Source organism: Corvus moneduloides, chromosome 7 (assembly GCF_009650955.1).
Source record: "Corvus moneduloides isolate bCorMon1 chromosome 7, bCorMon1.pri, whole genome shotgun sequence".
Taxonomy (NCBI): domain Eukaryota; kingdom Metazoa; phylum Chordata; class Aves; order Passeriformes; family Corvidae; genus Corvus; species Corvus moneduloides.
In genome coordinates, this window is record NC_045482.1 from 10322390 (window position 1) to 10539695 (window position 217306).

The following is a 217306-nucleotide window of genomic DNA, read 5'->3' on the forward strand; positions in this document are numbered from 1 at the left end:
ATATTTTGACGGATTTTTTTTAAAGTGTACTTCTATGACACCAACAAAGTCACACATTTTAACCAGCAATCAAGTATCAGAATTCAATCAGAATAATCTTTCCCTCCATATAAAATATATAAATATATACACTAGATGTAAGTATTAATATGGCAAAATTGTACACAGGCAATACTGACACTTCACTACTAACACTAACTAGTAATGTGATCTAAAAAAAGGTATTCTCTGCTCCTGAGACATTTCCTAACTAAATACATGTTCAAAGAATTTTGTTCTCAAAATAAATTTGGTTGTTTTAAGAATACAAGGAATTTAATTTTTATTTCTTTTTACAACAGCAACTGAGTAACACCTGTCAAGACACACTGTTGAATAAACACTGGGTTTCTTATATTTGTACACTGTACAGATGACAAAATATACATTAAGACATGGAGTGCTTTCCAAATTCTTTCTAGTGCTTTCCAAATTAATCTCTCAAATTAAATTAATGTAAATTACTAGGAAAGCTACTGCAAAAAAATGAAAGTTATCTCAGTTAATACAAATGCAAAAAAGGTTTTGAGAAGACCTTTAAAGAAATATAGTTGTCTGAACATCAGATTCTGGCCTTTAATGTGCCTTATGACCTATTTATAGCCTTATCATCATTAAAGTTTTTAATCTTGCTCACCAAGTATGGGGTTGGGGAGCAAAGACACACTGAAATGTAGGAAATTATGCAGATTTACAATGAAAAAATCAAACCCAAACAAATGCTTCTACTCAGTTTCAGTATGGGCTTGCATTTCAAGCATGACTGCATTTATTCTAGTTCAGTTCCATGCCAGGACATTGTGAACTGACCCAAACCCCTCACGTTGCAATACAAAATGTTCTATCAGGGCAAAGTCCTGGCAAGGAAATGGGGAGCGATTGATACCAATTCCCTGCTCCACTTCCCAAAGCCTGGGAACAACAGGTTCTGCCACAGCATCTCCTCTCCCACCTAAACCGGACTGCATTCCCCAGAACCTGAGTAACCAGAAATGCCAGCCAACCCCGAGGTCCCTCTGCTGTGCCGTGTCTGCCCCTGAAAGTGCACAGCCAGGAACACATATCCAGGATAAAAACAAAACACACAACTATATCCATCATAAGAAACTCCAAAGAGATTTGTAGGGAGAATTGCAGCCTGATCAATCTACTGAGGGCTCACAAGAACTGCTGACAGTGACAATAATGATGGACATCAGAGAACAAAGATGTGCCCAAACTATTTCCAGTAGGAGCAATTTTTTTCAGAGCCCATCACAAATGGAGACTCCCCCTGCCAGGGAAGGCCCTGACGGAGCAGGCAGAACAACCTCACCGAGCAGCAGCTGGGGTCCTCACGTTGCCAGGACACCTAAGGAGAGAGGCTGCACTGCTGTGCAAACCCAGGGGTGCAAAAGGTGTCTGAGAAACAAACTCCTCACAGGGAGCCAAGGCAGATTTGACCCACAACTCCTTCTCAGCTTCAGTATGGAGAATTTAATAATAAATTCCAAGTTCGGCTTCAGCCCAAAAGCTCAGAGTGTTTTGATTCACATTTGCAATGTGCCTTCAGCTTTGGTTCAATCCCCGGCTCATGTTACACAAATACTTCCAATCTAGTGACAAAACCAGACCTGTGTGCTTATCTGAGTGATCTTGATAGGGTGCAGCTCCCTAATGCAATAATCACAGTGTTCCTTTGTGCAGGAAATACATTCACCTTGTGCCTCCTGCCTCTCACTTCACACCAAACCACAACAAACGGCATAGACTTCATCTGTACACAGACAATCCAGCTGTCAGCACGCCAGCACAGTTCATAATTGGGTTTATAAAACAGTTTTTAATGAACAATTGTATAACTATACATTGTCAAGAGAAAGTGGGTTTTGTTCCCTTTCTTAGTATTATTTATCAACAGCAAATGGAGTAATTGCAACTGGTAAAGCAAATCAAAGCTGTGTTGCCAGTTTTACAAATGAGATTCTTCCTGGTTTTTTTCCTTCATGAGAAAAAGCTAGGGAAAAAATAATTTATGCTTCAACATAGTTTCCTATTTACAACTAAGGCATGAAATAAAAAAGGGAATGGCATGATTCCCAGTCATTCAAAACATCAGTGTAACTTATTTTGTCAGCGACACTGCCAATGTCAATTGTGGAGGAAAAAAGTATCAAGAAAAACATATAAATCAAGTGTACAAAAATAGTCCGAGTACCCTGTTAAAAGACCATCAAGGATCTGGTTTCTAAATATAACTTTTAATATATCACAGATTGCAGCCTGAGATTTATTTTACATTTGATTTTTTTTCCTTGCCTTTTATTTTTTCCTTTTGCTTTCTTCCCTGGGAAGATAGAAAAGCTTCTGTACTCAAGATTTTCTTAAAATTTATGGGAAATGTAAATTAAACCACTAAGTAATTTAAACCTCATCAATACACTTTGCTTAAATTAGATATTTATAATGAGGGAATAATGTATGATTATTCAAATTTGCAATGAAAAACTAAGCCAATAAAGCAATTTTATTATACAATGTCATATAAATGCAAAAAATAAGCATGAACAGACTCGAATTAGCTTTATGCTTTAAGAAATACCGCTCATACAGTCTGGGGAAGAGCATCCTTTTAAGCTATGAAACTCAGACACTGCGTTTGTGGAAGGAGAGTGCCACCTTCTGGAAACTGATGCCCACTCATTTAGCCAAAATCAACCTGACATTGTTGAACTTCAGTTGTGGCATTTACACTCTCCTGCACAAAAGATTATAATTTTTTTCTGCCAGTGATAGCACGTAGAACATTAAAAAAAAAAAAAAATTGTATTTGAGTAGCACTGAATATCTGAATTGGATGATTTTATCAAAACGGATCATTCAGCACACAATATTCTGACATACCCAGCAAACTTCTCCATTTCTCGCCTTTTCTTTTTTACCAGATTTCTTCTCCAAAATGAATACTATTGATTTCAGAGTTCTATGGGATACATTCCTGATTTTCTTCTAAATAAGAAGAAACAAAAACAATGGGGGAGCGGGGGGGGCGGTGGGGGGGGGAGATGTAAAGCCAGAGGAGAGTATGAGAAATAGAGAAAAAAGAAAGGAAAAAGACTAAAAATAAATTTTAAATAAATAAATAAATAAACCCCAAGCAAAACACTTTATTTTTCCGTGATAAAGCTGAACTTCCAGGAAATAATGAAGCAAATGCTATTTTTTTACACTACACACTTTATGTATTCCTGTGGTGATCTGTTAACCCATTGCTTTTCCTATCCCACATTGTTCCCTCTCTGTTCCTTGCCCTTAGCCTTGGGCACTCCCTCAGGCTCTCCCTGTTGGGTTCCTGTACCCCAGCCCCGTCCAGGGACCGCCTGAGCCCCTGAGAAAAGCTCCCCGCGCCCGGACCACGAGGTCTCTCTGCCTCTGAGGGTCGCTGGGACAAGATGCGACTAAAGTCTTTTCAAACCCTCATGGGAGACCCCTCTCGCCTCCTTCACCATCACTGGTTGTGACGCTGACAGCTGGCCGGAGCAGGACTGCGGGGTGGTCTGAAATGGACTAGGGGATGCGACCAGGTCGCATTGCCCTAAGCAGCCCCGCTGAGCTCTCAGGAAGCTACAGCCTACTAAGCTAAATCTAGCGATTACAACATATTCCTACATTAAGAACAAAACTGAAATTGGAGTAGAGCTGAGACCAAAAGTTTCTAGACTGAGTGAAGATTTCAGCATTTGTCCTAATGACACCCTGGATCTCTGAGAGTTCTGCAAAAGCGTGAGATGGATGAAAACAAAGCTGCTGATTTTTGCTTCCAAACAGCAACCCTATATCCCTACCCTGGGAAAAAATGAACCTCATAAATCTTCTCATCTGTTGAGTAGTTTAGTAAGCCCACTTACAAATGCATTAAAAATGCAACATCCTACTAGAAATCCCTTGACATTAGCAAACTTCTTCAGCATGAAGGCAGGGGTTTTTTTAATCATTATTAGAATTGTGTAACAGGATTACCAGAATCACAAGGTAGCTGGTATTTCCCTGAGGATCAGAATCTGCAGAGCATGCATCAGAAGAGTTTGGGAGAGCTGCACTTGCTCAGTTTGGTGAAGTGGAAAATAACAGAATTTAACTGTAGCCAGCAACAGGTGCAAATATTTCTTGGGAGATTCAGCTTGGACAGCAGGAAAAAAATTATTCCCTAGGAGCCCTGAAGCCTCTGGAGGTAATCTGCAAGAAATCTCTGTTCATGGAGATTTCTGAAATTTGAATACACAAAGCTATGTTAGAGTGTTGTCAAAAGTTTCTGCTTTTAGAAAGGAGTCAGATTAACTGCACTCCAGAAGCCCCTCCCCACCCATGCTTCTCTGATTCTATCTGAAACAGTAATTTTTTAAAGAACCTAAGTGAGGAAGCTAAGATGAAACAGAAAATGGATTACTGTATTATCAGAAGCAATTTTTTTGGTACATACTACATATTCACTCTATAAGACAGCAGTATGTACCTGAAAAACTGATTTCATCAAGTCTTTCCATATCTTAGTCAAGTATTGAATTATGTGCTTTCCTTCAGGCATCTGAGCCATGATGTCAGAACTGAAAATTGGCTCCAAATAAAGCCAAGTAGCCTGAATCTTCATCCAGGATCTCCTGTGTCAACAACAGCTTTCCTCTGCATTCCCTATAAAGGGACATTAGCTCAGATGCTTTAACTGGTGCTTTCAGTAAAGCATTTTCAGTAGACTGCTAAGACCTTTTGGGCAATTTGCATATTCAGCAGCAGGTACAACAGGTGTAAACCCTAAGATTTCAGCAGATTTCACCTCGCGTGATTTCCTGCAATAACAAAGGCCACATTAACTTCAGCAACTGGATCATTTGCAAGGTTGGTGGCAGGATTTCCTGAACGAGCTCAACCCAATAAACAAACAGTACCAGTGAATAAATGCAGGACATGTTTTAGCATGTAATAGTATTTGTGAACTAATGCCCTTTAACAGAACATGGAATCTGGCTTCCGACAAACACCCAAGCCCAGAGCACTGCTTCTGTTTGCTAGGATAGGCTGAGATCACAGCAGAAAGACAGGAGAGCAACCTAAACTACTGAACCAAAACTAAGTAGGCCTTGTCCTGCATACAGGACAACAAAAAGAAATGTGGTTTTAATTAAAAGATTTCAAGTAGTAAATAGTCCAATAGTTAAGTCATACTTTATTTCAGACTTCAAATTCCAAGTGTGGATGTGGAACACATTTGTTTGATAGATTAAGGAGTTCAGTATTACTGCCCACCACTAGGCATATACATTTTTATAATTCAATAGTTATTCAGTCTTTCCTTTAGAATGCAAAAAATTCAAGATCCTTTAATCTATTGTTTGTTCTAAGTATTCTCAATTTTTTGTATCATTTAAAAATTATTTACCACCACCATTTGACGCTTCTCACTATCTCACCAGTATCACACAGAAGTGATGATATCAGTTCTCTCTATTCCCAATTCAAAAAATTTGCAAAAAATGTATAAAAATAAAATGCTATTTATAACCCTGTAACAAGTAGAGAATATAGAACAAATACAGAATATGCAAGTATATTCTTCTTTCCCACATAGGAAACATTCCTGAGATGGAATTATTACCGAAAGTGCATGCTGTTAAAACATATATTGTATATTTATGCAATAAACTCATTTGTTATACAAATATACAATTCATTCAACTTCACTGGAACCATAGCAGCGATTTTCTCAACAGTACACTCATACATGGGCTACACCAAGTCCTGTTAACTTAAATAGTGAAAACTTACTTAACTTCTTTCTTTATTCACTGCCACAGATTCTAAACAACAGACCATTGTACCCAATATGTACCATTGTACCCAACATGTACCATTTCCTCTAAACAAAGTCCCTCGCTCATCTTTTAGCTTCTGGTACCTCATCTCTGGTGACCTTGCTTCTACCAAGGGGCAGAGAAAAATGCAGTTTCCAAGAGGAAGGTTAGGCAGGTCAGTTAATTCGCTTACACCAAAATGAAGACAAGGAATTTGGAATTCTCTCTGGCAGCAATCCAGAACTCTCCATGCTTTATTAGGTTATTAAGAGAGCAACCATTGTGTAATTGCCTGGTTCTCGAAGACTGAAGCAACAGTGTTATTGTGTCTTGTGTTATTGAAGTAATACCTTGTATTATTGTCAATCATCAAAACACTCTGAAAACTGAAATTATGGAATTACCATGGCGAACTTACTCTTTTTAAATAGGCAAACCCAACTATTTTGCATGAACAAGGAAGGACCTCTTACACTATGGTACAGTAGCAATTAGAGAATAAATACTTATTGGAATGCATATGTAGGCATATGGACATATGTATTCACATTTATTGAATACGTACTGAGATCTGAAAGAGCATTTCTGCAGGTCAGTAGGAGGTATCCACATTAGCTAGATATTTATAGCCAAGCTTTCTAGGAAAGACTTCTGGGCTTTCACAATATGGCTCTGGTGGATTTAAGAAGTAAGTATTTTATTGAGAAAAGAAATTGAAATCTTTGCTCAAAGATGGAAGTACAGAATTTTTAACACACAATGCTTAATGTTAGAATTTAATTGTCTGCTTTAGGAAAAAAATCAAATTTTTCACCACAACCCTGAAATTTGTCTTGTCTTCAGTTTCTTCATCTTCTTTACATAAGCCCTAACATTTTTAATTGTTGAAGAGCTAAACAATTTAGTAGCTTTATATCTTAAGTGGAAAGTTTAGACAGTATTCTCTTAGTCTTCAACCTTTCCATCTCTACTTCAGTTATGTTTCATCTGGTAAAACAAAGGTATTGTAATAATGAATCTGCTATCTTAAGCACCAGAGTGTGTTAAAAAAGTTTAGGAACGTATCCAATGCATTAGCACTCCCCACATCGTTAATTAAGAGAAAAAATCAGCTTGAAGGGATTAAATAGTGTGTAACTGACAAGGGACAAAAGCTTCATCCCTTTAAAACATGATTAATTTGCTGCTTAAGGAGGATAAACAAAAGCATTTGAAGTCTCTACGCTTTAGATTAAGCAGAAGAGATTTCTTTTTTGGTTATATTAGTTGGTGATGTTCTATTAGAGAAAATCACCTTTTTCTCTTTTCATAATGTTTAATGAAAGGAGATTCTCTCATAGTCTGAATTTTGAAAATGTGGTCTTCTGAATATCATCTACAGATGACAAAATATGGGTTCCTGTTTCTCTATAGGCAAGAACTCCCTTTAATCCCATCCAGAATTCCTTTCCATGAAAGCTTTCTCAATTGAATGTTCTTTGTTGGCTGTTTCACCAACGGGCTCAAACTTGTCTAGGAATGGTTCAAAACACAAGTTAATGTATGACAAAATATTGAAGTCTTCAGAAGAAGACAGAGGTAAACCCACAATTTTGCACATCCTTTCCAGTATCTTTCTTGCAAACTAGGATTGTGAATCACCTGGATTGGAGGAAGGTGGCATCAATTCTTCTACTTTGAATTTAACTTGCCTTGTTACTGCTAATGCATTTGGAGAACTGTGGAAGGCTCTGACAAGTTCATACAGCCCATGCCAGTAGTCTTCTGTATCACCCCTACTTCATCTGGGTTCACTTCTCTGTCCAGTCTTTTTGTTTTCTGTTGAATCCCACAGTCATATCATTGAGATGGCATATCAACTCGAGATCATATAGGAACAAATTACCATGCTCAGTAAACTTGCAGTTCAAATCTCAAATCATGTTAAAATATTTTACAGCTGAGTTAGGAATAATTTTGCCACATCTCACTAACTGCATTACTAAGCAAATTACTGATACTGATAACACAAATAGTAAGATGTGTAATTTATATTCTTGACTAGGTTAGACTATAATCTGTACCTTAGCAGCAGCAAGATGAATTTTTTTATTTAATGCTTGTGTCCTCTTCAAATACTCTGAATATCTCCAAATGTGCTAAATTCTTCAACCAGCTACAAGAGAATCATAGAATGGTTTGGGTTGGAAGGGACCTTAAAAACCATCAGGTTCCATAGCCTCTGCCATGGGCAGGGACACCTTCCACTAGACCAGGTTGTTCCAAGCCCCATCCAAGCTGTCCCTGAACACTTCCAGGGATGGGGCATCCACAGCTTCTCTGGGCAGCCTGTTGCCAGGCTGTGCCTCACCCTGTCACAGTGAAGAATTTCTGCCTTTTAAACAGCAGTTTCTATGCTTCAGAATATATTCATTGCTATGGACCTAGAGAATATTTGGCTGTTTTAGAATACACCAAACAAAGACTGATACATCTTTTCAGCAATGAGATGGAAGAACTACTAGAAGGGATTTCATGCCAGTATAATATTACACACTACCCATGATGAAATGGAATTCGTTTATTCTCCAACACAAAATTCCAGCATAACATGTATGCATCTTAAAGGCACCATATTCTCAGAGAGCAAATATTTTACTTTTTGCTTGAAAAAATTGCTGCAATTATACCTGATACTAAACTTCACTGTAGCAAAAGTTCAAGTCACTCAGACCCAAATTCAGCCGACCACTCAGGCATGCACCTGTATTCCACAGGTTTAATACCAGACACATGCATCAGAACTTTGCTGAACAGCAAGTGACTAAAGACAAGTTACATTTCAAGGGTGAATGTAAGGGCTTTGCTGAACTGAAACATGAATACATCAAAGAAACAGCAGGAGGCTGATTACAGAAGTGATATTTGTGAAGTGAGGAGATGGGATTTTACAGTTCCCAAACTGCAAACTCTACATCTGCTAAATTTTAAATGATCCTTTAACTAAGGCTGTAAAGGCAAAATTACTTCATACAACTTGCCAATGAGTGCTTTTTAAAATTTTCTTGTGAAGAAGTTAATGCCTATTCAAGGTTTCTACACCTCAGGTTTCAAGTCTTTCATTAGTTTAGGGTATTGGGAATGGGTATTTAGTCTTCCACAGCTAATTCAATTGCTTGAATTTAATTCAGGAGAACCAAGTGATAGTCACACTTCGACTACACTGTCTGTTCAGAAGCCTGCAGAACATGCAATTTAATTCTACTGCCATGTTGCCCACACTACAGAAATTACTTGTTCTCTGCTTACACTGGCTAGATGGGCATAGAAATAAGCCCCAAACCATCATATACAAACACACTGCTTTCTGAAAATCAGTTTTAAAATATCCAGGTAATGCCCGTATCACTAACTAAGTACTTTTATTACTTTCTAAATACCTACATTACTAACCAGCCACATTGCTTGCTCCATACTCCCCTACATGAGCAACCTCCAAACTTTCTTGATCACACATCCCTAATCAGCAAGAAATTTTTGAGCACGCCCCGCCCCAATATATGTATATTTATTTACAGATTTTACACACAAGCTACTGTACTAATGTATTATATACACAATAAAACATACACAAAAGTTAGACATTAAAACAAGAATAAATTAAGATGAAAATAACAATATTGTAAATAATTTTTAAATTTAAATAACTTTTATATAAATCCTTTTTTCTTCCACTAATAGCATTATTATTAATACTATTTTAAGTGAGAACAGTTGTGTGAATATGCTTCATCTATTTTAAATGAGAACAGTTGTGTGAATATGCTTCATCAGTCTTGGTTCAATGCTTTGAGATTCAAAGGTCTAAGTTCAGTGTTTTAATGACTGTCATAGCTGAAAAATAAAGCTTGATGACAGATTCAAATGGAAGAATTGCATCATTAGCTGGTCTTAATAAATCATGATCTCATCCACCAGTTATGCAAAGATTTTTGTTTAAATTCATATAGTTTATTTTCACCTTCCCTGATGTCACTTTATTGCTCTTGCAAACTGACTGGAAGGTCTTGCATTTTTGAATTTTTAAATCACAGAAAAAAATCTTAAATTGCACAGAGCCTCACCCAGCTGAGATTTGAAGTTCTCTAAGGCCACTGCCTCTCCAGGCCAACTTCTCCCTTGCTTTATCATTCATTGCAAAGAATGTCATTCCCCCCGTGCCTGGTCGGAATTCCCCTCCCTGCAAACAGAGGAAGCTGCCCTTCCTGCTGCTGCTGCACAGCACCAAGAGGAATCTGGCAGCATTTTCTCTGTAGACTGTTAACTACATCCCTCCACCACATTCTTTTCCCCAACACACACAGTTCTGCCAAGACTTTTCACACACCGAATGCTCCAGCCCTGTAACCAGCCCGTGGTGATCTGATGGACTCGGGTTTATCAGCAGCTTTACAGCTCACTTGGGTAAAATCACCTGAATCAATCGGGTGACTCTGAACTTCGAACATGCTCTTTGTTCTCCATGTCTTACATAATGAAACTGAAATATAAAGCTCAAGTGGCCTTGATTTGGGTAAGCACCACCTAGCAACAACCAAAACATCAGTGTGTTATCAATGTTATTGTCATACTGAGTCCAAAACACAGCACTGTGCCAGCTACCGAGAAGAAAAGGAATTTTATTCCAGCTGAAACCAAGACAATGACATAATACTTCGTATTTTGCACCAAGCTGAAGACTTGGTACGCAAATTAATTGCTGTGGTTTCTAAAGGGGTGCCTGTAGGAGAGAGTCACTCCCTCTGGAAACACTACAGGAACGGCAGCCCAAACCAAAAGCATCTGTTTAAATTTGCACTGCTAAACTAATTAACGGAGACCTGGGCAGCTTTAAGGAGGACCGTGTTGTTTGTAAAACGCTGTTTTGTAGAGTTCGCAGCACAGAGGCCGCGGTTTGATTGTTGGGTGCCAATGCCCTGCGCCTCAGCGGCACCGGGCGCTGCGGCCTCTGCGCCCCGCCAGGCCCCGCTCGCACCGAGCGAGGGCTGGGCTGGCAGGGATAAAACCCGGCACGGCAAAAAGTTAACTCATAAACGTAAGTTAAAAAAAAAAAAAAAAAAGTAAAAACCCCCAAAAAACTAAAACAAAACAACACAAACAACAAAACAAAACAACCCGCACCTTTTAGCTCAGAAAGGCCGCTCCGGCAGCCCGGTGCTCCCGGGCGCTGTGGGGGCTCCTCAGCCGGCGCCCCGAGGCCCCGCCGCTCCCGGCGCTATGCAGAGGGACACAGCACAGCTCAGCACCGCTGCGTCCCGGTTCCCACCGCCTTATCCCAGCGGCTGGAAACTCGCGGGAGCCTAATCCCGGGCGCGGTGCCGCGCCCAGCGCCGGGAGCCCAGCAGCGGCTGCGTTGCCGTGGCCGGGGCACAGAGCCCGCGCTGGACTCGCCTCAGCCGAGAACACCTCACACCTGAGGCGACGGAATTAAACTTCCACAAAGTCTCCGCAGCTGTGCCAGGCTGGAGCTCAGCTGTGCTGTTACTGCTCCGCGATTGTCTGCCAGTAGAAAAAGCTCCTGCCCCTGCTGTGCCTGCCAGTTTGAAATAAGGATGGTGAACATGGCTTTGAGCAGCATGTGCCATTCGCTGCTGCCTAGGCAGGCGTCCTCCTTACCTTTATAAATTAACTGATGTGTACCAGTAAGTGAATGCAGGTGCTCGTCTTTAGGCAAAGCAGGGGGGCAGGTGCATCAGCTAAGCATGCAAAGGAACTCAGCTGTGTTGGCAAAATGGCTCCTAGTAAGATAGAAAGTTGGGCTGGGGTGGCTAATCCACAACAGCAACCAAAGGTTTTCCAAATGCCACACCATGCATCAGCCCACCTTGTGCACAATGACTTAGGATTTAAGCAACCTGCCCCCACACCCCTAGAAAATTAGAGAATACAAGAAAATATAAACAAAAATCTCATTCAGTTTAATTGGTAGTCCATGGGTGTTTCCTCCGCTGAATCCAATACTTAGACCAATCTAAATCAACTACTGGCACAGCTGGTATGACTTCTAACACTTTGCTGGGGCCAGGTTTGGCTTTCTATGGGATCTGAAACAGCTGTTGCCATGTTGGGCAGTTTGTGAATTTTAAATGAGAGGTTTCTATATGTTTTCACAGCAACCTATAAAAGGTAGCACAACATTTTACAGAGCTAACCTGCTAGAAAATAAATGAGCTCCATTTCAGGCCTGTAACCAATCTTGTGAACTGCACACAGAGCATTATGAGTCCAGATAGCAAGTTTTAAACATAAAAGCCCCTTTATTAAAATACCAGAGGCAAAGAACCACTAGGGTATTTCTGCTTTGTCCACTGTAGAAGGCACAACATCACTCAGAATTCCCAGTACATTTTCTAAATCCAAGCCAGTACAAAAGCCTGGTTTTGATCTTGGAATGAGAAATACCCTCATACTCAATCTAGCACAGGGAGATTCAAACAAACTCTACTCTGTACTGGCTATAATACAGAACAGTCCAGTTGGAAACCATGCAAAGGGAACTCCCTGCTATTTCAACTATCAGAACTACACCTACAGCAAGCAGTGGCACAATCAGCATGCACTGCCATCCACTGCTGGGCATGGGAGTCCTTTTGCTAGAATGTGACATTTTGGGGTTTATTGTCTGATTAGGAAACTGGAAATACCACACCTGCTTATAGTCTTCAGAGGAAGAAAGACACAGATTGCTAATATGAGAAACATTATAAAGAAAACCCTTATATATATAGTATTTTTCATTATCAGGAGAACTTTCTTCTTACAGACATGAATAATAACACCTACATTGCTGTTTAGTCACTACATGGGCTACCAGATAAGAACTTTTATGTCATAATTCCTGTACCTACTTTTAATTATTAAAAAGTTTCCTTATACTCTCATAGCACGCTACTCACTGGTAGATGACTTGGCAATTCAGCCTTGTAATATTACCTTTAAATTTGGTAGACTTTCTACACTCTGATTCATTATGCATCTTGCTCATTTCTGCAATGCTGAGTGGACCAAGCAGTATTTTCAAGCCTGTCAGCTGCCAGGTTCTAATGTCCAGGATGAGTGGCTTCTGAAACAAACACACAGTAATTGCACACTCGTGTTATGCCCCAATTTTACAAAATATTTTTTCAAGCTCAACTTGCCTTACTTGGCAAGAGTACAAGCACAGGTGTCCTGGTAAGAAGAGGGTCAGTTATTATCCTATAATGGTTTGAGTTGGAAGGGACCTTAGAGGTCATCCAGTTCCAACCCTCTGCCATGGGCAGGGACACCTTCCCCTAGACCAGGCTGCTCAGAGCCCTGTCCAACCTGGCCTTGAACACTTCCAGGGATGGGACATTCCACAGCTTTTTTGAGGAACCTGTTCCAGTGCCTCATGACCCTCACTGCCAAGAATTTCTTCCTATTATCTAATCTAAGTCTTCTGCTCTCAGTTTAAAGCCACTGTGATGCATTTCTCAAAGATGTCTCCTTCCTTAGGACTTCTGAAAAGGCAGAAATTTCAAGCTGTCTGAAACCACCATTAAACAAAATAGTTTGTTTTCTTGATGTGTTAAAGAAATAGGCATCATTCCTGATAAAAACTCTCACTGCAAGAAATGTAAATATTCGGATACTTTGTGAACTTAATGCTGCAACACCAAAGCAACCACATGAATACACTGCTTGTTCCACTAAAAAGAAAGCCCATTTGTGCATTTCAAACAATGCAAAAGCTTTGTCAATGAAATGTGCCTTTGGAAGAAACACACTATCCAGGCCACCAGGAGTTAACCTCCTCTTTTGAGTGCAATTCCCTTTCTAAAGGACACTTGTTTTGGGGTTTGTTGTTTTTTATTTCAGCTATCTACTTGACAATGAAACAAATGAAACCATTAGTGCCCCAGGAGGTTAATATGTATAACAAAGATTCCATTTAAGTTGTCTCACATGGCCATTCGGAGAGGGCAGTAGAATTTAACTTAAAAAGTATCACCTCAGTAAGAAGAGCGAGATACAACCAGATCATTACCAATAGGAACATCAACATTTTCTGCATCAAGCCAGACATAGAGAACAGTTCCAGGAAGTTAGCTGCTAAGTTCGTGATTCACTGGTAGTAGTCAGCATAGACTCAGCAAGGGGAAGTCAGACTTGAGCAACCCTCTGCAGTGAAATGACTGCCAGGAGCTGAGGGGAGAGCAGCAGACACTGCCTACCAAGCCCCCAGCAAGGCCTCTAACACTCTCCCAGGAGATCCTGGTTAAGGATGATGGGCCCAGCATGCCCTCAGCAAGGCTGCAGGTGACACAAAACTGGGAGTGGCTGATACACCTGTGGGTCCTGCTGCCGTCCACAGGGACCTCTGCAGGCGGGAGAAACGGGCTGTGGAGGAACAGTGCCATACACTGATATATCCTGGAGCCATCCAGCTGGAAAACCCCTTTGCAGAGAAGGCCCTGGGGTCCTGGAGCTGAACAGGAGCCAGCAGTGTGCCACACATCAGGCCGATGGCACGGGCTGCAGCAGGGTGACAGAGGTGATCCTTCCCTTTACTACCCACAGGAGCAGTGCCCAGCTCTGGGCATCCCATGCCCAGTGTGAGACACACAGAGCTGGGAGTCCAACTAAAGGCCACAAAGGGATTCAGGGAATGGAGCACCTCTCTTATGAGCAAAGGATGAGGCAGCAGGGACTGTTTGGCCAGGAGAAAAGAAAGCTCAGGGAGGCTCTTATCATCTGAAGTGGGGCTGCAAAGAAGATGGAGCCAGGCTCTTGTCACTGATGCCCAGTGACAGGACAAGAGGGAGTGGGTACAAAGTGGAACACGTGAGGTTCCATCTGAACACAGGAACATACTTTTACTGGGAGGCTGACTGAGAACTGCAGCAGGTTGTGCAGGGAGACAGTGTCCTTCCTTGGAGATCCAAAGCCATCTGGACATCATTCTGGACAGCAAGGCCTAGATGGGATGGCTGGAGCAGGGGGGTTGGGCAACATGACTTCCAGAGGTCCCTCCTAACCTCAATTAGTCTCTGATTCTGTGAACAAACAAACACACAAGTTTTGAAAAAATGGCAATGTTTATTTATTTTTTAATAAACACTGCATAGAAGTATGACTTCCGTCATCTGAAAATATTACTCAGCACTCATTCACACTTGGAAATTCCCAGTAATATGGCAGGAAGCAAGACAGACTAACAGTTGCCTACAAGGTATGTATTTACATTCAACTGGACTTAATTTGCACAGTATTTTCAAATAAATCAAATGCACTTATCCAAACAAAGTCTGATTCAAAGTATATTTTAAGTTTATATAAAATACAAATAAAGTCTTCAAAACTTAAATTCTTTGGTTAAAACGAATTTTCAATTATTTAAAGATAAGTTAGTTCTAAGGTAGTAAGAAAGGTAAACATCAGATACTGTGATAAAAATCTTAAGGAATGACAACTTTGTCGTAAAGTGCTAGCATATGCTATCAGCTTTATTTTCCAGACGCCAAAAAATAGTTGTAATTTCAATTCAGTCATATTTTGGCAGAATTCTGAATGATAGCAGCTTTTTTAACATTCTTTTTTACCTGTATCTTCACAACTTTTTGGCATTTTCTTCTTACATGAACTTTAACTTCTACATATGTATGTAGTAATTTGTGGTTTTAACTTACCCAGTTCAAACTGGACTCCATACTGGTGGGAAAAAATCAAAAGGTCAGGTAAGACTCCAACTGGGACAAGCCAGGGACTTTGAAAAGTAAGGGTGTGAAGAACCTGAACACAATCCAAGAGCTGCCTCCTGCAAAGTAATTCTGTAATTATATATACAATCAGTACCACTGAAAAAAGCTCCATGAGAATTAATACACAGAGGAGATTCGGTGTGGTTCACTCACACCCAGGCATCAGAGCTTTGTATCTGCCGAACAAACCTGTTCCTTCATTTCGCATGAAATTAAGTCTTGGAAAACTTCTACTTCTTCTGACAAACAGAAGCTGAAAAGTTTTACATGCATTACACCTCAGTCTTTTTGCCACTTGTCAGCATGATTGTCCCCCCACAAACCAAGACAAAAGTCCTGAATTCCCCCATGCATTATGGTGACACCTTATATTGAAATCTGTTTGGGAAAAACCTGCTCTTTCCTTGTGTGAAGGAAGATAAAGCACAACCTTCTACCACTCACCAGGTTCACCTCTCAATCATATGTTATTCCAAAATGCCAATCTGCCCAACTATTGACAAATCCACAGGCACACTTGAAAAGGATTATCATGTTGTGGTATTTTATTATACAAAACAAATCCAATTCAAAGACAATTAAATTTAAGCTCTGAGGAGTGGAAAATCCCAAAATATTTTAAAGTGACATTTACTTTCAAAATATCTCTAAGAGTTTTAATAAATTCACTGCCCAAAAAGATTCCCAGCCTCTGTTATGATTCAGGGGCTTATTTTATGAGTATTAGTTTCAGGCTGTTAAGGCACAACTGGCATTTGCTCTAAGACAAAACTTGACACAGGCATTATTACCTCAGAGCCAGAAACAGGAAGTGGAAGATACAGAACTTTAAAAAATACCACTAAACAAACCATTTTTAAAGGCTTAAAACAATTATTAGGTAGTTTGTCTTTAAATACTAACACACTGCAGCCCATTTCTCAGAGCAGGCATGAAGCCGAGTAATGGGCAACAATAATTGACAGCAAGATGCACTTCTACTTTAGAGGGGCATAGAGAAAAGTTGTTAATTGCAGCTTCACTGGCAAAAATGGTTATTTTCAGTTTACTCAGTTTTACTACTTTTAACTAGAGGCTTTCTGTTTCAGAGCTTGTTTGTGTGGGGTTTTTTTGGGGGGTGGTTGTTTTGGGGGTTTTTGGTTTCTTTTGGTTTTAAGATAAGGAGAAAGGCAATAGAGGTAGATTATACTATTTCAGAGGTTTGGTGAAAGCAAACCACCAAGTTCAAATATTCACATCAGCATAGGAACCTCATCTTCAAATGTAATTTAGTGGTAAGAAGCCAAGGACCACAAGCACAAGAACTGACAATCTACCTGTTTTCTATACCAAGTGTTGCAGAGATCCAACGCAGCATAACCCCACAGAATATGCATTATAATGCCCAAATAGACCAGATCTCTAAGGCAAAACTACTAGTGATCATAGAGGGAGAACAGTTTTCCAAATGTCCCCAACAGATGTACTATAGTCCCAAAACATACCAACTTTAGCCTCTATTTAAAGTGGTGAGAATGGTAGCAAGCAAGTCCAGTAAAGCAGCAAGATTCCGTTTACCTGCTTCCCTTCCCAATTTCTTACTAAGGCTAGTCCTAAAAGCATGCATGTGTTCAACCACTGTTTGGCAAAGGCTGTGCTTAAGCAAACTCATTTGCAGGTTTCAGTTTGTTCACTCTAGCATCATCTTTTGACTAGAACTTGAAAAGTGCAAAAATAGTTAATTATATCTTCTTAAAAAAAATAATTCATTTTATTGGCGCAACAACTCCAGTTCCTCAGGAGTTAAATCCACTGCCAGCAATGGATAGAAAAGGAGGCACCAGCATAAAAGAATCAAAGTGCATTTCCAGTATGCCAATGCTGCACGAATTGGCAAGCCAGAACCTTATTTTCATCACTGGAACAGATTATGCTGAATTCACTTCATGAAAAGTCTCTATTACAGATTAACACACAAAGTCTGTCATGAAGTCTTGGGGATGCTGCAATGAATCATCAAAGCGGAAGCGTTTGGAGACCATACTGCTGTCCTCTGGAATGTTCTCCTTGTCCTCCTTGTCACTGCAGGTACTAGAGCAGCTGGATTTTGCACTGCGCTCTTCTGAGCACTTTGTTGCGTGTCCAGGCAGCTGAGGGGAGCAGCAAGTTTCTTCAGGGCTGCACAGGAGCATGAACTCCCCTTGCTGCAACCACGAATGGGAGAGACAATCTGCTGCTGTGGGCCTGTCCCTTCGGAAAGGAAAGGGGAAAGGTGCTTAAGTTAATTTCACCAATACTAAAAAAACTAAAATAGCTCTGATGCTAAAAATCCTAAGCAAAATTGACACTGAAGAGTCAATATCGTTGTGTTTTCACCCCTACCTCAGCTGCTACAAAACACAGTTAAGTAATGGCTACACGCATCTAAATTTAGTTGACGGTTTGCCCTTAAGCTGGTAAGCTTTCATCAGAACAAGGAACACAGTCCCTTGGAATGTTTCCAACATGGTACACACACATGCGCATGTGCTTTTGTTTTTAAAGTCATATGTTTTATACAGACCATAAATAGTGAGGCTCTTGAATATTCAGTCATTAGGTTTTCAAGGACAGCCAGGTAACATGATGTCATCAACTCTGACATGTTCTAGTGTTTTACTCTTGCAATTCATCTGGCATAAACCCTTTCAAAATGTAGATCTTATCAAACAGACCAGACTTAGAAAATTGTTCCTCTGGATAACCTAGTACAGTGTTACTGCAAGTTTTGTGTTCTGCATTGTTAACTTCCACAGAACTTACTGGAAAACTGGCTCCAAGGCAATAGAGCCCACTACTTGTGCCTAACTCTACCAGAAAATGGGAATATTTTTCAGTCAGAGAAGTGTAACTCTACAGAGCTGACTCTCCGAGAACAGACTTTTCCTCTTAAAATTCAAGGAGGTAAGTCATCAAGAGTTGGAATAGGGGGAAAAAAAAAAAAAAAAGGCAGCTTATTGAGGATGTAATGAGGACTCCTGAGATACCCACGAGAAAGTGAGTAGTAATTGTGACAGAATGTCAAATATCCCACAGGCCCACACTAAGAGTTATCAAAGCAGGCTCTTCATCATCGATTCCCTTTTTCTAGGTGCTCCACAAACATGAAAGATAAGCGTCCCTCATGATAGTGGGGTTTTATGAACTACTCCAGATCCTGACAAACTGTGTATGTGAGATGTTAAAACAGGAAGGACTCTTCTTCAGACATCGCTTTATATTTTATTTCCTCAGAGCAGTCACGTTCCAGGAATCATCTCCCATAGTCTCCTCCTATCGAAGAGCTCTCTCAGCCAAGCAGGGTCACTCCTGTCTGATGGAGGCTCTCGGAAGATGACAAGGACTCCTGTCTCACCACAGGTGACAATATCTAGAACTGCAATTGATAATACCTGACCAGGTCACTTCTCAAAGTTCAGCTATTTTGCAAGGTCTTGATTAGAGTCTGAACTCCCAAAGAATGCAGAGTTATGGGAGTGTGTCTTACAAAGAAAAAAGTCTTCACTTTGGATTGAGAACATTAAGACTGAACAAGGCAAAACACCGCCAAGTATAAATATATAATAAGAGGTGTACTTAAGTAGAAAGATAAAGCTAAGTCAGGAAACAAGAAAGCACTGCAAAGACATTGCATTTTGTCTCTCCAAACTGTACAATATTTACAGAAAATAATGTGACCTTTCTAGATTATATTTAATAAAATACGTTAACAATCTGTCCTCTGAACGAAAATATAAAGAAACTAAAAAAAAAAAAAAAAACCCAAAAAAAACCCACCTCAAAGAACAAGCCTGACTAATAACATTATTTGTAATGTCTGACAATAATAGCCAGACAGTGAATTGAAGATCCTTCTCACACATTATGGAAAAGCATAAACCAGCACTTTTAAATATCAGTTGAAAATACCAATGCACTGTGAAATATCCAACTGACCTTATCAGTGGTATTAAGTACATAAATTAACATTCACTTTTTCTAGGTGCTCCACAAATTTAGGATTCTTGCCTGGAGGAGTCTGCTACTTACTCTGGATTTTTTATGAGAAGTTTTTGAATGAAGTCTTTTGCAGGCTGTGAAACTGATGAAAATGTTTCTTCTGAATAATCCACGTTAACTTGAGATATATTAAGGTAAGTTTCTTGAACATCAGCTCCCACAAATGGAGATTCTTGTGTCAGCAGCATGTATGAGATGACACCAATGTTCCTGAGGTAACAACACAATCTATAAACCGACTAGAGAATCTAAACAATATACCCCACATATTTACTGTGCTGCAGATCAAACTTCCTGATACATCCCACACTCAGAAGCATCATGTGATTCGAGCATGACTGCACATATACACACAAGGAAAGCAAAGTGTATCTATCTCAATGAAAGGATTTTTGAAAACTGTTTATTTTCAGTATATCCTTTTCTTCCAATTAATAGGAAAAGGAAATACCACTTTTATACAGCCCACTCTTGGGATACATGGCAATTCTGCATGATAGAGCTGCAAAAAAGACAGATTTTTCTAATCTGCATGTAAATAAAACCCATCTTTCATTGCAATTCTGGATGACAGAGCAAAGACTGAGATTCAGTCAACCTCTGTGTACATTTGACATCTGAGTTGTGTTACAATCTCCTCTTGCTGAGATGTTTCTCCCAAGAATGTGAGTACCACAGATCATATTATAAATCTTAAGATGCTTTCTTGATGTATAATAAAAACATTTTTGTGATCTAATAGATCAGAATTTAGTACTCCTTACAGTGTGGAAACATGCAGCTGTTGGGTTTCTCATTCTGAAAACAGTAGGGGGTTTTTTATGTCTTCCCACAAAAGCAGGCAAATAGTACATGATTAAAAAACTTTCATGAACAGATTTAGTTATTATTGAGTTGAAAATTTCAAATGAGCAATTAGCAACTTTTAACAGTGAATTTTAATTAAGATGCTGAAGATTTTATGTTTTAAAGGAAACATTTCAAAGCTAGTCTTTAACATAGCTCATAAAATTAAAAAGCCACAAATGAAGTTGTGGGTCAGTTTAAAGTACTTGTCTCCTTTTTTAAGATTCATTCTGCAGGTATATCTCTAAAAATATGAAGTAGGAAGTTTACGTTATTTAACAATATAAAAGTGGGAAGGAAAGAGTGTCCTAGAGTAGCTAATATCTGAAGCATGTAACCCAGGAGTAACTAATACCTAAAGTATGTTATCCAGCCACTGTTACTATCCCCTTAGAACAAACACCTGTGCTCCACAGGCTCAGAAGCCACCTGCATTCCCTACTAAGTGTGCAACAGACCCATATATTCCTGTAAGCCCTGAGTTATATCCTGAGGGCTCCTTCCCCTCCCATCTCTCCCTCCCTCTTTCAGCCAGCCCACCAACAGAAGGTGGTATTCTTGGAAGCCAGATGAAACTGGATCAGGCCCTTAGACTGTTAAGTGGTCTCACCAAACCTCAGTAAAATGAATTAAGATAAAACATACCACATGTCTGTAGCTGTGGTAATAGGATCGTAGTTTAAGATTTCTGGAGCTAAAGAGATGGGGAGAAGAAAAATGCTTTAATAAATACATTATTTAAATGGCCTTGAATCATACACTACATTTCTGGCATTCTTTTGCCAACCATTATTATGAGACTAAACATGTAGTTTCAATAATTAGGTTTATTATTTTCAAGCCACAAGGGCGGCAAAAAGTTATTTCCATTTGCCTAGACACGGATGTTTACTTGGTTCACACCAAAATGGCACTACATGGCCTAAGGTTTATCCAAGTTTCAAGACGTGTTCGAATCAGATGCATGCATGTTAAGTTTTTCTCCTAAGAGGTTTTGAAGTATACAGCTTTTTAAGGGGAATGCATAAAGCCTTCAGCATGTTAACACTGCAAAACAAGATGACCAAGCCAATTTTAGGATCACTGGCTGTTAGCATAGGCTAGGTAGCAAGTTATTCATTGCAGAATGAAGTGCTCTTAGAATTGAGTGTTGGCAAATCCTGAAGGACACTTGTCCCTCAGAGAGGGCCAAGTGTTAATAGCAATCTTTCCCTTTCCAAGGAATATTTTAATCTCATAAATCATCATATTAAATAATGTTGCTAATTCAAAGAACATTTCTTTGTGCATGCTAATGTTGCATTCCAATTCTAATCAGAAGAATTTAACAACCTACATCACAGGAAATACTACAGCATGAAATTGTAGGGTGCACTTATTGATATAATTCGGGAATTTATGGTGCAAATATTTGTTGACTACTCAAAAAAAAGAGCAGCTCAAAACATGTTGCCTTGTCCTACGGTGTTCTTTATCAGCTTGTAAGTTGGTAAGTGTGTTACGTGAACTGCTCCTGTTTTCTCAAAACCCCACGAGAGGTTGCGAAGCAGCCCTTCCATACCAAGATACTCCGTTGTTCCCATGATCTGCCGCAGTTCACTGCAATTCTCAAGCTTCCGGGACATCCCGAAATCTACAATTTTTACATCACCAAGAGGATTGACACTGCTCAGCAAAATATTTTGAGGCTAGAACAGAAAATAGTGCATTCCTAATTAATAAAATACAATCTAAAAAAAAAGCCCATGTGCTAAATGACACTTCAGGTTCTATTATGCAATACTTACTGCTAAATGTTATCTAAAAATACTTAATCTCTATCCTTTTTATCTAATTTTAATACCATTTAATCTCCTTATTCTCATCTTTTTTATGTATTTAACAAATTACTTTGATGAACATAATAAATCGAAAATAAAGAGCTAAAACAAAGTCTGCTGCAGCCTCACCTTTAAATCAAGATGAACAATATTGTTTTCGTGCAAGCAGCAAAGTCCTTCAAGTATTTGCCTTATAAGCCTTACAATATCCCTTTCACCAATTCTGTCATCCAGATCTGGGACACACAAGTCAAATATTTCTCCTCCAGCAGCACTGAAACACATCCAAGAACACCTGTGTATTAAGTTTAAATTTTGAAGCTTAAGTGAGGAAAAATGTTATCAGTAATCTCTAACATATATCTGTAATACCAGAAAGGCTGGGAATAATTTCTTTCTTTAACCACTTATGCTATAAACTACTCCGTATTAACACTTAGATGAGGGAAAAAAAAAATCTGATGATGCTTTTTCTTTCCTTATAGCCTGAAACAGCAGTCGAGGCAGCAAAAAGCACTTTGACTGGTAACCTCATAATGCTCTGGTCCCCTCAAGCAAGAAGATGCCTTCCAGAAGTTGAGTTCTATCATCAGTCCTGAATCAAAGAAGCCTCTCTTTTCAAGTCAAATCTAAAATTTCTTCCATGAGACCAATTCATAAATAATTCAGTGCAGTGTAAAGCAGCATGGAAATATCTGTGCTCATGTGGTTTATGAGCTATTCCTACACTTGGCTGCAGTGTCAGCGTCTTCTTTCAGGCTGGGTTTGTGATCATTGAGATCATCAGCCTACTCTGAGTGCCTGAAGTCTCTCTCAAGGATGAAGGGCTACCTCAGAACTACAGATCACTAAGCCTAAACTTCACTGCTGACAAAATGAAAGTCTATTAAGAAGTCAGATAAGAGACAAAAGGAATGAACACAGCCACAAACCTGCTGAGGTTAGCTGAGGCGTCAGTAATGCCTCCCCTAGCTGACTTTATGACAACATGTACATGAGGAGAAGGGCAGTGGATGCCATAAATTTCAACTTTCACAAGGTTTTCAGCACTGGCTCCAACAGTATTCTTGTACTCAAGTTACATTATGGTCTGAATGGGCACCCAGATGGGTAAAGAGCTGAAAGCTCTGCAGAAAAGGATTTGCAGAAAAGCCTTAGAACAACAAATAATATGTTAGGGGTCACCTAGTTCCAGGGAAAAAAAAGCTTTTAAAGATAGAATCCAGCTATATTCTTTGGAAAATTTGAAGGGATTTATCATGGTGTATGGAAACCACCATTAACAGCACTTCAAACACTTTGTACATGAAACTTGAAGCTTAGAAATAATTAATTTCACAGGCTGCATTTTTGTTCCTTACATTCCAAACAAAAATTTACACATACAGCAAATGTGATAGATAATGCAAATTCAATTCCCAAATTAAACTTATTTTTCTGAGCTAAGGAGAAGCTTCAGGGACGTCTGTAAAAAATGTGGCAATTTTTAAAGGAATGGCTCCAAACGCCAGTTTTAAAACAACAAAAGCACTAAATTTAGGGGCTCAAAACACACAAAGAAACAGCAATTCTTCAGTCACCAAAAAATGTCAAGTGCTAATTGAAGTTCACAGGGCATGGATGCGCTCAGCCTCTTTGAAATCTGTGTTCTTGGTATCAGCGACATTTTTTTTGTGATTTAAGTTGCATCAAAGCATTCAGGACCTTCTATGGCATTCCAAGAACTTTATTTCTGGTGAGCTTGCCTTAAACATCCTTAAAGGAAAAAATATAGAGTATATCATAATGAAAGATTAGCATAATGTATACAGGGTACTGTTGCAGTTCTTCTGGGCACTCAGCAACTCATGCAAAAAATCAGTATATCAAAAGACTTTTATCTACAAACATGGAACATGTGATCCAGGCATACTTACTATTCCAACACTAAGATGATTTCATTTGCTGTTTCATAGACTTCATGGAGATTAACTATGTGAGGATTGGATTTCATTAATTCAAGGACAGCAATTTCATGCAGAATCTCTGCTTTGCAGTCTTGACCTCTTCTTCTTTTCTTTAAAAATTTAGCTGCATACTCTTGGCCTGTGGATTTAGCTACACATTTTCTAACCACAGCACATCTTCCTCTAGGAAATAAAAGGGAAAACATTGAGATGCAGGAAATAAAAAGTGCATAAATTACCATTAGAAATAGAAATATGAAGACATAGCAAATAATTGGAAACAAATCAAAAAAAAGTATTGGGAAGTGCCATGTTTGGCCAGCTCTTACAGTATTTCCTTAACATTCACTTGCAGGCACTGTAGAAGGATACTAAGCTGATGAAGCTTTAGTGAGACCCAGTAAAATTCCCTTCGTGCAGCCTAGCTAAACATTAAATCAGAGTATCAGGTTACAGGGACATTCTCACTGGCAGATTACAGAATTAATTCGGTTGGAAAGGACTTCTGGAGGTCTCTAAAAACCTCCTGCTTAAAGCAGGGCTGGCCACGAGGTCTTACCAGGCTGCCCAGAGCTCTGTTCAGGTTGGCAACATATTGAAAAACCCTCAACCTCATTACAACACCTACAGGACAATAACAGACAAAGCAAACCTCTGTGAAATGCAGAGAATGAACAGGGAAAATAAAGCATATTTATATGCATGGGTGTGGCAGGAGATTTTCAGTGAAAAAAATTTTGGTCATAAAGAGAATTTCCTTCCACAAATCATGTGGTACTGCTACAAAAATCCCAGGTATCTGCAAAATGTTTCAAAACATCTTAATAGAGAAGTACCCACTACTTAGCATTCTCTTCCTCAATTACAGCTGGACAAAGCACACTGCTTTATTTGCTAGCCAGCTGTTTAGGTATGGAAACAAAAATCTATTTTGGCAAAGAAATGTTTTTAGAAGAAAACCACATACTGTAGTTAAAACACCAAGCTGATGTTTTAAAAAATTAGGAGGAAAAAATGCAGTTTAAGCCAAGTTGTAAACTCCTGAAAAATACAATTTTATAACCACCGATACTGCATTCCCAGAAATGCCTGGTTGCATACATGCAAAGTCTTTTCAGATGATACAAGAAACATTATTTACAAAAAAACCAACCTGAAAGGCCGCAATAAACTGTGTGCAAAGTTCTAAAAACAGTATAAAGCTGTGTACAAAGCACGACCTACATTTATGTCTTCAAAAAAAACCTGTCCACCTCTATTTTTGTTACCACTTAGCATACTAAGAACAAATGTAATGAAGCAGCTCAGTACGACCTATCTGAGCTGTGTTCTTTTAACTAAATTAGCTGCTTTAGTAGAAAATACAACACTGCCTTGCAGCCTTTATCAGTTTTCTGGTGCAAAAATCCCAGTGCTTAAAAGGATCATTTCTTAAAAAAAAAAAAAAAAAAAAAAAGGTACTTCTTGAAAAAAATCTAGACTTTGGTATTTAATCAAGAAAAGGGATGAGCATCTCATGAAAAGAAATCATTTTCATTAGCAAATAACTGTACAAACATGCCTAAATTATAAAATATTTAAAGATGACTTTTAATCATACTGCTATAACTCAAAAATAAATTCGACAAAACAGGTCCTCTCTCATCATTTATTTCAACATCAATTAGTTGTAGATTTTCTCTGTCCCTTTTCTAAAGAACTAAATTTTAGAGGTGAGAGTTATTTAGTCTGATACATGCACTCTTCACTTTAGCAACTATTAGTAAGCCTGAAACAGCCACGCTCTTTCCCAATTGTTGAACCAGCTTATTATTGCAGAGCATTGGAGGTTACTGAGCTCAATTTCATAATACACCCAAGCTGAAAACACTCCCTCCTCCAGCTTACATTCTCTTTTTAGCATCACATCAAACCTGTCAGCCACGAAAGGGTCTCTAAAATTAACAAAGGGGAACCAGTTTAGTTTCATGAGAACAGCAAGATCTTCCCTGGTAGTTTTGGCACATCTTCCGTCTGGTTGCTGTGGGTTTAACAACTTTGAAGGTCAGTGATATCTCCAGATTTGAGATGCATGAATTTCCACTTGTTTATTAGTAATGTGCCAGTTAAGGCAAAAATTAAGACAAAAAAGTCTTTTAGAGCAGTGGAAATTGCTCCAGAAACACAAAAAAAAGTCAGCTCAGAAGGGCTGCACTGACGCAAGCGGAGCAGTTCCCACTCCTTGCCTGCAAAGCAACTGCGTAACCATCCCCCTTCACAGCCCAGCTTTACAAGAAAAACTGATTTCAGGATGTTTTCATATCTCAGCTTAGAAACCACAGAAATTTAGCTACTTCAAAAGAAGCCAAGCCACGCACACACCAGGGACAGAACTACTTAACCCACTAAACAGAACCTAACCTGCCAGCTTCGTGAGTCAGTGTCTTAAATACCAAAGGACCCAACAGATAAGGGTGTGGGAGGAAGAAATGGGGCTTGGGAAGCTTAAGCAGAGAACAAGAGAACTATTTACTAGACAATCTCAACAGGAAAAAGAGAATTGCAAGTGAAAATTAAAGCATGTTGAATCTTTTAGAGAGGTTACAAAGAAAAGATGGATTTTACATCACTTAAAAAGCACTTATACACTTAAAAACATGAAAAAATATACACACAGTTAGGCCAGAAGAAATAATAACTATGTTTGTAAAACAGAGTCCTCTGCTTCTGGTTTTTTTGCATTTTGGCACATATTTTGTTATGCCTGGTTTTGCATGCACAGAAAGTACAAAAGACTGTTCTGGAATTCACACAAAACCTACACTTGTGTTTGCTTTAGACATCATCTCACAAGTATGTAGAGTCTGAAAATCCAGCATTGTAACAATACCTGAGTTCTAGAGGGTGCTGCATATAAACTGCTTCTGTAGAGTTTAGAATTCAAAAGCAGAGCTGACAAAAGTTAAGAAAAGAAGAAAGTTATGGGCTGCAATGTGCACTTCTATAAAAGTGTACCAGATAAAGCACGTGCTAGAAAAACAGAAAAAACCCAAGAGAACAATGAAGGCTAAAGAGCTCACAAACCACATGCAGAAGAGCATCACTGCTGACAAAACAAGCTGCAGGTGCAAAGGATCCTTGTGCAGCACAGCAAGGCACAGCTGTGAGACTGACCAGGGACACTTCTGTTCAGGGAGCTTGGAAACATGATCACAGCATTATGTTTGCATGGCTTTACACCCAATTCACGGAGTATTTTCAAGGTATGAATTAACCCAGTGGTTTCAAAACACACATTCACTTGTACGTCTGAAACAGCGTCAAAAATACCGAGGCTTTGGGTGCTTTGTTGCTCTATTTCGTATTTTACTGTTGCAAACAAGAGCAAGGGAAGCAGGCTGCAAAACTGTTCTGAAACAGCAGGTTGCTTGAAACTTAGTCTAACTGCTTGAGGCTGGGAAGGGAAGGGAAGAGAAGAGGTCTTTGTTTTCTGGACTTCAGAAAACTCACCCAAACACCTGGGACAACCAACTCGAAATCCTCATTCTTTGTCTTACAGTATTACCCTATGTCATCCCTTGTTTAGGCCATGCACCTGGAATCTGATGTGTGACTAGGCAGGAAAAGGAAGATAATCCCAAATCTACATGCCTATGAAAACACACCAGATCTCTCTGATGTGGAAAAGGCTGGCAACTTATGCCTCACTGTCCCTTTTCCACGTCCCTAAAGAACCCATCATGATGCAAAGGGGGCAGAGAAGGAGAAGGCCATACTCCATTCTCCATCTACTACCATAAAAGTTTGCCTCATTGTACAGAGAATTTTCTTGCAGCAGAAATTCCTCTTGCTAAAATAAAATAAATAGGAATAATCTTACCTTCCAAGCTCTTTTGATTCAAGCATATAAAAATTGTGGAAGTTATCTGTCTTGATTGGTGTGTGCAGAGATGTGGCCAATAAGCCAGAAAGGCTTTTATTCTCCAGCTTTCTCCTCGACATTGTCAAGAGCAGGTCTCTCTCTAATGCCAGTCACCTGCTGAAAAACAATTAAGAGTTTTGGAAATTCCATAGTTACAGCACAGGAGAGTATACAAATATTAAAAGTTTAGGGCTATAAAACTCAAATAGCCAGAACTTTGTTCAGTAGCAGCCTGAAAACACCACATTTAATCACTGTAAAAATAAATCCTGAAAGGAATACTAATCAAGACATGCTAATTTAATAATGTAAACACTTGAGATAAGCTGGGGTTTTTTTTTTTCCCTGGAGCATATCCATAAGATACTAGGGATAAGCTTAAGTTCTAATAAAAATGCTAATAACTACTTAACTATTAATGAGATGTAACCTTTTAAAATCTTTCAGAAACTCTTCTTTGGATTCTGGGTAAGTTCCATAGTTCCTTTAAGTTTACACTTTTAACAGATATTCATTCCTGGGGGAATTTACCAAAACTCCTTCCTGTTTCTTAACTGCAACATAGCAGGAATAGGTAACAACAGGACAAAGTGGGGGTTTTTTCCCAGTGGGAATACAGTGGGAATTTGTTATTAGGCTCAGTCATAGTGATTTTTTAAGTTCCTTTTTTAAGGTTGAGTTAATTTTCAGGGAGAAGCATGAATGGACAAAGTCCTCTTTGCAAGTTCAGATCACTTAGAATCAAATGATGTAGTAATCCGGATTAAATTACCTTAATAAACCAGTAGAACAGCACATTATGAAGATACACCCACTCACATCATTTCTGCTACAGTGAAAAAAAAAAAACCAACAAAACCAAACCCAATAAAAATACTGGGATTTGATATTCACATTTATAGGCCTGAAGCATCTCTTCAGGTGAAGTGCAAAAGCAAGGCAGAAAAAGGCTACTGAAGGATAACAGAAGTCGTAATTGATGGCTTTTTTAAGTTAAAGAGCAGATTTACCTTTACTAGTGAAGGAGAAAAAAAAAAACATAAGGCAAATTCAGAGACAGTTAGCAAACTCGTAAAAATACTCTTGCAGTTTAAATGACAGAAATGCATTGTCAGACACTTCTGGGGGAGCACTCAAACAAGTTATGACCCCAATGTAATCCAGTACCCATCCAAGATTGTTCACATTCCCATGTGGGATGGAACATGGATATTCATATTAGAACTATTTTGGATTCAAATCATTGTACATACTTTAGCAGGAAAAAGACCCAAACTACACAGTTTAAGAATATCTTCAAAATATTATTTGATATGCAGGAAATAGCTTCTTTAAGAAATTGTGAAAAGGTCACAATACAATCTAATACACAAGCCTTTGACTCAGTCTGTAACAAGCAAGCATTCCTTCTTCCCCAATTATATGACAGTTTACCATTTAAGAGGATGATTTTGATGTCTGAAAGTTTACGTGACTCTCTTTAGGGCTGTGCTCACTCGATAACTTTAACTGCTAAACTCTATCTTCTTACTGCTATACTTCAGTACAAAAACATTTGATAACTGGTCTCATTGATTAAGAGCTTACCGTTATCAAGTTTATTACCATTACCGAACTTATTATGTAAGCTTTTATTTTATATGATCATTCATACAGAGCAATTATTATTAAGGAGAACTTCTGCCTCACGTTGCCTTGACTTTGTTTCTCTGTTAAGACACCACATCCTCTTTAAGCTCAGTATCACCAAGAATAGAGAAAAACACATATCCGTAGCAGACAGAAACCCACAGAAAGGCACATAATCTACTCAGGAGAATGAGATTCAACTAGCGATGGGCAAAAAAAGGCACGAATTTTAATACATGAACTATTTCCAAAATTTAAAAGTGGTAGCTGTGTTGTTAACACATTGCACAAAAAGGCCTGAGAAACAGACACTAAAAGTGTGGCTCTCACACTCTCTCTACAAGATTCTCATTAAGGAGAAAGCTTCCCGCTAAACTAGGGAAGTTTAGCCGGGCAAAAATCAGTTCGTTTAACCTTTTCTAAAGACGTCGAGTCTCTGCTCCGGGCCGGGAAGATGTGTGGCAGCGAAGGACCACGGAGGGCGGCAGCGGCCGGGCGGGACCTGGCCCGCTCCCCGCGAGACAGCCCCGACTTCCCTCAGTCACCCCCGCGCTGCTGCCGGCGCGACCCGGCAAAGGGTGGGGGAGGCAGCGCGGCGCTTCCACCGCGCCCAGCAGCAGGCCACCACTACAGCCCCCCGCCCAGGCACGCTCATGCCGTGGCCGGGCACGCTCCCCGCTGGCCGCTTCCCCCGGCCGCGCGCACTCACCGCTGGCCACCGCCGGCCACCGCCCGCCGTCCCTCCCAGCGCCGCTCCCGCTCTCTCGCTCTCTCCCTGCGTTTGAAAGGCGCAACCCGGGGGTGCGGCAGCCCCGGCGGCGCGCGAGCCCGGCCGCGCCCCCTGGGCAGAGCAGCCAATCCGCGCCCAGCCGCGGCGCGCAGCGGCACGGCGATTGGCGGGAGAGCCCTCCGCGCGGGCAGCGCCCCCTGCTGGCTGCCCGGCCCCGCGCGGCCCCACAGCGGCAGGTGCCGCCCGCGCGCCCGCGCTGCGGGGCCGGGCCGTGAGGGAGCCGGGGCCGCGGGGCTCCGCGGGGCGGGCTCCGTGTGCGCACCCGGCGGGATGCGCGGAGCCGCCGCTTCGGCCACAGGCACCGGTGGCACGTCCCGGTCCCGGGGCTGTGTGCCAGCCAAACCCCGCAGCGAAGCCTCCTCGGTGCGTCCGCTGCGTGCTCGAGCGCTGGAGCAGCGGAGAACGGCCGAGGCAGCGGGGCAGCGGCAGGTGCGCGGGCAGGTCCCGGTGCAGGACGCCATCCCGAGCATCCCCCCGGGATGGGGAGCCGAGGACAGAGGCGCTGTGCGGGCCCCGCCGCCGCTGGGCGAGTGATGCAGCCGCGAAGGCTCAGCGACCACAGCACCGGCCCAGTCCAGTTAAAAACAGAGCGATAAACCAGTTCTCACTGGCAGCTGCCGGGAACAGAGAGCGCTTTCAGTACCGCTGTAGAAGTACACGTCTCGCACGGAGCACGTTTGACAATCTCTGTCACGCATGCAAGTGGAAACAGGGTCTTCAGAGCCTCGTGAGAAGCCCACAACAACAACAAAAAAGTTAAAAGACTTTACCCTGTGGTTTCAAAGACTCTTTCAGAGGACTCAAAATAGCCTAAAGCATGGTTCAGAAAAAAGTTGAAGTTAGAGTTCTAAAATAGTTGCAATTTGTTTGTCAATTTGATTTCCTCTGAAGCAATCCAAAGAGCTAGAAATTTGCAAACATCCGTTTTAGAATAGAATTGTCATGAAGGCAGTAACAGTAGTGTAGCATAAGAGTTTAAGAGTTCTGTATTTAATTTCAGCAGTGCACCATTAGAGTTACTGGGCTAATTCTGTTTATGCCACGGCACTGCCAGTGAAATGGGTAATTGCTGTGTTTATTACAGTGCCTAAGTCATGCTGTCACAGCAATGCACAGCACTAAGATGAAAGTAGTATAAATGAAGATAAGACAGCTTGAGAAAGCAGAAAGTATTCTTGAAGAGTCCAGACTATGTCACACCATGTAGCTGGCACACTGAGGTACCTGCTAAAAACATCTATAACTCCTGCTTTGCTTGGGCTTCTGTCTGGATTTTTAGCACTTTGAGCTGTGGATATTTTTGACAAAAAGCAGTCCAAAATCTTTACTCTCTCCCACAGAGTTCCACCATCCCTGCAGAGTTTCAGATCATACCCTTTCTTCGGTATAACATGATTTCAAATACATCTGTCAAATAAAAATACAACATGTGGACAGGTTTGGTTTTGTTGAGAAGTGCTCTTTGTGCAGTATGAAAAGCAGGCAGCATTCCAAACATACTGAATGAGCCACAGAGTAAAATTAAATGATGCCCACAATTAAGATGTCTTAGGTTATTATAGCACGTGGTGCCTAGAAGTAAATGACAGCGCTTATGTTTGTCTACTTAGCTGCTTTTGTGTTTTTACTGATCCTCTTCAGGATTTGTTCTACTCTCCCTTTAAGTTTTGAAAACCAACTAAATACCAAAAATGCTTCATGACATGCATGTTATTGTAGTCTTGGTTATCTGTTTATATAATGCCATAGAAACATGAATGGCACTTAGAGAAGGGTATAATTGACAGGACTCCACCCTGAGGACTTTGGAATTTTACTTAGATACACCACAACTGAGAAGGACAAACAGAGGGTGGAGAAGGGGGAATGGGCAGGCTGAAGGTCACAACAGTACAGGATCATGAACTATTATTATTCCTAATGTATACACCTGGTCTTTGGGATAATTAAAAAATAACAATTAAAGGTGTTAGCTTCATAACTCCCATTCTTAGTTACTTCTTCTCTTGCTTACCTTGATTATCCATTACAAAGCTGGCTCTTTTCAGCCTTTAGAGGCTTTCACAGGAAGAACTGTTTCCCCTTGATCCATAGGCATTTGGCACAGCTGTGATGTACAGCCCACGGTGATCCACAGGTGTTTTAGGGGAGCCAGCCCTGTGGAAAAAGCTCAGCTCCCTCAACAAATGCTGATTTCAGCTCAGGTCTGTCACAGGGTTAATGTTTGGAGTGAAGAGATGGCAACCTACCTTTCTCAGCAGGGAACTGTGTCACTGCGGTGGGGACAAGGACACGACATTAAGAGCTGCACAGCTGGAAGCTCAGCGTGTCTGAGCCTTCTCCAACTCATTTTTATTTAATATGGGTCATTAAAAAAAAAATCTGATTCCCCCCCCATGCTAAAATCTCTGCATCACCTCCTCACACAAGGCAATCCTCAATGCAATGGGAAATCTCTGGATGTCACCCAGGCACTGCTTCCCACAGCTGCCTCAGTGTCACCCAGCACAAGCTCCAGGCCAACTCCAGAGCTTACACTGAGGGAAAGTGACTAATTGCGCACTACGTGGCATCAGTTACCGGTGACCGGACCAAAATCTCTTATGAGTCTGACATCAAGAATGACAACAGAGAGCAGATTCTGAGAGGGCTCAGTCCCAAAGCCTCACCTCCTCCCACAGCAGCTCTCCTTCAGTGACTCAGGTTAGCTTGCACCACACCTCTAGCAGCAGCAAGAGAATGCAAAATCACCTTCAAGAAAACGTTTTTTAAAAATGGAAATATCACATCGCTATCAGATTCTACAAAGAGGTTGTGTAACGCACAGGAGAAGTGACAAATTGCCATTTAACCATTCTCCTTGGGCTGTCTCATCATGGGGAGAACCCTTGCCTAAGAGCTGATTAAAGACCAGTTTCTCTTACTGGAACCAGTATTATCTCTTAGAAAAGTAGAAGGAAATTTTTGATGGGGGCCAGTGATTTTTATTAAAGACAAAAGAATGCATTTCCCCCTGAAGATATTTCCCTGTGAAAAAGATAGCGTTCCTGTGTTACAGCCACTGCTGTGAAGTATTTTGCTGCCACCTCTGGTACTCCATTCAAAAGCAGAGGCTCTTCCATGAAGCCTGGGCCTCTCCATCGTGTTGGCTCTGGTATCTTGTGCTTTGTTTGTTTGTCATAGGTGGGGTTTTTTTCACATGTAGTTCTTATTCAAATTATGTTGCATATGGCTGCAGAATCTTTACTTTCTCCACTTCCAAAATGATGATTTGCAATATGCCAGACTCCATAGGCCACCAGAAATCACTTATCAAAGGTAATGTCAGAAAGAGTATCTTGTGGTTTCTCTAAAGGTTTTTAAATGCTGCAAAACACAGAATGATCTAAAGGTAGTCACTTAAAAAAGGATGTTACGGTATATTCAGAGGCACAATAAAAGAGATGATTAACCAAGGGGATTTTGTAAGAAGATTTATTTTAATTAAGTGATTTCATGATGAAACATGGTCTTAAACAAAATAGAGATCAGTATGAAAATAAAATTATACACAGAAAATTCTTTTCCCCAAATGTTTTTGAGTAACAGGAAATACAACACAACAGTCCTGTATTCAAATTATGTAAATCTGTGAGCAGTCAAACATTATAGTACATTCCTTGAAGCCAGGCACAATGACACACATTGTGTGCCCCTGTAACACACTCAACACATTTTCTATCTGTTCTCTCTGCCTCAAAGAAAAAAATTGTGAAATGTAATGCAATGTAAATGGGGAAAAGGAGGGAAACCATCTAAATGCTTGAAGCACGTATTCCCCATTTAGTGTTCTGTGAAACAAATGTACCAAATTCAGATGAAACTGAAACTGGTTTGTAGAAAGATAGAAAAACTTGGAATTGTATTTGATACAGAGTCTTGTGAACACTTAACTGAAAAGTATGGAAAGGATTAAAAAATACACTGTGTTCTACTTAAAGATTAGAAATAAATATGCACTCCATATTCTCAGTGCTGAAATTCTTTAAAAACAAAGAACTTGGTATAAAATTATATCAAGTAATTGTCAAAAATGAGGAAGATGCACCTATAATCCTGTTAGATTCTGGATGCCTGCATCCTCACTACAAAAACTTGTAAAACTCTACACACTTTCAAACATGCTGAATAACCCAAACTGTAACCTAGCAAGGGCAGGAACATCGACTGACTTGGGGTAGCAGTATTCCACACCATATCCCTCATTGCCTTCTTTTCCTCTAAAGATCTCCCTTTCCATACTGTACCAGCCCTTACAAGTACAAATGTTCAGTCAATTATTCAAAAAGCAGCCTTGCTGATCAGGATTCGTGGATGCCCTCAAGGCTATGTCATTCCAAGGAAAAACGGAGTACAAAGAAAAAGCATCCTCCTAATGTGATTTATGTAGTTAATATTATTACAATTCTCCTCCTCCCTGCAATGCTGATAATAAACAGCAGTCTCCTGAGTGTTGCAGACTCATTGCAGAAAAATGTCCTGCTGTATGGAACTATTGAACCAGTATGGTTCAACATGGGAGTTGTCTTCTCATTTAGGACTTGAAGTTTTATATAAAACTCCTACCATCTCAGTTACCACGTTGAAGAAGAAAACTCACAAGGAATTCTTCTGTTGATTCTCTTATTGACTCATTCAATAGTCTTGTCTTTTAGATAAAAAAACAAGTCAGCTTCTAGGTACAGAAACCCATCCTGAAACCCTCCTACCCTCTTACACAGTATTTTTTCGGAAAATGTATTAGAGTGTCAGTGGAATCAAGACTTGCAGCAGCTTGGCTAAAGCTACCTAGGTCATTGAGAATATTCTAATTACCTTAAGTAAGCTTTGGAAATGCCACATCAATCCTTGTCTTTGTGGAAATGCATGGTTCTTACACAACCATAACATAAACACCAAGTATCTTAAAAAAGAAATTTAAAAAAATCTGCATTTTGACTCCTCTAAACATTAGGGATTTGGCCCATCACATTGAAAAGGAGAGTCACCACTGGTTGTGATGATTTAAGCTCTTATCAGAAGTCGTATCTCTTGCCGAATGCAGACAGAAATAAACAGTCATTACTAGTACAAACAAAAGAGGGCTTCCAGACTCCATCCTTATTTTACTTAGAAGCCTTCGTTTTCCTGAAAATAGCCCAAATAAAAAAAGCCAACCCATGCCCAATAAAACAAAACAAAAAAGCTAAATCACATGGAAGTTAATTTTCTGATTGTATACTTAGATTTTCAAAAGCTAATAATTAGTTAAAGCATGTCTTGCAGTTGCAATAACACCGATGTATTTCAGGATGAACAGTCATTTTTTCCTAGGTGCATTATCATAGCCTCATTTTCAAGCAGGAATTAATCCTGTTTTGTATCCCAGGGGTCATCACAGCTCACTGTCCTGCTCCCTATCCTCGAAGTGCAGTCCTTTTCCTGTGCCTACTCTCAGCCTTGTCTGCACTCCAGCACTCCTCCATGGCTGTATCTTGCGTGCTCTGTGGAACTGCCCTGTCTTATCATTACAGCACCTACAATTACATTCCATCTTAGAATTATTTATGAGGCTTCAGAGATTTATTTTCTTATTCATACAGTAATCTACTTTAAAATTAGTGAGCTCCAACGTCTGACTGCAGTCAGCATGGCAATCAAATATGATGTCTCAGCAAAATCATCTTTTATTGACCTTTTACTGCTGGATGGGCATTTCTAACTATGAAAAATATAATCCTCATTTCAAATGAAAGATGTTGAATAGTCAATGGAGTGTGTCACGAGCTGCTTGTGTTGCAATTAGTAGGCATCACAGATAGAATGAGCTTTTGGGAAGAATCCAGCTCAAAGACTGTATGAGAAAGCCTCCAGCTGTGGAAGGCACAGTCCTCACTAAGGTAACAGATCTCCTGCTTGCTGCGATTTCTGGATCAGCATCACCTGCTTCACTGCAAAGGCTCTGCACCCACTTGGCCAACAGCCTGGAGCAGCCCATGGGGACTACAAATACAAAACACTGCAAGCAAAATCCCCTGCCTCATTAATTTTGCCCTTAGATACCTCATCAACTATTTTCAAAAAGCTTTTACAACTGTTTTGCTTAAACTGTTCAGTCTTGATATCAGAGTAACAGTGACCCTATTGACTCTGGACTGAGGGAGCTGCTTCTGAAACCCAAACCCACAGTCTTACTGTGGTACTACAGCTAGTCGGTGTAGGTGGTCAGCAATTGTCTCTGGGTGATTGTAGGATTATATCCAATCTAAAGGGAGAGGATGGATGGCCTTTGGAAGGCAGCCCAGAATAAGGCAGACCGGAGTCCTATGGAGTTCCGTAGGTCTATAGATTTAAAAGCTAATTACATTGATGTCAGCACAAAAGTATGTTAAATTAGTTGAACAATACACCTCCTGAGTGCTCAGCAAAAGGCTCTAAGTAGGCAAGGCTTTTCCTAATACAGGCTGAATGAGAAGTTTCTGAAAGTTCTGAAAACAAGAAACAACTGAAACCCAAAAGATAAAGTTTCATTATTGAGAAGTTTTGTAACGGGTGGAGGTAATGAAAGCAGTATAGCTCGGCTCCCTTTCATATTCATCATAGCTTTGAGATATCTGTCGGAATACCTCTCTAGTTAAAATTTTATTATAATTATTCTGCAGTGTAATCTGAAAGGAAACAAGTTCAAATTTTGAATTACCGATTTAGAAAGGGCTAATCAATGAGTGTTAGCAATTATTTCACATAGTACCCAGGAGGTATTTTTAAATGCATTTTGAATACATACAGATACTTCAATGGATTGTAACCATTCCAGGAGTCCTTGAGTATCATCCTTTTACCTACAATCAGGAGGAACCTTTCTAAACAGTGGATAGCAGGTCAGTCATACAAAACAGAATTATCAAATAATCATTACTTTACCTTAAAATACCTACAGCATAATATGGCTCTGAGCAAAGCCTATGAAGTAAAGCCCTAAAGGAAGTTTCAACCTGAACAATACCTTTCTTTCACTAAAATTATTTTTAAAAATACTAAAAATGTTTAAATGAAAAACTTTTCATAGCAACGAACATCCTAAATAGTAGTAGCCTAGTGCCAGAACTAGTCAGTCTAAAACTGAACAGAAGCACTATGAAGTTTATGGTCTATCTGGAAGACATGCAAAATAGAAACCATCTTTCATTGTGAAAATTCTGTGTTTGGAGGGCCAGCATTGTAATTTTGCATACTGTTAACAAAAGTGGGTTATACTGGCTTTACAGTTAAGTTCTTCTTTTCCTCTGCTATCTACCTAACGTATATTTAGTTTTCCAGCAAACAAGTAATTTCAAATTCAACCTCCCAATTTCTTTTTTATTGTAAAATATTTAGGCAGAAGGTTAGACTAGTCCAACAGCACTGTGGTTGCCCTAACAAAGTTGTAAATAATTTTTTACCTAAGCTGATGAGCCAGTCGACCCATAGCATTTCTGCATTTCTGTTTTATTGCACGTAATTGAGCCAAAACACAAACAGTTTAAGAAGCCAGCTTTGAGTAATTCTTCTGAAATTTTGCTTGGAGTTCAATTGCTTGCCCAGAGAGAAAAGGATGAGAAGGGGAAGCAACAGTAGATGAAAGCTGCATCTGCAATCTTATGACTGGAGACCAACCTTCTGCTCAGTTCCCATTAGTGCTAACAGGAATAAATTAACCCTCCACATAAAAACAGTGGCAGGAAAAACAACACTATTAGTATAATTTAATGCAGATTAGTTTCATTCACTGAAAAGAAGTAACTTGCTTCATGCTACAGGAAATGAACTTACACTGGCCATTCAAACACAGCTGCTGCAGATTCCCCTGGTGTGAGCAGGGATTCCCTCAGTCCAGAGACAGTGCTTCAGATACCTCCATAAAACTCTGCAGCTACCACTGCAGAAACTCAGTGAACATCTGCAATAACTATTGCTGAGATTACATTTAACAACCAGATGATACCATTGCAAATGTTGCAGAAGGAATTTTTTTTTTTTTGTTTAACTTTTTTAAAGGATTCAAAATACATAAGAAACCACAAACCTCTTCTCTTTCCTATAATTTTAAACTGAGCGAACTACCAGTCCAGTGCTCTGCCAGTCCAACTCCTGCCAGAAGCTTTGTGTGATGTCCTGCCAGGATGCTGCTGCCTAGATTTTCAGTTTCCCCAAAGATTACAGATATTCCCCACCCCCTGTGTGACCCAGGGTTAACTGCTGCCATGTGGAGCTCATGTGGTGCCCATGAGCAGGCCTGTGAATGCAGGAGAGTTCACCCCACATACTCTCTATGCCATATTAACATTTTTTATGGTAGGGTCAGTACAAGGATAATGAAAATGATATTCAAAAGCAAAAGGAGGCAAATATTTGATGAATACCAAGGAAAAACAGCAGACTGGGAGGGAGTGGGGAGAAAGGTCTGGATTGAAAGGCTTTCCTGTCCTGCCTTGCCAGGTGCTGCTGGTGGTGTGACAGAGGTGGCGGATGGCTGTTCCCTGCCTGCTGTGGGCAAAGGCACTGCTCCCCTCACAGCTGCTGGCCTGCAGACTCTCAATGGGTGACTGCTTGCTACAGCAGGTGCCACACTGCACAACTTCACTGATTCCAAGCTTTTCTGGAGTGTTCTGGCTATAACCTGACTGCCAGCAGTGCCAGGTGAGCAAAGCACACCTCTGCTGGGCTGGGCTGCTGGGACCTGGGAAGAGGCAGCCTGGCCCTGGGGTGCAGGGGACAGAGGCCACTCTACTGCCAGCCTGCCCAGGCTGCACTGACCTGGGAGCTGCTTTTTGGCCGGTGATGTGTGGCTCCACTTCCCAGCAGAGCAGAAAACATGCGCACCTCACTTAAATTCCTGCAGGGACGTCCCCTGCCAGCCTCTGTGTGATGGAGATGCTGCAGGTTAAGTTAGTATGAGCTCTCACTGGCTGAAGGGATTCTTTTGTCTACTTTTTTTCTTCCTAAATGCAAAGCTCCTTAGCACCATCCAGAAAAGCTCTGAGGAGATACAGAGGTTTGGAAAGGCTTCCCAGCCTTTCTCTGTCTGGACCCTCACCCCTGCTACACTGTGTCATAAGCAGTAGCACCGTGGTCGCCTGGTGCAGTCAGCTGCAGGACATGAAATCTGCCTTTCACTTGGGACACATTTAATGGGAATGGCTTCCAAAACCAAAGGGAGCACATTCCAAGCAGTTGCCAGGAGATGTGGGTATTTGACTAAGATAAAACTTCCTTTCCTATACTCCCTCCTTACTAATCCCTTCAGAGCAGCAGCATCACTTACACCATCACAAAGAGCCAAGTGCTCGAGGCAGCACAGGGAGCTGTACCCAGCTGACACCTCAGCCTTCACACAGCACTTTTCTAGAGTCCCCCAGGGGATGTTGGCAGCAGAGGAGGAAGCAGCAGCTTCTTCTTAGTCTCTCTTGGGTTTAATGCTACAAAGATTCTGTATTTTTTTTTTTTTTAATCTATTTTCTAACTGACAGCTGCCCCACTGGTGACCCTGTCACATCTTTACAGAATACCAAATCATCATGGCTAATTTCAATTATTTTTACATGCATAAATACAGAACAAATGGGTGCAGTAGATATATTTAAATAAAAATTGACAAGATGCATTTATTGTTTTAGTTTTGTACAAAAGCATAACTTAAAAGGCAAACTAGTATAAACTTACTTTGTGCCAAATATTTAAACTTTTCATTCCAAAGAGTATCTGGTTCAAAACTTGTAGATACAGTTTCCACCTGGGAAATCTCTTTTTTAAGACCACAGATAACACAGTATTGTAAAATGAAAATTCTGTAGTCCTTCAACCAATCAGAAGTTGCATTCTGCTCCGAGTGCCAGAGTTTTAGCTACTCAGTGGATGGATCATATGAAACATGAGCCATGCTGGAGTGACCTGCTGAAAAGTCAGTTTGCCTACTGCTCATTTGTGTTCTGAAAAAAAATGTGCATTAGGACCCGTGACATGCAATCTTAGCAAAGACTGATAAATATGTGTGTAGAACAGGGTGGTGTGTTTGGATTTTTCTTTGCTACTTCATACCAGCCAGAAGTAGCCTAAGAAAACCTAAGTTACTTAAGAGAGTCCCAGATGTCATGCAGAAGCTCAATTATTCTTGAAATAAAATAATGCTTTCCCTCTGATTTTGCTTTTCCTTTGCACATGTGACATTTCCTCAGTAAGTCTGAAGGGTTTTCTCAGTCACCACCACAGCTGCAGCTGCCTTGTGCCTTGGAGGGTGGACTGGCAGTCTCTGCTGACGACATCTCCAGGGATGTTTGCCTGCGCTGGAAAAAACCTCCCACAAGAACAAGCAGGACGCCTCCCTCCGATGCCCCTTCAAGAGCCTCCAGAGTGAGAACGTTGCTTCAAAAGCTCCCACAGAACAGGGCTTGCTGTGCTGCGGTGCTACCAAAAGGGCTAGCACAGAGTTAGATTCCTGTTCCTGTCATCCAGTATCCCAGTGCAACTTCTGGAATTTTAAAATGTGGTGGATGCAGTGCGTGACAGCAGCTGTGCAAGAATGGGGCGCAGCTGCACAAGTGTTCCACAAGACCATCTGGAGGAAAGGTACCAAAAATAGATGCGAGCAAGCCTTGTGTATTTCAGCAAAATTAAGCATAAAGAAATTGGTGTCCATGCAGTGTTTGATATGCCATAAAAACTGCTTCAAATAACATTTGATAAGAAAACCATTTATCAGTGAAAATACAAGCTTGGACACTACGAACAGTTTACATCTTGTAGGTGTTCACTGATACAGGACAGTGGCATTATGACCAGTGGCTCACCTTAAAGAAGTTATTCATGGTTTTCCAAATGAGCTAGAGTTTTATGGTGCTGTACAAATAAAAAGTTGTGGGGAGCATATGAAATAGCTGTATTAAACTCCACTGCCTTAATCCAATGCATGAAAAATGACCCGGATGCATTTAAAATAAATGCATATTACAATATCACATATAGTATTATAAAATTATTACTTATGTGCACAGTCCTGATATCTATAGACATGGCACTGTGAAGAAAGCCTGGTTCCTAAGCATTTTTATAGATATTTGATAGTGATGCAATTTGCTATCAGTCAGATCATAATGTCCCTTCAACTTTGGTACATTCAGTGCAAAATATTTTCGGGAGTTTTTTTACTCTTATAAAAATAAAAGGCATTTTTTTCCCTGGAGAGTGCTTAAAGAATAAACACTAGCAGAATGTCTGTTCAAGCATGGAAAGTGACAAAACAGAAGTAACACTTTTGTTTGCTTGTTTCCCATTTACACTCTAAGAAACATAATATAATGAACCTATAAAAAATAAACAGAAGTCACTGTGTTAGGGTTTTTTCCTGATATGCTGTGATAAATTGCTAGTTTCTTCTTAAAATAGTTTCCATGCAGTATAAAGCATAAAATCAAGTCTTATTAAGTTATTAAGTTCATTGTAACAGCTCATATTTTGTCATACACACCACTGGCAAATGTATTTCCACAAACCTCCTCAATGCACAAGCCGTTGTTGTTACATCCTTTGTTGCTGACTTTCCTTCCAACTCACTTCTGCCCCAGGAACTTGAGCTCTATGTTGCTCCCCATGCAGGCACTCGTAGTCTTAGGTAAAGCAAGTGTTGAATATGCTGTTATAATATATGGCATAAAGTAATGTACCTTCATGAATTTAAAAAAAAGAATTTAAAAAGGTTTGGTTGTATGTTTTTTTGACAATTTACTGGGTAGGTAAGGGGCTGAATGATTTCACATTTTGACTTGAATTTTCTATTCAACAACTTTGATGAAATCCCATTCTTGGGTACATGTCAGTTTTGCAGTAGCCAGATGGATCACAACATGGCATCACGTTTCTGGTTTGCTCAGAACACACAAACTTAAGAAGTTTAGCCTTCCCAATAACCCATGGATCGCAAGACTTGGCTTTCCCTGCACACCAGGCACAGTCTAGTTTCACTGTCGAGAATTCTGCCACTACCACAATGCATTTTAATTGCTTCACAAGCTCCTTCGTGGAACCTCATTATTTGAATTGCACCATGAAACAATTTTCCTCTAGGAAATCCAATACAAAAGTTCATTCATTCCTCGAGAAGACAGATCCACAAAAGTCCAATGAGCTGGGCACTGTGGTTTGTGTATCACTCAAGTCCAAAAGTACTTGTCTCTTCTACTGCTGTCAACAGTTTTTCATATAACATAGAGAATGATGGGTAAGGGGGGAGGTCCAGACGATTGAAACAAGTGTGAGCCCTGAGGGGAAAAAGAGAGAGGAGGTGAAGAAGTGCATTATTTGAAAAGTTCAAAAGAGAACACAGAGACTGGTATGTGCTTGAATAGAGATGGGCAGATAGTATTCTTTTAGAAGACTTTGTTCTGTCAAATGATGTTTTCCAATTGAACAGGTAGTGAGGTTTAATCTACTTTCTCCCCATTAAAATAAGCCAGTAAGAAGCACTTATGAAGGTCTTTAGAAACACACTGACAGTCCAAAAGGCATGGGATAAATTTTATCCATCAAATGTGCATGAGAAGAAAAAAAAAAAAGGTTTGGCATGGTACAATTCAAACAGTCTGGTCTGAAATCTTGGCTTTAAATGTATCTTCTGAGATGTAGTCTTTCTTTTTTGTACAGATGATACTTGAATACTGTATTTGTAATGATAAACAAGGTATTTCCATACATCTCCAGATACACAGGAAACAATCCCACAGTAGTAAAGGCCAGACAAATTAGATGCTCTTCCTTCTACTATTTCCTTGGCATATGGATGGTGTTCTTGGGATGTTACTGCTTGTGCTGATACTCTCAATGGACATATCTGCCCTGCTGCTACAGGCCAGCAGCTTTTGGAATTACACAAAACCATGCATGAACCTCTAGCAACCACCCTGCTTTCTTAAGAGGGCAACCATGCAATTTATTTCTCAGTTTTTGAAGTCCATCTACCTCAAGTTTGTTGACACACTTGGAACTGTTTCTCAAAACCTCTTCCAGGGAATGAAAAGGCAGATAGCAAGGTTTCTCTTCATAGTAGAATCATGGATATCATTGCCTGACCTCAGGGCATGCTAAGGATGGTACTTTCTAAAACACTGTGGTGGACGAGCCTGCTCTAATGAAATAGATAAGGTAACTATTAATGTGATGGGTTCTTGAGGATGAGATGATGCAAAGAGAGACCAGAAGAGGCATTTTAGACTGATTTTTGTATTTTGGCAGGTTTCTGTTTAAAAATACTTCATTCTTTTGCAATAAAATGCATCATACAGTTACTTATTTAAATACAATCCAGCTGAAAACCAAACTCCTCCTGCAGTGCCCTGCCCTTCATCACTATGATCTGTATTAAGTGTAAATATGTGACATGTTAATGGAAGGACTGAACAAGCGCCCCTCCTCGCAGTAAATGCAACTCCTCATTTAACCTAACCAGCCCCAGAAATCCAAGTGTCTGCCACAGACCTGTACAGACTTCCTCGGAGCCAGAAAGTGCTGCCTTCTATGTGAGCAGATTAATTAATTGCCACTTTAAGTGGCTCTCAGCTCCCAGCTATGGGAATGGAACATGGAGTGAAGTGGGTTAATCTCTCTTGTCAAAAACCCTAAGAGTCCATTACAAACCCTCACTGAAGCTGAAACACTCAGTTACAGCCTTGTAGTGTCATAAAAATATCAGGCTGAAGACGTGTGTACACAGCACACAAGGTCACACTATTATTATAAACATGGTCCAAACACCAAATATGCAATCACTTAAAAAAACCTAGCACCCTCCCCAAACACAGTACCCTTAGAAGGACACTGCTGCTACATGCTGTGTAGCACAGATGGCATTTCCCCACCCTGTATTCCAGGAGCCTGGTAAAATTTCTGCACCCAGCCATCTCTCCAAGGCTCCTGGAGGAAAGCTTTCTTTAAACTCCTCCTTTGCCTTCCCAAAAACCTTATAAAATAATATCTGTGATATAGATTAAATTATTCCATTTCCTGCAGAGTACTTAAAAAAAAATTGAAAATATTTTCTTTTGAAGAAAAAGACCAATTTAAGCCCAGCAGCAAATGGAACTCAGTAATCCCTTGGATTCATTGTAGAGCATTGAAGACTCTTAGGCGATTAAGAGCCTAACCACAAGCTTCTGCTGCATGGGGCTGACAGCCACTCATTAGAACTCTGGATCATGCTGTGTGGGCTGTAAAACCACAAATTATAAAAGACACAGTATATAATTAGCAAGGGATTCATTACAAACTGGTTTAATAGTAAGCCAGCATGTTGTTTACATTTATTAAAAGAACTGAGTTTTATCTTATTTTGAGGGCAATTTTGAAAATGGAATCACTTACTGCGGAAAACCAAGTAATTAAAAAAGACAAAAACAAGAGCTTTGTCTTTGCAAGCAATGTATGCTTTTCTAACCCCAGCAAACAACTTCCTAAGTCCTTAAGAGGAAAGCATTTTTTCCTTCTGGGTAGTATTTTCCCATTCCAACATTTCAAACCACATGGGCACTGACTGTTGATCTTCCTGGGCTCGTATCTTATGACAAAATGAAAAACCATCTTCATTTCTGAAGTCTAGATTGTCAGATTCCCAATTACTCTCCCTTTCATTTTGATTACCTTAGTAAAAGAGGGTGACTTAGGCTTAAAATTCAGTAGTCAGACATAAATATCGTTTTCAAGTGAATCATCACATGCATGAATAAATAATGTACAGCAATAAATCTGGAATCAATTTCTCAGCATGGGAATGAATTGAAAGAGTAACAGTCCCTCCTGTAGCTTAGTCTAATCTGCAATACAGTGCAAAAGAAGGAAGTGGAAGTGGCATTGGGGTAGCAGTAGTTAAGCTAGACCCATAATAATCAATCTTTTCAGGGCATTTTACATGCTACCTAGTTAGTGTGAAAGACAGCAATACAAGCTGGGCAAGCTGGCATGTGCCTCACAGAAATCTCACTATTTGGATTCAGCAGAACTGATTACACAGCAGTCAGAACAGTGGGAACTAGGCAAACATCTAGTGAAAACTTTCATGTTTACATTCACAGCAGCTTAGGCCACAGACACATACCTAAGTGACTATCCTAGCTGCCCTTTGTGTCTCAGATCAGGAAGAAGAGATGGGGATGGGTACTCTTACATATTTTCAGCACTGCAGTAGTGTTTTTAGAAACAGAGGAAGAAACAAAGTCCACTGACTTTTTAAAGCCTCACATTTGCCACCCTCACACTGAGCAAACTATCAAATTTCACAGGCACTCCTGCTAAGAGGGCAATTTGCAAAGTACAACACTGCTGGGAGTGAGTGATGGTGCCTTAACATAAATGCTTTAGTTATCTGAGAATCAGTTAAGTCACGGAGTCCTAGGGCAGCATTCCCAGCAGATCCAGCGATGTGTCTGCACATGCTGGGCTTGTTTGGAAACCTCTTTAAAGTTGCTACTTGGGGTCGTAGTTACCGATGTGTTACCTCCAAGCCAGCAGTACCCAGTGTTTGCACAGGGAGTCTCTGAGGCTGGTGAGACCCAGGCTGAAGCTGCACTGCACCCAAGAACTATACATGTAAAAATGCCACCAGTACTTTTGGCTTGGGGCTTAACCCATTTAAGCACTAACATGGAAGATGTTTCATTTTTTATGAGGTCAAGGTTCCCCATGTGTGAATACCAGGAACTGCTTGCTCATGATGACTGTAGATGTTTGTCACACACAGTTGTTTTTAATTTAATTCTCACATTTGTATGGTAAAAATTATCCAGAGAGACAAAAATCAAATGTTTCCTCACCAAGGGAAACATAAGTGAAATTTCAACGAATGCTACAATCTCTTAAATGTGAGGAGTTGGCATTTCCCCTACACTTGATGAACAGCCTATGATAGCAAGATTCTCAGCATGTTTCCCCATATTGCACTTTAGGAAGCAGTTTTAGTCTAAAGTTTATTACAACCAAGGCTCTGCATAGCCTTTCCAGAGGAAATTCTGAACATCCTGTTCTGGCAGGATCCTGACCGTTTCCATGCTGCAAGCTGCTTGCAAGCACCAGGAATTTCAGCTTCAGAGAATATATGGAAAAACTCACACAATCTCTTTTCTTACTTAAACTCACAAAAAAAAAGAAAAATCTTGAATTTTGAACTCAGAAATTATTTTTTTAAAAGTCACAACTTTTTCTTTGTAAACACAATCAAAGCTAGTCCATGGGCCAATCATAATCAAACTGTAAAGTAGACTTACTGGACTACAAGATACTACTAGGCCCACAAAAGATGTCGCATTTGATTTGAAATAGCAATTTTCAGGATTTGGATTTCTTTAATCCTCAGTTGCCTGGCTCTCATTTGTGCTGTAAACAGGGAAGATAGCTCTGTTTAAAGGCCACTTGCTGTGCCTGTGGATTTCACAGCACCACTTCTGTGTCCATGACCTTCTCCATGCAGTTCTGATGACAGGAGCCAACCCAAGAGATGTCTCTGCTTCTGACCTTGTGCTGGAGGAAAAACCTACAGTTTGTTGGTCAGAGAGACTCACTGTGTCTCTGACAGCCACCCTGTGTGTAACATGAGACTCTGAATGCAAGTTATTCCTGAGGCATCTTGTTTATGAGGAGTGGGCTAAGATTAGGGTTGCGTTTCCTCCCTGGATCAGCCCAGCCCAAAGCTGCCTCCAGAGGCTGTACATGGTGTACTAAAGCTGAGGTCTGATTAAGTAGAGTTAGGCTGCCCATGCTCTACACACTAATCTGTGTCTAACCACTCTTAACCCATTCTAGAGGCTGCAGAATTACAGAGCTGGGTGAAAGAAAATCTCCCAGCTATCAGTCTGATCACAGCAGAGAAAAGACAAGAACCTGTCATTTTTTGTCAATGAAGAAACCAAGCTGAAGGTGTTTTTTCCATTATTCACATGTTATTAGTCTAGTCCTGGCATTGTCACCATGGTCCTTTGAAGAGAACTCTTCTTTCTCCTCTAAAAATTGGAAAGTTTAGAAAAACCTTTTTTTTTTAATCTTGTCATCCTACTCCTCTAAACCTGCCCTACCCAATATAAATTGCAAGGGCTTGTACAACTCAACTCCTGCTTTCATATCTTAGACTCTCATGCTGTTCCTTTACCCTCTTCAGCTATTTCAATTGATCCTACTTGTTCTCTTTGAAATCCTCACCTTCTCTTGCCCCTCTTGCTGCTCCTCAAGTGAAATGACTCCCTCCCGCCTATTCTGCACTCACAACTTGCCTCTTCAGTATTTGTTAACACTTGACATCAGACCAAGCATAAAAATTGTATCACTAAACTATACTATAAAGCCTGTGTCTGATGCAAAAAATATGATAGTAGCTTTCAGTCAGACACAGTCACAAGTGCTATTTCATTTTAATTCATATTAATTTTTGCTCCTAACTTGTGAACTGCATGTTCAGTAAATAAATACTTGCACATTCAATCAAATGCAACAAAAAAAGTCAGAAGTAGCTATCATTCTAATATAATTTTCCATGAGAAAAACACTACAATATGGATGTCAGCCTCAGTTACACTGCCTTGTCCATCTTAAGAGACCAAACCTGAGTTCAAACCAAAATGGATGCATTAGACACTGCAACAACGGGGAAGGAAATTTTCACGTAAGGGAAGGTGTATTTGCATATTCAGTTAAAGCCTGTTAATGTTTGTCACACAGCTTATCTGTTACCCCAGTGAGTGACACTGTGAGGCACCCTGGCATCAGTGCCCACAGAGCTGTACCTTGGAAGGGCAGTGATCTTCCCCCACTTCTCCACACAGAAGCGCCTGGGCCCATTGCTCCCGCGGAGAGAGGCAAAGCCTTCGTAGGGAATGCTGGACGTGCCTGTAACAAACTGCCAGCACAGACACACATCAGCACAGGGCCTGCACACACGGGGTGGCTGAGACACTCTGACACCAGCACATCCACCACAGCCCAAGCCCTTATGGAAAAGCATTTGCAAAGCAAGGAAATTCGTGAGGCACAAGCAATAAATGCTGCTTTACGTGGAGACTAAGGGCAAACAGACCATTTCCTGGCAGGGCTCTAGAAGAGGCAACTTAGCAGATTAATTTCCTCCAAAGGTTTTCTGCTGCATAAATACTGTAGAATAACACACTATCAGTATCCAATTACTCAGACTTAAGCCTGAGTGAGTTTTTTGCTGCCGTTTCCTGCATTAAAAGGAATTAATACAAAAGTAGTAATGTCTGGTGGCTTCGTGTTATGCTTTTCTGGCTATGTGGATTTCCATAGCTTTATAAACCAGATTTAACTACTGTAAGAAAAGGACTAAATTCTGAAGGTAAAGTAGAATGTCCACTGACATTTGCTGAAATATTGTCTGGTGAGCAGTTTTATTTACAACCTGTCAGGAACAGATCAAACACAGCTTTTGACAGATCAGAGACTACTTAATTTGCAATGACCTGGATTTTATAAAAACTTGTGACTAACAGATGTGATAGGAACATGCAAGCAGACATTTCTGTCTCTCCATCAAATGAGATGACCCACACTGCCTTTTACAGGCCTTTTTAAAATACTTAAACAGATTCAGAAAAGACAATTCTTCATAATTCAGTGATCAGAATTGACAAATTCTGAATTGTTAAAAACAGTGGATTTCATATTAGATCAAGAACACGGTATGGTTTGCAGTGGAGGTTTGTCTGTTTCTTTACAGATAGGATGGATGTAACCTGAACTTAAAAAATTTAACTCAATAACCCACGTGTATACATATTCTTCTGTTAAGATATTTTGTCGTTCAGCAGCAGGGTGACTGGAACCTGCAGGTTTAGTGAAAATGGACTTGGACTGACTTCAAGGTTTCCAGCATTATTTTCTAATTCAAGGCCTTGAACTTCCATATTAAGCTTTCTCCTTCCTAAGCTGTATAAATACCATTAACATTTCTACATAATGATATAACCAATTACACAGTCTTCCTTTTCTGTCTTTGGGAGTCTTAATGTACTTTTAATCAAACAATATTAAAAGATTATTGACATCAACCATTGTATCTTAAATGTATTTTTTAACTTAGAAGTCTATAAAAATAGCTGTGAGCTTCAGTCACTTGAAATTATTACATTTAGCCTCTGACGCAGGTTGTTCCCACTAGCAAACATCACCATAATTTCTGGGTATCATAAACCAGGATGGAACTAGTGTAGCATCAAATTTTAATGATATACGCTATTTTTACACAGATCAGCTGATTTCTTACCTGTAAAAGTCTTAGTCGCTGTTCATTGTTGAACCTTTCCACAGCAGCCCAGAACCACCGAATTACGATGTGATTGTCATGATAACCTGGTAAAGCAACAAGAGCTTTATACTTTTATGTGCTATGAAAGTAGGGGAGAGACTAGTTAGTAAGCTTTGCCTAGTTTGGCCCTAGTCACAATAGTGCCATATTCTTTATCCAATTGCAGCAAAAGGCAGGAGGTGAGAGAAAAATACTCCCAAAATGCTTAAAAATCCTAAAGGCAGAGAATGAATACACTACGACAAGAAGTGAGATCCCTTATGCAAGCATTTCTTCCATTAATCGGTCACTAACAGGAATGCCAATTCTTGAAATATTCCCATGCTGTGCTATTTATCTATCCAAAGCTACAGATGATGCTGCAACCATCACTCTCACAGTATCTCACAGTTCCCAAATCTTCTGTTGTTCTCAAATTATCTCAACTACCAGCCTGCAGTTACTGGGATTGCTTCTAATTTCCTGAGGACTTTGAGTGCGTAAAAAAAAGAGGAATATCTGACTAAGAATGGTTCCCATTTCCATTTTTCTCCCAAGTCTGGGTGATTACCAGTGTGCAGCTGAGCACGGTACTTTCTGTGGAGAAGAGTGTTCTGTTGTGCTGTCTGGGCAAGAACAGCCATGGAAGGGCTGCATGGGGATGCAATGAAGCAAACTAAAATGGACAAATTACCTTCTCCTAACACTAACTTAACCAGAGAAGTTCAGAAGTTACTAAAAATGTATCTCATGGGATGGTTCTTTACTGTCTTGCAAACTGGGTAGTTCCAGAGCCCCCGACACGCTCACTGAACAAGTCAAAACTGAAGTTACCTCCTCTGTACTCTGTATTATTTCTCCAATCACTCAAGTCAATTTCTGCTGTTCCAGCTATAACCAGTTCCAGTTCTCTGGCATCAAATACAGACACCAGTCTTGCATCAACCACCTGTGAAAGGAAATAAAATGCATAGCAGCATTTCTTCCTGTACTGATTTGTGCCTCCCCATAAAGTCTGCTACTAAGGTATTTACCAGGTATCATTTCTGTCACAAATATAATTCAGGCTTTTTCTTTTTAAACAAACAAGTCTCAGAGACCCAATGCAGAAACAGAGCAAGGATTCAGTGTTAATCATACAGTGATCGAGAGTATTGTCCAGTACAAAGAAAATATATAACCATAGTCTTTACATAAATCACAAAAAAAAACCATTTACCCCCTCCCCCTTCTTCCAGTATCTGCAAAGGCACTTCTGATTATATTTGGGACCCCATACTTAGGAAATGTATACAAGGAAAAAAATATTTTGGAAGGAGAAAGAAAGTAAATTTAATTTTGGAGCTTTTACCTCATAGAAACCACGAACTAGACTTTCTGTTTGTTGTACAACTCCTCTCTCAATTCTCCATTTCACCATCCTTTCTATGTATTCTTTCTTGTTTTTTTCAGTGACTGGGATATTGGCACCTCCTGGTTTTAGCTCCCGTTCTGTGATCTTAGGAAAAAAAAATGACCAAGTGACAACACAGTTATTATAAAGGCAACAGCAGGAATTGTAGTAATTTAAATTTTTAACTTGAAGTAATTCCTCAGAATCACTAACCAAGCCTGACTTTAGCAAAATGGAATATGTAAAGTAAGAGAACATACAAAAATAATCTTTTAATAATATTTTAAATTCCATTTAGCCTGAGGAACCTTCATAATTAGTAGTAAGAATAAGTTGAGAAGAAGAAACAATCTTTACAGTGACTAAAGTAGTGAAGTTTTCAGAATAATACCTTAACAAAGGTGTTGTAATACCTTTGAATGGCAACTTGGCTGCAATTAAATTCAAGTAAACTACCTCCAGCAAAGCAATCCTAAAGTCTGGTATTTCAGATACTCTCCAGAAAATCTCCTTGACCAGAAAAACGCGTTTGAGCAGGTACAAATAATTCCTCCCTAGATTTCAACATTGGTTTCCCCAGCCGGAATTTTTTAAATACAAGTTCAAAGCAGCATGCAGGGACACTCATTCTTCTGTCCAAATAAATGTTTATCTAACAGCAGAATGCACCAAGGAAATTAAGAAACTTGCACACCTGCCCAAAAACTTCTTCATTTACAGTAAATGTGAGATCTAGGATATCGTGTATATCATTGTCTTTCATCCACTGCAAACTCTGGTGAAACTCCTCGTCCAGATATTCCAGGTCACTCAGGTCACAGAGTCTAACAGAAGAAAGAAGAAGAAAACACACAAATACAGATGATGGCTGCAGCCTGTGCTCAGTAACTAAATTCAGCTAGGACAGTCCTGAAAAACAGACTGTGAATGGGAGCCAAGAGAAACATCAGTAAAGACAACTCATTAATAAAGACTTCAAATCTCTGTTTATTTGCCTGGTAACTGCAGGCACTGTGTAACACAAAGTAATTCTGTAAATATACAAAAGTCCAGAATTTAATTTGAAGACACGAAGCTTATGGTGAGTCTGCCCCATGTTTCCTGTGAAGCATATTTAGGAATTATGAACATACATACATTATAGAGATAAAAAACTCAAATAATAAAAGCAATTGTAAGATTTTTTAACAAGCAACCAGTATCCTTTTTGTTTACGTGGCTACACTGCCTCATCTCTCATCATCTTAGACATCAAGCTTACCACAGAAAAACCTTTTTACCTTTTGCCATACTTTCCCTTATCTTATCCTTGTTTTACAAATCCAGCTTGTAAGCCAACTGTCCCTTGCTGTCTTTAACAGTTACTATTCCAAGCTTTGGACATGTCATCTGTTAGTAACATTTAATACCGTGGTGGCAATTTCTGCCCTTCTTCTTAACTCCTTAAATCCTTTCCTGTGAAACAGGACAGTGGGGCTATTCATTAAGCAAGGTGCAGGGTTACCTGCCTGCTTCATTCCTGGTCAGCATAAAGCCAGAAGTAAGCCCTGCACTTGCAGCTGGATGCTCAAGAAGTTTTAAGTGACATCCTGCAGGAACAGCCCCTGTAACATCAAAGCTGATGGATTGGACATCATGTCCCATCTGCAGAGACAGTCTGGATGGCTCATCAGTTCTGAGTAAAGCAAAAGTTCAGGGCTGGGATGGGGAAGTTGCGTGACTTAGGCTGTGTACAAAGGTGGCTGCCCCTCATATTTAATTTTACTGTTTAGAGAATCACCAAGTTAAACAATTTAATTTGGCAGCCACACAAAGTCCACCTGGGGTAAATCCTCATTCTTACTAAAATGATGCTGCTAGCATTTAGGTATTTTTAAAATATATGTGCAGTAGGAATGGATGAATTACTCCCCACTACTCGAACATGCAATGGAAGGAAAGGAAAGGAAAAAAAATGCTTCCAGACTTCTCAAAACCAGCTTTCAAATAAAAAGTAAAGCACCTTAAGTTCATTATGTCTTAGGTTCCAGACACGCTGAGCAAGCACAGCTCTCATTGTTTCAGCCAGAACAGAAGCAGTAGTTCTGGAAACCAAGTCTGAAGTATATCAAAGTACAGCTCCTCAAAATGGAGATTGCCAACAATCAGTCTACCTCTGAGAATGGATGGTGCAGTCTAAGTTATGAAGTGATTCATATCTTATCCTGTGAGTCACTACGTGACAAATGAATAAGAACTCTATTAATATTTGGAACAAGCCCACAGCATTTCATTGTACATCTTCAAATCTAAGATTTTGTGGAAGAAAGCTGGTTACAGGGCTAAAACAAAACATGAGGTTCTCATACTGATCAGAAACAACATTCTGAGGTAGTGGAAACAAGGAAATTTTTCAAAAAATTCATGAATTGAAATCAATTTATTAAGTTGGAAATAGTGGCCTGTCTCCTTTGTCAATCAAACATCATAAATAATCCATACACAAAATGGCATCATTGATGGGGAAGGCACCAAACAAAAGAGGAGACAGAACAATGCTACTCACATTCGGAGGAGGGCTTTATAAAAGGGTCTTGTAAAAAAGGCATCCAGCAAATACTGATGTATCAGAGCAAGACCAAGAATTCGACCACTAAACCTGAACCTGGAAGAGAAAGAGTTACAGTTGTGATACTGAAACTTTGTGGTTGGTACACAGCTCTGTCATCAAAACTTGCATGTATTTCCAAACAGCATTATTAAATCAGACAGCTATGTCTAAATTGTGGTATTTTTTGTTTAGTTCTTGGGTTTCTTTAACATTCTCAGTCAGGCACAGGAAAAATAAATTTAAAAAAGCAATTCTGCAGGGTGTGGAAAATCCCTCAGATACCTAAGTTACAATTGCTCAAAAATGTAAAATCCATATTAACCCAATGAGCCCCTGCTAGAGCAGCCACTTTATAAAGGCATTATCTCCCAAAATGAGAGCCACTATTTTCATTTCACACCCCTACAGGATTAACTTGTTTTCATGTTATAGAGAGGCCAAAGATTTTTCTACTTTCCCAGCCTGACAGTTCATGCTGCCTGTCTTTCCTGCTTACAGTGGCTCCTTGCTCCCTCTTCTGACTGTGGTTAAGGAGTTCTATGTATATTTTCACAAACAGTGCCTGAAAATTTTATTATGTATTGCAGTGCTCTCCAGCCCTATGTCAACAGGATCTAAATCTCCTTGTCTCACCTCTCTCTTTCTTCCCCTATTATCTTCATTTTGTTGGATATGTAAGGAGGAAGTTTGCCAGGGTTGAGACCAAATGACAGCAACCTTGAAACAGGAGGGTCTTTGCTAATATTCCCGTGAGAATCAAGATCCATTGTGAAAACTCTTCCACAATTCTAGAACTAGATTAAAGTCTAGTGTTTGTTTTCAAAGAAAATGTTTCTTGAACTTTCTGTTTATGTATCCTTTACAACATTTTTGTTCTTGGAAAAATTAGGGCTTTATTATACCTGCTTGTACAATGTTTGCAAGATGGGGATGTGACATGCAGGGCCTTCCTCTTTCCATGCATAAACTGCTTGTCACAGCTGCATTTTCTGAATTCCCCCTGGGGCTGTACAAAACCAGCATTCCCTGAAAGAGATCAGGGTCATGCCTCCTTCATTCCCAAGGTCTCTGGTCCAGCACTGCCGAAGCCAGGCATGAAAACAAAATGCTGGCAGAAGCTGCATAGCACATAAAGGTTTTCTCTCACCTCTCTGCCAGGCTCTTCTGCCTTTCCTATAGAGCCTATGCCATTTACTGTTGAAGTATTGGAGTTCAACAGGCAGGTTGCTTCAATTAACTGAACTGCCAATAAGTTAATTTTCTGTTCATTTGTAAAATTAGTAATGAAATTCCCCTCTGATACTCATTCTTCATAACTGGCTTTCAGAAAATAACTCAGTACATATCTGTTCTAAAGAGATGAGCAGTTGTCATTCCACTATTAATGTAATCCAACTACTTACACAGCAGAATTCTCTGTTAATAGTCACAGCACAGCTTTACAGATTTATGGTGATGCCATAGCTTAAATCAACTGAGGGTGATTTAACCTGGCTTATAATTGTGAAAATGAGATTATGCAAAAATCCTCGATAACTATTTTAGAAGCATGGGTCTATGTACAGACTGTTTCAAAGCTGAATGATCAGCAGTCTTCCCCCTACCCCCAATTAAGACATCACCACAGATTTCCTTCCAATAGGTATGTCAGGGTTTTTCCACTGAGGAGATCTCTGTACTCTTTAGGAAGACTCAAACAAATTAAATACAGTAATACATGCCTGAAATCTCCCTTAATCTCCTTAGCTGACAAAAAGTCAGTGTGTTACTATTTTTTCTTGTTTTTTTCCTAATACACAAGAAGTTAATATTGCTTTCATGAAATGACTGCTAATGTACAAGAAATGCAGGGAGTTGTGCTGTGAGACAATCCCATGGTACACGTTCCAAATCATAATTTTGCTGACCTTATGAGAAATAAGATCATTTAAAAACCACAAGAGAAACCAAAATCAGGGAAGTCTAAAGAAATGCAATTATTTTGCTGCTGGTTAAAAAGACTAGATACCATGTTACATGTCTGAGCACATTTGAGCAGCTGTTCTACAAGTGGGAATAACAGAAAATGTATCTGAAAAACAAAAAGAAAGTAACTCTTACCACTCATGGTGATTGTCTACAAAAGCAGACATGGGACTTATTTGTACTGTGTAGGTATCATTGGCTGAATATTCAAACAAACCATAATATGGATTGAAGAGCTCCCTGGACACCAGGAAAAAAAACTCTCTTGATGGTCCACTGTAGTCCAACCTTTAAAGAGAAACCTGACATTACTATGAAGAAAGAAACACTTTTTTGAATCTACATTCCTTGCACTATATTTCGATTAAAATTTCGTAAGATTTTAACCAGAACCCTTAACCATGCAGGTTGCCTAATGCCAAAGTATGTAGAACTCTCAAGGGACTATTCTAAAATGGAACAGCTTGGAGGACTGGAATGAAGTCCTCCATGTGGGCTGCTCTCAGAAAAAAGCTTTGGCTCCAGCTGTAATGGCCTCTTTGCCACAGGAATATAACCAAATAATTGGGGGTGGCCAGGGTGGGGAGGAGGAAAATCATGAAAAGAGCCAACATCAGACTTATCTGCATCTGACAAATTAACAATGAAAATAGACAATGGTCATATTTTGTCTTTGCAGACTTTCAACCACAGGACAATTTGAAGGATAATATTTCTGTTTTCCCTAGCAATATAATCTGAGACTACTTCAGTGATTTATGTTTCTTGGTCTAAATTTTCTTGTCTGTCTTCCAAACTTGAGTGCACTTAAATGTCTTTTGGAGAGTGCACTTCCTTTGTTGGTTTTTTTTTTGTTGTTGTTGTTTTCTTTTTTCCCCCCCTATTTCAAGATTCCAGTACTAATGAATCTAAATAACCCCTTCTTCCTGAACGATAAACAAACTCATTGCTGACAATGCACTGAGACTGAATTGTGACATTATTCTGCAGGTCACCAGTGAAATGAATTAAGTATGATGTTAATGCTCTGTTAGAGTTGGAGAAAAGTAGGGGTTTTCCAGTGGGGAACAGAGAATATTATAACCCTAACAAAGAGACAGAAAGATACATCTTTTATAGAGAAAAGATTTAATATTTGACTCAAGCACTAAGACGATGCACAGACAGAAGTACCACAGAGAAGGTCAGCTTTCCCATAGAACTTCTGCTGGGAATGTTTTGGCTCATAAACTTTTACAGAAGACAACCATAATGAGAGTTGTTTTTGAGGATGAAGCTCTCAGGAAGGTAAAGGCTGAGTGCCATTATCAAGCTGAGGACAAACCCTCTTTCCCCAGCTGAATAAAAAACATTTTCCCTTCAGTCACTTGGAAGCATTTCACTTCTATTAAGCTTCAGCAGTGAAGTACTGAAACAGATCCTTACCCTGGCAAGAAGTGATAGATTCCATCAACAAATTACAAAAAAAAAATAATCAAAAATGGTTTGATACCATGGACAACTGTTGGATCTTAATCTTGGCACAAATATCAAGTAAAGGGTCATCTGGAAGGCTCTTGCAAACTTCTGGGATAATCAGACACACTATGAAATCCTAAGATAGAAAGGAAACTGTGTGCTTGACTATCAGCCATTTCATACAGCTCCCTTTGTACACAGTTACTGTGAGTCATGTTAAATTAATCAATCATGAGAGTCCTGCACTGCCAGTCAGATTTATCCTACAATTAAAGGCTTGGCACAAGGGCGAGAAAACTTCATACAAGAGGTATGCAACCACACAACAGCTGCAACTGTGGGGCATTTGGATATTCAGGAGAGTAATATGTTGTTGGCAACATGACTCATGTCTCCTAGGAAGCACCATTAATACTTCAGATTTACCATTCTTAAATGTAAAGCAGCTTCTCCTAGTAGTTCACAGAACTTAGGAAAAACAAGGAACTGTATTCTTTCCATCTAAATTTTGGTAATGTATCACCACATGAATTATGAGTGTATAAAAACCATTAGATGAGCATCACAACTGATGAGTGTAGAAACTGAAGGTTTGAGGAAGATAAACATTATGAGACTTATAATAGAAATCACTTGAACAGCAATAACCATGTCTGAGTTGCCCCACTTACACTAATAAATCGATAATTACTAAAATGTTGTATTATGTAAGGATTTCCTTACCCATTACTTGACGACTTACATCTCTCTACCATGAGGAAAAAAAATGCAAAAGCAAACCCCTACTTAAAATCTTAAAAAAGGAGGAGCAAATAGGAAACAATTAACTTTCAGTGTTCCTCCTCTCCTCCACCCTGACCTGTCTTTCTTCACCTGGCCAAATGAGTAGTTGGATGTGATAAATATCCTTGCACCATCTCTGATGAAACAATACTGTTTGCACACATCCTTTCTTCATTAAAAACACAAATTTGTAAATAAAGGATTGACGTCATTTTAATTTGACTTTGCTCTTAATTCTTTTGCATTAAGGCTAGAGTCTTGTGTAAAGCTGGATATAATGGGGACAGGATGTGTCACCCCCATTTCCAGGTCACTCTTCATGTTGCTGAGTGGTGAAATGCAAAAGTCTGACGTCTGATGAAAGGAGACGGTGTATCTGAATCCATCTCTATCTCATGTATGATTTTAAAAATTTCCCTTTCATTTTTAAATCTGAGTTGGGGCTGTAGCTGTGAAAGTAAAGGCTGGTAGAGGCTGTGTAAAACAGGCCTCACTCCTGCATCCCCACCCTCCTCTGTCAATGCAGTATAATCTCATTGTGCACCAGCCTTGCCATTCCAGTTCTGAGTTTTTCCTCAGACAGCGTGGTGATATTATTTATATGAACAAGTCCACACTTGGCTCTCAGCTGACAACATTCTCTATTTTAAGACTTCACTGTGTCCTTATTAACACTAAGTGCTTCAGAGTGAACTTTAAACAAACAACAGGATTTAGGGGTTTTCAAAGACATATTAATTTTATCTAATCTTGTAAGAGATGTTTCTATTACAACTTTGCATTTTAAAGACTCACACATTGCATGGCAATAGCACACACTACGGCATTCCAAGAGCTGTGCTGCAGTTTTCTGAATATCATGGAAGAAAAGTTTGAATGTATTTACAAACACATTCATGAATCTTATCAACAACAGGCAAGTAAGCTTTAAGACCTGACAAAGGGGGTACAAATCAAGACACAAAAGCAGCAAATAGTGCTTTGTTTCAGTTTCACTTGCAAAGGAAATCTAACCACATCTTGCTTCGCAAAGCACATCTCACAACCTGTAACACATTAGACTTTCATTAGACACAGACTGAGTGTTCTCTGAATGTGACTTTGAAGTGTCAGGAATATTTGGGGTTTTTTTGACAACTGGCAACAGCCCAGTTGCTTTTATTTGTGATGCAGGCCCTGGCCTGGAGACGCAGTATGCACGTCCTGTAGCACTGAGGGCTTTCTGTTTCCAGTGCCTCAGACAGGAGCTAAATCAAGGACGGAGCCCATAGCCTACTCTGGAAGCACTCTCCCTCCAACAAATAGCAGCTGTCTTTTAATAAGCCCTGGAGACACAAAAGCACTGAGAGAAAAGAAACATGAATAACACAAGAAAGTTGTTTGGTTTTTAATTTGCTTTCCCAGCAACATTCTGAAACACACACCAACTATTGGGAAAATTCACATAAGCACTCACTACTTCTGCAAAGGCAGGGTATGTTACATTGCAAAATGCTCAAGAAGCCATCTTGAACAGCTGTATGTTCTAGGCTTGTGTATGTGGCATTTCCTGACTGCAGTCCTTCCTCTTTGCACTCTAGACAACAAGTTTGGCGAAACAGGAGCTGCAAGACACAGTTCTCAGACCACAAAGACTTCCCTGTTCTACTCACCCTTCTTCCCCAACGAACGTGACATAGAGTTTATTTCTCTGCAGGTCTTTTCTTGAGTAGCCCATGATCTGGTTAAAGGCATCTTCTAGCAAGTGATCTCTCCTGATGATTAATCTGAAGGGCAAAATTATTTTGAAACAGCAATTTGTGAACATGAACCACAGTTGGAAACATCTATTTACACTGCAGGATAGTAACAGGGTGACTTCAGAGATACATGTTTCTGCTGGATAATTTTATCCAGATCAGGAAGCTCCTGTTAATCTTTCTCCTTCAACGCTCTACTTTAGATTTCAATAAAATGTCCCTTGTACAAAGAAGAGTAGTTTTGTTTTGTCTACCTTGGTTCTTCTTTAAAGTCTTAAGGGGAAAGGTCCTGAAGCTGGCATTTTCATTAAGTCTGAAATCCTTTTGTAAAGCTGGGCCCTTAAGTGAGTTTTACTGTGAGCAAGAATCTAATCTTTTCTCTAAAAATCAATCTCTTAACATGGAAAAAGGTAAAACCATGGAAAATCACAGTGTGGTAAACCCAGAAACACACATCCCAACACTATCCTTGAGTGTGTGATGGTACAAAACGTCTAGAAGTTATGACAATTTGTAAAAAAACCCCACTGAAGCATCATATGTGAAAACACAATGTACCTTCTGAAAGAAAAATTGTGAAAGTGAGGAAGTGTCATAAAGATCTAAAATAAGAGTTGAAAGAATCCTCCTTACTTAAACATGTTATCCTCTGCCAAAAAAAGTGTGTTTAATTAGTTTCCTGAAACTTCACTTGCTTTATATTCAAATACTGCCTTCTGTGTGAGCCTGTCAGATGGAAGCTGCTGCTGCAGGAAGGCAGCTGAACCCACCTCCAGCCTCCTGCAAAGCCCCTGCCGGCCCTGCAGAGCTCAGTGCCTGCACTGTGCCATCCTGCCGAGGACATGCAAGGGGAGAGCCCAGGAACTGAGCAGGTACCTGGGCAACAAGAGGACCCAGGCAGCAATGGAGCTGTGCTGGGCCCTGCTTTGAACAGCTCAGCACTGTGTGCCTGGGAAAGCAACCCAGAGAAAACTTCCATTCACATGGAAAGCTGTTCCGCTTAAAAATCTACAGTGTGACGGCAAACAGGTCAGGGAAGAAAGGACCAGAAAAAAAAGGGTGTAAGAAATGGAACAGATCTTACAGGGAGCGAATGCTCCTCACCAGTTATTTGCCCAAGCATCCAGGACAAAGCTTTCACAGATAAGGCTCTAACTGTTTATGTTTTCATTATGTTCTAGGCAGACACTGCTCAACCTTTGCCTCTTTAGACTTGTCTAAACAATATCATTTTAATCCCATTTCAGTTTTGCAAAACTTGTAACAAGTTCACATGAATGAAGTCTGAGCTTTGCACAAATTTCTGCAAAATAGGGGAAGTGACTGGCTGAAGGAAATAAAAAAAAAACACCAAAAAAAAAAAAAAAACCAAATAGAATACCTCCTTCTTATAATAGAGGAAATTATTAAATCATGTTCTAGTGCCTCATGGCTATGAGTTAGATAACTAGCACAAGACTTGGTAATTTACAAAATTTTGGAAGTATCTTGTGTTATATTAATCCTTAATATAACAGCACGTAATCACATTATTAGCAAATAAGTGAAGGAGGGAAGACCTCACTTCAAGCACTCTAGCATTCAGAGTGCTAAAATAAAAATATTAGCAGTTTTTTAAGGCAATCTTTAGAATTTAATAACATTTAATGTATGAATCCTCTTTACTAAAGAGGACTGTGGTATCCATAGAGGCAATGATGTACAAAAGATAAGCCTATCTAATTCTTTTTAGTGGAAAAAGATATGAGAAAATATAATTTTGTATCACTGGAGTTACTCTAATGGAAGAATTCAGATGCCTCCTGTTCTGCAGGCCTCTTCCCAAAGCTCTTTTTGGCACCGTATCGTTAATATTGTCTGTACAAAAACATAGATGGAGGAAACACAGAGGTGCTCAGAACTTGCTGTATCCTCTGCTATGAATCACATGCTGGCATTAGGTCTTTTATTACAGGTTTTATATTCCCAGAAATGCCTGGGTGACCGTAACATCTGCATTCCTTCTAACGGGAAGAAGCTTGTAGATGTGCAAGGCAAGACAAGCTGCCTGAAAAGAAATCCAATTCCATGAGGTGCTTCAACATACTTCAATTTCCCTGGGCCTTGTCCATATCCTTTAGTCTCCAACTTCCTGTAGAAGTTCCTCAGCTTGGCTTCAAAATCTCTTTTGTACGGAGCTGGAGCTCGGGCATTGGCACGCTGAGTACCTGCAGGGAGCAATAAGCAGAGAATGAGCAGCAGTGACATGAACTGATGAATGTCCCATCTGCTACTGGAAAGACTCCTTAATGGCAAGGTATGCATGGTATGTGTTTGGTTTAATCACCTTTAGAAAGAGTAAAAGCTGCATATCTTCAAATCTGCTTTGCATCCAAGATTTTTTGGTTGCTCACTTCCAATAGTATCATCTTTAAAAAGTTAATCTTAAAAGAGCAAATCCAGGTCAATGCAAAAGATGGATTAAAAAAACAGCACAAGCAACTAGAAAGACTTTACTTTTTGTTTGTCAAGTACACTTTATGTCTAACCTTTATAACAGTTCATATGATAAATGTTCTATTCTCTTCTGGTTTTAATATTATCAGGGAAAACAACAACTCAGGAATGAAACATAAACAGACTGGATTCTGCATTGCCCCTGTTGACTACATCAAGAGGAAGAAGGAAAATATTTGGAAATTCCTTAGCAGAAGTTTTTCCTCGGAGAAGTAACAAGGAAGAAAAATACAGGAAGAATGGAAAGACTATCAAACATAAGTATGTGAAACTTCTAACCTGTGGCTGCAAGAAACATACACGATGGTCATCTAAGAGAATTTAACTTTGAAAAACTGTTTTTGAGGGTCAATTTCTTAAAAGCAAGGAGAGGTGAGACCTGTACACCAAAAAAAAAAAAAAAGGAATAGCCTACAACTGCATGTACAAGTCCAGTATATACAAATTAGGTGTTTAGTCTGATCTATTCTGAAAATGACCATCATTAGAACTTCCACTGCCTCCCTGGATAAATTACTTCCACCGATTTGATTGCAAGGCAAGGTGCCAAGGAGGCAGTCAAACTCCCTCCCTGTGTGGCTGTGTAGACATCCCCCACAAAAAATTCAGAGGACATTTAAAATTTTTCATGCCCAAACTTACACATAAGTTGCCAACTACTTCTCTGCAACTAGTGGTCACCTATAATGCACTGAAAGCGCAAATGAACACTTCAGCAGCACTTTTATGCAGAGTTCTGTCTGTTAACTCAGTTCCCTATGCGAGTTACTTTTGGCTCCCTGCACGAAACAAAGCCAATACAGAAACATCGACTGCTGCTGTGGGGGTAGGCATGGGAACGTAAGGTTTTCAGTAATAAAGGAGAGGAGGCGCATCCGTTCTGCCTGCGAGCAGAGAGAGGGGAAGGAGAGGGGGTGGAGCCACAAAGCCTGTGGGTCTGACGGAAAAGCCAACAGCACATCCTGCGGAAGTGGGGGCTGGAAGGAGCTGCGGAGTGTATCTCTGCGGAGATCAGAGAGAGAACGAGTGAGCTCACTAATAACACTGAATGCCACTTTACAGGTCTTTAAAAGACTTGTCTGACCAGAAAGACACTTGGCACTTGTTCTGGGCTTGAAGTGAAGTGTGGGAGGAATAGTAAATATCATGGAATCGGCAGGGCTCCAGAAGGAACACAAAGGACCCCTCTGGAAAAATAGATCGTGGTCATTGATTCATCTATAGTGGTTTTCCTCTTTTACTGACAGCACCAAGAGGTTCTAAAGGTACCCTTAGCTGAAATCTCCTGAAAACTTACAGAATCTGTAAACAGCCTTTTAACTATTGGCCTTTTCCCTCTGTTTGTTTTGCTTTGGGTCAAAGTATGTACAAAAATGCAGCCACCAGAAAAAGGCAACAAAAATATACTTTGATGTTAACCCCTGAAGGAAGTTGGGTTTTTTGAAGAGTACCACAAAACATGAATCTGATAACACATTACTTCATGGTTCAGAAATCAGCATCATAATATTCTGTCAGCACATGACAAGTCCTCACTGCAAATCAGATGCATGTGCCAAGAAATTCCTGGGCACTTAAAGTGATTACTTCCACCTTGGGAACAAAAGATGTTAATGGAAGAGCTGAAAACCACCAGTGATGTGATAATCATATTTGATTTTCAAAGAGACTATATTCTAAAGCAGATATAAAGAGTTGCTTCATGACTATTCATCTTTCCCAAAAGAGAAAGTACAAGTGATTGTGACTGATCTGAACAATGGATCCTTAACACGCCACCTCGTGCAGTGCAGCACAGCCAGCTTAGCTATGAGAAAAAACAGAGCCTCCATAGAAACATGGGCTATTTACAATTTCTCATCAAAAACGTCATTTGTGCGCCAACACAAACATGCATGCTTGCAGACTGACAGGGAGATTCAATAGTCTCTCTATATTTTTCTATGAGAGAGGAGAAAGATTACAATTTTAAGGAGAATAAGACTAAAACCATCACTGTTCATCCTCTAGTATCTGCTGCTACTGTGAGTAAATGAGAATATCACACGTTAAAGACTGAATGTATTTTGAAATTACTTTGTTGGAATGAAGCCATGCCCAGCATGCTTTGGTGCATGTACCAGTGATTAAGAAATCTTAACTCTGGAAGCCAAAACTGGTTTTATTTGTAGAAGACTGCCAGGTTTGCAGTTGGAAGTAAGATGCATACATGTAGATTTCATCATTCCCTTCTTTTCAATAAAGGGAAACAGTTATATCTAAACCATATACATTCTGAAAATATTAATAAATGTGAATATTGTATTTCACTACTTCGCAGAATGCCGTAAGATCATTAAAGTCTTCAGACAGTTTCTTCACACAGATCTTACAGAGGTCCTTTGTCCAACAGCAGGAAAAGCTACCACATGTAGCATTTAATCTGGTTCCATGAAAAGGCAAAGCCTTTTATTACTGTTGGCTGGGAAAGGCCCATGACAATACAGTTCTTTTTCTGATAAAAACTTCTTGTTGCCTGGAAATACCTAGAGTTGCTTACACCTCAAATGTTCTCTATTTATTTATACTTTTGTTCTCAAATTTGTAGAAATCCCCTTAAGCCACTTCCGATTTGCTTATCTATTGTCTTGAGGAACCTAAGCACAGCGACATCTATAAACTTGGCCTTCAAATGGAACTTGTCATATTTGCAATGATTTAGTTCTGATCAGCAACTTAGTTAGAATCTGAGAGACCAGTTTCATTCCACTCTGATATGAGTATTCGGACAGCTGCAGTATGCTACGTTTTGAACTCGTGTTAAAGGATAACAAGCTGTCTTTACATAAAATTGTCCCTCATTGCCCCACATTACACTGCCATTTTAATGTACAGTTATTAGACCTATGCTTTTAATTCTCCAGGCATCAGGATGCTGGCATGAGCAGTAACTCAGTTGTTTCACATCTGTGAGAAACAAGTTTGCATGTTTTTTTACAAGTCAGAACAAAATCACAACCCCTGAAGCTGTAATACACCCAGCAAAGTATCTTGTGAGCCCATGGCAAAGGTTCAAGTTTGACAGTCAAATACAATTGTAGTTGTTGACTTTGCTCAAAAATAGGTCTAACTCTTTGTCTTATCAAGTATGAGAAGTGGTTTCATGAAGCCCCTGCAGAAGCTTTGCCTGAGCTACTTACCTGGAGAGTTCTGAGGCGAAGACACCGGCGAGCCTCTCGGGGACTGGCAATAACTAGGATGAAGTAAGGCATGTGGTGGCACATATGACATTATTTCCTCCTCAAACAAGCTGGCAAAAAGGAGCAAAGAAGAAAGAACATGTTTATTTGAATAAATGGCAGTTTTCACTTTCTAGGGATAATGCTCTAGTTATTAACCTGCTCTTTGGTAGTCACTCACCTATTTCCACTATACATACCTAGAGTGCTACAAAACATTTTACTGCCATTTCCTCAAGCATATTTTGAAAGTAGTGGAAAGCAGTAACTGCTACTTTTGTGGGACATTGCTATACATAATTGGGTATTTGTTCTCAAGGTTAAAACACAGTTAATCAGCCTTGAAAATTCATGGGCTGCCCTCTTTTTTGTTTTTTTGTATTCTCATTACAAAGGGGTCAATAACCTTATTCAGAAACATTCTAAACCTCCAGGATTAAGAATCACATCTGAACTTGTTAAGTGTAGTGAATGGTAAGCTTGTTGGCATGACATTTTATGTTTAATGACACTCCTGCTGAAACAGGTATCACATCTAGCCTGTTCCAGCTGAGTTATACTTCATGCCTCATCTATTACTGATACACAACTTTTTAGGTGACAAAAACCCAAACATTTTGCAGCCTAATCACTGCATCTGTGTGTGTATGCACACATATATATATTAAAATTTCAGTCTTTTCCCAAATTTGACACAAGCAAATCAAAAAAGGGACAGAATATCTAATATCAGAATGGATCTGGTATCAAAAGGTATGTTGAATGTGAAACACAACACAAATAAACTGCTGAGATAACATGTAAAAATTATTTTCAAAAATTGAGCTATAGAAAGAATTGCAAGCCAATCTTTTACTGTCCAACGCAATGAAAACAATATTCAAGTAAAAGATGTTTCTTACTAAGTCTGTTCACCAAACAAATACCTAGAAATTCTTTTTACCTGGATTTTTTTTAATGGATCCTTTCTGACAGTTCTTTTTACATTCACGGCCATATGATGTTTTCCTCCAAGTTACACATAGAAATCTTAAGAGGTTTTAAAGAAATAATATTTATATTTTAAAAGGCCCAAACACTGGTTTAAAATGAGATTTTTTTATAGCTGTAATTAATTTGGAGATTTAGGAACCAGAAAGGATCATCATTATGCAACCTGGTCTCAAAATACAACTACTAATGCCAATTCTATTTCACTAGATTCAATTTTAAAGGTACCCATGAATTTCTTGATGCTCTTTTACAGTGAATGAGAATACAGCATCAAGATTAAAGGGTTTAATTTTAGCAAAAAACCTGCCTGGCTTTTGGAGTTCATTAAATGAAAACTGGTAAAGAAGCAGCTTCCCATTTCTTGAAGTCTGTAAGAATATTTTTCTTTATTAAAGGGGACAATGCTTGACAGCACAGTGAAGAGGAAAGTGAGACATTAAGTAATCTAAACACCTCTCAAGTATGTGCCTTTATAAACAGGCACTTCCCAAAGCACAGAACTAAACAGATCCATTCTAAAAGTAGCACAAGGCACATTCTTGAAGAAAGGTCTGAGCTGTACCACCTTTCTAAGCATCAGGGCTGGATGCAACAGGACAATTAAAGGCAGTCTGGGCACACCTGTATAAATCACAAGCAGAGTGCTCTTGCACGTGCCTTTCGTATTGCATCGTCCTATGAAAAAGTGTGACCTCCAACTACCATCTGGAAACTGAACATGATGAAAATAAAATCTGAGCCTTGAGCTGTAGCTCACCCAGCTGCAAGTCCCAGGAGTGAAGGAGAAATGATTGGGTGACACCATCAGCACACACTGCTCCCTGCAAGGCTCCTGAGCAGCTGCCACAGCATGTTCCACACGTGCACGGGCAGCAGCAGTGCCTACCTGAGTAACATGACAAGGTCCGCATCACTGGATAAACGCACCAGCCCGGGTGTTCCCTCTGTCCGGATGAACTGGATCTTCTCCCTGTGTAAGCAAAAAAAGCCTTTCCAAATACCTTTTGCAAATAAGACATCCATGTGTACCACAGCAACAAGCAAAAGTACAGAGTATATCAAAAACCTCTGGGTTATGCTTTTCCCTACTTTTTTTCCCTGCCACACCATGTCCATGTGAGCAGTAAAATATTACAACCAAAAGGTTCATTTTTTCTGAGGAACAATTCTCCTGTTGCCCTCATCTCTTCAATGCTCATGCAGGTAGTACAGTCACCCAAGCAGTAAAAAAAAATCAACAAAAAAAAAAGAAAAATCAATCTCTCAAGTTCACGCTACCTGTGACTCTGAATTCAAAGTAGAAGGCTGAGACCTGTGGAAGGACATTCCTACTGTAAAAGTGAACTGTTAAAGAGGCACTGTCTCTTCTGAATCTCTACAAATGCAAGCCATACTTTACAATGCATACTTGTGATTTTAAAGGCAGAGTTTTCGTACCACACTGCACTTAAGATATCATCCCAAAAAAAACCCTGTATTATCTCTCCCCTCTATTTCACCCAAGCACACATCCTTTCTCCTAGCCCCAGTCTGGTCACTGTCGTGGAATCTCTGCCTCCTAAATTCTGAGCATGGTAACACACAGAATTTTAGGATCTGTACTGAATACAATTTCTTAGACTCCTGTTCTTTTTCTATGCAGAGCTTTTCCCTGCATTCTGAAATATGAGTACATCTTTCATATTTTCTCTTTATCAGTATGATAGTACAGTAGAGATAAATTCTCATTTGGCTTTACACTTCTGGAGAAAAAGAAAACAAAACCCAAACCCGTGTAGTAAAACCTGTCCCAAATATGGAGGAGAAAACCCACAAGCAAACAGAAAAGTAAAGATCTCTGTATAAGAACAACAGCATTGGCTCAGCTCAGGAGTCCATCTACCCCACATCCTATTACCAGCGGTGACAAGGAGGTCATAAACATTCCGTGCAATTGGCAGGACAGGGACATCTGGACAGTTCCAGAGCCACTCCACTTTACATCAGTGCCCAAATGGCAAGGTTGGAGGAAATAAATGGTGGATTACAAAATATACCTTAGCACTTAGTTGGCAGCAACACCAGAAACCAGAAGGACATTTTCTGGGTTAGCTAATATATGCAGCCTTCTAAATGAATGCAATGCATGACTTCCTGGGGTTACCAGTGAGAGTTGTGATTTGAGTGATATATTTTTAATATATATGCCTTTTGTCTTCCGTTAAGACATAAATTATATTTAATGTGTAACAGGTGCCTTTGCCTGGAGCCTTTTACATTATTTAGCAGCCTCTCAGTTTTACCTGCAGTGGCTTGGAAGAAGATTTAATCTTGGCAACATGCCTAATAAGGATATGGTAAGTATAATATTCTCACTCCACCACTGAAACCCTTGAATAACAATTTTCTACATGTAGTATATTTTCATTTTATATTTTAATAGGCTCTCAACTTCTTATCTCTTCTTTCTTTAAGGGAACAAGAAATTATTTTAGACAGTAAATGTCAAAGATCTTTTCAAATTATCTTTGTCCTCTGGCATTGATTTTCCTCCTCATCTATGGAATAATTACAATAATATTAATAATAATATTTAATATCATTATCATTCCACTTCAACTGCACTGAGGTCCTCAAAGGAACAGGTTACTGGCAGTTGTACTAATCACTATACAAAAAAAAAAAATACACAAATAATTCATACTGCAGGATTTCAGTTAGGTCTTACTTTATCAAGTGCTAACAGCAATGTCCATGGAGTTGCTTAGTCTCACAATGTGTCAAACAGACATGGATGCCAATAATTTGATAAATCAGGGTCTTCAAAGACTAACAGGAAAAATAAAGCTGGGATCTTCATAAAAATGTATGAAATCTTACTGAGACATCAGCTGTAGAAGGATATAGGAGAGGTATAATGGAAGATAATTTACCCTAATCAAATTACTAACTTCAAATAAAATTAGAATGGAACCATTCAACTTAACAGAATGGTTTTTCTGACCAATCCCATTCAATTTAAAAATAAAACTATGTTCATTAAAATCCTCGATCATTCTGCTGAAGCAAGCCAGTTAAGGCATATATCTTCAGTCTCCTTCCAAAGTAAATGTACAGAAGGTCATATAATCTCAAGTAAATGAGGAGGTACAGAAAATAGAATCTTTTATCCTCTGATCATCCATTTTTAATCTGAAACCCATATTTTCTTGAGAAAGTCTGAGTTTGTGGGAAACTATGAATCTGTAATCAGGAAGCAAGGTTCTACTAGAAGCGGAATTGGGGAATGCCAACAAGCCTTGTGAGCAATTTGAACTCTAATTTATTAAAAAACCCCACAGCACACATGAAGGAAATGACACCAATTGCTGTCAGACTAAAGGAAATCAAGCACCCTGGGAAAAAGATTATGAAGCAGTAAAACTACAAGCAATCAGAAACTGTTTGTATACTACTGCCCAGCAGATTTCAAATCAAAGCTGGTGGGACAAACTTGCCTACAGTGATATGGGTACAACATAGGAACTGTTTTGACATGCTGTGAACTGTAGATTTCTGTTTTCCTTTCTCTGTATTTTCTAGAGAGCATGTATTCTGCTAGCAGGTTTGTCAGCCAGGATGTCTTTAGAGGGTAAACCACATCTTTAACACAGAAATCACATCACAAAACTTGCTATACTACACATGGGGAAACTGCAAAACAGGGCAGCTTGTTGAATTTTGGGAACTTGCAGGACATGGAGGAAAAGGGATCATCAATAAGTAACACAGAAGGGAAAAAAACTGAGTGTCAGTGCTGGCTGCCATGCCAGCCAGTGTGGGTAGGCCTCTGGAACACAGCACTGCACAGGAGAGACTGCCAACAACCAAACCAGCATTTTTTTAAATTTAGTGTCCAAGGAAGAATAGATACATTCATTTCAGTCCTGGTCACTACTATCCAAGTTGCCAGTGATTCCATTTCCAAGTCTAAACATATGAGGGAGTTGCAACGACCACACAACAATCAAAGATCATCCTTCCTCAGATCTTGTTGCACTATGCAAAAATCTGTAGATATCCCATTTTGTAAATTTTGGAGAGCCACCAAAAATTCAGATTAATGTAAGACTACCTTAAGACGTCATGAGGTCAGGACAGCCTTTCTGTAAATGTGCTTTGTGAAGATAAGGACAAACCCAAATGCCACTCTGCCTCATGCTCCCAGCTGTACACATACCCAAATGAATGGGCACATTTGCTGTGCCATCCAGCTGTCTTGGCACATTTGGAAGACATCAGCAAATCTCTTATGCCAGTTGTTCCAAACATTCTCTTGTAGGTATTTTTATTTGATAGTAACACATTACCTCTGTTCTCCTCAACCTTGTTACAGGCTGTTACACAGAAATACAGTACACAACTATTTCCCACAGCTTTATGAATATGTTTGAATGCACCAGAAGTCTACAATCTGTTATGTTCCACTGTTAATTCTAATGAAAGTAACTAATTGTAATTAGCATTTTGTACTGAAATGGGAATAGCAAACTTCACTAATTTTCTTACCTGAGTGAATGATTCCTGGTAAGATCTGGTTGACGCTCTTGTAGAATTTCAAAGATATTGGGCTGCCGCAAAAATGCAACTATCTTGTCATTGTAAGCTGAAAACATCAACAAAAATATCATGCTGAAACAAGGACATACCAAAACAAAGGATGTCATTCCTTCTGAGTCTTCAACAATAATGACATACTTCACAGTTTTAAGTTTAGAAGTATTGGGTTAATACTTTTGTATGTAAGACTACCAATTCTACTGTCATTTAAGGAACATACTTTTTGAATATGAACCAAATCTCATTGTGACATATCCTTTCCACTGCTAACAGCTATAATTCTGTTAGCAATTCCTGTTATATTTTAGCACTCACACTCTTAGTTAAGGCCAAACCAGAATATTTATTGCTAGAATAAAGTTGCAGGGACCTTGGTCTTCACCGCACTGAAATCTATTCTCAAACACTAAGCGGCCATTGGAAACACCCGTATCAAATCCTCACTAATGGCTGAGCCTGCAAAGCATGCACATCATGTCCATGGCAAGGGGGAGGATTTAAATGGGCAGAGGTTTTCAAGTAAACATGCCACAGTACAAAGAGCCAGTTACAGTCAATGGGATTAATTTATCTTGATTTAGCACAATGTGACAGCTGTTGGATTTAATAAGCTAAATTCTGTACATGGTGGCACAGAAGTCAGTAGGTCTGTGTGTATGTAACTGAGAACCGAAGTTAAGCTAATGACTAATTCTGATTAACACTTTCTGTAATCCTGCCAAAATAGATGCTCAGAAGTTGTGAGGGGAAAAAAAAGCAAAGGTAAAAATCACTGGGAATACATGGAGTCCAGTTAAGGCCCCATCTGACTCTCTGGCTTCAGTTCATTCTGAGAGCACACAGAGTAAGTGAGCTTGGGAGGTAGAACACATCTGTTACTTGGTTATGCACACTTCCCGCCCTGAAGGTTCCATCTGAACAGTGGGGAAATGCTGATGGACAGAAGGATCATAACAAATGGTAACTTCTACCCATCCCAAGCAAATGGAAACCCCAGCAATGCACACTGCCATGACCCTCTCAGTGATGGAGAACTCCTCTGAGCAAAGGCTGGATGCTGACGTACCCACTGGAACCACATCCTGGTACTGAGCTCTGCTGACTGTGTTAAATGTGCTGGATGGTCTTGGCAAAACTGGGGGTCCTGAATGACGGGAGTCCTCTCCAACCTGAAAACGTGCAAGTAACCACAGTGAGTGTCTCTGTGCCAGCACATGCACTCAGCTACAAAACAGTGAGAATTGATATGGCTTAAAACCAAGCACGTATGTCAAGGCTTTGCTTGATCACTACCCCCAGTAACCACTGCAGCAGGAAGCAGCTGTGCTGTTAGGACAGGTACTAGTAAAACATTATTTAGCATACTGGGCCCATTAATAGGACGAATCAAAACTGATGCAAAATTTACATCTGTTTTTAAATAGTCCTATTCGGAAAAGAGACCAAAAAAAAAAAATAAAACTGGGGTCCCTTCAGGGGGTCTTTTGTAATTCGTGGAGATCTTTGTCTATACAAAACATTCTGAAACCAAACTCTGCTCCTTCATTAGCACCTCTATTACCTCTGTGCATAAATGGAGTTTCCCTAAATCTGAAGTGGAAACAAGTTTGTGGCTGAACCTCAAAGGAGAATAAAGAAGTGAGTTCACATTCAGGCAAGGCAAACAAGCTCAAAATTGGTAAAAACCATGGCTCCTAGAATCATTCAGAAACACTGTTCTGGTTTTTTTTTCATATTCACCTTCTAGTCTTAAAAAAAGTTGCATGTGAACAATTTTTAGGGTAGAACCACAATATAAAATTTTTCTTAAGAGGCATTTGTTATGTCAGGGCAACTGCTGCAGTTTCCTGCGTGATGAGGTTTCAGTCATTTCTCAGTATTCAGTATTTTAGCTCTATAGAACATTTGGTCAACCTCATTTTCTTCCTGCTGGACCTCTTTGTTTACTTCCCAGTTTATCTGCCTACATGTAATGGTTAGCATTTTAACTGCACTCCCAAACTTCAAAGATCTCTAAAAGATCAAATAATTATAAAAGGTTGCTTTTAAATCCAATCTCTGAAATCACAAAGCAGCAAAAGTCACAAGATATCTCCCAAGACCTTTGTGCTCTCTGGTAATACTCTTTCAGAAAAATGAAGAATTATTTCCTGTTGGGCAATGTGCTGGAAAAGGAATGCCATTATTATTAGCTCCAGCTTCACACTGCAGTTCAGCTTCAGCTAAAAAGGCATTCCTTACACTGGTTCATGTTTGCTTTAGAGCATCTCCCTGTAAAAACTGGGTCAGTGACTTCAAAACATCAAAGTTCACGGCAAGTCAAAGCCAAAGAAAGTATTTTGATAATTTTTTTCATTAAGTATTCATCTTTTGCTATAATGTACAGTTCCTTTATGCAATAGCTTAAAAATGGGAAAGAAATGCAAATATGCAATATTCAATACATAAGCCCTAAAGTGCAGAGGAAAAACTGGTTTTCAAGTTCATACATTTGCATACAAAAATCATGGCATCATTAATCCCAGAATGGGAATACTGTATTGAATTTCTATGCTTGAGATTCCTAGCTGGAATTATACCTCAATTCAAGTTACAATTGTAACAATATCAAGGAAACACTTCTAAAATTGCATGTAGAAACATGGTTTAAGGAATTTCATGTATCTAGATGGAGTGGGAAATTTTGACAGGTAACCAGCACTATGTATATGCAATATATTTGATCATTTCTTGTTGGATAAACTATACTTATTTTGCAGCATTGACAGCTTCAGCAGCATGGTTGGCACAAATACCTGTTTTAAGTGCAGAGCTACTGGATGCTGCTTAAAGAAAGATAATTTGGGTGCATATTGAGTCAGGTTAAGAAAAAAAAAAATTCTGCTCTGTTACAAATCAATCACAACAGAAATACTTGCTTTACCCAATTCAAGATCTGAATAGCTATATGAAAGCACTTCTAGCTTCCTTCCTTGCCTGATACATGACATCACCAAATTGATGGAAAATGCTATTTAAAACCATTTGCAAAATATATCTGACATTGGAGGGGGCTGACTAAACCATGTTAACACAGGATATGATAAGATACACAGCCAGTGCTGTGGCACTCACCCACTGCAGCTCAGCGGAAACCCTGCTAGAGAAGTGGCAGACAAAATTCATGTCTGCTCTAAAACAGAGGTCTGGCAGACGTTCATCTGCCACAAGACTAAGCTATAAAAAGGATAAATCAGAGCATTTCTCTTGCTATTCTAAACTGTATTATCTTTAATTCCTGGCATGGAATAGCCATCTCCTGAAAAGACAATTTACAGCCAACAGTATGGAGGTTTTAAAATAAAGTACAACTGAAGTCCAAGTCACTGCACATACACAAGGTTACAAGTATAAAGAAGTGACAACAATAATATGGAGACAGCCAGTGAAAACGGTGCACAGTGACATATCAACAAAATAGTATTTTCCATGTATCTCTGATCAGAAAGTAGAGATGAAATACATATGCAAAGGCACGTAACAGTCTGATAAACATGTATGTGGTAAGATTTTTTTATACTTAATGGGAAGGTTGCAGAACTAGGTGTACAGTCACACATGCATCTTTTCCCCCTTTTATTTGTCACAGTTATATATCAACACACTCAGCAGACACCATGCGAGACAACAATACACATTTTGTCCATGAAGGAGTGGATACAGGAGCTGGTAATCTGTAATCAGATGCTCTCCTGTGGTTAAGTGGGGTTACTGCAAATTCGAAGTAAGAGAAACTCATGTTTGATATTTTTCCTCTGAATTCACACATTTTTAAAGCAACAACGGCTAGCAGAAAAAATAATAAAATCGTTATGGATAACTGCTGCCCACTTACAGAAGAATCATGCTCCTCACAACATGGAATGATGTGAAAGAGGATGATGTTAAGTAAGGAGGTGTTTGTGAGGAGGAGGCACAGACCCCACTCACCTCCCCAGCACTGTGGCTGCGCTGCCGAGTGAGGTGCTGCCGATGGACCAACGCGCTGGTGGGCCTGCTGCTCTGCAAGGGCAGCCGCGGGTCGATGAACGTCGTGGTGCGCGAATTGTGGTCGACAAAGAAAGCCTGCAGAAGGAGAGACAAGACAGAATTTATGGCCAATCCTTGTTTTTTTAAATTATGTCTGAGGTTAACGCCTATTGGGGATGTAGGTTTCATTCGATCAGGTGGGGCTGTGTAAAATCTGTTACTGTGGCTTGCATTTCCCTTCCGCAGAAGGAGGATAACACTCTTCCATCCCACTGAAGGGATGAGTTGTTTAATGCCTTACTTTGTTCATGTCTATAAAGTCCTTTGAAATTCACATCTGACAAGCATCAGGAGTGGGAAGCTTTATTATGACTGTCAAGAAGAGAAGACTTGAATATTTAATAAAAGTAATCCTGGTGTATTGTCCTTTTCATTCGCCTATAAGCATCTAAAAAGGTGTCATTAAGTGGCAAACCCATTCCCTTTTGTGAAGTATTTACCATATAATTATGAACACAATTGGCTGTGTATATATCAAGTGTATTCTTGCATCCAGTGATGAACTATGATTACAGGCCAACAGACATTTCTGCCATATTCCTGATACAACTATTCCAAGTTCACTGACCTGTTCTTCTAAAAACCAAAACAAAATGCAAAAAAAAAAAAAAAAACCAAAGCACCACCCCAAACAAAAAAAAGACCTCTCAAAACCAAAAAGAAAGGTCAGCCAAGAACACAAAGATGATGGCACCGAAAGTATTTAAATCAGGCAATTGATGAGAACAACCACATATTGGCCAGTCAACCATTTGCTGAAAACAAGGTCACAGAAACATGTATCCTGGAAAATGAAAACCTCCTACAATTCTATCCAATTTGAACCAAAAAGTTTTCTAAGCCCTGAAATTTAAACTTTTCGCAGCATCAGTGTTGTACTTGGAAACCAGCACTGTTGCATTTCAACAGACTCTGTGTTTTCTGTCACAATACTGGAAACATGTGGAAGTGGCAAAAAAAGGTCTCTGTTTTGAGCAGGAGAATTACAGGAAAGTGACATCTGAGGAATCAAAGAATCTGGACCAGCAGAGAGGTGGTTAGGGACTGCAGGAGCCATTTCTGCGTTTGGCTACCAATGAGGTACTTTGACCACAGTTTCACAAACAATTGAGTCCTGTGGTGTCAGCAAAAGAAACATTCTCATCTTTCCTCCTCTTGACCACTTGTTTCATCCCCTGGGTGCCCTTCCTGCCTTGTGCTGGCACAAGTGTTTGTGTAGCCATGCAGTGAACCCATTAGGGGAGCTGGTCCAGGCTAAAATTACTCTTTTAGCCCCTCTCCCTGCTGGCTCCTCTAACCTCGGTCAGCTCACCAGAGATGAGAGGAGAGCAGAACCACTCTTCTGGCAGCAACATCAGCTTCTAGTATTCATGGAATCATTGTTTCAGACTGCTTGGGAAAACCAGACCAGAGAAAATGCAATTCTTCTGACTGCTCTGAAGGTAGGAAGACAAACCAGTGTGTCATGCTATACAGCAACTAAATGTCATTATGGATTGTGATGGGAGAAAATGTTCATACTTCCATTTCCCAAGGAAGGAGAAGCATACGGAGAGACACCACAGCTGCAAAACCCTGAAAGTGCTCCAAAAAAGAGCACCAAGCCCCCTACAGCCCCAACGGCAATCACCTGTACCTGTAGCCTCTGCCTACAAGGAAGGAATCCCGTCACCTGAGCAGTAAGGAAGAACTCTGTTCTGACCATCTGACATAGTCACAGATATGCAAGTGAAACTGTTTCACAGTTCAAACACTATAAATTATATTTGATAAATGAAATTTTAATTGCTACATCTGAGCCTGATGCAGAACTTGTTTACCTTGACAAACAATGATGCCACCTGCAGTACAAGTATACAGAAGAGAATATGAAACCAGTGAGAAAGCAGAATGAAAACCATCATGACATTTATATTTGGGGCCTGGAAGATGACTGGAAGAGACTGCGGGAACACAGCCAGTCTTTCTGAAAATTTTGCTCCTGATTGGTAAGATCTAGTTACTTTACTAGCAAGTGGTTGGTATAGGGTTTTTTTAATATCCTTCTATCTATTTTGTCTAGTCTGTGTACATTTATAAGATGTAAAGCACTTTCAGCAAAACACAGGTTGATTTCATTAAGTCAACACCATATTGTAAATCACTTATTAAAAAAATCCTGATTCAGTATAGGAGGTAGTACCACCTAGAGCTGCACCACTCAGTTCTGAGTTAACGCAGCACTCTAGTATTGCACGCAGTGTTCCAAAGCATTCTATTTCAATAACATGAAGATAAAGACAATCATATCTTATTAAATATGAATGTTTGCAGGCCAGCTCATAGTAGCCTACTTTAAAACAAAGCATAAATTAGCACTTTGAAGCTATGGTGAAGATAACCATTGGAGCTTCAATGCTTTGGGCTAATCTGGACACTGGCACACAGCTCAAAATACAGTGTGGTTCACAGTCTCCTTTCAAAAAAATTCCTCGCATAACTCCTGCCTAGCTATAATCCATAAATCTACAATGCTTGAAGAGACTGACATAAAATAGGTAGTGCCAAAACTATATTTAGCCCATTAAACATGAATAGTTGCCCCAATTATTCTTCCAGTTAAAATCTATGAATCTTGCTAAATTACTTTTTTTTCCTATTGAAGACTTCAGTAATCAATTATGGTTTCATTAATTGTAGAGAGAAAAAACAAAAATGTCCTCTAATAACTTCCTATGTATTTGCACATCTTGCAGAGAACTAACTAAAAAGTACATACACTTGCATCTGGCTTTAAAATATGGACATGTGCTTACACACACTGCACAAATGCACTTATCTGTATGATGTCTGTGTGTATGTACATGGACAGAGCAAGGCAGAATCTCAAAGTTCAGCTCAGGGGCCTATTTAGCCTATTATGATGCTTCATCCTACCATATTTTCCAATGGCCTTCTACCTCCCTATAGTCAGTGACTGATGAAGGATCACCTGTAATGCCCATTAGAAACTACATTCTAGTCACACCTGACCTTTTAGGGAGGACTGCATGATGTTATGTCCTGTAGGGGATACACAGAGGAGCCAAAGAGGAGTGGGCAACTGGGCTTTGCTGTGCAGCTCTGGAGGGAGTTTGGAGGTGGGCAGTCTCCAGCTGACCTTGGAAGACACCCCACAGAGGACAAGCAAGCAGCACCACACTGCCATGGGGGAGTGAAAACATCACTACTCAGCATCGCAGCAGGGCCAGAACGATCGCTGTGCCTCGTGAGCAAGAGCACCAAGCTCTCACTGTGATATACTTGAAGAAATAAAGGAAAACCTCTTCTCAGCAGGGAAGAGTAGTTAAGGAAAGGAAACAATTATATATTGTGTTATGGCTAATTTCTACTTGCTTCTCTTTAGGTTTGTGCTTTAATAAAGGCAGGTCCAGTTTCAGTTTGGTCTCCCCAAGCACTGTTCTTGCCATGTACTGGCCCTGATCTCTCTCAGGTGCTGAACAGGCTTTTCCACTGGCCACAAGTGGCACTTGTGACAAAGACAATTCAACATAATGAAAATGAGTAATACTAAGACTAATTCAAAATGAAGAAATCCCAGTAGGAATTTATTCAGTGCTTCCTCTTCCTGATTAATACTGTGGTAGCATTGCTGTTACCAAATACCACATCAGAAATCCAAAGGTCTAATTCTCTCTATGGAGCACATATTAAAGAAAACTGAAAATTGCCCTATTCTTCAGGAGAAAACTGGCCTCTGAAGAACTGAACAGAACAAGAATGACTTAAAACAGAAAACAGTGAGGCAAAGAACAACGTTAGTAGAATTGCACATTCCTAATTGTGTGTCTAATGAAAAAACAAAGTGCTTTTCGGAGTTAAAACATCTAGAAAACAACCCTCAGGCACTTCCACCCTTCAGTTTAGAACTGTCTAATCTTTCCAAGCATCAAGATCATTTTTTATATGGACCCGCACAGCTAACCACATCCAGAGTGATAAATGTGAGAACCAAGAAGTTTAATGTGCCAGTAATCCTAATGAACTGATAAGCCTTATCACTTCCTCACATGCTAATCACAACCTATTTTTAACCCTCCTGTTTTCTGCAAAAAATATAATGGTCTAAATACTGAGGGTGCACTAACTTAAAGTTACATTAAACTTCACACCACAACTATAAAAGTGATACCAAAATATTTTTTTAGGAAATTGAAAATTGATACCTGTTTAAAAAAAGCAGTGAGACTTGCAACTATTTAAGATCTCTAATACCTCTTAAGGAAACCTACTCCATACCATCTTTTTCCTGTTAAGCAATACACAACCACCAGAGTGATCATCCCCGGAGCTCTCCCACGCCATCCATTTTATCTCAGAAACTGATGGACACAAGGCCTTCTTAGCACTGTAGAGTTACCTTGCCCTGATGGTCATGTTTCATTTCCCAGCCCCTTGGCAGCTCCAGCTGTTTGTTGGCAAACATGTTGAGGAAGCCCACCAAATCCCGGTTGTGCTGGTAGCGCTCGAAGTGGTGGGTGTCCCGCCGGACTTTGGTGATCATGTGCTTCAAACACGTGTTATTTGTAAACATGCGGTAGGCACTCTGAAAAACACACAGCAGCAAAGGCTTTTCAAAGAGAAAACTGCTCTTACCACAAAAGACAACCTCATTCATTGTAAGTGTGCTTGCAGAAGAAAAGTTACTCATTCCATTGCTTCTTCTTACAACATAAATCCTGTTACACAAAGAAACACCGGGGAGGGGGGACCTGTGCAAAAAGAAGCACTGAAGAGCAGCCAAAATAGGAAAAGGAAGATAAATATTAAGATGCTTTTTGTTCAGATATAAACCAGGCACTCTGGGGGAAGCAAATCATACCATTAAGCAGCAAAGTCTTTCTCAGAATTGTGTCTCACCCTGTGCAAAGCACAGTAAGAAAGCTATTGCTTCAATAAACAAATAATTTTATGTCATAAGAAAGATGAAGAACTGAGTGGAAAATAAAAACCGCTATCATGCTGAGCTAGGATGGTTCTGACAGCTCAATAATTGCAAGGGATGATGATGAGTGAATTTATCCAGCCTCCCTATGTACTACCAGTATCTTATCATCAAACACTGAGCAGCATCTTTGTACACAAAACAACTGCATTTATAAGCACATATTTACGAAAGCCTTTGAGCTGTAGCCACCATACTCACAGGGTTAGAATGCAGCACTGTAAAGAACTCTGGGCTGATAAGGAATTTCACAGGGGGAGACTGGAGCAATAAAGTAAGTCTGGATCTGGAGGTAGAGTGAGGCAGCACATTCTCTCTTCGAAAATCTAAGAGCAAAGTAAATGACAAAGACTTCCAGCAGTTATTACCAAAGCATCACTGCAAACAACTACATTGATTTGAATCACACAAGCAGGGAAAGCATTAAGTACACAACTATTACAGATTTACCGAGGATTCTCCACACAAGTGTACCCAAATTTCTTCTAACATAACACTGAAGTTTCTGAAAATATTACAATTTTAATTTAGTAACATTTACTTGTGGCTTTTGGTAAATAATCATTAAAAAAAATCACATTCAATTATTTGGGTTACCAAGTTTGTGCCTGTATATAAGATGAAGAAAGTCCCTGGGGCATGTCTGCACCACTATATTTTAGCTGTATGCAGGTAAGTTATTTTCTAAATGCTAACGAGTGGACATAAAAGTCATTGTACACTTATAAATGTTTCATTCCTTCTTAAAAAACAAACAATAAATCTGCCATTACCACAGCCCCAGTCCTGATACAGTATTTAAGCTGTTTATGTAAGTAATAAGCAGGATGCCAAGGAAGTACCTTTCAAGTTTCAACTTCCAATAAACATTTGTGTCTTCTCCCAGCAACTACAGAAGTGCCCTGATTTTTCTTCAGTACCAGGAAGGAAGTGAAAATACACTGAGTGGTGTTTGCTACAATGTCAGAACTGTTGCCCCCAATTCTCTTTGAAGATATTTGGAAGCATATTTATAATGTAAATGAAAAACTGCAAGTTCAGATTTGGTCTTCAATGATTTTAAACTAAAATGTGTGCTGCCATCTACATTTCAGTTTCTTTCTTTTTTACACATTGCAGTATTTGCACACTTCTCCATCAAATGCATATTAACCATGTAGGTCGCAGCTATCACAGAAATAAAAGATCATAACACAGAAGAGCAAGGAGAGAGGCAGTGAATGAGACTCTAAACTGAGGAAAAAGTAAGAATAAATTACAAAAGAAGAGGAAAATAACATAAACAGGTAAAATTCTAAATATGGATAGCTAAATATTATGAAAAAAGGGAACGGGGAAAATAAAGACATTCATTCTAAGTATTAGAGGAAACCAGGAAGTGGGAGGGTAATTGGTAAAATAAATGAACAAGAGGATTTTTAGAAACACTACTTAAACAATAGACCTCAAGCTCTCCCACATGGAGCACATCAGTGGGGCGAAGGCAGAGTGGTACAAAGGCTCCTGAAGCTGTGCCTGAATACTTGGGCTGGGAGTGTCTTGCAGACATGCACTGAAGTTACATGTGAACTCTGTACTGATACAAAACTTGGGTGTGCACCAGGCAACTCTCACAGCCTGGAAGATGCTGTGACATGCTGCAGATACATCCTCTGTCATATTCTGGGCAATCTGGAAACCAGAATGGCTCACCAGGTGAGTTTTTATTGCAGTCTGAGGCTTATGAATTTGGTTTATGAGAAGTTTATTCAGCTGAACTTGCTGGTTAGGGTTTGGCCTGAATTTGCTTAAAGCCGATTTGTGTACAGCACAAAACATCTGGCTGCACATGCACAAGGTAGAAAAGGAAATGGCTACAACAGAAGTGAAGACTACAAGTAATAAAAGAGAACACTTAGGTAAATCTCAAGCTCTACAATGACTTGAAACTCGAGAAAGGGTGACACTGCTTGCACATCAGATTAATTTACGAGAGAGTTTTATAAGAGTATGTCAAGAGCATCTAGAGACAAAGCAAAAGCACATGACACCACACAGCTATGCAAGGGACTGGATGGGTAACAAACTTTATAATGTACTAGAAAATCATTAGTAGGAAGATGACAAAGGGAGAAACTGCTTAGGGAAAAGAAAAAACAGTTATGATCTTCAGAACTCAAAAAAAAAGGTCTTTCTTTCTATCTTCATTCAAAAGGTTAACACTGGCCAGACAATCAGAAGAATGAAAAAACGAAGGTGAGAGAGAGCAGGTTAAAGATCATGGTGCAAATTAAAGGTTTTCAAAGCCTTTAGGTCAGGTGAAATGCATTCTAACTGTTAGGAAACGAGGTGGAGCAATCACTGAGACACTGGTGGCTCTTTCAGAGGTCTGAGGGAGTTCTCAGAAGGAAAGGGATAAATGATGTCCACCAAGATGTTTCACCAAAATCTCTCTGGGTCTGGTCCTACTCATTATTTCTACTAATGACTGGATAGGGAAGACAAAACTTGCTCCAAATTAGGAGATTCTGCAGTACTTGGACAGCAGGATGGACAAGATTCAAAACCACAGGGGCACATCAAGAAAGTGCAAAGATCTGTGTGCAGTTCGGGACAATCTGTAGAGGGATTCCTTGTGGAATATAGGATACCCCAGGAGGGCTTGGGCATCCCAGGGCTGTTGCAGAAGTACCCCTGATGGGGCCTCAGGCTGAAAACAGGCTTGCAAGGTACCTGCTAGCTGGCAGCCTTGAACAGCCTTGGGAAAAGGTATACACTGGTCAGTTCCCCCGCTGCTTAGAGGCTTTCTCATGGGAAAGGGGCGTGAACTTTGGAAAAAGTATAACTTGGTGTAACGGAATAATAAGAGGGAAGCACGATGCTCAATTGTATCGGTGTTGGTATCGTGACTCTGGCTGGATTCCCCTGCTCCCGGGACCCCCCCCGCTACAACAATCAACTCACAAACACCAGATGAAAAACAGGTATCTGTGCCAAAGTTCTGCACACAAGGATCAGGACCTGATTTTAGCAGATCAAAGACTGAACACTGGTTAGTGTCAAGCTATCAAAAAAAAAAAAAAAACCAAAACCTTCTGCAGGAATGTACAAGGAGTGTTTTATGTAGGACTCTTCCACAACCTCTTCAGTACAGCAGAGTCATAGCTTTATTTGATTTTCTGAATTTCCTCAGAAGCTGAAGACCAACTCAAGACAATCCTGAGTAGGCCAAAAAAATAATCTGAGACCTAAAACCAGAAGTCACAAGGAAAGACTAGGAAGTAATGGATTTAAGGGTATGTTATAAGAAGAGTGATATAAGTAGACTGTCTAAAAGAGCTGAAGAATGCCCGTCAAGTGGAGAACATGTTATAAGAACTCATGACACTGTATTTGGTAAGTATGGCCTAGGAACAGCTCATCCAATCTACCTACAGAGATGTAGTTGATGACTGCCTGAAGCCCTTTCTAGTCCTATATTCTACAGTTTTAAACTGCATTAGCAGAGTCAAAACATTTGTATGCCAGACCACACAATTTTAATTTTTTTCACTGCAAATGTCCTGCTTTCTTAACCAGTCTGGTACTGACAGGAAAGTGCTCTGAATCTCACATTCATCTCTTCAGCATATTGAGCAGGCTGAGTCATAACCTTCAAAACTAGACAGCAATGAAAACAAATGGCTTAATTTTCACACAGATTTTCAGAGGAAGAAGTTAGGGTTTGCTTTATGTACTCTCACTAAGTCATCTATGAGATGAGTGCTCTCTTCTTTAGAGAAGGGGGAAAAAATTATTTTTCTTTTAACCTGAATTAGAATGGTGAAATTCAGCTTCCTCTGCAGCTCCATCCACAGCACTTGTGTGCTCTTCAGGCCTGTCATTTGTCATCGTTCTTCGGATGCTCTGGTACCTAGGGTTGGAAAACTGGATTTTATATGTAGTATGTGGTAACTATGACCCAATTCTGGCTCCTAGGGAGCCTGCCCAACTTTTCTGTCATGTACATGAACATATATTGACCTCTGATTTCTGCAGTAATAGCCTTTTGAATTTCTGACAAGCATTATCAGATGTATTATTTTTGGTCACATAGCTTAAGATCACAGGTAGAACCCAAAGTCCTGAAAGCCCACATGCAAACTAAAAGCAATAGCCACATAAAAATAACCACCTAAGGCCAGCTGTGGTAGCAACTGTGGCCTTGTCTCCATGCTCAGCCTTGCAGTGGTGAATGCAGTTTTGCAAGCACACAAAATTCACTAGCACCAAGGGTAATTCCTACCGGCGATTCAGCTGTTCCATCTGTTGTATGGAATTTGACCTCTGGAGAATCTGTGGCGCTGGGGGAGCTGTAGGTCGCTGCCACGTTGTTGTCCTGTTCACGTGGTCCACGTAAAAAATCCGTCCATGGCTGTCAATTCGAGCCTCCCAGTCTAAGGAGCAACAAAATACTGTAAACTATGGAGAGCCTGGGGTTTATTCCTTTATTTGTTTTAGCTCTGTCACTTTTGTAACCCCATCCATTGTTTCAAGTGTCTATTTCTCTTTTACAGGATGACTTCAGCATAGAGCCTTCTTCCTGAAGGGTTAAGAGGAATGGCTTTTTCCTATTTTATCCCATAAGTCAAATTCCCTACTGTAGGTAAGGTTCCATGGAATCCATATCTAAAAATTTCCATTCCTTTTTCTATTCTATTTCCCTCTAACCAGTAACTGTCCAAGACAAAAAAAAAACACCCAACAAACAAAACATCTGTATACTTAGTTTAGTTCTCTTGGACTGAAGCAATTCAAGACCCAATCTCTGAGGCTTATTCCTGTGCAAAAGGCCAACAGGTAAGTATCAAAATTCTTCCAAAGCTTGACACCCGCCATTGTTTTTCCCCAGCTAGTAGTAACAGTAATAAAATAGATGCCAGTGCTCTTCCTGTGTTTCCATCTACCTACATTAAAGGTAAGCAGACCTGCCAAGAAAGATGCTCAGTTATAGCACTCCTTCATATACTAAATGTATGTTCCAGAGTTGCCAGTTATGCAAATATCATAGTAAATACAGCTTTTTGTGTAACTGTAATGATGCCCATCGATTTTGCAGAGGAAGCTACAGACAGTGCTAGAAGTCTGCACCACCCCAGGAGAGCAGAGAGGAAGGCACTGGGACCTTTCCCCAGCCACAACTACCTTTCAGTGCTCAGCAGAAACCTGATGCATCACAACACCTGGGCCTCATTCTGCAGGCTTTTTGGGTTAGGCACACCATCTGCCCAATACCTGCTTGTAAAATGATCAAGACACCAAGAGACTGAACATAGCTGGGGTCTACGTAGCAGTTGTAGTAGTAGTAGAAGCAGTAATAATAACAACAACAATAACAATAATAATAAGAATTACTACTACTACATAGACATATACATATATATATGTACACAAAAAAATACACAAAACCCCACATCTATACAGAAACAGACATGCCTGATTCTTAGAAACTTGCAACTACAGAAAACGTGCAAACCATTTAGCACATCACTTGAAAAATAGTCTTTGAGAGCTCAGAAGGGGTCTAGATGAGGCTTTCTATATTGCAAGTCTAAGTGAAAGTACTATCTGCTGATAAAATAAAAACACTCGAGTTTTTTAACCAGAGGTTGTAAACAAAATAAAACACCGAAGTATTCTGGGAAGAACAGAATTGTTAATTGTAAAAAAAAAAAAAAAAAAAAAAACCAAAAAACAAACAACAAAAGAACCCAAAAAAACCCTCAAACAGTTTACATTTGTGAATTCATTACCCTGCTTAAATTTCAAGCCCTAAACCACTGTATAATAAGCTGGGATTTTTCTTGTGGTGTTTATGCCCCATTCTGACACAGTCACCATTTCTGTAATATGGTCTTGCAGAACAAAAATATTTTTGCCTGCATTTAATTTTAAATACACAAGTTTAAACACTTGGGCAACGGCTTCCAAACTAAAGCATCCACATGAGTGTTGTGATGGACAAGGCTGTCTTTGCTACATTCCTAAATAAGGCTATTCCATCAAATCGCTGTTAGTCAAATGTGTTACAAATAGCATGCTGAATTGCAAGATTGTCATTCACTGAGGTTTCATGGTCAAGCTTTTTTAACTTTTACCCAGGAATGTAGGAACTGGAGCATATTGTTGCACATTATAGGCAGAAATACAAGATAAATGTTTAAGTTCTGAAAAACTGAAAGAAATTCACATATTTTTCTTCCTTACTTTCAAATTCTGGTGAAAACAAGAAATTGAATATAACCCAAATTACAAAGAAATTACATTTTAAAACTCAGAATCATAGTCTTAATATTTTCTCTAATTTTTCAGTATTAAAATATGAAACCTGTCACACATGTGAAAGCAGAGCTTTGGAGTGCAAAGTTGGATCTAGGCATTGATTAGTATTTAAGACTTTATTCATATTAGCAAATGGAGATTGCATTGGGCTTTGACTGTAAAGGGGCAATGTGTACATGCATCATGCCATGCATGACTGTGCAGAAATCCAGTAAATGTCAGAAATGTTAAAATACTACACAGCCAAAGCTTTTTCACGAACATGCCAATAGTTTTTCCAAGTAGTTATTGTAGTGTATAGTTTGTTTCTGAAACCACAGAACTGGACCAGCTAACGCTGTGCATTTCTGAAATATTTATCTCCCAGACACAGTTTTGTAAAATGTAAAACTGGTACATTAGGGTGGCAGTTAATTAACTTGAGGATCTACACACAAGATTAATCTGATTGCAACAGACACAGCAGGGAGCACAACCATATCATCATCCTGGTTTTCCACACACAGCTATATCTGTGTTCTGCTATCCTTCCAGTTACTTGCTCCAATTACAGAGCAAACACAATCCCATACCGTACTGGCAAAGAGGGATCTGTTCATTTCACACTAAATATCTTAATTCTTACACTCCTTTAAAGTAACAGAGCTTTGCCACAGACTTCAGTGGGTCTGAACTTACCCTTTTTTTTTTGCATAGTTGCTTTAGAGCAATGTTTGCCTATTAGCTGTGTACCTTTTGGGGTGGGGGGTGTTCCTTTCTTTCAATACCTAATACTGGATAGATTTTCACTTCCCAAAGTTTAGGCAAGTGAGTAAGTTCAACAATTGAGAGCAAAGTATTTTTCATATGCATTGGAGAAATTACAATTTATATGTTTGTTAAGGCTCATCTAACTGTTGCTTCATGTCCAGGTTTATTTTAATATAAAATCTTCACTCTGTCTCAAAAAATGCAAAGAAAACACAGACACCTTAAAGCTAATCTGAAGATAGGAAAGATGTTGTATATTCCTTTGTAAATCATTACCATACAAGAAGTATTCAGAGATTTCAGAGTGCTTGACACCTCCCAGTGCCTCACGAGCACCATCACCTCAGCTCCCTGCCCCTGTGCTCTGCACACAGAAAAGGCAGCACGGTGCCTTCCTGCCTCTGCATGAGTGACATTCAGCAAGTCTGTGTGCACCAGGTGTAATTATCACAACAACAACACTGGACTTAATCATCACTCCTCACTTCCAACTTCTCAGCTGTTCATTCTCGGTTCCCACATTCAAAAAGGAAATGTAATGAGATCTCAGCAATGAGACACAGGCAGCTTATCCCCCAGTTAAAGCATGGAGAAGCTCACTTGGTGGCAGAGCCTCATCCACCCTCTGGTACCGGCTAACGTCCTGACGGACTGAAGGCAGAGACCTCAAGGGCTGATGGCCATTGGCAGGAGAACCTGCAATCAAAACACACACAAATTATTTTCTTCAGTCAATGTGGGGAAGCCCTAGAGTTGTCTCTAAACTGAGTAAGCTATGTTAAAGCTTCTGCAGGACTACGATATTTCAAGATATCTATAACAGTCATCTGTTCTTGGGGTCAAAATAGGTTATGCTGATAGTTCTAGCCAAGTGATTCCTCTGGGATGTCCTGGAAACATCACCTCTAGGATGTGCTGCATCCATCTGTGAGCAGCCAAAGCCAGGGCACAGAAACAAGCTGTTCCTGAGCCATATCCCAGGACAAAGCTCCACCTGGCCCCCTCCAAAACCTTGCTTAAGAGTGGGAGGTAAAACTGTCCATTGTCCTTCCTTGCTACAGCCAAACTGATCTGCAAAACATGATGCAATCTAACACCTAATAAAGAGCATCCCAAATGTCTAGAAAATGCTGTAAAATACTGATAGTATTGGAAATAAATACCAAAGTTATTATTTCCAAATCAACAACCTGTTTATGAAGAAATTAATATTGATATATAACTCTTGGTATGTTATGAAAAAGGTGCATTTGGAAACCCTCTTGATTGGATACAATTCAGTCCCTGAACAAACTGAACAGATAATCCATTTTTAAAGTTGCTTGGAAACAATTCATTAGGGACACATTTCTACTTTTAGCGATTTTAGTGAGACAGAAAATTCTCAACTATTAAAATAATTTTTAAATCAGTAAGAGTTTTACAATGTTAACTTGGGTAACACGTTCCTTTCCTCCCAAGGTTCCAGTGCACTAGGATCCATCTGTACAGAGAAGGAACTGGGAAAAGGAAGATAAAGAGCCTGAAGTTGACCCTAAAATGATTATTTTTCCTTTCCCCTTTCTTTTGATTGCCCTTATGTTTTAATGCTAATATAAAATATTCAAAAGAAAAGAGCCAAATATAAATTCTACTTTGCATTTCATACTTTTAGGGAGTTTTGTCCCTCCTCATTACCATTTTCATTAGTGAGCGGGGTAATATTGTGGAATTCTTTCCTCCTCTTCATCCTTCTCACTACTCTCTCAAGAATTAAAATCTATCCAATTTCAAAATCAACAGGTTTTGGATATTTCAGGTTTGGATTTTTCATTAAATCAAAAACCCCCAAGAGTCTCTTGAAGAAATAAATAAATTCAAAGGAACAAAAAATTCTTGAAAGATAATGAACTTGAGAAATTAAAGATCTTTGTTTTCAGATGTTAATTTTTGTAATTTTTTTTTACTCTCTGCAGTAAAGTCACTTCAGAAAGTGCCTCCTGCAGTGTTACCTCCAGTAGCTCCTTCAAGCTGTGCTGTGGCACCCTCACAAGCTGCTTGTGCTCCTTCAATTTCTTCATCCTGAGACTGGCTCTGGGCAGCTGCTGCCTGCAGGCTTCTTCTTCTTTGCCAGATTTCTTCTGCTTCCTCTTGGTCTTGCAGTTCACCTGTCTCAGCCTCCCGCGCCTCCTCCGGAGGTAACTGCACCGCAGGCAGAGAGCCAGCAGCACTCGCAGAGTCCTGCGCTTCGGCACCCGGCTCCGCTCCAGCTGCCTCGGGGGCACAGGCTCCCTCCTCCTCCTCCTGAGAGGAGAAGGCTGGAGTCTCGGGAAACCTGGCGCTCTCGCAGGAAGAGCAGCGCATTTCCACGGAGGAGCGCCGCACCGTCGCGCTCTCGTTGCAGGAGCTGTCGGCTCCCTCCGCGTCGCTCTCGCCCTCGGGCCGGGTGCTGGCCTCGCTGACGCTCTCGGTGCGAGCGGGGTCGCTCTGCTCGGTCTCTGACGACAGCTGCGAGGGCTCCGACCCTTGGTCAACGGACTCCGTTTCGCTGACGCCCCTTCTGCTCCCACCTGCGGCTTCAGCAGCTCCAGTGTCCGCACTGCCAGGAGGCTGCTCTGCCTCCGGAGCGGCAGAGGACTCGCTGCCAGCCTGCTCAGCTGGTGCTTCAGCCTGAGAATCCTGCAGGCTTTCGCCTCCCTCCTGGGGAGGTGGAAGGTCTGGGAGAGAATCTTGCTGCTCATCAGCTGATGGCAAAGGAGCATCGGAGGCTGAAACCCTTTCACTCTCTGCAGGCCCTGGCATTACCTGATCTGATGAGGAACTCATATCATTTCTTTCAACATTTCTGGTAGCACCATTAAGCATTACTAAACCACCATCATCTTCCAAGGAAGATGGAAAACCCAGGTCTTGATGTAGCTCGTGCTCCTCTTCATCTGAGTCAATGTGAAGCATAGCATTAAGTCTTGTGTCAGTAGGGAAGCTGCTCCTCAGTTTTGGGGAGGCTCCACGTGGACGGTCACCACAGGCAGATGTCCCTGGTCTGGGATGGTTATTGTGTTCTATTGCATCAAGATAGTCATTTAGTGAGTCCTGGCGACCTCTGGGAGGGGATGATCTTGAAGCCCCAGAGGTCAGCTCATCCTGGTCTGTCTCCAGAGTCCTACTAGTCCTTAAAGAATGTCTCAGGATTGTGTCTCCAGAAGATTCCTCAAAGACTGGGCCATTGGAACACACTGTGGATGTATCGTGATGTCCTGCTGGCATGTCCTCGTCATCAGAGGGGCTCCCCAAGTCTCCATTTACGGAGGTGGTTCCTAGCAAAGTGCCAACTGTTTCTGGTGAAGCATCTGCAGAGACAGAAAGACTGAATGTGAAACACAGAGCAGCAACACACAGTTCATGGTACTTAAATTATATAAAGATACACATCCTTCAAGATGCTTGCTTATTTTAATCAGACAACTGAGGGCAGAAAATTCAATCAAAATAACAGAGGCATCTACAGTGTTGGAACAGCAGTTAGAGAATTTTCTCTGCATAAGTCTATCCTGTTTTGTAGGGTATAAAAAATTTAAGGGGTGTGAAGTATGACTTTAAAGGATTCCCATTTTGCTTTCAAAAGACAGAGCACTGCCAAGCATAAAATGAGAATCATAAGCAGATTCATTTAGAATCTGTCCAACAAAATCCAAAACAATATCCTAAGCGTTGGTGTTTTTGGAATTACCATCTCCACCAAAGCAGTACCTGCCATATCTAAATTCTGAACCCCAACAGAAAAGAATCTGTAGTAGGGGGACTGTACACAGATGAGAAAGTATATATGTCCTCAACGACAGAAAATCCTACACATAGAAATACACAGAAACTCTCTCCTTACTGGATCTCTGGAGATCCAGATCATTGAAAAATTCTCACCTTCATGAACGGAAGATGTGATTTCCACTTTGAATTGGAGATACCCACTAACATGATCAGCTGGGAGCCTTCTGCCAAGATTATAGCTGAGAACCTGGTCTCTGCAAAATCAAAAATATTGGGTTTTTAAAAGGTTTTCTGGTTTCATGTTTCCAGTATTTAATTTTTATTACGGTCTGAAAATCAGCCACATACTCTGGTTTGCACAGAAGAGCACAAACACCAACAATGGTGTAAAATACCTTTCGTTAACAGATAAAGCAGCCTAAAAAACTATGTTGGATCAATTCCAAATACAGATTGTGCCCCCACCAATTCTGATACATCCCTAAATATCTTAAGTTCTAAAGAAATCCAACTGCGAAGATCCCTCTCCTCATACCTCCTCCTTTCCCCAATACAAAATATTTTATAATTAACAAAACCTTTCTGCCCCCTTGTGGTTTTTACTATGTACAAAAGTCACAGACAGTTTCTTCATATTTTTTCACATTCAACAAAGCACTTCTGCATTCTGATTTAGAAAAGCTATTAATGCTTGAGTTTATCTTCAAATACGTTCTTAAGAGTTACTGAATTCAGTGGGGCTCAGACTAGATTAGACACTTGTATCAGCTTGAGACTTTGGATCGGATCTCAGGTTGTACATTCTTATTTCGGCACAGCCAGAATTCACAGCCCCAGCTCCCCTCAGCACAGCTGGGACAGCTGAAGGAAGAACAGGGAGCTACTAAAGACCACCACAGGAAATTATTGTTATTTATGCACATAACTTTATACTGGTATAAGCACCTCTCCTTTACTGGGAGCACTCCTACTGCAAAATAAAACAAATGCAGTTGTTACTGAAATAAGCTGCAGCAGTTCTCATAAACTTTTAGGGAAGATAAAAGCCCTGAGTGGACAAGCAACCTCCCCTCCTCATGCTGCTCTGTAGCCCACAGGACACCAAATCACTGCAGTAGCATCTCCAGGACCTGTCACAGATTCCTCATTCTGTACTCCAACTCTTCAGTCAGACATCTGAGGTTTCCAGTTTTTATATAAGTTTTATATTACTCCAGGCCACTTGAGAATAGAGGAAACCACGACATGAATAATGCCTTCTCTGTATTCAGCTGAATCAATTCTAGATGATTCTCATGCTCATTTATCATGTTTTCCAGGAAATTAAAAGCCACTGGCCATTTCTTTACACAAACTTGTGAGCTATGACTACAGTTAAAAGTGGGGCAGAATTTATCTAAAAGTGGTTGGTTCTGGATTTCACCTTTTCATTCATTAATAATTATCCTTGACATCACCAAAATGACGGTGTCATACTTGCTTCACCAAAAAAAAAATGCAAGAGAATTAGCAGTTAACTGTATATTTTGTACATTTCTGTTTCATGTCTACATTAACCACTACTTTACTTTGCAAAACCTTTGGTGAAATATTTTCTGTCTTTACACAAAAACTGAAAATGGACAGATGTATTACAGAAGAAGAAGCAAAACAGATTAAATGTCAGTTCTAACAGCAGTGTGGCAAACCAACCAAATACCCATATTCTTGATACATATTTATTATACTGCCTCTAAAATCCTAAAAAGATTCGATATATTAAATATACAGAATTGAAGTATGGAGAAGAAAACAGGAAATGTCTTCCAGATTAATGGCTTGAAAAAACAGAGGTGAGAACTGATGAACACAGCAAACGGGTAATTTCCACAAATTGCAGCACCAGGAATCCCAGAGCAGAAAAACATTTTGGTGTTTAGCAAGGAAATAAACACCCTGCACTAGGTTTTCACACCAGCCTGTATCACGGTGATATTTTTGAGTGTATAGCAGTGTGCAAACTTATTAGAAAAAGCTGCTTGTTCAACTTAACACAATTTGCTGAAACTCAAAAATGAGGCACTTACTAGAAAAGTTAGATTGTACATATACCTACATTGTTTGTGGATACCACAACAACTGACAGAACAAGAGGACACAGTCTCAAGCTGCGCCAAGGGAAATTCAGGTGGGATATTAGGAAGAAGTTTTTCATGGAAAGAGTGGTGAAGTACTGGAATTGTCTGCCTGGGGAGGTGGTGGAGTCACCATTCCTGGGTGTGTTTGAAAAAAGATTGGATGTGGCACTTGGTGCCATGGTTTAGTTGAGGTGGTGTTAGGGCATGGGTTGAACTCAATGATCTTAGAGGTCTCGTCAAACCTGGTGATTCTGTGATACAATACAAATGGGCAGGCTTTTCTGAAAAATGTTTTTAAATAAATTCTGTATCAGGAGGTATTATCAAAATTTTAAGCTACTCTTATAATTTTATCCTTCTTTTACTTACCAATGTAGACACGACTTTGAAAACTTAAAGCTGAAAACTGTTTTCAAATTGAATTTGATTTTCTCCCCTCATGCAACTTGTTACTTTGAGGGGAATATCTGTGAAAAAGGAGGCCAGTTTGTATAAAAGTGTGATGACACTGACATGCCCTTAAGCTTTAAAGAAGAAAATATGCATTTAATTTCACCATCATTCCTCAGGGGCCTAATCCAGTGGCTTTTTAAAGTCAATGGAGACACATTAACTTTAGCAGACTTTGAGGCAGCGCCTTTACAAAAGGCACACACAACAGTTGAATTTTGAGTCCCATCAATGAGCTATTCATAACAAAAGGCAATTTTAATTGTGTAGTACCAGAAGCACTCTGAAAAGTAAGGAGTCACAGCAGTTCTGGCCAATTAGCTGAAGGGATTTAACATCTCTGATTATTGAACTGACAATTAAAAAGACTTGAGCCGTACAAGAAGTCAGTCGATTATATCTGCTTGTTCTAAAAAATTTGCACACAACCATGTAGTATCATCATAGTGCCTTGCTTCCTGACTAGATAGCCAAAGGGTAACTTTTTTTGTGAATTAACATTATTTATGTAAAGAAATTAAGCTGAAAACAAAATACAGACACACATCAACACAAACATGGGTACATGTATTCAAGACAGGGCTAGAAACATTGCCATTTTCCAATCAGGCAATAAAGCTATTAAAATTACTACTACATTCCTTACTACAGATGTAGTAAGAATTTGCTGGTCTGTACCAGTAAGCCAGAAAGGCTGCTCTTTGCCAATATCCTAGATGCTGAGTCTTCCTGCTGAACACAAGTTAGCATTAAGAATGTATTCATTTACCCAATTGCATGTCTCTCCAATAGTCTCTGAACAGGTATGGTTAACTTCCCAAGGAAGCGCTTGATGATTGGACGACTCTTGGCAAATTTGTCTTTAACCTCAATTTCCAGGACATCTGTTAGAAGTGCAACAAAAGAATATTTCTGGAAGGAAAGAACATATTTGACACCATATCAATACACCTTTATTCAGAAAGTATATACTTAATTACTACTAATGTGCAGCAAACTCCGAAAGTAATGACTGATGACAGCAGTTTCCACACGGCAAAATAATGTCAACATCATTTATTAACGAATTTTTGCATATATAACTAGCTTTTTACTATTTTACATTCCATTTTACTGTTCCTTGAAAAGAATTTCTCAGTAAGAAATTGCACTGGATTAAAGCACTTTCAGGGTCTATGTCAGAAAGTAGAAAGCCACTGCAAGCTATCGCTTCCTTCTATTTGCACAGGGGAAAGCAAAAAAGAGAAGGAACCCTTGGTGTACTCTGTCAGGTCAATGCAGGAGGAAGGAAGTTAAGTGTCTCACTCCAGGCTGTGCTCAGAAGAATTTCCCTCCCAACACCATGCTTTGCATTAATGTTTTGTATGCATGACAGGAAGTCAAAAGTGCAGTGCATATACAGAACATTCTGGAGCACCATTACTAAAGGAGGAGAATTTTCCATGGAGTTTTGCCCCGACATTGACAAATGTCAGCAAACTCCAACAGAACCTTCTCCCACACTTGGGGACTTTAAACAATATGGTGCTAATTTACAGAAGATTTCTTGATGTCTGGTAAAATCATTCTTCCACCTTTCCCTCCATGGGAACATTAACACAGTTGCTCTCTTCAGCCTTCATTTTCATGCATTTTGTGGGTACTTCATCTCTTAGATCTGTACTGCTCTGTCAAGTGTGCCCAAAGATGGCCAAAATATTCAAAACTGGCACAGGGCAAATGTTAAGCAAGCATGTTGGCAGACATACACACCCTACATACAGTGTGATGATAAACTACCTTAGGAAAACAAGCTTAGGAACCCAACATTTGTATTTCTCATCTAGATTTTACGATATTCCAAATAAACAAGCAAAGTATGGCATAGCCTACTCAGAAAAAACAAAGTCATCTGGTTACACTTTTACTATCTGCTACCTTTAAGACATCTGAGCAAACCACAACCTGTGTACAATGCCTAATACACATGTGGTTAGGTAGCCAAAGATATATTGAACAAGGAACAAAAGGAGAAACAGCTCCTCAGTTCAGCTGTAGGCATGAGATAAATATATTCCAAAAAACCAATTAAACTGGCTCAGGAATAACATCATTTCCTCATGCTGGGCAACTGTCAGAACTGGGTTCCTCTGATAAACAGAACTTAAAAATTTGTCACTCTCAGTTTGCTATAGTATCACCAATTACTTTGCAGAAAGTATTAGATGTAAAACAGGATCAATTCTGCACCACTAGGACAGCATATGTAATGGGATCATAACTGCTGCTGTCAGAGCATTGCTACAGGGAAGATCCAGCAGCTAAAGCAAGCTGATACAACTCCTGCACCAGTAGACATAATCACTTTTCTAATAAGCTTCAAAGCCAAGGAGAACTGGAGGAGAAGTAAAAGCGGGGAGAAAAAGAGTAGATTTTCTTTCTATCTACTGGATAGATGGATAGACAGACAGAAAACTGAAGAACCAGTTTAGAGATCTGAACTTGGATTTTTCAGAAGATTTTAAGACTATTCACATCTACAGTCTTTCCCACAACCAAGCACCCCAGGGCAGTGCTAATGCTGGCCCTGCTCAGTTCTGCTTTACTGCTTGTTTGGTTAATGATTTGTGGAAACATTTCCCAAAGCCTACTCAGTTTTCATCTTCCTAAAGAATACTTCAACATTCACCACAGTACAGGCTTGCCAGTCCTGAAAGGGCTATGGATGTGTGTCAGTAGTTTCACTTTGCCACATAAACATTTATCTTCAAAAGCAAGCCTGGCTCTCCTGCATTCAATGAAAGTTGTGGGGCTGAGTTCCTTCCCTGGGATCTGCACAGTTCTCCCAACACAAACACATTTGGCAAACTGGCTTCTGCCAGACTGTGTGTTTGCCCCCCTTGCTGAGTGATGCTCTAACACCTTCCTGGGTTTTCCTTCCTGCAGTTGTGCTCGCAGGGGCTCCACCAAAGAGCATCCCCTCTGCCTGACAAAACTGACGATTTGTCACCTGCTACACACCACAAAAACACCATTTCCAAATGAACATTTGTTGCAATCATTGAGCTTAAATGTTCATGTAGTGTACCTTCTCTTAAAGAGTCTTCTCACAACATATAATCCAACTTTAACTAATTTATTTTTGCAATTTCAAGAAATCTACAGGGTGGCTAAGTGAGTTCAGCTTTTTTTAGCAGAGGAGGGAATGAAAACCTGCCAGCAGCTTAAATACCCGTCTTTAATATGCAGATGATAACTGTTTCTATCCACCAACAGGATTCCTAAAATGACTAAAATTTCTGTGTCACTTTAAATACCTTGCTACAAAAGAAGCTCACAGCTTTCAGAGAGTAAGGCCTAATGCATGAGGAGAAAGTGCAAGCCTGGTACAGTGCATCAGCTGGCAGAGAGCTCTCAGCAGGGATACATTACCTCTCTGTGCCAAACAGGATTAGTTGTGTTACTGATGATAGTCGACCTTCTTTCCTGGCCATGGTGAGCAAACGTAGGAAATGTACTTTTCTTGCCTGGCTGAATGGACATCTTTAGATAAGGATCAGGGTTGAAGAACATGCCCTTTTTAAGTCCAGCTGCTCTAATATCTATAAAGCAAAACAAGAAGGAAGGAAAAAAGGAACTGAGTAAATTAAAGCTAGTTCACAAAGTAGTGTACTCCTAAAATACTACCCAGGAAATAAATTCACCACAGATTACTAAATAAAGCAACTTAAAAGTACTCACACGTTAACTGGATCCAGTGTACAGCAGGAAATCAAGTGTTTTCCCAAAAGAATATAAGGAAGAAAGGTATCAACATCCTCATTTACATTTGAGCCTCCAGTTATTTGTAAAACAAAAAGCATAAACTTGTAGATCACCTACAAATGCTTTTCTCAGTAAGGTATGTACGGTATTTCCACTCAAGGAAAGAAAAGAAACACTGACAAAAACGGCCCAAAATGAACCACACAGTACTTGTTTTGTTTCTAGGCAAGGAGAGGAGGCAAAAACTGTATGGGAGGTAATGTAGTGAACAGACACTTTCCAAAAGTTCAGTCTTTGATAAATGTAACTTATCAAGTCTGCTCTGGACTATGATGCAATTTTTTCCCAACAAAGCAGATCATCCATCCCACATAAAAAGAGGCAAAGTTTTCTGAAAAGGCTTCTTTCTTCCTAGGGAAACCTCAGTACTGCAACCCTCGCAACTTACAATAATAAATAATAATTTCCTCAGAAACATACTGTCATGACTAAGGACTTCAATGATAGTGCAAGCTTCAGCAACAAGAAAAATAAAGAGGTAATTTTTATAGAATACTAGATTTTAAACTTAACTGTAAAATATTTCTCTGTTTCTCTGTAGGTTTCCTGAAGCACAAGACTCGTGTCTTTTTCCATTAAGTACACCAGTATGCTGCATGCAGTAATGCAACTGGCACATACAATTTATACATGCAGGCAAAATTCCCTGCTCTAAAATTAAATGCCATGCCTGTGGATTTAGTAAAAAAAAATAAAATAAACCTACCCAATATTCAGAATACACACAGCAGAAACATGATGAAATAAAGAGTCGTGCAAATGAACAACCCAAAAACATTACAGGACACACGTCACAGGCCTATCAGTCAATACACTTTTCAAAATTATTTTATGGGACTTCTCAGGCAGAATCACAGCTGACTATTAAACAAAACAGGTTTTTCAGAATTCACAAAGTAATTACTTGTACAGTCCACTATGTGAGTCTGCACAACCTATCAGCTCTATCTCAGGTAGCTGCTGAAAGGCCACTTCAAAAAGCAGGTTTTTTCTGCTCTACCTCTACGATCTCTACATGTTTTTTATTGTCAGCTCTTCAAGTTTCAGAAGTGAATTTCATCTGCCTTTGCTCAAGCTGAATATGCTTCTGTCTCACACAAGATTTCCCTGGAATAAAGTGCTAATCAAAACAAGTGAAGCTGGTAGACTGCACCCCTACAGCTATTTCACTGTAGTGACAGCTTAGCTCTGTTACAAGTGAAATTTTTTTCCCTTTCTAAGCCACCATTTGCAGCTGTTGCTTTTTTCAAGGTGATGAAGCCAGACAGCATTTTAGTTAGAGGTACAGTTTTCCACTCTTCAATCTGAGAGGAACTGTCCCTTGTGCAAACTGGAAATTTCTCTAAATTTTTCATGCTGGGATATATCAAATCCATTTCTTTCACTGGAGATCCATGATTCTGGCTGGTTTTCAACCAACAGTTGTTCTAAAGAAATGACATCTTTCAAGCCACTAGAGTGTGCTCCTACAGAGGCTAATGAAGAAAAGCATTCCATCTTTGACGTTATTTAGAACAGCAACTTCTTACTTTTTTTTTTAACAATAATTTGTAAAACACAGAATAGTGGTGTTTTTTACCTGATAGGGTAAAGCTGACTAACTTCCTAGAGTGCTGGGCTCCAGAAGCACCTTCATCCGTGCCTTCTACTCCCATCTGAAGAGGAGAAAAAAGAAGAAATATACCACAGAAGTTTTCATCCGCTTTGTACATGCCTGAGGATGATAACACAATTTGAAAGTACTATGCTAGGGAAGCACCCGACCAAATACTGCCTATTACCACAGAGAGCATTTGTTTACAGCAAAATTTCTATTATTTATGTCACACAGTGCTAATTAATACACCAGGAGCTCAAATCTTCCAAACAGAACGTGTATAGGCTAATATACATGCAGACAATTTTAATTGGAGAAAACCTGTATTTTTTTACAGCTTTCCCTTCTGTAAAATAACAAACAACAGTATGGATTTGTAATACAAACCAAAGCACTGAGCTGGCCAGTGACCAGCAAGCATATGTACCTTTTGTCACTTTCCACAAATAAATAATTTAGTGTGCAACAAAAAAAAGTGAAGAGATCAAAGAGAGACTAAGAAAGCTTTTGGCTCTATGAACAAAAGCTCCTTTTAAACAGAAAAGCACATCAGACATCTAAATATAAATGTGGTCTAAAAGCTTATGCTTCACAGATTTTGAGGTTCGGTTGCTACTGAAATCCCTCATTAGGTAAGGCACTACTTCAGAATAAAATGTCCCTCACGTATTAATATCTATCTCTTTCAACTAGCAGAAGAATTTGTCTTTCAAGACAGAGGAGATGCGCATCCAGCCGAATAATCTATCACGGAGGCATCAATGGAGCTGTCTTCGAAGACAAATGGTTCCCTGGGCAGGCACTGCACTCACTCCCAGGCAGGAGAGGTGACACAGAAAAAGTTTGAGCCAAACACAGCACTGAGGATTAATACCAGTAATAGAACAGGGTCTGATGAAAATAAGCTGAATAAAAATGGACACACCTGTGCGCGTAGATGAAAAATGTGAGGCAGCCCTGAGCAGCTGAGCAGTGGTTTGAAGTCACCAGATGGATAAATGACTCTGCAGCTGCGGTAGCCACAGGGAAGCTGCTTTGCATTCACTGAACACGTAATCATTCCTTTTTCTATCACTTTAAGCTACTTAATATTATTAGCTTTCAAATACTTCCCACGATGATCAGCAAGCACATTGGAATTTCACTGGAATTAGCAAACGTGCAGATTTCTTCAGCCAAAGTGATGAAGCACCCATGATGTTGGAGCCTGACATCCCCATGGCCCTCAGCAGTCTTGTGAGGGAACACACCGTGCCAACAAGCCCTGCTACTCGCCAGCCCGCCCATTCCCTTCCCTCACTGCTGGCTTCATGGGCACTTCCCACTCTCTGGGCAAGACAAGTCTCGCCAGAGTACTCAGAACTATCCCCTTTCCACCCAGCATGACATTATTATGCCAGTGATTTTATATATGGATGCATAAGCAGTGACAGGTGGTAGCAAAATTATGAAGGCATCAAAAGCAGTGGGTTAATTCCAGCTGGATCAGTGTCCCCTTGTCTACAGACAGATACCATGGAAGCAGCAAGGGGTGCATCACACTGTGATAGTGTTGCTGTCCAGGCAAGGCCACAGGAATGCTCTGTATTCCAGTTTCCTCTTTTGGGCTTATTTCAGCACACACTATTTTCCTTGTTAAAAATGCTACTCATCAACAAAAAGGCCTTCCCCATTCTATATCTGTTTTTCTGCTCTAAGTCAGACTTCATTCGAATAATTCACATTGCTAATCATAAGTTCATCTTACAGGAAATAGAATTTGCCCACAATTCAGCTATGGTAACATGAATGGTGACAGTGTTTCCTAGCACTTCCATGATTTTTCTATATAACCTTTTCCTGTTCCAGTATGATCTGAACAGCAATTTCAATTCTTCTGTGCCAAGTGAAAAATTTCATCCCAGCACACACACGGAATTTTGCATCTGGTGTAACACTGTTTCTGAATGCTCCATCAGGCTTTCTATCTTCCTTGAGTCAAACAAACACCACAGAATGTTAGCTGCTTATCCAAAAATATGATGGACTGAAATACCTGGTGTGATACACCATCAGTATGAGACAATCCAGTAAGCAGGGAATTTATTGCACCATAAAAAAGGGGACTGGGCACACCATGACTCTCTTACCACTTCCCCAAAAAGCATTTCTCTAGCAAGAGACAAAACAAGTACCAAGAAAACCCAGTAATCTCTACTGCACAGTGCTTAAGCTCCACACCAAAACCATGGGCATGCAGTGAGGTTTTAATGTTTAACAATAGGTTTACTTACATACAACTAACCCAATATGACATTTTTAGGAAGTATCATCTGAACTGTCATACAACATTCTCATCAGGGAAACTAACAGCTCACTATTTCTGGAGGTCTGCACTGTTAACACAAACAAAAATGTTTATATAAAATTACTCCTTCCAGCAGGTCTGTAAATTCTGTACAATACCCAGGACTCTGCATTACCACTCAAAGGAAAGAAATTTAAACAGCAACGGCTGGCATAAGCCTTCAAGAATTACCATGACTCTGAAAGAAAGATCTTCAAGTAGCTACCAATTAAATTCATACTCAGATGACAGAAGTTCATATGTCCTTTTGTTCAATGAATCTCAAAACTACTGGTGGGTAACATGATAAGGTCAAGAAAATATCCAACTCCAACTGGTTTCTCCATTCAGTATAATCACTCTGCGTCTCACTAATGATATGGTGCAGCATGCAGCCCATTCTAAGGGTTATTCTGAGATGCATTTATTCCTCTTGTTCAAAATCAGACCACCTTACTGTCTTTAGTTTATAAATTGATATTAAAGACAGTAGCTGTCAAGCTCATTAACTATGACACGTTTTCTCCTGTAAAATATCAAGTCTGTATGCATCTGTGAAACTGTTACTCATAGTGAGATCTGACAAAGACGTGAAAATTAAATTATGCTATCACCTAGGTTTGTAATTCTAAGAGAAAACCCCCACACATTTGGTATACTGAGATATAAAGTCTAGTATAGTACATACAGTATCAGACAACCATAGCATGCACTTGTATATAATACACAGCACTGAAAAAGCACAAGTTTAGAATAAAAGCTATTCATTCTGAGTAACTTCTGCTCTACTGGATCTTCAACACTGCAGTTGTCAGGACACCACCCTGACAGCTGTGATCTTAAATATTTGGCAGCTAGCATCAATGAATCAAATGCACTGTGAAACTTGCTGAAGCTTCAGCTGAACAGCTAACCTGTTAGATAAATTACTTCCAGCAAAAGCACCATGGTACAAGTTTGGAAGCCTTTTCTTCCACTACTTTAACAACTGTTCCACTACTACTTAAACAACTAAAAAAACTCCTCTAAAACTTATAATGCATAATGCAATATGCAGTAAGTCTCATGATGCAAATGCAGTAAGACGATACTTCCCAATAATCAGGGAATTACTAAATCTCAATGGTATATGAACACTCAAAGAATTCTGTAATTTTTGCAAGAGCAGAGTTTTGTCCAGTTTCATTTATACTAACAATTGCTATTTCAGCAGCAATTTCATAGTGAATATTAGGAAATATTTGAGAAGTAAGAAGAAACTGAGAATTTGGACAAGGTTTCAGTTATATAACCAGTGCGAAAAATTTCTATTATGCTGTTAAATTACAGAAAACTGTAAGTATCAAAAAACTGAAAGCAAGCAAAATCAAACTCTTAGCATAAAAAAATTCAGTTAAGCTCAGTGACTTTTTACTGTTATTTTATTATGAGCAATGCAAAACCATGAAAAGCATTTTCCAGGTTTTATAATTTTTGTTAGGCAACACTTTTTTTTTGAAAAATAATTGCTGTCAATAGTAAAACTAGGAGACATATTGATAGGTTGGTCTGACAGTTAATACTGTCATCAGTACTATCATCTTATAAAACCTATCAATAACTCATCTTATACAAATACAATGAACAAATAGGCTAAACTCACCATCACAGCAGGGTTTTTCACAGTGATGCATGGAGTAGTAGCTCGGAGGGCTCCACTAACACCATGGTAATATTTAAAACAGATCTTTATTTCAGCTGAAAAGAAAACAAAAACCACATGAAACACTTCATGACTGACCCTAGGCAAAAGAGAGACAACAAAAGGATCCAGCATTCAGTGACCTATCTTCAGAAATACTCCAACAGGAAATTAAAAATAGAGCTGCTGGTTATATCCCCTTTGTGTGTTGGGTCCTTCTGTTACTTAACAGACAAAAATGATAACTTACCTAATTCTGCAACTTGTATTTCTGCTACTTTGTCAATATCATCAGCCCTGGAAAAGGCATACTGAGACATTTGCCACAAGGATGATTTTGTAGGAATTTGGAAGAATGTGACACATAGCTGAAGGAAGCTGGAAACACTTTATATATCGGAACACAGGAAAGGTAAACGTTGCACCATGTTTCTGGTCCCACTGATTAAATTTTTGTTTGCTAAATTGCATTTACTGCAAACAAAAGAGTATTATGCTTAACTGAAGCCTGACCTCCTCTGTAGTTCCTCTCCAATTATAGCAGAACAGCTATAATTATGGCTGCCCTTGATCCTGTGGGATTTTCCCTATCTGGAACAATGTCTGTTTTCCTTCTCCATTGGGATAACTTTTCTGTGTAAGGCTGATGAGGGTTTTACCTCTGGGCACAGAGATGGCCACAGGCAGACAGCAATGGCCAAAGGCAGGCAGGAGTTACAGCAGCCAGTTCAGACAGAGGATGTGTATAAAAGTCTTGGCAGTTCAAATCCTCTGCTTGGTTTAACAATATGTCAGTAGTCCTGAAGTCCTGAAAACCGCAGAGTTTTGTATAAGATTTTGAGACATATACGTATTCCTTGAGGGTTGAGGTATTTCATCACTGCAAGATAAAATACCCACTTATCCTTACTCAGAAACCACCCTGCAAGCCTGCTCAGCCAAAAAGGATTATTTATTTTAAATTTGCTGCAGTTACAGATCAACATTTATTTACTATCTTCCTCCCAGAACAAAGAGGAGACACCTCAGAACAACCCTTCAAAGCAAAGTGTCTGCTGACAGTGCCTCCAGGGAATCAGGAGGTGGAGAAGCTGCTGAGCCCACTTCCTCCTCCTCACAGATGAGTTCACACACACAGACAAAACATGCTCTATTTACCACAAGCTTCACAGCAAAATTCAAAATGCAGACAATTTCTAATCACCTACAAAGGTTTATCAGACCTAGAAGTTATCAGGCAGGACTATGAGTTAGTTTCTTCGTTAACTGAGCAATTCTGCTTACCTACCAACAATGCTTATAATATCCAGGACACACAAGAAGTTCTAGCTCACATAAAATCAGAGGTTCAGCACTTGTAAAATCTGGGAGGATTTATACCAAGTACTGGACCCTCCGCATTGTAAAATGTACATACTAAGTAACAAGAACTGAAGTCTGAGCATCTCTTATTCACATTGAGGACATATTATGGCTACATGAGAGCATGGTTAAGACCAGTTCCACCAAGACTTCCAATTTCTAGCTATATTGCTTACTTTTATTGCACTGCTTACTTTTATTACAACCTAAGCTTAATTTTTCAGAGAGTTTCTGGAGCTGCTGTTTATGCAGTCTGTTGTGACTATCTTTGCTCAATTCATCACTTTTGAACAGAATCTAGCAATGGTAAGGTTGTCAGCCTACAGACAATGTGATGGTGGACAAATCCTCTCACTAGACTGACAGGTACATTTATTTAAAGGCTGAAATGCAATACTGCAAGTTTTGCATCCTCATATTTCTTTCTCTCAATGACTTCTATGAGCATACAGTACTTTTCAATGCCTGTATATGGCTGGTAATAGAACAATTCTTGATTCAAGAAATGGATCTGACAATCTCTTTCAGGTACACTAAATTAAAAAAAAACCAATCAAACAAACAAACCCCAAACTTCATGACTTATTGCTAGAAATATTTAGAAAAAACATTTAAAAACATGGCATGGAGACTTTTTCTCCCACTTGCCAACAGTAGCAGCACTGATTCAGTTTGGGCTTTACACAGCACTGTATTCACACGCATTTAGAGGAATGGCAGATCTGCTGTGAGCAGTGTCAATGGGATTAATACAAGAGAAGGTGTGCTTGAAATTCAGCACTAAATTGAAAAATGGGCTACACAACACATGCATGAAGACATTGTCAAAGTGAACAGGTATTTGCAAGACTGGATCTTATACACAGCAACAATACAAACACTCCATAGGATAAGAGACACCGAAGTGGTTTTGTTCTTGGCTAATAACCCTAGAAAGTGCAGTTAATGTTAACAGAAGAAATCTCAGAGGAATCCTGTCAGTTCAAAGCAGCTGAGGATGTAGCTTTTTGACCTGTCTGGTACTGTGTTACCAGGAAAAAAAATCTGGATTAGAAGAGGTTTTTCTTGATGACTGATGGATTCCTGAGCTCTAGATGTACTGAAAACAAGTAACTGTGGCTGTTACTGATAGTTATAGGTGATGTGCTGAGATGTGTTCTAAGGCCCCATAAATGCAGATTTCTTCAGCAACAGTAAGTTCAATTATCTGCAAACAGGACTTCAATATTTTGAAAACTGAGTTCAATACCATATTAATACAGGTTTCCTCTGATCTATTCCATACTCTAAATACACATTAGCACATGTCACCTACAGAGTTTTCCCTGTATCTTTTATTCCTCCTGCCACCTTACTTTTATGTGTTCTCTTCAGGGGAAAATTGGCACTTCTCTTTTTTCTTTCCTACTTATTCTTCTTCAACAGGTTAATGAGATTGCTTTGCACATGATCCCTAATAAGAATGTTAAGAGCAGTAAACCCAGTAAAGGAGATACATCTGTTCCTGACCACAGGACCATTTGCTGTATTATTAAAGAAAATGTTTCAGAACACCAAAGAATTTTCATTCATGGGAAAAATTAATGTATTTTTGATACTACACATGCCCTGTTGTAATTGACATTCCTCCAGACATCTTACAGACCACAATAAATTCCTTCTTTATTTAAAAATAAGCCAAAAATTAAATTGGGGGATCTATGATTCTTTCAAAGTTATTACATGGCCATATAAAAAGTGATACATATGTTAATTAATCAGAAAACTCTGTGAAACTATAATCCCCTTCTTTTAAAGCTAATAGCTGTTGTAATTTCATAACCATAGTCTTATAGCTCAGGTCCATTACATAAAAATGTTGGAATCAGTAAAGGTTTCTGGGACTCAGACACTGACATTTGAATTTCAAAAGAACACCTGCATGAAATTATAGTGCTGTTACCTCTATGGACCATACACTTTTGCCTCTTCAATAATAAAGGCATCAGCTTACACTAAATAATTGCTTGGGTTTAAAACATCACTAATTCCCCAAAGTTCCTCACTAACTACTTTTTTACTGCCTTTAATACTTTACCTTTGCCCATCAAAAGAATGCTTTATGAAAGAAAGATACTAAGAATACATAAATACATGAGCATAATCCTAGGAGAAAGCATTCTTTCCAGGAGACTGATAACGCAGGAAAGCAGGTGTGTTTGCTGTAAGAACAGCTTGCTCCAGACAGACCCTAGTCAAACAAAACACCTATATTAGAAGTGGAATCACCTCCACTGTGAAGGGATGGGCAGACACACCTCCAAAAAACAGGGCAAATCCAAGCTGGGTTACAACAGTCTGTGGAGCAAAGCAGTGCTCCCGGTTCACTGTATGCAACCTGCACAGCAGCTAAAACTTCCTGGACACTGCAGCTGAGTGCCCAGAAGGTACTTGGACTGAATCCATGGCTCTCTGCAGATAGAAACATATGTCTTCCAACATTCACTGAGGGAAAAGCTGACAGCACAGTAACTCATTGGAAAAATATGAGAGCATGTTCTGCAAAACTTATTCAAGAAAACTAGAACAAATGAAGTCACTCACATTCACACTTTACAAAGCTATAAAGGGAGATGCAATCCGTGGAAAAGCAACTGTGTTAAATCCTATTTTTTTCCCTTCTGAACCTGATAGACAACTGCAGAAATTTAGCAGTGCTCTGCCTGTCCTGCCAGTTGAACTTTTCCATAGTGTGACAGTTCAGTGAACTCAACGTTTCTGTTTGGACATTTAGCATTCTCTTCTCTGCATCACTTTCATCATGTGCATTTTTGATAATTTCCTACTGGGCAGTAGGAACACAGCAGCAGAATGCAAGGGCCAAAGCTGGCAGCCCCCAGGTACTCGCCATCTCTCTCAGCAGGTATATCACAGAATTTACTTTACAGGAACATTACGCAAACCACCTACAAAGTGACTTACAGAAAGCTTTTCAGCTAAACTAGGATCAATAACAGAAAATGCTTATGTCCCAGTGGTCTTTCCATCTAACCTGCTTCAAAGGGAACATGGACAAATGGCTGTTCAGGTAACAGAGCCTCCCTATCACTGCCAGCCCCACTCACTTCACTGTCATCAGAGATTCTTATTTACAGTCATGAGCACCGGCTATTATGCTCCAGTTTGGCAAAGCATTTAATTATAATCAAACCTTTAAAACAAAACACTGGGGTATTATGTGCCTGAGGAAGTCAACAAAGCCTGCCACAAATGTAAAAAATACAAGACTTGATCCTGTTTCAGTTATTTGTGATACTCAAAAATAGCTGTTAAGAGACAACATAAAAAACCAGCAGAATAATAGAAGTATTTCTAACTCAGTAAATATGTCTATGAATAGAGTAGGGACAATAACCATGAGTCCCCAGACAGACCACTGAAAGGGCACTGGTTGCAGGGCACTGCACAGATGAATGTTCCAGGCTCAGAACAATTCCATGTGAGAAAACCGTGACCTTTACACAATTTAACTGGCAAAATTATAAGCAGTAAAAATATAAAGATTGGGTACAAGTAATGAATTACATTCATAGAACATTCAATAAAATTGACCATTACGGTCAAAACCATTCCAAAACCTAAACTCTGTTCATACCTCTAGTTACAAGCAGCCCTTAGAAGTTAAAAGTATACAAAGTTCAATTATTAAACTGGTGGGTTTTTTCCTTCAATATCTATCAGCTTTTAACAAAAAAGAGAGCTGGGAATCTGCTTTGCTAGCTACCAAGTATGGCAATTTCAGTCTTAATACACTATTTTTGCAAAAGTTATAATTTCATGGAAACAGGGACTGAATACCAAGAACTCCACATAAAACCTCACTTTTAACATGATACCAGCACAATTCAAACACATATATTACCACGTTTTCTGGATATATTTCATAGTCTACTCATGTTCTTATTCAACAGATCGAGAGCAGCCCTGCTGAGAAGGACTTGGGTGAGCTGGAGCAGGAGAAGCTGGACATGACCCAGCAATGGGCACTCACAGCCCAGAAAGCCAAATGTGTCCCGGGCTGCATCCAAAACCCCATGGGCAGCCCCTCTGCTCCACTCTGAGATCCTACCTGGCACACTGCACCCAGCTCGGGGGGGCCCAGCACAGGAAGGACAGGGACCTGGTGGAGTGAGTCCAGAGGAGGCCACCAAGAGATTAGAGGAATGGAGCACCTCTCCTATGAAGACGGGCTGCGAGAGTTGGGTTTGCTCAGCCTGGAGAAGAAAAAGTTCTGAAGAGAACTCACTGCAGCCTTTCAGTACTTGAATGGGGCTTATCAAAGAGATGGAGACAAATTTTTTGGCAGGGACAAAGAGTAACGGTTTAAACTAAAATAGGGTAGATTCAGACTAGATACAAGGACAAAACTTTATACAGTGAGGGTGGTGAAATGCTGGCATAGGTTGCCCAGAGAGGCGCTCAGTCCCTGGAAGCACTCAAGATCAGGCTGGATAGGGCTCTGAGCAACCCAACCTATTGAAGTTGTCCCTGCTCACCACAGAGGATTGGACCAGAGACCTTTAAAGGACCCTTCCAACTCAAACTGTTCTGTAGTACTATGCCACAAACATGAGATTTTAGTTCAAAACACACAGCATCTGTGCAGTCACTGCATCCAAGTATCACAGTGTGGCACCAGAAGAAATTTAACCACAAACATCCCAGGGGGGATTTGGAAATGATTGATCTGATAAGACTGGCAGTCTCTGGATGAATCCCAACAGCTGCCTCACTGTGGGTTTTTGCTCAAGACATAAAGCTATAGCACCGGTAAAGAAAATATATGCAAATCAATGTATTTCTATTCTACTGACAGCAATGACTGTGACATCAAACAGTATAAATAACAACAAAGACAAGTAAAGTAGGTGAAGGTGCTTCTTGTGGACACAGTAATTAACACTCACGGGACCAAGACCATAACTGATAAATACAAGGCCAATACAGTGGCAAAGCAGGCTCTCAGCCTAAGCCCATACTAATAAACCAGGCAGGACCATGGCAGAGAATCAAGTGTGAGCACACGACCATCCATAGTGCTGAACAGTGACATCCCCCTGTTTTACCTACTAGAGTATGTGCAGCTTTTAACTTCTGGGCACGTTGCACATGGAAGTGCATAAGTACCAGTTACCTGCTGCACAGCACTGACTGTACTATGCTCAATCTCCCTGTCATGGCATCTCCAGCATGACCTGTCCTTCCCCATATCACAGAAAATTGACTTAGAAGCTGCAGACTATGAATGAGCTGCAGCTGTTACCAATTACTCCTAAATAAAAGTCAGGCTTCCTCTCACGTGTTTTTTCTATCACCAGCCCTCCTATAGATCATGTCACTCCATCTTTCTGCTAGCTTGCTCTCCATAACTAATACTATCACCATCATCTCTGTTTCCAGCACAATGCCCCAAATGGAGCCCCTTCCATCCCAAGATCACAGACTGCTACACCCAGAGAACACTTGCCATGTGAAATCATTTCTGGGGCAGCTGAAACCTCTCTCACCAGAGAGTAAAGGCCCTGATGTACTTAGGGACCTGAACAGCCTGATGTCATGCTAAATACCAGATGACCATACCAAATGCAAAAGCATTAAGCTGTGTTGCATGTTCCCACTACGGCCACCTGTTTAGGATAATGCTCCTTGAACTTGTTTCCTTTTACAGGACGATGAAAATTGTAGAGCTGGGTTTAGCAATCCTTCTGTAGTTTACACAGAAAAAAAAAAAACTGAGGGAGCCACGTAGTGAGTCATTGTTTTCCTTCCCTCACATTTTAGCAAGCCTCAGAGCAAGATGTTTGAAAGCCACCTCTACTACGTGAGGAAATAGCATATCAGGCATATTGATCCTCAAACTCACCTTCTTGAATGTCTAAAATGACTGAGTTCCCTACAAAGCACTTTTGCTCCTTCCCCAGGGAAAAGCAAGAGGAACACCTGCCTCTGTACTGGCTGGCTCTGCAGTTCAGAGCCACTCACTTTGTCTCGAGGTGACATCTTAAGGACACCGGCTGTTTGTGATGGTGAGCTGGACTTGGTATTTTGGGAATATTTTCTTTCTCCTCTGCATAATATTTCCTCCCTCCCCTTCCTCAGCCACTCCCCTCAAAGGCTGCTTGTTTTTCTGGAATACATTAAGTTCATTTCTCTTTATTTCACTGTTGGTTCCTTTGATTCTCCCTTCCAGGGCGGAGCCTACAGAAATTTTGTTTTGTTAATTTTTGTCTGAGGCAAATAGGGTTTTCTTTGATCATCCTTGTTTTGCTAATTTTGGATGCTTTGAGGGGAATTAATGTCTGTTTTTAGTATGAAGATGAGACTCTCCCCTCCCATTTTTCTGCAAGTTGCTTGATCTGAATAGAGTAGATGGCAAACTATGCCTTTACATGTTTCTTTCTTGGAAAAATAGGTGTTGAATCACTAGGGAGGGATTTTTAAGAGGAATAAATTAAATCATCTTAACATTGAATTACAAGACTGCAGACAAACAGTAATGTGAAATTCCAGAAAAATGCTTCTCCAAGCCTACTGTTAAATATAAGCATAGATTTGAGACCTTGGTGAAACTATAAATAAATTTACAATTATGCTCATGGAAAAACAGCTTCCCAAATTAAGGCATAAGATGTTTTTCTTAGAAGATACAAATCCTTTTGCAGAAGGAGTCCGAGGCCTAACCCAGCTGACTCCCACTGATTAACATTAAAGCAATTAAAATGGAAATACTCCTTCTGCATGAGATTTGTTTGCATATGGCTCGTTAGCAATGCTATAATTCTCTGCACTACATCCTCCAGAGATGTTAGTGGTGAAAAGATACATAATGTCCTTAGGCTCTGACACTGCCAGCGAAAACACACATCCAACATCTTTAGTGTAAGTGCACTCTGACTGAGCCCAGCTCATTATCCAACATTAGTAACTTACGTTCCTTTTCTTCCCAAAAAGACATGACAACTTCAGGCCAGTTTTGAGTGTAAATCCTAAAGGATTATTGTAGTTACTTAGTGTAACTCTGTTAACAAGCTTCATCAGTTCTCATTGCCAGAGCAGGTGCAATGCTCCTCAGGCTTGCAGAAAACACTCCCTTCCTCTCCTTGAGTACAGGTGGAACAGGGAACCTGCAGTCGTATAGGTATCACAGTATATAGGTGGCGGCAATTAAGTACTGTCCCCCTCTACTTGGTACTGGTGAGAAATACCGTGTCTAGTTTTGGGTCCCTAGGTTCAAGAGCATGGAGAAAATGGAGAGTGAAGAGCAGAGGGCTACAAAGGTGGCTGGGATGGAGAAAATGTGACATATGAGAAGAGGCTAAAGGAACTGGCCTTGTTTAGTCTGGTGAAGAGGAGGTTAAGGCAAGACAAATGTTACTATCTCTACTCTTTCCAGTTGTATCAGAGATTTTAAAAGGGGTAATGGCCTCAAATATAAGCTACAGCCATACATATTGGATGCCAGAGAAATCTTTTTAGCTGGAACAATATTGCAGCACTAGAACAAGTTACCTACAACATCTGCAAAATCTTTGTCCTTGAAAGCTTCCAATAAAAGCCATACTCGAGCAGGTGGACTCAACTCAAATGTTGGTCCCAGTTGAGAGCAGATTGGATGCAATCAGTGTTCTTATGCTGTGGCTAGTCTTCGACTGAGTTTAGATTAATCCATTTACACATTTTGTTCATGCTGGTCCCCCAGACATTGTTTCCCCTTATGGATCTGCTGCTTTAAAAATCCAGGGACGCTGCTAATGGCCTGTTGCGTGTCATTACTGTGAGGAGCAAATATGATAAACCCCACATACCATGACCTGTATCTCACATAATCTGCCTCTCAGCAAAGATATTTCTAAACATAAAAAAACCTACAACTGGAGAGCTCTTTCCCAAATTTCAAAAATAATGGTGGATTAAAGCATCAGAAATACCTTACATTTAATAATCTGGTACATGTTTCCTGATAATGTTACACTCTTCATCTGTCTCTCCCTCTTGCCATCACAGCAGCATCATGTGCAGTGCTATACTGAGAGACAAATCATATCTGTGCCACAACAGAGGAAAGAGGCTAAAAGGGGAGCTAAGTTTGTCTCCGTGGCTGCCACAGGCTGGGCAGTGCCAGGCCTGCAGGGCATGGTGAGAACCCCGACAGCACAGCTCTTCCCACACGCGGCCTGGCGCTGCACAGCAGTGACACCGCGGCTGCACCTGAAGCGCGCAGCCACCTGCTGTGTTTGCCCCTGCTGTGATTTAGTGAGCTGAGGAATAGAAAAGTAAAAGGAAAGAGCAGCTGCCTGTAGTTGTGTCAGTGTTGCTTCACCACCTATAAGCAACAAGGAAAAGCTTTGCAGAGCAAACATGGTCACCGATCTGTGGAGACATCTCATTTAAAAAGTGGAATCAGAAATTCTGTGAAGTGTTTCAGTGCAGTTTTTGGCCTCTCACTAGAGACACAAGTGTCACTGGTGACATATTTATCTACCATACTATGTGCTATAGCAACATATGCTCATAAACATTCCTTTTTACAGTTCTCAGCTGCTGCACAATTGCTTGTCTCCTGTTCATTGTATGGCAGCAGAGCTGTTTGTTAGTGATGCTAACCATGACCAAAGAACACACATCCTGCACTTTCTTTCAGCTGATTGTGATGTGCAGTTAGTTAGTCACAAAGTGCAAGGTCAGCTGCAGCTGGTTTTAAGTCCAAACTAGTAGCTCTTGAAGCAGTAGTTTGGGTTACTCACATGAACTGGAGATATTACTCAAGAGCCTCATCTCAGTACGCTGTGGAACAACACGTAACCAGCTAAAAGATACAAGCATCCTTGAAGTCAAACTGCCCATATTGGCAACAATACTGATGGAGTACATGTGCAAGAAAGATGAGGCAATGAACTTTACTAACAGACATTTTAATCTGCTTTAATATACTAGTGTCTTTGGCACCAGGGAAGTTAATTATCTTTATTATTTTCTGGAGCATTATCTTCAGTTCAATCATTGTAATGTAATGAACTCCTGAAATGGAATTTAATTTTATCCTATTTAAGTGGTTTTTTTTTTTTTTTTGAGAAGTGTGTTGTGTAACACATAGGGCAACTTGGCAAGATTCAATGATAAGCTCTAGAAATAGGAAGCTTTAATATTTATTTTTAGTACAGGGTATACAACACCTCTTGAAATACATGTATTACTGTTTTATCTGTTAATTAGAATAAAAATTTCTGCCAAGACCTACAGTAAGCAGCACTGCAGTGCTTCACTTCACTGCAGTGAAGTAGAGAGTGGGAGTATTTTTTTTTTTTTTTAACTTATGAAAGAGGATTCATTACTGTGAGGCTAAACAGGAGCAACTCAGAGCTCTTCTGGGACTGATTGCCACTTCGATGCTTGGCACATCAGAGTTTCCAGCAAGCTCTGACACAACATCCTATGATTGGAACCTCAGTTTCTTTAGGATCATATGCTTCATATGGTAAGATAGCATAGTTTCATCAAAAAGAAAAAAAAACCAAAACCAAACCAAAACAAACAAACAAAAAAAAAACAATAAAAAAACTCAACCCACAGCAGAGTAGCTCAGCTTCCTATAAATCCTGGTCATCTGAGGGAGTGGTGTAGCTCTTCAATTTGAAGCTTGGCTACCAACGGGCCTTACAGAGTTCAACTGGAGGCTTTTTATTTCAGTCACACAGAGACTCTCGGTATTTCCAAACTGCCCAGTGGATTTTCCAGAGCAACAAATCTTCAGCTGAGAAATTCTGATGCAACAGGATGTTGGCACTTCCTAGAGACAAATCCAACCTCCACACTAACAAACATCAGCAAGCACTATTAGCTTACTAACTTTTCCCTCACACACACTTACCATTAATATTTGTCCATCTGAAATCTGGAATTTCTGTGGGAAGGGACTTCATCCTTGAATGTGTATATACTATACCACACTGCACAAGGCAATTCCTTCCTCCCTTAAACTGAAACGTGCTAAGAACATCACTAGAATACAAACAGACATCCAAACTCAACTCCATTTTTATCATGTCCAGCAAATGCACTGGAAAATGCTCCCCCTCGGAGCAATACAATCAGTTCCCTTGGTTTATCAGAGGAACTGATGAAATGGATATCAAAAGCCATCCTGTTGACTTGCCTTTGAATACACACTGCATAAAAAGGTACTCACATTCCATAAAATAGGGGCCAGGTTCAATTCGCCACACAATTTGTCCTTTTTGCGTGCCAGTCACTCCCCGATTCTTGGAATCCCAGAAATTGGCTGGAGAGTTCTCATCTGAAGGAGGGAAGACAAAAAATAATTTCAGCAAGTAGTATTTAAAATACAAGTTTTCTTGGCTTTCTGTTTCAAGAGGATACAAAAAATTACTTGTATTAAATAAAAAAAATAAAGCAATCAAATTAACTTGCGAAGATAAATAGCTCCTCTTTTATGCTTGATACATCAGTTTATGCAGAGTGAGCAGACAGACACACAGCCAAAGTAAATATATGGGTTCCTGTACGGGGTGACTTGCCAAGGTACAGTATTAAATTCCAAAACTTCCCTAATCCAGCAGAGAGGCTATTGGGAGAATATAGCCGATTGAAACTTCATCACAGAGCTACCACATTATGTTGTACATTGGTCCTGCTCTGTGATGTGAAAATCTAGCATTCATTCCCTAGCTAGGAAACGCATAATTGTAACTAGAGGTATCCAGTTAGAGGCCCAAAGTGCAAAACTGGCAGTAAGCCAGGGCTAGAAATGAGAGATTCCACAAAATATATTCGAAGAAAACATTCAAAGCAAATAGTATCTGCAGAGCATCTTAGGAATACCAGTATTATCCCTTCTCAAATTCAGATTTTTGTCCAAACAAACACAGGCCTTAGGGCTTTTTTTATTTTCCAGCCTGTATTCAGACACCCAGAACACCGTAAGAATGAAAGAAAACCAGAGCAAGAAACTGTATGAAAGGCCACAAAGGTGAGTTATGATGACACAGACAAAGCTGACATAAATCCAACTTAACTCTTTTGTACAGGAAGTTCTTTGGAAGTATGCATTGTACCATTTCACCAGTGCATTTCTGCTGCTGTTTCTTAACTAGACTAGACAAGAACTACACCTATGACCTCAAATACAACATCCTAATTCTTTCCAGCAGTACTGCATATTCTTTAATCTTACTTTAAAAAAAAAATCCTCTTTTATTATATGCACTTGAGTGCATTCTACAATTTTAAAAAGACTTCACTAAGAACCTAGTCTGCGGTGGCTTTGTTCATCAAGCTCATATCCATTCAAGCACATTCCTTTGTACTTTGGTAGGAACACCCACATAGGATTACAGAACTGTCACCTATATTTTGGATATCCACATACTATTTATGAAAGAATAATAAACAATGCTGCTTTCTTACTTCTATCTTAAAAATATAAACTTATACTAAAGCTTCTCTCTCCTTTCTGTTCTGACTGCTCATCTCAGCATACACACGGTAACCCCACTGAATCATGATTAGTGCAGTCTGTACATCTCATCCCACCAAACTGACACACGGAACATTACCAGACACACGCTGAGCTTCTGTGCTTCCTCAAGACAACTTACACACTGCCCAAAACCTAGAAGAGCTCTGGAGAATCAAGAGGTGGCCATAGCAAGCTACTGACATTTTTATGCCTCCAGCCATGAGTGACTTTGAGAATTTTTAGAAAGCTGCAGTCTCAACACCCTGATATCATGACAAGTCCAGGACCCTTAATTATCTCAACGACAAGGAGAAGCGACAGGAGGGTTCTCCTGACACCTGTGATCCTTGAGCTCGTAATGCCCTCAGCCTTAACTTCTTGTGCAGAATCAACATGATAGGACACAAACTGCATACACGAGGAAGTCAGGCACACAGGCAGTAAAATCTTAAACTGCACATATTTATTCTTTATTACAGTAAAAAACTTTCAGAGTAAACAAAGCTGTATCTCACCCATGTTTTGTTGGGGTTTTTTTTCAAAGCCGTATAAGGAGGAGCACTGAATGCACAGCCTGTAAATCATCCCCTGGGCCTTATAAAAAAATCTCTATGTGGTTTGCAATGACACACTAACCAAAAGAATATACTGTTGATGAATTTATTTACTGTTTCATTGTGTCTTACTATCCTAAGGTCCCGCTATTTTCTTCCAGACAGAATACTGGGAAGCCATGAGACACACCTTACTTGCACTAGTGACTGTTCTGGTCCACCACACAAACTTGGTTATCCAAAACATCACTACCAAATGCAAGCAGATTCTTTAAAAATTCCAGTTGTCTGAAACACAGGGTTTTAAACTATTCAGCCCTTTCATTTCATCTAGGTAAACGAAAATGTATTCCTGACAGTAAACATCTCACCTAACATGCTCTAGGTCCTGAATTTCTGTATTTAATCAATTGGAGAAGAGTTTGTTCACAATTCTAAGCAGAAGGACAGCTGTTTGGTATATTATAACCATAACCATGAGGTTTTTTATTCTTATCTAGTTCAACAAATGAACAAAGCCTGAAACAATGAAATATGCCTTTATTGGTGAGATTTCCAACAACAAGGCACAAGCAATTGTTCTTAGTTTTTTTATCAGTCACAAAGCAAAGTCAATGGCAATTTTTACAGGGATATTAGTGAGCTTCAGAAAAGGTCCTCCATGAACTGAGTCTCGAATTCTGAGCTGGTAGTTACTAGAATGCAGAACACTTTCTACCACTTTACTTAATAAAATCCCACATTTACGGAAGTGCCTGGATTTTCAGCCTTTTCATGAAGCAACGGACTCCTTTGCAGCAACGAAGACTAAATCATTGATACTCTGCCCACAGGCATGCTACCACTGCAACAGAAGGTGGTGGAGACAGAGGGATGGAGAATGCTAACAGACCACTGCCTGTCAGCAATTGACTCAAATTACAGAATTTATATTTGGTCAGCTTTGACTTTCTTCTGAAACAGATGGCTTTTTTCTACTTTTATGATGTTATTCACATGGGGGAAAAATAACGGTACTAATGCATATGGAAAAATAACTTCAAACATCAGTTCATGGATTTTGAAAAGAGAAACTGAGCAGGAAAAAAATGCATAACCTGAAAACATTGAAGTACACAATACTGCCAAAAATACTTACAAAAAAAAGAAGCGTTTAAGAGCATAAAGAGCAACATCAGAATTATCACTGCCTCATTTCCTCTCTTCCCCCAAACATACATAGTATGTATGTGTGTATACATGCACACACACACATTCTCCCTCTCTCCATATATATATTCCATAGGGAACTTCAATCCTAAGCAGTTCTATTCTCCTTTTAGCACATAATTGTTGCTCTTTGGGAAACTGGCAACTGTTCCAGAATCTGGGCCAAAGAGTAGATATAAATATCCCTTCCCAGAACATAAAATATGCAACAAAATACTGTCTTACTGCATCAGTATCTTGTCCAGTGAGTCTACACTTCTGAAAGAAATAAAACAATGCAAGATGCACAGTTTCTCTCTATCTTCAGTAATTCTTAGACATAAAACACTACAGAACATAACTTCTCAGAGCTGCAACCCCTGTACAAATCAGAGTACATGAGATAATGCTGTACAACAAAAAGTGGGTAATAATAAATGTATCACTGTGTGGAACTTCACTCTGAGTAAAGCTCCTTGAAATCACTGTAAAGCAAACACATTCTGAGTAACAATGTCTTCTTTATTTAGCTACTAAACAATCAGCCAAACCCGGCATTAAGAAAAGTTGCACTGGCACACTGTTGGCTCTTCCTCAACTTGTCCTCTAGAACCTCCACGTCTTTTTCTGCAAAGCTGATTTGCAGGTGGTCAGCCCCCAGCCTGCCCCAATGTCAGGAGTTACTCCTGTTTGCCCACGTCTCCAGCCTGTCTGGCCGCACAATCATGTGTTTTATCATCTGCTACTCTCAGTTTTGCATGAGGATGTTACGGAGTGTTGGAAGCCAGGCTAAGCCAGTGTCTGACATCAGTGGTCAAGAGGCTTCTGAGGAGTTCATATTTTGTTCTTTGTGTCTTATATCTTTCACTATTTCTGTCTTAGGATAAAAGGATAAACTACCTGAAATCCATCACCTCACAGAGTCATCTTGCATAGCTTAAAGCAACAAATAAATAAATAAGATAGAGTCTTTCATAAGACAGATAAAGAGGAACTGCTACCAATTAATTATCTGAAACAAGCCTTACGGTCCCAGTGCACAGACCAGTCACAGGCAAGCTAACACTCATCTTCTGGACCCAGTTTCTGTGATCAGTAGTGTTAGGTTATGTGATAAAAGGGTTGCTTCCATCAATACAAATGATTTTTATTCTTCAAAATACCAAAACATTATAGAAGTCCAAAATTCCTGCTGTGGAAATATCACTGATTTAAATTTTATCCTGTGCAATAGGCAAAGGTCGCTATTGCAATCTAAGAGGTTCAAACTTTTGCATTCTGATCTCTTTAATACATTTATAATGATGCTCATACCAGAGCAAAGGTGATGTTAATAGATTCTGGTTGTCAGCTTTAATTATGCACAACTTAACAATTTTCATCTTTCACTACCGTATATGGGTACGCTAACTCACAGCTCTTGTGAAAAATCCATGCAGCTTATCTCAGAAAGATCAATCATGTTGGTAACACCATTGTATCCCTGCATAATTCTCTTATCCTCATTTGGGATTTACATCCCAATCTCCGATTTTTCACCCTTTCTGGAAGATGCTTTATGCAAAATCTTCTGAATGGTTTGTATTGTTCAGTTGAAGTTTTAAATTAAGTTCATATTGTCAGAATATTTCACATTTTAGGTTAATTTCAATAAATTTTGGGCACTGAAGATGGTGTGTGCAATGCATTCAGTTATTAAGAGGAGTGCTGGTACTAAGCTTTTAAAGCATCACTCTCATTTATTTCTCTTGCCAGGTGTCCTCTTACAGTGTGGATCAGCGGAGCTGAAGGCCGGTGAATAGCAAGGCTACATCTAGTTTTGTCTCAGGCTGAGACCTCTGGATCTGCCATCAGTTCCTCTCATAAACACACTACCAAGAACGGTCACCCCCCTACCTATTTTACTCCATCATTTCACTTAGTCTTTCAGAGTAACAGGTTTGTGGTTAATCTGCATTGGAGAATACTTCTGAACTTAATTTTGAGCCAACCATCAGGAGATCTCTAGGATGGCATTTCCACTGTAAAACAAAAAACTAATTTACATGCATTTTACTGCATTACTTCCAAAAACCTCAATCTCAATGCCAGCAGCTGCACTCTGCTTTTCAGTGTGAGCACAGACTTCCAAGCAGTAAAGCAGACTGTCACCAAAATGTAAGACTAACAAGAACATTCCAAAGAATACTTACAGTGGATTTTGGGCAATTGACTGGGAAAGTCTGCAACACTAACTTTTGTGCAGTATTTTCCCTTTGGTAACTTCTAATAATTTTAATTCTAGAAATACTAGAAATAAACATAAAAATCCATGGGTGATTGTTAAAGAAGTAGCACAGTGTTTACTGATCTGATGAACTAAATTCATTTCTTCCTTATATCCAAAATATGCTTAAAAGCAATTGAAAACTGTATCAGGACACATTCTAAGGAGAAGATAAAATGTATCACCTGAGGCCTCACTCCTTTTCTAGAAAGTAAGTAAATTAATACGTTCAAGGCAGAGTTTCTACTGCAAACAATTACTATAATAAACCACATTTTGTCAATCCATTTAAAATACACTATGTATCAGTTAGTAAAATACAAACAAATATTAACCCACTAAGCCAGAGCTTGTTTCTCTGATTTTCAGAATTCCCCATCTCAGCCTGTGAACACAGGTTATCTGGCAGAACCAAAATATTTCTCATGAAAGATAGCACCATTACTGAAATTAAAGATCAACACGTAGTTGTACCTTCTAGCCTTACCTGGCCATTCCAAAGGATGCCTGTGGATACTAAACTGCATTCCTCCATCAGAGCCCAATTAACAAACTGAAGAATAAAAACCAGTAATGTTTTACAGGATGGATATTGAAAACAGCATCCTCATTCCCAATCACAACCAGTGTTTTCTACATTAGTTGCCTTCTGGACCCAGTCTGTGTAGCTCAGGTTTGGATAATTTAGCTCTGTGTTGCATAATTTCAGCTCCACGAGGCACGTCTGTCCTCTCCCTTCCTGCTGTCATTTGAAGGAAAGGCTTTCAGAAGGATGTTCTCAAACTCCGCGGCAGTTTTGAGCAGTTGCACACCATCGTCTGCCTCTTCTCCTTTATTCAAGGGTTTATCTGGGTTCAAGCAGCCCGTGCTAAAACACGTAAGGTATTACGTCCTTCAAGCTCAGCTATTTGCAGCCACTCCCCTCTGAAGGGTACAGGATGCCGAAGCCCCATCCTCCCTTCACTTCCTTCCTTGCCTTGTCCATGGGAGGATTCCTCAGCATGGCCACGGCCCCGCAGCACGGGCGGGCTGATGTAAACAGGAGGATCGTTAAATCCTAGAAATGACGGCAAGGCAGCCACAGCAACGAGCACAGCGGGAGCTCACTGGAAGTGCTGGCTTTGTTTACACAGTATTTTGCTCTCCCGCATGACTTCCCCACAAATCCAGTTATTTCAGGGAAGAGGGAACTGCTCCATGACGTCTGGCTGGGATGGAGCTGCCTTAAACCCAGGATAACTTTGCACAGGGCACTCCTGGGCAGGAGGATAAGCAGGTGGCAGAGAGCTTCCATTACTACCTCTCCTCTTTCGGGGTGGTAAATGCCACCTCAGGGCAGGGGCTTGGACAAGGCTCTATTCCCCCAGATGCTGTGACTCCTCAACGGTCTCCTGGTGGAACTACAACTGCAGCTGACCTAGAACTCCTTCAACCTGTGACAAGGACCCAAATCGTGCCAAAGCAGTTCCAGTACCTTGGTGAAAAAAAGGGTACCTAAAGGAATCTACAGTCTGGTCGGCGGTCTGAGATTGAATCTTTCATAGCACACATTTCATGAAATTGCACACTTGTGGAGCTGTAGGTTCAGGCTCTCAAAGCAAATCTTGGTTTTCCTAGTAATACTCAGAATAAAATTTAAAAAAAAAAAAAAAACCACAATAAAAAACCCCTTCCACATCTTACAGGAGTATCTGTTCTTACTCAGCTTGAAGATTTTTCAAAAAGCGCTTCCAGTCAAAGAAATTAGGATGGATTATTTGCTAATGAAGAGATGAAAGCTAATGTATTGCTTTGTGCTTGCATGAGCACCTCTCGGAATTGTATCTTCAAAGGACAGAAGGCAAAAGAACATCAGAACTGGAACACTGTAAGAGAAATCTAACACACTGCTGCATACTAAATGGCTGGAAACATTTCTCCCTCAAATACCAACAGAGCAACCCCCAAAAAAGTGGAGAACAAAATTCTTGGACAGTCTTAAAAGCTCCCTAAGCAGCTATAAGATCCTACTATCGCAGTTCTCTTTACTCTTCAGGACACTTTGGAAAAAACTTGGAAAGTAATGGAAATACAAGACACAGATCTTCGGCTGAGAAAAGCAAGAGCAGAAAACAGGCAGAAAAAGGTACCACAGATGTTCTTACAGCCTCATACAGGAGAGAAGATGCTGTTGCAGCTCTTCCTGAAGGTAATCATGCACTGCCAGAGTGTGCTGGGCAACACTCTGAACTACAGCTGGACACAGATTTTGGCCTTCTGGTGGCACAGTCCTCCTATATTAGCAGTGAAGGATCATCATAATCTATAATCAGATAATTAGTATCATGTCCACGGTCAAAAAAGCAAAGAGGTGTTTGTTCCTCACTGCACAGCAACAGTTTTTCCTGTTGCACAACCAAATTTAAGGTTCATGTACCTCCACTGATTTTCCCTGAGCTGTGGGCAAGAAGCAGAAAGACTCCCCTCACATTCCCTCATGTGCCCCCTGTGACCGACTACATACATTAGTATGTTGCTGACTTTTATTGCACTCTATTGCTTTACACAGCAAGAGCCATTAATAATTTTTCTAGTTGTGAGTGACAGGATGGTCAGGAATAACACCAACTTCTCTAACACTTCGCTCCTACTTCAGCTGCAGAAGCAGGACGTAGAAACCATACCATACACCCAGTCCAAACACTAAACCATGAAACCTTTTTCCTACTGAAACTTTAATAGAGTGGGAAAATCCTTGCTCTCATTTTCAGACACAGCCTATATTCTGACACTGACCATTTCCTTCTTTTCCAAGAATTATACCACTACATTTGTTTCCATCTTTATGTACACTAACTCTTCAGCATGGGGATCAGAGCACTCCACATGCCTCACAAAATGTGATATTTCAAGGCACAGCAGCAGCTGAAAGGATTAGTTAACTAGAATGCAAGACACAAAGATACCAAAAAAAAAATACAAGTCATTTTTTCAGACATATGACAGTACAATGGCAGGAATAAAGTGGAATTCCACTTCTCTGTGTTCAAAGTAAAGGCATCACTGAAATTCAAAGCATTCAAAGACAAAAATAATCCTTTCACCCATCTCACTGGCAGAAATTCAAAAGCGTAACAAGAGGAAGGAAATGACCTCAAGCTTAACCTCTTTCCTGAAAATCTTACTAATCCTTCATCATAAACGATGTGCACTTCATTCCCATCTCCAGTTCAGGTTTCACGCATGTGCCAGCTCCACGGCACAAGTGTCCTGTGCATCGGGAGCCACCTGCCAGCTGACCTGACTCACCTGGAAACCACATCTGGCACAACACACGGACACAACAATGCTTGGCTGTTCCTGCACTGCACTACTACAGACTGGCTACTACAAGAAGGGCATAAATGTTACACCAAAAATTAAGCTAGAGAATAACATTGAATAAACTCTGACAGATGGTACTGCACCCCCTTAGACATAAAGACTATTAGATACTCAATGATACTGCAGAAGACTCCCAGCATCTTCACAAAATGCTAATAAACTACCTACCATTTAAATCTTGAGGTCCAGCTAGCTGTATGTGGGGGGAAATATGGCATGTGGGAACCTTCAACCTCTTCCTGAAGGAAGCAGCACACAGCTGAGGCAAAAGCTGCACTACCTCTCATGTCAACTCACAATCATCTCAGCTGCTGATAGTTTGGAGTAAGTGATGTGTGCAGAAGATGGAGACTGCCAAGAGCAGTGGCCACCAGGCAGGGAACAGTTTGGAAATTCAGATTTAGGCCACCAATGGCTACCGAAGTTGGGCTTATACCTACATTCTAAGGCACTACAATAATTTAGCAGGCTATTGCATTATAAAGATTAGAGAACATGAGGACAGCAAAGATGCAAGCAATATACTAAGGAAAAGAGAAACCTGTCTCTCTCCTTAGCGTCATTTCTTTTTTTTTAAGCACTTCACTGCTTCTCACATCTTGTTAAAACTGAGATTAACTCATCTTCACAACCATAATTCCTTCTCAGTACACTCCTCACTGTTACATCCAATTCCTCACCATATCCCCAAACACATCCCAACACTGCCACATTCCCCTATTCTAAAGGTGTTTCTCCCGCTTTTAACCGTACAAAGTTCAAGGGCAAAAAAACCAAAACCAAACTCAACAACAAACCCTGTGTGCACCAGTATCCTAAAATCCTGTTATTCTGGGACAGGACTGTTTAGAATATCTAGAAACACAAGCCATTTTTTCCTAACTAACATTAAAAAGGTTATTGTGGGGGTAAATGCTGTGAGAGCTAAATTAAAGAAGAAAAAAGGAAAAAAAAAAAAAAATCTGTGTCTAAGCTTTTCTGTGCCATATTAAATCTGCCAGTCTAAGTTTATTGTGGAATGTTTTTCATCATTTTCCTCCTCAGCCACAGCCTTATATGGTGTCAGATAAGCACTTGTTTGCTGGCAGCACACGAGCTGCTGAGCTTGCTTCAGCTGCACGCAGAAGAGGACTGCAGCTTCCAAGGATAAAGGGCATGCACTTTTATCTGTGACCACATTCCCATCACAAATATTTGCCAGAAAAACTGAAAAGTATAACAAATTATTCCTGCTGTGGAAGACATGATACCAGCAAAGCTCGGTTCTTGTCTACATAGCCTATTCTGCCCCTGGGAAATTCTGTTGGTAAATAAACATTACCGACAAAAGCACAGTTTTGCTGCTAGCACAGCTGCATTTACAGAGAGGGCTTTCTCTGGTGTGGCTGCCTTGATACACATCACATGTAAACCCACAGGCAACAGAAAAAGTGAGGGGTCATTTATTCTGTGGCCTTCATGCTGGTTTCTTTATTAACCAGCAAACATCTGGTCATGTATGCAGACACCCCATGCAGAAAGGTCCCAGAGAAACTGGCAGTTTTGCCTGGTGTTTGTTTTTTTCTGGTCAAACATTTCTCAAGTGGAAACAGTGGAAACACTTCAAGAAAGGCCATATGGTTATGGCCATCCCTCTTTCCTCCTTCTCAGCCTCAAAATGTACTTGGAGCAATTCCTGCTCTGCAATCAGAACATTATTCCCATTCAGTCTGCTGCTGCTCTCTGGCAATGGTCACATTTTCATCTTCTGAGAGTGGGAATATTCAGGAAAGGTGAAATTTGGACAACACTGTGTGGCCTGTAATACATGGTAGATTATACTGAATGATGATGTAATGATCTCTTCTGGGTTTAATTTCAGTAAAATATGGGCTCATTTGACAGCCATTATTAGCTCATAAACTAACCTTAAGTGCACTTTATTCCACATGTAGATCATCTGTAAATGACTTATACCTCAAAAAGAGGCTTTTCTTGTGGAACTGTCAGCAAACACAACTGCCATAACTGAGAGGACTTAAAATAAAGTTGATGACTGTTCCGTTTTTACTTTTTTGTTGTTGTTTGCAAATCTAAAAACTAAACACTATTTTGAATCATTATGAAACACACATCTGCCCTTTAACACCATACACGTCACTGCAATGCACATGTAGGAAAAGCACAACAGGCTAGAAGAGATTTCAAAAATATAGGCATGTTGCTTTAAACCTGTGTTCTAAAACAGTTGCCAAGTGTCATTTGTTCTGTTTGTATTTATGAAATTTTAAAATCAGATAAGAAACAAGTGCTTGGCAACTGTTTATTACTGAAACATTCGGCTTGAGTACTCACCTTTACTTCCAGACAGCATTTTGCAATATGCCTCGTGTTGGCTACCCATGAAACAGAGTAGAATTCATTACAAGCATATTTGCTATTATTGATCTGTAGGTTTGTACAGAACACTTCCTAGTTTCCTGCTTTCCTTTTTTGCTCATCCTTCTGCTACGTTTTCATTTTTCCTCCAGCTTTTCATACAGCAGAAGAAACTACCCTATTTTATACAGGGTTTACAGTAGCAATGGTACATTATTAGCTGAAACCCAGCCAGTGGTAAGATGGGTTCCCTAAGAAGTAGCTAAAGGAAGTACCAAATCTGTTATTACTTGTCTAATAAGCTACTAAACTTCTTGCCCTAATTAACAGGAGCTTCCAGGCCTAGTTATTAGCAGCCATCCTATTTCCCTTGCCCTACAACTTAATAATGATACATGAGTACTTTATAAATTTGCATAAATTTTGCAAACACTTTTTGACAAGTATCATGCTTATTTACTTGTTTCATCCTCTGGTCCTGAAAGTGAGGTGATGATAGATTGTAAGCATCTATAATGTAGGTTACACGGCCTTGAGGTTGATACATTTCTCAATTCAAAAAACTCACCTAACAGATGATCCTCAAAATTGGTGAAAACCCAGAACTTTTAGTTACTCATCACAGCAATAATTTTAAAACCTCATTCTAGCTTACTCAAGTGACACAAATCCCTCCATTTCTGCAATTATCTTCTACAAAAACTGACCTGAATTCACCGATGCATTATCCACCTGATATGCTCTTTTCTCATTCATATTCTAACAGACCTATCACCGGCAGAAATATTTACATTTTACAAATGCTAGAAAATATTGATACAGCTCAAAGGATGAGCTCAGTCACTTCAGATCAGTCACTTCTCTATGTCCAACATCTTGACCAATAAGACCTTTCAGGTGCTTCAGAGACACCGAGAAACACCAACCAACCATATTCAGCTACACCCCAAAAGTAACTTCTTCATCTTTGCCTATCAAAATAAAGGAAGCCATCAGCACAAGAGCAGTGTCATTCAGCAAGGGCTCACACTTCTAACCCTCCAATCGTGTCACAACTTTCAATGAAAAAGCTGCAGGCCCAAATACATTCATTAGGTATACATAATAATTCTGAATAAATTGCAGAAAAAATCTTAATGTATATATGCAACCAAAAGGCTAAGTTCAGTAAATATATTTCTTTTCTAGAACTGAAAAAAAATATGCAACTCAGAAGAAAGCACAAGAATTAAAGGTATGTATTTCTTCTTAAATCCCTGTAAGTGCATAAAGTATCCTAATGAGCTGAAATCTTATTTGTGAGAAGCTCTCAGATGTGTGATGAGAAGGAGGCGCTCCCTTGCCAGATGGCTTGTTCTGCTCATGGCCATGAAGGAGAATGACTGTAACCATGAAAGCAAAATTAAGTGTTTTAACTGCCCACACATGTACACCCTCCAGCAGTTCTAACAAGTAGCTTTTGCCAGTGAAACTTTCTACCAGAATTACTGAAAGTTTTCCATAAGACATTAAAAAAAAAAAATTAATTGATCATTATCAAGGGTGTTAAACGTCAAGCACAAACCATTTTGAATTACAGAGCCAGCATCACCCAAAAAGCTGACCTAGCCTTTGCACACAGCAATTCACCAGCTGCTTTTATGGCCAGCTAGCTGGGTGTTAGCTTTTGATACTAAGTTAGCTTTTGATACTAAGACCCACCTTAAGCTTTCCCCAGAGTTCTCTTTTCTTTCCTGGAATCAACCAGCAAAGAGCAAAGTATAAGCCAAGCACACTCCCCAAGAGTCCTGTGGAGGTTCATTTACCCTCAATCACTTTTGCATTTTCAGCCCTTGTTTTACTGGGTGTTTACTTGGACTTATTTCTCTTTTTGGTGGGTGGGGGTGTGTGTGTGTGTGTGAAAGTGCTATTTATTGCTGGGGATGAGGGCTAAAAGAAGCAGCAGTACACCCACAGAACAAATCAAATACACAGAAAAAAGAGTTTTCCTGTATACAACAGCTGACATCTAGGGATCCAGGAGGTTAGTTTGGGTTTTGCATTCTCAAATGGTTGATGGTTTGAACCCTGGACCTGTTATGATGGCACAGATATCTCTGAATTTCCAGCAACGTGGCATCCTTCAACACTGAGTGGAGAGAACTGACTCATCACTGAAAAGGAGAGAATGGACTGCCTTTGGATTCCTCAGCTTCGCTTTTGATTGCACTTGATTATTGCTTACAGTTTCTGACATTGATCAGTATTCTTCTTAGCCTGTTCCAGCCTTTTGACAGTCACAATATCAGCTAGCATTTCACTTTCGTTGTTCAAGTCCATTCCCAAAAAAAATTTTTTTAGGGGAAAAAAATTTCTTTGCCAGTTTCAAGCGATTACTCACTGCCTTTTAGAAATCCTTCTAGTTTCTGAAACTTGTCAAAAAATATTCTTTTCTCTGTCTCTGCAGCACACATCTCTTAAGGATCTTGTGGGATTTAACATTCCCTTAGCAGCTGTTGTTTTTAAGTTTATCTTCAATATTATGAGCTGTTTAAGCGGGAATGCAAACTAGTCTGTTGTTGTCATTTGACAGCAATAGGTTTCTTAGGGAATTTGTTAGAAAGTCAGGGAGCTTCCTGGTTTGGAATACAGAAAAATATTTATATTTAGACAATATACTTTTGTCAATGTCTCAGTAATTTAACCCAAATGTAAAACTGACGAGCAAAAAGAATAAATGGTCCAAGAATAGAGGTGCTAAGCCAAGACAGATACAGCAGCAATGCTTCCCGCTCATGCCTCTATTAAAGAGTGTAACCATCAGCTATGATATTGTGAATACCTCTGCATAAGCAATTTTGCCTTTCCTTTTTACAAACCACATAACCTCTAGCTTAAGTACTCAGCGACATCCTCCTATTTTCTTTATATATGTATATGTTTGCTAAGGCACCAAAATGGCTGATAAGGAATGCTACAAAAAACCTACAGATAAGAATAATAGGTCTGCATAAAGAGAGCAGATGCATGTTTGTAAGCAGTGTGCTAAGGAAGACTGTTAAAAGAATATGCTGAATCACAAGCCTTCACTACCTTGCTCACCATTAGCACTTAATTTTCCTGCCCAGCTACTCTTCCCACCTCCCCTTCAGTGCCCCATGCATGGAAGATCTAATGGCAGATTGCTCATCTTCAGTTGCAATTGCTGAAAAGCCCTTCCACGCTTTTTACAGTATCCTCTCCTGAAATGGGTTTATTAAAAAACTTTGCTCTGAACTGGCATAAAAGCAGACCTAAATGTTACAATATTTTGAAAATTATTATGGAGGCCATTGCTATTCCTTGACTTCAAATGTGCTGAGATGCTTTACTGTTGTGAGAAGTATTACATACTCCTAGCTCTGACCAGATTCCTCCTTTCTTCTGCCTTCTGCTCGTGATGTAGGGACTCAGGATTCACTTTAGATTTGATATGGCTATTGTTAATTTGCAGAATTAATACATTACATAAGATAATCCGAGTTCATTATGAAGCCAAATAAACCTATACAAAGCAAACATCTTTTCTAAGCACTTCCTACTAATGTTGCATCTGAAATAAAATATTCTAAATGTTTCCAAAGACATATGTTGTTCCAGTGAGGATAGCCACAACTACACAATGTGGTAGTGTAAATCTAAGAAGTGGGCAAGAACTATACAAAACCAGCAAAAAAGATATCTATGGTTTTAAAAGTATATAAAACTGCAAACAAAAAAAATCCATTCAGATTGGTTCTATCCCACCTAACTAGCCACAAGTTTGTACAGTGAGCTGTAAACTTTGCTAATATTTGTGAACCAAGTCCCCAGGGCATAATTTTCAGCCAAGCTGCGGTTTCTGCATTTTTGCATCATTTTGTATTGTGTGTCTTTGATTATTTGCAAACAGACTATCCCATTTGGGGATCTGGCACAAGCATGCTGAAACTGCAGAATTTAACAGCACAATTAGGGAAACACTGTAGTCACCAGGAGAACAGCTTCTTTGGATGAGCACATGACTGAAGTCTGATCCAGTTCGCTTTACAGAAGCGCATCATGTTTTCCTCAGTCCTGTCCCCCAAACAGTATAGCGTGCTTATACATTGAATTAATCTTCAAGCAGACACAGGATAACCCAGAAACAGATCAGGAGCACAGCACATTCCAAATCTGCACATACACTTTCAAAGATGCTATTTTTGCAAGGTATACAGATGGAGGAAATATAATGTGCTCACTGCTGTCTCAGTGCCTGCATTCTTCCACTGTCCCTGACCTGATTCATGTTCCCTTGGACTGCAGCCTGGGGTTTGTTTATTTGACAGACATTCAGAAGTTTTTTGTTGGTTCTCTGCTGAGACCACCAAACCTATTTTGTCACAATGTGCCACGAGTTTGTTCTGGTGGTTGTAGCCACCTATTTTTGCTGATTTTCTCTACCACACTCGGGATATACCATCTCCTGTGCTCAAGCTGGAGCTGCAAACAGGTAGGTATGCTGACTTGCAAGTCAATCTTGTGTCAAGCATTGTTTTTCTTTTATGCATTCCTGTCAAATCAATCAATAATTTCTTCAGATTCTTCAACAGAGATGCTTTCATTGATGCAATGCTTTTGTTTGTTTTTTAATAAACCATGACTATTCTGTCCTTTTGCCTGCCCTTGCTAAGAAGAATGCAGCACCCATTCCCTGCCCATGAGGTCAGGGGGCCAACCCTGCCACTGCCTCAAGAACTGGGAATTATTAAATAAAAAATTAACTACAAAATTAAGTACTTGGGCTTTGTACCAAGAAAGCACAGAGGGTTGGAAATATTTGTAAGTAATTGGAGAGAAAGTATAACAGAGATACCACATACAAAAACTGGAGGGGAAAAAAAGTCATTGATATCCTAAATCCTGACCACAGTGAAGTGGGGTTGCTTTACAACTGCCCATAAATCATAGTTGGTTTTTTGAGTTATTAGTTCGTGGTTTCCACCATCCCCTTCATATTTCACTCTTTTCTCTTAGTTCTTTCATAACTAAGAAATACCCGTGCTCCTCCCTCAGAAAAGATTTCAGCTGCCCTAAATGCCAGGACAGAACTGCTGTGGCACCTGCAGCTGCAACTCCTCACACACACTTCTACTACACTCCTAAAGGTCGTATTAAAAAGCTTACAGATCACAGTATCAAACTACCACGGTCAATACTTATACTCCAACAAGAGAAATGTAGCAAGTTAATTGTTCACCACTGCAAATCACAGGCAACAATCACTGACAACAACCACAAAACCAGAGAAACAGCCCTGCACCTTATTCTGTCTCCTTCCACTGCAGTTGGATTTGTATTTTGTACCTGCTTTTATGCAACTCTCACTGTTTTGAGACACTTTACACACCGACAGGGTCAACTCCTTTGCAGATGTTCCACACTTTCTTCTCTGTTGTGGTGTGCATGCATTCAGATTTCCCTCGAGTGCCTGACAGTGCACATCACCTGTCTGGAGATGCACATTTAGAGATGTGGTATTTATTGCCTGCATCAGGGACTTTCTGTATAATGCACCAAAGCAGGGCAAGCTGGCTCATTACTTGCTGCCTCAAAGTTCAAAGTTCAGATCCAGACCCAGATGTTGAACTTTTTAAATATTAAGGACCGTCTGTTTTACTTTTAGTTTGGCTCATCAGAGAGAAAATCCCAGATCATGGTGTTTGGTGCTGGCTTTCTCAGTTCTGTCCCTGAGTTGCTGAGTAATCCTTGGGAAGCAAAGAAAATCCCGAAGCCTTTGCCTACCTACAGTATAAGACAGATATGCTACTAAAATGGTGTCCTCTTACTTATTTTCAATCTAACTATGTAAGACTGCAGTCAGTTGCCAGCACAGTGACTCAGCAGAGCCCCAAGCAGGGAAACGCCCTGCTGGGACTCCTGCAACCCAAAGGGAGCATGGCCAGGCACTGGGCCTTTCCTCACAGAACAGCCTCACCTGCTTTGGGCATCTGCAGGACACTCAGGACACCCACAGCAAGGGCTCCTGGAACCAGAATGCAAATTGCTTGTAAATAATGGAATAGGGACCAACGCACTTTGCCTATGCAGCCTTCAGATTTCAATGTTGTTTTATGAAAGCTTGGTAGTCCTCAACTCAGCATCTTTACATTACTCTGATTAATTTACACTTAAGTTTAGCAACATCCTTAATTTTCCATTGGAGAGCCTGCCTGTCACTTCCCCGTCTGCAACTCTCACACTAATACCTGTCGGTCTGGAAGCATGCCCCACATTCCTAACGGGAAAGCTCAGGTGCTCTTTGGGGATATTTGTCTCCCAAATCCTTTTGGAACGTGGAGCACATATAACAGATTTTCAGAGACTATCTGTTAATTAGTATCCACAGAACTATCAAGGGCATCTGTGGTGTCGAACACAGTATCCTCTATTCAGTAAGCAATTTATTTCAGGAGGTTGACTCATTTCCTTAAAGCTTTTTGAGCTATCTGTTGTGACTGAAAAAAATTCCGAAAATTTAGAAGTACTCAAGGAAATGAGCCAACACATCCTGGAAGAAATTCATCCAAAATACACACACAATAAGATAAGTCAGTCTCAGATTTCTAAAGAAATGAGCAGGAAGGAGTTCTGAAAGAACCTGAAATATTTTCTGTGAAACACAATGTTTGTTTCCCCTCATCGTAACTCTCCTTACGCCCACTTTAAAAGCAGCATATTATGGTTAATCAGGAAGCGGTCTTCCTAAGGTTTTTTTCTCCCTGCAAAGAAAAAAAAACCTTCCCTTAAACAGTTTAGTGGATCTCCCCTATACTTAAATTAAAAACACTGCTGTCTGTGTGCCTGATGAGAATTTTCAGAAACTGGTGCTTACCCCTAGAGGCACAGAGCCCATGGTCAAACCATATATCCACAAGAGAGCCTTCTCAGTGAGATGAGTAACACACCCCTGAATTACCTCATCACAGACTCATTACCTTCAAGGGTTTCCAGCAATGTATCAACATCTCAAGGCACTAGGAAATATTCCTGAGCATCAAATAAGCTACCTCAAAGTAACTGGTAGAGTTCATGTTTTTCTTTGGAAATTTAAATGGAATTTTATGACAATGTCTTGTTTTACTACGTTTAACTGCACAGCAGTCCTAAGCAAAAGGACATCACCTAAAAAATAGCATCTTATAACCTATTCTTCATCACATGACATGCAGTATATAGATGGTGAAGAGGGAGAAAAGGAGGTTGTAAGATCACTCAAGACTTTTGCAATCTACTTCAGCTGAAGACAATTTAGAATTTCCAAAATAAATTAACTTCTGAGTAATGCAGTGATGGCAAAAACTGAGCTTTCAAGTAATAACCAAAAAAACTGCTAACTTGTCTTAAGCACCATCTTGTCACACTCAGAGTAATAGGAATGATTTTTTTTCCCCCTATACATTGCCAGATCCTTTTCCTCACATATAGGCTTTAGTAGTTTTGCAGTGAGATGGATGAGTACTTCAGAGTTAAGATTTACCTCTTAAACAAAAAGGATACCAATACAGTTATTTCTCATCCCAAATATTTAAGCTGATGTCATGAAGATGAGAGAAATGAAGCCAAACACTGCTTATGATAAGTACTAAATAGCTCTGCAGATTAATCTGGATGAGACCAAAGCCAGAAGAAACACAAAAGTAATTTTGCAGTTCTTTAGAAGCAGTATCATTTTAACCAGTGCCAAAAATCATCAACGGAAGTCAAGAAAGGAGATAACAATTTTGCTTATTTAACTTTTTAGCATAAAATCTCAGAAATAAAAAGTGCTCTCTCTCATGGTGTTAACACGCAACAGCAAAAAAGAACACAACACTGTGTAGACTAATGAAGGCAAGGAAGTTTTATTAACTTGTGCAATTGTCTTAAAAGCACCTACATAAAACATTTATTTTTCTTTCTACGTTTCCAGCAGAATATTTTTTAAAAGCATTAATTCCCTGGGACTCTTCAGGCAACAAACAGAACCTAGGACTGAATGCAACTAGAAACAAAGGCTCACCAACTCAGCTACTCCCAGCAATACAGGTAAACCCAGACATAAGTAATTGCAAACAGTGCAATCAGACTTGCTCTCCTTTTACAGCAGCCTACAAATCACATCCCATCACAGCCTCTCTGCTGGGGTCACTGCTGCACATTGCAGCTAAGCAGGTCCAGTGGCAAATTACTGCCAAGAGTGTCCCTCCCACTCCTGATCCCCCACTCCTGCAGGTAACCCCTGCTGCTGTCCCTCAGCCCCTTCGAGATGCTAAACTGGCAGAGAGCTGTTTGTATTGGCAGAGCAAATGCTCTGCCAGCTTAGCGCTGCTCAGCCAGCGGGCGGGCAAACAGCAGCACCGAGCACAGTCGTCTACGTGAATCTGGAACACAGAGATTTTTGTTTAACTGCTTGAGCGGGAGAGAAGAAGAGCACTCAGTTCAGTGTGCTGTAATTAGGACTGCTTTCCAAACTTGAAACCTTTTGTGCTCATGACTTAGATTAGCGAATGCACAACAAACGCCAAAGCTCTTTGCATCCCTTGGGGCAGCGGCACTGATGTCAGGTGGGATGGCTGGGACTTCACTTCTGAACACGTAGCAGGGGTGTGGGTGGTTTGGGGTTTTTGAAGGGAACTGCACAATGCACTTTTCACCCTATTGCTCAAATTTACAAGTTTAAGAATACATCAAAGAAAGTGTTGCTGCCTGCACATTAAGTACCATCTCATCAATAACTCCTAAAAATCTTACTCATTTTTGACTTTGGTAGGTTGTTGCATCCTTATTCAGTATCTGGGAAGCAACTGCCTGTCTGGAAGTCTACTAAAATTGAAAGATGCATCTATGTTGAAAAATTTGTCAAACCGAATTTTCCCTCACCCTGCAGGCTACCATCTGCTGAACCATGTCATGCATGAAACTCTCGATACAAATTAGAAACATAGTGAACATAGAAATATATATTTTTTTTCTTTTTTTAACAAGGTCATTACTGGATATTTATCTCAGTGACAACCAAATGTGCCTGCTACTGCACTATAATGTTTTTCTACACATATCTCATTTTATGAAGCCAAACCCATTTAGGCTTAACTAGCTTCATATACAAGAAAGTGCTTCCACGTTTTATGGCAAAGATAAAACATTGATTAAGGTCCTGATTTTGCAAGGCATGGAATGCATTCAGTTCTTAGTCCTCTTCACAGATGAAACCTATCAGGTCCAAGCTTTCAGTTTTCACCTCTTGAAAATTATCCTCAAGTGTGACTTAAGTCACATGAACTACATTTTTGACCACCAGATAAAGTTTAAATTCTCAGGTAAGGACGCATTTAATAGAGCACGAGAGTTCACACCATATCTGGGTAGATATCTGTCTTTTTCCTCTCTGCCTTACTACAGTACATGCAGAATGAAAATGTTATTTTTATGGAAATTGTAGGTTCATTTTTTGCATTACCACACATTGGGAGATAAGGGATTAATTTATTCCCAAGGTTAGGGCAGGATTGACAAAGGCAATGAACCTACCATTTTTATGAACTTTCAAGGACTACTGACACATTAGTGATCAGTGACTTGAAACACGACGGAAGACTAAACAGTTTGACATTAACTCTGAATGACTGCCGCACAAAGGAGGCAGATCTCATGAAGAGAGTTTGAGCAGACCTTGAAACAAAGCTCAGAAGCACAGGATTTGCTTGCCTGAAAATTGGCTGCCCACCAAAGTGAGAGCGATGGAGTCCCGGCTGCTGCTGGGCACAGAGACAGGAAACGCTGCCAGGGCAGACGTCCCCAAGTTCTGCTGTGCCCACAGGGGGAGCGCCAGCGAAGCACAGTCCGTGTAACTGCGCAGCTCGCGCATCTTCGCCCCAAATCAGAGCCTCCCTCATGCCAAAACAGCAAAGCACACAAGGGCTGGGTGCCACTCTGGCCCTGCTCACCATTTTTCTGTACCAGAGAAGTTCCAGATCTGGCCATTCTCTGGGTCTTTTCTGTCCTTCAAATAGCATAAATTGCAGATAAATCTTGATGAGCTTTGCTAGGGAAGGAGGCCTATGAAAATCAGTAATGGCAGCTTCATTAACCTCCTCCAGTAATAATTTATGAACCTGTGTATCCAATATCAGAATATATTAAAATATTATATTAAACATATCTGGTAATAAAGCATTAGCTTCAGAATCCTGGTATGTTTGTGTCTCATCTTTTAGCTTTACCTACACCAGTCACATCCTTAACATATCCTATTTAGCACTCAGCTTGTAACACTTCTCCATTAATTGAGATTCTTACAGTCATTGATAAATCTGTGCAGATGCAGGAGCCAAGAACTTCATAAAAAATGTACAGGAGGAATTCTAGCACTATACATAATATAAAACTAATCCATAATCTATTTCTCACATGAAAAAAGACCCCACAGATGAACTAATGCAACTCCTTTTTCAATCCAGTTATCACTGACTTGGAATAACTGTTTTTCCCAAACTGTTTTGAAAATACTGTATGGCATGTTGATTTGATTATACAAAACAGCACTGGAAATGTCTTTAAAAAAATTAAAACCAACCTCCTTCAAACAAATTAAAACACAAGCTAACACAAGGCAGTTTTACAGTAACAGGAATATTACAAATTCAGAGGTCTACACTGTTTTCCATTATCCAGTGTTTGTATTTGCCATCTTCCCATCTGCTAGAACAGTCACTTCAAAAAGGCAGGGTGGGGAGAACACCACTTTCTATCCAAAGGATTATAAATGTTGTCATGCCAAAACCTCTTGCAGTGGAAAGATACTGACAACACAGCTGAAAATGTCCTCCCAGCAGCTATGTTTGTCTAGTTTTCAGGTCAGGGATATCTCAAAAACTGAAAAAAATACAATTAACTGAAAAGTTTGGATGTTCTGGTGAGACTTAGAATTCTGCACAGCTTAAACTTATATATCATCCTATGAGATCCTAGATTTTGGGAGTTTTAGCAGGGAATGAATTACTTTCTACACAAATAAAATGTATATATTTTAATATAACGAGTGTGTCTTTCCAGGCATCTGCTGCATGCAATGAAAACACACAGAGAAAACACTTTCAATCCACCTCTTCTAATTTTTTGCAGTAAAAAAATGGTATTATGCTGTCCATACACTGATTTTTGAGAAAAGTTCACCAGCTCACAACTGAAGAGGAGAAAGTACCAAATTCCATGTTGGTAAAAAAGGAGCTTTGTATGTGGGTCAGGACCTAGGAAGAACTGAAAGAATAAAACTGGAATGCAGTATCTGGAGGGAAAGCTTCCTAAGACCCTTGGTTTATTATAAATTTTTTTTTAGACCACTGCAGCCTCACCACACATGATTTTAGGATACAATTCTTACATTAGACTGCCTTCACTTTTCATTATCCCACTCAAGAGGTGGCCTTTCCCTAAATATTACTAAGTCACCAGCAAATGAAATTATTAAGGCAGCTTTTTCTCCACACTCTGTGGCTGATGACATCCAGCACAATGCCAGCCTCCTGGAAGTCAAAGCCAGAGACTCTCATGGAGCCAACTGGGTAAAGACCGACTCTTCTACACAGAAATTCAAGCCTGTGGTTTGCAGACCTTAGCAGCAACCACAAATTAATAGTTTTATGCCTAGCAACTAGTCAATAGACATGAACAGTACTGCTCATATTTTAAAGTACAGAAAAGGAAAGAACAGAACAGAAAAAAAAAAAAAAAAAATCAAGTGAATAATCAGAATTTTCTGGAAGATAATAAAGATATTACTTTGTATGTTTTCTATAATGCAAACCAAATAAATCTTCCAGGAATAAAGTATCTTAGCATTTTATAATCTCTCTGTCTAATGTGAGCCACTATTTTAAGCGTACTAAAGGCAGTTTATGCAAAAGCTTTTTTCTTTTTAATCCTGTCTGACCTGAAAAGGCGAGGCTCCAAACTCCATTACCCTAGGAAGCTTAGTATAAACCCAGAGTCTATCTAAATTGCCCTATATAACTTCACATTTGGGGGGCGAGGGGGGGGGGTGTTTCTTTTCATTTTTGTTTGGTTTTATAATGCTATTTTGGATCTAGGTATAACAAAAAGCCAAGCAGCCTCTATAAGCAGCTGATGGAAACAAATACAATGACCTTTGATGGTCAGCATTTTAAATGTGCTAAGGATCTCTAGAATGAGGGCATGCATCTCATAAATAGGACTCTGTAAATTAGGACAAAAATAGGCCAACCTAGGCAATTTGGCCATGGGAGACAGTCTATTTTAGCCAGAAATAGGGTTTGCTTCTCTCTGCTGACTTTTTATTCTTTATTTTGTACTTCCTGGTTTTTTTAATATGAGACTTCATGACAACCCATAACACTCATCAAGATGCAACTTCCCTCAGCATTCCACAAGCAGTGGCAAGTCCACCTGCTCATCTTTTTGAGCAGTTCTCACTTTCCGAGGAAGTCCTGGAACCCTGTTGCTATAATAACACAGTAGCAAGAAAATTGGGATCTCATAGTTCCTTCAAACTGAATATCCATTTTTCTCCTTTGATTTCAACTGGGGCCAATATTTTGCACAACTTTACTCACTACAGGACTCCAGAGCTTGACCACTCTTGACACAGCAAGATGCAGATTCCTTGTAAATAGAGGAAATAAAAAACAACCTCCAACATATTAAATATTGCTTGTAACAACAATAATTTTTAAAACAGGCATATACAAAGCAAAAACTGAGTTGCTACTGAACAAGAAAACCTTATGGGTGGAAGAGGATGTCTGTTAAATTCTGTAGTCTTCTACAACTTCAAACGATGAAGGTTTTTAGTCTAAATCCTAATTAAAAATAGAGAATTTTTGAGAAGAGGATCTCTTCCTTCCTTTTCATTAGGACAGAAAGACTGAAAATTCAAAGTAAGCACAAGTGCAATATCTCTACTAAAAAGCCCCCTCTTCAAATTTCATCAAGCCTTGTCACTCCCCAAGTGACAATCCTCATTAACAGCCCTGAATAAAAAATGACAAGTACATTCTAGGCAGAGCTTAAAGCTGAATTCAAAATGATAAACCTGTATTTCAGATTTGACAATTTCACATTTCACACAACACTGCCCAATTTACCCAAAGAGAGCGAATAACATTTCTGCCTTGCACGCAGTCTCAGTGGGACTCCCCCCTGTGCTTTCACAGCTGTGGTATCTGCATTCCCACACATCTCGCCTCTGGAGATACAAAGCCGCTTTAACGAAACTTCATGGACAAGACTGTTCCAGAAGTGCCACTGACACTTTTAAAAGTTCAGCCAGTACAAATCCAGAAATAGCCAGGAAAAAGGATGTTTGCCTTCACAAAATACACTGTGTCCCTCACATACACTCTTCTTCTGGTAATCCTTAGGAATACACTGGGAAAGAACAAGAACATGTATACAGAGCAGTCTCTGCAAGAAAACGGGCCATGTTTTAACATACACACTGATGAAACAGAGGAAGATACAAGTAGGGTACAAGTGAGCAAACTCACATATATAACTAAAAACATTATTTAAAATACAAATTTATAGAAAATTTGAGCATGAATTTAGCTGCATAGGATTATTCAGTTAGGTTCAATTTCTTGCATTAAAAATGAAAGACCAAAAGTTTCTGTAGAGGACTATCCCATGAATTAATGCCTCATAAAATACAGTCTTTTCTACAAAGTATTTGTTCATTTATATCTTCCTTTCCTTTTTTAATAAAATAACAAGAAGTCTAAAAAAAAAATTCACATGCACTTAAAAAAAATTTAAAAATCAATCCTTCATAATAAGATGATTCTGTGATTCTCCCCTTGGGCTTTTCTCGTTTTAAAAAGGTAACATTTATTTTCATAACCATTTAGCAGGCCAAACATTTCACTGAAGTTGTACTGTTCTAGGAAAAGCTCCATCTACTCTTCCCTAGTGAAAGCAAATCAATCACCTGCAAAGCACCTAACAGCAGAGGCAGTGACTCTGATTGCTGACAGTCTTGTGACCAGCTGCACCAATCAATGTCTGGGGGTATGTGTACAGTGGGTTCTGGCCAGCCTGTTATAAAGAAACTTCTATTAAGAAGTTTGGTGGGATTCATAGTGAGCCACTGCAGTTCTAACCAAGCAGTAAAACCACACTCAGAAGCACAGAACTGCCTTCTCATTATAGAAAACTAATGAGAACATGCTAATTGAGTAAATTAATGAATGAAGAGGCAAGACCGCTTCCAGTGCTCCATTTTCAATTCCTTTTATAATGGATGTAATTATATGAAACTTAATTTGAGCTGAAAATGTACCTGCATTGCTTCAGACCTTTGCCAGATCTCTCTACAAATGCCTGAACTCAGAATGATGGTCATTTTAGAATGTTCATCTTCTCCTCACAGAATCAACAATCACTTTTTCCCTTCAAAACACCGATCTGTCTTTCATGACAATTAACTGCACAAGCAACATTAAATAAAAAAAAAAAAAGCCACCGGACTGTGCTTTTGGTGCTTTGGGGTTTTAAAATAACCCCAAAAATAATATTTGCCTCTTTCTGCTCCCAGCTCCTTGAAAAATGGTGCTTTACTTGAAGACATGGGGGAATACTGGAGGTACAGCAGCAAGCTGGCAGAGCCCCAGTGACGCCTTGTGTTAGTGACCACACACAATTCCCAGTGCCTTCAGGAGCCTGTGCCAGAGGGGAGACTTAAATGAAATAATTTTCATTTTAAACAAAGACCAGGATGGAGAACCTCAAGCAACTACATTAAATGTTAATAACATGTTTGAGAATGGAGCTTTTATTCTTAAAAATATTCACCAACTAGCATGCCTCTCCTGAGAAAATAAGTTCTTGCAAAGGAGTAAGTGGAAACTGGAGGTACTTCACAGCAATTATCACAAAGGACTGAAAATACTGGATTACACCTGTAGAATTTAACTTACCTTAACTGCGGCTATAAAAGTTATGCAAATTAAGAGGTTTTTTTAACACTTGAAAGAGTTGATCAAAAATCTTAACATCAAAGACAGACAGGCATGCCTATCAGACTATGTCCTTACCTCTGCTGTTAAAAAATGTGCAATTTTATCATTCAGAGTGATAAAACCACAAGTCTTAAAGGAAACACTGCTCAGATCTATTTTAAATCAGTAACAAAACTCACACCACCATTCATGGATTTCAAGTGGCAATGGAGACAAAAGCTTCTGGACCTTCCACCATTTAACAAGAAATCATTCACATACTCTGTATTACATGGTAGTATAAGGGGGGTTTAGGCCCAAGAAGACATAAATATGGGTGTTCCACAGGATTCTTACCCTGTGGTAACTTAATATTGTTTTATATTTTACAGACTAAACAGACTGAATGTAGAAATATTTTTAATCATAAAAATAAGATAAAAATCACTTTCAGCCTACAGTAAGAACCAATAAGAATGTTACAGAGTTGCTGCATTTTAGCTTACTGAATATCAATCCTGAAGTGCTGTGAACCATAAAAAAACAACAGGAAAGATTGTTAAGCCTTTATGCAGATGAAGTTCTCGATGTATTTAAATTAGAATGTTTAAGTTCATTTAGCAGGCTGTGCATTTTACAGCACAGATCACACTTTGATTGCTAATGCTGTTGGGAAGATCCATTTCTGTTTATTATGGAGACACTTCAGTTAGGTGGCTTAAAGGTTAGTGCATATCCACAGTTTGTTCCAGGAGAGACTGCAGCTTACACAGCAACTCCAATACAGCTTTTATAGCCAGGTATGCACTGGAACAACACAAGTCAATAATGTCCACTTTGTGGAACTACGATAATGTTGGAAAAAATACCAGACGAAAAGAAAGAGAACTAGAAACAGCATCTACACAGAATGTAACATTAAGTGATGCAGAGATGGAACATCTTGTGAAAAGGTGGCACAGCAAATATCTCTCAAAAATCCTACTGAGGCCAATTTCATTGCACTACACTTAGTCCCAGCACAGACAAATTTCCAGTGGTCAAAACTGTCTCCATCAGTTTGTGCTATCATGTTTCTGGCAGCTTGAACTGACCATTCTCTCTACATGAGTAATCAGGTTCAGAGAAGCAGCACAATTTTGCAACAAATGAACCCATCAGTCCCACTTAGTGAGCACTGGTTAAATTCAGTGCACTGGTTAAATTCAGTGCACGTGAAGGGATTCCTTGAGAAGGTGACTAAAGCCCATGTGCCACTCGAGGTACCCAGGTACCGGCTATGCTCCTTTCCTAGTGGGGGCATAAAGGCTGTCCTTTGGACAGCTCCAAACCACACATGCAGCAGGGACATTTGCATCCTTGATTAAACACAACACACAGGAAAATCACAACCCAGAGAGGTTACTGATGCTCTCAGCACCAACTGACCAACTGATCCACTCCTTTTGAGCCACATTATTTGCTAGTGCACACACAGCCCACAGGCCCTTGCATGCCAGCCTAGAGCTCTTTCCAGCTCCTGCCTATGAAATAGCCCGAACAGCACAAAGAAACCCACACAGAAGAATCTCTGGAGAGGATTTCCTTCTACATGAACTCCTCATAAACAGAAATTTTCGCTCCTTCAGAACTGATACTATTTCAGTTCTACAAAATCAAAGACTTATGTAAATGATAATGTAGCTTTTCACAAATGGTAAGTGGTTACTTGTCCAAGATAATGTATAAGCATTGGACTGTAAGCACATCGAGTTACATGATGAATATGGTACTTCAAATTTTCCAGTCTGTAAGCCAGCCACCAGCAAAGGTGGAAACAGGAAACTGTATGCTTAAGAATAATGCATTTCATCTTCTAGCAGGTCACTGTGGAACCAGATCTACATTAATTAGAATCATGTTTTTACATACTTCACTGCATGGAGAAAAGCAAAGAGGAATCCAAGGCAACTCTCTGCAGTCTTATCTCAGCTTTATCTGTAGATTAGTCCTGTAGTGTACCAGAACACGTCAGAAAATAAAATAGGAAGTGACAAAATAGCAAGAAACACACAAATATTACAACATAATTCTAACTTACCTATGTGATAAAGTCCTATCCAGTCAGTTGGATCTACTTCTTCCTTAATATCCCAGAAAATGATGAGGTTCTGAGACTGTCCCAAGGTGTATTCATACATGCTGGCTGTCAAACTAGACCTGCTATCCGAGGTCACTAAATCAGTGTCACTGTTGGCACGCTGCAAGTTCATATTCTCAGGCATGGTGCCCTGAGAGGCCAAGCTCTGCAGGTTCTCGGGGCTCAGGGTGTACCGGAGCTGTGGGTTGCGGCGGCGCACAAAGAGCAGATGTTCTCGGGCTGAGCTGGCCATCTCTTCTCCACTTTTGTCAATTCACGTAAAAAAGTTGTTGTTCAGAGATCTATCATGAAGAAGGAAAAAAGTAAGTTTAAAGTGAGACAAGAGGTGACTCAGTTATTAAACGGAGAAGTATTAGTGCAAAAATGTTCCCACAGAAGCCTAAAACAGACTGAGTACAATCTCTTTCTTCATTGCCCTACCAATGCAAAGAACTGAGTGTCTGTACATTTAAAAAACCCCATGATTCACATACAACAAAATGTTTTGTGGTGTATGTTAGCCATACACCACAAAATAACATTTATAAGCCAGAAAACAGCAGAAAGCAAATCATCCAATCTATGAAGCGAGAACAGCTGTAGTAACAAAGCTAATTTAAGTTTGGCCTTAAGAGTGAAATAGCCTTAAGAGCAAAGACACAATGAACTCATCTTCCACCGTAAAAATCACAGCACTACATGATGGATATGGTAGTTTCAACAATACTCTCTATGCCCTGTTTGATCAGCATGAGTAAAGTGATGCAGATAATGGTAAGGTTGGACATATTTCAGTAGAAATATGGTATCCCAGACTTATGCTACTATAAAAACATCTTGTAAGGATTTCATCTTATAAGGTAAAAGCATAGCTTCTGAGGTGCTCTATACCATACAAACACGTCAAACCATTGACTGAGGTACTTCAGACTATTGATATACATCCAACTAGTCAGTTCATCTGTGCAGTCAAATTGTTTTGTCCTTTTCCATCCATTAGAAAATAGAGGCCTTATAAATTCAACAGTCTTCCTCCAGCCTTGACAAGACACTTCCTTGAAGTGTCTTCCCTGAAAGGGTGATGCTAATATCATCACACCATACATTCACAAGCAGAACTTGCATTTCATTATCCACAGACTCTAAAAGTATTGTCATTTGAAAATAAGCCCTCACATTATTCACAACTTGAGATAAATCATCTCACAACTCATCTTCAATTTTCTTTTCAATAATAATTCAGTGCATGGACTACTCAAGTGTATCAAAAATACTTCTGCTATTTTTCAGTTTTTCTTAAATGGGAGATGTTTTGAAACACTAAGAACTAACAAAGGGGAAAAATAAGGTTCAACTTATCCAGTTGTGTGCAGTCCATCACACACTGTATGTGATTCAGCATCAAATAATGCAGAAAAGGAAGGAAACAAAAATCCAATTCAATAGTTCTGCATACATAGAAATGACATAGAAATGATCACATTTACTTCACAAAGCACATGACACAGTCTTTCCTGACATGAAGAATATTTTGGCTGCATACACATTTTATTTCCAGTGCTGGACATCAGCAGGGTTCACTACCTCCTCTCTGCCATGTTCCCGCACACTGCCTCTGACATCTGGGTCAGTGACAAAAGGGAAACTTTGGTAAAAAGGGCCTTTTCAAATGAGAGTTGGGGGAGTTAGTATCTTGTTTCTCTATGCAAAGTTTTATTCACTAGATCTGAAAATCCCAGAGAGCTTTGAGACCAGAAAGGTTAGTAAGAAAGGGTCACTACCTTCCCTACAAGCCAGTGAAACACATAGGGATCAGCCCTGTGATCTGAGGAACAACACACACTACATTTAAGTGTTAAATGTCACAGTGACAGAGTTGTACCCCCAAGTCAGGAGGTCCCAATTTTCTCCTGAGCCTGCCACCACAGCAAGCAGTTCATGCACCTGCCTGGGAACCACGTCCCTCAGCGCCAGGAGATCAGGCAACATTAATTAACAGATTGACAGAGAGTTATTAATTTTATTTTCTTCTGTCCCACAGCCACAGATTTATGTATTTTTGAACTGCTGTATGCAGTGTTTTTATGGCAGTAAATTCACTGCAAAATAAGTGTCCTGCAGGCGTACTACAAGTTAAAGACAAAGTTTTAATAGGAGGGGTGAAGAAATTTCCTTCAGCTGCAGAGCCTTACACTGTACCCAGGGCAGCACTGGCATTTGTTGGAACATACTGAAAATTTATATGTGGCAGATGGACAAACTCATCCATGATTAAGGATACATGAGAATTAACTTGTACTAGCAAGGACTATGCCACAGTTTGAGAGATGAAAATAGCCCGAGAAAATATTAACTGCTTTGCAACTGTCCATTTTCTTGAGTCCTAATGGCCATCATTCTGGTGAAACACATTAGTTTCTGAAAGTAAAGTAAACCACAAATCTAAATGCTGGGTAACTTGTCTGATCCTATTCATAATTCCAAGTGTGATGCAAACAAACCACATAAAGCAACTGAAATCAATATGCAGCCAGCGAGTTAAACTCACATGTAAATGAGATTCTACTGCAGGGAAAAAATACCTCCGAAAATTCAGGACTCATAAGCTTTTAGAGCATCGTCTAAATTCAGTAAAAGAGGTTGCAAAGGGGCCCTCATGTCAGATAGTACTCTGCTATGTAGTATCTCAGTGAGATTAATTAAGGATATTTGTAGAGAGAGAAATACGACACACATTGTAAAAGGGGAAAAGATGATTGCCATAAAACCCAAACCATAAGAAGTCATAGAAGGGCAAAACGAGCTACTACTTCAATTATTTCCAATCTAGAAAAGAAACAAAAACCTTACACAGTGCCTTCCTGCCTACAAAAGAAATGAGTTCATTGGGTTAACAATTCCTGATGTCTGTCACTAATAACATAAGTAGCAGAACACTAACACATACATCCTACCATAGACTGAAAATAAGAATTATCCTCCCACCTTCAACTCCTGCTAAGCATGACTGAAACAGCATTTGCACCCAGACTATGCTGTAAAGACAATGCCCAGGATTAGCTGTGTGCACCTGCCCTGCCATGAAGGTTCAGCTCATCAGGCTGAACGCAATCAGAGCAGTGGTATCACTGACTATCACACCAAGCTGGCCAGGCATAGTGTTTCATGAAGGCAAACTGAAATCTTCAACCTGAATTAAAAGCATAGGGAAATAGAGGCATCCAGGAAATCAGCAGATACTAACTTTAGCAAACTATTGCAGTTGAAAAGTGAAACCTGTACCAAAGCTGCTTATCCGTATCACAGCATTTTCTTCAGTACTTGAAAAGAAGCATAGAGAGAAAAAGAACTGATTTCCTCTTAATCTCTAAGTGGCCCAAGTTCAGGATTATTTCTATCTAAATATACTCCCCAATTACTAATCATAGAGGAACTAGAACTGGGAAACGGTTCCACTTAAAAAACAAAATACAGATAGGAAAAATCCTCTTGCCCAACCTTCACTAAAGGAGATTGAAAAGAAACATCAGACCATTTCACACAGTCAAATATTCAATAGTTTAAAAAAATGTATGAATCGAAGTCCAAGAGTTCCAGCACAGGAATAACCAAAAAAAATCCTACCCCACCACGCAAAAGAAACCAGCGTTCACATGCTGCCCTGTTTATCTTACTCCTAACAGTGATTCATTTCTTGTTTATGTAGTGCTCTTTGATGTGGCTTACGGGTGCTGCTCGCAGGCTCTTCCCGCAGCACTCCGAGTCAAGCAGCGGCGCAGGGCTGGCCCCGAGCGCATGACCCGGCCCCGGCGGACACGGCCTGTGCTCTGCGCGGGCGGCCCGGGGCGCTGCCGGGGAAGTGCTCATTGACCCACTGCACCAGGGCACTGCCGGGGAAGTGCTCATTGACCCACTGCACCGGGCACTGCCGGGGAAGTGCTCATTGACCACTGCACCGGGGCGCTACTGGGGAAGTGCTCATTGACCCACTGCACCGGGCACTGCCGGGGAAGTGCTCATTGACCCACTGCACGGGGCACTGCCGGGGAAGTGCTCATTGACCCACTGCACCTGGGCGCTGCCGGGGAAGTGCTCATTGACCCACTGCACCGGGCACTGCCGGGGAAGTGCTCATTGACCCACTGCACCTGGGCGCTGCTGGGGAAGTGCTCATTGACCCACTGCACCGGGCACTGCCGGGGAAGTGCTCATTGACCACTGCACCGGGCACTGCCGGAGAAGTGCTCATTGACCACTGCACCGGGGCACTGCCGGGGAAGTGCTCATTGACCCACTGCACCTGGGCGCTGCTGGGGAAGTGCTCATTGACCCACTGCACCGGGCACTGCCGGGGAAGTGCTCATTGACCCACTGCACGGGGCGCTGCTGGGGAAGTGCTCATTGACCCACTGCACCGGGCACTGCCGGGGAAGTGCTCATTGACCCACTGCACCTGGGCGCTGCTGGGGAAGTGCTCATTGACCCACTGCACCGGGCACTGCCGGGGAAGTGCTCATTGACCACTGCACCGGGCACTGCCGGGGAAGTTCTCATTAACCACTGCACCGGGGCACTGCCGGGGAAGTGCTCATTGACCCACTGCACCGGGCACTGCCGGGGAAGTGCTCATTAACCACTGCACGGGGCACTGCCGGGGAAGTGCTCATGGACCCACTGCACCGGGCACTGCCGGGGAAGTGCTCATTGACCCACTGCACCGGGCACTGCCGGGGAAGTGCTCATTGACCCACTGCACCTGGGCGCTGCTGGGGAAGTGCTCATTGACCCACTGCACCGGGCACTGCCGGGGAAGTGCTCATTGACCCACTGCACGGGGCGCTGCTGGGGAAGTGCTCATTGACCCACTGCACCGGGCACTGCCGGGGAAGTGCTCATTGACCCACTGCACGGGGCACTGCCGGGGAAGTGCTCATTGACCCACTGCACGGGGCACTGCCGGGGAAGTGCTCATTGACTCACTGCACGGGGCACTGCCGGGGAAGTGCTCATGGACCCACTGCACCGGGCACTGCCGGGGAAGTGCTCATTAACCACTGCACCGGGCACTGCCGGGGAAGTGCTCATTGACCCACTGCACCGGGCACTGCCGGGGAAGTGCTCATTGACCACTGCACCGGGCACTGCCGGGGAAGTTCTCATTGACCCACTGCACCGGGCACTGCCGGGGAAGTGCTCATTGACCCACTGCACGGGGCACTGCCGGGGAAGTGCTCATTGACCCACTGCACCGGAGCGCTGCCGGGGAAGTGCTCATTGACCCACTGCACCGGGCACTGCCGGGGAAGTGCTCATGGACCCACTGCACCGGGCACTGCCGGGGAAGTGCTCATTGACCCACTGCACCGGGCACTGCCGGGGAAGTGCTCATTGACCCACTGCACCTGGGCGCTGCCGGGGAAGTGCTCATTGACCCACTGCACCGGGCACTGCCGGGGAAGTGCTCATTGACCCACTGCACGGGGCGCTGCCGGGGAAGTGCTCATTGACCCACTGCACCGGGCACTGCCGGGGAAGTGCTCATTGACCCACTGCACGGGGCACTGCCGGGGAAGTGCTCATTGACTCACTGCACGGGGCACTGCCGGGGAAGTGCTCATGGACCCACTGCACCGGGGCACTGCTGGGGAAGTGCTCATTGACCACTGCACCAGGGCACTGCCGGGGAAGTGCTCATTGACCCACTGCACCAGGGCACTGCCGGGGAAGTGCTCATTGACCCACTGCACCGGGCACTGCCGGGGAAGTGCTCATTGACCCACTGCACCGGGCACTGCCGGGGAAGTGCTCATTAACCACTGCACCGGGCACTGCCGGGGAAGTGCTCATTGACCCACTGCACCGGGCACTGCCGGGGAAGTGCTCATTGACCCACTGCACGGGGCACTGCCGGGGAAGTGCTCATTGACCCACTGCACCTGGGCGCTGCTGGGGAAGTGCTCATTGATCCACTGCACCGGGCACTGCCGGGGAAGTGCTCATTGACCCACTGCACCGGGCACTGCCGGGGAAGTGCTCATTGACCACTGCACCAGGGCACTGCCGGGGAAGTTCTCATTGACCACTGCACCGGGCACTGCCGGGGAAGTGCTCATTGACCACTGCACCAGGGCACTGCCGGGGAAGTTCTCATTGACCCACTGCACGGGGCACTGCCGGGGAAGTGCTCATTGACTCACTGCACGGGGCACTGCCGGGGAAGTGCTCATTGACCCACTGCACCGGGCACTGCCGGGGAAGTTCTCATTGACTCACTGCACCGGGCACTGCCGGGGAAGTTCTCATTGACCCACTGCACCGGGGCGCTGCTGGGGAAGTTCTCATTGACTCACTGCACCGGGCACTGCCGGGGAAGTGCTCATTGACCACTGCACCAGGGCACTGCCGGGGAAGTTCTCATTGACCCACTGCACCGGGCACTGCCGGGGAAGTGCTCATTGACCACTGCACCTGGCACTGCCGGGGAAGTTCTCATTGACCCACTGCACCGGGGCGCTGCTGGGGAAGTTCTCATTGACCCACTGCACCGGGCACTGCCGGGGAAGTGCTCATTGACCCACTGCACCGGGCACTGCCGGGGAAGTGCTCATTGACCCACTGCACCGGGCACTGCCGGGGAAGTTCTCATTGACTCACTGCACCGGGCACTGCCGGGGAAGTTCTCATTGACCCACTGCACCGGGGCGCTGCTGGGGAAGTTCTCATTGACTCACTGCACCGGGCACTGCCGGGGAAGTGCTCATTGACCCACTGCACCAGGGCACTGCCGGGGAAGTTCTCATTGACCCACTGCACCGGGCACTGCCGGGGAAGTTCTCATTGACCACTGCACCTGGCACTGCCGGGGAAGTTCTCATTGACCCACTGCACCGGGGCGCTGCTGGGGAAGTTCTCATTGACCCACTGCACCGGGCACTGCCGGGGAAGTTCTCATTGACCCACTGCACCGGGGCGCTGCTGGGGAAGTTCTCATTGACCCACTGCACCGGGCACTGCCGGGGAAGTGCTCATTGACCCACTGCACCGGGCACTGCCTTCGGCCCCCGCGCTGCGGCACCGCAGAGGAGCGAGCCGAGGCCGGGGCACTGCACGGCGAGGGTCCCTGCCCTCGGGGAGTGCTCTGCTGTCTCTGCTGCGGAGCGACAGACGGGCAGCAAGAACTGTCCTGCCCAGCCGACACCCAAATGTCCCCCATTCGTGGGATCACTGAATCATTTAGGCGGAAAAAGACCTTTAACAACATCCAGTCCAACCATTAAGCTAACACTCAGAGGTTCACCACTGTCAATGTCTGACAACTCCTTTGCTGAAGAAATTTTCCCTAATATTCAAACCTCCCCAGGGGCCGCTTGAGGCCATTTCCTGTGGACCTTTTGCTTGTTACCTGGGAGAACAGACTGACGCCCAACAGCTTTGAGGTAGTTGTAGAGAGCCATAAGGTTCCCCTGAGCCTCTTTTTCTCCAGGCTAAACACCCCCTTCAACCGCTTCTCACAGGACCTTCACCAGCTCCCTTGTTCTCTTTCGGACACAATCAGATCATGCTTGGTATATCTCTCGAATGCCGCTCCCATGCTGAGGTAAGCAATCCCCATAATTATACTGGCTGAAGAACACATTAAGAATACAAAGAATAGAAAACATGCTGGTTTTCCAATTACACACTGTGTGACACTGCTTTGTTCAGTACAAAGATTCATAAATGCTGCAATATAAGGTTCAAATTGACCATCTGTCTGAGCTCAAAGTGGCTGAGAAAATGCTTTTTGAATAAATTCAGAATTTGGGAATCCTTCTCCGCACAGAACTCAAAACCAGCATATTTTCTGGGAGAAGGTAGGATTCCAGTCCCTACACTGGTTTCAGACGTGCTAGAAACTCTGGCAAAAGCAGAATGGTCAGAATTCACTGTCGGCTGCAAAACCTGCCTGTGCAGCTGGGTGATGGATAACCATCATTCACTCATGTGCTTCACCACTGCGCTTACCCTGCTTCAGCACATAAAGAGCTTTTATCTCCTCTAGAGCTGCTGTGCACCTCTGCCAGCAGGACAGATGGGCCCCTCCCAGTAAAACTCACCAGCCACTTACTCAGCTTGATCATCAGGAACCGATTTGGCCTGAGACAAAGGGATTAACTGGATAGCTCTTTAACTCAATAGCTTCCTTTCAGGCCTGTATTCTACTATTTCAGGTAGAAGATTTGGTCTATGAAAAATAAAATAAAAACACTCACAACAAAATAATAAAATCTGATAAAGCTGGCATCCTTTCTCTGCAGACAAAAATGAGAGAAAAGCTTCATCTTTCTGCCCAGATGTCCTTTTCTTGTTACTCCTGCTGGGATATTTCCAAGAATTTCTACTCATCAAGTTTTCTGCAATCCACATAATGGAATTTCTCTCAGAAGGTATTTCGCTGATTAGTAGGATTTTTCTCCATTAGCTAACATTCTATCAGATCCAAGTTAAGCTAACACATTTGGATGCTTCCTATTCAATCACCAAGATAAAGATGAATATAAAAGCTGTCACAGTATTCAAGAGCCAAGAAAAACCAGTTCTTTGGGATCTCTATTTTTCTCCACTGATTAACATGTAGAGGGTAATAAAGCCTTTTCACTTACATGGCCATGGCTATATCCTAAGTCTTTAGGATGATTTAGTTCATTAATTAATAATCTTGTATCGTGTCGTGGAAATTTAATTTTATTCCAGTAGATAATGAAATTCAATATTTCAAAAATATAACTACCATCATATTACGTAACTGACCAGTTCTGAGCATCAACAGCAGGCAGAAAGTGATGAGATCCTTCAGCTAAAATATAGTCATAACTGTTCAATATTGCTACCTAGAAGGCCTGAGTACTCATTAAGTCTGCATGTTTTAAATAATTACTTATGCAGGTGGATGATACAAACAAGTCCAGTGATGGCTATGTTGGAGGCAAAAAGTGATCATTCCAAACCTAGAGAATTTGTGATCTAATGAAAACCAAAAGAGAGATGTCATAAGCTTGAAAAATCAAATCATTACACTCTGACACCATTTTTCCTTTTAATTACAAGGATACTGAGGATATATCAGAAATATTAAAAGGGAAAGAAGAGCTCTCTCTTTTTTCACCCCAGTTATTCTATTTTGCACATTTGTCAGTAAGTTTGTATTCACTATTTTTCCTGAACAGGCAGTGCTGGATATTACTTTTATTTGGGGAGCCCTTGAAAGATACTAAAAATTATTGGAAGCTACCATCATAACTGACACAGGACTTAAATACAGCTGAAATACTTAAATGTTCTTTAATATCTCTCTTTTAAAATGAAATAAAAGTTGCTTTAATTCAGCTTTAAATTAATTGGATAGTAACTGTCTTGAAATATAAATTGTTTCCAGAAGCACAGAGACAAGTTAAATTCAGAAACATTATTCTTCTGCTGATCTGCTTACTTCCTTCTTCAACAAAGGTTCCAGAGACTTTCCAAGTCCCCCAGACTTTCATAATAGGACAATTAGTGGATACTCTTAGAAGCAGCTTAGCCTGAAGCAATGATGATATAAGAACATAAACTTGCCAGGTTCCAGAAACAAACCTATATGTGCATGATCTTTTAACCAGGTTTCCTTTTTAATCAAGAAAATTGCCAAGAAGGTCAACTTAAGCATCTTGAAAGACACAGCACTCCATAGATCTTCTCCCAAGAGAGATGTTTTGACTCTTCCATTCAAACTATCTCCACAGGAGTGCCAGACTCAATGACATGCCCCACGCTGGGCTGGCTGTGCCAGGTAGCTGGCCTCCCTAGGGGAAGAGGTAGAGGTCCTCCAAAAAATCATTCAGAGGAGCAAAACCACTCCCTCTCTTGATCTGTGGAGGAAGCTGCAGTAACTCAAGACTGAGCAAAAGAAGACAGAATTTTGTCGAGATGTCCTTGTTGCCCTGCTCTGAGCCATGCAGGGAGTAAACTGAGCTGAGAAAACTCTGCCTTCAGTCTGCTAACTCCTCCTCTGAACTCACTGCTGGGAAATCACAACTAGCAATTTCTGGAAACTGGACTCAGATGTTTTAAGGTAAAGCTAAAAATTACTGCACCGAAATTTGACACGAGTGCGGCTGTACAGGAGAGGGAGGAAGAAAGTAAAGAACATCCGTGTGCATCTCCAGTCTGCTTTGGACTCAAAGCTGGTGACTCAGCTCAGATGTTAAACATCAGCTCAGATTACAAAGCCACCATATAATTTAGACTGGCTGAAAATCTACCCTGAGGGAAAAAGCATACAATTCAGCATAAATATATACTTTAAGAAAACAGTCCATGCATTATTTGGCCAGAGAATAGCTCAGTTAATTCAGAGTGCAACAGAATATCTATTTTCAATAGATCTTCGTACAGTTCATTTGTGAGTCCCATACACTTTTGTATCTACCTGGAAACAAATGTCACTCTCCTATGACCTTAGCTGCTTGAGTAAGGCTTCCATCTTCTACCCAACAACAGCAACTTCCCGACACCAGGCAGAAGTTACTGCTCAACCCAGTTATGAAGGGTTGTGCATATTTCTGACAGGTCCACACACCCTGCCCAGTAGCCCACCAGGCACTGGGCTTTCAGTACAACATACTGCATTAATTATCAGGCAAAAGCTTCACCATGGAGCAAGCTGGTCCACAGCACACTGGCCACTGGTCAAAAGAGTGAAAGTTATAAATATGGGCCCAGAGAGTAGTGCACACATCCATACTCATATGCATAGCCTGGCATCCTACAGTTATACCAGTTTTAGAGGGTACTTACTGACATACTTTGTTGTCAATGAAGACAAATGTCCCATGTCCCTGCAATGCTGTCTCCACAGCTCAGGGGGAGTAAGGAAGCCCTAAAACATTTCGAGCTAACTCAGCCACATTAATTATGGAGAGGAACACTGAGAGCCTGGATAACCTGTGCAAAATTGTATGGAAGGGATAATGGAGGGTTCATCTAATCCCTTCTGCTGCAGCTGCCAGGCTGTGAGATCCAGCTGGCCTGCAGATGTATCTTAGTATTGCTCTGCAGACATACAGGAGGATGTCCATTGCCTAAAACTCATCCCTGTCCTTCACTGAAGTAATAATATAAGAACTACACATAAATTTAAGTTAAACACAGTAGATAGGCCCCTATCTTCTAGACTACTCATGTAAGAAACAAAACTTGACTGGAAACTGCAGAGCAATTTCACAGCCAACAGGCCATGTTCCATATGTATTATATGCCTGCCCTTACCTCCCTCCTGGTGTGGCAACTGCTTTAACCAAGTTCATTTATTTCAGTAATCTTACCTGTAGCACCAGCCCTCAGAGCAGAGTCCATAACTGAGGCAGAGACTCAAGGTACAGCCATGTAGCCATTAAACCCTGCATACTGTGAACTATGGCCTTGGATAATTCAGGATGCAATGGTACTACACATAAACTTTAAAACCAAATCCCTGCTGCCAGGCTTTGATCTTGAGTGTCCATGACACAGCTATATCTGCTGCTAGTTGCTGTTGATTGGTTGTCCTCAAGAGTTTCCCTTCAAGTACTGATGCAGCTGCTCTCAGTTTAGACTTTTGATGCCAGGTCACGCAATCATCTAAAATACAGTCCCCTTCAAGTGTCTATACTAGAAAGACAGACAATAATCTGTATGAGAAGCTACTTTGTCACAGGATGGGAAAATGAGAATTCAATTATTCTGTGAATAAACTATAATATATGCTTATACTTACATATGTGAAAGCCTGCAGGAACATATAAATGACGAAGAAAAAAAAAAAGAGTAACCCATTCAACTCTCTTGAAATCCCTCCTGTCTTTAGGACTTCCAGAACATCAGCAGCAACAGCCCAGAGTTACTCAATTATAAGTTTTCCCCCAAGACTTTTTCACAAGGGACAGTAAAGACCAAAATAAAGAACTTCTGAAGAACAGAAAAACTCAGCATTTGCCTGTTAGGGAAAGGAAATAAACACGTAACTAGAAGAAAGAGCACAATGCCAAAAAGCTTGACAAACAGAAAAGAAGTTTTCCTTTGAAAAAAGAAAGGAAATCTGCCAGGCCAAAAAAGCCACAATTCAAAAAGCCATTTATAAAATAATGCACTTGACAGAAGAAGCAGTACAATTATTTACTGCTTACTATGAGAGTAGTTCTGCAGTTTCATTACAAGGCTCTGCAACCTGTACCCAAGCAGAAACTATTGAATGAGTGTCACATCCATGAATGACAGCTATATTTTAGTGATACTTAACAGAGCCTGATTTAAGCATTTACATGGCAGTTATTAAAAGCTGGTGTATGTATATTGATATATGCAATAAACATTTCTATAAATTCATTTAAATTCAATTTTTAACTGGAAATCCATTCTATGCTGATGGAAATCCTTGGAATATACAATGAATATGAATGAACATTCATTGTTCTACCCATCCAAGCCCAAATCCAATACAATCATTCCCATTTTCCAGCCTGTACGAGCTCAATTTTCTACCACATAAAATTGATTTCACCCTCTGAAATGGTAGCAAAGCACCATAGACCAGGTACACCTCTCACGCTGAGAGAGTCCCTCGTTACCAGGGAACACAGGAATGCTGTTTCTCTCAAAGCAGCATATGCTTCAATTTGTGATGCTGTTTATTCAGTTTTGTCACAGAGGGGTATTATCAACTTGAAAAAAGGCATTTCTTTATGCAAAACATGTATCAACTGACTGCAAATTCAAGAATTCTGTAATTGAAACATGTTGGTAGACTAAAAGTAGTATAAGAAAGAGTGCCCACCAGTCCATAGCTAAGCAATTTCCCTGATTCTCCATTTTTTAAAGTTCCAGCCTGGTAAAACTGATCATAATGTGGGGGTGGAAGATGTTTAAAAAGGACTCAATTGGTCTCCTTAAAGAACAAAGTAAAATAAAAACAAAACCAACCCAAAGCTTTGTGTACCTAAGTCTTATAAATAAACTGTAGATACAATCAGTAGATGAGGAAAACAGGAAACAATTATTTTTAAGAACTGACAGATTTAGCTGGAGTGAATTTAACTGTCAGTATAAATGCAAATCTCCATCCTTCTGTCCCTTTTACCCTTTTGATATTTCAATTTTTTAGATCATTTTGCCAGTTATAATCTTCCCCCGCACCTTTGCCCCTGGTCCCCTCTCCCCCCCCCCCCCCCCCCAAAAAAAAAGTCTGCATTTCCATAAAGATTTAAGAAGACTCTTTGGCTGAAATAAAACATCAGAACATTTCTGCTTGCCTACAGTTTAATGGAGCTTTTTGAATGAATGAAACTCTACTAAGCAAACATCTACCAAAGGCATCCCTGACACTAAGAGGAGAAGACCTGATGGTCAGCCAGCTCAAAGGCAATGCCTTTTGCTTGCTGACTGTCCTGAGTAGGTCCTTAAGGAGGAGGCACCATTACCAAAAACATGTCAATACCATGTTTCGCATATATACCTTTTCTAGTTCAACTAAAGGTGTCCAGTGTATTAAGTTAGAAATATTGCAGAGAATCAAATAGCTATGAATGCAATCTTTGCAGAAACTACAAAGATTAAAAGCCCTAAAGATTCCCTCCTCCAGACAACACCTGCTATACATTCTTTAAATCATTTCCTTATAATCCACAGAAAAAGAGCCCAGAATAAGAAAAAACCCAAGTTGTTTGTCTGTATTAAACACAAAGAACTTCAGCCTAAATTAATCAAGGCAGAAAGTCAGCAGGGCTGTATATGAAGGTGTTGATGATAATCACCCTCTCTACTTACAGGATAAATCACTTTTAATACTAGAAACACTTCAGCTCTAAACCAAACCGGTTCTGCTGCTTAACAACAAGTTTTGTTTTTTACAAACCACAAAATAGCACCATACAAACATTTCCAAGTCTAATAACTTGTTTTAAAGAATGAAGATTGCAATCTTATGTCCTGCTTCAGATTTTCCTCCAAAATATGTTTTAGGTCAGAGCTTCGTGCTTGAACACTATGACAGAACTCTTAAAGCTGCAGCAATGCTTTACTATTTTTTTTAAAAACAATGAAATAATGTTAAGGAAACACTTTAGCTGGATAATTCAAGAAACAGAGCACTTCATCATTTCAGTAAAAAGAAGTCAGATTGGTAAGTAGTTACTGTGCTCTGGATAAATTCTCTTCCACAACTGTGTGAGTCAGATTACTTAATTTATACCAACAGGTTATTAAGAGAAGATGCCTGCATTTGTTAAGGTGCAGCAAGACATCAGTAGGACACTTAGATATATTCTATGCCATATAAATTCCCTCTCTCCTTAAAGCTAAACCACTGCAGGGCAATCACTGAAGTGGGCAGAGGTGAGGAGCTCCGAGGAAACACAGCCTATGCCAGGGAACAGCCTCAGAGCCAGAGACACACACTAAATTTCAACTAGAAAGGAAGAGGAAAACAGACTGAAAAACCTTCCCCTATTTAACAATTTGTTGATTTACAGTTTACAATCCGTAACCACACTCAAGAGAAGAGAAAACCAGTTAAGAGTCCTAAGGAGCACCACTTTGACGACAAAGGTACTCCTGGGGCAACTGGCACACGCCACTATTGCCTCCAAGTGTATCCCAGAGCACACTTGGCTGAGTCTGGTCTGTGCTCTCGAGATGAGAAAATTGTTTGTGCTAGAGCCCAGACCACTGAGGAGTTAGAGATACCAAAGCTATCACCAGCCGTGCCTCCTCTCCTTGTGAGTACACATTACAATTCATTATTTAGTTCAGCGAGCACATGCTGTAATTTTCTCTCCTTGCAGGATTATTGCTGCATTTGCTGCCTTCCTCGGTTTCTGCAGTAAATGAAGCAGAAATCCTTCAGAATCTAAATGAACAATTAATGAAAAGACAACAATACAAAGTGGACTATATAAAGATGAGGCTTATTATGAATTAATACTTTTACAATTAAATATGCATGAGTTTTTAATAAGTAGAGCTAAAAATAGAGACACATATCACAGGATTTCTCCAGGCTGTACAATTTTCATTCATCTTCATCCTGCAAAGAAATGGACCACTGCTGAAAGGATTCTCACTGCACATTTTTACATTGCTATCACTGGCCCTAATTCATCAATCCACAAAAAACCCCAGCCCTCTGTGATCCTGGCATAAAGGATTCTGAAGACCTCCACCGTCTGCCACAAGCCTTGAAGCAATGTGCAGCTAAGTCTGCTCACCCATCTCCCAACAGGCACAGGTCTCTCAGCAGCCCAGCCCCCATCTGCAATTTGTGTGTTTAGAAAGAATCCATTCGTAAGAGGACTCCTACATCGGATAGCGAACAGAGCAGATGTCCCCACTAGACTTACCAAAAAACCCTGAAGTAACTACTTAAATCTTTATCTTTTCATCTTAATATTTCATTTTTAAGAATAAATGTATTCTCCACATTCTTTGGCTCCCCACCAAGAAAGGAAATCTAAAATTAAACCAAATGCATCAAATTTTCTGATTGGATTTTAACATTCATTTTTAACATCAAGTCACGTTACAGATACAATTGAACAAAGGATTTTAATAAAGACTGCACTAGTTCTGGCTGAGGGTGCACACATTCAGGAACACACCACAATTCTATATAAATCCACCCCAGGGCGTAGGTGCTACAGCCCCAGGAAACGGAAGAAGATTGAAATTAGTGTTTATAAATACAGCCAAGAAATCCCAGCACACATACCACCAAATACATAAACAGAAGTTCAGACAATCTCATCTGGAGGCCTAAATTTCCTACACTTATTTATGTTAGGGAATTTTTTTTTTAGACATTTTGTATTGTGCATTCATGTTTTTAAAGTGACCTTGGTGTATTTAAACCAAAGGACTTTCTTTGATTGAGTAAGGAGTTGCTAATGCTGTGTGACAAAAGGAAACAAAGAAATCATAGCACACTGCATCCTACTACCATCTTAAATTACTCTGAAATCTGTATTTTAGAATTAATTGTTCGATTTTGAATGTAATGTATTTCTCAATGTGCAACTATAAAATGTAATTTAATCCACATCAGATGTATTCCTAATTAAAAAGCAAAACCAAACCACATTACAGCAGGTGCAACTTTCAGCTTTTTATGGATGAAGTTCTAAATCACATAGCTATTACCATTTTAATCTTTTTTTCAAGGGGAACAGTAAAACAGGTGCAATAAGATGATAGTGATTTTCAGTGAAATCTCCTTGGCTTGCTCTTTAAGAAGACAATTCAGGATTTGAGCTTTGCACAGATATACAGCTACTTAAAACTTACAATTCAGAGTAAAATTCACATGATTTCCTGGAAACCCAGAATATTATAAATAAAGCATATTTCTTCCCCCCTTCTCCAGATTCAGCCTAGTAAACACTCAAGATTTATCTTTGCTTTTCTTATGACGCATTATACTCATAATGATCAGAAACATCAGTTTTTTCAGATTTTTCAGAAAACAGTCATTTACCACAGAACAAAAAAGAAAAAGAAATTGACATATTTTGTTACTTTTGGTTCCTTACTATTCACAAATGTATTTTGGGCTTCAAACACACTGTCCTCCCTCCCCTACCATCCAGGATCCAGTTGCTCAATATTGCCTGTGCAAATCTCCTAGCTTATTGTCCAAAAACAGTACAAAATCCTTTGTAGGTAAAACAAAAAAAGAAAAGACGGAAAATAGCAACATACAATTTGATCAAAACCCAACAACATAAACAAGAAAAAAAATGAAGAAAATGGGGGGAAAAAGTAAAAAATAAACTATACTGGCTGTTTTTTTCCTTATTAATGGAAATGTCCCTGCATTGTCCTGCATTTGGAAGTTGACTTCACAGGGTGACCTTTCCAAAAAACAAGATGCAATGCAGTTTTCTGGTTAGATAATGTCACTGTCTCTGTGTCAGCCCTTCACTTGTGCCAAATTACCACTGCCAACCTCTGTTGTAGGTTATTACTAAGCAGAATTAAAGAGAAATCACTCAAAACAAATACCCACATACTGACTGGACTTGATAGTTTGCCAAAATTACAATGTCATTATTTGAAAAGGTATGATTGAAGTCTCCTATCAACACTGCTGATTAGCTGGTGGATTTCTATGTAGTTTGAGACTGCTTTGATTTTTTTAAATTGTTTGCCTAATAAATCATATGACCATATGGTTATAGACAAATTACTGTTTATTACCACTAAATTGTTTTATCCCTGTGATGCAAGTACAGTGCCTGAGTAAGAAAAAATGTCAGGTTTAGGCAACCACCCTTTATCAGGTTCCAGAACAGCACTTTTAAGCTGTTTTTCCTGAACTGCAGCAGCAGCCCAATCGAGCAGAGGATGTTGCTGTACTTCACTAACAATCCTACACCTCCACCACGCTGTAATGCAAACACAGACCTCAGATTAACAAACAAATCTTACAGCTGCCAACACCAAAAACTTGTGGTGCATGCTGGAACTGCAAAAGAATACCAGTTTTTAGAGAAAGCAGTGGTAGAACAGAAAAACACATTTTAAAATAATGCTGCACTCAGAAGCTGAACCCTTCAGAAAAATCAAACACCATAAGAAGCAGCACTTAGCTACTCTTGCTAATTGGTCACAACCAATGTCTGGGTGACAACACAGGTCTGCTGTTGAAGTGCAGTAGTAGTTTCATAGACACTGAGAAAGCACATCACTCATTCTTTCCAAAGGCTTCACTGGAATACCCCCAATAACATCAGTGAAACCAACTACAGTTGGAAAGCAGCAACTGCTGAAAATGGCTCAGCAAGTCTCTAATACTAATGTAACATAGACTGTATTAGTTAACTTCAAACTAATCTCCATCCTTGACATGGCAAAATTTTTTAATCCAAGTGTTGTAATGCTGAGCCACTAGTTTGCCATCTTCCACTAGTACTGACTGTAGGAAACAAAGCAGAATATTCTTGAAGTCCTTAATACAAATACAATTACTTTAACTCCATTTCCCCTTGATCAGAGGAACACATATACCAGTGCTGCTGACATCCTATCAGATGCTGCATCTTGTCTAAAACAAAAAAAGAGCTTCAATTATAGAACATGCTATTGTCAAACTTACTTCCTAGTATTTCTTATAAGTAAAGAAAAAAATTGCTTTACAGCTGTATCCAACCTAACAGAGAGGTAAAAGTGATTCCCACTGCAGCTGACCAGAAGTCGTGACCAACTCTGAGCAGATACACATGACATATGCTCACACCAACAGCTTTTCATGAAAATAACTTCTTAAACCTATTACTTTGCTTCTTGGCATTTTCTAGATCATTACCACCAAAAGTGCTGGGTTATCAACCCCCATCTGTACTGCAATGGATTGGCAGTATAAATTTGGATCATCACTGTAACGGTGTGTCTTCCTTAATACTTTACTTCAGAACTACAGCTCCTGAAGGAAATGGTAATAGAAGACCAAGCAAAGGTACACCTAGAGTGGTAGAGCACGCTTGTGGCATTTAAGGGTTAAGATATGCCAACTGATACTTCTGGCGCAAGAGAAAAACCCTAGGAAAACACTCCAAACTTCAATGCAAACTGGCAAATACTTATTTTAGAATAATGACAAAGGACTGGCACACACAACAATAAGCAGTTTCAAAACTGAAGGGTTGCACAATCGCACAAGATGAAATATTAAAATTTGCTTTGCTATGAGCTTTAGTGATGTTGCAAACCTCTCAGGTCCTGAACTATATCCAGGAGCAGCCAGAAGCTGCATGTGCCTGGATATGTTAAGATGGGATGTACTCAGTCTGGAATTGTCTTCATCTCTCCCAGAGCACTGGCCATCAAGGCAGGGGGAAGCTGGTGCTCATCTGCTGGAGTTCAGCTCTGACCATCGGGTGCAGGGAGCAGCAGCTACACAAACGCAAATCGATGGGCTGTTGAAAAGTGTTAATAGCACACTTGGTGCTTTGGACAGACTGCTCTGCAGGGGGAGAGATGTGGTAATTAAAAGATCAGAAAATACTGCCACAGATCCATCGGGGAACTTCCATGAGAGTCAGAAAATTGAACAGTTCCCACGTCATGCCACCAGCCTTTCCGAGCTCATCAGATCCTGCAATTCTTACACTTCACTCTTCTAGGAGTCCCACTTCTTCTCTTGTGTGCACAGAGAATGCAGGTTGTCTCCAGGCCCCAGTGGCTGAAGGACTCTGGGGTTTTATGCCCTAACCACATCCTTGGAAAAGAGTATGCCATGGGCACCACATCTGAACCAGCATCCAACTATGATGGATACACTAAGAAATGTATGATGGGGCTCATTGTTGGTTTGTTTGTGTTTATTTTTTTATTAGGCAAGCCTACTGGAAATTTAAGCCACCAGGACAGTACCTTCTGCTACCTACAGGCTACTGGGAGGATTTAATCACGAATGCATGATGTAACAGGCACTGAAATTCCTGGAGATTACAGAATGCTGCAGAGGGTGTCACACGGTGTCACACACCCAGGCAACAGAAATAAAGTGATTTAAGCATATGAGACCAGAAACATAACTAGTGAAAAATACATGACTCCTTAATGCTAAAAAGTATAATTTTGGATATTGTCTATATTTAGTGAGCAATAACCAAACATGTCCAAATATAGCATGAGCTTTTATAGCTGTCTTAACAATCTACATACAGAAAGAGGAAACTTTTCTGTGCTAAGGCACAAATATGTCTTCCAGTTATATTTGGTGGAGCACACAGTAAAATGCAATTTAGCATTATCCAGAAACAGTGTGGCCAGTGAAACATCATTCCTAAAGTTCCAACTGCAGCCAGAGGATATTTCCCCCAAGCATTTAGTGGCTCAACTCAAGCACACACACAAACATCTGCTGACCAGGTAAAGGCAAGTTCATCACCTACTGAAGTTAACAGGACCCTCTCTGACACACTGGACTGCTTGGGATCAGCAGCAGATTGGAAGGCTTATTCAGCACCAGGGTAAAGCCTAAAATGCAATGTAACTGAGGTCTTTCAAATAAAAGACCATTCTCATGACAAAAAGCTCTAAAAAAATTGAGATCTCGCTTTGTTTTAGACACCAAACGAAACAAGCTCAGAAATACATTTCATGTAGCAAATATGATTTTACCCACTTCAAATTTTCAATGTGAAGATGTCATTTCTTATAAGCACCACTAAGTCTCACCTCATAGCACATGAGAGCCATAGCTAAGGTGGTTATTTCTTCTTACCTAGAATTCATAATGATTCCATTATTAATCCACAGTTGGAGTTCAGTTATGACTAAACTCTTCCATTATTAATAGACTGACAGTGGAATATTCAGCTTAACACAATCAACTCTCTCATGGGCATTAAACAGTTGCTCTGTGGGTGTTTTTGGAGCTTTTTTGGGGCGTTGGTTCTTTGGGGTTTTTTTTTGTGGTTTGGTTGGTTGGTGGGATTTTTTTAAGCATTATGATTTCCAATTAGTCAAAACCACAGTGTAGACACTCTGCATTTCATAACATGCCATTCTTTTTGCTAAAGATGAAGCTAGAAGTAGGTGAGATACTGGAAATACAAGATCTATTTTACATCTAACATCAACCTCACATAATCACAGTTGTGTTTTAGTTCACACAGGGCAGGATTTACTAGGGAGTAGGAAAGGCAGAGTGAAGAGGCATGAACTGGTCAGAGGAATCTGAATACACACAATAAAATTTCCTAAATGAGGAGAATTCCAGGACTAAATCTCTGATCCTAATGTTATTCTGTGAAATCAGTAGGAAAAACACAGAAATAACTGTTACTTTAAAGCATATTGTTCATTACTTCTAGATTTGGGGCTCTTCCTCCTCCATTTGCTTCAAGGTTCCTTATCAGAATTTGTCACCATCATCTTAACCATCCCTGAAACACCTTTTGAAGTATGATACGCTAAGAAAATGGTTTAAACCTTCCTGACACATTCAACTGAGAATTTCTATATAAAGCTCTCCTCAATTCTCCTTCGCAGTATCACTGACACCTTCTCAAGTTGATACCTAAGAGATGTTAGCACTGTATTGCCATGAACTATGTGAGTATTTTAAATTACTTTCAAAATATTTATGAAAAAAGACTGAAGAATATTGTCAGAATTCATACTGTTGATCTTGTTTCCAATTACTTATTTTTAATACATACCACCAGGAACTAGGATTTGAAAAACCAAATGACAAAACATTACGAACAAGCTACACTGCCAGGAACAGTTTTCCAGAGCCTGTTTTAGTTGAGAGAAAAACTGTCACCCCTCAATAAACAGAGGATTTTATTAGCATGTTGTTTGTTAATTCATACAATTTGTGGGTAACCAATGAATTAAACTGATAGAACTACCTTGAAATGCATAATTAGCGATTTAGAGAAGCAGAGAACTCCTAATGATTTACTCAATCCAGTACATTTACAAAAGTAGACTTTGAAATTAAAAATTAATAAGCTATTAATAGGATGAAACAGCTTGTGACTCATTGTCTAACAAAGGAAACATGTCAGGGAACAAAAAAAAGGAAAAAAATCACCAGACTCCGAGTATGACTTTTTAAAGCTATATGCACAAGCAACTTATTTCAGTTATTAAACACAACAAGGTGACATGTTCTCCAAAACAAGAGAGAACAAAATAAACAAAAAGAAGCAAATATGCCAACCTGGAAAACATGACCAACATGTTTTGTTTACCATGGCCCGCATGGTAAGAACCAGCTGTGTCAGAAGATAAGTCATGTCCTAAAAATCAAAGGAAAAAGGGAGAAGCCCTCTTGCACATCATAACTAAAGAGATCTCTTCATTAAAACTTTTCCTTTATGCTTTTTACTACCCCTTTTTCTGTTTCCCTGAAGTTTTTATCCTCAGAAATCTTAGTGGATTTCACTTGATCTAATCCCACATCTGCAAACCAGAAACATAACAGAAGAAAATGAGCGTGTTTTGATTGTAAAGGTGTAGTTTGCAAAAAACCACAAATTTTGCCGCCTGCCCGTACTGTCACCATTCTCTTTTGACTCATGGAAAATATTAGTCTGTGCCCTGCAGGATGTGGAAGCATAATAGTTTGAAACTAAGCATTTGATTAGAGAGACTGAAGTTTATTTCAGCAATGACTCACTAAGATAACAACAATGCCAAAGTTCTTTTTAAATTAAATACTTAAACTGGACTGCTCTCAAATATTGTGGTGTTTTTGATAAAACCCCATTTATTTATCAGGAGAAACCTGCTCTTTTTACAACAGTTTTCTCACCAAACAATAATCTTTCTTGTCCTTCTTCTGAGGAAAGCTTAAACTTAAGGGGCAGACAGTCCAGCTTCCTTTGGTCAAGGACCTGGTATTACCCTGACCACATGAGTATTTTGCCCAAACTCTTGATCTCACACTGCATTTATGAATTTTAGAGTTTACAGCTACAGACACTAAACACACTCACAATCTGGCATGCTTTCAGCATTCTTTTTATTTCCTTCTTCTCCTAAAGATAACAGTCTCAACTCTCTTTATTCACTTTTTAGGAACATCATTTTTCCATGCCTCCAATTACCAAAATTTATTGCAGTGATCAAGTGCGTGTTCCAAAGGCCCTTTGATGCAGTGCAAAGGGAATATGTAAGTTTGAGGCCAATCACTCAAACCTTCCAGCCCCCAAAAGAGATCATCTGAACACAGTGAAGTAAGTAAAAGGAAGACTTACTTTATCATAGGTCAGTCTCTTATATATATGATCTCCTCCCATACAAAGAAAAGTATCCCATCTTCTGTCTCGAAAAGAATTCTCTCTCAGAAAATTATTTGTGATGTTTCTGATAAACCAGTACAGTGCCAGCAAAGTCGGCCAAAAATAATGGAAGACTAGTCCAAATTGCCTAATTTGGAAAGACTGCCAAACTCCCCACAGTAAGTGGCTAACATTCTCTACTTTTGTGTCAAAGTATTTATCAGGTTTTCCCCAACAATAGCTGCACTGATTTATTAATGCAGTAGTTAATATCTGAAGTGCACTGTATTGCCTCATACGCAATGTCTTTCATTGTCACCGGATCCATATTTTTGGAGTAACACAAATAAAAAAGGGCAGTACAATACATGCCAAAAAACAAACACTATGGGGAGTATCAGCCATCTCTGACTCTCCCAGCCAGCCTGTCTTTGCTTTCCTCTTCTCCACTCTCTGGCAGATTTTCTGTCACCACAGACGTGGGATGGAGAACCCTTCTCAGCACTGCTCTCTTGCTGGCGACTGAATCACGGACCCAGACCGGCAGGGAATCGGAATCGTTTATTCAAAGGAGTGAGTTGGTTTTATACACTTTTCCAAGGCACAGTATTTCCTTATATGGCGTGACCTATCCCGTGTTGCCACATCAGCAACACTTTCTCAGTGTCCTTCTATGGGGTGGTCACTCTCTGTTCACCCGTCTGTCAGCTCCCGGCGGGCTCCTCTCCATAGGGGTCTGCCCTGTGACACCTCCTCCCCCCAGGGTCCGGTGGAGACAAGCCACTCTGTGTGCCGCCATGTGCTCCTTTGTGCTGCCATGTGCCTCTGCAGGCAGGATTTACAGCTCACAACTCAGTTCTCTCTTATAATTCCCCATGCTCTCTCAGGGCCCTGGCACAGCTTTCAGCCAACTCCCCAGAAGAGGGCTGAGCACCCTTCTGCTTTCCTTTACCCCTCCATCAAAGCCACCCCCTGCCACCCATCTGAGAAAGGGACCCAAGGACCCGCAGAGGACCTCAGTGCTGCTGCCTCACAGCTGATCCCTGCTTTCAGGGACTGCTCTGCTCTTCCACACCTGAACTCTTAACAGAGGCTTACAGTCCAACTAAACATGCCAAAGGGCAAATTAAAATAACATTTCGCTACCAAGGTGAAACAGCTTTAAATAGCAGAACTTTTTTAAATGAAACTTCACATCCCCATGCTGTGGATACAATATTGCTGCTAGCGAGAATTTTCTTGCTTCTTTCTGAGCCCGTGGGATACTTTTCTCTCTCACGAAGAGATTAGCAGAAATTCTATAAACTATGAACACCTGCAACCTTGTAGAACTATGTTTATGGTACAGTAGAAAAATATTTTGACAATGGATGTTTAGGATTCTAGCCAATCCACCCAGGGGGTGGCTGATCCTTTGTCCAATTAGACTATGAAGAAAAAAGTCTAGAAAAGAGTTTGTAAAATAATTAAATAAACCAATCTTGCTGCACAATTCCTGCCTGCTGGATCTCTCTCCTCTCCTCCCTATGGCTGCAGGATACAGTAATACCATGCTATAATTTTTTAAGTTTGTACCTTTTCTTCACATTACAGCCTGCCTCTGCCACATTCATTCGTTACCATCATTCTGAGCTTCTTCAGCACATTTCTGTGGTTCTCCCAGTCCAGCCTGCTAACAAAACCCAACTTGGTCGGCAATTAGATTTAACATCAAACTTAAAATCAGAAACCAAAACCAGCAAACAAACAAAAAACCTTAACGCAACTCTGTTGTGACAACTCTGTATGCAGCTGTGTGACAACCCTTCAGAAAGTCTGAAATCATTTTTATTAGTGAAATCACTGTAACACCTTATTTAATTTTTAAAAATCAGAAAATTATGCAGACACAGTATTCTCAAGGAGTAAATTAATTGATTTGACCTCAGATAAACTGCTACTTAGAAAGAAAAAAATTTTTATTACCTTCTCAAAATACTCATTGTGAATTGCCACAAAATGTGTCACAAAATACTGATATATTGTAGCTGTGATTTAAGAAGACTCCTTTCTAGTTTTGGTAAATGCATAATGTAATGAACTCACCCACTATAATCTAAGAGAACAAATGAACGTAATCAAGAAAAAAATCAACAGTAATTTAGTTTTATCCTGCATCAAGGCATCTCTGGGTGGTAGGAGAGAAGCACTATATACAGCAGTCATTTTGCTCTTATCTCAAGTGTTGGGCTTTTCTTTTGTCTTAGTCCTTTCCTCAGTAATGAATCTAACTTTATGGAAGAATTAGTTTCCTAAATGTATTTGAAGAGGGCAGGAGAAAGAGGAAGGCATTAAAACACTAACAATTCCTTAATTCATCACAGATTGGAATTGGAAATCAGAACTTCCATCACATGTTTTCAACAGGGTTGATCTTTTCTTGAGGTCAACTACAGTATCACCCGTTATTGGGTCAGTACATACTTGTATTGCTTTTGAACAGAACACAAACATAGTATGGTAACACCTTCATTAGTCATTTTTTGATAAACATTTTAGAATAAGGATTACAGTACCTTATTTACTGTGTACCATGTTGCTTGCATCTCTATGTATTATTGCAATGGCAAGCTGTCTGAAAACCTACCTTCAAAGAGCTAAAATCAATTACTGTCTTTTTTTACATCACTGTACAGCTAAGACCAAAATGTTGCACAGGCTATCAAATCTAGAACAAAACACCATTTCCACAGTTCAATAAAAGCTGTTTATGCTCACACTAGCCAGTTAAGTCATGCTGGATTGCAATGGATGTATGGTCTCTTTAACTGGAATGAATTCCACATAGAAATGTTTCTCAGGTCATACTAAGACACTGAAATAATACCAAATACACAAGAAAATTTGTATTCACAACAGGTTAGTAGAATACACGATAAAATGAAGTGGCATTATGCATTTTTTAAAAAACTTATACAAACTTCCAGCATAAGGATATAAGTTGTGAGCAGTAAACCAACCAACAAATAAAAGATTGAAGCTGCTTTCACAAAGCCACAGATTTCAGGAGGTTTCAGACAGGACATGGCATGGATAGTAAATCCCAAGGGTGTTTAAACTCCATAAAAAGATATATCCACATTTCCCTCCAAGAAGCTTTCCTCATGAGATGTTTTGCTAATTCCTTTCAGAGCCCACTACTTCACTGTATGAGCCCTCACTTCTCCCTCCTTCTGTGCCCTGCACCCTGGGGCTGCCAGAGGCTTTTTCCCTTCCCCCAGCCTGGGCTGCTGAACTGCGCGGCACCAGAGCATTCAGGAGAGAATGCTTGGCTCCAGCATCCTTCACTCTCTCCTCGTCATACTCACACTTCTACAAGGTATTTCCTGAGCACAGGAAAAACAACAGCGTGACACTGAAGCTGTTTTGAGCACGGCTATGCAATGCAATGAGCAAAAAGCCACCCTTACTCAACGCTGCCCTTAACTTGCACTGCTTTTGCTGCTGTGGAGAGCAAATCATTCATAAGCTCAGCATTAGGGAACTGGCAATGAATTATTAGCTACAGTGTGCTCTGATACATCATAACAATGTGAGTGTAACTGTTATGAAAATATTCATGTATTTTCTATTTAAATATTAAACATTGATTCAATAGTCCTAAAAAACTTAGCCCCTGTAACCAAGGCAATGGGAGCTGCCATGCAGCTCCATTCTACTGTGTCTGGATTTGGGATTTTCAGTTGCTGTTGTAAAATGGAAAGCGTGTGTGTATACACATACACATATTCATACAGACACATATACAAATGGAAATTACCAGGGCTGAAGTTGTAATTTTTTATTTTTTTAATATCAAACCCAAAAGCTCAACTAAATAAAAAATTAAGATGTTCTCTATTTCCAATAGAGCCCTTCCTCTTACAAAGTTCATCTACCAACATTACATGGATCCATGTTTACTAACGTACTTATGATGTTTAATTATACAGTCCTTATGCAGCACTTAGAAAAAAACTCATGGCATGTGTTCAAATTGAGTTGGACACAGGTACAGACTCCTAGATATTATGTATATATATATATTAAACTCACTAGTGCCAGGATGAAGCAAGAAGCTTGTAACAGCCAATTTGTTAGAATTAAGCTTCCAAAAATATTTAATAGTGCTCAGGAGAATTGTTCATATAACTTTATGTCATTTATCCCAAGCTTTAGATTCCTAAATACAATTGTGGAGAACAAATCGTTTCTCCCTTTTGAAGAGGGATTTGCCTTCACACTAAATTACCAGTACACTCATCAAATTTGATATATCATTTCTATTTTTTTCTAGGATTAAATGGAAAACCATTTTCAGTGAGTGACATACATAAATACTTTTGATAGCTGCTACTTAACTCTTCTAATGTTATTTTTCAGGAAGTTTTACTGGTGTAGTGGAAATGATAATAAAACTCTCGTTATCACTCTTCATTTCTGTAGAACTCACTTCAGCTTTTACCACATGCTAAAAATTATTTTGAGGATGACCTCCATGCGAAGACATTGCAATATCTATCTGATGTATTTATGAAGCCTGCAATACTGTAATATTCCAGAGATACTTAAAGATTAAACATGTACTATCAGTGAGTCATTGCAGAATCTGCATTCACTGGTATTTATAACAATGGCAATGCCATGGAACAATGGAAACAGATGGACAGATCATCATTATGGAAGAAAATAGATCCTCACAATTACAGACATCCCTTGTAGATGTATTGTTGGAGAAAAATATGATACAGTAAAACAGTAATATGTTTCCATGCAAGGAAAAAAATATGCTGGAATGAGAGTTGTCTAAATAAAATGTTCCAATTCAAAAAGTGAAACTGAAGAACCCTGCTGACAAGAGAGACAAACTGATAACAACAGTACAGGCTAATACTACTGCAATATAGTAACAATCCTTTATGTCCATAGTACTATTTTATTTAATATGCTACATTTTATAACTCATCCCCTTCATTTTCTGTAGTATTTTCTCTTTGTGCATCTTTTACTGTTACTTTACTAAGTCCTCTAAGGACATGAAACACTATTACTATGATTCTGATTGTTTTCCTTCATATATTAAAAATACAAACCTACAAAGAAAAAATATTACATTCACCAACATCACATATATCAATCCACTAAGATTCATAATTTAAAATTAGATATATATCACTTGTGTGATATTCACAATTACTAATAAATTACCAATGGAGAAAACTGGAACCTTTAAGAGTGATAAGTAGATTAAGTATGTATAACATGCAGTAACTTCCCATTCACCTTGAAAAATATTATCATATATATTAATTTGTAAGAACACTTCTTAACTACATTTTAAGAGTATACCTGAGGCTGGCAGAAACCAAGATTAGCTTAACTGATTTTTCAAGGAGCTGTGCCAGTTACTACATGATAGCACCTGGTACGTCACCTTTAGCTCTGTGAAAATGACCTTTTTGTAGTGCCTGGATCCACCATAGTTTACTGCATGTCAGAATTCATAACTAGAACTGCTCAGCATGAAGTCCACAAACAATGGGGGTCACAAAGAAGCTGTCAGGTTTTGTTTGAGAAATGACCCCTGCTCTTCATTCACATTCTTTCTACAATATACCTGCACTCTCAAACCACTGACACAGAAACCTCACTTGTGACATCCTAAACTGTTCAGACTAGAAGGGACAAAAAATGCAGATAATACACATTATACACTACACAAGTGGATGATACGTTTTCAGCATTGGTTAAATTCATCAATCTTTCAGAAGTGCAGAGGGGTTTTGGCTTTTTAGTAGCATAATCTTTTTACTTTTCCGTGATTGCAAAGGTAAACTTACTTCTTTACATGGAACTGTCGTGGTGGACTTTGCTCTTTGCATGTCTCAAGCTTCACTTGCTGTCGCTGTGTTAAAAATGCAGGAAAGAATCCAAGCCTCAAGTTTCAATTTCTATTCTGACGTCAAAGCTATGCCAAAATTTCATAGAATATGCTGGATTGGAAGAGACCCATCCAGATCATCGAGTCCAACTCCTGGCCCTGCCCAGCACCATCACCAAGAATCCCACCATGTACCTAAGAGTGTTGTCCAAATGCTGAACCCAGCCAGGCTTAGGGCTGTGACCAGTGACCACTTCCCTGGAAGAATTTGCTGTCCTACACCCATCCTGCAAGTGGCACAAACATTACAGAAGTGTGGGGTTTCACACAAGCCTCACTTAGCCTAGACCCACAAAAACCATGGAAAAGATCCCTTACTTTGACATTCCTTATGATAAAAGAGGTATGACGGCAGCCATCTGGGCAGTGGGAGCGAACTCTAAGAAAAAAATATAGTAGGAATTTTTAAATTTAGAAAAACCCAACCATGTTCTCCAGCAGATAGGAGTGAAAACCTGGATGCCCTGGATGTTTTGGATGCTTGGGTAGGAACAGTCTGCACTACAAAAAAAAAATCTCTTATCAAATAAAATCATTATTGACTGGACATCCTTAAGCATTATCTTTGAGAAGCTTCCTACTTGGGATTTCTTCATGTAAGACTACACTTGATCTAGACTGGCCTATCCAACTTTAATGGACTTGGGAAAAAAAATACCCTCTTGCTCAGGGACTGTTCATATGTTAAAGTATTAAGAAATATCCCCAAGCAGGAATTGAACAAGGTGCTCTATTCTCTACTCACTAGACAGAGTGAGAAACAATTCCTGCCATGAAGAATATAAACAAAAAAGAATGAAACAGCTAAATGAATATCAAAATAAAAACAATCTGGCAGGTGAACAGCACAGCAAAATCTCAAAATAATGTCCAATTTGCTAGAGCCTGCATTTTAGAAATCTGGGCTCTCTACAAGGCAATGGAAACTTAGTTATATTGATCCAGGGTAGGACTTGCCGTCTTTTCTCCACAGCTCTGCCAGAGCAGAGCCCTATGTGTGCCTGAAGACTGGCTCTATCCTGCTCTCACCTGACAGTTAAAGACGCAGATGAAAGGCCAGCTTAGCACTGTGGAAACTTTACCACTGTTCCAGGCCTTTTTAAACCTTGAGCTGTTCAGCAGCTCCCCTAGTGTTCAGAAAGCTTACATAAGGCCAAGAGCATCTTAGCTGAAAAACAATGCTTGTTTTCATAAAAACCCTAGAAGTTATCACTTGTAGAATCCATTAATATCTTCTTTCTCCCTCCTGCCTTCTACCGTTCTGTTTCTCCAGACTTAGGACCTATCCTCTTATTTTCTTGTCTTTTCTCCGTTTAAAAAAATATTATTATACATGAGAGCCTGAAATACTGTTTCCTTATTTAATACATCAGCCATGCAATACTAAATGCCAGTTGTGCAGCCTAGTTTTACATAGAAGTGGATGTGTGAAGATTCACAAATAAAGCCACCCCGGAGACAGAAGTGCTAGGCTAGTCAGAGATATTACAAAACCTAGCTTCTGTTGCCTATTTTAAATTTTATTTGTGGAAAGCTTATTTTTCTGCATCCTTAACAGAATCACAGGACAATCCAGGTTAAGAATGACTTGAGGAAGTAATTCTTGAGGTTAGGCAGGATGAAACTCGCTCCCAAGAAGGATGCAGGCATACATTTTAAAATGTTTAATTCTGTAGCTTCATCTTTGTTTAAGGATTAACAATAACTCTTAAAAGCTTATCCAGTATTAGAGGAATACAATCTTACACCAAGAAGCACTCATGCTACTATAAGCACTATACAAACAGTACTCCACAAAAGAAACACCTCATACTAGCAAACAAGGAAACTGGGCTTATTTATGGTGAACCTGCCCCATGCACTGCAGCAGGGCAGGATCTGTGTGGCACAGTGAAGGGTTTACACCAGCAGTGAAAGAATAAAAGTATGCACAGACTTCCATTAAAAGGATGAGTGGACTTAAAATTTCACTGCTTGGAACAGAGAACAAAACTTCAATGGGAAATGATTCAGGAATCATCCACATATAGGAAGAAAATTAGATTGGTCAGTGGGTGGCCAAATTATGATGTATATCACTAAACCTAAAATTTGGACTGGAAAGAAAGTAGAAAGTGGTAGACAAAATCAATCAGAAAATCTGAATTCAGATAGAGTATTCTCAGCTCCATAAACAAGTATAAAGACAAGCTGAGAGAGCTGGGGCTCTTCACTCTGGAGAAGGCTCTGGGGAAACCTTCCAGTCCCTAAAGGGGGCCCGCAAGAGAGCTGGAGAGGGACTTTTCACAGGGCTGTGTAGTGACCAGACAAGGGCAGTGGCCTTAAGCCAAAGCAGGACAGATTTAGCTTAGCTACATTGAAGAAATTCCTTACTGGGAGGGTGGTGCAGCACTGGAACAAGTTGCCCAGGGAGGCTGTGAATTCCATTCCTGGATGTATTTACAGCCAGGTAGGAGCAGCTCTGAGCAACCTGGTCTAGTGGCCAATGGCAACGGGGTCCCTTTTAAGGTCCCTTCTAATCCAAACCATTCTATGATTTTAAATCCTTTCCTCAGGACAAAGGGTATTGTTCTAGGTCAAGCTCTAACTCACTTTATGTTGTATAGGCTCTGAAGTGGCACTTGCAAGGCTACCATTATCCATTAGCCTCAACAAATGCTGAAGTAAAAAAACTGAGAAATCAGAGCCATGCCACAATTTCAGACATCTACAAATCAAAACCCAACATCAAATAAAAATTAACATAACATGCAGTGAGAGTTAATATAGACTTTCATTCAATGATGGGAAGCACACAGAATATCGAGAGATCCTGACAGAAACAATTATCTGGTATCTAAGTGATAAAGAAGCAGAGCTCATCTTTTCTGATGGATTAGAAGCCACATCACTGGCAGCAGCAAAAGCCAAACCCAACACAAGAACATCTTGGATTGATTCACTGTCTGATCTTGTTACTGTGAAACTCTCATGAATTTACTACAGACTGCAATCAGGAGCATACAGTTAAATGTACCTACAAAAAAAAACCAAAAAAAACAAAAAAACCCCACACACAAAAAAAGAAACAACACACAGATTTTTTTTTTTCTGCAGTTTTCAGGCCCAAAAAGACCTATATTTAGTTAAGCTGTGTCAAAAATCATTAATCCCAGATTCAGAATCTCCATTAGGAACAACTGTGCAGAAAAACCAGTTTTAGTGGGAGTTTTAAAAGAGAGGGGTCACCTTCCCTGATTTCAATACAAGTGTATTTTCTCACACAGAAGTTCAAAGTTCATCATGGTTTTAGTTTATCTTTACAATTACACTGAATATATTCATTAGTCTGTTATCTCCCAATTTACTAATTTCAAGAATAAATTAAGTCAACTGCCAAATCCTGCAGCATACCCTTTTTATCAGACTAATGAATTATCCAAAAATGAATTATTCTGTCAAATCTTAGACACTGGTCCTGAATTTCTCCAAACAAGAAAAGAAACCTGACAAACTAGGATGATTCCAGAAGAAAGGAAAGGAAACTCTGACACAATGATTAAACAGTTCATTAACCAAAGTTACACTTTTTCTCTTAACCTTTAAAATCACTCAATTCTTAATCCAAGTTAAATGTTTCTAAAGCTTAACCCTGAGTTAAATCTCACATTTACCTGCATTTCATTGTAATGCTTATACAGTTTGATTCAGAATTCCTTCTAAACCAAAGCTTTAAGTTTATCTAATAACACACTCTCATAGTCTTTATTATATAATCTCCTATTTGCAATGTGTCTGTGGTATTACCATCAACCTGAAAGCCAATCTGCATTTCACTGAAAACAAAGCAGTAAGAGACAAAGGTGACTTTCTCTGAGATGAATTAGCTGTTACAGTACTTTGAAGCGCGTCCATTTTCCCTACTGATATACATGTAAAAAGGTAGAAAATTCACAAGACTTAGAAACACTGAAGACTCCCACTCAACAAAAAAAAGGCTTTCAGCTAACAAAGCTTCCTTGAGCTACATGTGCATCAAATTTCCTGATACCTTTGGGATTTCCTAAAAACATGGAGCCTCTTATTTTGTATAGTACGTACAAACACAGTACCAGAATAAAATACAAAGTTAATGCTATTAACAGTGTTTGCTTCTAGTGCTCTACTCCCCTGTCTGAGGCAAATACATCCATCCAACAGTTTGCCTCAACCCTGTGATGGGGGTTGATGTGGAGCAAGGGAGAAGCCTGGCAGTTCCCTGGCCTGTCTTCCCAACACACTCACCCTTCCACTCCCTAACAGCTCCACACCAAACATATGCATACTTAGGGACTTGAACTAAAATGAGTTTAGGGTATATTTAACTAATTAGCAAGTAACTCCTAATTTCAACAGTGCTGCTCTGCCATACTATTTACACCACAAAACCACACAGAAAAAAAACCAATAGAAAGGCTTTTTCCTCCTTCCAGTGTTGTGCAGCACATTTTTTGTTTTCTTAGGGTGACAGATGAAGACAAAACACCCGATATGAGTGAAGGCAGCATGAATTTATTTAAACACTCAGCATTGGTGAGGCTCAAATCCTTTGTTCAGTTCTGGGCCCCTCACTACAGAAGGGCATTGAGAGGCTGGAGCATGTCCCGAGAAGGGCATTGGAGCTGGTGAAGGGTCTGGAGCACAAATCCGATGAGGAGTGACTGAGGGAGTTTATCCTGGAGAAAAGGAGGCTGGGGGGGCCTTCCTGCTCTCTTCAACTGCCTGAAAAGAAGTTGTAGTCAGGTACCAGTCAGTCTCTTCTCCCAACTAACAAGGATTAGGACAAGAGGAAATGCCCTCAAGCTGCCCCAGGGGAGGTTTAGATTGGATATTAGGAAAAATTTCTTCACCAAAAGAGTTGTCAGACACTGACACCCTCTGCCCAGGGAAATGGTTGAGTCACCATCCCTGAGGGTATTTAGAAGATACGTGGAAGTGGTGCATAGGGACACGGCTTAGTGGTGGGCTTGGCAGTGCTGGGTTAATAGTTGCACTTAATAATTGTAAAGGTCTTTTCCAGCCTAAATAGCCCTATGATTCTACAGGGTAACAGTATCAAATGGTGTGCCATTAACCCCATATGCCAAGGAAAAACAGCTTGAGAGGCTGAGAGGCTTGTGTTATATGGACATCCTCACCAGTATCACCCCACAGTCAAAACCCAGCTTCTATTTAAAAAAAAAAAAAAAAAAATATCAAACTGATGAGATCCTAGTCAGGCATTTCATTTCCAAATGAGGAAACTTGGGCAGACTTTGTTTCCACTCATTCTTTAGCCTTTACTGGCTTGCTTCCAGGTATCATCAGCCGAATTGCATTTTTTTCAAATAAAAAAATGTTACGGCAGTGGGATCAGAGCTAATAATTACTGGAAAAAGCTAAAAGGACACTAAAGGAAAGCTAGTAGAAAGAAAAACAAGGAAAACAGAGGAATGCAGCAAATAAATTTTAAGATATGGCAAAAAGACAAATGACACCTGAAAACTGTACAAAGTCCATTCGGAGGTCCTGATCCTGAAAGGTGAATGACTGCCACAGAATTGGCTTCTAAGGACAGAATTTAATCCAGCCATTCTGCCTCTCTACATGACACAGGCTAGAGAATGCACCCATCACATACACAGCTCCTGGGGACATGAGATTCAGTATTACCTCATCCAACAAGGCTAGACAAAGTTTTGACCTGTACTCAGGAGGAGAATGCAGTATACCCAGTCTTCCTGACCAGGTAAGACACCTGAGATTCTTCCAGTACCAATGGAAGACCAAATCCTGTGTTTCCTCTCTGTCCCTTGGACTGGCATGTGTGCAGTGAAGTCTGTCCATACATCATTACTGGGTTACATGCCCTCCCCCAGCACTTCTGGGAAGGGTATTTTGCCAGAGAGCATGTGCACACCTCCTGATTCACTCTGAAGCTGAGCCAAAAAACACGAAACAGGCCTCAACTGCCCAAACTCTTCATACAACATATTTTCTGGCACAGCTGCAGAGCACACAGAGAGTGGGCTGCAGGCTGGATGAATGGTTCTGGTAGTAGCAACCTTCAATCACTATTTTTCTAGAGCTATTCTTAGTCCTTCCTCTGCTACCTTACAAATCCTTCAATTTAGAGGATTACAACACTACAGCTCTTTTTGTGCAAGCAGACTCTGTGCATCCATAATGCATGTAATGGAAATTTGCACAAAAATGGCCCCAAAATTAGAGCTTAAATCAACACTGGATACAGATGTATATGGGAAGTTGATACTGCTGGAGGTGAAAAAAGCATTTAAATATTTTTATACACTGGACAGTTCTTCTATTTTTCTTAACAGAACATGTGGATTAATATCCTAAGTACTAATTCCAAGAAGCAGCATTCCCAGTGTCTCATGCAAGCTGTAAGTTTGTATTAATACCTTCCTATTTTACGGTCTTTGCTTCAAAGGCAATCATGGAAAACTGCAATGCGGTGTTTGGTCAAGATCCACACTGGCACCACCATCATGCACACCAGGCACCGTTCCACATGGAGGACTTCAAGGGCTTGGGAAAGGACCTAAAGGTGGTCTTGTATTTTCTCAATGTTTCTGTCTCTGCAGTGGGACATGTTTCATAAATATCATCTTATTTGCTTCACATCGTATGCTCTTATCATCATACGCCATTTATTTTCCTCCCCTAGCTATTTTATCCATTTGTGAAATCTCAGGGAGTCCTGCCCATGTCAGCTAAATGAAGAGAAGACTGATGGGTCATTTGATTACCAGAAATAAGCACGCACTCTCTGAGAAGCAGATCTGGTAGCAAGACCTTTTCAAACTTGCTGATAGTAATGCAATAGGATCCAGCAGATAACAATTAAAGCTGCATCAATTCAACCTTGAAACAGTCTGCAATTTCCTAGCAGTAACTGCAGCTGAACCTGAAAGACAGAGGGCGAATCCTTGTCACATGATGTGTTCATAAAGAGAAGGCTTCAGTTTATCTCTGGAAGAACTTATATAAAGATGGTGAAGTGAGCAGCATTTCTTTCTGGAGTCTCCGTCTCTTGATCTACAAATGTGTTTCTTCACTTGTTCTTGTGAATCACGGGGTGAAGATGGTACCTTTTAATCCCTGTCCTGGGGTGAATGTATGATACTGTATTCTCTATCGTCTGTTCTATGCCCAGCCATGAATCCTGTGCTTCTCTGTGCCTTTAAAGCTAGCTAAGGGAGAGGGGGGAGCGCCGGTGGAATTCCTTCGGCGCTGTGTTCAAAACACAGATAAGCTCGCTGGCTTCTCCTGCCCGGCTGCTCCGCTCTGCAGCAGGGAAAAAAGTTACATTCTTTTTGTTTTTTAGCTAGTTTCTCGTTCATTAGCTAAAGTACGGAGCCCTGGGACTTTGGCTTCTTCCTCTTCTTCTTCTCTTCTTCTGGAACTGTTCAGAACACCAGAACTTCACTGGGAGGCCTTTCCACCGAGGCCCGGAGCGGCCCACACCGAACTCCAGCTCCGGACAGGAGAAAGCCACACCCACAAAGGACTCTGAAATCTGTTACAGTGGGGAAACTGCAACACGCATGTCAATCAACGAGGCCCGTGAAAAGAAATACATATGGACCAATTCTTGATAGATGTTTCAGAGATGTTTATTTCTCCAGCCGCATGGCCGGGGCTCTGCCGAGGAGCTGCTCAATCACGGGACCCGAGGGTCCTTCCCCGTGCAGGGGAACACAAAACAACCAGTGGGGAGCGAGGCTGACCAGGGGCAGGGAAATCCTGTGTCTGTCCCCTCAGGGCCCCTCTCCCAGGACTACATGGCAGGGGGAGGGCCCCAACAGGAATCTACCCACAGGTAGATTCTCTCCACAGCGAGAGGCTTTATTATTCAGCATTATTCTTTTTTTCTGTGCCTGCATGCACTCTGCTTGTTAAAATAAATAGGTTTTTTCCTTTTTCACTTTCCTCCGAGGAATTTCTTCTCGAACCTGGTGGGGGAGGGATGGCTGTAACCTGCCTTCTATCAGAGGACGTTCATTTTGCATATTCCTCCAAATTTGTCTCAAACCGGGACAATACCCAAACAATGTTTCTTAGACAAAAGTTCCCAGATGACCTGCAGAACATTTTAAACAAATATATAAATAAACAGGGATCCACTTGACTGATGATGTTCAGATCTAGTGTAGGAACAGATTATTTCATGCAGTTAGACTGTTAAATCTTTGGTTTGCATTTTGGCTTGTGTTTTGGCTAAAGAGTAGGGAGTGGAATAAAGGATTATTTTGCTTTTCTCTGCTACACGGATTGTCTGAGGATATCACCTCTAAGAAGAGCCAGGCCCTGAGCATTACTGACCATGCTTCTGCTTCTGGTTTCCAAGCACACAACCGTTCACTCTAATGCCCCTGTGCTCAGTATTGTACCTGCCTGACACCAAGCTGACACTGACTTAGTGACTTGCAGAATCTCAGGCTAAAGCCCCAGTAATCCTGTTAAACCCCAAACACTACAAAAATCACAAAAAAGAACATTCACCTGCATTTCACATAAGGCATATCACACAATGCCTGAGTCAATCAAAAATTGCACATCATAAATAAAGGTTAACCTGGACCAAATATTAGCATTTTAATACACAGGCATCTACAGCAATCAATAAGAAAATAACAAAAGCATCTTCTGAGAACAGACTTAAACTTATCTATGCTTGTTTTCAAAAGTAATTTCAAAGATGGGAAGCTCTAGTATTCATTTCACCCATACTCATATTTCTCCATTTCAAAAGGAAATTCTCTGTCTTTTCTTTTTGAATTTAAAACCTTTTCCCTAGGGGGAAAAAAATCCTCACAATAACCTGCTTTTAAAAGATAATCTAGGGATTCTGTTTTATAAAAATAGAGCTGATTTGCAAAAGAGGAAGGAGCCTGACTTAAATTTCTCAACATCTGCAACTGCAGCTCTCCCCCAGGCATCTGATTAAGCATCTATGGAAATTAAGTAGGCACTTCAGCATTCTGCCAAACTGGACTGAAAAGCATGCTTCAATACTTGCATGATTTGGGATTTCACCTTCAAAACAGTTCAGGTCTTAAATACACTCCATTATAAAACACGGATTTATTGCTTAGTGTTCAATTTTGGCCAACAATTCTTTGGCAACTTTTTTCAGGACAAGGACAACACCTCCTTTCCTTCTGACCTGAGTTTACATTTCCTTCTAACCTGAGTTACATATAACACACTCAATTTTCAGTCCCCCATTTCTACCACAGAAAGGTACCACCCTTCTACCTTTTGAAGGGTGATAAAACACACTTTCTAAACAATAATATTATGTAGAATCCCAGTCCTGCACTAAGCCTCTGCCTGCAAGGTCCATATGAAAATGAGGAAAGAAGTCTGAGGGAGTGCAAAATTAGGTGTGCAAGACCCTCTCAGTGTCTGACATGAAATTTAATTTTTGCTTTGCAGTTCCTCTCACATGTCTAAAGATCAATTATAACAGAAATATATTTTAAAACTTACATAAATTCCCTTATACAATTTCTTGTTCTGAAAACTATTATTAACGTAAATGCTTTATAAAATATTAAATACAAACATGCGTCTGATAGTACTTAATGTGTTCCCTGAAAAAAAAGATTACCACAATCATCCTGACTTGGAGCCAACGATATTACTTTAACTTGGGCTCTGCAGCAGATAATCCTGAGAAGTTAAAATAAGAAATGAACTTTTCAAAAACGAGTATGCTTTATACTGTGCACACTACAGAAGCAACACAAAAACATACATTACAACCACATTCTAGATGAACTCCAATGTTCTTTTCCATCCCCCTACTAAGACTAAATGCCTTGGAGACCAATTAGGTATTAAGGTCCAAATTTGCCTTGTTCAATCATAGCCAGTGACATGATCTTTGTTTCCCACCAAATTACTAGAAGCATCCTGTGAATGCTTGGTTTGTTTATAAGAAGAAACAAAGCAAGATTTCTTCAAAGAAGACAATTTGCAATACAAAAAATATTTTCACCCACATCTACAGCAAATTTTTGCATGTCACAGAAGTGCTGTAAAGTGAACAGTCTTCAGTAATATGCAAAACTGCAAAATTATCCCTACTTATCTTTCCTTCCAAGCACAGTAGCTACTTATTTTTTTTCTCAGTCAGTTAAATCCTCACTTCTTCCCCCCCCCCCCAGTTTTATCTCACAATATTTATTTTCCTTACTCTGAAAGCCCTCATAAAACAATTATAGTAAGTTATATAAAGTATTTTAAAGACCTCTTCTAAAGAATCCAGAAGCATTTTAACAAGCTTAGCATTTCGGTCCAAAAAGAACAACATTCATTGAATCACAACTGAGTGCATTTAATTGTCTAGAAAACGTTGTGGAAAAAAACTCAAGTGTACGTCTTAGTTCAAGTAAAACTCAGCACAATGCAAGTCTACCTGTACCTTAACCCTGCTGTAAGTGATGATGAGTCACTGTTCTCTGGAAGAGCAGCCAGAGCAACCTGCAACTTGTCAGTAGGCTGAAAGGTGATTAAGTTATCCAAAGCTTTCCTCTAGCAGGAAAAGTCTTCCCTTACCCAGAACTACTGCACGAAGGCATTGACATAAAACAGTATGTCCAAAGCCAAGTATCATTTCACCTCCATGCTGAAAGCAAAGCAAAGACAGAATAAAAGGTTCTCACCACAACAGCAAACACTTTGGGTTTGTTTTTAAAGGTAGCTTTGGGGAACCAGTAGTTACACTATTTCCAGTCAAATTCTGCCTCTTCCCACCCCCCGCCCCCAGGCTACCACCCCCCCCACCCCCGGCCCTGAGTCCTTTCTCTCACTTTTGCAATAAGGACAGTTCTTGAACACAGCCATTAGGAAAAGTTTAACACTTTCCTGTAGCCCTAGGGAGAGTAGGGGCCGCTGCATGCTAATAGAGAAAACATCATGGGTGTCTGCTACATATGAGCTGTTACTCATCTTCCTTGGAATTTTTCAAAACATCAGGCTATTTAATTATCCTCACAAAACTGCACGGAGAAGAACAAGGTAACAGTCATGCAACTGGAAATACAATAATTATAAAATATTACATATATTTCCTGTGCCTTTCAAGTGTTCTGACTTCAGTAGTTTCAAGATACTTATCTCAGAGGCTCCTTTTGAACCACAAAAGCTGACAAACCTTCTATCCACTGACCAAAATAATTGCAGTTTCCACTTCCTAAGTAGTTAAACAAGTCAGCTTACACTCCAGGCTTCTAATGAAAACAAATGAAAATGCACAGATTAGTTAAGACTAGCAGCAAACTTAATCTTGCTTAAATTGCTCCCCTTTTCAATAAGCCTGATGCTTTCTTGTGCTATTCTTTAATCTTCATGATCCAATCCATTTTGCTGAACTACATTTTCAAAATTCTCTTCTTCCCATTCCTTCTACTTTTGTACTTCCCAGTTAAAAGCTGTTAATTGGCAACCAAGTATAACTGTAGAGCAACACTGTGTTAAGCATGAGGCTATACCAAGTGTCTGCAATGAAACTGGGATTTCACAGAAGTGGTTCATCTCCCTTGAAACTGCTTGTTTGCCTCCACAGTTTCCCAAAAGAAAGGCTATTCTAATTTTACTAACTGATCTCTTGGTATGAATTATATACCTGGTATGTTATTTTGCAACTCCGTTGCTGCTCTTTCAGCATTACCCAATGCTAAATTCCCATCGAGTACAACAGCAAGTCAAGAGCACAGCCTATAATTCTGTGCCTCAAACGAGACAACTGTAGTCCAAGTGCAACATAGGAATTCGGGCAGACCAGAAGAGAAGCGAACACTGATAGAAGTTAATCACTGGAAATCTTTGTACAGCTGCTTTTAAAATTCTCTGCCGTGAGCAGCTGATTCCAACAAGAATATTAGATAGGAAAGCCAAATGCATCAAAATGCAGAATTTGAGACACGAACACATTTCAGTGAGATCAGTTATGACAGTGAAGTTAGCCTATGCAGAGTTTCTAGGTGTTGATGCTAATCATGATATTCAAAGCTAACAAAGCAAAAGGGAATACAAAAGGTTTCTGGACATCTTAAGTGCCAGAGGGTTTATTTTGTCCAGTAATTCAAACAAATTAGTTTGTGTCAAAGAGCTCAAAGGGAAGATGCAATTAAAGTATCACTGTCCTAAAAGAAACAGAAAAGGGTTTTCATTATTCAGGTACCTCAGTTGCTGCGTGTTAGTGGTGCTTCTATTTCTGCAACACTTGTATCTGCCTAAGTACATATAAATCACTTACATTTGCTTATTACTCACACTCCTGGCTTCTGATAAAATTACTTACCAAAACCTAATAAAGCACTGTGGACCATTCTAGACTGATGCTTAAAATTACCATATGCAGAAAACATTATAAAAATTTTACAAATGTGTTCTCAGCACAGAAATGGCTCTAACAATTTCATGATTTAGCTAAAATAGTCTTAACTAAAATTAGTATTCTGTGTGTGGGCATACCACTATATTTTTAATTTTTTGAAGAGACTAAAAAAAGTCCTGGTACTAACCTTAATCTTTTATGGCTAAGTTCTATAAAAAAACAGTAAAACTCACTCCAACTGCTAAAAAAAGCCATAAGCATAGCTGAAGCAAATGAGTTTGCAGATTGATCCTGATCAGTCCTTGCTCCATTTGCTTGTTTTGAAAAGCAGCATCCCACTCTTCCATCAAGGAAGAGAGGTAAAAAAATCTCAGGTGAATGTTCCTCCTCATTGCCAATGCACAGGAGCTGCTGGAGGTGAAAGCAAAAGCTCCTATGTGCCACCTTTTCCTGACACATAGGAGAAAATCTGACATCAAGGACTTTCTGTCTCTCAGATGGAGCATCTTTAAAAAATGTTACTGCACCAGCAGAGTTCAGCAGCTGATAAAAAAGGTGACCCAAAGCATCTGCTACAGACCAAGAAAAAGGGAGATGGAGCTGAATTTTAATCACATCCCCTGTTTTTCAAATACAGCCCTTATTTTAGTTCATATTTTGACAGTCCCATGGCTGGCCACAGCATGGCTGTCCTCAGAGGTGACCCCAAAAACTACAATATTTCTTTCTTACAAACATTTTTTCTATTATCCTATGCAAGGGTAATCGAAACTTCCCTTCACTCACCAGGCTCCCACCCTTACTAAACTAAAAAGGACACAAAAAGGATGATCAAAGCCATGAGTATGAATGTGTATGCAGAGAACTGCAGAAATCCAAAATTACTGGAGGTCTGAGGAGGAATGAGAATGACAAGATAATTGCAGAGATGCCTGAAGACAAAACAGAGAGAGAGATTGGCAGAGGAAGGAAATCAGAAGAGAAAGCACTTTGGGACATATGAGATGATAAGATAGGAAAACTTCAAAGAAAGTAATCAAAAGAATAATTTAAACATAATGGATACATGACATTTCAGAACATATAGTCTTAAAGCACTAATTTTTCCTGTTCTGTGGTTAAATTTATTAGAGTTCTGTGGTTTCCCAATTAAAATGCCACCTTAAACACACATAATTAGGGGAAAAGAATCTCACAATGTAATATTACATAAAATCACTTGGACTCTTACAATAAAGATTTGAATTTAAAATTATCAGTGCCATAATGGTTGAACTATCACTCACAAATTGGAGGGTAAGCTAGGCATAACTCTTTATAGAACACTATTTCTAGGAAGGTATAATACTTATGAAGCTTGATCCATTACATTCCTATCCTAAGTTTCAACAGCAGGCAGCAAGATGTATGCTGGGTTTGGGTTTTATGCCACCCTCAAGGCCAATATCAATCAAAAGCAATAGTGAATTCCTTAACAGATTTAATAGAGGTTGCCACATTTAAGGAACAAAAACACTGTTTCTTTTACTACACACTTTTTGAAAGTGAGATAAATTTGGGGGTTGGGACTAGATGATCTTTACATTCCATGCCAACCCCTTAACATTCTATGATTCTATGATAAGGGCAGCAAGAGGAAGCTTTTTGCATTGAGACATCACCTGTCGTGAAAGGGCTTCCTCAAAACCCAAAAATCTGGAAGTACTTGCAGGAGTTCAGATTTCACTGATCTGATCTGGAAGACTGTTCCATAGCTGAACCTTAACAACCAAGGGCATTTTATCCCCAGTTCTTCAAGCATTAATCCTGGGTTTTGCTAACTGCATTGTGCCAGACCCACACACCCATGGGATAGTTCACAGTCCAACTCATTCTTTCCACTATAAAAGCCTATACAAAAAAATTTCCTGTACAGTCCACAAGGCACAGTGCTATAAACACTTCTAGCTCTTTATTCCTTGGGACTTTTCCACATGTGAATAATGGATAAAAACTTCAATCAGTTGAGAATTTAAAATTCAGTTCCTGTTAACTGTAAAATAGGTGATACTCTGTTCACCTCAGATTTCTAGCCATGCTACTTATTACTAACTACAAGTAGGTGAAATATCACCTGCAGGTGAAAATATGGCTATAGCACCTAACTACATCTTGGAACATTCATGCTCTAAGAGATCACACATGGACTATTTTTAATTTCAGGTGAGTAACAACAAAGTAAAGACCTACAAAAATATTATTACATCTACTTATATTTTAGTGAGATAAAATGTCTTCACTCAAATCTATCTAACATTTTATAAAGATCAGAGAGCATGTGCAGTAAATCAGATATCCCAATGAGTAACCTAGAAAGAGCAATATTCATAGGAGAAAACTTTCTCCCCATATACCAGAAATGTGAATATATCATGCAATACTTCTGCTGGTTTTCAGCAGAAGAAAACTGCGTTTCACCAAATTTTTCAACTAGTTGCTTAGTACATTGCAGAATGAAGGAATCAGATATACCAATCAAAGCAGATTACATCCTGTTAATCCACTTAACAATTTAAGCTGTACTTGGCCTGATCTAAGAAGTGTAAAACACAGTAGCCCAATTAAGCATTATACCCATCTACATTAGCTGGAATCAGACATAGAAGCATCTCCTTTTTCCTTAAACCTCAGCAAGTCCGAAAACAATAAGAAAAACAACAATAATATTATTATACACAGACCACTTTCCCTTATTCAAACAGAACTCAGTTGAGAAGACTCATTTTTACTCCACAGGATGCAAAACTTCCCTTAATTTCTCCTCCCTTAAAAGACACAACTTCTAGCCTTCAATAATCCACACTGGTCTTAGGTTGTCAGTCTGAAAGTAAAAGATTTCATTACTGGTCTCCCAAGAGGTAACAAATGAGATTTACATTCCAAATGTATTTTGGATAGAGGAGGATCAAAAGGACAAGCCATCCTCGGCAGCAGGAAGACACAGAAGCAGACTCTGCTATGATAGTCTATGGATCCTAATTGTCCTGGCCCTGCTGCTGTCCAGAGTGCAGGGGCAGGGAGAGGCTTCACAACCTGCTCTGTACTAACAAGGAATAATTCCAATATTGATTTTTCATGGGGCTACTTACATGAGTAAACATTAATCAGTTTATGTTAGGGTTGGAAATTAAGATCAAAATACTTATTTGACAAATAAAGTTTGCTTGCAGCTGACTTACAGCCACAAGTAATGAAGCATATCCTGTAGAAAGCTAAATCTTTTCCTCTTTTAATTTCTGCTTTTTGTTTTCCAAATGACACATAAGCAGCTAAGACACTAAGTCAACACACGTTTCACATGTGGTTAATCAATGCATATTTCAGATAACAAAGTCTTTGTTTAATATACAGATAGGCCAAACTGTCATACGCGTAATAAAGGGATATCATTAATTTAAAAATCACAATCTGCCAGAAAAATTTCCATGTATTAGAGCAAAAGTACTCCTGAAATCACACTAAAGAAAGATTTAATGAGAAGTATTTCTGTTTTTCCAGACTGAGTAACTGAGAGGTTATCAGTGCTTCTGCTTTGTTCCTCCACCACACTCTCCCATTTGTTTGGGCAAATTTTTATCAAAAAAAAAAAAAAAAGAAAAGCATTTCTATGGTGACAATAACAAACCTTGGAAAGGAGACACAGTGATGTGCACAAGACCTGAGACTTACATTTTCTTCCATGAACAGATCCAAAATCGACTGTATCACTTAAAAACAAAACAAAACCAAACCAAACCCAGCAATGTAGGAATGACCAACAGAGTATGAAAAAAAAGTTTCTCTCAAGCCAATCCATGGCAGTTCTCCCATTAAAAGACAAATTAAATATATGCATTAGTCCTAAGTGCCCATTATATTGACTTCCTATACCCTTTGTACAGCTGACAATTGATGCTTATGCCAAGAGGTGTTGAACACACTTCTTTTACTTACAGTACTCCAAACTCTTTAAAAACCGAGATAAGCATAAGCAAGGTTTAAGAACCTCCCTACTTCATATTTTTAAAGCCTTGGCAGTTAATTGCTCCAGTTAGTGATTTACCCGATCAAGATGATAGGGCAAGGGTTGTATTAAGCTCAACATAAATCAAAACCAGATTTATTTGTAGTGTATCTAAGCCAAAGCCTTTTACCTCCTGACTTACCTTAAGTAGAAACCCAGTACTTAAGGCTATGCCTTTGCACACAGTCAGTATCAACATTAGTATTAAGAGGAGAAGAAGCAACTTAACATAAAAGCAAAGATTTCTTCCAAAACAAATGAATCAGTTTTAAAGAGACACAAGATCTCACTGGAAATGAGTATTCTTAAAACTACCAGGCAAAATTAAACCCAACACCCAATACAGTAAATAAAAAACACCCAACCAAATTCAATTAATGAAAATAAGGATAACATTTTAAACCAGTGATTAGTCTGCCTCTGAGAGCACAGTCTGACAATTTGACTTTATTTACCTCTTTAATATAGAGGTATCCATAAATAAACTCTATAAAAAGCAGTCTTCCATAATTTGCAATATATAGTATGTTTTATACAATGCCTAAAGAGAGGAAAAAACCTCCAAAACCACTCTCTCAAGCATGAAAAATCCTACATCTTTGGTATCAGGAACAAAAAACACATCTACACTGTTCAGTGCAACGAAGTATATGACATTGAAACTGAGGCAAGAAGTGGAAAGTATCAGGAGTTCTGTGGAACATTAAGGAGTGTGACAATTTACATCTGCTGAGCAGCAACACCACGGTGTTTGCAGTGGCTCTCTACACTAACCTATAGTTTCATAATGAAAAATATCAGCCTGTCAGCTTAACAGCCCAACATAAGACATATTACCCAAGCTCAGAGCAAGTTCACAGCACACACTCAAGTTAATAGGACTTGTTTATAAAAGTTGAGCTAGGTCAAAGTTATATTTTGCTGAAAGTTATTTCATTCCAAGGAAGTCAAAACACATTTTAGGAAATGAAACCGAGAACTGATGTCATATCTACACACTCAGAGATTATTAGGTGAACATTTGACAAAAGAACACCATGTAATCAATCAAGAACTGTGACATTTACTCTAATAATGATACTTGGCTACACACACTTACAAGATCCTAACAGCATTTTGGGAAGGTCTGGGCATTGCTCAAGATGGCATTATTCAAAACATAAGATGGTTGTTATATGAAACAATGTGTGTGTGTATGTATTTATTTTTTTATACAGACACACAAATATGAAACAACACTATGCACTAAACTTTCTTAAGTGTTGCTTTCTCCTAAGTGACAGTGGCTTCTTATTTTTCCCTAGATAAACAGCCTTCAATTGGAGCTTTTTCTTATGCAGACACATGCAGCAGCATCCCTATAGCTACATCTGTACTTGCATGAGAGCAGGCCAGGGGCCAGGTGCTGAAGCCAGGCAGCAGAGAGCACATGCTTAAATGCTCTTGTCTCACGAACAGGGCTGTCTTGTCCCTAATCTGGTTTGGGATGGTCCCAAGCCCGTGGCTTTGCCTTAGCAGTGCTCTGTTAGGGCTGCTCACACTGGCCCAAGGCAGGCCAGGGAACCTCTGACATATGGACAGTGCCACAACCCTGTGACAGTGCTCAGGTTCAGCAGGTACAGCCCTGCCTTACTGGCCCCAGGGGAAGTTCTGCAAGTCTCAAAGAGCACTACACTTGTATTTTTCATATTTTCCTTTACAATACACATATTTGGGAAACTATTTCCATGACTGTGGTATTTATGTTGTTGAAGACAATGTGGCATTTTTATTAGAGCAATGAAGCAAGAAGCATAAAATATGGGTTTTATGTAGTTATGGCTACATTTTAGAGATTATGCATTTACAATCTTTATTCCTTATTTCTAGTAGGAGAAATATCTTTTATCAAACTACTCAAAACAGACTCAAATCAGTAATCATGCAGGAGAATAGTAAGATCAACCAAGCAGACTGGCCTTTTAAAAATGCCTCTTAAATTAAAAAAACACATTGAACAAGTACACCTTCTGAAGCGGGAATGCTGTAGCCTAGCACTACGAAGCTCACACACTCTTGAGAGAGGGAGGTTAAGAAATCACTCAAAGATGGACATACGCCTTTTGTGACAATCAGGACCCAAAGGGAGTTGCTGCTTTTGTAATTTTTTTAACACTCTTTTGCTCAGCATGTAATATCCAATGGCCTTGATATGAGGCACCTAGTGATTTATCACTCTTGAGCATTTTTTCAGCAGGATCCTTATAGACCACACTGCTTCCCATCAGGCTGTGGCTGATCCACTCCGTTCACCATGAGGTACCACGGCTTCAGCTGTCACACATATTCCTGGAAAACTCTTTTTTCCTACTGTGGCTACTCTATCTGACAAGAATCAATGTTTTCTTTTTTTAAAGATGCTACTGGTCATTCCTGGAAGAAAATGAAATTTACTGCTGCATGCTTTGGGCTCATCTAATTACAATACTAGCCTTCAGGGAATTGTTAAACTAATGACATTGGATTTGTCAAGCACAAAAACTTTTAATCTGATTTTTCAAGTGGATCCTAGCCAATGGATCCTGGCCACCACAGCACTTAGTAAAACACATTTGACTGTCCTCCATGCAATATTTAGGTGGGCTTCTTATCGCAATGTTAATTTTTGTTACCTAATATCTTTCTCTGGTGGTCAATACAAGGCATATAGGGATATTGACAATGTTATTAAAGTTTTTATGACTGAAATTCCACAAGTCAAATTACATGTGTGTATATACAGCTTCACAAATGGAGGCACAACACACTTGTAGAAATCTGAACCAAAACACTGTATGAAAAACTCCCATTTGTCTGCTGATCTCATGATGCAACATCAAGAAACACTAGCTCACCAATAGTTATTTTTTATTTTATTTCAAAATAATAGTCTTTATTTTCAACTTTTTTTTCATTTTCAGTGCTAATACAATGAAAAAAGCCCCAAGCAATTAATTATGTCACAATGACTCCTTAACCCCCAAAAGCAAACAATTCAGGTGACCCATCAATCATCCACTTTTGGGTATTTCCTTAGTTCTAAAGTACAAATAATGCACCATTTGAGCTGCTAGGTTTGGTTTGACTGCACAAGTTGGGTCTTTCGGTCAAATAATGATGGACTCACACTTCAATTTCAAATTCATTTTAATTATTAGTGCTTTGCACACACAAGCTGCAACTGTGCCACATAGAAACATTGATAACTACACTTCAAAGAAAAGATCCTCTTTCAAAACTCTCTTTCTTTCAAACATAATTATTGTCTATTTTTTTCAAAACTGCGTACTTCAGGGTAAATTTATAAAACAAATTACGAAATACAAGTATTATTGTTCATTAAGCAACTGGCATCAGCATGCTAGTCCTCCCCAGTCATAGAAAAATACAGTTGTAACACAAAACTGTGCAAATGGAACAAAACTCAAAATAGTGGTCCAATCAAATGGCTACATCCAAATGAGACTTAGCCTCAGTCACTTGTCATTTTCTCCCCAGTACTACCACATATCATGAGAAGAAGGAGCAGCTCTCCACAGTTAACACAGAGCGAGATGAAGGCTGTGACTACCCATTTGCTTCAAAAGCTAAACACATTCATCCTGTCAGCAGAACTTGGAAACCTAACACCAGTATTAGCAAAACAAGTGACAGGATTCCTAGGTGTTGGAAGGGATGACTAAAACACATCCACTTGTAATGTGACTGACCATCTCCAGCCAACAGTCAGGGCTTGCACTTACAGTGAGAATTCACAATCTGACTGCAGTCATTTAACACAACTACTCAGAAGAGAGCATGCAACTGCTGTGCTACTTTCTTCGAGTATGCAACCAATTTTAAGAAAAGACACGTTTCAAGCACTGATAGCTACATTTCTGTAAAAAATTTAAAACCAAAAAGTGTTACTTGGACTCTTCTATAAGTACCACAGTATTTTAGCATCACATCCTACTTCCCACAAAGATGTGTCCTTGTAACACGCATCCATGCTACACAAAGCTGTATCACCATTTTCTATCTTACTTCCAGAGACGCGGATATTTTCAGCCTTTTCCTCACTGATATTCCAACTGATCACAAACTGTTGTGGAGGCACATCACAGAGGCCCTGCATCATTGTCCCTATAAACCACACAGTTTACTTCGATTTCAATGGAAATTACATGGAACTTTTCTCAGATACTAAACTCAAATATCAAAATAATAGATCATGTCACTCTTAATTGCCAAAGGGCCCTGATATGATTAGAGAAACACCTCATATACCACCAAGTAGCTTCAAAGCACCAAAACACGTGCTCCCAAGGTTGTGTGAGTATGTCTCCTTTCCTATTAGGTTAGAGAACTTCTACATAAAATAGTCAATTCTGTTCCATCTGTTTGGCAATGAAATTAACACTCTTCCTGCTGGTGGTAGCTTCACTCCAGCCTCTCCCCCTCTGATCAGCAAGGGACAACGTGAAGACAAGGGTTATGACCATGCCATGAGCAATGACAGCAGGACCAAACAAAATTAGGCTCAGCCACTCAGAGCACTCCATGTTATGAAAGGCAGTATTTTGGATACAGTCTCAAATAAAGGATTTTGAACATGCTACTAAATTTTAAGCACATTATTTACATCTCATTTTCAATGATTCAGTAACATTACCCGAACAGGTGTTTCATTAGCCAATGGAGTAAATGCAATATCCTAAGCATTCTGCTTCCCTTTGACTGAAGGAGTTTTTGAACAAACAAAATGCTGAGTTAGATTAACAAGAAAAAAAAAGGAAGAGGAATTACATGTAATTATTCAAGAATTTAATCTGCAGACTGAGTCCCATACACAGAAATCCCCCTTATTTTGCAGCATATTGAAGCTTTAGCTGCAGTTTAAAGCATGTTGGCGCATAAAGGAAAAAGTTAATTTCTTTTTCATTAGGCATTACTACTTAATCTTATAAAAGGGGGAAACACAAAATTCATTCAATTTCTTCTCAGGAAATCTGACAAAACAGTATATTGTTTCTGGCTGGCAGCCACTGTACTATCAGAGAGTTTCTTAAAGGTGTAACACTGTACCTTCTATCAGGTTTGAAAAAACACTGTAAGCGTGAAACAAATAGAAATGCCCATTAGCTAAATTCATGCTAAAAACAAATAGCAAGAAAGCAATAGGTCTTTAAGGAAGGCGGAGGGTCCTTACAGAGGCTGGCAAATGCTCCAAGCCAAACTAAATCCATAGTGCTAACAAACCAGGACTTTGCTCCAGCATCACCAGAAGGCTGTTTTTATAAAGACAGATGAACAGAAGGGAGGCTTTTCAACTACAATTCTGTCAAGTTAAACTACTACCAAGCATAAGTTTAAAAGTGGTTTCCAGTCAACCATATGAGCTCCATGGAATCTCAGAGCCCATTTTAAGGTGATATAAGTACGTTCAGAAAGATACACACACGTGGACTAACATCTTAACATCCACTGTGGTAGCTCCCGCTCACACAAAAGCAACCACCACATTTTTGGAAATTTAGAGCCTGAACAGCAGTGTTGATTGAAAGGCACCACTAGGCTTGTTCCTTTCATATGCTAATAATGACATCATGCCTTATGGCCTGATGCTGCAACCATACATTATCATCTTATAAAGACTTTTTTTTCAAAGAAGTCTGAGACGTGAGCAAACAGCTCACCTGCATATAGGAAGGTTTTTTAATTCGTCCATGACACAGATTTCCTTCTCTACCTGAGCACTGTAAATAATTACTACTGAAATATTTAAAGGTTTGACTTACTTTTTTTAAAAACATAAGAAAATAATGTAATTGTTGGGGCAGAAGAAAAAAAATCTACAAAAGAAATTTTTGAGCATACAGGAAGCAGCCCTGGACATCAACAAAGTGAAGAAAGGTAAGGCCCCTGATGGTATTTTGTGTACAGGAGTGATTCAGGGCCAGATCTCTTACAAATATTCCAGTGCGATATAGTGTAGTGCAAAGACTCCATCACACAGCACCCCAGAAAAGGGAGGGGGAGAAAAAATGTTATAAATACACTCTCCATGCTCCTGACATATATGCAGGAACAAAATAAGCAATAATAAATTATGTAACTATTACTGACTACATATACCACGCTGTCTTTTATTTTGGCATCGTACAGGCCAAAACAGAATTTTATTGTTCTTAAATACCCTGCTTTGTAGTGATGTGCACTGAAAAGGTTAAGAGAAAAAACAAAAACGTCCTAAGAAAAAAACAAGATCTCCACACCAACAAACAATCCATAGAACAGTGAGGACACGAATATAAACCTATTTTTCCCACACACATACTGTCATTGTGCTGTATTTCTTGCACACAGGAACAGAAACACACATTAAGTCCCACTGTTTTGAAAACGACACGCTTGATCTTCCTTCCCCACCACGGACAGTGCTGTATAGAACAGCCTCATACATAAACAAATAAATACACTAAACGGCGAGGGGGGACAGCCCGGAGGAAATAAACGCGGCACACAAAGTGCTGAACGCCTTCCCCGGGCAGGAAACCAGTTATAATTTAATGGCCCAAAAGCGATTTAAATTAAGCCGAGCGGAACCCTGCGGGGCTCCGCGGCAGCGCGGCGCCCGAGCCTCCCGCATGACGGGGCCGCCGCGGCGGGCGCCGGGGCAAGCAGCGGAGCCCCGGGGGTGCCGCGGCCCCGCCGCCGCCCGCGGAGAGCTCCGCGCCGGCCCCGCCGCGTCCCCCGCCCCGCGGGCGGCTCCCGCGGGCACCGGCGCCCACTCACCTGGCCGAGGCGCGCACTGCGGCTCCGCGCCCGCGGCGGGCTCCGGGCGAGGGCGGCTCCCGCGCCGCTGCGGAGCCGGGCGGCGGCCGGAGTCACCCCGTCCTTGCGGCACGCGGCTCCCGCCGGTGGCGGCGGCCCCTCCGCGCCCACGGCGGGGCGAGCGCCTCCCGCGCAGGGGCGCCCGCGCCGCCCTTCGCCCCCGCGCCGTCTCAGCGGCGGGGCCGCGCCCCCCGCCCCTCAGCCGGCCCCCGCCTCCGCGCCGGCATCTTCCCCGCGATCGGGCACGGCCGTGGGTGGGGGCGGCCGGGCCGGGGCCGAGGCCGAGGCCGCGGCCGCAGCCCCGCGGGCCTGCGCGGCGCCGGGGGCGGGCAGCCGGTAACAAAGCCGCCCGCAAGGCAGGGGGACACGGCCGCCCCGCCGGCGGAGGGGCTGCGGGGATGCCGCCCAGGCCGCGGCTCCGCAGCCGCCGGCCCCGGGTGCAGCGCCCAGCGCGTTGCAGAGCACCCCGGCCCGCACGCAGATCCGCCCGGCGAGCCCCAGCCCGCAGCCCCAGGAACGAGCAAATCGGGCGGTCGGGTGAGCAGCGATCCCCGTGCGGAGCGGGGGAAATGCTCCTGCGGCTGCTACATTGTTACCGCTATTGACGAGCAAGCGCCACCGAGGTGGTGCTTTGAAACGCCGGGGTTTTTTTCAGTCACACACAGTTATCTGCACTGACGGCTATCAGTGTCATCAGCGTGAGTATGAGCCAGCCTTCACCGTTCCCCCAATGCCAATTACCCGTCTGTTTCAAAATAGTTAGGTGCCGACAGCTTTACATTTCCTACTTTCTCGGCAATTTTACTTGTGCTTTGTCCATCACAATGGATTCAGGACTACTTTCACAGGAGAATGTGGTTACAAAAAAATCATTAATGAAATGAAAACTTAAAATACATGAATATGTAAAAAACACAGTAATCTAGAGGAAGAGAGACATGAAACACTGCAGAATCACAGCCCAACAAAAAACACAGTAACGCCAGTAACAGGAAAAAATGGGCATATTCTTATATGATCAAGGTTCTGGTTATTATTATAACACCTCATGCTTTGTTTTCTAAGTCACATTAAGACAAAATCTTCACACAACCAAGGAGCACACCAGTCATTGCTGCTTTGTATTCCACATCTGTTTTCTAACACACATATATATACATACATATATATAGGAAACTACATGGGTTTCTGTAGACATGGTTTCTCCAGAAGAACCAGATGGCAACTGTATTAAATTAATGTATGTCAAAATACAATGTAAATATAGTGCATTCTCAAAGCCCTGGGCTCCAAACCCTTTCTATACTGAAGCCCATGGCACTTTGGGCTTCAATAGAAGGAGGGAATTTGCTCTTCAGCCCTTCTGTATTAGAGGAACTGTTCCAGATTCGAGTGTATGCGGCTGTATTCCAAAGTAGGTCAAGCTATAAAAGTCATTGACACTCTTCCACCTATCTGAAGCTTTAAAACTTTGGTTTGTTTCTTTTCTGTGACTCGCACACCTTTTAGCACATTGGTCCAAAGTAGTTTAAACATGCTTAATGTGCAAATGATCAGTGTGCAACTGATTAGTCTTATACAAATTTTCCCTGATTCTTTATACTGAGAAGTGTACTACTGTGATGTGCAATTGCAATAAATGTTTGGGTTTACATTAAAGGATCAGATTTGAATGATCATATATAGGTCTGGACATTGTAGACACATCTCTCTTTTCAGCAGTACCCTGGCTTGGCACCAGTAATGTAACACTTATTTTACTTGCTGAAACAAGATGAAAAGAGAAAAACAAAGATGTGCAGTGCCAAGCGTTTCATAACATTTATGATTATTTTTGCTTTGTTTTTGGTTATCATGATATTTTTTTGATGATAAGATGAGAAACCCAGAAGATAAAAACCTTTAGCTAATGAATTATTCTCAGTGGATTTGCAAGCTGTTAAAGCCCTTTGACGGTGTGATATGATACAAGTGCAGACTTTCTTTAAGTTAAGACTTCTGATCTGTCACATTAAAAATACATAAATCCAATGCATTGGATTTTCATGTTTCTCTCCCTCAAAGTGGATATTGAGAATGTTCTTGTCCACTAAGCAAAAACATTAATTCATACAAATCTTCTTGGCTTCCCCCAAACATAAATGACAGTGATCACAATAGCAAAATCTAATATATTTGTAGAAACTCAGCACTATTGCTTTCCAGCAGTTACAAACCTGTTGATTTCTATGCATGCTTTCCTGACATACTCACATTATATGTGATGCTACATGCACGGTTCTCTATTAACAGTTCCCACATCTCTGGTGTGAGTTAGGATTCTTTCCTATTTTCCTCAGATGTAACTCTGGCTGTGCCTGAATACAGCTGGGTGCACAGTGGAAGATAAACACATTCCATAGTGGAATTGCTACTTCAGTCTTCATGGGTGCTCACACACAAGCAGACATTACACTAGTGAGCAAGAGGGTAACTTTTCAGAGCCATGCACTGAGGCAATGGGTAGCTTATCTGCAACAGACTCAAAACCAGAGAAAACCAGCCTGCTTTTCTGGAGCAGACAGATGTCTTGTTTCCTCTTTCCAACTCTGTTGTTCTCTCCCTGCCCTCCCTGATCCATCTTTTCTCTCCTTTGCCAAAAAGTTAATGTGAAAAAAACAGAAACTCCGACTCCCTTCTCTAACATTCGGTAACGGAGATGTGCAGTGCACAACACATGGCAATACCTTTCCAGATTGACAAATGTCTTTCCAAAGTTAAGTTACAATGTATGTGAGGCAAAGCTACTGTTAGGTGAAAGCTGGAAAAATTATGATTGCTCTCACCTGGAGATAAGGACATAGTTCAGCTATTTGCTGAAGTAATACTAGAATACAAAAGCTTCCAGAGAATGTTTTGTTATGTTCTTGGTAAATGTTTCACTGGAGAAAAAACAATTTTCAGTCATCTTCAAAAATTATTTAGTAATGAAAATGCAAAATGCTTTTCGTAGAAATCTTTTACTATCATGATAAATTAGACATCCAAAATTTCTAATTAATGTCCTTAAAGTCCTGTATGACAAGAAGCTATGACATAGTGACATAAGGATTCACCCGTTGTAACATTTTCAGCTGCTTTAGACATTGGTAACTTAACAAAAGAGAACATGTAATTAATATAATTCATAATATATTAATATGAAAAATAAATATACATTTTGCTTGGCACTCAATTATTTTCCACACAAATACTTAAGAGACAAGTACGGAAAAAGCAAAATAGAACTTTTTGGCAAACCATGTGTAAAGAAAATAAAACAATATTCCAGTATTTCCCGTCCTCTTTCTTTTTCATTTTGTTATCATTTAGAGCAAGCAAAAAAGACTTGATGAATCATTACTGAAGGTCACCATTTAGCACCATGGGATCAGCAGCAGGGTATGAAGAACATGCCCTTTGAGGGGTAACTTCCCTATATACCACAGCAAGAAGTGTTAAAAGACAAGGAACACTCTTCTATATTACACAAAGATTTCATATTTTCCCAGCTAATCAGCTCTTTGCAAGGCAATGGGCCAAGCTGAATGCCCAGAATAAGAGCTTCTTTGCCATGGCTATTAAAGAGCCAGACATGAAAAGGCTCAAAGGATCAACCAGAAGAACATTCATGTGAGATGCAAATGTAATCTTTCACAAGATTTCTGGACAGATTACTGTTCAGCAGGTGAAAGTATTAATTGGAAAAATCACCCTAGGTGCCAAAATCTGCAGGACATATTCCCTGACCTGTCCCACCTCTTTTGTGCTGCACAAAAGACTTAATGAGAGTGAAAACCATCTGCAGCTCCCCAGCAGGTTTTTTGTAGTATAAAAAAGTCCCTGAGTTACTGTGGAGTTGTCCAGCCCATGAGAGGCCACACACCCCTACAATCTGAGCAGAGAGAGGGGAGAGCACAGTGAGGGAAAGCATTCCTGGTGTTTGCTGCTCCCGCCACCTGCAGCTGGTCCATGGGCCCTTGGGAGCTGTTGCCATCTGGTACTATCAGTGCCAGGGCAGGAATTTATCCAGCCAGAGGCTCAAGGGGCTCCACAGGAGCTCTCCACTCTTCTGGAATACAGGCCAGAAACCCACTGCACCAGGCCATCTGGGCTAATCTGGTTGGAGCTCAAAGCAGCAGTCCCCAGTCTGGCAAAATTCCCGTGGATATCTTTGAGCACTTCCCTGAGTTGGTCATCTGGTCTTGGACTTAGAGGAATATTAATACAGAGAGCAAAGAAACACATGGCTAAGTTCTAATTCAAAAACATTTAAACCATTGATGAGAAGTATATTAATTGCCAATAGTAAAGCAATTTCCTACCAATAGCAATTTATTAAATTATTGAAATAGTTCTTGAGTACAGAAATGAAAGCTGGTGCAGCTCCTAATGCCTCCAGATAGTTACTGAAAAGTGCATAAAGATCACTGGAGTTGAAGTCATGATGATGAAACCAATTGTCAGTTTCTGTTGGTACTTGCAGAGATTTAATTTTAGAACTGTACCCTCAGGCAAGTAATATAGGATTAGACCCATAGACACAACATCAAAAAATAATACTAAAATGTCGCTGGTAAAACACACTTTCATCATCTTGGTATTTGACTTATAAATGTGATAGTCAAACCTGCAGAGAAAGCCTGCACTAGGTTCTAGTGAGGTAATATGAATGGATCATGCTTTTGTAAAATCAGGAAGCTTCCATAACTGAAGAAAATGGCTGCATTGTTTTTTTACAATATTCTTGCTAAAGCAAGTAAATGGAGTCTGTGGGGAAACAGTCCAACATCATGAGGCAAATGACATAAAGATTGTGAAGACATTAGTGAGGCTGAAAGAGGATCACAAATCCCAGAGAATCCCAGAGAATTTAAAGATCTGTACTGACAGTAGTGTAACAATTCTTGGTTTTACCCAGTGAAGGGAGAGCAGAAAAGGCTCAAGCGGGTGGTGCAGAACTGCCACATCACTACTATCGCTAGGACTCAAATCTCAAAATATTTATTCGGTGCCCTTCTTCATGTTCATTTACACCTCTAGACAATGCCAATGATTATTTGAATTACACATTTAGTCAATAATTTGACTAAAATCTTCAAATTTTCTCTTTAGGAATCAATGCTTACTGCAACAGCAACACTTATTGTGTAGATGCACTCAGTAAGCAAATACATCAGATAATAAGTGAGCAAGCTACACTACCAAGGAATTTTCTTTAAATGATTTGAAGAAAGCAGTAACTTCTTTAGCAACTAGGCAGCAGGTTACCCTAGTGACATTAATTCCTGCTGCATCCTACATAGGATTGAATGTGGAATTAGCAGAGCTTGAAAATGCCCCTGCAGCTCAGGCAGAAATAATTTACTTCTCACTGTAAATGGAGGCTTCTCTTCAGGAGATGCTTGACCTTCACTGATCTTTATCAGACAGGCTAACAAGAACATACATTTCACTAACAGCAATGATCAGCAATGGAAATTCAACTTATCATGAACTGAGAGAGAACTGTCAAACACTTGAGCCACATTTAGCTGGCTACAGAACAAATAAACATTAATGCCAGAAAAATAAAGCCACTCTGAAAGCCTGAAGAATTAACCAAGAAGCTTTTTGCCTGTGCCTAATCCAGCTAAACCTTCTTATAGTCCCATTCAAAACAGACATTTGACATGATTTCCATCCACAATAGCTTTCTTACGCATTCTATCCTTTTCCATTTATGAAAGGACTATAAGTTTATATTTAAGAATCTACAGAGTCATCTAAATTACAGATGCTGGGACTATTATCTTGCTAAGAGTTCAATTCAGAACAGTGAAAATTAGTAGGGCTTTTCCCAAATCAAGAGGGAGAAGATATTAATTCAGTGAGTGCAAAATATACAAATGATGGTGACTTTAAAACCAGTGTTCAGCCAGACTTCTGTGTAGAACTGTCACTATACCATATCCAGCACAAAGACAACCACAAAATCCTAACAGCCATGTGTATAATCTCACTCCCTGTTCAGGCTCAAAGCAAAAGGAAGATCTTTTATTTTTACCTTGTTCTTACTCCAAGGTGTTATACAACTTCAATATTAGTTTTCACCTGGCATTTTTTCCTTGGTATCACATGGAAAAACAGCAGTGGTAAACTATCAGTTCATAATAATGGCAGCATTCATTCCACCAGAATATATATCTAAGCTATTCTATTTATTTAATGAAGTCTAAGCTACCTGACCACCTCGAAATGTTGAACAACACCTAAAAATAAGGGCTCCAAACTAAGGCCACAATGACACACATTAACATGCCACAAAATCTGAGCAACCTTGTCTAGTGGAAGGTGTCCCTGTCCATGGCAGGGGGTTGGAAGTAGATGATCTTTAAAGTCCTTTCCAACCCAGGTCATTCTAAGATCCTGTGAAAATCCTTTACATTAACCATGCACCTGAATTCAAATAAAAATTTAACTCCTTAACTGAAAAGGGACAAATTTGAATGTGCACCTCAAATTAAGCCAAACATCAACAAGCAAAACCAATGCATGAAATCACATTCAAAATTTACATATTGCTCAGGGGAAGAGTATGATGACAGAGAATTGACAGTAGCAAAGAGCATTAGAAGAAGCAACAATATTTGAAATTTTCACACTGACAAAGGATAACAAACAAATATTTGGGTTCACAGAGTAAATAAAAACAGCGTATAAGAAATAAGGCACAAATAAGAACCCCAGAGTGATGAACAGTACAGCCAGCTGCTGAGCATTGTACCCAAATCTCTGTCTGGCTGTGTTAGCTGTAGAAAAGAGGAGAGCTAGTGCACACTGCTCTATACTGCTGAATGTGAACCCTTGTTCTTGTCATCTCCTTACTGGAAACTAAATATGAAGTCTTGCAGGTGCTTAGGAACAGCAGAGCCAAGAACAGAATTCTTGAGACAAACATTACAACCTCAAAGGATAGGAAAAGATAGGTAGAAAAAGACCTGTCCAGAGTATGGCTGCATAAATTCTCTAAAAACTGAAGCATGGAGAAAACAAATCTCACAAGCATTTACAGTTTTAGATGTTTAGATAAGCAGATGACACACTGCAAGGATATCTGGAGTGCAGTTTGAACAGATCAAAGTCACTCTTATCCTGGCATAGTTGGATCAGGAATATCTGTTAGTTTTCAACTAAGCTCACATCCCTGTATTAAGCAACCATTTAAATTCCATGCATGGTTTTCAGCTGGTATGTGATTTCAGAGCAGGAATCACATGGCCATTTTTTCAGGAGTACCAAAACCACATACAAGTGTTCCTCTCACTGAGGAATGTGGGTTTGTTTTTATAGCAACATTACTAAGTTGAGGTAGGCAGCACAAATGTTCTACATTTGTGTCTTTGCCTACTTTTCTTTATACAAAAACTGAAATGTTTTCTGTCTTCCTTATTCTATGGTACAATCCACAGAACAAAGAATTTTGCCACATCAACACCCTGCTGCTGGTTTTGGTTGATAGGTAGTTTTGTGTTTTACTACAACAGTTGTTTTACAAGGCAACTTTTAAGACTTCACTTACACTCCATTGAACAAACTTTATAATAAAGGCCCACTTTCTAATCCCTGAAGCAAAGTACCAAACTGCATATCATGAAACATGGGTTTACATGTTGAGAGGCTGAAAGCATGGACATAACATCACACCTGTGTGCTACACAGACAGACATCCAGATTTCCAGAGTGAGGGTTCGTTTGCCTGCAAAGACTGACAGCATCACGCACTTGCAGCCTGTAGGAGCTATTCTCCACTGCCTACTATCTTGTATGGAGCACCCCCTCCCAGATTTAATGAAGTCTGAGTGTGTGGTACAGATCATAAATACAGATTTTTAAAGCATGGCTCCAGAGAGTGCTTCCAGTATTCTATGAAGAATAATCCTGCAGCGACAGAGTGCAGTCTACACATGCAAAAATGTATCTCACTCTAAGGGCTCTAGTTCAGGAGACAAAGATATCATTACTTAACAGCAGAGACCGGAGACTTTTGATCATGTGAGTTATTATTACGTGACCAGATTACTGCAAGGTGAGTATTCTGCAAGGTGGATATTTGCACTTGCATTTTAGCAGTAGGAAAAAGACTCTAAATTCTGCAAGGTCTGTTCTAATTAGATTTGAATAGTACACTTATTTCTAAATTAATGCATCTCGATGAGCGTGAGTGGAATTAATTTCCTAGCAAAAAGCTGAATGTAGCAGGGAAAAATAAAAAGGCAATAAAGGTTACTTAGCTTTGCCTTGTTGGCTAATTAGGGTACTTTATTATACTATTGTCAAAGATGCCTGAATAACATCAGTGGAGTTCTAAAATATCTTACTGCAGAAAACATAATCTCCACATAATATTCCTATGAATAACGAATGCTGCTTAGACATCAAGCTACTGCTTTCACACAAAGTTGTAACATTACTTCCACAAAAGTAGGTATGACATAATGAGAAAAACAAAATATTCCAGATAATATAACTATTTGAAAACCATTATGATTACAACTTGGCGTATTTTGGAGAACAACATTCCTGTGTATTTGTTAAACCTCTTAATTTGCCTCAAAGTATACATGATTTGGAGAAGCTTGCTGAAGCTCATATTTATTTAATGTATTAGGACTACTTTTTTCCCAAAAGTGCCAGGTTGACACATGAACAGAAAGTGGCAGAAAAAGAAATACTGTTTCTCCCACAGCAAGTACACTAATGTAAAGCTTAAAAATTAAGCAGCAGCAGCACATTTTTCCTCAGACCTTTGAGCTGGACCATATGGTTGACGCTCAATTAAGCAAAGATTTATCAGTCCCCAATTGGAATGTGTCCAGAACTCGCTATTTTCTCAAATCTTTGAACCAGCGGACTAGAACTGAACAATTCTATTGACTCACACACAATACCCCACACTTTTAAATCTTTGAATGAAATGAGGAAAATTTAATGTATATTTTGGGGGATATGCATTTTTAGATTTTAGAATTAAAATATACTAGTGCTATAAAAGCTACAAAATGGCAGTTTGATGCTACAGCTTTAGCCAAGTCAACATCTCACCACCATCAAAAAGGTGAGGTCCAAACCCCTACCAATTCTCCTCAAGCAGTCCCATCCTTATTTACATCTGCTTTAGCAGCCATCAAACTGCATGGCAAAGAATATTCTATTCACTGAACTGACAGAATACCCACACAGGAAAAGTGTGTGTATTTTCTTGCCAAGTTAGCAAATGGAATGGGTTCACCATGCAATCCAAGTGGCACAAGATCCAATGTGAGAGACAGGTGATCCCATGTTTCAGAAGAGACAGCAAGAAGAAAGGAATGAGACAATGTCTGTTTGAGAGGACAACATTTATTTATATATAATATAATAATATGTATCATATATAATAACATATATATATATATGTTATTTTGACTTCAAATCTAAATATTAACTCTTTCTTACTCCCTGGACACTTTTGCTTTCAGCTGTCTGCTTGGTAAGTACATTTTCATCACACCCAAGTGCAGCACTAAATTCCTGAACAATAGACAAGTCCATGACTTCAAGTCTAAAAGTGTTAAGAGTAGATTGAGAAATAAGAACTTTCAAATGAATCCAGACAGAATTTTATCTAAGTGAGTGCTGGAAAGCATATTATGATCTGGAACATAAAATGTCACAGCTGCATAGAAAAGGACGTAACTTTTTCATTCAAGACTGTATATTTCATTTATTTGATAATGGGCTGAAACACAGATATAATATTAGACAGAATTAGGTCATTATTTTTTCCCCCATCAGATTATTTGAGGCAATAGAAAAGTCACAAGTGAAAATCCTAACCCAAAATTTGGCAATAATGAAGTCAGTCAAACATAAAGCTTTTATGTTGAATTGTAAAAGCTTAATTTTAAATTCCATGTAAGGCTCTATGGTTAAATTCTGATTTTATTGACAGATGGTAGGGTTTTTTCTTTGCTTGTTTATTATAAATGTACTTGAGTGCATCTATTCAATTCACTGAAAAGGAACCTGCAAACATAATTTGCAGTATTCTAATCCACAAGGCTTAATTCCTTTGCAATTGCCATTTCAATGTAGCAGCCGATTTCACTGTCACTATTGCTACAAAGGGATTAACCTTTCCCTGTTGATTTTTTATGATGGGGGAAAAAAAGGTAACTGAAGGGTTTGATCAGTTTTGAAGGTTTTTGTTTATTTGTTTTTCCTTTTCATAAGAGTGACCTCATCATTGCAATTTTTCATAACAGTCAGAATATTCTTCTACTATAATAATGCTATAAGACATTTCCATAGTCCTGCTTTTCATAGAATGGTTTAGGTTGGAAGGGACATTAAAGATCATCTCATTCCAACCCCCCTGCCATGGGCAGGTACACCTTTCACTAAACTAGGTTGCTCAGAGCCTCATTCAACCTGGCTGTGAATATTTCCAGGGGTGGGACAGCCACAGCTTCTCTGGGCAATGTGTTCCAGTGCCTCACTACCCTCACAGGAAAGATCCATCCCCTAATATCTAATCTAAACCCACACTCTATCAGTTTGAAGCTATTCCCCCTTGTCCTGTCACTACATATTCTTGTAAAGTCTTTCTCCATGTTTCTTGTAGGGTCCCTTCAGGTATAGGAAGGCTGTAATTAGGTCACCCTTGAAACCTCATGGAAGAGTAAATAACTTCTAATATAGCAAGTATAATGGTGGAATGAAGAACAGTACTCACAACTAACTTCAACTGTAAATTTACTAGCAGCACTATAGAAGAAAAATATATTTACAGGTGTTTATACATATATATATATTACAGAGTAATATATATATATATATAAAACAAGAAATAATAATACAAAGATTACAGAACAATACTGGTGCATTGGTGCAAATCATGGCTGTTCTACTTTCATGACTTTTCCTATGTGCTCCACTTTTTGATCGGGGAAGATGTTCTTCCTCAATTTGACAGATTAACACAAACTTTATTACCTTAACAGAGAGACTCAATAAAAATTTGCCTGCTACTCTGGCATGGAGTGTTTTTATCATTATTATTTTACATATAGAATATAGTTCAATAAAGAATCTTCAACTGCTTGGGCAAAACGCTGCCTTGCTACACTGGTAAGACACTGTAGGAGATGGACAGGATTCCTATCTTGTCCAGGGACAAATGAAGATATCAAGTGATTTATCTGGAGTTACTCACAAAGAAGCACCTTAGCTGGAACCCAAAAATTCAGACATGAGTCTTGGCTAGAACACTGTGTTCTTTCTACAGTCTGTTTGTACTGTGTATTTTCAAATGTTCCCTTTTTTCTTTCCTGTTGTTTGGAAAGTTTTGGAGGGAATAGAGAGAGTTCATTTAATACATTTTTTCCAAATCCTTTTTAATATCCAGGGACCAGATAGTGCTTAAGGAAGAAAAATCTGTGGAAAATGTTGGACTCTTTTTCTTGGTGGGAACGCATGTGATAAATATTTAGCATTTAGGCAACTGAAGTTTACAAATTTAAATGTTACCATATGTATCATCTTCATTTAAAATATTAATTAAAAATTATAATAATAATATGACCAAATTCCTGACTTAGCCTGTCAAAAGTCAATGACATACAGGTGTTAACTCACATAAAAATGTATTTGTATGATGTTTATTTTGCTTTTTGTGACTGGAGTTCTTTACACACGATGGGGCCACCATCTCTTGTTTAGGATGTCACAAGGGTCTGTGGACTGTGGATTTAGTCATATAGGTCTAGTCCATCCTTCTGCCTGAAGACAGAATGAATTATGACAGAACCACTTCTGAGATATTTTACACAGGACATCAGAGCAAATGGTCAGAACTCTGTCTTTGGTCACAAATTCTATAAAGAATAGTCATTACCTTGAAAATGCAGCAAGATTGCAGCATATTATACAGTTTTGGTGTACCTAGTTACAAATTCTGATTAATTACAAAATATTATGGACAAAAAACCCTGTCCTTGTAAACTGAGCTAGTAAACACTCCAGACTTCAGTAAGAGCCAACTTTTCATTCAGTCTAATTTTCCTCTAAGTAATTTTGACCGTACAGGTCAGAATCTGTGCTCATTGTATCCTGCACCTAGTTGGACATGAAAGATATCCTAACACTGTGAGAGTTTTTTGAATGGTCTGACAGTGCCCTGTTGAATGCAATTGTGCATTCTGTCCATAATCACACACACCTTTGTAAGTGTCAGGAAAAGCCCCTTACAAAGTCTGCGGTGCTGCTGTACATAGCTGTCTTTTTTTAAAAAGTCTGGAGAAAAACATCAAATTCCATGAGTTATAAGCAGGCTGACAAAGGTGAGTGTTAGCAGAAGGGTTTTAATGTTCTCTCTAAATAAGTACTATTTATTCATCAATACTCTCTGTTATGAGCTGGAACAAGGATATTGTCTGCAGTTTGGTGTAGAGAGTTAAGAACATAAAATCTGTCAGTACATGAGGAAACAAGGTCAGGAGAGAGAAATAGTATTTTATAAAGCAGTATGTAGGGCAATTGTATTTTAAGATAATTAAATAATGCACCATTGGAAGTAGAGCAAAGCCTGCATTGTTTGTAAATGCAGTTAAGCCTTTTAATCAGAACATCACCTTTTCAACAACAAAACCTTGTTCAACAACAAAAATGACAGCGAGTAGATAAAAGTAAAAGACCTACTAATAGGGTATTGCTTAGAAAGATTGACTTTAGGATGTTCAAAATAATAAGCATTATTTGTATTATAGGTATTTTGCTGAATGTATTAAGTTTTGAATATAAATTAAACCCTGCTACTCAGTATAACTCAACATGTTAGCTGCATTAATACCTGTTATGGATGGAAGTTCTTTTAAGAGATACCAGACTGGATTCTCTGGTGTCAACTGGTATTTTGCACTGCACTCCAGTGCTCCTTTAGACTCAGCATAAAATGGATGCTAACAATGGAGGTCATGCTCCTCCTGGTTTTCCCTGCTGCTGGCATAAATCCAGGCTCAAATCCCCAGTCCTGTGGCTCAGTCCCCAGGTCCACCATAAATTTGAAGAAGACAAACTTTCCCTCCCACTGATGAATTAATTCTGTACAACGTGGAGCAAAGAATTTGAGGCGAAAGAAGGCAAGCTGTATTCTCCTTTTGTGCACACATCTGGTTTTACAGCACATGTCAGTCTGCAACTCCCAGGACAGGGGCCACACTCACCAAAGCCATGCAGCAGTCTCTGGTTATTCACACAAAAATAGCACAGCACTTCAAAGAGTGCAGAATGCAGGTTTAGTACATAACAAGGCAAAATCCCTCCCAAAATACATGCTGACTTTTGATTATATGCAAAAATAAAATGTTCCTCTTAACGGCTGCATAAACAAAGCCTGAACTGAAATATAAAATGTTGATTAAAATTTAATGTACCCTGCGTGATGCCTTTGCTGCACATCTCTGGTTTAAATCTGCGGATGGTTATCTTACTGACTAATGGGGCTCTCCTGCTTTGCCAGTCACTTGTTCTGAAGAAGTCATTCTTCCAGTAAACACAGCAGTCATTTACCTCTGCTATCACGTCAGTGTCTTACCCTTAGAGACTCTTCCCTTCAAAAATAGGCCAGCAGATACATTAAGCTTATGTGTCACTGGCATTAAGGCAAGAGGCAAACCCTTTCTCAAAATTTAATTCTGTTTATAAAAAGCACTTCAATAGGATTTACAGCTTTCAATTTTTTTAATTTAAAAATAGGAAAAAATATTACCAGGAATATTGCTATTGGTTTAACAACTGGAACTTGTGATATTATTATTCTGAGTGGAGATTTTCAGCCAGGTAGCCAGAACATGTAGAAAGTCATAATATGGAAAACACTAAATGCTATTATATATTTTTCAGCATTCTTCCAATGTTTTTTTCTTAAATTAAAAAATCAACATAACCACTGCCAGCTCCTAAAACATGAGAAAAGACAGGACTCTACATAGAACAGATTTTTCCTTTCATTCTCACAAAATGTGTTCAATTGTTACACTGTTGAATTACACAGATGTAAAGAAGGAATGTTACTGTTTGTAAGAGTGCTACTGACAATCTGTTTAAAATGGATTCAAACACACAGCAGAATTAACTATGTTCTTCTTACATGAAATATTGTTTCACAGCAGGAGAGAAGGTCATGTTCTATAATCTAAGAGCACCAAATGTTCTGGCATTATTTCATTTGATTGCAGTGAAAGTGCTGCAAATATCAACAACTGAAATAATGACGAACATTTCTGTCACTGCAGGACTACCCTGTTTACTACTTTAGATTTCATTTAAACTTGTAATATATCTTTGAATCTGTTGAAATTTATGCATTAACTTGTCAGGTACAATGACACTTTGATTACACTTTAATTCTGCATTCTTTTAGTTCAGTGCCTGAAAAGAGGGTATTTGTCTCTGACAGGTAAAAAAGAAAGAATGCCTAGTGCCACATTAGGTTTTTAATCCTAAAGCCCTGAAGACATGGAGCTGGTCTGATAAGCTGATATGAACAAATTAAGGTAGAAGCCATTCCTGCTCCCATATCTTAGAGTGAAAATTGTTGCCATTATTTCTTGTGCTTCTAATTTCTAAATACTGTGCACAAGTTAAAATTGGTACATCATTGCACTTGAAGTAAACCTGAGTGCCATAGAAACATTTTTATTGAAAGCAACAGAAGTTTTAGATACTCCTAAAGGAGTAGATGCCATCTCATTTTCTGCAGACTTCTCAGAGAAGAGTTGGACAGCAAATTCACACATTTTCTAGATGTTGATTGTCCCTTGGTCTAGTGCTTTATAGCCTGTTTCCTATTTCCAAAAGTGAGAGTTCTGATTCAAAATCAATATACTACTTATATTGCCATTTTATCCGACCCTTCTTCAGGTGCAAATAGAATACAGATAAAATGACAATTTGTGTTTATGTGTTCCACACGTCTCATATTTGCATTTACACACTAAAAGTATTAAGATTATCTATTGGAATATTCATTACAATGAAGTTCGAGAAGAAGGTTATTTATTCTGCTCACAAAATTGTGCAGAAAAGACTGACATCCTCTATTTTTAGAGAATATGAGTGTTCAGAGCCAGAATATTGCCCATGATGTATACAACATGTTAACTGTTTAATTATTGAAGTTGTAAAACACTGAAAGGAAAACAAAAGCAGGAGAGACATCAGTCTCATTTTTGCAACATTTTAACTGGAGACTGCTTATGTGCCTACAGAGTAAAGACAGAATACAGCTGCAGAACTCGTATCTAGATTTCAAGTGTGTCTGACAGTGTTCTGAGCTACAGTTACTGAGGTTTACTCTGAAGTTAAACTACACGTGAGAATCAATCAGACCAGTATTTATACTCAGCCAAAGTTCAAGACTTCCTTTTGTTTAAAGCTTTCAGTCGGCTCAGCAACACACAAAACCCCCCAAGTCTTCTAGGAGAAAAAGTACTGAGTAATTCAATAAGTGTTATTGGTTAACTAATATTATATGAATTTATTACTATATTTTCTGCATATACATGTATACACACATATATACAGACAGAATCATGTCCTTGCATGTTTCTTATTAAAGACATAAGTCTTCATACAAAATCGGGGTTTAGTTTATTTGGTCCTAGTGTCTATGTCCTTAAACTCATAATTCTTAGTGTGACGTCTGCCATTTTAAAGATGATGAAGTTATCTCAGACAGGAAAACAAACAGAATAAATTATCATACCTGTCTGAATTCTGTTTTCATAAAACTGACCTTAACAACAAGAAAATTATTCAAGAGGAATAAAATGCTGCTAATCACCTAACATGTTCATTTTCCACATGATATGATACACGCATATGGATTCCATTCCATCCCGAATGGAATCTGGTTGCTTACAGAGAGGTGTCTGGTGGCATTTTAGGCAAGCTCAAGTATCTCAAGTGGCTTCCCTTAGCCTGGGACCCCTTTACATTTTATATGACATCTGTTAGCCCTATGAGAAAATCATCAGTGGCCTGCAATATCTAAACTGGCACTGAAATAAATGAGAGTATTTGCATTTCATATTAATTTTACACTGCTGTAAAAATGACAAGTAGAAAAGTGAAAAACTAAAGTGGTCTTCTACTGACTAATCTTTTAATATAATAGCATCTTCAGTAAAACATCATCTTCACTGGTTTGCATAAACACTCTTATACCATACTTGAAAAAAAGAAGATAATTTCTGTCAGCAGTACGGATTGTACAACTCAGCTGGATATCTAAGGATTCTGCTATTGTCCACCTGCATTGTTGAGTCTTATCCCTCCTTGTCTGAGATGAAGTTCTCAAACTGGAGAAATATTGTGTTAGCTCACTACAAAAAAATAGGGGAAGAGGAAAAAAGGATGGCAGATCTGAGACAGGTAAGCATAGAGAGATAAAAACAAAACATTGTTCTTTCTATGGCATACTAAATGAGGATTATATATGACTCTCAGAACAAGGAGGAAAAACATGTTATGTAGAACACTTACAATGTTATATTTTTATGTAAAATAACTAATAATATACTTACTGTAAAACTCCAGAGCAGCTAAAAACCCAAATCCAGGGATGATCTTTTCATGACACTCACCTCAAAAGCTGGTCTTCAACTTTCCCAAAGACCTGACATCTTGTTACAAAGAACAGAGAGATGCAAACAAACAAGGCAGCACAAAGTGCAGACTTACTGCTAGTAAACCATACCAGTGGTAGAAATACACCGATAACCTGAATTCTCACCATGTTTTGCAGACATGACAATGTGGAAGAGTTTTAAGGACAGATCAAAGAACAGTTCTTTCAGCATATTTATGTTGCTACCCTTCTCAGTGTGCAAGTGATGAGAATAAATTAAAAGTCCACATATGTGCTTTCACAAGAATTAAAGTACGTTGGAGTCCAGCAACATGGGCCAAGCAAACTCAGAAGTCAGTATCTCATTAATGATAAAACAGAGCAGACGGGCTAAAGAAAAATCACAAAGCATTCTGAAAACTTTCAGCTCACAATTTCCAAAACTTCTATCTGATGCAATAAAAAGGGCATTTTGGAAGAATGGGATAAACTACTTGAAGCAACGCTCAGGGAAACCAGAGTTACAGAAGTGACAGAATAGTTGAGGCTCTTACTCCTACAAATTACCTCCCTTTGCAGAATGCTAACCTGGATGGACAAATTGACCCAATTTAGCAGATTTGATTTATCCCAGCTCTCAATTCAGACTTGCAATTTCCACCTACTGCTGCAGCATTCTTTCATACTACCCAAGGAATCCAAAAGAGAAATATTTGTAATGGAGTTTGCACTCTGATTTACCTTCATACCGAAGTGTTCTGCATAAGCAAGTAATTGAGCGAGATGAAAAGGATTCTAAAGATGAGCACGGCCACCGTGCTGGCAGCTCAGACTCCACCTCGAACAAAGACTTCAGTTCTACCTCAAAACAGTAGAAGGAATTCAAAGAAGATCAATGCAACTGTGAAGAAGGAAAGTATTTTACCTATGCTGGAATAAAACTTTGTTAACTAATGACAGTTGTAGTAGTTAATTATCTACAAACACACGGCAAATCTAAGCAGAAATAAAAAGACATTGTCAGAATAGTTAAAAAGCTGTAACTAAAAGAAGTGTCATTACAAGAAAGGAAAATGCAAAAGCACCTTTTAAGCAGTGATCTCTAATAGAATAGGGAAAGACTTCCCAAGGAAAGCCCCATTCCCTGAAAAATCTGAAATCAGACAAAAAAAGCTAATTGGAGACAATACCAAAAAACCCCCAAACCTGGAGCCCTAACACTGCAGAAAGAATAAAAATGTTCTATGAATTACCTGATTTTTACATGGAATTTACATGAAAACTTTACTGAGATATGTGGGCTGCTGTACACATCACACAAAACACGTGTAAGAAAAAAAAGTACATCTGTGTTCTTAACTACAAATGAAAACATTCTTCTATCCCATTTTAGCGTGCAACTTTGGACGTGATTCCACCAGGCATAGATGTAGGTGGCAAAGTATAGAGGAAATGATACTGATTTGAAGAAAAAAGTAGGTGGGCTGTCATGATAATGCACCTGCCCATCCCACCTCCTACTGCCATATAAACATTAAAAATAAAAGAAAATACTATTTTTGGGTTATTTTGACTACTCCTGTGAAGCTGTTGGACAGGATTTTGGAGCAAAAAAGAGTATCCAATAATTGTTTAACTTCAACTTTCAGAACTCATTCCTTTGATCACAGTCATCTTAAAAGCTTCCCATGGAAAACATGCTACAGATATTTTGATGGACATGTTTTACTCCTACTTTTTTATATGAAGTAACTCTTATTGAACTATGCACCAACTTCAGAAAGTAAAATAAAGAATGGAAACAAAAAGCTCAAATCACGCAGCTCTCCTAATGCACACTAAACTAAGAATAGAATTTGATCTGTTTGTTTCAAAATTTATAAGGTGCTGTCAGAATTAGCCATCTTTCTGTCAGATAGCGTTACCCTACCTCAGCTCATGAAAGGATCTCTGAAATACAGTTTCCATTTGACCCACATATCAGTTGCTCTTTTATGTTCTCACCTCCTATACCTACTACTATTGTACTGCATAAACCAGGCATCCCTACATGGCCATTGTATCAAAACCCTCCCATTAATGACCAGCCTAATACAGCATCAAGTTACTGAGAAACTATACAATAAAAGCACTGTTATTTATGAATCCTGCCCTTAGGTGAGAAACTTAAGAGTTACTAATTTGTCTTTTTAATCTCCTTTTTCCCAAGTGATTTTTATATTCCCTCACATGCTACATTTCTTCACAAGGCTCCTAGCAACATCCTCCAGGCAAAGGCTTTCTGGAGCAAATTCTCAAGTGGAGCAATGACATCCTTACGTCAGCTGAGGATCTTTTTATTACATACACAGCACTGATCAAATGCAGCGTTGCCCTGTCTGCAGAGTCACCCTCTGCTCAGAAAAGCTCCAACTCTTCCTCCAAAATAAACAGTCATGCCAAAAGATCCTTAAATCAAAATAATTATATTCATCAGTAAAGTGCAAAATTTTCAGCATTAATGGAGAGCCACCAGCTGCAGTTGCACAAATTACAAAATGCACAGTCACCGTATTTAGAGGTCCGATTAAATATCGTTCCTCTCTGCTGCCATCTACAGACAGACTTCAAATTTTTCTAAAAATCTACTTTTCCATTTGAGATATATATACTTCACAACAGCATCTCAACATGCCCTACGAAACAGTTCACCCCAAACATATATCAAGAGTATTACCTCAACATATTAGAAGCTTCAGGAAAAGCTGAGACCAAGTGATGGGTCCCTGAATGGTCCTTTGATGATGTCACACTGCATGCTGATCCTGAGCAAAATCCTCAGCTGGGAATTAGTTGCTCATGGTCCCTGTCCAATGCATGGGAGGAGCTGAGGCATACACAGATGTCCCTCAGAAGCCGTATGAGCTGCCAAAAGTGAAAAGGAGACTCTAAATCTCTAGGACAGACAGCTTAAACACCTTTGCTTGAGTCCCCAGAACACCTAATGCTTAATGGTTGTAGCATTACTAGTTGTTGTCTACTTCTGTCAGACTTCCCAGTTTCACAGCTGTATGCTCTAACCAGGAGGCTACAAAATCAGTTTCCCTCCCTGCATAAAAAAGAAATTCAGTAGCAAAAAGGGTACAATTTTAAAACCACCACACCTCAGATGCACAGTGGAGACAGTGTAACACAGTACGATTGCTGATCTGTGTATCTGTATTAAATGACTGCACAACGTATGGCTACAAATACAAAACACTGTGCTTGCGTAGAGCCTGAACTGAACATAGAACGGGTTGATTTGGAAGGGACATTAAACATCATCTCAGTCCAACCCCCTGCAGGCAGGGACACCTCCCACTAGAGCAAGTTGTTCAAAGCCCCATCCAGCCTGGCCTTGAACACAGAGATGTGGCACCCACAGTCTCTCTGGGCAACCTGTGCCGGAGCCTCATCCCTCACCACCCTCATAGTGAAGTTTTCTTCCTAGTATTTACTGGGAAGTTCTTCCTAGAACTTACTGTGATCCAGCTTCCAGCTATTCCCTCTTGCATATCATTTGATACGCAAAAAATTCATCACGCATGAAGATAACCCTTAGCCTGAAGGCCAGAACGCTCCTGTGGCGCAGCCCCCTGGCGAGGTGCGAGCCTCCACACGCCGCAAGCCGGCGTTAAACCCCGGTGTCCCGCTGTGAAGCGCTGCACTGCGAGCGCCATCTAAGCACCAGACTGAGGGGACAGCTCATTTACACAGCCCTGCTGAGGGGCTCCGGGAGCCAGCCCCGGCCCCGCAGGGTGCGGGGGCTCCGCGGGGCTCCCTCATGAGGCGCCGCGGGCTGGGCGGGCCCGGCCCCGGGGAGGGGAGGCAGCGGAGCGGGGATGAAACATTGCATCGCCAGCCAGTCCGCGGAGGGGATTGTCCTGCTCAGCTCTGCGCTGCTGCACCTTGTCTCCGGCGCCCAGTGTTGGGTGCCACAATATTAAAGAAAGGCACTAAGCTGTTAGAGAGCATCCAAAGGAGCGGCACGAGGATGGTGAAGGGCCTTGAGGGGAAGCCGTATGAGGAGCATCTGAGGTCACTCGGTCTGTTCTGGAGAAGGGGAGGCTGAGGGGAGAGCCCGTTGCAGTTACAACTTTCGCGTGAGTAGAAGAGGAGGGGCAGGCACTGATCTCTTCTCTGTAGTGACCAGTGGCAGAACCCGAGGGGATGGCCTGAAGCTGAATCAGCGGAGCTTTAGGCTGGATGTTAGAAAAAGGTTCTTCACCCAGAGCACGGCTGGGCACTGGAACAAGCTCCCCAGGTAAGCTGTGAAAGCACCAAGCCTGCCAGAGCTCAAGAGCTCTCTGCTCTGGGGCACAGGGTATGATTCTTGGGGTGTCCTGTGCAGGGCTAAGAGTTGGACTCGATGATCCCTGTGGGTCCGCTCCAACTCAGAATATGCCGTGATTATGTGAGGGGGAAGCCAGCAGGAGCAATGCTCTGTAGTGGCGCCCATGGGCTGTGCCTCAGCCGTAGCTGCTGCAGGGCCCTGCGGGGCAGGAGCGCACATAGAGTCGGGTCAGTCTTTCCTCCTTTTCAGACTCAATCGTTTCAGAGAGTCACAGCTGGAAGGCACCTCTGGAGATCATCTAGTTCAACCTCCCCCCCTCCCCTGGCCAAGGCAGGGGCACCTGGAGCAAGCTACACAAGATTTCCACTCAGAGATCCCAGAAACATCTTCTTCCACCCGGCCATTAGCCCTGTGCAGGCCAGGGTAGCATCTGTAGGTGAAAATACACTGTGGAAAAACCGTGTAACATTGGTGAACAACACGTGTCAGAGAGTGTTGTTCTGGCTACAGACAGAAAAGGAACTGAGTCCAAAGCCTGCAGGTAGTAGAGGAGGGGGTTTATCACTTCTGTGTTCATTTGCACTTGGCACCTCATTCCTGTTTTTAACTTGTTCCCATTCCATTATTTCTCACTAGTCTCAGTCACCTAGATCAGGATGCTTGACTGGTTCCAGAAAAGTTAAGTAAAAGCTTAGTAATACTGTGCTACCAATGCCTTTACCATTTTGTTTTTACAGTGCTGGATGTGATAATCAGTTTCATATACTGAGGATCCTAAGAAACACTTAGCTGCTGATAAGGTCCTAAAATCACACTGCTAAAACAAATTAGCTGAAACATCTTTTGAATGTGTGTCATTTGATAACCAAAGTTTCATTTCTACAGTAGTTAGCCTGTAACATATTGATATCTTTTTCTGCTTGACACAGAACTCCTTTGTCATATTCCTTCAGATAAAGAATATGAATCAATAGAGCATTCAAACATTAAAAATGTCACGCTTTTTTGGGTATTCTTTGCTGTCTAAGTTATTTTAATTCTATCCATGCCTCCTTCTACTTATTTTTTGCTTCTCTGTTCCTGGTTGTCAAAGGTTTCTTTCATCTCTCCATTTCTGTTGGTTGTGCTTCTAGGACAGTGGCCTTCTTGTGGCTATCTGGACTATTGTACTAATTTGAGCAGCTGCTCCTAAATTTAAACTGGTCTTGGAGGAATTTAGGCCATTTGGATATTTTGTTTTTTAAGATCTGTTTCAGTGCTTCATATAATTGAAAGTTTATACCTGAAGCAATTTATATACCAAGAACTTTTCTTTTTTGGTTGCTTTTTGCTTTGTTTTTCTACAAGGTGGTGACTTCTGCTGCTTTTCCCCCAGTGTGTCCAGCAGCAGGTGCAACTGGTGCTGGCAGAGCTGTCTGACAGCAAGAATAAACTGACCTGTGACAAAGGAAAACTTCAGGTACCTCCCAGCATCCTATTTTGCACCTCAAAGGGGAAATTTGGGGTTTTTTTAATCTAAGATAAGGTTGTTTAACCTGAGCTCTTTGGTACATCATTTGCAGGGAAGTGCTTATTTGTATTCTCTACTTATTTATGTGGTGTCAAACACATAGTAAGAGAGTTCTGTATCAAAATCGTCTTCAGTTCTGCTCATACTGCCTCTGGGAGTCAAGATGC

At 40.0% G+C, this 217306-nt stretch overlaps 2 protein-coding genes across 7 annotated transcripts; both read right to left on the minus strand.

Moving 5' to 3' along the window:
* Window positions 1-16147: 16147 nt before the first annotated feature.
* STK17B (serine/threonine kinase 17b) lies at window positions 16148-30594 on the minus strand. Of its 3 annotated transcripts, none has more exons than XM_032114741.1 (8): window positions 30494-30594; window positions 28114-28272; window positions 24225-24437; window positions 22438-22582; window positions 22050-22176; window positions 21134-21182; window positions 19673-19852; window positions 16148-17854 (listed from the first exon to the last, which is right to left on the minus strand). In XM_032114741.1, the coding sequence occupies exons 2-8, from the start codon at window positions 28233-28235 to the stop codon at window positions 17572-17574; spliced, it is 1119 nt and encodes a 372-aa protein (XP_031970632.1). In that variant the 5' UTR covers window positions 28236-28272; window positions 30494-30594; the 3' UTR covers window positions 16148-17571. The 3 variants fall into 3 exon arrangements, with proteins under 3 accessions (XP_031970632.1, XP_031970633.1, XP_031970635.1); XM_032114742.1 differs by having other exon boundaries at window positions 28114-28269; window positions 30494-30593; XM_032114744.1 differs by lacking the exon at window positions 30494-30594 and adding an exon at window positions 27124-27185 and having other exon boundaries at window positions 28114-28202.
* Window positions 30595-34038: 3444 nt separating this feature from the next.
* HECW2 (HECT, C2 and WW domain containing E3 ubiquitin protein ligase 2) lies at window positions 34039-214104 on the minus strand. Of its 4 annotated transcripts, none has more exons than XM_032114226.1 (29): window positions 214031-214104; window positions 142618-142958; window positions 114523-114630; window positions 102897-102991; window positions 98911-98986; window positions 96939-97108; window positions 94297-94439; window positions 91114-91214; window positions 89205-90542; window positions 87814-87909; window positions 84428-84578; window positions 83952-84055; window positions 80365-80489; window positions 79579-79764; window positions 75081-75215; window positions 72178-72280; window positions 71061-71157; window positions 67420-67503; window positions 65502-65611; window positions 61913-62033; window positions 59740-59853; window positions 55982-56134; window positions 53837-53935; window positions 51986-52115; window positions 51250-51396; window positions 50733-50847; window positions 49878-49963; window positions 48385-48497; window positions 34039-42885 (listed from the first exon to the last, which is right to left on the minus strand). In XM_032114226.1, the coding sequence occupies exons 2-29, from the start codon at window positions 142907-142909 to the stop codon at window positions 42774-42776; spliced, it is 4704 nt and encodes a 1567-aa protein (XP_031970117.1). In that variant the 5' UTR covers window positions 142910-142958; window positions 214031-214104; the 3' UTR covers window positions 34039-42773. The 4 variants fall into 4 exon arrangements, with proteins under 4 accessions (XP_031970117.1, XP_031970116.1, XP_031970118.1 ...); XM_032114225.1 differs by lacking the exon at window positions 214031-214104 and adding an exon at window positions 194607-194684; XM_032114227.1 differs by lacking the exon at window positions 214031-214104 and adding an exon at window positions 165417-165437.
* Between the last annotated feature and the right edge of the window lie 3202 nt (window positions 214105-217306).

Bases quoted from the DNA above. Each gene is read 5' to 3' on its own strand.
- STK17B (XM_032114741.1), bottom strand. From the start codon at position 28,235: ATGTCGAGGAGAAAGCTGGAGAATAAAAGCCTTTCTGGCTTATTGGCC. The intron at 22,583-24,224 runs GTAAGTATGCCT...GATGTGTTTCAG, and splicing joins ATCATCTTAGTGTTGGAATA to TGCTGCTGGAGGAGAAATAT. The intron at 19,853-21,133 runs GTATGTTTTATC...TTGTTACCTCAG, and splicing joins ACCACAGCTACAGACATGTG to GAACATTGGTGTCATCTCAT.
- HECW2 (XM_032114226.1), bottom strand. From the start codon at position 142,909: ATGGCCAGCTCAGCCCGAGAACATCTGCTCTTTGTGCGCCGCCGCAAC. The intron at 90,543-91,113 runs GTGAGAATTTTT...CTGTCTCTGCAG, and splicing joins CACATCTTCCGTTCATGAAG to ATGCTTCACCAGAAACAGTT. The intron at 48,498-49,877 runs GTAAGAAATCAG...CTGTGCTGGCAG, and splicing joins AGCGACTAAGACTTTTACAG to TTTGTTACAGGCACGTCCAG.